The sequence below is a fragment of the Cavia porcellus genome, unplaced genomic scaffold, assembly GCF_034190915.1.
Source record: "Cavia porcellus strain 051 isolate PalLab524CR breed Dunkin Hartley unplaced genomic scaffold, mCavPor4.1 scaffold_32, whole genome shotgun sequence".
NCBI lineage: Eukaryota > Metazoa > Chordata > Mammalia > Rodentia > Caviidae > Cavia > Cavia porcellus.
The window spans coordinates 26,342,989-26,625,126 of NW_026947515.1; the positions used below are offsets into that span (position 1 = coordinate 26,342,989).

A 282,138-nucleotide genomic window follows, 5' to 3' on the forward strand; every position below is an offset into this window, starting at 1 on the left:
GCCACCTCAGCTAGGGTGGGGCTGGAGGACAGGTTGGGTATGTGGGACTGGGCTTGCACAAAGCTGGTCACCAGACCCCACCATCCACTGTCACCAGAGGAACACAGGGAACCTGGAACACATGTATATGTGCACACGTGTGCCTGTGCGTGTGTGCACTCCGTGCACAAACCCGTGTGTATCTGCATGCATGCACATGTATCTGTGCATATACGTGTGTGAGCTGTAGTATATATATGTGTGCACTTGTTTGTGTCTATGTGCATCTATGTGTTCTCACAAGTGTACTGGAATAAGCAAATGTGCATGTGTGTGTGCTTATACATCTGCACCTGTATTTTCACATATGTATCTGAATATGTGTCTGTGTCTACGTGTGAGTGCACATGTATAGATGTGCACGCTTGTGTGTAGTACACATTTGCATGCGTGTGTAGATGCGAGCGCACTTCTATGTGCATGTATGTGAACACACGTGCACGCGTCTCTGTGCTCGTGTCTAGATGTGTGCGCGCATGTCTATTGCGTCTGAATGTGTGTGCGAGTGTGCAATCTCTGTACCACTGTGTGCATGGTGTGTATGTGTGAGTAGCCACCGGTGGCTCCGGGGCGCAGACCGCTGCTGGCTGCAGTTACTCTCTGTATGTTGGTCCCTGGCCCGAGTCTCGTCCTTGGCGCCTCTTCTCTGGGGCAGGGATGACACAGGCCCACTCCGCTGACCCCGCGGCCCCGGGCCTCAGCGTCGCTCCTCTGCACAGCCTCCGCTGTGCCTGGGGCGCAGAGGCTGCGGAAGGGGCTGGGGTGCGCTCGGCGGGACTTGAACCAGAACTGCCCCGAGGACCCGGTCCTGCCTGGTGCTGCGGTGACCCAGCGTTCGGAGCCAGGAGGACCCGGCGGGCCGCACGCCCTGGCGCAGCCCGAGCGCCCGCGTCGCCGCCCCTAGCGCCGGCTTGGGGGACCCGCGCGTTCCCGGGCGACAGCGCCACCTGCTGGCGTCCTCCCGGCTGTTCCCTGGGCGGCCCCGCGGTTTGGGGCTGCAGGAGAGCCCGCCTGCGCCCCCAGCCTGGAAGGACCAGGTGGGAAGCACCAGACGCCCACACTTGTGACAGCGACCTCGAGGGCGCGGCGGCGATGCGCTGGACCCGTCCTGGCCATCCAAGCTGCCAAGCATTGCGCCTGTCCCTGGAACGCGACCCAGGTTGGCTGGCTTGAGGCAGCTCTGGCTCTCAGCCTGCAAGACCCTTGGGTGCAGCTTAGATGTCACCTCCTTCCAGAAGCCCTCCCTGTCCCCTCTTCTGAGAGTAGCGACTCCTGCCTTGCCCTTGCCCGGCTCTGCCGGGTCTGCCTTCCCTGTGTCCGGCTCACCTCTGTGGAAGAAGCCTCCCTAGGGAGCCCTGGCCGTCGCCTCCCTCTGTCAGCCTGGCCACGCGGGACACGGGTGAGCTCCAGGCTCGCTGATCCCCACAGGCCCTCGCTCCGGGGGGCTCTGGCCTCCTCGCCCACTCTCCTGCCGCAGTGGCTGCAGCCCGCCCTTCAGGCCGCACCCCATGCCTCAAACCCCTCCTGGCCTTGCTGGGGTGGCCCCTCCTGGCCTGCTCCTGCCTCTGACTTCTCAGCCTCTTCTGTTCACCTCCCCCAGGCCCAGGCCGTCCGTCCTTCCTTTCTCTATTCCTTCGCGTGCCTCCCAGTGTGTAGTTGCTGGGGTAAATACCACCTCGGTGTCCTGGCTCCCAGGGACGCTCAGGCCCACACGTACAGCCTCCCCCAGAAGCCTACAGAGCGCCAGGCCCCAGCTGCACCCTCATCCTTGGATTTGTGCTCGCCTCCTACGGACCATGTAGCACCCCTCTGGTTCAGTGACCCTCCTGCCCTGGCTCGGTTTAGCTCCCCTCCTCTTCCCCTTACCCCTCTCTGTCTCCACGTCTGAACTGCAGACCCCTGCCTGGCCGTTGAGCCCCCTCTTCTCTGTCCTGCTGTGGCTGCTGCAGCCTCCACCTCTCCCAAGGGATGGCCAGGTCCCTGCCCCTGCCGCCCACCCCGGTCTTCAGTCTGGCCCCACCCTCTGGCCTGCTCCTGCCTCTGACCTCTCAGCCTTTTCTGTGCCCTCTGTCCTTGGCTGCCATGTCCAGCCAGATGGACTGTGTCCTAATGGGCCACATTCCTGTCCCCCAGTGCTCTCCAGTGCCCACTTCTAGCACCTAGACTTCTCTCTCCTCATTTGGGGGCTGCCTTCCCCAAGGGAGCTTGGGCCGGCACCATCTCTGAGAAGCTTCTGTAGCCCCTGCACGGATTTGGTGCTGTCTGCCTGCATTCTCCTGGTACAGTGGACGCCTCCGACCACCTCGTGTGTAACTTTCTTCTTTTTCCACTGAGATGTAAGTCCCTTGGATAAGAACTGGGCCCTCACAACTGTCCTCTCAGAACCAATCACAGAATCTCCTTACTTCTCAGTTAATTTGAAGCTCCCTACCCCTTTATTTGAGATGCAGTTGTACTCAATTGCCCAGGCTGTCGTCTAACCTGAGATCCTCTTGTCTCAGCCTCTGGAGTAGCTGAGGTTATGGTTATATATACAATGCCCTAGATTTCCCTCTTTTTAATCCAAATACTTAGCACTGTAAATTTTCCTCTCGGGACCCTTTAGCTGCATCCTACCTATATTGATATGTTGTATTTTAATTTTCATTTTGTTTTCTATGTTTCTTAAGTTACTCTCAGACTTACCTCTTGACACATGTATTGTTTAAGCCATTTACTTTGGCATAAGGTTGTAGTCCTATTTTCCTATTTTGGAAATTGAGGCAGAAGGATTATAAATTCCGGCGCAGCCTGGGCAACTTAGCAGGACCCCATCTCAAAATAAAATAAAAAGGGCTGGGGATGGGCTCAGCACTGGAACACTCGCCTAGCATGTGTGAGGCCCTGGGTTCAATCTCTAGAAATTAAAAAAAAAAGTATTATTTAATTCCCAAGTGTTTGTAGTTTTTTTTTTTTAAATACTCTTCCTCTTGTTGATCTTTAATTTGATCCTGTTAGGGTCAGAGAGCATATTCTGTATGGTTTTGATTCTTTGGAATTAGTTAAGTTTATTTGATGATGCAGGATATGGAAGGCCTGGACGAATGTTCCGCAGACACTTGGGGAACAGGTGTGCTCCGCCATCCTTGGGTGAAATCTTTGCTGGGAGCTGATTGGGTCCTGGGGGTTGTTTGCTTAGCTCTTTCATGACCTTGCAGATTTCCTGGGTCACTGCTGGCCCAGCGCTTCTGCTGCCTGAGCTGGGTGGGCTGTTGAGATTCCCAGCTATCACTGTGAAGCCTGGTTTTCCTTCCCCTCTTGGTTTTACTTCCTGTAATTCAAGGCCCTGCGGTTTGGGCACAATTTGGCGCTCTTCTTGGTCTCCTTGTCATTGGACAATGTCCCTTGGTCTTTACTAATTTTCTTTGCTCTAAAATCTACTTACCTGATGTAAATATACCCACTTTTACTTTTTAAAAATAGATCTTTGCATGGTGTATCTTTTTCTTTTCAACCTACTTATGCTACTGAATTCAAAGTGAGTTCCTTGTAAAGAGAATACATTGGCTCTTTTTTAAATTAAAATTTCCCCTTCAGTGCCTTTTAATTGGCATCTTTCCATCATTTGGGTTTAAAGCTTAAACCTACCATGTTGTTCCTTTTTTCCGGTTGTTTCTTCTTTTTCCCTTGCAGCAAGTTTTTAAAGAGGATCTCATCCTGATGTTCTTACAGTGTTTCGTAGCTGCTATAGGATTCTTAGGCGTTAAGTACACACACAGTATGACCTATCAAAAGCTCTGGGCTCAGTGTTTTAACACTTCGCACGGTGGTCCTGCACGCTTCTCTTCTCTTTTTTTTTAATATCATCAGTGTGACTATCAGATAGCATTATGGTTTTGTTTCAATCATGGCAGCACACCAAGCTGCCAGATGTTCAAATGAGATGCCTCAAATTTGGGGCTGGGGATTTAGCTCAGTGGCATAAGCACCTACCTTGCAAGCAGGCAGTCGTGAGTTCAATCCCCGGTACCGATAAAAAAGAAAAAGACACACACACAAAAAAAATTTGGTATCCTTCTGTCTCGACTTCTTAGAATTCTGGGACTACAGTATTACATCATTGTGCCTGGCCAAGGATTTTTATCTTTAGTGCTCAGACATTTAATTATGATGTGTGTTAGCATCAGTTTTATTTTGTTTTGTTCTGTTTTTAAGAGACAAATCCTCATTGTGTTGCCCAGGCAGGCCTCCAACACCTAGACTCAAGCAATCCTCCTGCCTCAGCCTCCGAAGTAGCTAGGACTACAGGTGCATAGGCCTGCAATTGAACATGTATAGATCTTTTTGGCTTATCCCACTGGAGTTCGATCTACTTCTTGAATCTGTGGGCTTCTGTCTTTCATTAAGTTTGAGAAGTTTTTAGCCATTATTTCTTCAAATACTCTCAGCCCCTGAAGCTATGTTAACTTTTCATCAGTCTATTTCCTCCTTGTTCAGTGTGGGTAAATTTGATTGATCAATGCTCCCGCTGCCCGATTCCCTCCTCTGTCACCTCTGCTCTACATTGGAGCCCATTCAGGAAGTTTAAAAAATTTCTGCTTTTGCAACCAGTCCCTAAAGTCACAGATTCTGAATCACAATAGTTAACTAAACTGCAGGTCAAAACATTTGGGAGCCAGGTGTGGTAGCTCATGCCCAGCACTCAGGAAGCAGAGGCAGGAGGACTGCTGGGAGTTCAGGTCAGCCTGAACACTACATAGCAAAACCCTGTCTCAACAACAACAACAGGATGGATATTTAGCGCAGTGGCATAAGTGTCTGCTTGGTAAGCATGAGATCATGAGTTTGATCCCTGGTACCAAAGGGAAAACAGAAGTAGGGGAGGGAACAAACAAACACAGTCTGTACTAAACATGCACGGACCTTTTCTTGTAGTTATAAATTCTTGTAATTTCTTGCTCCCTAAACCAAGCAGTTTAACAACTGTCTGCATAGCATTCCCATTGCATTAGGTACCGTAAGTGGCCCAGGGATGCTCTAACAGCTACAGGTGCCTGTCTATAGCTTCTGGGCAACCACTGTGCCCTTTATATAGGGACTCGGGCACCCGCCGATCTTGGTGTGGAGGCTCTCCGCAGACACTGAGGGCCAACTATGCAGCTTTCGGTTCTATTATTTCCGTTTGGTGCTTTGTTTTGCTTTTGTTTCTTTGCAAAGAATTTCAACATTTTTGTTAGTTTTAAGAGACTCGCGGCAGTTGCTTGTCAGACAGTTTTCTTGGTTTTTTTTTTTTTTTTTTTTTTTTTTTTGTCTTTTTCCTTTTTATCGGTACCAGGGATCGAACTCACGACTGCCTGCTTGCAAGGCAGGTGCTTATGCCGCTGAGCTAAATCCTCAGCCCTTTAGACAGTTTTCTTGATGGTTGCTTTAAATCCTGTTCACTTCATTGCAGTATCTTGCTGTTGGTTAGCATCAGTCCCTTGTCATTTCCTTCACATGGAGACTTTCCTCTTTCGAGGGATCCCAGATCCGTCAATCACATCCTGAATACTTCAGCCCTTAAATTAGGAGGCCCCTGGCCTGAGTATGCATGTGGGTGCATGTCTGTGTGTGTGTGTGTGTCTGTGTGTGTGTGTCTATGCGTCTGTGTGTGTCTGTGTGGTCCTGGGGACGGAACCCAGAACCTTTGCTCTGAGCTACTTCCCCTTGTTTGTTTGTTTTTGTTTTAAAGAGAATGAAGCCACGCAAAACAAAACAGACTAAAGCCAGTCAAAACAAAGCAGTGCAAGTGATACGGGAATTCAAGCCCACACATTCCTTTGTCTTGTTTTGTTTTGTTGTACCAGGGATCAAACTCACTACTGTGTGCTTGCCAGGCAGGCGCTTGTGCTGCTGAGCTAAATCCCCGGCCTGTACAGGACTTCAAAACCATGGTAGTAGGAAATCAGCAGTGGTTACCATAATGCCTCTTCTTGTCTTCAAAGTAGCAGTCCATGCCATCAGACATAGGGAAATCAAACAAAACAGGACAAAATAGAACTAATAAAAAACAAAACAACGAAAGCAATACAGGACTTCAAAACAAGACAGTAGTAAATCCAAAAAAGGTACCATAATATATCTTATCTTTGAAATAGCTGCCTATGCCATCAAATACAATAAAATCAAACAAGACAAAACAATAAAACCAAACAAAACAATGAAAAGGATACAGGACCTTAAAACAAATTAATAGGGAATTAACAATGGCTACCACCTTCAGCAGGAGCTCCCCCATAGATGCTACATTGTGTATTGTTATCCTCTGAATAGATGATCAGACTACAGCTTTAGACCTGCAAAGTCAGTGAAACACTAAACACTACAAGCATTAATTTGTATTTTACCTCAGTAGCTGTCATCACAGCCTGTGCTTCTCTGGATGAGTGGCTCACAATGAGGGGTGTAGGTGGGGTTGAGCCTTCTCATTTCTCAGCCCACGTGACAGCAGGGGCTGGCATCTGGCTCTCCCCAAAGCGGCCCACACATCGTGCCTACTCCCGGGAGGGCTTGCTTCTTGTTGACTTCTTGTTCTCTCCCCTCCAGACTTACACTTATATTATCTTGCTACACTGCTCAGGCTGGACTCAAACTTGTGCTCCGCCTGTCCTGGCCTCCTAGAGTGCTGGGATTATGGGTGTGTGCCACCATGCTTGGCTTCCAGCTCATCTTTGGTTGCTCATTTTAGCAACAGTCTCCATGCCCACTGGTTAGATGTGCATCCTGGCTTGCTTCGTGTGCTGTATCTCTGGTGACAATCTGATTTTCAGAGCCTTTGCAGTGCTCTTGAGGTCAGTGGGCTGCTGGTCATGGGCAGAAGGCGTTTCCCAAGGCTTCTGTGTCTGCAGAGAAGGGGCAGAGGGCATGACCTGGGCTGGGGCTTGTCATGGAGGACTTCTCTCTTGCCATCACTGTCTCCCCTCTCTGTTGCACCTGTCTTTGGTGGGCAAGCGGAGATTCAGGCATAGCCCTGAGGGACATTTGCCCAGGCCACATAGTCTTGGGGGTCTCCTGGGCTGAACCCCTCCTCCCTCTGCATAGCCTGTCTCCTTCCCGCTGCCCTCCCTGTCTGAGTGGGGACCGGGAATGATGTCTGGGTGGGTGACCTTCTCCTTCCATTGGGTGGGATATGGACACCACCAAGGTGCTGCTGCTCACCGCTCCTGACCCAGAGCCAGGCCTCCACCCTCTCCTTTTCCTTTGGTGGCCTCTTATATCATTTCCGGGGTGTGTGGGTATGCTTGGCAGTGAGCACCGGGAGCAGGAGTCCGTGCCAGCTTATTCAGACTTCATTTGACTGAGTGGTTCAGTGTTTGCTTCTTTGAAGGAAAGTGACGACTGCAGGGCCGCGGGCCAGGCGGGCTTCTCTGCACACAGACCTCATGTGCAGGGCTGAGGGCTCCTGACTCTCAGCTCTGACAAGGTAATCAGAAGTCTGCACCCGTGGAGGCCACCTGGTGCCTGGAACAGGCCTGGAGAGCCCCTGTCGCTCCAGCTGGGGCTGTTCTTGGGTCTCCACCCGCTGGGACCCTCCTTGCCTGTGGCCCAGAAGGTATGACTTGGCACTGTCCCTGTGCCCAGGCGCACAGCATGTACTGAGGCTCCTCGTGGGCAGCCTCCTCCAGCAGAGGCGTCTGTCGCCATGGAAGCCTGTAATTTCCGAGGGCTGAGTCACTTCTGGCTGGCTAAGGTTGGTCAGTGCACTGCCTGGCACCGTCCCTGACGTGAGTTATGGGGCCTGTCCCTTGAGGTCAGGCGCCTCTTTCCAGGAGGCCTGGTCTGTGAATGAGTCTCTAAATGCAAACAGTCAAGGCAGAGAATAATCCTTCCTTCATTCCCTTGGCCGCCACGCCAGGAGCCCTGGCTGTGGAGGCAGGGACTTTCCTGGCCCAGGGATGGCAAGGAACCTGGAAGCTGGGCGCCGTGTGGTTTGGGCAGCAGGCGGCTGCATCTGTGCAGCAGAAGCCTCAGGAGGGCGGCAGGGTTCCCAGCCTGGACTCTGGGCGCTCAGCGAGGGCTGGATTTACATGGCACTGCTCACCTCGTCGTGTGTCCGGGACCTCTGTGCTGTGCTCTCCTCTGAACAGGGTGACTCAGGCTCTGTGCAGAGCGAAGCCATCAGTGCCTCTGAGCCCAGAGCCACAGTCACGTGTGCAGAAGCCACAGTGACATCCGACAGTGGGTCTAGGACCAGAGGTGCAGTGGGAAGGGGTGTTTTCCTCCACCTCACCAGGAGAGAGCCCCGGAGAACCCCCAGAAAGCTGGCATCCTCCATTTCTTTGGAGCCTGGGCCCCAGGCATGGGCAGTGGGGACAGCTTGTGGAGAGCTTGGCTTGAGTCTTGTACCATCTGCTCATTACAGGACCACACCAGCCCCGTCCCTAGAGCCAGATGTCCCTGGAGCTGCTGCCTGGGGAAGGATGTTGATGTTTCCTCGGGGCAGCAGGAGGGGAACCGGGGAGGCCCTTGGAGGTTTGCTGCCTACCAGGGCCATCCCTGGGGGGTCTTTGCAGTGGGGTGGGCAGAGCCTCACGATAGGACCTGCAGGTCACCTGCAGCTCAGAGTGAGGGTGGGGAGGAGCAGGGGTGAAAGAGGCATGTCCACGCCTGCCTGCTGCAGCTGGGCATCCGCTCCAGGGATGGTCCTTGATGCTGAAGCCCAATGGCCTTGGATCTCCTGCCTTCTGCCTCCTTTTTCTCCAGAGCCTCTGGGAGGGGACTGCTGAGGGACCATTCCTAGAAACAAATGCCCAGCTCTACCAAGAACAGCTGCCGTGGTCCCCTCTTTCCCTTTGGAAGAGGCATCCACCCCAGTGAGTTCTGGGTCACCAAGGCAGGGGGTTTTGATGTTTGATTTGTTTTTGAACTTGCATAATGTCCCTCAAAGGCCACTGACCCTGCCTCAGGATTTGTCTGCCAGTCCTTAGTACACAGACATCTGCATCCCCTGTTCCCTGCCCTACACCAGAAGCCCTTTCAGGAAAGGGTGACGGGACAGACATTTGGCCCTTGAACCACAGAGTAGAGCCAGACAGGGTCACACAACCACCCAGGACTCAGGACTCAGAAGGAGGAGGAGGTGTTTCAGGGCCGTGTGTGTTTGCCTGAAAAAAAGTGAAATAATTCAAGCATCAGAAAAAAATGGAGATCTAGGTGTCTGGAGGTGGCTGGTAACTATGTCACCTGCCAGGACAGCAAGGCGGCCCTTACCCCAGATTGGCTTCAGACCTCTCCCTCCCTCTTCTGGTGATGTTAACAAGACGTTGCATGTGCAAAACTAAAAGCAAGTGAATCAATCAATCAAGAAAGAAAATAAATGGGTGAGTGAAGGCTATGTTTGCTAGGAGAAAGGAAAAAAGTTAAACATAATGCTGATGGTCCCTCTGAGCCTGTTCTAAACTAACCATGTTCCTTTATGTTTATAAGTTTATACTTTGTTTCCTGTGTAAAAAGCCATATACATTATCTGGAATTGTCTTTCTGCATGACTTACGTGTCTGAAGGTTTTTGTTTTTGTGATACACCCTCTCCCCACCTGCCACTGGCTGGACCAGTGTCTTTCTGTTAGTTTGGAAGCCAGAGGATGCATCTTTTAGGTAGGTATATTTGTAGAATACATATTTAACTATAAACATCTCTAGCAAAGTTAGAGGTTATTCAGTACGGAAGCAAGCTGGGACTCCCCACGGACCATAATCCACCCTAATCTTTGCTACTACTGAAATATTTTGGTTCCACGTTTTTAACATATGGAACTCACTATTGTTATTTTCATTCTCAAAAAGAAATTTTTTTTTGGTGGTACTGGGGATTGACCCCAGGCCCTTTCTACTGAGCTACATCCCTAGCCCTTTATTTTTTGTTTTGAGACAGGGTATTGCTTAATTGCTAAGTTGCCCAGTCTGGACTTGAACTTGTAATCCTTCTGGTTCAGCCTTCAAGAGTTCTGGGTTTACAGATGTGTACCACCACACCTGGCTCATTATGTAATATTAATTAAATTAACCAACATAGTTCTCTGTTTACCATTGTTTCTTCTTATATTCTCTTCCCTCAAGAGTCTACTTTGCCTCCTGCTAAAGCTTGCCCTTTGGTAATTTTTGCAGGCCTGGTTGGCGGGAAACTCTTTTCAAGGCTCTGCACATCTGAAAATATCTACTAAGTCTCACTGGAGTGATAGCCTAGCTGTGTGTAGAATGCAGACCGTGGGCGGTGGTGTGTCATTTACCTTGATAGATTTGCTCCAGACTGCTGAGTGGCTTCTCTGTGGAAAATCCTTTTGTGTTTTGTAGATTTTCAGGTTTCTCTTTATTCTCAGATGTGCTGAGGTCCCCTCCACGACATGAATGAGTTGGTGCTCAATTCCCTCGTGCAACATTTTGTGCCTGAAAATTCATGCTCCTTGTTAGTTTTTGAGACAGTCCAACTGTTCTCTTTTAGAGCGTTAGTTTTGCATCATTCCCATCCTTTTGGAGTCTAAATCTGCCCTCTGTGCTTCTTCATGGCAACTCCTGACTCTGATCTGTTTCATCTGCTTGAGTACATCACGTGCCCGGCTGTATCTGCCAACAAACTCACTCTTTTCACTGTGTCCAGCCAAATACATTCTGTCTGTGGAGCTTTGTTGTTTGAGCAGGGTCTTGCTGTGTCCTACAGGCTGGCCTTGAACTCACAATCCTCTTCCTTAGTCTCCCAAGTGTGTCTGTTGACGTTTAACCCTCACCCTTCGGTCTTGCAGTGTTTCTGATTAATTCTTTGTGGTCACCTGCTTTTACCTCCCTTAAGCCAGTTTTGGTTTCACAAAGTCATGTCTTCTTCGATGGCCCTAAACACTCCTATCTGAAAATGATTTTCCATCGTATCTGGAGTGATTTAACAGACCCACGGTCGAGTTCCTTCATTATTATTTTCTCTGTTTGTCTGTCTCTCTTTGTCTCTGTCACTCTGTTTCTGTCTCTATCTCCGTCTCTCTCTGTCTCTCTGTCTCTGTCTCTCTCTGTCTCTCTGTCTCTGTCTCTCTCTGTCTCTCTTTTCCCATCTCTCTGTTTCTGTCTCTCTGTCTCTCTCTGTTCCTCCAGGTAGTCCCACTGTAAACTGATCAGGTCATTTGTCGTTGGGTCCTGGGGCTTTTTGGGGTGCTGAATGCCCCGGGTGCCAGCTCTGAAGTCAGGACTACTTTCTTCCCATGTGGCCAGGGGAGCAGCTGGATGGCCATGTCCCCAGCCACACCTTGTCCTGAGCACAGGGAGATGGTTATCTTTCTATTAAATCTTTTGATTTTTCTCTTTTTAAAGTTTATCTGCCTTTGCTATATGGAATGATGACATATGAACTTAAAAATGCCATTTTTTCATGCTTTAAATCTTTTATTGTAAGTCCATTAAAAATAAAAACCAGGGTAATTTTTCAGCATCCTGGAATGCAGTGGGTTTGAAGGTTAATTTTCAAAAATAAAACTTCATCAAACAGACCCAAATTGGAGCTCAGCTAAGTGTTTTTCCCTCACAGAAGTGGGCTCTGCAGGCTGCTCACACGCCACAAGTAATAAATTACCGCTCCATTTAAAAGTTGGAGGTAATAAAATTCCCTTGCAAGACAACTTCGTGTCAACCTCTCTCTATTGGGAGCCTCTTTGCACATTGAGGTTAATTGTTAATTTTTGGTAAACCACTTTATTGAATTAAAACATTCTCATGGAAGAATGCACAGATTGTAGGCACGCTGTGTGACCAGCGTTCACACGTGGACACCCTCGTGCCTTCCTCAAGACGGTGGGCGGCCTTGGGGGAGGGGCTTGCTGACTCCAGCTGGTCAGTGGGGAAAGAAAGGTCAGAGGTTAAGGGAACTTTCCGAGGTGCCCAGCTAGAAAGAGGCCTAGGGGAGTAGCTCAGAGCCTCGGGTGCCCAGGGGCGAAAGCTAGCAACAGAAATGAACTACTGACACCTAAGCCAGATGGGCTCAGAAGCCACCAAGGAACTGGCAGGGGCAGGGGACAGAGCTGGCCTGGGGCATCAGGGGCCCTGTCACTGTGACTGCATTATTAGAAAGTCATTTTACCTGCCTGGGCTTTGGGATTCATAATCCAGTATCTTACAAACAAACAAACAAAACTAGAGGCCGCCAGATGGGTGCGCTAAATGTTTCTTGTTTTGGAAACAAGGTGTCATTGTGTTGCCCAGACTGGCCTTGAACTCTTGGGCTCAAGAGATATTTCTGCCTCAGCCTCCCGAGTAGCTGGGATTACACGTGTACACCATCACCCCCAGTCAGTGTTGCTAAATTTGTATTTCGTCAAAAGCATTTTAAAAGATGTACTCTTCTCTATAACCATTTTATTTTTTAAGGCTATCTTCATGTACACACAAACATGCAGGAAGAAAAAAACCTCAAAAATAAAGATCAGTGCCTTGGACAGCTCCAGCTTTATCAGAGAACAAAACAAAATGAAACGTGAAGCAAAAAGCAAAACTCTTTGCGTTGTTCTTGTTTATATCGTCTTGCCTTGGGCAGGTGAGAACTTGTCCCAGGCTGGTCCTGGTCCTCAGCCTGGTGCCTGGGAAGCCTGGAGAGCGGGAGGGTGATCAAAGTCCCTTCCAGCTGACAGGGTGTGCGGTGTGGGGTGGTGCCTATGGTTGCCCCACTTTGCAAGTAAAAATACAGACTATTGGTCAGATTTAAAGTTTCTATCTCTCTCTTTTTTGTTTTGGTACCAGGGATCAAACCTCTACCTGACACTTGCCAGGCAGGCACTTAGGCCACTGAGCTAAATCCCTGACTCTTTTCTTTTCATCTTTCTTTCTTTCACTCTTTTTTCTTCCTTTCCTCCTCTCTCCGTTTGCCTCCCCCCCATCCCGTACTAGGGACTGAACCCAGGTCCTTTGCACTGAGCTACATCCCCAGTCCTTTTAAAAACATTTCTATTCTGAGATAGGTTCTCCCTAAACTGGTAAGTTATGCAGGCTGGGCTCAGATTCACAACCCTCCTTCCTTGGTTTCCCAGAGTGCTAGGATCACAGGCACGTGCCACCGCATCTGGCCAAAGTTGAAGGTAATAAACTCAATGAGATGTGATGGAAAATACAGTGTTTACATTTTTAAAAATTTATCACCGTGAAAGACACATTACCATTCATCTCCTTTAAAACACCACCCCCTCTTGCTTTGCAAATACTCATCCCATGTTCCCCCACTTTCTGAAGCGACTCTGGAGTCCTCTTTCATGAGTGTCATTACGATATGATAATAATAATAAGACGCAGTGACCCTGCTGCCAGGTCCCGCCGGGGCTTTTGAGAACTCCGACGCTGTGTCTTGGCCACTGTACTCCCTGCTCTGGTGCTGCAGACTTTGGATTCTTCCCCGGAGCCGACATGGGCATGAAAGGTGGACGTTTTGAATCAAATCACAACATGCAGGCAGCCACCACAATGCAACTAAAATACAAAGCAGGACTTCTATTCGCAGTGTATTTTGATCACATCTGTGTGTTTGTGTGTGTGTGTGTGTGTGTGTGTGTGTGCACGCGTGTGTTTTAGTACAAGTGCAGCTTTCTTGCAGTACTCTGGTGTACTTAAGCTGAAGAAATGGCCTGCTTATCTGAAACTCAAATTTACTTAAACATCCTGTGTTTATCAGACAACACTGGCCTGGGGATGTGTGCCAGCTCCGGAGGTGGGGCAGGGGGTGCCAGGAGAACCAGAGCTGACCCCAGCGGACACAGCGGCCGACAGAGGCCTGACAGCCGGCTCCCTGCCTCTGGCCCCCATGACCCTCAGCCACCTGCAGCTGCAGCGCCCAGGGGCGAGAGCCATTTCCCAAACCTCCCCCGGGTCCTGCTTGGCAGGTCCTGTATTTATTTATATTATTAATGAAAGCAAATGAAGATTCGCTGACTCTTGAGAGCTGCAAACTGATTGCTCGCGTGATAAGCGGAGGCACCTGGCTTTCCTCTCCGCCAGGCCGGCCAGGTCTCGAGCTAGGTTTCCAGGAGGCTGGTTCCCGCAGGCGCTTTTCAATCCATCAACAAATCTTTATCAGACGCTTCAGCACCAAGGGCAGCTGGAGGGCCCATGGCTGAGCCAGGCTCCCTGCTTGAGTCACCACAGAGTGACCCTGGGGTGCACCACTCACCAGGGAGGCATACTGTCCCCACGGAGCAGAGAAGAAACTGAGGCTTAGGATGCTGGGAAGAAGAGCACAGGGCTGATTTATTTAACTTTGATTCCAACACAGATCTCTCAGAATGATACAAGCTCTACTCCAAGCTGGGTGTGGTATGTACACCTGTCATCCCAGCACCCTGGGAGGCTGAGGCAGGAGGATTGCTACTTTAAGCACAGCCTGGGTAATTTAGTGAGATGGTGTCTCAAAAATTAAAATAAAAAGGGCCGGGGATGTAGCTCAGGGCAAAGGCCCTGGGATCATTCCCCTAGTGCTGAAGATTAAAAAAGAAAAAAGAAAAAGGAAGAAAGAAAAGTTATTCTACAGACACTTTTAGTGGTCTGGGTGGGCTTTTGTTGTTGTTATCCTGTTTATTTTACAGTGCTGGGGACCGAAGCATCCTAGGAAAGTGCCCTGCCACTGAGCTGCACCCCAGCCCCGAGCTAGGCATCTTTAAAAGCTCCTCAAGAGACTGTAACACAGAGGTCACACTGGCTGCTCCTGGGGGTGAGCCAGGCCCACAGCGGGAGGATGGATGTGCCACCCTCAAGGGCACAGCAGGGCAAAGGAAGGCAAGAGAGGAGGCTGGGTGATGTCGTACGGGAGGACTCAGCGATTGTCCAGCTCTGCCAGTCCAGGGCTGCTCGAGTACCCAGGAGAGACAATGCAGGGCTCACATGCAGAATGGGGTTCCCATGGCGTTCTCTACTGCTGTTTCTCTGGAGCCCCCAACATCCCTCCTGGTGAATCTCTGGTGCAGTGTCATCGAGGAAGCCAGACTTTCTCCTTCCTCGTGTCCTGGATGGGCAGTTTTCACTCTTGAAAGTTCACCCTGGCTCTTCCTCGAAGGGAGGACCCACGGGGGACAGAGGAGGCGAGGTCCACGGGAAGTGACAGGGCACAGAGGCCAGGCCAAGGGTGGGAGGAGGCTCTGCGTGCAGGCCTGGCTGTGTGTCTTGTGCCCTGCTGTGGCTGGCAGATGCCCCTCTGCCCATGTGGCTCAGGGACCATGTGCAGGCCTGGTTTCCCAAAGGATGTCGCAAGAAACCCTCATGGTGCCCTGTGATGAAAGGTTCTGCAGTCAAAGAAGTCTGAGAAGCGCTGGGGAGCATGGCTCTGCTGGTCTCTCGGCACCTGTGATTACACTCAGGGCTCTGAGAAGTCCTCTGACAGAGAGAAGCCTATACAGGCTTTCCCCGTTCTTTTGGAGTCTGGAGATGGAACCCAGGGCCTTCCAAACACTCTCCTGCTGGGCCACCTTTCTACCCTTACGGTTTGCTTAGTGTTTAAGTACTGCTCTACTTTGTGACCTTGGAGCCCACTTTTCTGTATAATGCCATCTGTAAAAACCTCTGAACCCATCTTTTTTTTTAAAAATCGGTACCGGGGATCAAATTCATGACCATGCGCTTGCAAGGCAGGCACTTATACCGCTGAGCTAAGTCCCCAGCCCATGAACCCATCTTTGAAGTGGACAAGAGTTCAGTAAGAACCATGGCTGCCCAGGGAGCCCCACTTAACGATCCCCTAAAGAAGGTGGGTGTGAAGGTGTCATTAGGGTTTTCTATGTCTAGGTTAGTCTTCCAGAGAGCCACCCCCCCCCCCGCCACAGGGTGCCAGGAGGGACAGAAGCCCTTCTCTGTGGACCCCTATGGTGTAATTCCATGGTCTGACCCTGAATGAGGCTCAGTCACTGCTGAGGCCTGGCCCAGATCTCCCAGGGTGTTCCGATCTTCAGGAGCCCATGTCGGCTCGCATGGGCTGGGGAGCAGCTCAGGGTTCCACGGGTCTCAGTTGGGAACACAGTAGGAACTGCTAACCTGGGTCTCTCCTCACTCGTCCCTTGCCCTGTGGTCAGGCAGGGAAACTGCTGTCTGAGGGTCTAGAAACCAGCAGACCAAACTGCCCAAGTCCAGAAGAAAAGCTTGGTTTAGGTCCTGGTGACAGTGAGGGTTTCTTGTCCTCCTGTCCCCACCTCCTGGTGCTGGGGACATGAGCCAGGGTTTCCTGCCTGTCAAGCAGGTGTTCTAAGCCACACCCCCAACCCCAGGAGGGGAACTGTAAAAGATTTCATTAGTTCAAGATAAAACAAAGGAATCGGTTAAGATATACCAACCATCGACATCCCCTAAAAAAGTATCCACAGCCGGGGCTCAGGATTCAGCTCAGTGGCACAGCATCAGCCTGGCAAGCATGAGGTTGTGAATTTGATTCCCGGTACCAAAAAAGAAAAGTGCCCATGAATAAAAATAACATTATCTACTTAGATGTTCCCGGCCATACGAGCGTGTACATCTAATGTTCTTCAGATTATGAAAGCCAAAGAGACGTACTATAGAAAACCAAAAACCCTCCAAAAATCTGCTGAGGCCTGAAAATCACAAATGAAGAATGTAAGTCACCAATTAGCCCATAACTCACAGCCACACCACTTAGTATATTATTTTTATATATTTCTATGCTGTAATCTTATTGTTTTAGTTTATGTTTTTGTTTTCTGTATGAATAAAATCTTCTGTACATACAACCCTTATCTAAAATATAATAATTGATTTATGAGAAATCCATGTGACATGAAATTCAGTATTTATTTATTTATTTTGCCGTACTGGGAGTTGGCACTGAGCTACATCCCCAGCCCTTTTTCTTTATCTTGAGACAGGGTCTCATTAAGTTGCTACCAAGGTTGGGCTTCAACTCACAGTCTTCCTGCCTCAGCCTCCTAGAGCGCTGGTATTCTAGGCATGTGGCACCTTACCCAGCTAACACTTACCATTTGGTACCGGGGAGCGAACTCATGACCTCAAGCTTGCCAGGCAGGTGCTTGTGCCGCTAGGTGCTCCCTGTGGCCCCTCGGAATCAGAGAGCTGATCGTTACCTCTTACCCGCATATGTCACATGTCCTGGAGCCAGCAAGGCTTGGACACTCTTGGGTTTACCTTTGACCAAGTGGCCTGAATGCAGTGCCAGGCGGACTGTCCCTTCCACTGCCCAGCCCGGATGACTCACGGGAGATGCCTCCAGCCCAGCCCCTGAGGAGGCTGCACCCCATTCCCTGCTCCCCAGGGGCACTAAGCCGTTGCCTCCAGCACTGGTCTGTCCTCTGCCGCTTTCCTTTCTCTGAATCCTCCCCGATACCTCCCCGGTACCCCCCGTCCACTCTGAGCACCCATGGGTGGCCCTCCCCCAGGTGTGGGGGATTCAGTCTCTGCACTTTCTCCTGAATAACTCCCACCTCTCCATTGCCCACCTCTGGGGGAGGGCGGCAACTCCATCTCCGCAGGCCTGAAGCCCTCGCAGCAACTTTGGCCTCTGATTGCACTGTGGCCCCTCCAGCCACATGGCAACCTGCAGATCTGGTCATCTAACCCTGCCTCTTCCCTCCCAGACCTTCTCCTGACTACCTGTTCCCCGAGGTAAAAATCCTCAGCTTTTACAGTGTTTGCCAGTTTCCTCCACCTCTCGTCTTTTGGGGGCTCTGCCTTCTGAATATCCTTCCAGTTTCTTCATAAGAAGAAATCTTGTCCCCTCACTCCTTGTTCCTCCCACCACAGGGCTTTTGCACAGGCTGTTTCTGGCCAGCAATGGCTGACTTCTGTTTTTCCTGGTGAATCCCTGCTCATCCTCCTGAACTTGGCCCAGTCTGCCTGCTCCCTGCCCAAGTAAGAGCCCTTTGATGCACTCTCCCCAAATTTTTATTGCCACTCTCACCTGACCTGGATTGTATGAATACATAATTGATGTCTGTCTTCCTTCCCAAAGGGCCATTCCCAGAGCCCACAGTTGGTCATATATGCAAATATTCAAGAAATATATGTGGTAGCTCACGCCTGTAATCCCAGCACTCAGGAGGCTGAGGTGGGAGGATCACTGGGAGTTCGAGACCAGCCTGGGCTACAAAGTGAGCTCAAGGCCGGCCTGAACTGCATAGCAAGACCCCGTCTCAAAAAAGACAAAAAAGAAAAGAAAAAAAAAGAAATATATGTAGAATCTGCAAACGAAAAAAAGAAAAGCATCTGCTGAGATATCTGGGCTCTGTAGAGCTCTCTGCCAACATTTTCCAATGCATCTTCACAAAGGAGCAGTGGGTCCAGCCTGCGGGGCACCCAAGAAGTCTGCGTGGCCACACTTTCAGTGTGACTGTCACACTGCAGCAAGGCCTCAGACATCCGATGGGTGCAGGCCCCAGGGACAGCCACAGAGCAGAGCAGAGCAGAGTCAGCATCACAGATGCTAAGCTAAGCAGACCCGAGATGGGTCAAGCCCAACATTCGAAGGACCCAGCCCTCAGCTCGGAGATGGGCGCAACCTGCAGGGGCCGTAGAGGCCAAGTCTGCTCTCCAGGGAATCATCAGGGAAGAACTGAGAGCAGAGAGGACAGAAAAGGCAGGTGAACTGTGACCCTGGGAGAGGCACCGGGCGGGGACAGCTAGAGGCTTGGTGCTCACACTTCTCACACCCGGGCGGGGGAACCACAAGGGACCAGGAAGCAGGCCAGAGCTCCCAGGTTAAGTGGCTCTAACACAGCCCAGGAATTCCCTCCCAGTTTTCAGGGTCTTGGTTGGCCCCTAAGACTTCAGTGTGGCCAGGTATGGTGGCGCGCACCCTGGGAGGCTGAGGCAGGAGGATCCAAACTTCAAATCCAGCGCAGGCAACTTAGGGACTTAATGAGGACCTGTCTCTAAATAAAAATTAAAAAACAGTTGATGATCTAGTCCAGGGTGGGGACCCGGGGTATGGTCCCTAGTACTGTCTCCCACCAAAATCCAAAACAGAACAAAGCAAAAAAAACCCCATGAGGCCCTTGGTGGCTAAGAGCCTTCAAGAAACTGAATTCTGCTGAGAACCACTGAGCTGGGCAGTGGCTCTGTCCCCAGTGGAGGCCTCAGGTGATGCAAAGCCTTGGCCACCACCCAAACTACTGCTGGGAAAAACCTTGGGCCAGGATCGAACTGGGTTTCTGGCCTCAGAGACCAGAAGGTGATGTACGTGCACTACAGGATGCTGCTGAGCCTGGGTGACTTGGGACAGAAGGGTCAACGGGGAATACACTTCCCAGGGACTCCCTCAGGGTGTGGGGTCTTGGGGTCCAACTTATGTTCAGAGCCCAAGGTTCCCAGGGTCAGGGGCCCAGAGACAAGGCAGTGGCCACATGACCCTTCTCACACAGACGTGGAAATGGCTTTTACCTGTTCCATTGGTCACAGCGGAGCCCAAGCACTCCCAGACTCAGAGGGAGGGAACACAGGTCCTTGTGGTAAGAAGTCCCAAGGCCAGGTATCAGAAAAGTACAGGAGGTAAGACCCTTCCTTCTGTGCAGGGTGTAAAGCCTCTTTCACACACACACACACACACACACACACACACACACACACACACACCCCATCTTCCTCTCATTTGCTGCAAGAATCCCATTCCTTTAGCACAGGTCCCTCAACAGGTGGGCGATTCCTAGGTGTCAGTTTGAAACCCACTTCCCACTAGGCATGGTGGCTCATGCCTGTAATCCTAGCACTCGGGAGGCTGAGGCAGGAAGATTGTTGCGAGTTCGAGACTAGGCTGGGCTACAAAGTGAGCTCAAAATCCAGCCTGAACTGCATAGCGAGACCTTATCTCAAAAAGACAAAAAAAAAAGAAACCCACTCCCCAGAGACTTCACCTACAAAACTTAACTCACACCCCCACACCAGTTTCCCCTATTATAACTTTTTTCTTCTGAGGTTTTTGCTTCTTATCTTTCTTTTTTTTTTTTTTTTTTTTTTTTGTACTAGGAATTGAACTCAGGACCTTGTGAGGGGAGCTGGGTGCGGGTGTGACCCCTCAGAATCCGGGACAATCCACAAATCCCCCCGCAGCGGTGCGCCTGTGGCTTCCCCTCCGCACCTTCTCCCTGCTCAGCCTCAGGGGTTCCCAGTCCCCCGCGCCTCTCTTGGTCCCATTAGCTCCGCGTGGCCTGGGGCCTGGATAGGCTGTGGCTGGGCGACGTGTCCGCAGCGGCACCTCAGGGCAACCGCGCCTCTTTCTCTTGCAAACAGGTTTCCCACTGTCGGCTAGAAGTGACGAGGCTTCTGGGATCCCGGACCCCGAGGAAGTACCGGTAAGAAGAGGGGAAAGGGAAGGGGATTTCTGGCGGTGTGATCCACGTCCCCTGCGGGCTGCGGGGAATTCGCCAGCACTCTCTGCGCGTCGCCACCGCCCCAGCTCCTTCTCCCCTGGGCGCAAAGGCAGGCAGGCACCACAGCAGCCGGGACTCAGCCTTGCCCTGCCCTGCCCTGCCCGCTGCCGGGAACGGGCCGCCTGCCCGTCACCTTGGCTACCTGGCAAATTCTGACCGATTCTGGAGAACCATGTTTTGGCGCCACCTCGGCAAAACTGTCACCACCTTCCAGTCACAATTAATCACTGCTCCTATGTCCCCTAAAAAAAGAAAACCGTTTTATTATGGAAAACACAAACACCATTTGTAAGAATTGAAAAGTAAAGCAAATTCTTTCGTGCATCGCCGTGTAAACCACCCGAACTGTAAAGACGCTGGTCTCGGTGTCTGCCCCTCTGCAACGGCCCGCGCAGACGCAGCTCAGCTGGGATGCCAACGTGTTTTGGTACAGAAACTGTCATCAGGCCCAGCACGCCCATTTTACAGAGGCGCAAAGTGAGGCCCCGGGTGGCCAGTAGAGTCCGCCCTTTGGATTATCAGGCAAGTAGGAAGTGGTGTACGGTACTTAAGTATGCGTCCTGCCCTGCCGGGTTCAATAAACCAGCGTGCCCGCCCCGTAGCCCGCCGGTCCCATGGGGCTGCTGTGCGCACCTTCCGCTCGCGCACCCATCGGGCCGGGACTCCGGACGCCGAGGGGTCGCGGCCCGGTGCACGGACCACACGCGCCTCGGCGGGACCCCGGGCCGAGTTCCCGGTGCTCCCCCGCCGCGTGGCCGAGCGCCCGGCCAGGTGCTGCGCGCGCGGGGCGGGGCGGGGCGGGGCGGTGCGGTGCGCGCACCTCCGCGGGGGGGCGGGGCGGCCGGCCCCTCCCCCCTCCCCCCCTCCTCTCCCCTCCCCCTCCGCCCGCCTCCCGCGCCGGGGATCGGCGACCCAGGAGCCCGCGCCCCGCGGCCTCGCCGCCACACTGCCCTGGGAGCGGCCGCGGCGGCACCATGAAGAAGTCGTACTCAGGTGGGCGCCGCGCCCGGCGTGGGGAGGGTCGCCGTCCTGCGCGAGCGCTTGTCACCTGCGCCCCGGCGGCCGGGGGCGGTGGCGGCCACCTAGGGGGCCTCGCAGGTCCGCCTGGTCCCCGGACGGGCTCCGGGGCCCGGCGGGGACGCAGCCTCCTCCCCACGGGCAGGCCCGAGGGGTCCCGGGGCGCCGAACCCGGCGGCGACGCGCCGCTGTCCCTCTCCTGGGCTCCACGGCGTCGCTCCCGCGCCGACTCGGGCCACCGGGCCGGTGCCGCTGCTGACGCTGGCCGGGGGTCCGTGTCTTCGTCAGCCCTGCTGGCTCCGGGTCGGAGGGGCCGTGGCGGGGGGCGGGGGGCGCCCTCCTCCGTGCGCACCCCTCGGCCGGAATCGCTGACTCCCGGGCGCCGCCCCCGTGGGTGCTGTGGGCGCCTGTCGGGTCCGCGTGCTGGGCGCAGCCTCCGGGGCTGGTGCCCCAGGCCGCAGCATCCTTCCTCACAGTGTTCTCCAGAGCTCTCTTCCTGGTGGGCTGGGGAACCACGCTTCACACAGGACAGTCCCGCAGTGCCCAGCGTGGCAACTCGGGTTCAACCTTTGGGTCTCAGGGTGCCATCAGCCCGCTGGTATCCTGACACCACTGCAGCCGGTGCCACCTTCCTCAGGGGCAGCGGCCGGACTTGACTCCGGGAATCAGGGGGCCCTGGGAATCGTCCTTCTCTTACTCAGCAGTTCAGGTTCACAAACAGGACAAGTTAGACCCCCTTAAGGGCCAGCCTGCAGTCCCCTCTTTTTCTTCTCTTCTCCTCCTTTCCTTGCGATCCAGGGATCCAGGCGGGATCCTTTGTCTGCTTCAGTCCTTGAATAATGAAAAGGGGTTCTCCCTCTACCCACCCCCAGGCCTTCTGTGTATATCCCTCCTTAACCCATTTGGACCCAAGCTTTCAAGCTTCGCCAAGGACCTTGTGAATCCTTCTTTACTGATAAGAGGAGGGAATCGTTGAACTGGAGCCGGCCAAGTCATTCAGACCTGCCTTCTGCCTTGGGGCTATTTTCTGTTTCCTCCTGCTTTCCATATTCAGGAACAAAAATGAATAATAAAGAATACCTTGTCTCAGAAAGGACCATTCAGAACTTCCCCTAAATTCCCTTCTGGGTCAGCAGCTTCGGATTTCAGCATTCACACTGGTGTTGCAAACATGCCCTTCGGACACTGAGCATAGCTCTGTCTCCAGAGCTCTATTTCGAATCACCCACTGGTACGCTGGTGGGGGAGAGGGGCTTCCAGGTGGCACAGGGCTGGGACTGGCGCTGAGCCTCCTTCCCACCCCAACATGCTCCAAATGCTTGGGATGGTTGTGGGCATCGCGGGCCACCCGGGATTCTCCTGGGCCCTCTGGCCTGGAGGGGACGGTGTTTGCTCTTGGCCTAGGTTCCTGACCCTTTATCTCCTGCTGGGGGTCTGGAAGTCGAGTGCCCAGATCCTCCCAGAACATAGGTGCTTGGCATTTCCCCCAAGGGACCCCAGAAGGGCTGCTGTGATAGCAGACTTGGAAGTCCCGAGTCTGGGGCCTCCTAGGAAGGGGGTCCAGCCACTGCCCCCTACTCTTCTCTGCCACACTGACCCCACCTCCAACTCAGGTACATTTTTTTTTTTTTTAAAGCTGAAACTTGTTGAAGGAGGTGGAAGGAGTGGAGTTTATAGGGTGGGTGGGAGCCAGCTCACTTAAAAGCAGGCTGTGTGGCTCCTGCTGTTTACCTACAGGGGCGGGCCTCCCTACTGTGGGCAGAGGGAGGTCCTGCTCCCCACCTGGCAGTGATCCCAGGGGTGCTGGGTCACTGGCCTGCAGTTGTATGGGATGGTGTGCTGGGAAGAGGGGCTCTTGGCCCTGTGTCCTGTGTCCCTGGCCTGCTGCAGACAGCTTGTCCTAAGTAGAATCACTTGCTGAAGCCAGACTGGCCCCTCTGCAGCCACCAACGCTATGAAATTAAGGAAAGTAGCAAAGAATGTTAGAAATCTCCCTAGTGTCTGAGAATCCAAGGGCAACCAGGGAGGGTTTTAGTCTTTCCCTAGACTGAGTGGGCCCAGAGAAGTACACTGGGGTGATGGAACACACGTGGCCAGAGCTGGACAAGGCACCCAGCTGGCGATAAGGGGTGGTCCTTGCTGTCCTGCTCCCCAGGAGACAGGGTGCAGGTGCACCCCTGTCTTCCAGCACTACAGCCTGCAAATATGCGCCCCCACCCCAGAAGGGCGAAAGCTTTTAGGGAAGGCGAGATGGAGCTGGAGCTCAGGGAATGAATCGAGTTGTGGAGAATGAAGAGTCTTTCCAACCAAGGCCAGGTGCGGCTGCTGCAGGGAGCAGGGTGCAGGGTGCAGGGTGCAAGGTCAGGGGCGTGGGGGCTGTACCCATGTGGCTCCAGGCTTTTTCTTGGTGTGCCTCACTCATCCCCTGCAACGCGGCAGGGTCATAGCCGGCCTTGGGCAGTGTGGCCTTGTGGCTAAGTGTGTGTGCTTAGGGTTGCCAGGGTTTTGGAGCGAAACCTCAGGCTGCCGCCTCCCACCGTGGGGACCAGGTACTTAATCTCATGTGTCACATTTGCTTATTTGTTATCGGGGGTGATACTAGATTAAGAGACTCTGTTCATGGACAGGCTTGGAGGTGCCTGCTCTGTGACTTGTAGCCATATTCATGGTTACCGACTGGGTGAGGGGCTGTGCCACCCAGCAAGGACATTCTGTGAGCTTCTTGGCCTCTCCTTGCCTGGCCTGGCCCCTTTCTGCTTCTCTCAGCGCCAGTCTTCCCCCTTCCTGTCCCTGGGATTTGGAACTTGGACCTCTGGCATATGCAGGTCCCCTAGAACATCTGTCAGTGTCCCTGGCTTCCCTGCCAGTCCCTTGTGACAGGCTGCAGAGGACTGAGCCGAGGCCCACCAGCCCCTGAAGTGGGGTGAGTGTCTGTCTGTGTACCTGGGAGTTGCTCTGGGGTCCTTTGTGGGGGTCGGGAGGCGCCTGAAGTTCTGATCTGGTGACTTCTGTAGAGTCCTGGCTGGGAGGAGGCTGTGCCCAGAGGAGGCAGCTTGGACAGGAGTGTGTGCAAGGCTGTCAGTGGGAACGCAGGCTCCCCCACCCCAGCCAGTGCTCCTGGAAGAGGAGGATTGTGCCCTCCAGGAACCCTTACTTCCGAGTCGGCTCCCTGGGTGACAGGGAGGGAAGGGTGTGAACCAGGGCTGCTGGCTCTTTTCCATTTGCAGCTCTGCTCTGGTTCCTGTTGCCTCTTGTCCAAGCTTGTTTGCTCTGGTGTGTTTGGGGGACCTGGCAGCAGAAAGCCTCCTGGTGCAGCTATCTTGTGGTTCCACGGGGCTCATGGCACCCCGAGAATTCCCAGTTGTGAGAGCTGGCTAAGCCTGAGTCCTGGGCCAGTCTCCTACAGGGGCAGCAGGCAGATAGGAATGCTCACCCCTAGCCCACAGCATCTGTGCAGTGGGCAGCCTGCCTGCCAGCTTCTCTCCGGCCTCAAAGCGGGTCTGAGAGCTGAGTATAGTGAACCAGGGCTTCAGACAGCTTCTGGAGCCCCTGTGTGACTAGTGCAAGCCAGGGCAGAGGCAGAGGGGACACGAGATTGTCACTTAGGGGCAGCACTCTGGGGTCCATGTCTAGGTGGACCCGGGACCATGAGTTTGTTTGGAGTTCCCAGGTGGGAACTGCAAGATGTCCCACCTGTAGCTCCACAGAAGGAGGCATTGTGTGTCCTTCTCCTGGTCCCCTGCCAGAGCCTGCCCACCTTAGAGATTGTCCTGCCCATCCCAGACTGCCCTGAGGGCCCCACATGGCTGGACCAGAAGCTGTGCCTTGTTCTGCGTGTTTGTCCCTGGGCAGTGTTGCGTGGGCTGTGCAATTTGCTTAAGATGTCCCCGATAAGGAAAGTTCAGGACACACTAGGGCAAGCCGGGCCTTGAGCAGACCCTGAGCAGCAGATCCTGGGCCAATCCAGCAGGCCCTGGGGCTGCGGGAGGGCAGAAGGCTCCAAAGAGAGGTCCCAGCCCCAGGGGTGTGAGTCTTTGGGGTGGGGAAGGAGGGACTGGCTGGCTTTCTCTACCTGTTTGTTAGGGCTGTTACCTTAGAAACTGTCCAGGCTAGGCTGTTGTCAGGAGATTAATAGGGGATCAAAGGATCCAGTGACGCTTCCAGTAAAGAACACAAATGTATGTGGCCCCACTGTGCTGGGGGGCTCCTGGAGAGACCTCCAGCAGAATCCCCTGGAAGCTTGGACCAAAGGGAGTCTCTCTGCATGAGTGCAGAGGCCTGGTGGGGAGCCACCACGGGGCAAGGTCCTGGGTCCTGTGATAATCAGAGCTGTGGGCTGCTGAGTGTCCCTGGACGCAGTGAAGTGTCCTGTAGCAGGTAGGCTGGTCAGCCCTGTGCCTTCCCTGATGGGACAGCTGTGCCCAGTCTCCTGAGGTCCTGGCCCATCTTGACTGTTTGTGTGGATTCAGTCATTCATTCTAGAACCATCTGTAGGGCACTGCTGAGCACCAGGCTCTGTTCTGGCTGCTCCCTGATGGCTCTTGGCACCAGCTCTGCAAGGTGGCCTGAACTTGGTCCCTCGAGGAGGGGCCACTCTGCTCCCAGCCCAGTTTCTCTTTGCCTGATCTCCTTCTCCCCACTCTGGGCCCAGGCCCACTCACAGCTGCACTGAAGAGGACACCGAGCTGCTATCGCAGAGGCAGCTTGTCAGTGACCTCTTGGCAGCCCTGGAATAACTGAGCTTTGTCCCAGGCCTCCGCTGACCTGGTTCTCCAAAGCATGACAGTCGGCAGCCTGAAAACCTCCAGGACAGGAAACGGGAGCAGCACGGGGAGCGAAAGACAATCCCAGCTTTGGGTTGCAGAGTGGCCCTTGCCCTCTCTGGCAGGCACCCAAGTCATCCTCCAAGCCCCAGTGTCCCCTGCATGCCCTGGAGTGCTGGGGTAGAGAAGAGGAGAACCTGAAAGATCTTTCCGGAGCTGCAGACTCACCAGCTCCTCCAACACCTCTTGGCTTGGGGTTTGAAAGGAGGGCCCAGGCAGGGGTGCCTTTCCTCCTGGTGGTGGACATGGCTTTGGTCCCTGCCAAGGTGGGTTGTGTTGGCCTCTTCCTGGCTCCTAGGGAGGCCTTGTTCCCCCAGGACCTCTGGTGAAGTCTCAGTCACGGCTGGGAGTCTCTAGTCCCCCTGTCACCGAATTTGGAGCCAGGAGCCGATAGCAGCTGAGGAAGCCCCTGAGCCCTGTGTCCCGGCACCTGGTCCTCCTCGGGCCAGGCGTGTTGGGGCAGCGGCTGTCTTCCTGATTGGAGCTGGGCTCCAGGTAAGTGTGGTTACTTGGGAGGGCTGGGCCGTGAGCTGGCAGGCCGCCTGAGGCCTTGTGCTTCAGATCAATGGATCCGCATCCTGGGGCCTCTTTTCATAGGCTTTCCGTAAATCACAGCTCCTGTTTCCATCAGGATCAGATCCCAGCAGGGGGATAACACTCCCGTAACCCAATCCACTTGGAAGTGGGTTAGAGCCAACCTCTGGTCTTCCAGCCTGCTAAGGACTGCGCACAGAGGGTTTGAGGAAGTTGGTTGCAAAGTTCCCTAGCGATCTGTGACTTGGGCTCTGTAGCCATTAGGTAGAATGTGTGTGTGTAGGGGGCTGTGACTCAGGTGGCCCGGCGTGCAGACAGAAAGAGGGGGGCAGCAGGGGTGGAGCAAGAGCCAGGTGGCAGCACCATGGGTGTGGCGTGGGGGGAGAAAGCTGGGGTGACTTCTCGAAAATGTTGCCATCCTGCTGCCTCCCCCACCAAGGTGTGGCCCTCCTCAGCTGGGGGGGGGGTGGCATTCCAGACAGCGGAGCTTTCGGGTAGCTGGGGTTAACCCTTCCCTGCCAGGCCTTGGCATCTTTGCTTCTTGTCTTTTAAGGAACATTTTCTGTACCGAGAACACGCTGTGTTTCTTCTTTCCTTCTTTTTGTTTATTATTGTTGGCTGCTGTCGGTTGTATATTATTACTTATTGCCAAATAATGAGACCAGGAAGCTGGAAGGGAAAATGCAGCCTTTCCAGGGGTTGTAACGTTTCCTTCTGAGTCCCCTTCAGGGCTTGTCCCCACATGTGCACGGCAAGTTACTGAATTGTCAAAGGTACAGAACATGTTTTCAGAGCTATGTGTTCCCCTTAGATTTTGCTATTTAATATTTGATTCTGCTCTTTTCACGGGAAACTAGATCTCAGGAATGGCCCGTCATGACCACTTTAATGGCTTTGGAGGTGAATGGCTCATAACTTACTGACCTGTGGGGCTGGGGATTTAGCTCAGTGGCATAAGCACCTGCCTTGCAAGCAGGAGGTCGTGAGTTCGATCCCGGGTACCGATAAAAAAAAAAAAAAAAAAAAAAAAGCTGTTTTCCCACCCCCCCAAAGAAAGTAATAAGCACTAAGGAGTAATAAAATCCAAGATGTGTAAATTTTGTTGTAAAAAAGAGAGGGAAAAAAAAAAGAAAAAGAGCTCTAACGGATATAACAGCAAGTGTGTTTGGGGGTGTTAAATAGCTGACTTTATCAATGTTTTTGGAACATTGAACACAGCTGTTTGCAGTCTCCCTGTTTGAATGTCCACCTTGTGTTCTTTGATACTGTGATTTGAGGAACTATTTTCAAGAAAATAGTGTGTAATCTACTAGCAGGTAATTTCTTACTGTTATGGTTTTTTGTTTTGTTTTGTTTTGTTTTGTTTTGTAGTTCTGTATTGCGTGTACCCTTACGCCGCTTTGGTTTGTTTTGTGTTTTTCTCTTTTTCCTCTTAAATTAAAAAAAAAAAAAAAAAACTTACTGACCTGTGCTTGCAGCCGCTTCTGGAAGAGGTCTGCTGCTGTGGACTGTGGTCTGACTGTGCCGTCTTGATGCTGCAGTGTGAGGTAGATGCAAGCTGCTCCTCATAGCTGTGGGATGCGGGCTGGCCGGGTGCTAGCTTCAACCCCCTGCTTGCCATCTTCAAATAAACTCTTGGGTCCACTTGCTTTGTGGCTGTTTTTGTCTTCAGTAACGGTCACAGGGAGGCCACTTGTGTGTGTTTCAGTAGTTAATTATAGGAGACATTAGCCAAGATGAATCTCTTCTCTAGCACTCCTGGAGTTGCTGGCAAAACCATAACAGACCACAGCTTTTTATTAATGTATCTAGTGGACAGCAGACGCCACCTGCCACTTAGCACCTGCGGCTCCTTCCCCACCCTCAAGGTGCACCTGTACCCCAGGAGCGGGCTCCAGTTCCCTGGGGCAGCCCAAATGCCCCATTGGGGAGATGGACCAGGTACCTTAGTTGGTGACCACTCATCCTGCTAATCACGTATTTGTGCACCCTTTTCTTCTGGAACCTTCCAGTTCCTCAGGACAGTAGACAGGGCTGTCACCATCTCTCTGCCCGTGCCTCAGCCATCCTCCTTCGGGTCTGGCCAGTCTTGTCCCTTCCCTCTCTGTGGCATAGCCCCGGGTTGCAGCCCAGGGACCTGATAAAGTTGGGTGGGCTGGGTGCCTTGGGTGTCTGTCCAGAAGCCTCCTGTGCTATGGAGCACCCAAGGCTCTGGGGGGTGCTCAGCTAGCTCTCATTGCTAGTATAGTGCTCCCCTGTGGTGGGCTGATAGCTCCTTGTGTGACTGGGTCTCGGCCTGTACCGGGATCTGACAGGGTCGCCAGAAGTCCTTGAAGTCCTCATTATGCAGTTCAGGCTGGCCTGGACTCACTATGTAACCCAGGCTGGCCACCATGCCTGGCTCCTTGGACAATTTTGGAAGGGCCTGTCTCAAAACAATTAGCTGGGTACACTCCTGTGACCCCCAGCACTCTGGAGGCTGAGGTAGGAGGCTCACAATATTGAGGCTAGCCTGGGCTATGTAGTGAGTTCAAGGTTAGCTTGCACTACATAGTGAAACTCTCTGTCTAAAAATGAAAGAAGTTTAAAAGCTTGGGGAGTTAGTTCAGAGGCTCTGGGTTTGATGTCCAGTGCCCCGCCCCCACTATGGAGGTTAACACAGCCTGTGGCAGGTCGCTGCTGCGGTGTAAGTGAACGTGTTGGCTCCAGGGTCTTACACACGACAAGCAAGCACTCTACCTCCGAGTGACATCCCCACCCTCTGCTGCAGTTTCTTTTCCTACACATCCAAGCTTCTCCTAAGTTCTGCTCAGTGTGGGATCCCCAAGAAGAGGGAAACGGTGAGGGGCGAGGCCTCTGTGATTGATCTGGTACATCACTGCTTTTACTTCTGATCAGGGAGACGTTTTGTTTTGACTTGGCATGGAGGAGAGTAGAATCCTTTGCTTACAGCTTACCTCTGGTGGTGGGAATAATTTTCCGTAGGTTAACTCCGGGCTCTGCACAGTCCAAACCCCACCACTTCCCCCTGCCCACATTTTTCCGGCGCCAGGCACTGCGGGACATGTTCTTGTCTGATGGTTTTGGATTCTGCATGGTAGCTGGAACCGGATCTGGGCGAGGAGGGAGTGTTCCTGGAATCCGTTTCTACCTTGAGATGGCAGGCCGTCACTGAGCTGCACAGGGAAATAGCTGGGAACTACATAAATATACCCCCACTCAAGCCAAACGAAACAGCTCTCCAGTCCAGCTTCTCCTTGGCAGGCGTCTCCAGATGCTAACGATCCTTCACTGCCATCTCACCCAGGAGAAGGTGGACTGGGCAGGAACTTAGAGTGGAAATAAACTGTGACTTTAACCAACTGTAGTTAAAATAGTTTCTGTCTTTGAATCTCACAGAAAACTTTTGGCCATGTGAACGTGTGGTTAGAGTGCCTCCCGAGTGCCTTGAGAGGGATCCTTGGGGGTGAAGTGCCCTTGGTGTGTTTGGGGAATTAGCACTGGCCATGGGCAGGGGCCTCCCTACCCCAGATCAGAGGCTTGGGTGAAGGGAGTCCTGCTCCCACAGAACAAGGGCCAGGGGCCCTTTTGTGGGAACTGGGGCCAGGGCAGGCTCCCAAGCAGAAGCTGAGGCCACAGCAGAGCCAAAACCTGCTGCTGTGGACACTTTCCAGGCAAATTAGAGGTGAGGGGAGACGCCTTGGCTTCTCCCTGCTCCTGTCTTCTCATTCCCATCCCCCCAGTCCCAGGCAGCCCCCAAACCAGCAGACCAGGGAGCCTGAACCCGCAGCCTGCAGCCGTCAGCCCTTCTGCTGCACCAAGAAGGGCAGGGAAGGTGAGGGACCAAGGGTGACCAGGGCAGGATGTGCAGACAGAGCTGCCATTTCCCCACCCCGAACACCTGCAGCCGGCCCCATGTCACTGCTGGTGACAAGGGAGTGGACAGTAGCTCTGTGGCAGCCACCCCAGCTGGCCCTGCAGTCAGGACAGCGGCTGTGGACATGGCTTCCCATCTGGGGCATCTAGAGTTTGTCTCTGTCCAAGTCGCTGCTTGAAGTTTGACCCCCAGTGTGACTATACTAGGGATGGGGCTGTTGGGAGGCAGGGAGGTGAAATGTGTGGTCCTGAGGGTGGAGCCTGATCTGGGAGCACCAGGGTCCCCATAAGAAGGGAAGAGAGAACAAGACCTCTCTCTCTCTCTCTCTCTCTCTCTCTCTGTCTCTGTCTCTCTGTCTCTCTGTCTCTCTGTCTCTCTCTCTCCACGGACTCAAGCATAGAGAAAAAGGCCCCGTAAGGATGCAGTGACGGGCAGGGTGCCACATGGGCCTTGGACTTTGGCCCCTGGAACTGTGAGGAGATGGATTTCTGCTGAGGGCACAGCCTGAGAAGATGAGACACCGGCTGAGGGGGTGGTGGTCATGCTGTGAAAGTCTCATCTCATCTGAAGAAGCCAAGGATGCAAAACTATAGTTCTTGAAGTCTTCTTCCAGCTTTGAATTCTTTAAAAAATATTTATTGAGCACCTGCTGTACAATTTGGATCCTAAATGACCCCTGAAGCTTCCTATGCTAAAGACTTGGTCTGCAAGAGCAGGGTGTGGTGGCGCATTCCTGGTAATCCCAGCACTCCAGGAGGCTGAAGCAGGAAGATTGTTGCAAGTTCCAGACCAGCCTGGGCTACAAACTGAGCTCAAGGCCAGCCTGATCAGCAGCCTGTTAAGAGGTGGTGGCCTGTTAGGAGGTGGGGGCAATGAGAGGCCTTTAAGTCATGTGGGGCGTGCCCTTGAAGGGAATATGGGGACCCCAAGCCCTTGTCTGTCTGTCTGACTGTCTTTTTGCTTCCTAGTGGCAGCTTTGCCCCACAATGCACTCCCTGTCCTGATGCTGTATGTTCCCATGAGGCTCCAGAACAGTGGAGCCAAGGGACCATGGATGGGACCCTTGGAAGCCACAAGTCCAATAAATTTTTCTTCCCTTTAAATCAGTTTCCTCGTGGCGAACAAGCAATGCCCTTCTCTCTTGGTGCTTCCATTCTGGGTGAAACAGACAGAAAACCCATCCATCTGTCCATCTGTCCATCCGTCCATCCATCTGCCAAGAGGAATATCAAATTGCATGGAGTGCTGTGCAAACAATTAGGGCACAGTGGTTTGATAGGAAGTGGCTGATTGGCCATTTAGATGGAGCGGTAAGGGGTCACAGAGAAGGTGACAGAGACAAGGAGGAATCAGCTATGCGAAGACCATGGATGGGGCCAGCGTGCAGGTTCCAGCAACAGCAGGGAGGCCAGTGGGGCTGGCGGGGTGGCGGGGTGGAGAAGAACGAGGGAGGGCAGGTCCAAACAGAGGCGGGGACACTCATTTCACATGTAGAAGGAGGAAATGCGTCACCTCCCAGATCACAAGGCCCAGCCCAGAGTATGCAATATCGAGGCCTTCAGAAGGTGATGGGACGGTTATTTTCTTAGCGCATTTTGAGTACGGAGAATGACGGGACTGGCCTTACTGTACTTGGCAAATTTGCATTCATGTGGGTTTTGCTTATTGCATGAAGGCGCTGTTGCATATAAAGCAGTTTGAGGGTGTCAGACTGAGTTGCCTTCAAGTAGCTGGCGGGAGAGCCTGACAACTACAAGGTCAATGTCATGAAAATTACGGCTGTCCTTTGGGCTGGGACATTTGTTGTGGTTCAGGGTCCATTTGTCCCTAAAGAAACATCTACTCGGGGAAGTGAGTCAACAGCAGAGTGGCCAGGGATGGGTGTGTGGCCCTGAATGCTGACATTCAAGGTTCCCTGCAGCTGTCTCTCTGCAGTCGCTGGTGGGGGTCACTGTGATGGAGCTGGGCAGTTTTCCCCTCGCTCTCCAAGCCCTGCCTCCCCTCCCTCCCCTCACCAGAGCAGAGCTTCTCCCCTGGGGGTGTGACCGCTGCAAGGGACCCGGTGGCCTGGAGGACGCTAATCCTAGGAACTGGAAGCTGGCTGGTGTGACCCCTGGGTTTTCTTTCCCCTGGCCTCTTGTTCCCTCTGGCTGTCTGTTTCTGCATCTGACTTCCTGGCCTCTTCACATCAGCTTCTCTGCAGCCCAGCCACCCTTTGGGAGTTCCTCATTCCCCCAGTGTCCTGGTGATTCCTGCCACAGGGGTTGCTGGGTGTCCTCCTGGGCAAAGGTCAGCCTGAAGCAGGTCCGATGAGGGAGGCTTCTGACTCTGTGCCTGTGGTTGGAGAGTCATTGTGTGTGTCTCAGGCCTGAGAGCAGGGCTGAGCTGTGCAACTCAGTGTAAACACGGGGACCAAGTCCTTCAGCTTTCCCCTTGGCCCCTTCCACTGTGGGACATTTCTGGGGGCTGAGGGGTGGGTTAGATGGGAGTTGGAGCAGCCCTCTCTCTTCTCTACTCTCCATCCAGCTCCCCCTGGCCTCTTCAGATGATGAGTTAAATGTGAATTCCAGATAAGCAAGGATTCATTTTTAGTGTGACTATGTCCCACAAAACATTTGGTGTACACTTAAGCCTTAAATTTATTCACTGATGATCTGACATGCAAATTAGACCAAGTAGCCTGTGTTTTAGATGGCATCTTTATGGGGGTGGTGCCCAGCACCTAGCTGCCCACTGGTGAGCCTTGGAGGGAGGGGCTCTGTGGACTCTTGGTGGGCACTGATGTCTCATGCTGGACATGGCCACCAGGTGGTTCGAATGCCGGCTGCCAGTGCAAGCAGAACGAACCCTGTCGAGTACATGTGCCTATCTTCCTGTCCCCATCAGTGAGACGGATGACCACTGTGGGCTTAGCACTGAGAGAGGGGCTGGCCACAGTGGTCACCTCTGAATCTATGGCCCCTTCAATAATGTCTGGTGCAAAGTAGGTGTTTGATGAATATTTCCAAGCAACCCCTTTGCAACAGGGATGGGGAAGGGTCCAGAAGCCTGCCTTCCAGGCCATCCCTTCTGCTGAGATAGCATTTGACCTGCAGGACAAAGATCAGAGTGCAAAGGGTTCCTGTGTGTGGATGAGTACTCTGAAGATTGCTGGTGGCTCACTGGTTTGTAGCTCCAGGTGTTGGCCTTAGGGTGGGAAGGGCATTGTGCTGGGGGGATGGGGCTCACCTGGAAGGTCTAAGTTCAGCTCCCCTTCCCAAGGGCACACTTTTGCAGCAGCAAAGGGGAAGGTGGGGTGAGTGTTATCGCTTCATCTCAGGGTCCTTCACAGGTGGCAGGTGGCGGTGAGATAAGCCTGGAATCAAATCGCTCTTCATGCCCACCTGCAGCCCTTGACTCTGACCAGGCTGCTTCTGTGAGCAAACACAGAGAAGGGGATGGTGACCCTGTGTCCTGGAGCCCCCATCCCAGGCCCAAAGGGGACTGCCCAGCCAGGGCAGAGGCAGGCCTGCCTAGCCGAGGGTCCCTAGACCTACCTTCTTTTCCTGAGGGGCTGTTGGGAATTCTAAGAAGAAATTGGGTGTGATCATGGTCTGTAGCTGGTTTTGTGTCAATATTGAAAGCGGATGTTTGTGCACAGCGAGGTCGCCCCATGCCTTTCGGTAGAGGGAAGCTGTCCAGGTCTGGGGCACTCAGAGCAGTAACAGAGTGTGTGTGTGTGTGTGTGGGGGGTGGCAGTGCTGTCACCTCCCACCCTGGATTAAGAGGTCTGAGCTGTGTGAGACCCAGGCTGGTTTGGGGCTGAGGTTCCTGGATCACAGGAGCATCTGTGAGAATCAGAAGCAAGAGCAGAGGAGAGAAAGATGGCGCCTGCCATCCTGGTCATTCAGACGATGACAGTAATACATCCAATCTGGAGTCCTTTTAGATACTCTGTGCCTGTTCAACTTTTTAATTTTCTAGGTTTCATCATAAAAACTGGGTGAAAGAAAAAAAAATAAAAAGGGCTCCTTTCCAACTCCATTCTACTCTCTTCTATTCGGGATCCCCATGTTACGAGCCGGTGGGGGGGACCCCTTGGATAGGCACCTGGGCTCCCAGACACAGAGCCAGTGCCCACCTGGAACTGCACATGTAAAATCAGGGAGGGGGTCAGCACAGCCCCAAGCCAAGTGCACCACGGCGGTGTGGTGTCTTGGGGGAGATGCGCCCAGGGCCTCCTGGGGCGCCCCGCTTCTCTCTAAGACAGACCAAGGTCTCGAGAGCCTTGGCTATTTTGTTGGGTGTCCTCCCTCCAGCTTTCTGGGCTGCCTTTTCTTGGGTTTGTGATGCTGGCCGCCGACAGGGCCCCAGCTACACTTCCTGCCTCTTCCAGCCTGCCTCACCAGAAGTGTGTTTTAGTAGTGTGGCCTTAGCTTAGTAGGTTTGACTGATACCTAGGGTTCCTGAACATTTATGAATCTGCCTTTGTCCTGAGCCAGGTGAGTGAATGTGAGGTGAGGAAGTTTGGGGCATCCCTTGGCGGGGCTCCCCAAATCCTGACTATTTTCCTGGGATCAGGAAAACTGTCACCTCATTAATATGCCCTCTTCCTGAGAGCTGGGAGGGATCTGTCTCCCCTAAATTAGGAGGGAGTCCAGTAAAATTCCTGGGGTGTTGTTTTAAGCGGGGGGACAGCAGTGCTGGGCCCCTGCTTGAAGGGCCTTGGTTAGAACTCAGATTTTATTAGAGCACCTTGGCCCAGGGCAGCGTAGTTATAGGTCTGGGGTGGTGTGCATGTCTAATACTATAATAATAGTATTGCAGAGTATAATTGCTCTAATAGCATCATTTTTGAGTGTTTATTTTGTGCCAGATGCTATGTCAGAGGCTTCTAATATGTAGCCTCACTTATGCTATATTTAAAAATAATTTTTTTGTTGTTCGTCTTTTTCATTTTTATTGGTACCGGGGATCGAACTCACGACCGCCTGCTTGCAAGGCAGGTGCTTATGCCGCTGAGCTAAATCCCTAGCCCCAAAAATAATTTTTTAAACTGATGTATCAAAGTTGTACTTTTTTTTTAAAGCAGTACTGGAACTTGAATTCAGGGCCTCAAGTTACTCATGCTACTACCGTGCTGGCCCCACATTGAGGGGCCGATGTGACATTTTTGATACAGGTCTACCTATATCTGTTATGTAATGTTCAAACGGGCAGCCATTTCCACCCTCAAACACTGATCTGTTCCTTGTGGCAAGGAGGCCCTAAACCCTTGGTCCTAACTCGTTTCACTTAATCTCAACAACCCTAAGGAAACAGCAGCAGCTCTGTCCCCACCGGCCCACAGGGAGTCTGGGATCAGAGAGTGAGCATCACAGCCTAGTGCTGGAGCCCTGCGTTTGAACACAGAGCTCTGATTGCCAACTTTCCCGCCTCCCAGCCTCTGAGGACACCCGTCCTTTGGACCTAACTGACTCTAGGCAGCAGGGTTTCATAGGGTCTCCTTCCCAATTTTTTTCTTTTTCCCTCCTATTTATTTATTTTGAAACAAGGTCTCATTGTAGATCAGACCAGCCCTTGAACTTACTATGCATCCCAGGCTGACATCAAATTCAGTGATCCTCCTGCCTCAGCCTTCTAAATTCTGGGATTACAGGCGCGTGTTACCACGCCTTACCAGAGGGTTTTTTTTTTTTTTCTTTTTTTCCAAATCGTATAAAAATAACTCAGTTCCTCACTGGAATGCAGAGTTGCTAAGTGTCTTGGATGCCGGCCTGGGGCTGAGGCCCCTGGTCTCTTCCAGGGGTGGCAAGCGTGTCTATAGAGTGCCAGGGAATCTCAACTCCTCTCCCTTTCTTGTTAATGGAGCACACTTTGCATTTTCTCTGTGCCAGGAGCTGCCTGGCACCAGATGCCCATTTTGGGAAATCAGAACAAATAAACAGTGTAAATAAAATACAAACTCCACCCCAGAAATCAGAAACACATGTTCTTTTTCTCCTATTTCTACTCCCCTGGAGGAGGGGGATCCAAAGGGGTCAGATGCCCTGGGGATTTGACCTAGTAGATCCTTTTTGGTTGTCCTCTTGCCTGAAAGCTAGAGGACAGGAGGGTGGGAGCGGGTGGGGGTGGGGCCTAGCTGGTCCCTGAGGAGCACAGGGCAGCCACTGTCCCTGGCACCCCTTGCAGTGCAAAGACGTAGCGGGAAGTGACTCAGCCCACAGGAATGCTGGGCTCTGTTTTCCCTCACAGGCTGGCCATTCCTTACCCTGCGGTTTCCATACTGGGGCACTCTGGACTTAGGGCCACGGCTGCTGGTCGCTGACACCACTCAGCCCTGGACAGCTGCACTGCCCAGCAGTTCAGTGATGGCACACGTGTGGAATGCAGGACAGATGATGGTGACGGTCGTGTGTCACTGCGTACAGCACGTCTCCTGCTTGGCCATGAAGGGTTCACTGCTGTCGATGGTGGTGAGGTGACCTGGTATTGGAGATGGGGACACCCAGACTTGCTCTTCTGCCTTCACTCAGCCACCCCGGACCTGGGCAGGTCACCTGAGCCACACCCTAGGTTGCCTTCTTTTGATATATATACATATATATATATATATATATATATATTTTTTTTTTTTTTTTTTTTTTGGTCTTTTTGAGATAGAATTTTGCTATGCAGTTCAGGCTGGCCTTGAACTCACTTTGTAGCCCAGGCTGTCCTTGAACTCCCAGATCCTCTTGCCTCAGCCTTCCAAATCCTGGGATTAAGCCTGTGCACCACTGGGCCAGGCTCCTCTTTTGGTTTTAAGGAAGCTGTCAGTTCTGGAAGCCAGATGCTGGCCTTTCCTGACACACCCAGCTCTATAGCCATGGGCAGTCTCTGTCTGGCAGGGTTGGCCCGGACTCCCAGAGTTTCCTGGCCTGGTCTTCATGGCTCAGCAGTGAGCAGAGGTTAAATCAGTCAGTGGGCACCAGGGGGAGGATGCTGGTGGCTCTCTGTGCATGGTCACAGGTGTCGCTGGGGTGGGACCCTGCCGGAAGACCCAGCCATTGCTGACTCTAATGGGGTGGGGGCACCTGCCTCCTGGGCGTGGAGGGTGAATGTAGAAGCTCTTCAACTCGTCCTTCTTGAAGCCACTCCCCCAGTCTGGATGCTCCCAGCTGCTGCCCACATTGCTGCTTTCTATCATGGGCAAGCTCAGTGGAAGCAGGGTGCTTCATGGAGTTCCCTCAACTTCAAAAGAGGTGAAAGCTTAGAAGTGCCTGACATAGTGCCTGTACCACTTTTCGGGGCAGATGGTGCCTATTCTACGCTTGGATGCTGAGTCTTCTGCTAACTCCAGCATCCTCCACATGTAGACTTTGTGTTAGGCCCTGGGGCTCATGGGAGGAAGGCAGATATGCGGGACCCACCTTAGCTTTGAAACTTTCAGAAGCCAGGTTGGCGCCACCCACTGCCTGCTGGTCACAGTTTAGCAGTGTGCTTGTGGGAGGGATGAGAAGATGGGTGGGTAGGTGGATGGATGGGTGGGTACCTGGGTGGGTGGATGGATGGGTGCATGGGTGGGTGGGTGGGTAGGTGAATGGCTGGGTGGATGGTCAGGGTTGGATAGTGGGTGGATAAATGCGTGAATGGATAATGATGGGTGGGTGGATGGATAGGTGGGTAGGTGAGTGGATGGACAGTGAGGGTAACTGGGTAAGTGGGTAGATGGGTGGCTGAGTGGGTGGGTGGATAGGGCCTGCATGGCAGGGTGGTGGCTGGTGGGTAGATGCAGCAAACCTCTGCAGCACTCTGGGGAGGAGTCCGCCCTCTGACCTGCATGGGTTTCAGATGGTGGAGGCTGCAGAGAGGTGATGGTTCAAGCTAGACCCTTGGTTTGTTAACAGGGCAGGCATGTTCTTGCTGGACTGGCTGCGGTGTCCTTGAGCTCCCTGAAGGATGGCTGCATGGTATGGCCAGTTTGGGACACCCCCGGAGCACCATGGCCTGGCAGCAGCAAGGCGGCTGCAAGTGCTCTTGGTGTGCCCCTCCTGGCAGCCTTTAGGATTTGCTCAGTTTAGCACCTTGCAAATCTTGCCTCGTTGGGACTTGTCTGCCATAAGCCTCTCCAGCTGGCAAGTGCCAGCCAAGGGGCGTGTGCTGGGAGGCTGTGTGCAGCGTGGCACGGGACCGTGCTAATGTGAGGCTCTGGTCTTGTTCTCTCCTGGGGCAGGGAGAAAACAGCTCAGTGCCCCCCCCAAATTCAGCCAGGCTCTCCCAGCCCTTGGAGGCATGGGGGTGGGGATGGGTTGCCCCATTTCACAGAGTCTGGTGTACAAAAACAGTCCTAGGAGGGACTGGCCTGGGCCTGGCTGAGCACCAGGCCCTCTCAATCAGCAGAGGGCCACACTGGTAGGTACACCTGAGCATGGCCCAGATCTTGGAGTCTCACTGTGACCTCAGGCACTGGCTCCCTTATCTTTGAAGCCAGATAGTGACGGTTTTGGGGAGCACTGTGTGAAGGGTCTGGCCCAGTGCCAGCACCCAGCTGCGTGATTGTCATCACTCCAAGGTACAGGTCTGCAGGACTGGAGTGACCTGGTTCTGGAGCCCTAGCAGGTACAGAAGTGACACATATCTGTGTCCCACTGAGTGGTGGGGCCTCCGTTGGCCTTGTGTGACTTCTGCCTTTTGTCTGCTTTAGGAGTCACGCGGACCTCTAGTGGCCGTCTCCGGAGGCTCGGCGATGCGACAGGCCCAGGTGAGTGGCTTCCTGGGGCCTTGGGGCCTTCAGAGTTGAATCTCCACTTGGCATTTCTGGGTGCAAGGCCCCTGTGCAGAGAGAAACCAACTTTGATCGTTCCCCATATAAGTGGCTTCCAGGCCTCGTGACACCTCTGCCAAAGCCAGCTTCCCTGGAATGGGGGTGTCCACCCCTATGCATCACCGCCCCTAGGCAGAGGTGAGAGACAGCAGGAGGTGGAGATGGCAGGAACCGTGGTTTGAGTTGCTGAGGGACAGTGGTGCCATGGAAGGGTGGGTTTGGCCGTGGCTGCTATGTGCTGATTCTGTGTCCAGAGTCTCCACAGCTGGCTTTCTGTAGCCTGGCAGGATAGAGGAGGCCCTGCAGATAGGGCGTGATCTGGGCCTACGTGAGTGGCCTCTGGGGGTGTCATGCTTTTTTTGCATGTGTGTAAGTTTTCCTCAGTAGCCAGTGTGTTCACAGGGAGTGGCCAAGACCTTGCCCACTTGAGCATTAGATGACTGGGAACAAGGGCTACCACTCCTGGCGTGGAGGTGCTCTGCCAACCCCAGGGTCCAGCCCAGGCAGGGCAGCATGACAACAGGGCACAGGGTCCTTTGGGGGCGCTCCCTTCTTTGACCCCAGGGCTGTGCCTGTGTGTCCTCTCCCCATGAGCACCCTCAGCCTTGCAGATGTGACCCAGCATGGACACCACAGGCTGCCCTCTCCTTGGAGCCCACCTTGTCATTTCTTGGCTCTCCAGTGGTCAACCTGGGGGACATATGTCCATTTTGGTGGCCCTTCTTCAGCAAGGACATTGAGTCACAGCAGTGAAGGGATTCACCCCCTCTCCCTCCATGAGAGATGATGCACTCCTGTGCATGTTTGTGTTGGGGACCAGCTGGGTGCCAGACTCCAGGCTGGCTGTTGGAGGCGTGGGCTCAGAACAGGCAAGACTGTGCCCTCATGTGCAGCTGCTCTAGAGGAAAAGACAGAAGTTACGGAAGGAGATGGGGGAAGTCCACACAAATGGTGAATCAGAGCTGCAGGTTTTGATCTTGCCCTCCCCGTTACAGATTGGGGAGCCCTTGGCGACAAGGGGTAGGACCTAGCACACACACATCAGCCCTGCTCTGTGGAACAGCTGGCAGAAGCACCCCATCTCCCTGTCTGGGAAGGGGCACAGGCAGCAGCCACACTGGTACATTTATTCTGTTCACTCATTCATTTGCATAGAGCTAATGTGTTTATTTTCAGTTCATTTCTACTCAAAATCCACTGGGACTAGAGGCTATGAAAATGGCCAGCCCTGAACCATGCTGGGCCCCAGGATTCTGTGCCGGAAGTGTCCCTGAGCCCACACCCAGGCCAGCCAAACCTTTTTGCCAGTCCTGCAGAGCTGCAGGCTGCCTGGCTCAGGCCTGATGAGGGTGGCAGGGCATGGGGTGGGGTGAGGGTGATGTGACCCTGTGGGCTGCCGTGCAATGCTCGCGCTGTGACGTCCACAGGGGTATGTGAGGCCCTTGCGGTGCAGGATGAGACTGGGTGTGGGAAGAGGAGGGGGATGCCCTGGCTGGAGGCCCCTGGGGCTGCTGAGTGATTCAGCACCGTGGTTAAGAGGTGCTCCACCCACTGCAGCCAGGATGGGCTGATAACCACTGGACAGCCCAAGCCACAATGTGCGTCTGGGGTGCTTTTCACCAGCACGCTTTGGCTTTGAGCTGACTGCCTCTCCATCTCACTTCTTGCTGGTCAGCCTCAGTGGAGAGAGCTTGTGGGGCCCAGCCCTTTGCAAGGGGTCAGATCTCAAAGGACCAGCACTCTGGCTGCATGGACAAAGCCTCCTTCTGCTGCTGCTTCCCTGGGCTCAGCCTGGCCAGTTCTGTGCCGTCAGCACTTGGCAGTAAAGCCTTGGCTGTCTTGGACGCCTAAGGCATAATTTGCTGAAGACCAAAGCTGCAAGCCTGCGATCTGGGTTTTGCCCGGGGCTGCCTGCTGACACACGCAGTCCTCTCCCCAGGGCCACGGGGGCTCTGGTCGAGACACCCTTTCCTCTCTTCTTGGCTCCCAAACTGCTTCTCTCTGTGGTGATCCAGACGGGGGTCTTTCCTGGGCCACAGCCTCCCAGTCCCCTCTGAGGCCCGCATTTACCCCTCTCCTCCTGCCTTTCTCTGCCACACACCCCGGCTGATCTGCCGGGGATCCCACCTTCTCCTCCCCAGGAGGCAGTGGGAGCGAACCACACAGCGCTTCTTCCTGGGTTTCACAGCCTTGGAGCTGACTTTGGGTCTAGGCCAGGAGTGGCCACTAGGGGCGCAAGTCACAGGCACACAACACCCACTGGCAACCGTAGGTGAGGTCACTCACTCTCTGCCCTAACTTTGAAAAATATGGCATTGTTAGACAGATAAGAAAAACGAAGAGAATAAAATAACAAGCCAGGCATGGTGACGTACACCTGTTCTCCCAGTACTTGGTGATGCTGAGGTAGGAGGGTCATAAGTTTGAACCCAGCATGGACAACTTAGTGACTCATTTCAAAATAAAAAATAACACAAGGGCTGGGGAGGTAGCTCAGTGTCAAAGGCCCTGGATTCAGTGCCCCGCATGGGAGGTTGAGGTGGGAGGATTGCTGTGGGTTTGAGGCCAGCTTGAACTGCAGAGTAAGACCCTGTCTCAAAACAAAACAAAACATCGGCCGGGGATTTAGCTCAGCTGCACAAGCGCCTGTCTGGCAAGCATGAGGTCGAGTTTGATCTCTGATTAAAAACAAAAAGAAAAACTAGTAAGACACCTGAGCGCCCACTACCTTGCCTAAACTCGGGCCTTCCAGGCGCAGCCAAAGCCCTGTGACCCCTCCACGCCTCTCTGCTGCTTGGTGTTGGTCCTTCAGGTGTGGCTGTGCGGCCCGGTCACAGTCAGCACGGTCCGCGTCTCTGGTGAGAACACTCAGACCGTGAGCGTCACATACTTGCCGTCCTTTTGGGTCAGCGCCCCTCTTTGCTTGTCCACACACCTGATGGCCCTGAGATTCAGCCACAGAGGTTTGCACAGCTCTGGTTCATGTGACTCACGCCAGTGGTTCCCAGGGGAACTGGCCTGTCCTCTTGGCCTGCCGGAGGGCTTCAGAGGCATAATCTCTGTCACAAACACTCTGTCCCCTAGCGTGTGTGTGAGTGTGTCTGCCTGTGTGTGTGCCCAGGTGGGCTGGGCAGGCTACACTGATGCCACCTTTGTGCTTCCGAGCGGCCTTCAGGTTGTTCTCCCACACCTGCTCCCTTTCATTCTCTGAACTGCTCTGGGCAGCCGCTTCCCAGCTGCAGTCTTAGCAGACCTTTGCCCTGGTTTCCACACACACAGCGTTTCCTGGTTATGTCTGAGTTTCCCTACCTTAGTCTGTGTCCCGGGAGTCTTTTCCCTCTACGCTGACAGCTGGCGTGTCCTGGGTCCTGCTTTTCCTCTTTCTCATACCTCTGGGGTCTATGGCTTCACCCCCAGCCCCACCATCATCCCCTTTGTAATGGATTGAATAGTGTCATCCCCAAAATTCACGTCCATCCAGAACCCCAGAAACTAATCTGATCTGGTTAAAGACTTTGAAATGAGGTCATGCTGGGCTTGGGAGGGTCCTAAATCTGGTGACCAGTGTCCTCATAAACAGAGGAGAGGCCCTAGAGAGGAGAAGCACTGTGGAGACTGAGGGAGAGATTAGAGAGAAGCATCCACAAGCTCAGGGTCTCTTGGCAAGGGTTCTTTCCTGTAGCTCTTCAGGAAACCAGTTTTGTCTACACTTTGGACTTTGGGCTTCTGAGACTATGAGAATTCCGTCCCATAGACTGAAGTCTCTGGGTTGTGGCATTTGATGACAGCAGCCATAGGACCCTCATGCATCTGCTGCAGCTATTGGGATAGATGACCCCTCCTGTGGGAGAATCTCAGCCCTCATTGAGGCACATGGGTACCTGAGGTGACAAAGGCCTGTCCCCTCCTGGCCAAGCTCCGGGGGCTGGTATCCCCCCAGCACTCTCCTGCCTCTTTTCCTTTGATGGGATCTCTTTAAAACCACTTTGTTCCAGACCTAGCATGGGCCCCACCGCAGCCTAAGACTGGTGACACTTGGCTGTAACTATTTGGAAGCCACCATGCCCAGTAGACTGTAGGTGCTGGGAGAGCAGGGCCCATCACGCAGCTCCTGCTGTTCCCCAAGGCACAAACGTGCCTCATGGGGGGAGCTGCTGGAGGAATGGGTCACCAGAGCCTTCCTTTGGGGAACCCTTGGCTTGCCCTTTCATCTCCCACCCATGGGTGCCTTGGTGAGAACCAAGGTTCTCAAGCTGGAAGTCCAGCGTTGACCTTAACCTCTGTCTGCCCAGTATCCCCAGGTTAACAGGCGGCCAAGATCTTGTCCCCTCTGGCTTCCTCTACCGCAGACATCAGCCTGTGCATGGCCCTGGCATGTCCTGGGCAGGTTTCTGCTGTCTCTCCTTGGACACACGGGTACCCTCACCCCCATCCTATCTCCTACTGCAAGTCCCTCATCCACAGAGCTGATACTTATGGGGCCTCTGGCCTGGCTCGTGGCCAACGGGTCCTTCCATCTGACAGAACTGGTACAGTCCCCTCCTGAGGGCACCTGTGTCCTACCATACCTCACCATGAATAAACTCTGTGCCCAGCCACAGGCTCCTGGCCCTTCCCTGCCCGGTCCTGACCCCGTTCCATGTTTTGTGCTTCTGCCTGCTCCCTTCCCCATCTAAGAGCTCTGCTTCAGGGTGGTTGCTCTGTTATCAGCCTGGGAGGTGTTTTCTCTGCAAAGCGGTGCTCTCAGTCTTCCGGTCCCAGCTGGGCTCCAGGACAACTTGGGTCCCTCTTGTCACATCCCATTAGCAGGCTGGTCTTGGTGATTTCTGTCTCCCCTGCACAGAGGCCTGCAGCTGGCTGGCTGGCAGGCGTGCTGTCCCGGCACTCCGCGGGCAGTCAGTAAGCACTGCCGAATTGAATTTGATAGAAGTTTGGGAGAATTGCCCAAAAGTCAGTTTAAATGTCAGCTCTCTTCTGCTTGGGCTAAGAAGTAACTTTTCTCATTGTTTGCCTTCCGGGGCAGAAAGTTATGGAGAATGTGTCTACAGAGAGGGAGAGAGGAACAAAAAGGGTCTGGAAAATCGGATAGACCCTGGGTACTCACAGTTATTTAAATTTAAATTATTAAAAAATAAATAAATAAATAAATTTAAATTATTGACATAAATGAAAAGCTGTGTTCACGGGTGGCCCCATCCCACTGGACCTGCTCCCTAGCCACACATGGCTGTCATACTGAAACAGTTCCTCCAGGAGCTGTTGTTCTGGGTCATTGACACGTTGGAGTCTCAGATTAGTTGTTCACCCAAGAAACATATATGGAGCACCCACTGAGCAGGCACAAAGGTGGGCTTGTGGTGAGAAGTGGAGCCCACCTCCAGTTTGGGTTCACTGTGCAGAGGAAGGGACCGTGACCTTTGTTCCACATGGATGCTCCTTGGGCTCCCTGTAGGACTAGCTCTGGCTGGGCTGCAGCCTGGGATGCACGGCTGAATTGAGGGCTGCTATCCGTGCAATCTGGCCGGTCTGGCTTGCTTCGCTGTGTCTTGGTCGCTTCGCACGCTGGCCTGGACGTGCTCCCAGAGCAGCGGGGTGGTGGCCCAGGGCGTTTGTACCCATAAACCTTGCAGCAGGCCCAGGGATAAAGAGGAGCTGGGTTGTATTTAGTTAGGAAAACAGAATCTTGAGGTACAATAAAAAGTGGAGGAAAGATTTAGGAGAGGAATGTGGTGGCCCCAGGCCGGGAGGCTTCGGCGGCAGCCAGGCTCCACGGAGGCTTGGAGGGTCTCGGCCAGCTGCCCATCCTGCTGGCAGGTACAGAAGCAGGGGGCTGGGACTAGAGCCCTTTATTTGAAATTCAGGAAAGTAAGACTTCATTGGTTGAGTTGGGATGAGCAGGAAATAAACCGAAAAATCTCTTTTTCTGGCCTTCTAGCTGGGGCCTTACATATGCTAAGTAAGCACCCTTACAATAAACCACATCCTCAGAAGAAAAGTCACAATCCTGAAGGCTCGCACATCCCTGTTTCAGGGAGGATGACACAGCAGGTGACAAAGTAAAAACCAGCTCAGTGTTGGGAAGTGTCCCTTTAACCAGAGCGTATCCTCCAGCTCCTCCAGGGTCCTGCCTCTTCCCCTGGGTGTGCACTAGGAGCAAGGGGTGCCAAGGCTATCAGCCCCCTTTCTGGGGTCCCTGTTGCCCAGTGTGGCATCAGGATCATGCAGAGCGTTGCTTGCCCAGATGGCCTCCTGGCAGGCGTTGGCCGCTCAGGCCATCCTCAGAGTGGCTGGCACTGTTTTGTCCCCTCCCAACAGGGTCCGGTGCATATGGATGTGCTTCCTGGTAGGGCCCAAGGTGAGAGTGCTCGCAATGATGCCCTGGGCAGGGGTGGAGGGCACTGCAGGGTGAGTGCCGGCTCTCCCCGCCCCACTAGGCCTTGGTCACGGCACCTGGATGCTGTGAGGAGGGTAGGGAAGTAAGTCCTCAGCTGTTTCCTTTTGTCCCCTGGGCTGGGAGAAGGCCCAGCTGTGGAAGTCTTCCTATAGAGAAAGGACCTGATGAGGCCTCAGAAAAGAGATAGTTCCCCAGGTCTAGCTGGAGAGGAAGGAAGGCACTTACCATTGACACTGTAGTTGCGGGCCAGGCAGGTTCTAGGGGATCCCATGATCCCTCCACATACTGCTCAGGTCCCTGGCTGCTCCTCCCCATGTGGTCTGGGCCAGTGAGCTCTACTCTGAGGTTTGAGGGTTGCCATCCATAGGGGTGCTCAAATGATGGGCATGGGTCATTGTGGGCCCAGGGACAAAAGTGCAGCTGGAGATCTTTCTGGAAGGGCTGCTGGGGAGCAGCACCCAGACTGCGGGCAGACACAGCAAGCCTCAGTACATCCTGAGCGGCTGGGTGACACTGTGCGTATCATGAGAACATACCTCTGAGCCTCAGACAGGGATTGGTTTCCCAGCCCCACTCTCCCCTCCTCTCTGCAGGGAACTGCATGAGGATCCACTCGTGGGCCTCCAGCTGGCCTGGCGGGTTGCTCCCGAGGGCCTGCACCAAGCCTGGGACACTGGGCCATGGGGTGGGGAGGGCTATCCCTGCTTCCTGGTCTTTCCCCACCTTGGCTCTTGATTAATGATCCCCTGGTGGGTCCAGAACACTTTCAGGCACGGTCAGGACCTTGAGCTAAACTGCACTGTGGAAAGCAGGGTCAGTGCTGTGCTCGGCAAGGCACTGACCACAGCAGTGAACCCTGAGCTCCCACATTTCCGCAGGCAGGTGAGGTCCCAAGGCCTCCGGGGCCTTGCTGGCCTGCCCGCCCAGTGGGCGTTGGTACTGGAGAGTCATAGCAGGATTTCTTCTTTATACTCTTCCGTTTCTAACAATGCAAAGGACTGCCATTACATTTGTTACCAGAAAGACCAATAAGGACAATTTCTTAAAGTCAGAAAAGACGGTTAACATATAAACTGAAAAACCTCTGTGAGTCTCGTGGTTCTGAGCCAATGATGGTTCCCAGTGGTCTCACATCTATCTTAGAAGGCAGCAGCCGGAACAGTGGCTCTTCAGTGTGTCCTGGGCTGTACACCAAGTGAGTTTAAATACCACCAAAGTGAGTTTAAAGACCACAGGCCTGAACCCAGCACTGCTGATCTGAAATCCTGGTGCCTGGTGCTGGTAGGACTGAGTTCCCTCCAGAGGCTCTAGGGGAGAATCTGTTCCTGCTTCTTCCGGCCGCTGTGGCTCCGGGTGTCTGTCGGCTTGGGGCTGAATCACTGCAATGGCGAGGCAGTGTCTTCCATGCTTCTGTCTGCTCCCCTCTTGTGTGTCCTCTGTGTGTGTGTGATCTCTCCCTCTTCTAGCTGGGCATGGTGCTGTAATCCCAGCTCTCTGGGAGGCTGAGGTGGGAGGATCACAAGTTTAAGCACAATCTGGGCAATTTAGTGACTTAATAAGACATTGTTTAAAAAAAAAAGAGCCTAGGGATATTGCCCAGTGCAGAGGCCCTGGGTTCAACTTCCAGTACTGCAAAACAACAAAACTCCTACTTCCATGGGTTTGGTGGTAGCCTTTAGGGTACAAGGTAATTGAAGATGATCATTCTGTCTCAAGATCCTGCTCTTGCTCATGTGTGTAAAAACCCTTTTCCAAGTAAGTCAGACTCACAGGTTCTAGGAATTAGCACTGATCTTGGCCAGGGGCAGGGGGGTTGGTCAGTGCCTGAGAGCCTCTGGTCCTCCTTACCAGTCAGGCACTGGGCAGGCTGCTTTGGGAGGGGTTGGTTGCTACTCGGTGTCTCTCAGAAGGCTCGGAATGGTCCCTCCACCTCCCGAAGAAGATGCCCTGGCTGTGAGAAATGGTCTCAGGATCCTGCTGGACACAGAGAAAGGACGGTTCTGGCCTTTGGCTCAGTCAGCTAGAGCGCTGTTCATAAGCCTTGCCTGGCCACATGTAACTCCTGTGACCCCATGAGGCAGGGACTGTAAACTCAGAGATTGCCCCGGGGTAGGGAAATCACAAAAATGTGTGGCATGGCCATAGGGACCAGAACAGCTGGACAATGCACATTTTGTCCAGCGAGGGCACTGGTCTTCACTCCGGCCCCGAGTGGTCAGGAAGGAAGGCTATCCCAGTCTCGCCACAGGTCTTCCCTTTCCAAGAAAAGCTGGAAAGCTGGAAGTTGGAGACAAATAGCCTGAGTTTTAACGTTGGCATGAATATAAATTCCTTTATAAACAGAATTGGGAAAGCAAACTGTATCTCTGAGGTCTGAATGGACCTCCAGGTGAGGGGGACCCCACACACCCTGGGGATTACCTCAGGGGCCACCCCCTCCCCCACCAGCTCTGCTCGGGCTCAGACTCTGGTGCTAGCGGGGGCATCTGGGTTGCTAGGTGTATTAATAGCCCCTGGGACTCCAGGAAACAGAGCCTAGCAGGAAACAGTGCTGAGCCCCCAGCCTGGCCCCTGTTCCCAAGGCTGCTGAGTCTGGGGAAATGGGCAACAGGAGACTGCTCCCTCCCAAGGGACTGCTGAGACTCACTGACTCATGCTTGTGGGGTAGGAATCTTCCAGGAAGCCTCCATCCGGCTTGCCCTGGAGGCTGGGGTGGGGACAGTGGCTCCCTCGACCCCATAGGCTAATGGGAGAGGGGTGACTTCAAAGGGCAGGGTGCATCCTGGGCAGGTGCTCTGGAACCTTCCCTCAGCCCGCCTGCTTGTGGGGAAGTGGCCATCCTCCCACCCAGCTCAGCCCAGTGGTAGGGTGAAGGGCTGGGCCAGCCAGGGTGAGGAAAGCAGGGCAGGAACTATGCTTTTAAAACACTTAAACCCAAGGAAATCACAGCATCGCTGGACTGGGAAAATGAAAGCCTCTGGAAGTCGCCAGGAATTTGACTCTGCGAGTTGGTTTCCAAGAGCCTAAGTTAAGCATCTCCAAGTGGATATTAAAAAGAGCAGCGAGACTCTGGGCGGCGGGGGCCGAAGGGGGTGGAGACGGGAGCCTGCGCCTCCCGCCGGAAGCTGCATGCTGGACCACTGAAGCCACCGCACGGAAGGCTGACTGTCCTCGCGAGTGGGGAGCCCTCAGGCGCCACCGGACCCCTGCGCAGCACACCTCTAGCTCTCTCTCCTGGCGCCCCCACGCCCCCCACCTTTTTCGCTTCCTTTTCCCTCCGGTTTTGAAGAGACAATGCTACTTCAGTTTGGAGCACAAACATATGATCCACACATGGAAATGTGGTAATTTGGATGTATTCGTGATTGCAACAGATTGAAGAAATTAGACCAGACAAAGAGTGTTTTTGGAGGAGGAGGAGGAGAAGGAGGCAGAAAGAGGGAGGGCGACAGGGGTGAGAAGGGAGACGCCTCTGAACTGGGGAAGCCCGGACTCCCGGACTCCCGCCCGCCTGCTGCTAAATATATCCGTAGGAATGGAGAGAGACCGGATCACAGGTAGGCAGACTCCTCCGTCCACGCCCCAGGCCCCAGGCCCGGCACCCTGAATCCCAGCGCTTTATTGATGCTTTGGGGAGCTAAGCACCCAAGGGCCACTTGTACTTATTTTGGAGAAATACTTCTTTTGCTTTTGATGGTTATAAATTTGTGGGATGGAATGTTGCTCCCCAAACTGAGCTTTTACCAAGTCTGGCTTTTATTTAAACTCGGCTCTCCTCTCCCCTTGCTATTTCTCTTTCATTTTTCAACATGCCACTTTCGCCATCTGTGACCACTGTAAAAATGCAAATGGTGGGCACCGAGATCCCAGGAAAGGGTCCGGGGGCCCACCGTGCTGCTCGGGTGCCCGGGTTGGTTTGTCCGACGTGTGGTTTGTTTCTTTGCTGCTGACCAAGTCTGTCTTCAAAGCCTCCTTGGTCTCCTCCCTGAAACATTTCTGGATCTGGCTAACAGAAGATTATAGAGATGGAGCTCCCGGTGCTCCGAGGAGGTGCGCGTTGTGTGCGCGTGCTTGTTGTTCCTGCGAGTGCGCGTTCACAGGCACGCGCGCAGAGTCCGCGCAGATAGGCTGCAGGCATGAGTGGGTAAACTAGGGGAAAGGAGTCCTCCCTTCCTTAGGAACTGAGGTTCCCAGCTGAGTACTTTGCAGTACTGGACATTGAACCAAAGCCTTCACGCTCTTTACCTCTCAGAATTTCCTAGGCTGGACTCCAACTCGCCGCCCTTCTTCCTCAGCCTCCTGCAGTGCAGGAAACCCTGTTTACCTGCTCAGACCCCTTGGCTCTTACCTGGCATGTGCTCTTTGAGGCTGTGGTCATCACCAGGCCTGTCACTTCTGGTGTAGCCCAGGACCTGGTGCTGGGGCCTGCCATGTGGTTTGAGGACTGCTGAGAGCCTGAGCTGGGTTCTGGGCTTGAGTTCTGAGGTGCTGTAGGGTCCTGGTGAAGCCAAGGATGCTGCCCTATAGGGGGTCATTGGTGCTGGCTCACTGGTTACCACTGTGTGTGTTGGAGGGTCCCTGAGAGCCAGAGGGAAGGAAGACCCTTCCCAGAGCCTCTCTGAAGGTCACTCTCTCCCCTTACACTTCAGGGACCACTCAGGCTTGTGATGTTGTATTGAACTGTGGAGGGGGCCTTCCAATGGGGTACGCACTAATGGACACAGCAGACAGACACCCGGGAAGGTGGGGCAGCCACAGAGACCAGTGTTGGGGGTGAAAGTGTGGCCCTTCTGTGCTTGGGCTCAGTGACCTGGGCCAGCTGGGAGTGATGGGCACCTGTGCCTGGTTGGCAGGGAGCACGCAGGGAGACCTTCCTGGGGCTGAGTGAGTGGAGTGGTCCTCAGAGCTGATTACCTCTCACTGGGAGAGGGTCCTGCCACCTCCTCAGCCACCAGCTTTGGGACATTTGTCACTTAGTGGTCTGGCTGGCAGGGAGCCTTGGGTACAGCTTTCATTCATTCATTTAATTTTCAGTGCTGGGGATGAAAGCCAGGGTCCTGTGTGTGCTAGGCAAGCACCTCACCACCGAGGCACACTCCTGTCCCAGCCCTCATTCTATAGATGACAAGGCAAGGCCAGGTGGGCCACCTGAGGTCACAAAGGCAAGATGGGCCCCCTGGAGGACTGGAACCTCCCGTGCTGACCAGACTCCAGGGCTGCTCCCTGCACAGAACAAAGCCGCCTTTGAGGAGGGCCCGAGAGGCACCTTCCCGGCTGCCTGACCACCTCGGCCCTCCACCGAGGGTAGAGCTGCCAGCCTGGGGTGGGGACCTTCTCCCAGGAGGTGCCCAGTGAGAGATCGCTGTTTTCTGTGAAATCCCTGCTTGGCTCTGGTTTTATTTTTAAAACTATTTTCCAAAACTCAGGTCCGCAGAGGCTACAGTAGGAGAGTGGAGGAAAATCCCCAGCTGTTTCCCCAGAGCCTTTTCACCTGGGCTGACCCTCGCTTCAACAGTGTGTGTGGTGCTGGGAGCTAAACCAAGGCTTTTACACTAAGCTCCATACCGAGCCCTTTTTATTTTGCTTTGTTTGTTTGTTTTTAACACAGGGTCTTGCTAAGTTACTAAATTGCGTCAGTTGGGCTTAAACTTGTGACTGTCTCACTGCGGTTTCCCAGAGTGTGGGATTATAGGTGTGTACACCATGCCCGGCTTTACTTTGCCCCTTGACTATGCATAGCTAAATTCTTCACTCCTGGGGAAGCAAGCATTTGTCCTATCCCTCTGGAAGACCATGGACAACAGATCACTGTACCGTCTGGGTCTCAGCTTTTTCACCTGCAGAGCCAGGGCGCTGCCCTGGTTGGGTACCCCACGTCCTGTCCAGTGGGCTTCTGACCCTGCCTTGCATCCTGCTTGCCAGTGTCCAGCATGGGTATCAGGTCACTTCTGCCCTGCTGGCTGATGGGCGAGGTGTGTGCAGCCCACTGCTCGGGAGTGGCTGGTGGGAGAGTGTGCTCCTGTGCTGGTAGGCCCATGGCCAGGCGCCTTGGGCTGGGGCAGCCCTGAGATCTGCTCCTCTCTCCGGGCCCTCGAGCCAGCCCAGGAGCCTCCCGGCTCCCCTCCTCCCAGGCTGCGGCCTTGCTAGGGAAGATGCAGCAAGCTTGTCAGCAGGGCTGACTGAGTCATGGAGCAGGCACAGGCTGCTGAGGCATGAAAGGCCACCCCTCCAGCCAAGGGTCGGTTTTTTTTTTTTTTTTTTTTTGTTCTAGACTGGCTTTGTGGCTTTGACAAATTAAGCAGTTTTATCTTGTTCCAAGAGCTTGTATTTCAGCAGGGAGAGAATCTCCAACAAGGGAACTTTCCACTAGGGGCGGTTACTCAGCTGTCCGGAGATGGGAGCAGCTCCTGGGTGCGTCCTAAGCAGTGGAGTTGATGCACAATCAGGACTGCTGGCATGGGGTCCCCTAGACAGGGCCACCCTGGCCCTGGACAGCTTCTCCGGCCCAGATCTGGCCAGGGAAGGGGTGGGCCCTGTGTCTGGTGCAGGCGGGGAGCTGGAGGCCAGGCCTCAATCCTCACTGTCCTCTCCATCCTCATTTTGACGTCTCTTTTTGTCTCTGTCTCCCTGGGGAACTGTCACCCCAGCCTGGGAGGCACTGCGGGCCGTGAGCAGAATGGGCCATGACAGAACAGCCCGCCCTCATCCTCTTTGGCTTTACCATCCCAGTCCCTGGGAGAGATCTGGCCTGTACCCCTTCTGGGGACTTTGATCCCTGTAGGGATTTCCTCATGGCCCAAAACAGCTGAAATGTGCTGTCTCACAGTTGAGGAAGCCAAAAGTCTAAGATCAAGGTGTTGGCAGGACTGGCTCCTTCTGAGTTTCTGAGGGAGGATCTATTCCAGGCCTCTCCCAGCTTCTGGTGTCCACTACAATCCTTAGCATTCCTTGGCTTGTGGCCACATCACTTCAGTCCATCTCCACTGTCACATGGCCTTCTCTCTGGCCCTGATTTCCCTTCGTGCTCTCATGTAAGGGTACTCATCATAGATTTAGGGTCCACTGGGTAACCCAGGATGATCACATCACAGGATCCTTAATTCACTTACTCTGCAAAGACTCCTCTTCTAATTAAGGCCAAGTTCACAAGCTCTGGGTGGGCATGATGGGGGTGGCACCATTCACCTCTCTATAGTCCCATGTATCCTGGATGCATGAGATCGTGTTCTGTGTCGCACAATCCTCCCTGGCTCACTGTGGACCTTTGGGATGGCCTCTACCCTTTCCACTCTGTCCCTTACCCCTGGAGATGTAAGAGGTGGCCCAGCCCCAGCTGGCATTTAAGGGTCAGCTGGGAAGGACATCAGGGACCTGCCCCACTGCCCTTCCTGCAACTTCCTTCCTGCCCAGGCCCTCCTGGGTCCTTGCCCCAGCTGGCAGCGCAGCTACCACGAGGGTAGTGGGGTGGGAAGCAGAGTGGACCTGGTAAGGATGGTGAGTGGATGAGAGGTTGGTATGAATCTTTCCAAGCCTTAAATGGAATCTTTCCAGAAACTGTGCTAAGTTGAAAATTTATTTCTGTGTTAAGGGGCCTTTAAGAATGACGTGAGCACCACATTGCTGTGCTTTAAACAGCCACACAGCATGACCTGGGGACCACTCCCAGCTGGTCAGCAGTCCCTGCAACCACTCTGCACTGTGAGGACTTGGGGTACCCGAGGTGCTGCCCCAACTCTGGACTCTTTTTTTCTTTTTTCTTTTAATATTGATATTGTTGTAAAATAGACACACAATATGAATGGTAATATTTTCACAATTTTTAGGGGTACAGTGAGTGGCATTAAGTGCCTGCATGTTGTGTGGCTGTGACTGCTGTCCTTTTCTGTGTTCTCATCTTAGCTGGGCACGGTGGCACATACCTGGAATTCCCATTCTCAGAGGGGCTGAGGCAGATTCAAGCCCAGCCTCCTCGGGCAAGTTAATGACTTAGTGAGACCTCATTTCAAAATCAGGAGAGTTGGGGATGCAGCTCAGTGTGAAGGCCCTGGGTTCAGACCTCAGTACTACCCAACAGACAAACAGACAAACAAACAAACAAACCGGTTTTCGCTCCCCAGATGGAGACTCTGTCCTTTAAACACTGGCTTCCCATTTCCTACTCCTCCCATTCTACTCTCCGTTGCTGCGAATTAGACTTCTCGGGACTCCGTGAGTGGAATCGTGCAGTGTCTTCTTCCTGTGATTGGGCTTGTTTTACTCCGCCTCAGGTGCTTGAGGTTCATCCTGTGCTGTAGCACAGGGAGGTTTGAATCCCCCTCTTTTACAGGATATTCCACTTTAGGTCCATTCCTGGACACTCAGGCTGCCTCTGCCTTTAGGCGATTGCATGTCATTCTGCTTTGGTCCTGGGGCGCAAGCCTCTTCTGGTCCTGTTCTCAGTTCCTGTTGGCACATACTGGAAGTGGAGCTACTGGATTCTATTTGACTTTTTAAGGAACTTCCGTGCTGTGTTCCACACGCCACTCCCACCAGCCCTGCAGAGCACTCAGCTTCTCCACGTCCTCATCTCTGCTCATCTTTTTTCTTGGTAACAGCCGGCCTAGTCAATGTCCAGTGATACTGTGCTGTGTGTGGAGGGGTTGTTTTTCTTTTTATGGTCTCAGGGATTGAACCCAGGACTTCGTGCATGCTAGGCAAGTGTCGTTCCTGTGGGCTACATCCCCATCCCTGTTAATTTAGGCTAAGTTGTTCAGTCTGATCTGAAAATTGTGGTCTTCTCCAGTAGCTTGGATTACAGGTATAAGCCAGCGTGACTGGCTTTCACTGGGACTCTGATTTGCATTTTCTCAGTGATTAATCTCGTTAAACATCTTTTTGTGTGCTTACTGTCCTTGAGAAATGTCTCTTCAAGTCCTTTGTCTATCCTTGAATTGGGTTGTTTCTGTTTAGCTGGGGGAATCCTTTATATATTCTGGAAATCTGATGAATGATTTTTCATAGTTTTCTTTTATGCTAAAGTTTGCCTTTTTACTCTATTGATAAAACATCCAGTGTGGCATAAGATTTTTAAATTTTTGATAAGTCCAGTTCATCTTTTGTGGCATGTCATTTTGGCCTCATAGTCAGGACATCACGGTCAAGGCCACCATCAAGCAGCTCAGTTCTTCCGCTGTGTTTTCTTCTAAAAGTTTTGTAATGTTTAGCTCTTTTGTGTATGTCTTGTTCCATATAGTGGAGAGAAGGGTCCAACTTAATGCCCTGGGCTCTTGATTCACTCCTTGTCTTTCCTCACACCTAGGCTGGCTCTCCTTGGAGACTAGGAGAAGTGAAGATGTAGGCCCAGGCTGGGTCTGGCCTCAGTGCTGGCCCAGGACATGTGCCCTGTTCTGGATCCTCTGGGCTATTGGCAGAGGCTCACTGTACAAATGTGACTCCTGCCATGGTAGTCTGGCAGCCTGGCCTGCAGGTGGACTGGTGTCCGCATGGACTGGGTCAGTGCTCCCTGCCTGTCCCCATATTCTAGTGTCCTTCCCAGGAGCCTCCTGCCCTCTGCTCCATCTCCCTCTTGGTTTTAGCCATCTGGGGCTCTGTTCCAACTCAGAGTGGTCAGCCTTGGCGTCCTCCCTTCTGATCTGGACACAGGCCTGAAGGCACTGCCTCCGTCCTCCCACCCACACACAGATCCTCTGTGGGACCGTGGAGCTGATCAATCCCCCCGTGCCCCTGAGCTTGGCTCTCCTCTCCCCTCTCCAGGGATGGAGGTTCCTGGGCCTCACCTGGCTCCCTGAGCAGGAGCAGGCACTGGGTTCTCAGCCTTTCTACTTCCTGGCACTCTGTCAGCCCAGAAGTGCTTGCCATGCACACACTGTGCCCCACACCCTCTGCCACCCACCTTTGTCACATTCTGACTTCCTCCCGACTCCTCACCCTCTGCTCCCTCAGGGCCAGCCTGACTTCAGCATTACACACATGCACTTCCCTTGCCATTCCTTCCTTCCTTCCTTCATTCATTCTGCAAATGCGGGTCTCCATGTCCTCAGCTCTGGGTACAGTGCAGAACAAAACTCGACAGTCCCTGCTCTGAGGAGGCTACACAAATGCAGAACTATATCAATAAATATAAAATCCTGGCAACAAGAGTGGCAAAGGAGAGGCCAGGGGTAGGGGTGTGTGTGCACAGGTCAGCAAAGGCTGCTCTTGGGAGCAGAGCTTGGGGCTGAGCTGTGAAAGCAAGGAGTAAATCAGGCTCCGACTAGGCCTGTGTGAGAAAGCACTGCACGTACAAAGGCCCTGTGACAGAGAGGCCGAGGGTCACATGGCTGCAGGGAGGCTGGGGCTGAGAGGAACAGCTTAAGTACACAGTTTCCTGGGCAGTATATGGGCTTCCTTCCTGCAAGCTGGGAGGCCCCCACCCTTTCCCTCTCTCTCTCCTGTATCCCTAGGACCTTGTTCTGTGCTTGCCCATGTGGGCCCCTGTGAGCAGCCATGTGTTGGAAGGCTGTGGGGGGCAAGTGGCACATGGACATGTTCCTTCAGAGCCTTGGCTCTCAGGAGCCCCTTATGTAGCTCAGTACTCCCATCAGTCTCCTGAATTCGGGGTTCAGGCCTTTTACTTGCCCTGCCCCAGCCCCTGGACACAGACCCCTTTCAGACTTTCATGGGCCATGGCCACTCTCACCTCAAAGCACACCATCCCAAATGGTTCTGTTTGTGGCCTTTTTTCTCTCCCCTGTCTTTGAAACAAAAACTATAACCTGTATATCATCACTGCCTCTGGCTACATTACCTCATTTAAGGAAGCTGAGAGATACCTTTGGCTGGAAGATACCTTCTCCCTCCCTATCCCACATAGGAGAGGGAACCCCTCCACCCATCCTGGACATCAAAGCTTTCTTGAATTCTGTTCTGTGCCGCTGGCCCTACCTGACCACACCTGTCCTGCACTCGGGCTCCCTCAGGGTCTTGCATTAGCAGGGGCATTGGAGTAGGGGCAGGGGCTCCCTTGGCCTAAGTACCCTTACAGGGAGCCTGAGGTAGCCCAAAGCCTGAAGCCCCCAACTGGCAGGCTCAGGGTATTCTAAGGAGTAGGGTCTGGGTGAGAGATGAGTAGGGCTGGGAGTCCTCCTCCTAATGGGTGGCTCAGGCTTGGAGCACTGATGCGGGGCTCTGGGTTACACCTTGAACCCAGAACACAGCAATGCAGTTTTCAGCTCCTGGAGGCTCTTTTCTGCCGTGGGCTCTGGAGCAGCCCTCCCATCTCCATCTCCAACCCCTGGTCCACCACCTGCTTTTTCTTTTGTTTTTTTTTCTTTTATCAATAAAGGAAACTGAGTTGAGCAAAGCTGAACAAACAAAACACAGCAATAATACTCCTTGAAATCAGAGGGGCCCCAGCTCAAAAGCTTTGCTAGGAAAGCTTGGGAATGCTCTCAGACTGGGCAGACTGGTCACACTGGTGGGTTGCAGGAGCCCTGGCCTGTCTTTCCTCCCACAGCCAACTGAGCACTATTTGTGGTCTCTGCTTTGATCAGATCATCTCAGATTATTTTGTACCTGTTAGACATAGGCTGATCCCGTTTACTTGATGAATGTTAATTGAGTTCCTACTATGTGCTGCACAGATGTAGGTTCACTGGCACTCAGAATTTGTCATGTGCACTGAATATCAGGCATCAAATAGATAAACAAATGAATAGATCATTTTTGATAAGGGCTGGTAGCATGGAAGCCTCTTCCCCGAGGGGTGGCTTTGAGCTAAAGTTTGACCAGAAATATCTGACCAGCCCCAAATCCAGGGGAAGACTGTCTAGGCAGGAAGGGCGGAGAGACAGAGAGGCTAGGAGGTGGTGTGGCTGCTGCAGTTGGAAGTGGTGCTGTTTGATTGCTAGGTGGACCCTGCTGGTTGAAGTGGCCACTGGTCACTGATGTGGTGGCTGGCCCTGCCCAGCCCTGCCCTTCCCTGCAGGGGCGGTACCAGCAGCATCTGTGCCTGGAGGTGGCTGGCTGTGGTTTGGTCCCACTGCTGAGAGCAGGGTCGTGGTGGCTGATCCTGGGAAGGCAGCCCCAGGAGCCAGGTGGCCCCAAAGCGGGGAGCACCATTCTGAGTCATTCCCTCCTGTCTCGTGGGGTACTGAGTCTTGGGAGAGTTACGGTGAGCTCGTATGTGACATCCAGTCGGCAGCCCTGTACTAGTGCTTCCCTGCGTCTCCCAGGGTTAGGGCTCCTGATTCTGGGGAAAGTAGGAAGAACCAGGTGGTTTTCATCTAGCCCTAGGAGCCAAGGCTGAGTCAGCTCCCCTTCCCATGCTTAGCACTGGCCCTGTCCCTGAGGGAAGAAGAATCAAGGTCCCTGGGCTTGGGTGACCGTAGGTGGCCAGACAGGAGCAGGAGGCTGTGGAGTCTGGGCCTCTCCATGTGCTTATTGGGCTGTGGCCCTGAAGTCGCGCTGCTGCTTCCCAGCTCCTGCCTCTTCTCCTCTGAGCCTGGCCCAGCCCTGCTGCTTCCCTGGGGCGTATGGTGTTTGGTGATGCTTCCTGCACAACTCCAGCACTCCAGGAGACCTGGCACCTTCCCTCTCCTTGTAGCCCACTTATCCTTTGCTGAGTCTGCCGAGGCTCCAGGGGCAGCGCAGAGGGCCACAGAGTGAGTTACTGTCATCACTGGCCTGACAGCTGTGGGCTATGACAGGAGCTCACTGATCACCCGGCACACCTCCTGGTGGTGTGGTTCTGAACTGCCATTTGCTCAGCTTCTGAGTTTTGGGGCTGCTCTTGGGATTGGCTCTGGAGTCTCTTCCGCCTTAGGCGGGGCACTTGGAAAGAAAGGGGATTGAAGAACCTTCCTAGGGTCTCCGTACCCCAACCCGCAGAGCAGCCTTAGCATCCTGGTTGGCTGTATGGGGACACCAGGGAGTTGGAGACACCAGGAGGTGCAAAGGTCCTCATACGGGAGAGACGGGACCCCGCCTCCCGGGCCCCAATTCGCTCCACCACCTAGACCTCTCAGTGGCTCCGCCCCGGCCCTCCCCCACGCCGCTTCAGTGCAGCCCCGCTTTCCGGGCTCCACCTCTCTGCGGCTCCGCCTGCGCCTGCCGCCTCCCCACGACCTCTCTGCAGCCTGGGCGCCCTCCCTGTCCTGACTGCCCCGGAGCCTCACGCTGGCGACCCTCAGTCTGGATTCGTCCCTGCAGCCATGCAGCGGGACCTGCCGAGGTCCCTGCGCTTTTCTCAGGCAGTGCCTGGGGTGTCCCTGTCACTGTGCCTGTCGCAGGCATTGTGATAGGCCGTGATGGAAGAGCCTCAGCTTCAGAATTCACGGCGTTGGGACTTTAGGGTCTTGGCCGTGAAGTCGCGGTGGCCAGGGAGAGAGGAAAAGATCACAACCTGATCCTCTGTAGTGTGTCTGTAGACATGCACCGGGACAGAACGGGAGCTGGATTTTGCAGGCAGGCTCCTTCCAAGCCCAAGCACCCACTTGCTTGCTGCTGCCGGAAGGAGGAGGAGGAGGTGGAGGCCGGGCCCAAGCGCTGGGTGCGGCGGGTGCGAAAAGGCGTGCGCCCAGCAGGTGGCGGTGCGCGCTCGGGAGCCCGCGTCTGCATGTCCCGCCTGGGTGCATTTTAGCTGACCGTGCTAGCTGGGGGCGAGGGAAGTGGCCGCTAGAATGGGAAGTGCTCTGGGCACCGAAGGAAGAGGTGGGGTGGGGGGCTTGCCCTCCGGATCCCTGTCCCGCCCGGGTGGGGCCTGCGGGGGTTGAGAACTGGAAAAGGGTGGGAAGGGAGGGAGACGCTCCCTGACACCTCTGGTGTTTCATTTTCCTACTTTTAGTGTATGTGTCTCAGCCTCTTTTAAGTTTTTCCATCTTTCTGTGAAAATTTTCAAACGTGCAGAATGCGACAGAATTATCCGCTGAACCCCCGCATCTCCATGCCTCCATCCTCCCGGCAATCAGGCCCTGCAGAGCTGCATTTCTAGAGAAGCCTCAGTGATTGCGAAGACCCTCCATTGGGCATTTTACCAACTACCCACAGTGTTTGCTCATGAGTTTTTTCCCCTCGAGGGGACATTTACAGACCAAGCACAGATGCACAGAAGTTCAGGGTACCGTTCTCTCAATTTTTTTTTCTCTTGTGGTGATAGTGGGGATCAGTGTCTTTCGTGTGCAACCTCGATCAGAGCACAAAACATGGCCAGCACCCCAGAAAGTCTCTGCTCCCCCCATCCCACCAGGAAGGCAGCTGCTGTCCTGACTTTTTTCCATCACAGATTAATTTTGCCAGTTTGAATGTCTTGAGACCTCTCTGTGTTGCTGCTGCCTGCAATCCCAGCACTCAGGAGGCTGATGCAGGAAGATCATTGCAAGCTCCAGACCATCCTGGGCTACAAAGTGAGCTCAAGGCCAGCCTGAACTGTATAGTGAGACCCTGTCTCAAAAAGACAAAATATAAAATAAAAATATCTTTGTGACTCTGCATAGGCAAAAGTTTCTTACAAAGGACACAGATGCTAGGGGCTGGGGATTTAGCTCAGCGGCATAAGCGCCTGCCTTGCAAGCAGGGAGTCATGAGTTCGATCCCTGGTACTCATAAAAATGAAAAAGACCAAAGGAAAAAAAAAAAAAAAAAGACACAGATACTGATAACATCAGAGAAAAAAGAAATTTGTAAAATTCAGACTTCCTCCAAAGTAAAAGGACCTTCCTTTGCTTATTACAAGACACCAGAAGGAAAATGAATGGGCAAGTCAGTCTGAAATAATGTGCACAATATCCATCCGACAAAAATCCCAGTATCCAGAACAAATAAGGAAAAGTTAAGCGATCTTATTTTAAAATGGGCAACGGTTTTGAAAGGATTTCACAAAGGGAAAGATATGGATGGCTAATAAGTACATGATAACGTGCTGGACAGCATTAGCCAGTTGACGAATTCAGATTAAAGCCGTAATGAGATTTCGATGCACATTTACCAGAATAACCAAGATCTAAGCATGCAGTCAGTGCCAAATGTGTGCAAGCATGGGGAGCACCAGGGACCCTTCTCCTCGGCTGGTGGACTACAAAATGCTGCGGCCACTGTGGATAGCAACCTGGCAGCTTCTCCCCCCCCCCCCCCGCAGCTTCTTATAAAATTAAACCTTTAATCAGCCTAGGCTCTGCAATTACACTTCTACGGATTTGCACCGCAGACATGAAAACACTTCTCCCCAGAAAGACTTGTAAGGAAAACTGAGCACAGTAGCTTTAGTCCTAAGGACCCCAAGTGGGGGCAGCCCACGATGGAATAAATGCCTGGTTTCTGTTTTGTTTTTTTGGTACAGGGGTTGAACTCGAGTCCTTGCACTTGCCAGGCAGGTGCTTATGCCATTGAGCTTACCCAGCAAATGCCTGTGTTCCTCCGAATCAACTGATTGCTTACTGGAGGGGGCAAGCTGTTCTTGTCTCCTAACCCATGCGCCTGCTGGCTCACAGGAGGGCACAGCTTGGCTTTTGGGTTCTCCTCCCCACTTACAAGGCTACCGCTGGCGGTAGCCAGGAGGGTGCAGGTCGGCTTCTCGGTCTTCCCCCTGGCTGTGACTGCCTCTGGCTCATACTTTCCTTTTTAAAGAGTCTGGGGATTTAGCTCAGCGGCTTAAGCGCCTGCCTTACAAGCAGGCAGTCATGAGTTCGATCCCTGGTACTGATAAAAACGAAAAAGACCCCCCCCCAAAAAAAAAAAAAAAAGAGTCTGCCCTGATCTTTCTCCTTCTGAAAATCAGGTTGAGTCATCTATTCTTTATATATTCTAGATACACATCCATTTCCAGGTATGTATGTTGGGATGTTTTTTTCTCATTTTGTTCTTTGCCTTTTCATTTGCCTAGCGATGGCTTTCAATGAGCAAAAGTGTTTTATTTTGAGAAAGTCCAATTTATCTTTTTTTAAGTTGTGATTTGTGCTTATGGGGACGTACGTAAGAAATCTTTCCCCCTGACACTCAGGTTAAAGAACATGTTTCTGTGCTTTTTACATTATAGAAATTTTATGCAAATTTCTTTGCTTTGTTCTATTTAAAGTCAACTTTATGTATAGTTTTGTTGGTTTACTTTTTTACTTTACCTTACTAAAAGCCAGTTGTCCCAGCACTGTTAGATGAAAGAATTTTCCTTATGCTACTGAATTAACCTTGGTTCTTTTCTTGAAAATCAACTGACTTTATATGTAGATCTAAATTGGAACTTTATCATGTTTTATTAATATTTTGTCTATTTATTGTCCCAATATCACACATCTTGATTAATTATTAGCTCTATGAGTAACTCTTGAAATGGCTCTGTTGGTAAATCTTGAAATAAGGTGTGGGGTATGTGTGTGTGTGTGTGTGCGCATGGGTGTGCACATAGTTCTGGGAGTGGAACCCTGGCCTGAGCATGCCAGGCACGTGCTCTACCGCTGAGCTGCACACTTAGCCGAGGTCTCCCAATACATCTAAAACACTGATTTGGATATTCTAGGTCCTTTGAATGAGCATGTAAAGTTTAGAACTAGCTTGTCAACTCTTACAAATATGCAGTGTGAATTTTGATTAAGACTGTGTCGACTCTGTAGAGTTGGGGGAAGTGACGTTTTAACAATGGGGAGTCTTTCGACTGTATAAGTGTATCTGGTCTCCATGTGTAAAGGTCTTTTCATGTTTCTCTGATCATTACAGAATTACAATGTTTTGCCATTTTCAGAGAGCCGGCATGGCATTTGTCAACTATATTGCTTGTATTTCTGGTTAGTTTTGTGAACTGCAATACAATATGTTTTTCTGGAAGAAAGAAACTGTTAAATAGGGCACGGTCTGGAAGGGTCCTGAGCACAGGCACTTCAGTCCCCTAGGGGTTGAGATTGCCTGGCTGTGTCCCTTCCACCTTTCTCGCCTTCCTCAGGCCTGGCATCCCTTCCTCATCACAGAACTCAGACTTGTGGGACATTATGTGTGCTTGGCAACTACTTCACCACCTTAAAACCCTTCCCTCTGCTCTCCTGGAGACTGGGGGCCGGGCTGAAAGATCAGACTTTTAAGCTCAAGATTGGCTCTACTGACAACCAGGCCAGGTTGTCCTGAGATGCCAGGAGCTCCAGCCATAGGTCATCTCAGTGCAAAAGCCCGCCTCACTCTTTGGAGTGGTTTTGTTTTGTTTTGTTTTGTTTTGCAGTGCTGAGGATTGAACCAAGGGCCTTCACATGCTCCGTAAGTGATCTATCACTGAACTACATCCCCAGCCCACTCTTTGGAGATTTTCAGGGTTTCAGGAGCTCTACCCAGAGAAGTCAGAAGGGAGGAAGGCTAGAGACCAAATACAAATTCCTTATCATATCACACCTTTGTTACTCCTTTTGGTTACCAGTTAGTAACACTTTATATCACAAATCACTATTCACATTTCTGCCACCTCTCTCACCCAGACACCAGGGTAAGTCAAAGAAAGGAAGTAATGAAGATAAAGGCAGAAATGAAGGAAATGGAAACCAGAAAAAATTTAAAGTAAGAAAGAAGTTGGTTCTTTAATGATTGACAGCTAGGCAGTGGTGCATACCTATAATCTCAGCACTTGGGGCAGCTGAGGCAGGAGAATTGCCCTGAATTCGAGGCCAGCCTAGGCAACATAGTGAGTTCAAGACCACCCTAAACTAGAAAACTAGATCCCGTCTCAAAAAATAAGCCAAAAATGAGTAAAATGATGTATAAATTGACAAGCTATAGATTGATGAAAGAGAGAAATGGAGAAGATATATTATAGACATTAGGAATGAAGGGTTATCCTACCAGATTCTATAGACATTGAAACAATAATAATGAAACATTATGAGCAATTTTATGTAAGTAAACTAAAAACCTTTCACAAAATGGCTAAGTCCCTCAAACTACCACTTACTTTCTGGGCATAGTGGTACACACCTATAATCCCAGCTCTCCTGAGGCCGAAGCAGTTGACTGCAAGTACAAGGCCAGCCTGGGCAGCTTAACAAGGCTCTGTCTCAAAATCAGATGAAAAGTGGTGGGCTGTAGCTCGGAGGTAGAGCGCTGCTGGGGACCATTCCCAGTACGACAAAAACAAAAGGAAACAAACTTAAGAACAACTAACACAAGAGGCGGGGAAAGCGGACAGAGCTATTTCTACATAATAAATTAAATTTTTAAAAAAGTAAAGCAAAAGAACGGCTTTCGGAAAAGAAAACTCCAGATTCCCATGCTTTCCTCGGTGCACCCTATCCCACTTGAAGGACGAAATGACACCAGTCTTGGGCAAACTTTTATAGGAAATAAGGAATGAGGAACACTTCAGATCCATTCCAGGGGGCCAAAATAAGGACATTACCAAAACACACGAACCAAGAAAACACTACAGCAATCAATATCCCTCATAGATGCATACCCCAGATTTTTTATTAAAAAGCTGAGTGTCTTAGTTACTTTCTCATTGCTGGGACAAGATACCTGACACTCACAGTTTAAAGGAGAAAATGTTTATTTTAGCTCACAGTTTGAGAGGTTTCAGTCCTAGTCAGCTGGCTGTAAGCTAGGGTGGCATGCCAGAGGGCATGGCAGAGGAGACCAGTCCATCGCCACCAGCCAGTCTTCCATCTTTCCCTGATATTCCATCCAGGCTACAAGCCTATTGGTTCGTGCCACCCTCACCCAGGGTGGGGCTTCCCTGTGCCCAGAACAGCACTAAACCAATCAGTGCACTAGTGCAGTTATCCCACCCCTAATTCACATCTGCATACCCTAGATCCAGCCACCTCTGAAAAGCCCACGTATGAGCGCATGAGGTTTTGGGGGACATCTAGATACAAGCCATAACAGTAGGCAAAGGAAATCTAACAGTATATAAAAGATTGCATGTTGTAACCAAATCTGACTTATTCTAATCTTAAGATAGGTTTCATAGTCAAAGATTAATCTTTGTAGTTCATCCTATTAGCAGAACGAAGAAGAAAGTAATGGTCCTTTTAATGTAGAGAAAGCATTTACCAAAGTCAGCAGCCATTCATGTTAAAAATTCTTTGTTTCTGTTTTTTTTTTTTTTTTAATCGGTACCGGGGATCGAACTCACGACCACCTGCTTGCAAGGCAGGTGCTTATGCCGCTGAGCTAAATCCCCAGCCCTTCATGTTAAAAATTCTTACAAAATTAAGGGTGGAGGAAGACTACCCAATCTGACAAAGAATGTACTGTACAGGGAAAATGTAGAGTTAGCACCGACCCTTCTGGCATGAGGTGGAGGTGTCCTTACCACTTCTGTTCAGTAGTAGGATATAACAGTTCTAACTGGTGCAATCAGGCAAGAAAAAGAAACTAGAGGCATCAAGATTAGAAAGAAATAAGCAAAATTCCCTAAAATCAGCTGACATGATTTGTTGGCTTAGTAGATACCAAAATGGCTTCAAAACAAATAATGGAATAAATGACTTTGGACCAGCTCATAGGATTTAAGATTTATATATAAAAATTGTCTTTTTATACACTAGCAGCAACAGTTGAAAATGAAATTTGAAAGTTACAATATTATGAGATATGTACTATGTCCTCCTCAGTTTCCTGGCACATAGCTGCTAAAGTCTGAGAACTCCCAGAGGGACCAGAGTGTCTTTTGCATACTTCTGAGTTGTAGCTTCAAGGTGGCAGCTTGGTTATGAGAAAGACCAAGGCCCGTGATTGGTCGGCTATTCAGCCCCACCCCCACCCTCACCCCTGCAGTAAGGGGCTGAATATTGAGATGTGCACCAGTGGCATGGTGTAATTGGTCGTGTTGTGTGTGAGGGCCCTGTGAAGCCCGAGAAGGGGGTTTGGGGAGCTTTGGAGATGCGCCGGGGAGGCCCTATGCCCAGAGTGAGGGCACCCTGTGTTTCTTCCCCACACTTCGCCCTCTGATGCTCCCATTGGCTGCTCATTTGTATCACTTAAAGTACCCTTTATGGTCAGTGTACACCATGTAAGCAAACCGTTTCCTGGCTTCTGTGGACTTCTGTGGATTCCTCCAGCAAATCATTTTTAAAAGGGGGCTTGTGAGAACTTTCTTTGAGTGGTGGCCACGTTGGACAGCAGTCCTAGGTAACCTGCAGACCTGATACTTACTGTTAGGGTCAGAAGTTGGGGCAGTGCTGTGAGACTGACCCTGTAACCTCTAGGGTCTGGACTAACTGCAGGAAGTATCAGGAGGGAACCTAACTGTGGGACGCCTGTGTGGTGATTGCCAACGATAAAGACTTGTTGGCGTGGGAAGCGCCCCACACCTCTGGTGTCTTGAGTGCCGTGCATCAAAGTAGTGAGGAAAGATGACTTTTTCTTATGTGAGAGGGCTCCGAGGAATGTAGAATTAGCAAATGCAAGCAGCAGCTTCTTCAGCAGAACACAGGGGAAAGGTTCATGACACTGGATTTGGCAATGATTTCTTGAATATCATGCCAAAAGCACAGACAGCAAAAGGGAAAATAGGTAAATTGGCCTTTAAAAAATTAAAAAAATTTATACATCGAAATATATGAGTACATGGCTGTGGTGGTAGATGCCTATAATCCCAGTCCTCAAAAGGCTGAGGCAGAGGGGGCTGAGGATTTAGCTCAGCGGCATAAGCACCTGCCTTGCAAGCAGGCAGTTGTGAGTTCGATCCCCGGTACTGATAAAAGGGAAAAAGAAAAAAAAATGTACAAACACCTGGAACACACATTTCTCCCATCTACCTCTTAACATGAAGACATGCAAGTAGCCCTAAGTGCATGAAACGATATACCTTTAATGTCCTTAATCATTGAGGAAAAGCAAATTGAAACTGCCATGAAATATCACTCCACCCTGACTTAGGATAAATGACAAAGAAAGCCCCAGGCACCGGTGAGGACCTGGAGCCATGGGTACCCTGTGCCTTGCTGGTGGGAGTGTAGGATGGTGTGGCCACTGCGGGAAGCAGTGTGGAGGCCCCTCAGAAGTCAACATGGGCCGCAGTTCCACATCCTGTATACATCCAGGGATTAAGAGCACGGGCTGGGAAAGATAGTCACATACTTGTGTCCGTAGCAGAAGTTATTCCAGGAGCTGAAAGGCAGAGGCAGCCCAGGCGCCCATGGATGGGTCAGTGGATAAGGAAAATGTGATGTACACATGCACTGAAATATCACTCAACTTCATGCTTTGGGTTTTTTTTGGATACAGGGTCTCGCTATGCAGTTCAGGCTGGACTTCAGCTCACTCTCTAGCCCAGGCTGGTCTCGGACTTGCAGTGATCCTCCTGCCTCAGCCTCCTCAGTGCTGGGATTGTAGACTTGTGTCACCCATGTCGCACCACTTGACAATCTTAATGTGACCCTTGTCACATTACATATGTTACATCGTGATGTGAGGTGTGATATCAACAAATTCCGTCCATGTTTAGACTTAAAAAATTATTACAGAGCAAGAGGCATTTCCATTAATCCCCTCAAAATATTCCTCACTTCAAACACCATCATTCCTGTACTTTCTGAAGCGGTTCGGGAAGTCTGTTTTTGTGTCTTCAGTTGTATCTGCCTTGATGTCTTGAATTAGTTCAAAAAGTTACCCTGCACAGTTATTCTGACTCTGGGGAAAGGCCGCGGGAGGGTCCCCGGTGCCAGGTCTGGTGCGGAAAGTGGGGGCCCCTCTTCGTGTCTTTCTGAGCCTGCTCTCACTGCATGGCCCTCGGCAGCAATTCACGCAGCTTTGATCATGTCTTGTACAAACGTGCAAGAGGACTTCCAGAACAGCTTCCGAAAATGACAAGAAGTACCAGATAAGGGGGAGCGGGGCCGGGGATTCAGCTCGGAAGTGGTTCAAGTGCTTGCCAGGTAAGCTTGAGGTTGTGAGTTCCCTCCCTGATACAAAAAAAACAGAGAGAGAAATGATGTCTTGAGGGGGCTTGGTGGCTATATAAGACTTTTACTGCAATAAACTTTTACAATTTAAATTCATTATATATTTTGATCATTTGATTTTGTATGTCTGATTTTTGTTTCCCAACTGTCTTCACTGATTTTTTTCTACCTACATTGTTTGTTTGTGTGTTTTGGAGGTACTGGAGGTAGAACCCAGGGCCTCTGTTCTGAGCTACATCCCCAGCCCTTTGCTAGTTTCTTTGGAACAGGACCTGCCATCCTCTTGCCCCAGCCTCCCAGGAGGCTATATCCGTTTGACACTGTGAAATACAGTAGTTGAGGTTTTGCTGTAGGCCTGTGCTTTTAAAAAGACGTTAAGGTTCAAAGACAGCCTTTCACATCTGTCCATGTATTCACCGCATGTGACACCCGTGTTCCTTCCTGAAGAGCCCACGCTTGTCACCGTGGGGCCACACCTCCCCCGGGCTGAGCATCTGGCTTTCCGGTTCTCTTAGGCCGGTGGATGGTACCGTCCTTTCATTGTCATGCTTCTGGAAAAGCACAGATCTCTTCTCCTCAACTCCCATTTTCTTTCTCTTCCTTTTTGTTTGGTTTTATTTTATTTTACTTTGTAGAAAAGCATTCATTATAGCATTGAGTCTAAATGGTGGTTCCTCCTCTTCCTTTTCTTCACACTGAGGACTGAACCCAGGGCCTTGAGCAGGCCAAGCACTGGCTCTGCACAGTGCTACCCTGCAGCTCTCTCTTTCATTCTTCTGGAACCATTGATTGAAGTTTTGGGGGGTTTTTTGGTACCGGGGATAAACCTCACCACCTTGCACTTGCTAGCACGTGCCTACACCACTGAGCTGAATCCTCAGCCCTGTCACTTTCAGTCTTGAGTGGTAATTTCAGTGGATGTAGCACCCTGAATGACAGGTTTCTCTTTCAGGACTTTCTGGTTGTTTCTGATGAGAAACCCATGTTGGTACAGTCCTTTCTAGTGAGATGCTATCTTCCCCCAGCTGCTTTCAAGAACTGTTACAGTTTGAGCCTTAAACCTAGGACCTCATCCAGTTTAGTTCTCTCCAAGGGAAACTGCTGGGTGTCCATCTGCTGGAGGTCACTCTGCACTGCCTGTGGCGGCTGTTGAGTAATCTGCCCCAAGATACAGTGTTTCCCGTTGGAGACTCACTCAGGTGGCCACTTCTCAGCCCAGGGCCCTGACTCTTCCAACTGGCCTAGGACCACAGTACTGCCCAGGTCTCCCCACTGTGAACTGGCCAGGGCCAGCTTCAATCCCCGAGAGGCTGAACCTGGACTCATTAGAGCTCAGGGCAGCTCGGTGCCTGGTCCGGGTGGCCATGGTACCAATGGTCACTGACTAGAGCCGGGCAGTGACCCCTGTTCTGGTTGGGATTGGGGGAAGCTGTGTCCCAGGAGGCCCCAGGAGTTCAGGCTTCTTGTGGTTGTTTTGGGGCCCAGGGCCCAGCCTCAGGGTCCCTCTTTTTCCTCCTATCCTCTAGTGATGTACCATCAAGGTCTCACCCGACATCTGCTGACAGGGATGGTCAGCTCTCCATTAGAGGGGCAAGGCTGGGGCACGGGGGCTTCTACTGCTTCCTGTGCAGCCCAGCACCCAGGTCAGCTCCGAGGGCCACAGAAAGGGGCCTTTCTCTCTCTCTCTCTCTCTCTCTCTCTCTCTCTCTCTCTCTCTCTCTCTGTCCTGGTACTGCCCAGGGGCGATGGCTCAGGCTGGGCGGTCTACCTAGGCTGATGGAGGTAATCGTCTTTGCTGGGGCTTTGCCTGCACTGCGGGTTGGAGTCCTGTCTTGTTCCCGCAACACTGGCCTCTGTGCATGTTCTCTGGGACCAAGCCCACGGCTGGCTGGAGCTCTGGGTCCGGAAGAGGGCCTTCCCCTCTCCTCTCCCCAAGTGCGCATGTGTGGATGTGCGTGCTCACGCGCATCCTTCTGCAGAGGAAATGATTCACACCGGAGTTCAAAGGTTGGGGTCAGAGCAGGCAGCACAAGGGTTAAAGGAGCAAAAAAGGAGGAAATGGGGGTGGAGTGAGGGTGGGAGAAACCCTTCCACACCAGGCATAGCTATGAAGATTCCTGAGGCAGGCCTATAATCAAGCATCCGAGGTCCAGTCTTATTTCATGAAGCCTAAGGATCCTGCAGGGTGAGCACGTGTATATAGCTCTCATTTCCATGTCTCTGTCCTTCTGATCACCAGAAGGAATTTCTGTGAGCCACCCCACCCTTCCCAGGTCTCATGTGGAGGGACACACACATGGGAGTGTACACACACACACACACACACACACACACCAGGCAGGGGCCAGTGTACCTAGGCCTGGCAGGAAACCGGCCCTGGGAAACTGCCCCACCTTTGGCATGAAACTCTGTTTTTGTTGCTGTTCGTTCAAGGCGACAGAAAGTGGGGTGGGGGTGGGGACAGCGTCTGTTTGGAGGCACACATTTGCCTAAAGCAGGGGGCAGTCAAGGCCCTGCAGCTCACCCTGTGGTCTCTCAAGTTTGGGGGCCGCTGCCCTCAGGGTTGGGCCCTCTTCTGCATGAGCAGCAGTCCCTGCCCGGCTGCCCTCAGGGGTGGCTCTCAAGGAGGCCTGGCCCCTGGCGCTCATGCCCAGATCAGAGTGGAGAGGGTTCCCGGCTGGAGCCCCAGCCAGCAGCCAGCAGCTGCCCTTACACTGCTCTTGCTTGACCAGCGTGGGGCTTCTTCAGCAGCCTGGGGAACCTGTTAACTAACACACAGCTTCCCGGCTAGTCCCCAGGCTCCCAGAATCTTGCGAGGTTCTGGGAAGAGAACTGAGAGGCAGGTGTTTGGTCAGGGTAGAGTGGTGGGAAGACTGACCGAGCTGGAGTGAATGGCTGACCGCCCGTGTGACACAGGAAGGCCAGCTCGCCTGTCCTGGAGGAGGGGCCGCTGTGTTGTGAGGCCACCCTTGCTGAGCCTCTAAAGTGGTGTCCTGGGGGTTAGGGGATTAGCTCAGTGGTGCAACATCTGCTTGGCAAGCCTGAGGTTCTGAGTTCAATTCTCCATACCCCCTCCAAATAAATAAAAATAAACACCAGGGATTTAGCTCAGCAGCACAAGTACTGCCTGGCAAGTTGCAGGTGGTGAGTTCGATCCCTGGTACCAAATATCGATATAAATACAGTGATGTGCTGAGCTGTATTCCCCCTGGATTCTGGGGCCAGCAATGCCATCTGAGATGAAGGTACCCACAGGGCTGGCCCTTCTGCAGCTCCTGAGGGGAGTCTGTCCAGCTGTAGGCGTGGCCTGGAGGCCTCCTGCACCTGGCTTGTGGCTGCACTGCCTCCTCTGCTCCATCTTCAGACATCTTTTCTCCTCTTGTCTTTGCTCTGTCCAAATCCCCACCTTCTTTCTCTGATAAAGATACCCATTGTTGGTGGGGCCCATCCTGCCCACCCTGCCCCTTCCCATGTATCTTCATTTAGCTTCATTCTTGATTGCATCTTTTTTTTTTTCTTCTTGAGACAGGGTCTTGCTGTGTAGCCCAGGCTGGCCTCAAACTCGTGGTGATTGTCCTGTGTCAGCAGAGATTAAAAGTGTGCTAACCTGATTCCATCCGCAAAGACCCAGCCAGGCATGGTGGTGCACACCTGTAGTCCCAGCATTTTGGGAGACTGAGGCAGGAGGAGCACAAACTTGAGCCCATCCTGAGCAAATTAATGAGATTAAATTATATATTATATTATGGGGCTGGGGATTTAGCTCAGCGGCATAAGCACCTGCCTTGCAAGCAGGCAGTCGTGAGTTCGGTCCCCGGTACCGATAAAAATGAAAAAGACAAAAAAAAAAAAAATATATATATATATATATTATATTATATATATACTATATAAAGGGCTAAAGATATAGTTCAATACAAAGGTCCCAGTACTGAAAAAGGAAAAAGAAAAAAACAGACCTATTCTCAAATAAGTTCCATTTGTATGTACTGGTATAAGTACCTGTATTTTGGGGGGGGGGAAATCCAGTCCTGCGGAGGGGGTGCTCCAGGACCTAGTCTAATGGGGGAGGTGGAAGGCCAGTGGGACCCCACGAGTGGGATCTGTATGGCCAGAGGGTTTGGGATCTGTCAGGGCAGGAACTGTGGATTCAGGTCACAATGCAGTGGCTTCTGAATGAAGTGGGGGAGATAGAGGATTGTCACATGGGACAGCCTTTATTTTATTTATTTATTTATTGTCTTTTTCCTTTTTATCGGTACCGGGGATCGATCTCACGACTGCCTGCTTGCAAGGCAGGCGCTTATGCCACTGAGCTAAATCCCAGCCCCCCAGCCCCCTAGCCTTTATTTTGAGCTCCTCGAAAATCCCAAATCAGTACCAGATTTTTGAAAGATGCTAGAAAGAAGAGTTTGACTTGTTACAGAAAGAGAAGTTTTTCTTCCAATTTTTATTTTATGGCAGTGGAATAGGATACTTCACAAAATAATAAGTCCCCCAGGTCTAGAAGTTCTGAGCAAGGACTGGGAATAGCTCAGGGACCACTGTAGAAGGGACTTTGGAGGACCCTGCCAATACCTTGTCCGTTATTTTAAGCAAACTTGCAAGTTCAAAGTGTCTTGTTGTTTAAAGACCTGCCTGTACCCTGGCCCCCTTGGCCAGGCAGGCGCCTCACATTAGCCTCATCCGTAGGGCAGGGTGGAGAGCCACCATCCTGCCACCCCTCCTTCTGCTCCTTTTGGTTGCCATGGTGACCAGAAGCTTGCTGTACCTGGTTCCTCTGGAAACTGAGCATTCAGCCTGGGCCAGACCTGAAAGTTAAGCACTTGGACAGACTGCTGTGAGAAGCGTGTGCACAGTTAAATGTACACAAGCACATGTGTGTGCATGCCTGCACACAAGCACGGGGCTGTGATGGTGCTGTGAGCTGTAGGACAAATCCTTCCAAGCTGAGAGACCTCTGCCCAGGCCCCTAGAATGAGGCTGCATGCTTGGCTGTTCCCCCTTCTATCGGGAGGATGGCACCGAAAGGCTGCCCAGTCTGAACGCCTGCTGTTGAAGGCAGCCTTACAGAGCGGCCAGCTCTATTTCACATGCGTGTCATAAGTTTTACTTATGTAGTGACCCCGCAGTTTTGTTTTCTTAATACTTTATGCGTAAAAATATGTTTTCATTTCATGGCGATCCTATGAAGTGGACAATGTTATCCCCACGTTACACACGAGGAAATACAGGCCTAGAGCAATAAAGGGACCTATCCAAGGCCTGTCTGACCATCCCTTACTGATGCACATGTGTGCACATCCACATACACACACACACTCTCTCTCTCTCTCTCTCTCTCTCTCTCTCTCTCTCTGTCTTATCGCATGTTTTCCCTCTGCTGTGGAAACATAGGTTCCTGTGAAAGTTCCAGCAACTTCTTCCCTCCAGGATAACTCCAGGAACCACTTTCCCAAGTGCTCCTGCACAGCCTGGAGCCCCTTGTCCAGCTGGAAGAGGGCTGGACGGCTCCTCACTCCCTGGAGGTCTCTGGTCAGGTTCTTGGGTACTTTCTTGGCCCCTGCTGGCTCCACTCCCTGGCTGCCAGGGGCCCATAGCGTGCTTGGGAGTGTCAGCTGCCAACAGCTGTTGGGAGGAGATGACTCGTGAACAGACAATGTCCCCCTCCCCATCCCCCAGTGCAGGGATCATGGAGAGAAGCAGCTGAGGGGCCTGCTGGCCCTGCTGTCCCTTGCCTGCCCCTTGCTGTGGGCATGGACAAATCTTTGCTTGGGCATTTCCACTGACAGTAAATGTCTGATGCCTCCCTAATGCATCCCAGTCCTGTGAGGTGCCCACCTCCTTGACCCAGGTTCAGGATGTGGCAGGACCAGTGTAGCAGGCACAGGAAAATGGGTGCAGGGATGTTGGGTCACACACTGAGGCTCCAACAGCTGCGAAATGTTACGGCTCTGTACCTCCAAAAGCCCAGGCTCTTCTGATGCATCAGGCCAGGAAGGTCTGGGATGGTTTTCTGTGGGCTGCTTAATTCACTGTTGTTCAGTAAGAAGGCCCAGCAAAGGACCTGTGAGACTGAGAGGCGGTGGCTTCTGCCCATCCACCTGTCCCCATCCTGCGACTTGGCAGCTCCTTTGTGCACATGTGACCTCGAACTTGACAGTTCTCCATCCCGCCTCTGACAGTGTCTCTCTGCAGTGTTGGGAAGCAGCTGGGGATTACCAGCGCCCTGTTGTGTGGCACCCAGGCGGGGGTGGAGGGATGGGTCAGCTGCGTGTGTGTGAAGGGCTGTGCGCATAGGATTTGTGCTAAGGTTCCCTTCTCTCTCCTGCCAGCCCATTGGGCCCTTCAAGCTTCTGCTGCAGCTCTGGCTAGCACGTGCCTGCCCAGCTGTGTCTTCTGGCTGTGGGCAGAGACCCTGAGGGGGATGTGGGTCCCGCATATGCTGGGGGCTCCTTTCCGGTGCAGACACTCGGTCCTTGCACAGCAGCTGCACAGCGGGAAGGCCCGACACAGAGTGCTGAGGAGTCAGAGCGGTCGGTTTTTCCTCCCATGGTGGGTTCCGGGTTTGCAGCCCCAGAGGAAAACCACATGTGAAATGTCTGGTCACGCGGTGTGCCTCCTCCAGGTTGGCCAGGGACCTCATGTATGTGTTGGGGCCTGGCACCTTCGTCTTGGGCGACCAACTCTCACCAGGTCCTACTGGGGGAGGCTGTGGGGCACCTTGGCCTTGTCCGTGCCTCCAACCCACACAAGCCATGCAGGATTCCTCAGCACCTCCGGAGCAGGTCTCCCCAGCTCCTCAGGGCACCTGTCCTCTCCCAGCTACCTGCCCTGAGAGCCCCAGCAGGGTTCTGGGCATGGCTCCCACAGTGCAGACCCTATGGGTTCACTGCGATGGGTGGGACTGAGTCCCAGCAATCCCACTCACTTGCAGGGACCTCGGGCAGCTATGATCCTCTTTGCACTTCTGCTTCCTGCCAGGGAAAAGGGAACCAAGCAGTTTTTTCAGAGGAGGGTGAGCCAGAAAATGGAAGGGGACAGAGAGAAGGTCCCCAGGAGAGCACTGTGTGCATAGCAGGCCCAGAAATGGGCTGCCCCACACCCCGCTTTTTCTCTTGCTCCTGTCTCCCCTCCTCCATCTTCACTTCCTCCTTATCTCCTCAATCCTCATGTCCCTTTCTGTCACCCTCTTCCCTGTGGGCTCCCTTAGTAGGGACCCAACCCGGCAAGGGGGACCCTGCTTAGGGGCACAGGCAGACCAGGCCCACTGGGACTGACCACGAGCCACAGCCTCCAGACGCACTGCCCAGGGAGGGGTGTGCAGGGCGCCCGGGCCGTCAGGATGGTGTTAGTGGGATGAGGGGAGGCACCAAGTAGAGGAAGCACTGAGACAGGGGCTGGTGGCCTAAATTATGACTCAGGATGCTTTTGAGGTTGCTAAAGGGTCAGTAAAGGGGGCTGCTGGCCATCAAGAAGTGTGGGCTGGGTGGCCAGGTGGGCTGCCGAGAAGGGGCTGACAGCCCGTCACCTGCCAAACTCAAGGAGCAGAGGGCAGGATGGAGACCAGGATCCTGCTGCTGTGGAGTCTTCCTGGCCAGGGGCTTGGGGGATGTCAGGAGGGGGTAGCTCTGTCCTTGAGACACAGAAAAGGGGCACCCACACCGGCTCCTGTCATTCCAGAGTGTGTCTGTTTTGCAGTTCCCTGCCGCTCCAGCAGCTCTGGTGACTCCCTATCACCCCACTCCTCTCTACCTTCTGTTATGGACATTGGCAAACATACAGCAAAGTTAAAAGCGTTGTAACACCTGCCACTTGGATCTGTCCGTTAACACCAAACCACTGTTGCCGCATGTCCGCTCTGTCCCTTCCTCCATCTTTCTGTCCATCTGCGAATCCATCTGACTTTTACATTTTTGTACATTTCAGAATAACTTGTGTCATCCTGATGAGATTTTTCAGTCTCACTTTCAGAACTTCTCACTGGCTGCCCAATTCTTTTTTTTTTTTTTTTTGTCTTTTTCGTTTTTATCAGTACCGGGGATGGAACTCACGACTGCCTGCTTGCAAGGCAGGCTCTTATGCCGCTGAGCTAAATCCCCAGCCCCCGGCTGCCCAATTCTTATGTTCACCTGGACTATGTCTACACAGCCAGAGAGGTTTCCATAGTGTAGTGGTCAGCACGTTCACCTTACACAGCCAGAGTGCTGAGAGAGGGCTTGGACCCTGAGTTCTGATCCTGCTTCTGCCCATAAGAGCTGTGCAAACCTTGGCAATGCATTTTGCCTGTAGGCCGTGTTTTCACGTATAAAACGAGATAGTTGAACCAAGTGCTTTAGATATGAAAGCTGCCACTCACTGAGCTCCTGTGTATGCTGCATGCTTTGCATGTGTGACGAGTCCCCAGCACACAGGCTGGTCAGTGGGATGTCACACGGTGGAGTGGCATGCTGGAGGTCCTACTGCCCAGCAAGGGCCTCACAGGGTCTGCCCCCGAGGCCTGAGATTCTAGCGCTCAGGATTGCTAGGGGCCTGCTGTGTTCCTGAAAAGGGCCCTTTGTGCCTCACACACTCTGCTGGTCCCCTCTCTCTATCTGAGACAGCCCTGGGCAGTCCCGGCCTATTCTGGGCGTTATTAACTTGCTGTTCTTTGCTCTAATGTTAGTGTCCTCTACTGAACGTAGGCCATTACTTTCCTCTTTCTTTTTTACATCCTTAGCTCTTTGTACATTTTTATTTGGAGAGAGGGTCTTGCTAAGTTGCCTAGACTGGGCTTGAACTTGCGATCCTAAGCCTCTGAACATGCTGAGATTACAGGCAGGCATCACCATGCCTGGCTGATTTTCCTTTTTCAGATACCTTGATGGTCGATGCTATGCTATACCCAAGTAGCTCCCGGATTGGCAGGGCAGCAGGCATATACTATATTAGTTGCTGTGTGACAAAGACTACAGATATGGAGCAAGAGGGGATTTCATTTCTCTCCCATGTCCTAGGCCAAGTGTAAGCAGCCACAGGGACTCAAAATAGCCAGGGCTCAGTTTGTTCTTGTGGTGAATACCTAACACACATCTTCTATCTCATGAATTAAGATGATTACTCCAGCTCCTGCCTTCGTGACTGCATTCATGAAGGGAGAAAGGAAGAAGTGAAAGAGGAAGGAGTGAATATATCCCTTGCTTTAAAAGGCCTGGCCAAAAGGTTAAAGTCTTCACTTCCCCTCCCACTGGCCAGAACTTAGTTGCATGGCCATTCCTAGCAGCAGGGGAGACTAAGAATTGTATTCTTTAGCTGGACAGGTGTGTGTACAATCAACGTTTCGATAACTGTAAAAAAACAGAGATCAATGGCGGCTGGGGATTTAGCTCAGAGGCATAAGCACCTGCCTTGTAAGCAGGTAGTCGTGAGTTCGATCCCCAGTACCGATAAAAAGGGAAAAAGACAAAAAAATAAATAAAAATAAAAACAGAGATCAAATACAGAGGAAACAAGGGCCCATGCCACTCACAAACCAATAGCTCTCTTTATACGTGTAGAACCGGGGCAGTCCTGTGGCATCAAGAGCTCATCATTTGCACTGATCTCTAGGAACAACAAAATTGTCTTCAGGTCAAGAATGGCAAATGCTTGGCATACACACTGTTAACATCCCATCCTGAGGCTGGCTCAGGCATCACCAATCAATCATGATGGCCTCAGAAATGTGCCCCCGTCATGCCAGTGGGCAGTTGATTGACTTAGCCTGCCTCTGAGCCCTCTGTGCCACTGGCTGTGGGTATATTCTACAGCACACTAGACAGTCACCATCCTCAGGTTCCTCCTGTGCACAACTAAAAAGAGGGTGATGAACAGGCAGGTTCAGAAGACCCGCAGGATTCACAGAGCCTGCTGTTGCCCAGTGTGCTGGGGAGTGCAGCTTGGCGGGCAGGAAGGAGAAGAGGGTGGCATTTGGAAGGCAGCAGGGTGACAGGGTCTGCGGAATGGGACATCTGAGGTGTGATAAAAAATACAGCGAATGTTTAAAGTATAAGCATTTTATCACCATGAAACACACAAGGCTGTTAGGCCCCCTTAACGTACTCCCCCTCCCTTGAGCACACCTACCCCATTGTTCCTGCCTCCTTCTGCCGCAGTCCTGGAGTCCTCTGTCCCATCGCCGAGCTGTGACGTCATGGCTGCCTTGACATCCCAATTCAAAACTCCAGTTCACAGTGTTTACCTCTTAGCATCGTTTTGGTTTTGGAGACAAGCGGAGTCCCACCGTGTGAGACCCCTCAGCGAGAGGTCAGTGTGGATCAGGCGGATGAGGACGTGCTGCCTTCCCACTGGATGGCACTGGGCCGCAGCAGCCGCCGTAGCTCTGATCATGGCTTGCACAGATCTGAAAGGGGCAAGCTTTTTCAGGGAGGGGTATATTCCTAGGGACGTTAATTGTAGTGTGTCTTTTACTGCAAGGGTTTTTTATGTAAACATTCTCTTGTGTTTTTTGATTACCTCTTGTATGCTCTAAGGTTTTAGGACTGGACAAGGCTGGATTTTTCCTAGATAAGTATTATAGATTTTCCCTAATCAAGTGATCAGGCCCCTCATTGCCGGGTCTTAAAAACCTCCATCGTGGGCTCCGTTGGTGTCCTTCTCCTGAGTCCCTGGTATGGGCCAAGGGCCTGGGGAGATGGGCTTCTGTCTGGACACTGCCTAGCCTAGGATGTCACTGATACCCTCCTGGGAAAGTGTCCATAGATTAAAGGCTCTGCCTGGATTTGCAGGCAGGGCTTTGTTTAGATCAGAGAGCAGCTTTCGTGGATTGGGCAGATTCTGTGCCCTTTGGCTGCAGCATGTTAGGCTGTGTGCTCGCAGGGTAGAGGTGACAGGCCCATGGCCAGGTCTGTGGCCGAAAGGGTGGGACAAGACACCAAGACCCAGTTTCTTGTGGTCCCTGCCACCAGTGGAGACAAGGCCCTGTCTGGGAATGTCCCCACCCTGTGCCTGAAGGTGAGGAATTTCTTCCTGCTGGAGAACAGCTGTGCAGTGAGCCCATCTGGCATGCAGGATGCCTAAGGCCAGGAGGTGTCACTCATGCCACCCACCCTTGCTGGGTATTCTGTGCATCCGAGGATACTCCCATTCACTGTGGGTCCTTACTGTTTCTGAAGCCCACCCAGTCCCACTGCTGGTGCCTGCTGCCCGTGCCTGGCCACCGCAGAAGTGGCTCTGGGCTGGACAAGATGAGGAGGCTCTGCTGGACTCCCAGTTGTCCTCCTTCGGAGTCGATGCCACTACTGTGTGTTTGCAGTGCTTCGGCTTTGTGAAGGTTTCCTGTTTGGCTTGGTTCATCCCACACGTACTGAGTTTCCCAGATGCCAGGTGGGCAGTCAGGTCTGAGACAGAGGCTGCTGGGGGTGGGAGAAGGGAAGGGGAAACTGAGGAAGGGCTGGAGGATAATTGCTCCCTAGAGGGTTCCAGGAAAGGCATCTATGCTGAGACCTACATGAAAATGAGCCGGGAAGGAAGGGAGGGAAAGTCCGCCGGCAGAGGCAACGGAATGGGCAGGTCAGGAGGCAGCTGGCTTCCTGGGCGCTAGGGGCAGCTGTCCAGAGTGGAGGTGAGGCAGGGAAAGCCAGGAAGGCTGGAGATGGGAGTGAGACTCCTTGTGTCTAGCAGGGGTGGCAAGCCACCAGGCAGGGAAGTGACCAGGCCTTGTGTAAAGGCCATCCTGGCATTGGCCTTGGGAGGACCCTGGGGAAGGGTCAGCTGGAGGCTACCCTGTTTGTTATTAACAGAAAGCAAGCAGAGCCCCCAAATCTGTGTCCAGGGACTGGGCCCTCCAAGGTGGAGGATGGTACCCACAATCTCAGCCTGCTCCCCGACTATGTTGCCCCTCCTGCTCCCTGCTTGCAGGACTCATCTGGGAGACAGTCTGTCCCCAAACTGAGAAGCAGCTGTAGGAGGTCTCTTTAGCCAGGTGTAATGACAGAAGCCTGCCATCTCAGTACTCTGGGAGGCTGAGGCAGATGTCAAGTTCAAGCCCAGTCCGGGCGAGGACATGGTGAGGCCTTGTCATAAATAAAAATTAAAAAACGTCTGGAAGGGTAGCACAGTGTTAAGGCCCTCGGTTCAATCTTTGGTACTAAAAAACTAGCCTCAGTGTCCCTAGATGTACAAGTCACAGCATCCATGCAGGCCCTGGGCCTCTGTCTGTCCTTTGTGCGTGTTCCCGCCCCCTCCAATGGCCTGGTATGAGCTGGCAAGCTCTGGGGAAGGGCTATGCTCCCTCCCTGCCGAGTCACCCAGCCAGTGACTCACACTGGGGGGATTGGCAGAGCACGAGGCTTGGTGTCAAGAACAAATTCCCTTGGTCCCAGAGGCCACTTCACAACGGGGACAAATGGTTCATTTAGGTTGATGACACTGGGGCTGTCTGGAGGGCCAGCCGGCCAGCAGCTCCCCCTGGCTCCTCCCGCATGGAGCATTCCGTTCCGGAGGGCACGGCCAGGATCTGGCTGCATCTAGGGTAGAAACAGACAGCTGGCACCCTCTCCTATGAAGCCACTGAGGGGCACAGGGCACATCTGGGTAGCACACAGCCTCTGTTTGGTTTACCAGGGACTGGGAAAGGGGCAGAGAAATCCAGCCCCGTGCAAACCCATGGGTGCCTTGTGACGGAGCTGGGCAGAGCTGAGCTGTGTGCTTTCTTCTTTTCCTCCCTCCTTCCTTCCTTCCTTCCTTCCTTCCTTCCTTCTTTCCTTCCTTCCTTCCTTCCATCCTTCCTTCCTTCCAGTACTGGGGATTGGACTCAGAACCTTGGCACTGAGCTACATCACCAGCCCTTTTATTTTTTAATTTTGAGACAGGATCTCACCAAGTCCGTCAGTTCCCCAGACTGGGCTGGAGTGTTTGCCCCTCCTGCCTCAGTGTTCCAGAGCGCTGGGCTCACGGATATGCACCCTCCTGCCTCTTGCCCCTTTCTTCTTTATGTCCCCATAGAGGTGTGGACACAGCCAGAGGTGGTGGAAGTGAGAAGAGGAGGCGAGGAAGAAGCCAGGGCTGGGACTCTTTCAGCTCACAGTGCAGCCTCTAACTACCTGTGGCTTCCACTAGGTCACTGGAACCTGGCAGAGGTGGACAGAGGTAGCCAGGCATCTCCTCCTCCCTCAGACCACGAATCTGCCCCGTGAGGAAAGTTCTGGAGCTCCCAGAGTCCTGGGGTTGCTGGCTGAGGAGGGAGGGCCGTCCAGTTGGGCTTGCAGCCCCTCTGCACACCCAGGGCACGGTGCTCATGGGACCATGTGATAGAAAGCAAGCTGTCCCCCTTCTCCCAAGCCAGCCCTTGGCAGGCTGTCCTTGGCAGGTCTCCATGGTCCAATTTACATCTTTGCCAGGGACACAGAGACGGTGATGTCCTGTTCCCTACCAAGGCCAGTTTGCACTATGGACATTGATGTCTTCGTCCCCTCCAAACTGATGGTCAGATGCCCCAAATTCTAGGTCCCCAGAAGGAGCTGCCCCACATCTTCCTCCCCCATTCTTCGGGAAAGAGTAAAGGGGAAACCCATCCCACGTCGAGAGCGCCCACCAGGCTGACCCCTCTGTTTCTCTGCTCCCATCTCTCTCCCTTTCCCTTCCTCTCTTTTTAATTAATTAACTAATTTGTGCTACTGGGCATGTGCTACTTAGCATGCACAAGCAGCGCTCTGCCACGGAGCCACATCTCCCGTCTCCATCTCTTCAAACTGACCAAAGACAGAATGAGGGATACCGGTCAGAACTGCGCTCCGGTCACTGAAAGTGTGCCGAGTAGGGTGGGTGGGCATTGAGGAAGCAGGTAGTGAAGGTGGACCCCAGCAGGGTTCTGGGGGGCAGACAAGTCCTGCAGACCCTTCTGAGAGGTGCAGCAGCGGGGACAGGGAAGGAGGGAGGACAGGAGGCCCTCAGCTCCCCCCACCCCATGGCCTGACCCCTGTTTCTAGCCTCCACCTGCAGGGTCTCTGCAGCGGGGTGGGCAACGGCACTGGCAGGGTCTGAGGCCACAGCACACAGATGGCAGGCCGGGAGGGGCGCTCCTTGGGGATGACGTCGCTGGGTCACAGTGGTGGCTTTAAAAATAAGTGCTTTCTTCTCTGCTCAGATCCCTGTTGTTCCCGCTGACGTGGAACTGGGGCAGGCTGGTGACTCAGCCTCCATCCCCACACTGCCGCAGTGGCAAGCTGCCCCTGCCCTCAGACCCCGCTGAGCAGGGCTCTGCTTGAGAAAGATGGCAGGGCAGCCGGGTCACCAAGGATCCCTAGGAACAGCCCATCCCTCCTGGGCAGACCTTGGTCCAGCCAAGTGTTCCTGCAGGCCAGGGTGAAGCGTCTGCAGGCTGGCACCACAGAAGGGCAAGCAGGAGCCTTAGTCACAGGCTGCCTAGATCCTGGTTTAGTACCAAGCTGGCTGCTCCTCTGGGTCCTTGGGTGGCCTTGTGAAGTGGGAGCTGGGGGTCTCCATTGCCTGGTGTGTGCTGACTGCCAAATGCCCCCCTCCCCAATCCCTGTATCTTTAGCCCCAGGTGGTTGCTAGGATGCTGGAGACTTTGGCTCAATCCAAACCTGCACCTTGGAGGCCCAGAATAGGTAAGGATCCAGGAAAAATATGAGCCGTGGAGAGGAGTGTCCCTCCTCCCTCTTACACGTGGGTCCTCCCTTACCGGAGCCAGCGCTGTCGGCGGCTCAGACACTGGAAACCATCAGTCACAGCACAGCCTGCAGATGAACAGGTGACACTAGGAGCCAGGGGCCAGGGTTCAGCAGGTGAGGTCCTCTCAGAGGTGACAGCTGCCATCCAGTCCTTCTGCCTTCTGTATGTGCTGTCCTTCTCCCATCAGGCTTTTTTAGATCACTGTAACCTGGGAAGTTTCCCAGTGAGACTGAGTGAGAGCAGGAAATCTCTGGCAGTCCCAACCCATCCTATCCTCAGGGTCACCGGGGACTCCAGAGCTGCTCTGCCTTGAGCAACACTGTCCCGGAGTGGGGACTCAGAGTGGAAGCCGGAGCGTGGAGCTGGGAGCAGAGTTTGGTGGCTCCATGGTCAGGAGTCTCTTGGATGACTCAAAAGCCTGCCTTTAGAAGATGAATGCTTTGTTTGAAAAGTCCCCTGCTGGGGAGATAAGCGCCCAGACGCTGTGGTCAGGGCTTGCACAAGGCAGGCCGGGTGGTAATGGGAAGCTGGGGGAACAGATTACTCATGTGTTCCTCCGAAGAGAAGCCTTCCGGTTGCGTTGAAGCAGAGCCATACGGTGCGATGGGTTTCGGAGCCTGCATACTGAATCAGCGTCCACTGTCCCTGCACCAGCTGCCCAGCAGAGAGATCTCGAAGCTAGCAGGTGTGGTGGTGCACACCTGTAATCCCAGCTCTCCAGGAGGTCTGAGGCGGGAGGACCAGACGTTAGAGCTCAGCGGAGGCCATTTAGTCACTCAGTGAGGTCTTGTCTCAAAGTAGAAAGAAAGACCTGCAGCTCAGGGCCAAGCCCTGGGTTTGATCTCCAGTACCGCAAAAGTCCGGCAGCCAACGGGGTTCTCCGTGGTCCAGAGCTCGGTGGCTGCTCCTCGCCCACATGCAGACAGCACCCTGCCGGGGGTCCTGGGCCTGGCGACAAGGTGGCTGGCAGGTGTACAGAGTCTCAATGTCCTCTGTGCCCCTTTGAGTGGATTCCCCACCAGGAGTCCCTGTGACCCTGCCATCCAGAAAAGGAAACTTATACTCTCCTCAGGACTCAACAACATACAGTACACAGTGTACCCTGCTGTGTGTGTGCCTTGGGGTAAAGCAGTGAGTGTTTTGGGGTCACCTGGAATAGTCCTTCTGATACTTAACCCTGAGATGCTGACAGACCAAGAGCTGGCAGGAGGAAGACTGTGGGGAAGCTGCTGAGGCAGCGGGAATGGTAGGTGCAAGCGTCCTGGGGCAGGAGGGAGTGTGCAGAAGAAAGAGGCTGTTGGGCAAGGGGCCCTGGGTGGAGGCTGCCCAAGGACTTTGCACTTCAGGTATTGGTGAGGCCAAGGGAGGTGCCATCATGTGTACTAACAATGAAAGCCTGGCTGCGAGTGCTGGTGCGGGAAATCAGAGGTGGGATGAGGGTCAGTCAGGACTCGAGAGGACCTTGGTGGAGCTAGGGCTGGTGGGTGAATGTGAAGAAGCTGGCGTGAGCCTGTTGCTAGCCACAGGCAGTGTGCAAATTAAATGACATAAAATGCATATAGAGGAAATTATTTTAACATGCATACACATAATTATATAAATATATTAAAATAAATTGTATATAAGTTGCTATTTAAAATTAAATTATATAAAATTCCCTTATGAGCCAGCAGTGACACCTTTGGGTACTTACTCAAAAGAATGAAACGCAAGGCCCCAAGCAAGCATGTGCCCATCCATGTGCACCACAGCGTGATTCCCAGCAGCCCAAAGACAGGAGCAAGCCAGACTGCGTTGAAGGAGGGATGGAGAAACAAGCCGTGGTGCATCCACATGGCAGACTATTACCCAGTCATTGTAGGTGTTTGTGGTCGTGACATACTGGGGCCTGCACCCGGGTCTTCACAACGAGCTACATCTTCAGCCCATTTTTATTATTTGTTTTGAGACAAGGTCTTGTTAACTTGCTAAGTTGCCCAGGCTGGACTTGAACATGTGACCCTCCTGCCTCAGCCCCCATGTGTGGCATCATGACAGGTGTGTACCACCAAGCCTAGCTACCTAGCTTTTAAGAAAAAGGAAACTTGCTCCAGCATAGGTGGACCTTAAGGACACTAGGTGCAGGGTAATGAGCCAGTCATAAAGAAACAACAGGTAGTGAAGCTTGTAGAGTAGGCAGATTTAGAACGGAGAGTAGAATGGGGGTGCCAGGGGTTGAGGAGAAGGGAGACCAGGAAGTTATTAGCTTACAGCTAAATAATATAAATTACTTAGTTATGTGTAAAATAGAGTTACAAAATACACATAGCATCTAGTTTTCTGATGAGTCCTAACGACGCTGTGTGCTGGGAATCAAACCCCGGCCTCAGGCCACCCTGGCAACCGCTTCTGTGCTCGGACCTGTACCTATCGTGTGTGCTTCTGTGGTCGCACCTGTGTGTGGAAGCTGTATTGGTGGCTTCTGCCCAGGATCTCCCCGCTCCAGTGTCACGGGGGTCACTTGGTATCGTGAACCTGGGCAGTGTTTACACGGAGGGACCAGGCCTTGCCGTGTGCCAGGAGCTGTCATTTAGGCCCCTGTATTCAAACACTGGCTGGCAGACTGCTGGGGGCTGCAATGCAGACCATCAGAGGTGCTGGAGGTGAGGGAAAGAGGACGCAGGAGCGGCTTGCAGATATTTGGCTGGGTTCTAGGTGGACAAGGGCGCTGTACTAAGCGGGGGAGCTGGGGAGCCTGGGCGCTGTGGCAGGCTGAGCTGCAGATGGGTCCCAGCCTCTGCCACTCAGTGAGGCTCCTCAGAGAGGCCTGGATGGGCCCTGTCAGGGAGCAGCCCTGCTCTGTGAGGAGATGGATCCTGCTCCTGTGAGGTGCTGTGGGCTCGGAGCCATCAGTTTCCCTGTTCCCAAGCATTGCTCGGTGGCTTCCCAGCCAGCTCAGCATCTCTGCAGAGGGCTGTACCTGTGTGCCTGCCCCAGGGTCATGTGCAGGCCACAGAGCTGTTTCCGCCCTGCTCTTCCTCCACCCCTTTTCCCATGCTTTGAATGCTTCATTCTACCGGGCTGGACCTGGGGGCTCTGTCCTCGGGCTGCTTCACCTCCTTTCCAGAAGGGCCGAGGTGGGGCTTCTTATCACACCCATCTTGCCTATTTCTGCCCCAGCTTTTCTATTAAACTTGCAGTCTTAGGTTCCCCTCCCTAAGCGACCAGGACAGAGATCAGCCAGGCAGAGTCAGCCACCAAAGACAGGTGACTTCTTTGAGATGTGAAGTCTTGACTTAAAGGAGTGGCCCAAAACATACGGTGAATGTTTAGATTAAAAACACTTATTACAGGGAAAGACACGGTGCCATTAACCTCCCTTAAATACTCAGCCTTACTTCAAACACACTTTTCCCATCATCCTTGCCACTTTCTGGGGCTGTTCTGCAAGTCCTCTTTTGTGAGAGTCTTTAGGAACCATGATCATAAATATGGTGATTCCTGCTACTGGTGCCATAGCATAGAAAGACAGGCTCCTAAAACATGACACCTTATTCACTGATGGGCACTGCATGACTTCTGGCTCTTCCCCCAAGTCAAAATGACCATGAAAGTTAAATGTTTTAAATTAGCCATCAAGGCAGCCACAACAGTGCAATTTAAGATGCTCGAGAAGCCAGGCGTGGTAGTGCACACCTGTAACCAGCACTCCAGAGTCCGAGGTGAGCGGACTGTTGTGAGTTTGAGGCCAGCCTAGGCTACGCAGTAAGCTCAAGGCCAGCCTGAATTATGTAGTGAGACTCTGTCTCAACACCTGTCCCCCCAAACAACAGCAACAAAAAAAGCCACAGATGTATTTTAAAAAAAAACACTCACAAAAGAAGACTCTAAACTGTTTCAGAAAGTACAAAGCATGATGGGCTGGGTGTCTGTGAAGCAGAGGGAGGATTTTGATAGACTTTAATGGCAGTGTGACTTTTACTGTAATAATTGTTTTTGCTTGATCACATACTCTACTTTGTGATCAGTCCTTACAAGTTCTGTGTTAGTGTGAAAAACGCCTTACCCTAGCCATGTGTGCTGACGGTTCTGGAAGCTGGAACTCCGAAACCATGGAGTCAGCAGGGCCAGCCATGCTCTGCTGGGAGACTGTAGGTAAGGGCCCTTCATTTTTTCCAGCTCCTGGTGTCTCTGGGGGATCCTTGGCCTCTGTCCACATCACTCCAGGCTCTGCTTTCTATCTCATGTGAGCTTTTTTCCCTGTGTCTCTGTACCTTCTTTTCTAAGGATACTTGTCATTGGGTTTAGGGCCCACCCTAATCCAGGATGACTTCATCTTGAAATTATTTTCATCATACCCGTGGAGACTCTTTTTCCCAATCAGACCTCATTCTGAGGGTCCTGTGGCTTAATCTTTTGGGGAGCACTGTTCAGCTCACTCTGGGTCTTGCGCTGCACTTGTGGTTTGCAATCTCTTGGTGTCTGGCTGTCCCACCTGCTCGGGAGACCTTGTTCAGATGCAGTTACAGTTATGTTCTCTGGCCAATTTTAAGCCCATTTCCTTCACCTGTCGGCTGCTCATCCTATCTGCTCAGTGTCCCTGCCAGGGCTATTGATCCAGCCTGAGGCTCTGGGGGGCAGGGTAAGGGAGGTCCTCAGCACCTCTTGACTGTCTGGCCGTATGAAAATGTTGGAATCTCAGATGGGGTGCAGCCAAGAGATCACTATCCAAGTGTATGTGCGCACGGGCGTGTGTGTGTGTGTGTGTGTGTGTGTGTGTGTGTGTGTGTGTGTAGAAACTAAGGAGTTAGAGGAGGATGGTTCAAACTGAGAGGAGGCCAAAGGGCAGCTGGGTGTCCTTAAGTTTGCAGAGTTATAATGGGAAGAGAGGTACCCTACTCTTTCCCATCTCCCCTGAGGACAGACAAAGAGGAGGAAATAAATGATGCACAATTAGGACAGTGGGCTAGACCCAGGGGTGAGCCTCCTGCTAGGAGTGTGGTCATGCCCAGGCTGACCCTCCTGAGGGAGCCTAGGGAGTGTGGGCAGTTTCTAGGCATGGCATTATGGGCCAAGGGGTTAAAGCAGAGAGGCACAGAGGCATAGGGATGAGGACTTGGGTTCTGGAGCCTTGCAAGTCACTTTCTGGCCTTGAAAATCAGCTCCCTGCCGCCTTGTCTTTGCATTCCCAACCAAGTGCATTCTGGTGGGTCCCGCACCCTGGCTGGCGTCCCCCAGGAAATAAGCATAAGTATGCTGGCCTCCGCTTGCACAGGAACAAATACTGCACAATAAGCTGACCCCATGATAATCTGCTAGAACTTCATGCCAGCTCTGGGGGAGAACAATTGGATGGGTGTGTCTGCACTCACAGGTGCTTTTTATAAAAACACTGGAGAATAATGCCGTGGGCCTGGTTAGAGGCTTTCCCAGAAACTGGCATCTTCCCAGGGTGCTGTGTTGTGGGGCTGAGTTTCTTAGGGGCCCCAATTCTCAATGGGGGTAGTGGACTTCCCTTGAGCCAATCTGGAAGCCATTGGGGTCCTTCCTATTAATGGCAGTGCTGGCCCCATCTCTGAAACTCAGGCTCCCAGGCAGATGAGGGTGTGTGCACATCTGAAATGGCTGTGGTTTTTTAGTTCCCATGTCCACAAACTCGCTCGGTTGAAAATAGTTCAAAATATCCAAAGCATGAAGGAGGGAGTGACCACTTTTCTTAAAAAGGAAGGATTCTATTCCAGCCATTTACATAGCACCCCCAAAAGCCAGGCATTCTCCTCAGGAGACCTAGACTCTGGCTCTGGTCTCAAGCATCCTCTGAACTTCTGGGATCCTTCTTAGGGTGCTGCTGGGAAGGGGAGTGGCCACTGATCAGCCCTGCCTCAGGATGGATTCACACACTCACAGGTCACCCCTGGGGGACCACACAGCAGAGCTGCCCACATCCCTCTCCCTTGCCTGCCTTTCGTGGGGACCAAGGCCTTTTGCTTCTTTGACTCACTCTGTGTCCCCGGTGGGCAGTGAAGTATAAGCATGTCTGTCCAGTGGCCAGAGAAGCGAATGACCTGCTGGCTGGACACAGGGCTGTGTGGGTGAGCCGGATCTGGAGGGAGCCCCTGGGCAGCCCTCCTTTTCCCCACTTCTGATTTCTTTCTCCAGATACCATGAACTATTTTTCTCTACATGAGAAACACTGAGGTCTGCTCTCCACACTCAGAGAATCTTTGTTGGGTTGGGGGTGAGGGTTAGACCACGACCTTGGCTTTTCTGACCTTGGTTCACCATTGGGGCCCTATGCCCCTTCTTGGGGAAAACTCCTTCTCCAGCGCCCACCAACGGGGTGCAGCTGCCACCCCAGGGGCGCTCAGAGTAGATGTCCTTGTGGTGAAGGATGCCGTCGACTGCGATGATCCCCTGTGACCTGGGTCCATAGTCCTCGGGCGGGGCCTGCCACCCGCCCTTAACCCTTGCAGGCGCTGAGCTCGCGAGGCGGGCACAGGCGCTGCGGAACTTTGGCTGCGTAAATAAAACGTCCCGCCGAAGGAGCCCAGCGTCCCGGGAAGGGGAGGAATCTTGTCCCCCCTAGGCGCCCGCCCTCAAGCCTCCACATCCGCCCACATCTGGCCTCAGCTAAGCGGGGCGTCCGGGAGGCGGAGCCGAATCTCCACGGTCGCTGTCTCCGGGGCGCACTGGCCAGGCGGAGAGAAGAAGGGGCGCTTGGGTCGCGTGTCGGGACTCGGAACTCCGCGGGCCCCGAGGCAGCCGCTTGGGCCCCAGCCCCCCAAGCCTGCTTGACAGGCGGGCGGAGCAGCCAGTGCGAGTCGGGAGGCCGGGCGGCTGGTGCGGGAACCTGATCCGCCCGGGAGGCGGGGGCCCGGGCGGTCGGCGGGTGGGTGGGGGCAGCGCGCACGGGGAGGGGCTGGCGCCCGCCTTCCTCCCCCATTCATTCAACCGATCCTGGGGGCCGAGGGGCTCCGGCGGCGAGCTCTGCACTGCAGGAGCGCGGGCGCGGCGCCCCAGCCAGCGCGCAGGGCCAGGGCCCGGCCGGGGGCGCTTCCTCCCCGCCGCCCTCCGAGCGACTCCCTGCCCGCCCGCCACCATGTCAGACCCCGCGGTCAACGCGCAGCTGGACGGGATCATTTCGGACTTCGAAGGTGGGTCCCGGGCCGCCCTGACAAGCTGGGCAGGACCCTCCGGCTGGTCTGGAGTAGGTAGAGAGGAGGCGGGAGCCTCGGCGGGTCACCCTCCCGCCCAGCGCGTTCCCGGCCCCGCACCGCCTACGTGGAGCACCCGGTTCTGGGCACGCACGGGGGCTGCGCACCCCCATGGGGCTCCGTGCTGCGTCGTGCCGCCGGAGTTTCCTTCTTTTTATTGTTGTTAGTGTTTGAGGAGCGACAGCCACCTCGAGGGCTCCCGGAGCTTCCTCGGAGTTATGCGGGGGCGTGCTGTTCCATGCTCGGAAACCGACCGATCCCCATCCTCCAGCGCTCGTCCCAGGCCCGGCTGCTGCCTGGGGCATGAGTTCCCTGCCTCGGACCGATCGAATGGGCGGCCCGGTCCTGCCGGGTGGACAGCCCTCCCCTCCCCCAGCCAGCTTCGGGGCCAGGGTCGACGAAATCCTGCCCGGCGCCAGAGCGGACCTGGCCCAGGCCACGACGGGGTCTGGCGCGGGGCGTCCCGAGGCCCTAGTCCAGACATGGGGACATCCTTGTCCGACTCTACCGTCGGGTCGTGCGGGTAGAGGTGGCCTGCAAGCGGGCAAGGAGAGCATTTTGGCTCCCTCCTCCCCTGCCCTTCGGAGTTAGAAAGTTTGGAGGGGCTCGGGGGGGTTTCTCCCTCCGAGGGTGGCTCTGGCAGCCCCGCCCCCGCTCTGTGTGTGCGTGCGTTTTCTTGCGGCCTCGTGACTGCCGGTGCAGTGGCCCTGCATCCTGCATCCTCCGGAGTAAATACGCGGTGGGAAGGGAGGCTCACACAATGGTCTCCGCGCTTCGGGGCAGGGTTCCGGAGGGGCGGGCCCGCCTCTGTGGGCCCGGAGCCCCCGCCCCTCGAGGGGCTTGCAGGAGGCAGTGGGCTGAGCCCTCTGGTTGGCCTCCAGGCTGAAGAGGCTAGACTTGAGGGAGTTAGTTACAGGAGGCCAGGTGCCAGGCCAAATACGAAGGTGACCAGCCTTAGGTCCCCCGCCTCCCATGGCCAGGACTGGGTGGCCCCTGAGCCCAGCTACCCATATAGGCCTGCGGTAAGCCTTATCCTTGGTAGGGTGATTCTTGAGGACCAGAGCTTTGGCTGTACAAACACAGGGGACTCCTGAGCCAGTGGTTGGCACAGGCTGTACAAAGCTGGGAATGTCTCCTCTACTTGGTCACCTCAGTGGTGGGAGAACGTTTTCAGACCCTAGCGTTTTCCTTCCATGTGACAAGAACAAGAGCAACTCTAGGTCCAAGAGCTGTGATGACTTGTGCCCCTGACATCCTGTACTTTTGGGTTACATACACACCTTGAGGTCACCCCAGAACTACTGCCTGCAATGAATGTTGCCATGGTGTACCTCTGTATCAAGCCACCAGTGTCAGCCAATCAGGTCCCGGACCTTCAGGTCTGAAAGGAGACACTGCCCCCTTCAGGTCTCACCCTCCAAGCGCCTCATCTCCTCTGGGCCTACCTGGAGTTTAGGTTTTGGAATTTTCTTCCCTGACTGGGTGGGATTTCTGGGTAAGAATGCCCGGGGAACGGGGAGTGTCTTGATAGGAGCCTTTGGGGGTCATGCTTTCTTACCAGCTGACCCAGCTTGCACAGTGGAGCCAGGCAGTGCCCCTGTCTTGGGGTCCTTTGTGTGACTTCATCCCCGTGCCACTGTGCCCCATCTTCTAGACCTTCAAATTTGGCTTGACAGTGGGCTTATTGAGAGCATCCTGGTGCAGTGATTGGGCCTTCTGCTCTGGGGGAAGACTTCCCAGTCTTGGAGAATGGGGCCTTGGGTCTTCTGGGCCTCTGTGGGCCTCAGTCTCCCCATGGTGAGCCCTGAGGAGTGGAGCGGGATCATTGAACGGACTTGAGCCCCCATATTGCAGAGTGTTTGTGAGTGTGCTCTAGTGTGCACAGATGCTTTGCATGGGGAGCCCACATTGCTGCTCTGAGGAGTGGAAAGGTGGCCCTCCTTGTGCCCTAGAACTCAGGGTAGAATTGGGATGGTAGTTCTGTGCAAGATGGTGACCTTAAACAGACAGACAGATGGACTGCCTGGGGAAGGGATGGCTTCTGGGAAGGTGTGCAGGCCAGTCCAGCCATAGGCAGAGAGCTGAAAGCTTCTGAATCAGGGCAGGGAAAGGTCATCCGTGGAAGGAGGAGAGCTATGCAGCGGGGGAGGTTGAAATGAGCTGCCCTGATAAGGGGCTGAAGCGTAAGGAGGGACCAACTTGTAGCGATCAGAGGGACCAGGTCACGGAGGGCCAGAGTGCCCTGAGATCAGTGTGGTCTGTGCTGGGGAAGCAGTCAGAGTGGTTAGAGCTGCGCTGGAGGAAAGCTGGTCTCCTTCCGAGGGTCAGGCCAGGAACCTTCCGCTGGGCTGCCCACCTGCTTCGGTTTCTACCAGGTAGGACAAAAGGGGTGGGAGGACAGCTGTAGTCCTGCCACAGTGGCCCTCAGTCCCTTCCTGAGGCTGGAGGATGTGGGGCCATCGTGAGGTACATGCTGCTGGGCAGGGGAGGCTCCTGGGCCACCCCCAAAGCAGGACAAGCTCTGAGCCCTAGTGTCTGTGGAGATGATTTCTACACTGAGCAGACCGCCTGCCCTGGATTCCAGCAGGTAGTGGTGAAGAGGGAGGTCGCCCAAAGGGGCCTGTTGGGGTGTTTCCAGGAGGTTTGGAGCCATGGCCAGAGTAACATGCTCTTCAGGGGGCTCTGGAGTAGGACGGGGCAGGGGTGCCCAGGCCAGAGCCGCAGCCTGCGGGCACCTGTATACCTGGAGGGTGTGGAAATTCTATTGATGCCACAGGTCACATCCTGGGCATCCAGGGTCCAGGCCACACCCTGATTTTTTTCGTCTTTGTAACTTTTAAATGTCTTGTGTGTCCTCTTTCCTGATTGCCTTCCTCATTCTTTGAAGATGGGGGGAGTGAGATACCTTCTTCATCACCAGGGGGTGGGCAGGGACCCAGCCTGTTCCTCCCGCAGGGGATCTGAGTGGGTGACCCTGTCTTCCTCCAGTGTGAGCTTCCTGCATCCTGCCTTGCTTGACCTTCAAGGCCTCTCCACTGGCCCCCCCCCCCAACCATGTAGGGGCCAGGAAAATGTTTTGTGTTTTGCTAATGTGGCTTTTAGTCTCCTTTTCTACTTCTCAGTGAATTCCCCTTTCCCACTCCCAGCACAAAGGCCCTTGAGGTAATGTCCATGACACCTACCACTCCCCTGTGACTGGGTGGCAATAAGGGTGACCGCTAACTGTCCCACGCCTGATCAGCGGAGGCATGGGGCAGCTGGAGGTCTTTTTTCTTGTGTGTACGCCAAATCTGTTATCGCAAACACAATTACAACTTAGGTCTTTGTGTAACAAAAGCCAGTCCAGGCGCCAGCTGTTGGCCTACTTTCCTCTGCGGTGTTTGCTGGAACCAGATTTGCATGCCCAGAAAGAATCCCGAAAGGCCTTGATGTTTGTTGAAACAGATCCGGCCTGGGACCCAGATACTCCGATCCCAGAGCTGGCTGATGTCAGCCCTTCCTTTGTGCTCTCTGCTGTCCTTCTAGCAGGACCCCTCAAGCTGTGTCTGAGAGCCTCAGGGGTGAGCTGACCAAGAGGGTAACTTGGAGACCTTGAATGAGAAGGGATCCTGCAGACACTCCTGGGACGTGAGACTTGGTGATGATTGGATCCAGGAAAGGCCTATTGCTTGGAGACGGCTGCAGACCTGTCTCTTATTCAGGCCAGTGGGACTCCTGTGTGATGAATCCTGCTTTCTGTCCAATGCTCATGGCTCTTGGGAATAGCACTCTCCTCTCGTGGCCGACAGTGGAGCCAGGGAGTATGTGGTTAGATGTGCCCTGCAGCTAGGAGGGGCTGGCTCACTTTCATTGATCCCACAGCTGTTGGCATCATTAACTTTGGGTTCTTTGTTGTAGCTGGAGTCCAGTGCCAGGTCACCCCACCATCCCCACTGTGGGCGAGTTCAGTTAGACAGGGAGGGTGGACTTCGAGCACCTGTGTGATCGATCATTGGTGGGATGGAGGTTTCCCTGGGCTGTACATCCGGGGGAGGCAGAGACACCTCTTTGGGTGGCATCCATCTGGAAATACTTTCCTAGAGCATTTGGTTTTCCAGGAAGGTTTGAAAAGGCTGGGGGAGGGGAGATAGTTTGCATCTGGAGGGAGAGACCTTGCAAGGTGTGATTGGCAGTGTTGGTGGCGTGCCCGCTTTGCCATCTGAGAGACAGTGGTTGACTTGCTTAAGGTTCTGTTTCCTCCTCTGCTGAGTGAGGTTACGAGTGGCTCTCTCTGAGTGAGGTGCAGCGATATGAGCAAAGGTCTGCCTTGCTGGGTACAGGACAAGTAGGTCCTGGGTGATGGAAGTCACAGGTAGATGCCTGTGTGATTTCTGTGTGGGGAACGACTGAATAATGGGGTCACCACCAATGTTGGCAAATCTCACAGACTTAGAGAGGCCATGGAGCCCAGGAGATGTCCAGATACTTCAAGGGAAGCCCACCTTCCTGCTGGCTGACATTGCTTCTAGAGGTGTCAGCATTCCTTGCCTGAAGCTGGGACCATGTGGGGTGCTGGTTCCTCTTCCTGGATGGTTCTCCCTGTGTCCTTTGCCACCCCCACCCAGAGCATCACAGATGGGTGGACCTACTTGTGCCTGTTGCAGAGTCTAGGACTGGCAGTCACAGAGCACACACTGGGTGACTGGACTGTGAAGACTGCAGAGAACCTGGTGGCGTAACTGTGGCTGGTGCGTGGTGCCCCAGAGTGGTGCGTGGTGCCCCAGGCATCCTTGTCCAGCAGCACTCTGTGAGGCTGAGCCTTGTGTGTGGTGCAGAGCTGCGCTGCACTGCCCCATCCCAGACCAACGGGAAAGTGAAGTTTCAGAGGCCCATTAGCTGTGCGCCCCCACACTACTGAGGTCCTGGGAAGCTTGGGGAGGGTGTGGTCTGTGAGGGGTTCGGTGCCTGTAATAAAGTTAATTGCCTAGAGCAGCAGCCACAGCCAGCACAGTGCCCAGCACATGTGGCTCGTGGGTGAGATGGTCCTGCTGGTGGAGATGGGGCACCTGCTGCCTCTCACGGTGGCCTCACCCAGGGAAATACAATTGTGCTGACCGTGCACGTGCTCCGCTGGACTCAGGGATTTCCCAGCCTGATGATCTGTGGCCTCAGCCTGCCGTTGCCTGGTGCTGGGCGCTGACATCCTGGTGCAGAGCTGGGGTTCTTGCCTATCTCCACCTCCCATTTCTTACATGCGTAGGGGTTGAGGGAGGTTATGTTAGAGATGAAGCGTGGTTGCTAGGGTTCAGTCTAACAGTGCTGTTCCAGCCCTTTCCCTGTGTGCCAAATCAGTGCCCCATCTTCACTGTGCTGGGCTCGGAGCCCCTAGGGCTGTGCTGTGGATCTGTGCTGGGGCCGGGATGGTGGGCCATGTGCAGGAGCCTTTGGGGTGGTGGGGTGGACCAGGGGGAAGCAGCGCTAGCCGGCCAGGTGGTTCTAGTGGAAGGCTTGTTCAGAGCCAGATGTCCCAGACAACTTCATCTCTTTTTGACCCATTCCAGAGACGCCAGCCAGGAGATACAGTCTTGGACTTTGTCCTCCTCCACCACCAAGTCACGAGGAAAAATGGCTAAACAGTGGCTTTATTTTCAAAGTCCGCTTGGTTTTTTACCCAAATTTGGAGACTCTCTGAGTTGCTTATGAGACCAATTGGTCCGGAATTCTGTGGAACACAGTCCTAAAAGCTCAAAGATTTGTCATCCCTCCAGCCAGACAGACCCATCATTTGGCCTGAGGACATCCCTTGGCGCCTGGAGGGCATTTCTGGGCTTGGGCTCTTTCGTTTGGTCTGGGCAGAGCCTGAAGGCTCCATTCAGGCTAGGCCAGCAGACATTCTAGAAACTTCGTTTGTTGTCATTTTTAAAAAGTGCTGCCAATGCCCAGAAATTTGGACAGAGGAACAAGGGGATGACCTCAATTTTGGCAAGGAATATAAACATGGAGTCCCCGTGCCCACCCCCACACTGCCTGGACTTAAACACATTCTGCCAAGGGCTCCCCCTGCAGTCCGTGCCCTGGGGATTGCCCAGGAGGACTTGGAGAGTAGGATGAGACTCCACTTTCTTTTTTTGGGCTTTTCTCTGTCCACCCTCGATCCCTCAAATTCCTGAGTTACTCTCCTCCACCTCCCCTCATGGCTGTGGCCTAAAAACCATAAACTCAAGCGATCTGGCTTTACATGAAGTGCACTGCCCTGCTCATAGCTGAGAGCTTCCTGTGTCCTCAGGGCCATCAGTCTGTGCTTTAGAAACCCCACAGTGAAGATGCCCTTTTCCCCTGCCCTAAGTGGGCAGCCTGCTGTTCACTCCCTTCTGTGAGGGACTGTGGAAGTGCTACTCCTTGGCTGCAGATGGGAGCAGTTACCTCATGTTTGCTCCTGTAACCCCAGCTTGTGTGTAGTGAAGAGTGTGTGTGTGGGAGGGGGGATGGTTCCTGTGGCCTATGAATTGTTTCCACTCAGAAGGGATCCCTGGGCGCTGGCTTCTGCCCACTCACAAGTGTGTCTTGACCTCTCAGGGGCTAGGCTTTATGGAGCCCTTTGCAGCCTGTGTCCGATATTTCCGGGTTCCAGTCTCTCACTGACACCCTAAGGCACAGCCCGTAGCAGAAAGGGCTTTCCTGGCTTGCAGGCGCGCTGGCTAGGTGCCATCTTTGCCAGTATGCTGGTTGGGTCTGGGGAACCATGCATCTCCCTGTGGAGGCAGCCACCTGGGCCACAGACAGCTGGCTCCCCACCTCCTGGAGGTCAGTAAATGGAGCAGTCTCAGCTTTCTTTTTGGCGGGAAGAGAGCCACAGCCTGGGGCGGGTTTGGGGAGTCTGGCTGAGACAGGGCCTCTTGCAGGCTCCCCTCCCCCAGCCCACCCGGAGGATGGTGAGGCTTCTGCTGAGCGTCAGTGGCCTGCAGTCGGGTAGATTCCAGGCTCTCCAGGCAGAGTCTTCCCACCCCCGGGTGCAGGAAGTGGCCCTGAGCAGGGACACTGGCCCTGCTTTCCACGTGGGTGGGCGGCTTCCCTGTGAGGGTAAGGCAGGCCTCTGCCCTGCATCCTTTGGAGACCGATGCTATCTAGAGTGAGAGCCAGAGGAGATTTCCTGGCTCTGCACCAGGCCTGGAAGGGCTGTATTCTTTGCTGTCCCCTGCCTGCTGTCCACCACGGAAGGTCAGGGAGTGCTTCGGTTACTGAGCTGGGATTTACTTTCTCCTTTAGTTCAGAGCGAAGTGCCAATTTCTTGCCACCTTGTCCACTGTGCAGAACACCCCTGTGGCCACACCTGAAGCCTTGGCGCTGAAGCAGGAGATGAGGGAAGGGCTGCTGGTACAGGCAGAGATGGTGGCACTAAAGCCTTCTGGGGGGATCGGACCTCCACCACCCACTACCCTGGCAAGCTGGGTACACTCCAGTGCTGGGGGGCTCCTCTGTGTGAAGGATCCAGGCTCCACTTTCCCTTGGCTGGTGAGATGGTCTAGTGGGAGGGTATTAACTCAGCCAGGGTACAGCAGGATGGGTGCAGGTGTGCGCTCATAAACTCTTGGCCTGGCCCAGCCCTCTGGAAACCTCAGGTCTGTGGTGCTTTTTTTCTACACACACACACAATTCCTTGGCTGCATTAGGCCTCAGGCTTCCTTTAGGGTACAGTGGTAAGAGACCATGCATTTGTACCTTGGCGGCAGATGGCTCCCCCCATCCCCCAACTCCTGGTCCAGGGCACAGCCTGGGGGCAGCTGGGAGGGGACAGATGGGATCCCTGAGAGAGCGGAGCAGCTCTTCCCTGGCTCTAGCAGCAGCCACAGTGAAGTCAGGCTCAGCAGCACCCCCCTGCCCCGCCCTGTCCCTCTTACCTCTTCTAATGTTTGAATGATGAAGCCAGGCTCTACAGACAGCTGCCCTGCAGACAGCTGTTGGGGATCTGGCCTCCTTCTCTGCCCCTTGCCAGTTCTTTGTCTCTGACCCTCCCATCTGTTCCCCAAGCCTGCAGGCATCTCCTGTGACTGAGCTTACCCTGACTATTTTCATCACCATTGTCTTTTATTGAGCATCTACTTCAAGTCTCCTGAGAACCCAGCTTTAAAGTCCAAGCTGCTGATGAGCAGGTGTTGGCAGGCAGGCTTGTGTTGCCCCAGTTCGCTGATCCAGCTGTCACTCTGCTGCTTCTGAGACCTGCTCCCTGGGCCTGTCTCGTGTCACCTTCAAGCATCATCTTTGCCTCCCTGAAGCAGGCTGGGCTGGCCAGGTTCGTGAGCCTGAGGTCTCACCGGATGGCTTCTGGCGTGGTCTCCAGCTTGGGGACTGCGTCTGTGAAATAGGAGGAACAGTGCCCTGTCAGCTCCGAGAGAGGTGGTGTGAGGGAGGACTCCTGGCTTTCCAAGTGTGGCCCTTGGGGCTAGGCAGGTATGGGGTGGTGGCTCTTGTCTGACTTCACTTTTGCCCATGCTGTGATCCTGTGTGAGTCATAGGCTCTGTGAGCTTCAGTTTCCTCTGTAAAGTGAGAACAGAAGGTTGGGTGTGGCGGCACATGCCAGTAGTCCCAGAACTCTGAGAAGTTGAGACAGAAGGATCAAAAATTTAAACCCATCCTGGGCAAGTTAGGAAGAGCCTGGCTGAAAAGCAAATAGGAAAAATCCATAAGCCCAGGGTTTAATGTCTGGTTTCACACACACACACACACAGACACAAAAGGGTGGAGGCGAAACAAACACTGGACCCTTATGAGTGAACCGCTGTTTTCAGGTGGTGTAAAGATCTGGAGCGTGTGGCGGGCACTCAGCAAGTGCTGCAGGGAGAGCTTAGGAACAGCACCCCTCTTCAGGCAGGACCTGCGGCCCTCCTTCGGGGAGCAGTGATGGGCAGGCCTGACTCCTGCCCGGGAGGTGAGGGCTGTCAGCAGAAGGGAGGTGAGGGCTGCCTCGGGGCTAGGACCCAGGGCTGGGGCAGTTGAGGGAGGGTTTTGGTCCCGGGCAGCATGTGAGGCCAGGTTTTATTGGGTTTTCCCAGGCACTGGCTGTGGTACTTTCTAAAGTGACACAGTACAGGCGCTGGGCAGGTTTTGGGATCTTGTGACTCACATGCTCCTTTGTCCTCAGCAGTGGCCAGTGTGAAGCTTACTTCAGTGCATCCTTGGATTTGTGACTGTCTCGGGAGCACAGCAGTGGTGGTCCAGGCTGGACGCTGGCCTTGGAAGACTGCTGGGAAGGTGGCAGGGGTGGCCACCGAGTTGGCAGTTGCAGGGTTCGAGCCATGCTGCCTCCCTCCAGGAGAGCTTATGGCTGGGGCTTCCTCCTTGCAGAGCAGCTAAGGATGGGGTGTAGCTGAGGCTTGAGAGCTCATGGGCGGGCAGGGGCCATGCCTGGCTGCCCCTCAGCATCCCAGGGTGCTGGCCCACCTGCACCACCAAACCAGAAAGTCGGACCCGCAATCTTTTTTCCCAGGCTCTGGGAATGACTGAGGAATGGAATGAGCTGTGCCTCAGGACCTATAAAGAAATCTAGCGATCTGGGCCAGAAATGTATGGGGCATTAGCCCACAGTCTGCATAGAGAGAAGCACATAGTGTCCTCGGATGGACCCGCTTGTGCACAGACACACACTGGCTGAAGGATGTGAAGGGCATTTGCAGGGTATTGGCGGAGTTGTCTGGGTTGTGGATTAACAGATTTTTTTCTCTTTGTTTTTCTGTTTTACATCTCTTCTACCTTGTGCCTACATTGCTTTTATAGCCAGGAAAGAAGCAATTAGTGTTATTTTTCAAAGTTCATTGTCAAAAGGAAAAATAACTCACCTAAGCAAACCGCCCAGCCCTGCTGGAGACCGGGGAAGTAGCACCTAGGTAGGGAGCCCTCTGGTCTGGAGAGAAGCCAGAGTGCCCACGGCCCAGCCAGGGCTTTGCAGCTCTGGGCTTTGCCCAGAAGTGTGAGCTCCTGGAACTGCAGGTGCTGATGGTTGCTACTGTTTGGGCCATGAAGGACGAGGGCCTGAGCCGAGGCCATCACCTTGGTGCAGCAGGGTGAGGGGGCTGGCCTGCCACCTCCATGGCCCACCAGGACCAGTCACCTGTGCTTTGTGTTTGGGTTTGCAGGATCTACTTGGTTTAGGATACAGCGCACTGGGACTGCTCATAGAGTGTCTGTGTCCAGCCTGGAAGGGACCTTTCAGCACAACTCTTCCTGTCCTTTACCAGGAAACAGACCAGAGGGACCATCTGTCCGGCCTAGGGTGGGGCAACATATGGCCCTTGTGATCACCTCTTACAGCACCTACTGGTCCCCTCCAGCTCCAGGCTGTCACAGAGCTCTGGATCCTCTCATGTCCCGTGGCTTTGTGGAGACCGCTTGGTTTGAATGTCCTATTTTTACTGAAGAGAGAGATCCAGCCTGCAGTCCTATTCCCTGGGGGCTGTTTCCTCCCAGTGAGGGGTTTCAGGCTGGCGGGATGGGCTTGTGGAGGCAGCTGCTCCACTCCTGGAAGCTTCTGAGCAGCAGAAAGTTGGTTCTCTTCCTATCTCCCGTCCCCTGCTGTCTGTGGCTCACTGGAGATGGGAATCCAGGAGGAGCTGATTGTCAGGCCTGGCAGCTCGGAGGTTAGGGGGCTGAATACCTACTCTGCATGGTAGGAGTCCGGTGCTGGGGCCACCAAAGCATGTTGGTATTAAGGGCCTGCAGTTTATTGTAAATGACTTTTCCCCTTTTTCTGCTCTCAGAAGCCATGAGCAGAACCAAGGGGTTGTCTGTTTATGGCATATGGATTGGGAAGCATAGTTCCCTTCCTCCTGAACAGAGCAGACAGGGACTGGAAGGCCCCATTACCTTCCCAGGAGACTGTCTCTGGGTCTGGCCTCTCCAAAGGAAAACGCAGGCAGAGGTGCACCACTATAAAGGGAAGAAGGCCGTGTAGAAGGCCGGTCACCCTCTTTGGGTGCTGGGGACACAGTGCCTGTGCAGCCCAGGAGAGAAGTCTGTTCCCCATCATGTAGGTTTTCCTAAAACCTTGAGTACAGGACAGCTGGGTGCCTGGAAGCTGGGAGTGAGTGGGTGGTGAGGGTGAACAGATGAGCAGAACAAATGTGTGAGACCTGGAAAGATCTCGGGACAGTGCGTTCAGTCCCGGGGTTGGGAGCTTTTGGCAAAAGAAGCCTTAGCAACAAGGGACACAAGGGCTTGCTAGGGCTGCTGCAACACCATTCTGGAGGCCGGAAGTCCAAGATCAAGGTGTCTCCAGGGCAGATTCTTCTGTAACCCCGATGGCTCCTGGCAGTCCTGCTGTTCTTTGGGCTTACAGGGGTGCGCCTCCAGCCTCAGCTGTGCCTTTCCTGGCCTTCCTCTCTGTATCTGTCTTCTGTCTTTCTGATCCTTTGCATGGATATTTGTCACTGGATTTAGAGCTCACCCGAAGCCCAGGGTGATCTCATTTTGAGATCCCTAATGACATCAGCAAAGACCCTATTTCCACACCTTAGGACTTGGGCCTAACTTTTTGGGCCACTATTCAATTTGTGACAGTGGATGTTCTTAAGGGAGCAGAGTGTTCATGGTCGGGCGAGTGCTGGATGGGGATCTGTGACTCTGAGTGACCATTGGTTTCCTTGACTGTCCAGTGAGAGTAAAGCTGTGTTTCGGCCTCTGATCCTTGCCTGGCTGCAGCCCAGGAGGAAGCTGGCACATGTGAAGGACCAAGATCCTTCTCCTATGTCCTTGTCCCCTGCCGCAGTCCTCTTGTTCCAGGTGCCCAGGTAGTTGGGATGAGACACTGTCTGGCCTTGCAACTGGCCCTGGAGCTGAGGAGAACTAAACACTCATCATCTCTGGGGACAGATTCCAGCTGCCTCTTGCATCTGCTGCCTTGGGGGACCCAGTCCGGCTGACCTCCTGCCCTGCTCCCACCCCAGAGCTCTGCCTGCCTTGGAGGCAGACACCTGCCCCTGGACCTCTCAGTGACTCCAGTCCTCCTTCCAGCACCACTCTCCTGCAGGCCTTTCTGGTGTCAGCCCCTCCTCCTGCCTGGCTCCCATGGCAGCGAGGCGTGTGGAACCCCAGCCAGAGAGCAGCCCTGGATGCAGGCTGGTCCAGGATCAGCTGTGGTCCCTCTGGTTCCAGAGGACTTTGTGGAGTCCCAGGATCTGTGCTGACCTAGAGAGAATCTTTCCTCAAGGCCTGGCTACACCCCCATCCCTGGGCTGCTTGGAATTGATGGACACACGCTCTCTAGTAGACGCCACCACCCTCTGGCCACTCCTACCAGAATCTTCAGTGTCTAGCTATGGCCTCTCCTTGTCTTTTAGTTTTCTGTGACTCTCTGTGTTTTCCAAACCCCTCATGTCTTTAAAAGTGGACAAGTCCAACCATCCCTCAGGCTCAGCAGAACCTAAATGGGGCCCAGTGGACTGGCCACGTGTAGAGCTGTATGGTCACTCCAATTCTGTCCCCACTGCCAACACTGCTTGGTGAACTTTGGGTGTGGCCCCGTGACCCTCTCTACTGGGTGGCAGTGGCTTCAAGATGCGGCTTTGATCTGAGCCTGAACTCTGCTCCCTGGGGTCACTGTCCCCTATAATTAGGCGGCAGCACATATTGGCTTAGGGCGCCAGGCCACAGCAGATAAAGAGAGCCCCAAGTGGCCCTCTGGCTTCCCTTGGTTGAGCCTGCCTGATTAATGGCCCAAGTGATAGATTTGTTTTCTTTTTTTGCATTTTAAAAGTGCTTTTAACATTTTCCCCAGTAGTGGTGGGGTGAGGAGCTCGAGGAGGTTTGTCTGCTTGGGCAGATGGCTGGCAGCTGCCACCTGATTGTGGTGACCTGGGCTGGGAACAGAGGAGTTGTTTGACTCTACTGGGCCCCGAATGGAAACAAAACTTCCCTGGTCCTACTCCCCATCACCGGAAGGGACTGAATCAGGCTGGGACACAGCCCTTTCACAGAGGGACCTTGGAGTGGCCATTGCCACATGGCCTTGGGAGCCTTGCAAGTCCTGCTCACACAGAGCCTCGGGATGTACAGAGCAGCTGCCACACCGGTGCAGGAGGCGAGGTGGGGCGGGGCGGGCAGGAGGAGGAAAGAGGTGAATAGAGAAGGCATGGGGTGCCCTGCTGGGGGGAAGGGCTCTGCTCAGACTTGAGCCAGAGACTCAGCTCTCTATCCCCAGAAAGGACAGAGAAGTTCCAGAGAAGACTCTGCTGGGTGCCTGGGCTACCCACAGGATGTGGGCAGATTAAAGCTCAGGAAAGCCTGCCTCCTGCTCTGGTCTGGGGCTGTCACCTTTGAGGCCTGCCCCGGAGCTGCTGGCTGGGGCTTTGTTTTTTTTGAAGTCAGCTGCCTTCCAGGGGCTCCTGGCTGCCTTCATCACTGACATTTATCAAGGAACCTTTGACCTGAGGAGACCCCAGAGGTCACCTGACCCCCTCCCCTACCCCTAGGCTGGTCACACCCACACCCTCTTGGGGATCCATCCACCTCTTGGGCAGCTGCTTTCAGGGAGAGTGGAGCAGTCTTCTTGCCCAGCTGCCCTGGTGGCCCCATCCTGAGCCAGGAAATTCTTCCTCTTATCTGCCTCACATCTCCTGGCTACAGTTTAAACCCATTTCCCCTTCTGATCCTTGTGGAGATAGGCGAGGTAGGGCCAGCTTAATAGGCCAGCTTAATACAGGCTGATCATTCTGTCAACAACTGATTGACCCAAATGTGCTCATGTCCCATGAGTGATTTAGTAAAGATCAACCCAAATGTGCTCATGTCCCATGTGTGACTTAGTAAAGAACAGGGGTGTCCCACTTTATACATTTTAGTAGGGGTGTCCCACCTACACATTTTTGTTTGTTTGTTTGATACTGGGAATTGAGGTACATCCCTAATCTTGTTTTTGATTTTTTAAAAAAATTTGAGACAGGGCTCACTGAGTTGCCCCAGCTGGGCTCAGACTAGCAGTCCTGCCCCAGCTGCCCAAGTGTGCTGGGGTCACATGCATGGGCCACAGTTACTTCTGAAGTCTGCCTGGAATGACCCCGCTGCTGTGCCTAATTTCGGGGAGGACTTTGCTCTGATGGGGTGGGCTGGCTTCCCGAGAAGAGGCATGAGGGTGCTGGGCCCCTCTGGCATATCTGCTGGGTCCTGACTCTGGTCTGGGTGAAGAGACATGCCGCAGAAGCTTTGGGGTGGCCTTCACACAGAATCTATCGAGGCCCTGAGGTGGCTTGCAAACCTGAATGTGGTCACTCAAGATTCTTCTCTGGTGGGGGTTGATAGCAGCTTCAGGTAGAACCACCGTGGAGCTTGCTGCCTTGCTGGGTTGCCTGGCAATGCAGAATGATTACCCAGGGCAACAGGTGTGAGCTGGGGACCCCTGTCCCACCATCGTCTAGAGGTTCAGACACCTGGTTGTGCAGCAAACTCCCAAGTTAGCATTGCCTGGGCAGCAGCAGGGAGGGCTGTCAGGATGCTGGCTACACCATGGCTGTAGAGGTCAGGAGACCGCAGTCAAGCTGTCAGCAGGGTTCGTACCTTCCAGATACCCCCGGGACAGTGCGTTCCATGCCGCTTGCAGGTTGTGGTAGCTGCGGGCAGGCCTTGGTTTGCAGACCCGTGTCTCGAAACTCTGTCTCTGTCTGCATGTGGCATTCTGAGTGTAGCTCTGTGCCTTTTTCCTCTTCTACAGTGACCCTTGTCACTGGATTCAGGAGCCCCCCTAAATCAAGATGATCTTATCTCAGAGCCCCCCTTAATTACATCAACAGTGATCCTTTTCCACATCAGGTGCATGCATGGGATCCAGGAGATAGGACTTAGATTATTTTGAAGGACACTATTCAGCTACCAATTTGGCAAGCCTGGAGTGGGCCTCTACAGACATCGTAGTGGATTCTGGAAGGGAATCTGATAAGGCTTCTTGTCCCTTCTGGATGGCTGAGACTGTAGCTGGGCTGGGTGAAGGCGCTGGTTCAGCCCACACCCTTGTTTACCAGGTTGTTAGCTTTCTCCAGGGACGAATGAGCATAATGTAGCCGGGGAATCAAAGAAGGTCTAGCAGCTAGGATGGGGCTCAGTGGCCGAGTGCTTATCTAGCAGGCCCAGGCCCTGGCTGGGTTCGAGGCCCTAGGACTACAAAATGAAGCAGAAGTAAGAAAAGCTCAAGGATCCCAGGGCCAGCTGTTGACCGCAACTGCCTCTGGTCTGCCCACCGCTTTGTGTCTGCCTTGAGGGGCACCAGTTTCTGAGCTGTGTTCCTGGAAGGAATGTGGGGGGGGGGGACGGTTGTGCCCCTGGACTGGGTGGAGGACCCTGCACGTGGAGCTCCTCCTGCAGTGTGTGAAAGGGGGGCGCTTGTTTATTTCTCTTGGCCTCATCTGGGAAATCCAGCTGCGGGCGCATGACACTTGAAGCCTGTTTGTTCTCACATCATCTTTCCAGAGTTGGCCAGACCTCCTGGTGGTGACAGTGATGGGCAAGGAGGGCCTCAAGGGTCCCTGTCTTCCAGGGGGAACTGCAGCAGAGAGGAAGAGGCTTTCTTTCTAAGGTGCTCAAATCATATGGACAGGACAGGCGTACTTCACGGTCTTGGCCTCGGGTTGTATGGCCTCAGACTTCCCAGGGACATAGCTTGTGCCTTTACCCAGGGCCAGGTGGAAACCTGAGGCCTTTCCCTCCTTGTCCTGGGTCAGATTGTGCTGGGCCTTGAGAGGCAGCCTTGCATCTGGTTGGAGATTGCAGGGGCAGGGGCTGTGTAGGAGATGCCCCCGACCCTGGGCACAGCATGGGCCATCTTGTGGCTGCCTCTGGCCGAAGTGGTTTCTGGAGGGTAAAAGGAGGTGGAGGGCGGCCGAGGAGGCCCCCAGGAGGGATACAGTGCCCGGTACCCTTGTTCTCTCCACAGGTTCCACTGTGGCCCTCTAATGAGAGAGCACTTGCTCTCTTTTATGTGGACTTTCCTGTGCCTACCGGCCTGATGCTTGGTAAACAGACGTGTCCTGTGCGGGAAGCCTGGGCCCGGCTGACAGGCTGTTTACCGGCTGCCCCAGGAGAGCAAGCTCCATTCACTCCACACCGGCTATTTTAAGCCCTTCTCTTTGGGCTGTTTTGCTTCCTGAGAACACCCTCTCCCTGTCCCTGCTGTGTGTTCTCTTCCCTGTCCTGGCCGGCCCCTCCCTCCCTTTGCCCAGGCAGCCACCCTGCTTGTCCCCAGAGGCCCAGGCCTCTCTATCCTATCCTAGACAGAAGCTGAGTGGGAGAGGACCCCTGGTCCCTGAAACAGTGCTCAAGGATGTGACAGGGAGGAAAGCAGCTCATACAGGGAGCAAAGACCTACGGGGAGTCCTGGGGACTACAGACTGAGTTCCTGGAGTTGTCCATGGGGGTGGGTGGGAAGCTGGGATGTGGAGGCTCCAGGTGAGGGAAGGGTTGCCATGTTAACTCCTTCCTGCTTCTGCTGGAGTGGGTACCACGAAAGGCCCTGAGGAGAGGTGGAATCAGGTGGTGAAGGCAGGTGGCACCGCTCTGTAGCAGTAAGGCTGATGGGGGCCTCAGGCCCTGTTGGCTGCTCCTCTGGCAGTGGTGATAGGGATTAGATGAAGCAGCCGTAATTTCTGAGCACCATGTCTGTGTCTGGTGCTTCCTAGCCTGTTCATGTCGGCTGCATGGGGTGCTGGTTTAGGCGAGGCCCCTGAGGCTCAGAGGAGTTTGCTGTGGCTGTCTCTCTGTTAGCTCTTTCCTGCTGGGTGTCTTGCTGCTGACCTGGAGCAGAGGCTCACTGTCTGTATCAAGCCACAGGCCAGGTCCTCCCTTGAGCTCTGGAGGGCGGCAGGCTTTGCTTGTACTTCCACCTGCCAGGAAATGCTTCCTGCCCTTGCTTTACGCTTCCGTCCTCAGCCCCCAACCCCCTACCACGAGTCAGCTTTGGGCCACCATTCCTGTTCTTGGAAGGACTGGCATGTTATTTCTTATGGATTCTTCCTCTGCCTTCCCTGCTGGCAGGTGGGGTGGGAAAGGGGGATCCTCACAGCTAAGTCCAGCTCTGCCAAGTCCAGGGCCCTGCCCACTACCCCACCTCACTGCCTTGAGCAGGGATCGGTGCCTGTGCCCGGCACTCAAAGGAATCTCAGAACAGGGTGGCTGTGGTCAGTGGAGTTTGCGGCTGCACTCTGAACATCAATAGGTTGTGTTGTTAACCTGTGCATGGGGCATTCTGGTAAGATCAGGGCTGCAAACAGGGCAGTGTCTCCATTGGTGCCATCTCCCTGATTCCCGGGCATCAGACCCTGCTTTGCTGCCTCAGCAGGGAGGCTGAGTTTGACCAGAGTAGAGGAAGCTTATGCTCAGAGCTCAGTGCGTTCCCTCCTGGGGGGACTGCACTTGGATCTGTTTGACTCTGACTGTAACATTCTTCTGCAAGACATTTGTCCCAGGCTGGGGAAGGGCTTTGTGGTTCTCCTCCTCTCCCCTTCCCAGACCAGGCCCAATTTGTACACCAGGAAGTACTTCATCTGGTTTCAGGAGCCGATGAGGTTTGCAGCAGCCTGCGGTCAGAGCAGAGGCCTGAACAATGGTCCCTTGTGCGTGGCACATTCCTCTCTATAAACAGGCCCAGATCCAGGCTGCTCCTGCTTCGGCCCCCCACAGGCCCAGCCAGGAAGGCCTGTATCTGGAGGAAGACCACTATGGCCTCTTCGTGTAGTGGTTGAGCCTATAGGTTCCTGATGGATGGGAAAAGGCCAAGCACCCAGCTTGGACTTTGGAAAACCAGTGGGCTGGGAGATGTAATCCAGGGAGCAGGCAGGGATGCCGGTGAGCAGAGTTATCCACATCCTCCAGCTTGTGTGCAGCAACGTGTGTCTGCAGAGAGTGTCAGCTGTTCAAGCCCTGAAATCGAAGGGACCCACGTTTAGGGTTGGCCACGAGGCTGGGAGGTCTCTTGAGGAACACCCACCATCATTCCATCCGGAGAAGTCATCTCCTGCCAGGGTGGGAACGCATGTGTGCGTGTGAACTGCACATGTGTGTGAGACGTGGAACTGGGATCTCATATACATGTCGTGTCCTGCTATTTTTATTTAATACCCTTGGCATTTCTCATCTTCTTGAACATGATTTGATGAGTGCACAACTTTGACACATGGTTTAGTGGATCTATGCAAACCCAGATTGTTTCCAACGTTGGCAGTGTTTAAGCTGATGTGAATGGCATGGTCCATAAATCTTTCTGTGCCTCTCTGCTCGTTCCTTGGGATCCATTCCCAGAAGTGGGCCGGAGCATGGGATCCGGCTTCAGGTTTTTGGTGCAAGTTGAGGACAGTGAGGGGCAAGAAGGCCTGAGAAAGGCTCTCGGAGCAGGCTAGGCTAAGCCTGGCTCTGGAGGGACGCATGTCCACAGAGGCGGGTAAATTGGGCCAAGGTATCCCTCTTGACCTGGGGTGGGACTGTCTTACATCCCAGTATGACCTGGTCCCGCTGCTGTGGGTCTCTTTAGTTGTGCTAACTCTATATGACAGGAATTCTGTGCTCAGGAAGACATGTTGGTCCCACAAGAGGCTGATGTTCTGCCTTGCTGGTCCTGGAATCTGATGTGTGGCCCCACCAGAGTCTCAGATCTGCACATGAGGAGCTCATGAATGAGCACTCTTGCTGGCCTCTGACCACACACAGATGTCCCTTGGCTGCCTTTCCTTCCTCAGGGAAGGGGGAGGCAATTCATGAGAACTCTGGCCCTGTGGCAGGTCATGTCCCGGCTTGACGCTGGAGGGGTGTCTCCATTGAAGTTTCATATAGGGAAAAGGAGGTGTCTGTACATGTGGGCGCAGGATGCAGGGGCTGTTTTAGGGGCCATTGAGGGAGGACATCCCAGGGAGCTCTGTGATGCCAGCCTCGTGACAAGGTGTCTCCTAATTTTCCTGGCTGGGTGCTCTTCATGAAGCCCTCTGTGGGAGACCATTGCACACAGGGGTCCCCTTAGACCGTGATCTTGTACTCTTGCCAAGTGTGCAGTGGAACCCAGAGCGATACTGTCCTCTGACAACTTCTACCATCTGGAGTCTTTGGGGGCGGCTGTCCTTCCTCGGGGTTCCTGGAGGCAGCTGCAGGGGAGCCCTGGGCCGAGGTTAGAGGTCTGCTGAGTGGTTGGGGCGGGAGTGGGGCCGAGTGGAGAGTGGGTGAGGACACAGAGCAAGGTCCCCGATGGCTGCGTCACCCAGAGCTTCATCTTCCCCGAGGCCTCCGTGTCAGTGTCCTGTCATTGTCCTCTGTGACAGCTTATGGGAATGTGGTGGTTCAACAGCACACACTGATTGCTGCTGAGTTCCGGGACCAGAGGGCTGAGGGTGAGCTATCGGCAGGACCGCTCTCTCTCTGGGCAATCTGCAGGAGGGCCGTCCATTGTGCTGGGGCTGCACCTTGGTGTGCCTGCACCTTCACATGGCCTTTCTTCTGGGCCTTCCAACTACCCCTGCCTTTCTCTTAGAAGGACGCCTTTTTCTTTTTTTCTTTTTTGCTGGTGATGTTGGGATTGAACCCAGGGGCTTATGTGTGCCAGATACGTGCTCTGCAGCTGAGTTACAATGCTGCTTCTTAGAACCACAAAGGGACAAAGCTCCAAGCATGGTGTTTGCACTTGCTGGCCAGCGAGAGCCCGCAAATGACCTTTCCCAGAACTCGCAGGCTTCTTAGAGTCAGTGTGGGCAGTTTGTATGCAGGGCACATCAAGGTCACCAGTGCAACGGGGAGGAAACTTTGCCAGGTTGTGATCTGGAGTGCCAGTGCCAGGCTTTCTGACTCCAGACCCTGTCATCAAGTTGCTGGCTGGCTCTTGGGCAAGTGGAGTCCACGGGTGTGATTCAGGTGGGCTGCACTGTGCAGTGTTTTAAAACCGGGCTCGTTGCAGGGCGTAGTGGAACACTCGGGAGACTGAGGCAGGAGGATGGCTATACGTTCAAGGCCAGGCTGGCCTGCCTACATAGTGAGTTCAAGGCCAGCCCAAACTACCATGCAAGACCTTGACTCAAAAAGGGAAAGGGGCTGTTTTGATTAGTGCCAAAATTTAAAAGTTGAGAAATACAGTATGATATGAAAATCCACATTCCTTGACTTCAGTGAGAGGCCGGAGGGCTGAGTTCCCTCAGGTCTTGCTGGCTGAGCAGCATCTGCCCACTGAGAGCAAGTGCTTGGGACTTACCTTTTCCCTGGAATCTGCTGGTCCCCACCCAGCCACACTTTGCTGCTCAGCTGATAGTGTCTCTGCCTGGCCTCTGGGAGAGTGGAAGCTGAGCCACCCATTGTGTGTCCCACAAGAAGGAGGGGTACCCAGGACCATGTCTGGAAAACAGGAGTGTCCTGGGGGGGACGTCAGGGACGCAGACCTCCTCTGCCTTTCCCCTCCTCTTGCCCGTCAGCCAGTCTCCCGCCTCTGGTCCTCTAAAGGAAGTGCTGGACATAGCCGTGCACAGTAGAGGTGAGAGCCCTGTGTGCATTTGGAGGAAACAAGACAGGAGGGAGGAGCTGCCGCTAAGGGTCCCGCAGAGCAATTGCAGGGGCCTTTTCCCTGTGGGTGGGGGAGGACATAGCAGAGGTAACCCTGGCTCTGGGGTGGGGCAGCAAGCCTTGGGCTGCTCTGGGGAGGAGCTGGAGAATGTTTCTACATGTGGCTCTGGTTTGTGTGTTCTCATTTGGGTCTGTGGGACATGAGGATGGTGGCTTCCTCCGCCCAGTCCCGCTGTTCGAGGGGTGCACAACCTGGGTGGAGGTGGCAGGATTACCCGGCCAGAACACTGGGCCATGGCGGGGAGAGCTAGGTGGTCAGCGTCCTGCATGACCATACTGAGGTTGTGCGGTAGAGCAGGAGGGCTGAACTCAGCTAGTGTGGACGAGCTGGGGAGCTGGGCAAAGCCAGGGCCTGGGGCCTTGACTTCAGAGACAGACCAGCCCTCTGCCAGGCACATTGCTATGGTACTCCCTACCTCAGTTTCCCCATTGATATCAAGGGAATAATATCCTTTGTGTCACAGGTTGTGAGTAAATGTGACCCACCTCAGTAACACCAACACTTAGCCAGTCGAAGTCCAGGGCCAGCTGTTGGGGTACCCTTGATGCGATGTCCTTCAGGGATTCTCAGTGGTTATGGCTGTGGTCATGGTTGTCTTGTCATGCTCTGCCTTGCAACTGGCAGTGAGGGTGCTAATTGCCTATGGTCTCTGTGAGCTGTGGGGAAGGTGAGGGTTGGAAAGCCGGAAGAGGAAATCCAAGACTGCCTGTGAGCCAGAACATCCCTCTGTGTCCTGATGTGTCCTGAGGGAAGCTGCACAGGCTGTGTCATAGCTATGGCAGAGGGGAGAGGCCAGCGTCCTCTCCCATCCAGTGTCTCTCAGCCATTGGTCCCTGCACATCCTTCAGAGTGGTCCTGCTGGTTCTCTTGCATCCTGACCCTCCCTGATTCTCTTCAGCACAAACCACCCACATGCCATGTCCCCTGCTGACCACTCATCTGTTCTCCTCTCTCTTTCAGCCTTGAAGAGATCTTTCGAGGTTGAGGAGGTCGAGCCACCCAACTCCACCCCAACTCGGAGGGTCCAGACTCCATTGCTCCGTACCACCGTGGCCAGCTCCACCCAGAAATTCCAGGAGCTGGGTGTGAAGAACTCAGAGCCCACAGTCCGCCATGTAGACTCCCTAAGCCAGCGCTCCCCCAAACCCTCTCTGCGGAGGGTCGAGCTTGCGGGGCCCAAGGCGGCCGAACCTGTGTCACGGCGCACAGAGCTCTCCATTGACATCTCCTCTAAGCAGGTGGAGACCTCAGGTGTCACTGGCCCAGCACGGTTTGGGCTCAAGAGGGCTGAAGGGTTGGGCCACAAGACGCCAGAGCCAGCCCCTCGGAGGACGGAGATCACCCTCGTCAAGCCTCAGGAGACAGCCCACCGCAGGATGGAGACCCCCACCTCCAAGGTTCCTGAGGTGCCTGTTGCCCCTACCATTGATGCATCCCCAAAGAGGGTTGAGATCCAGATGCCTAAACCAGCTGAGGCACCTGCTGTTCCCCTCCCATCCCAGACCCTGGAAAATTCTGAGCCTGCCTCAGTGTCCCAGCTGCACAGCAGGCTAGAAGCCAAGCCAACTGTGGCTGAAACCCTGCCCCGGAACCAGGAGGGTGAGTGGCAGAGCACAGGGCCCTCCAGGCTGCAGGGTTGGGGGTGGGGGAGAAATGGCGGAATTCGTATAGCCGTGGCCTAGGACTTGGAGAAGTGTGACTAGCTCCTTGTCCCCAGGGGCCACACCAAAATACAGCCAGTGGGCACATGCGTGAGACTTTGACAAGAATCTCTGGGTTGCCAAGCGTCTCCTTTGTTAGTCAACATGGGCCATGGTGGGGGTATGGTCCTGGGACAGTGAGCACCTAGAAGGTATGAAAATGGTGCTTCAAACAGGAACTATTGGGGGATCCTTTAGGGGGATGGGACGTGATGGGCTTGGGCTCTGCAGGTGGGCTTGAGCACTGCAGGTGGGCCCGTGTTCTTGAGACTCCTGGGCTAGCAGATGGCCTTACGGGAGGCAGGCCCTGCTCAAGAGGAGCTGCAGGCTGCCTGCCAGGAGAGGACTTGTCTCCGGCTCTGCTTTGCACTGGAGGGTCCTCTTGTGTTGACTGTCTAGGTCTTCGTTCTTCTCCCCTGACTCCCCAGTGGCGATGTGCTAGGATTTTATGGCTGAGGTCCCCAGGTGATCCCTGCATACACTTTGGTTTCAGGGAGGCAGGCGAGCCGCTGAGCAGTGTTCTTGCAGAGCTCAGACTTGGAGATGTGAGGTGTGGAGAGCTTGTAAGGAAGATGGCACCATGCCATGGGGACCTGGGTCTTCTTGGGACCACCAGGGCTGAGTATTACTTGACCCTTCTCAAAGGTGTGTTTGCCTCGCCCACGAGCCCCTGAGGGCCATGTCCAGAGTTCTCTGCCCCTTGAAAGTTGAGTTCATTTCTGGACGTGGAGTCAGAATTCCATATATGTTCGGTAAGCGTTCTTTGGCTTAGCCATCCTGAGCAGTCTTGTTTTGGTGTACCTTATTGTGACAGTTTTTAACTGTGGTGAATATGCCTAATGTAGAAGTGACCCTGTGCGCTGTGCTGAAGAGAGTACCTGCTAAGCATGTCCACAGGGTTGTGCCATCCTCCTTGCCTCCCCCACCCCAGGACTTTCCACAGCCCGGACAGAAGCGCTGTCCCCGTTTAACACCTCCTCCCTGTTATTCTGTCCCCCAGGTCCCAACAACCCTGTCCGCCTTTCCATCCTTCTGGGTTGGATGACTCTGGGGCATCATGGAAGTGGCATCACACAGTCTCTGTCCTGTTGTGTCTGGGTTTCCCCTTGGCACGATGCCCTCCATTCTCATCCATGCCATAGCATGGATGAGATGGCACTGGGCTCCCAGGGCTGGGGGTGCCAGGCTGGTTGTGTGGTGCACACTTTCTGTCTTCATCTTCTGATGGACACCCGGGTTGCTTCCAGCGTCTGGCTGTTGCGAACACTGCTGCTCTAGCTTGGGTGCACACACAGATCTTTAAGTCCTGGCTTCTTTTGGTTTCCTTTGGGAATGAGGCTTTTGCGGGGTTGTGTGGGTATGGAGGGAAGCCTGGGGCGTGGGTGCAGAGGGTGTGGAGGTCTGAGCTCTGATGCTTTACCGAGGTATCACTGCACTGGAGCAGCTATGGGCTCGTGGGCCTTTGCAGGCTCTTCCCAGCCCTGGATGCGTCTCTGCTTCTCCCATCTCTCTAAACCTGAGCCTTCAGAGGTCTCTGCCCATCAACCCAGACTCAGGGGTCCTGAGTGCAGGTGTCTTGGTGTCGGGACAAAGGTGTGTGCAGAGGCCAGGGGCATTTCCTCTCCCTCACCAGTTTCTGTGTCCAGGACCTTTATCTGATCCACCACCGGATACACCCCTCCCAGGCTGAGGTGTTCACACTCTGCTGAGTCAAACAGGATGTGGTTGGGACGACACTGGCCCCAGATCTGTATGACAGCTGGCGCTGGATGCAGCAGGAGGTGGTGCAAGCTCTGAGGGACAGGTCGGTGGAGGAGGGGCATCTGCTCAGGGCCGCAGTCAGGGGACACAGGAGAGGATGCCCATCTTCCTCCTATGGACACAGCTCAGCCGCTGCTTTTGCACAGGGACAGAGCTTAGCTATGGGCAAGATGTGGAGGGGCAGTGACAGAATGCTGTGGGAGCCTGGCCCAAATGTAGGACGCAGCGGGCCAGGAGCTCTGTAAGCCCGTGAGTGCTGGAACTTGTCTGTGTGCAGAAGGTACATGTGCTGAGAGTGGACTGTGCACACCATTGCGACCCAGAGCCCTGTGGGGAGAGCACTGGGGCCAACGGCCCAGAGTACCTGCACAAGGGTGGGGTGAAACAGGGCCCTCTCCTCAGGGTCCTGCTCTGAGTCTCCCCCAGTTCCTCCCCTCCTCCAAGGCCCCCCTCCTGCTCCCTCTTCCTCCCCTCTGACCACAGCTGTCCCATCTCGGGGCCGTCCTGCTTCGCCCCTGCTGGCTTCCTGCCTTTTTTCCTATAGACCCAGTTCTTGCCTTGGCCCTCCGTGGGGGCTGGGTTGGAAGTGCCCAGTTCCCCGAAGGCTCCTCTCTGCATGCTGTCCTTAGCCGTCCTGGCCCTGCCCCCAGGTACAGCTGGTCTCGCCTGGGGAAGGATGGGAGGGAGGGTTCGGGAGTCAGCTTTGCGTTGCCTGAGAAGAATTTAAGGAGGAAAGTTTTGTTTTGGCTCCTGCTTTCAATCCAGGATCACCTGGCTCTGGGCTGTGGTCTGGAGCAAAGCGGCTCACCTAAGGCAGCCAGGAGGAAGAGAGAGGAAGAGATACAGACAGGCAGCTAGGAAGGGGCTGGGCGCAGCCCTGCGACCCCTCCCTTCAACTAGCCCCACCTCCTAAGTGTCCATCACCTAAGAACCTGTCCATGGCTGAACCCATGGCTTTGTGATCCGGTCTCCTCCCCAAATCCGCACTCTGAGCCCTTCCTGGGAGATTTCAGATCCAGACCTAAAGGGAATCTCTGTGTCCTTGAATCAGGCCCTCACCCCTGTTTGTGCCCTTGGTTGGGGTCTCCTGGGGTCCCAGCTGAGCGCCTCCTAGCCTGAGCGGTTCTAGGCTGACTTAGAACAGCACGGGTGAAATCCACTCCAGCCCGAGCCTGTGTATATCTGCTCACTCACCAGAGCCCTGCTGGGCTCTCCCAGCCCCGCCCCCAGTGTCGCCTGCCCCATGGTCCTCACAGCTCCTCTGTCCTGACTCCCATCCTTCTTTTCCATGATTACTTTGTTGAACTCCTATGCATCCCTCTAGCTCCTATACATTTTTCCTGAGGCCAAAACTAGCCTCACTTCCTCTGACTGCTGACCACTTTGGCCTCATTCTCCTGCGAGGACCTGGTGTCCACCTTGAGATGTAAATTATTTGTGTATGAGCCTTTTTTCCTCTGCTAGACTATTTTTCAATGTAAATACAGTTTTTCAAATTATAAAAAGTAATATACTACTCTTCCTTTGAAATGCAGAAAATAGAGAAAGTGAAAATTCTAAATTCTATAATTTCCTGTAAGCCAGAGTTATATATCCTTGACATTTGGGGTCCATGTTCTTCACAGTTGTCACACCCCAACCCCAGCCTAGGGTCCTCGAGGAGCTGTGGTCTTTATTTTTCATAGAGAATCTCACAATATGTGCTCAGTAAAAGGGTGTTGCAATGACGTATGTGGGTGCTGAGAGGCAAACAGCTTGGGTGGCCCTCTAAGGAGGCACCTTAGGCTCCCAGGGACTCGCTGGGCTCCTGGGATGGCGAAGATGCTTTCTCTCACTGGGTGCCTTCTACCTACGGGCTGGCTGTTCCCCCGGGGCTGGGTAGGGGTGGGGTGGAAGTACAGAAACTCCAGGAGTTCTCTGGGCAGGATGTTGGCTTGGGGTGGGGTTCCTGGTGGGGTAAACATTTCAGGAAAGAAAGTGGAAATCCTAGATGCTTGCAATAGAAATGGGGGAGATGGGGGGGGCCAAGGGCAGGTCTGAGCTCCCACCTCTGTGCTTGCCAGGGCTGAGCCTTGTGCTGTCGATGGGACTTTTGGTGTCCAAGGTCAGCCTGTCCCTCCACTTGGCAGCTTCCTGTGGCCCTTCAGGGTCATCGCGGTCCTCTCTGTCTCTGGGTGGGGCTGGGCTGCAGAACCAGAACCCAGCCTTGTGGGTGGCTGCCTGCTCCACCTCCCCCACCCCCAGGGCCACTCCCCTCTGGCTCCACTGCGACAGCAGCCAAGTCTCCCCAAGGCTGCCTTATAAGGCAGGTGCGGCACTCTCCTGGGTCTGGTGCCTGCCTTCTCAAGCCCCCAAGGAGGCTGGGCTCCTGGGCGCATCCGGCCCCACCCGGGAGCTGGCGTCTCTCCTCCAGCCTCAGTTTGTGCTGCTGAAGAATGGGGGAAGGTCAGGGCTGCCGCCTGAGGCCCTGCTCCTTGATGCACCAAGAAGGGTGTCCTCTGTGGTTTCCTGGAGTTGCTTGTTACCGTGGGCCCAAGGTGGGACAGCTGCAGCCACATTTCCTTTGACTCAAAATACTAGAAATGTTCCTGCCTGTGGGTAAAAGGTGGAGGGAGGTGGCGTCCAGCCCAGGCTGAGCCAGTCATGGTGGACATGGTTCCTGGCATGGGAGGGGTGGCCTGTCTGCCTCTCAAAGATCCCTGGGCCAGACCCTGGATTTAGGGCGGGGACAGACAGGGACCAAGGGGGAAGGTGCTTAGGGTGGACAGCTGAGACCCCCAAGTCTCACTGTCAGCCAGTGAGGTGGGGAAATGTGTCAGGCCAGGCTGGAGAGGATTCAGTATGTCCCCTAGGGCTCCTGGGCAAGGATCAGAGTGTGACATGGGTAGGGAGCATATACAGTCCCCTGTATTTAGAGGATGCCTCCCATTCACACACCCCCAGGGTCCCTCTGACCTCAGTGGGCTGCAGAGTCCCCAGGGGTGGGTCTGTTTTATCTCTAGCGGTGGACTTGGGTGAAGAACTGGTTCATGTCAGATAAGACACGTAGACACAGACTTGCCATGTGGCCCAGCCTGGGCCAGGCCTGTGGGTCAACAAGATTCCATTTCTGGAGAGACGCAGGCCCTGTCCCAGAATGCCCGTTCCTCCTGTGCTGAGACTGGGAAGGTCCTTCTCCCAGCGTTTGGTGAGCTTGACTGGCACTCAGAACTCTCTTCTGAAAGTGAGCCCTGGTACCCCTCCCCTCCCCCCCTCCAATCTCAGAACAGGGCCACTCCTCTGAGCTGTCACCGAAGCTGTGCAGACACTGGGGTCTGCAGCAGGAGGTCCCCTGTGTCAGGAGCAAGGGGCCTCATGGCGGAGGAGTGGCCAGGCCAGTGGGTCCCCTTCAAGGTGGGGCAGGGTGAGGGGCAGTGAGGACAGATCCTGCCTCAGAGGGGCCCAGGACAAAGCACCCCTCCCCTGGCCAGCTCACCCAGCTGTCTGCCAAGCCCAGGGCACAGTGGTAAGGGGCGGGAATGCGGCCCAGCAGCTGTGGAATACCTTAAATAGAGCCAGCACAGCTGCGGTGGTGAAGGCAGGGAGGCTGGTCCTGCTCCCAGTCTGGGCGCCACTTTCTCTTCCAGTTGGATTATTTCTTTGCTTACTGATTTTTTCCTTCCTCCCTTCCTTTCTCTTATCTCCCTTCCTTTCTTCTTTCTTCCCTCCCTCCTTCCTTCCCTGCCACTCTCCTTCCCTTCCTCCCCTTTTTCCCTTTATCCTTTCTTTCTTATTTTCTTTTTGCAGTGCTGGGGATTGAAGCCAAGGTCTGAAGTATGCTAATGAGCAAGCATTGTATCACTGAGCTACATTGCTAGCTCATTTTATTTTATTTTGTTTATTTTTTATATTGGGAATCAAACTCGTGGCCTCGTACTTGCTGGGCAGGTGCTGTGCCGCTCCGCTATATTCCTCCCTGCCCTGGTTTATTTGATTTTAAGGGAAGGTCTCCCTCAGTAGCCCAGGCTGGCCTTGAGCTTGTCATTCTCCCACTTCAGCCGTCCTAGTCACTGGGATTACAGGTGTGTACCACTGTGTCTTTTTTAAGATTTCTTGATGGATCTTTATTGTAACTGGCACAAGTATTTTTCCCCACTTGTTGACTTTTGCATTTATGTTGTTCTTTTCCAAACAAAACATTTTGGGCTTATGTTGTTAAGTTTCTTGTTTTTATTTTTAGCTTTTGGAATTCCTGTGCTGCTGCATTCCAGAATTATAGAAAAGAATTTTACCCATGTTTTCTTCTAGTACTTTTGTGGTTTTATTTTTATGTACTGAGGTTGTGAATCCATTGGAATTTATTTCAATGTAAGCCTTAAGGTAGGGATCTATCAAGAGGTCTTCCTGGTCCTTGTCTTGGTTCAGGAAGCTTATATTTGTAATTCCTTGGAAATGTTATTGGAATTCCAATAAGTTAATTCCAGTCTACCACTTCCAGTGCATCCCATGGGAAGAATAAAGACATTAAGACATATTTATAGTTTTGGGGAACCAAGGGAGTCCTAAGTCCAGCCAAGATAGTGGTTCACTGGAACAAAGGTCATGACCCAGAGCCGGACCTAGATTTCATTGATTCGTGAAGAAGGAAGTGGCTTGAAGCTGAGTGACGGTGAGAGTGGTGGTAAATATGTGAGTGCTCTGGGCTGGGCTAGGTAGGAGGCCTGAAAGGCCCTCTGCAGTGTGCAGAGAGACCCATCTGCATAACACAGTTGAGGTAACATCAAATATTCTTGGATCTTCATCTCTGATGTATAAACATTTCTGCCCTGGAAAGTTGTAGTCTCTTATCTCAAGGCCTGCTCCCAGTGGACAGCCCTGGAGCTCTGGGCCTTCACCCCTCCCAGTTCACCCTTGTTTTGGGAGTCAAGGGCAGGGAAACAGTGACTGTCACCTGGCTTTAAAGGTTCCATATCAGCACCTCAGCCAGCCCTGTTTACATTGCTTAGAGCCAGTTGAAGGGAGAAGGAAATACCCAGCCAGCTCTGTACCTATCAGTACATGGAGACAGGGTCCGGGCGAGCCAAAATGGAGATAATGGCTCTTTTTCAAGGCGAGTCTCCCAGGTGGTCCTCCACAGGGATCCGTGGGTTTTGCACTGATATTTGCAGGGAGCTCATGCTGCACATGGGCTGTGTACATGCGCTATTTTGATCACTTTTGGTGTCAGTATTGTGCTGGCTTTGCAAAAACAGTTTGGATGTGTTTCTTTTCCCAGTCTGTCCTGGAACACTTTCACAGCAGCACAGTCGTCACTTTGTTAAAACTTTTAAAGAATTTATGAGTGAAAGCCTCTGAGACTGATCCTTTTGTGGGCATCAATTACTTTGAAAAATTACCAAATTTTTTCCCCATGGTCTGTAAGTTTTGGGATTTTTTCCTCTTAAATTTTGTTTTTTCCTCCAGGGAAAACCATCTTGTGGCCTCTTTAAAAATCCCTGCAGTTGTTCAGAGATGGTTCTGCAGAGGGATGATTCACACAGAGGGGGAAATCTTTTAAAACTCTTCTAAAAACAATTTTATTGAGATATAATTCGTCTCCCGTACTTTTTACACATCTGAAGGGCATCATTCTGTGGTTTTCAGTCAATACGACTCATTTTAGGAAACTTTTACATTTCAGAACTTTTACATCTCAAAGCTACTTTAGCTGTCCACCCCTGCCCCACCCCGAGGCAAGGACCCGATCATCACAGACGTTCTCTGTCTATGGATTTCCTCTTGGATATGTGGCATTCATGGGGTCCTGCACTGTGGATTGCATCTGATTTCTTTCATTGGCAACCTGTCTCCAAGATCCGTCCACGTAGTCACATGTATCAGTGCTCCATTCTTTTTTATGGTCAAATCATCCTCCAATGTGGATAGATTGTTTTTGTTTACATACTCACAGTTTGACTCTAACACTGGAAAGAGTCAGAAGCAGTTACCAGTGACCAACTTTGAATTTATTACAGATTTCTAGTTCTTTACCTTCTGCCCAGACTTTGAAATGATTGCCTTCTAATTATTGTAGCATTCTCTTACTGAACATTCAGATAGGGGCTAGACCACAGTGTTCCCCACATTCGTGAATCAAATGCCAAAGAGTTAAAAATCGATCACTTTCATCAAATGTGTTGCAGCGAGATTGACCGCTCCAGGCTTGACCTTTCGGAGGCTTTAAAGCAGGGTCTGGGAAAGTGCATGCATCTCTTTGATCTGAAAATCATGCAATTGGAATGAATGAGATTAAAATACTAAAAAGATAAGTGAGATTTAAAACAGAAAAGGTGTGTGAACAGCTGCTGCTTTGTTTGATCTGGGATCTGAGTGGCATAGTCTACAAGGGACAGAATCTGCGTCCCTGTGAAGCTTCACACCCCTCATGGGTGGCGCCAGACACTGCCTGGAGAGGTCCCCAGAGAGGAGGTGGGGACCTCACCTCACCCTACTGAAGGATAGGTTATAGGTTTCCTGACTCCCATCATAGAAAAGAGTTGCAGGGTGAGGTATTCAGACACCAAGAGATTCACCTGTTGCCTGATACTGTGGGTTTTCGCCTGATACTGTGGTCTTGGGGGTGTCATCCAGGTGGGGGATCTGGATGCGTGTTCCTGGTGCCTGTCGGGACCATCTGGTGGGCTAGGCTTAACATTTGGAGACGCGATGCCCACATCCTAGTGCTGCTTCCTTGAGGTTGGCGGTTTGGAAGGCTATGTGCAGGTGGAAGACATAGGCCCAACTTTTAGGCTTATTGTCTCTTTAGACCCTCAGGGAGTCATCGATGGGCTAATGTTTTCGAGTGCATTTCCTAGAAGCTGCAATTCTCTGAAAAATATATTTTTAAAATTATAATTTTTCTTGTCTTATTTTTATTATACTGGTTTTTTCTGTGCTACCTCGGGGAGACATGTAGTGAACAAGTTAAACACACAGAGTGAGGGAAGTGGCCAGGAGGGTTAGGGAGGAAACAGGAACAGCCGCTGGCTGGCTGGGGAATTCCTAGTGGCATCGGAGTGGAGGTCTTGACCGGAGGTGGGGTAGTGAGGATTTGGCACCTGGAAGTAGGGGATCAAGGAGAGGCGCCAGTGGGGAAGCCCAGTGAGCCACACATTGTAGTGCAAAGGTTAAGGGATTCCTGCAAGCTTGCAAACCAGGATGAATAGTGTTGTAAAGCAATATTTTTACTGTTTTTTGCAGTGCTGGAGATCGAACTCGAGGCATTATAGGCAAGCCGTATGCCACTGAGCTACACCCCAGCACTAAAGTAAAATTTAAAGATAATCAAAAGTATGCCTCAGAATTCCATGATGAGCAAATATCAGATGTTTAAAGAAAGTCAGAGCCCAGCCTGCACACACATGGCCCTGCCGTGTCTCTTGATCTTAAGCCCACCCTGAGAGGGCTGGGGTTTGCAGAGCTAATAAGCTTGAACCTGATGAGGTGGCCTGCCTGAGAAGTGGGGGCAGATTCCGGGGTTTATGCCGGGGGACTGGAAGCAGCTCCTGTGCCCTTTACAACCAGTACTTTGGCAGTGGACATCTGGTACCGGCACCAGACACTGACCTTCTAGGCAGAGTGTGAATGGGGGGAGAGAGGGTGCTCTCTATGCCCCAGGAGCCAAAGGAGGCAGAGGGTAGGATAATAAAGGGGTCAGGGAGCTCTGAGGCCCCTCTGAGAAGCAGTGGGGGTAGCCATGGGTATGCAGTGGTTGGCAGGGTAAGAGCATCTTTGCGTGATGGGTGCTCATGGGCACCAGCTGCCCTGCATAGGGAGCTGAGGAAGCCTTCACATGCAGGGGACAGAAGGACGCCCTCTAGTCCTGGCCCCTTAAAGCATAACTGAGTGCATATGTGGCTTGTGAGGTTCCTTGATTCAGGGGCCATCTGACCCCACCCTGTGTTTCTGAATTCACCCTCAGGATGCCCATGCTCTGGGATGCAGTGTGCCCAGACTTGTCATGGAACATCTCTGATGCCCTCAGGCACCTTATCTGTGTGGCCAGGATGAGAGGGGGATCCTGACCTTGTGGAGATGCTGACCTTGTGTGTTTGCTACATTTCCATGCACCCTGAGAAACCACTGGGTCTACCTTCTGCATCTGGGGCAGGCTGGCCATTGGGTATTCCTGTTACCTTATCTGCAAACAGAAATAACAACAGGGTGTTATGAGATAATTTTTGAGTTAGAGTTGAGATTTGGAGCCAGGCAGTCTTTGGCTGAACTTGGGTCTTAACTTCTTGGCCTGTGGCCTTTGGCTGCTGCCTCAGTTTCCCCATTTATAGTGCTATCTCATTGAGTTATTGGAGGGTAAATGTAAAGAAGGGCAGTGAGGTGCCTGGAGCATTGTGATTTTATTATTGCTGAGTTGGGCAAGGAGGGCTCCTTACTAGCTAGAGATGTTTTTATTACTGACTTTTTGCAGGTGTTGGCCCCAGCAGCCATTCACAATTCGCAGGAGATAATAAAGAAGTGCAGGAAGCAGAGGGCTTTGGAGCGTGGAGCATTGGTATGGACCTTGGGGCTTGCGACATCTAGGGCATACAAGTTAGTGCTGCCTCAGAGAGTTGGGCCAGGACCTGCGGGCAGCTGGGGAAGCAGCGCTTTCTGCCACTGTGTGGCCAACAGCTGTCTTTCCTCCGGCCTCCAGCTCTGCTGCACTGATGCCTTCCAAGGCCTCTATGCTTCCTCATGATCCTGCAGAAGCCTCCAAATGCTTCACCAAAGCCGCCCTCCCACTGGGAGCTCCCTGAGCTGGCAAAAGGGGCCCCTTTGAATCACTGTTTCTGTGGTCATTGTTGTGTCCCGACAGGTTGGACCGAGACCCCGTATGTGGTGAATCTGGTCTGAGCTAAAGGATAAAAGCCGAAGGTGAAAAATTAACTGTGGAATCCACAGCAGGGAAGCAGGCACAGCTGGCCACCATGTTTCTCTCCTGGTCTCCCAGCGTGCCAGGAACTCCCTGTGGTCTATTTCTTTGCCTGCCCCAGCCCAGGATGAGGTGCATTTTCACCTCATGTTGCTGAGACAGGAGACCCCAAAAGGCCCAAGGGGCAGGAGGATGCTGCTCTTTGCATAAGAGAGCTGTGGGGGCTGGGGTGATTTCCTGCTTGGAAACCTGGCCTCTTGCTGTGGCAGAACCAGGGGTCCCTCTTGTACCCAAGGATGAAGAGCACTGGCTGAACATGCTTGTGTCTCACACCCTGCCAAGGGGGCGCTTTGTGTACTGGGGTCCACTCGAGGGGGTTGTATTCATCAGCTTTCCCGTTTCTGAGACACAACACCCAGCATCCACACTTTAAATGAGAGGTGTAATTTGGCGCATGGTTTAAGGAGATTCAGTCCGTAGTCACCTGGCTCCACGGCAGAGGCATCATGGCAGAAGGGTGTGGTGGAGCAGTTTGCTTGGCTCCTGATGGTCAGGAAACAGAGCAGAGAACGGAGCCAGGACTAAACACAGACCTCAAAGCCATGCTTCCAAGACACAGGCGGGAGTGTGCTGTAATCTCCTAGCCGTTTCTTAATCTAATAAAGTTACAGATGAAGACTGATGATCTCAAGGGGCTGTTGTCTGTAGCAGTCTCCAGCATTCCCAGCCGTGCTTAGCAGAGTTGTCCTCTACCTGCCTCTGACAGAGGAAGGTGGTCTGCTGCCTGCCCCCAGGAGGAAAAGGGGTTCTCTTTCTAGATCTAGTGGCTCCTCTTAGAAGTATGCCTTCCTCCACTGGGTCTGGTCTAATTTCAGGCCTGCCCTCAGCAGTGGCTCCCTGCCCACCCCGCTGACTAATCCTTCTCTGCTGCCTGATGGGGAAAGCAGGTCTCTGTCACATTGGGCTCAGGTTACAGGAGCGGAGGCCTATCTAGAAGGCAGGTTCCACATAGCACCAACTCCATCACTGAACCCCCAGATTTCAGGCAGCCTGGCCCCCCAAAGCCCTTAGGTAACTTCAGCAGGCTGGTGATATAGGGATGGGGCTGCTGTGGTTTTCTGGCATAGGGTACCACTTGGGGATACCACTGGGGACAGTGTGATGGAGGAGCAGGTTTTTGGTTGGAGAGGAGGGGGACCCCTCCATCCCGTCTGTCTCCAGGGTTCAGTGGACCTTCCCTAGGCCTGAGCATGGGCGTGGCAGGACCCTTGTCATCTGCTGTGGGAGATGCCCTCTTTCCTAGAGACCCCCCTGACCCTGGAGATGTGACAGGCTCCTGCTTTGCTCCTGCAGCATCCAGGGAGCCTTGGTCTGCCCTGTGTCTCCAGGAAGTTGGCCAAGTGGAGGGCACACTTGGAACACGCACCTCCACTCTGCTAAGGCCGTCTGCTTGGCCACCATCAAGAGACCCACAGTTGTAGAAAGGCGGAGAGGTCCTCCCGGGCCGAGCGTCGAGCTGAGCTCTCAGACTCATTGTCACGGGAAGCAGCAGCAGGCTCAGAAGCACAAGTGTTCTTGGCGGGTACCTGGCTTGGCTCTCCCACGGTGGCATGGGATCTTTGGTCCCTGCCGTCCTGCATACTGAGCTGCCCTGTGTGAAACCACACCACCTGGGCAGTGTCCAGACTGTGCCTTCTGCCCTGTGGGACACTTGATGGGCCGTGTGGTTCCACGCAGAGGGTCTGAGTACTCAGCCCTGGTTCAGACAAGGATTTGTCCCTGTGGGGTGATGGCCCCTGGGATCTTGCTGAGCTCGGCCAGTTTTTCCTTCTCCCTGTTTCTCCATCCCTCCCTGGAACTCCACCCTGGCTGTCTCCTTCCTTCTCTTCTCCCCCTGCCACTGTCTGCTGCCACAAGAGTTCCTTCCATCGAGGCTTCCAAGGCTTCCTGGGCCCTTCTGGGTCTGGGTCGTCGGGCAGTAAGTAGGTCCTCAACCTTTGTTCCCAATGACTGCAGGAGGTCAGGGTCCTTTGCTGCCCCTTTCCAGCTAGGTTGGTTTCCCAGCTTAGGCGTCAGGGCCCAGAGAGCCGCAGCCACTGGTCCGAGGCCCAGCAGCAGTTGATGTCTGGATTTGACCCTGGCAGAGTCAGGCTGCTGCCTTGGCCTGGCCAGTCCGTGGTGGGGTGGAGCTCCCACTGTGGGATGCACCCCGGAGGCCCAGAGTGACCACACGGCCCTGCTTGGGCTCCTGCCCTGTGGCTCTGCTTCTTTCCATTGCAAGGCGCCACAAGATGACACATTACAAGAAAATCCCTGGTAGGAAGGAGGGGCCCCGTGTTACCTCTGCTCACTGGGGGCTGAGCAGGACAAACGGAAGGCTGCTGGACCGGCCTCACGGGGATCATCGTTTCCTGGCCTTCCCTCCCACCTGCCTGCAGCACCGGGGCTGTGTGTGCTCTGTGCCTCCTTGACTGGGGAGGGGAATGGATTAGAGCCTTCTTGGTCTTGTGGCCTCTGGCTCACGCGGCACAGAGCAGGAGACCCTGGCTGCCACTGCTGCTGCTCTGTCTGCTGATTTAGCTCCCGGTCCTCTGGCAGGGTGTGTGTCCCAGAACGCTTCCCCATGCGTGCACAGGGATGGCTTCTGGCAGGCTCACGGAGGCCTATTGATGGTCCTCGCTGGAGCTGGGAGTGGCTTTTCCACTCAGCTGAGTAGGTGCTGAGGGAAGTAGAGAGCGAGTATCTAGGAGACCCTGTGCCTGGCGGCCTCTCCCACGGGGATCCTTGGCCCGTGGCAGGGCGCTGGTCCCAAGTAACTGTTACCCTGAGGAGTCGGCAGCTTCCACATGCCGAGGCCCAGGGCCTCCAAGCCCTGCAGATTTGCCTTTTAGCTGGTCCTGTGTGCTTCCTGCGCTGGCCTGGGCTCCTCTGAAGTACACTGCCTGGGCCTCCGCCCAGCCCCTCAGAGCATCAGCGGGAGCCGCAGGGAGAGAGGCTGGGGGACCTTGTCATCACCCTGCCCTGGAGGTAGGCAGAGTGGCCAGGACAGTAGCAAGGCCTGTGTGGCTTCCTGGGAGGTCAGCCAGTGGGTGTGGCCCAGGAGATGGGGACAGGGACTGGGTTCCTTGTTTTGTCTCCAAGGCTCCAGAGCTCTGTTTGAGGGACCGAGTTGTGGAGGAAGGGGAACTTAGAAACCATCTTTCCTCACTACCCTTTGTCTCCAGGGAGCCAGGCCAGCAGTCGAGCTGGGGGATGGGGAAATTGAGGCCCATAAGGCCGGCCCGCAGGAGGTGTGCTGCTGTGAGGTCTCCCGGTACCAGCCACCCTGGCCTTCGTCCCCTCCGTCTTTGTCCTGGTTCCACCCCTTTGCTGAGTCCTGGGTGTTGAGTCCTCCTCTGAAGTGTGTCTTGGGTGGCTGTGGCCTGTGTCTCTGGGGAGGGCCACCTCTGCTTTCTCCAGGCTTCCCAGCTCTTTCCCTTTCCCACTGGACCCTGATTGAGTCCAGGGCCAGGGAACCAGGAGGGTGACCTGTGAATGCCAAGGTCATGGCGGCATCACAGGAAGCTGCCCTGGAAGCCATCAGATGACCCCTCATCCCATAGAAGGTGACCTTGATGGCACATTTTGGACCATGGGATGATACATGTCGGCCCCTAAATACACGGATCCCTGTGGGGAGCAGGAGACCCACCAGCACCCCCAGCTCAGAGCCTCCCCCCTCAGCCCCACTCCCCAGCCCAAGACCCCAGCTGCTCTGACGAATCCTCCCTGAATCAGCTCGCTGCTGCTCATCCAGGCTGCGGAGACATCCAGGGAGCCAGCTGACACATTTGGCCTCCATTATTTGTTTTTTTGAGCAGGAATGAAAGGAGAGAGTGAGTAAGAAAGTGGAGGGGGCAGCTGCAAAGTAGAAGGTCAGAGAGAGGGGAGGAAAGATCTGGAAAATCCAAACATGTGCTTTCCAAGCAGGTGCCAGCGATGAGCTCATCCGGAGGGTGGCCGCGGGCCGAGCCCTGCCGGGGCCAGGAAGGCTCGAGCCTGGGAGCCTGCCCTTGGCTCTTCGCTGCTGTGCTGAGTGTCGAGCACATTTGTTTCCATTTTAGGGACAGTGTGGGGAGGCTGTCATTCCAGTCCTGGCTGTATTAATTTTTCATTAACCATAAATGACCTTTTATTGCATATGTACTGCATACTCCAAGAGCCGGGCCTGGAACCTTGGCCAACATTGCCATGGGAAGAAGTACTGAAGCACAGAGAGGCTGGGTCACACCGGCCCAGGCCACACAGCCAGAAGCAGTGGACTTCAGACATGGGGCTGTATGGCTGCTGCCCCTGGCTGGTAATGTGGCCCTGCGTTTTGTGCCCCCAGGACAGCCTGTGGGCCAGGCTTCTTGGCCCAATGGAAGGGTGTGTGGCCTAACTCCTCTAGGGTCTTTTGGGGACTCTTGGGGACCTCAGAGCCTGGGATGAGGCAGTGATAAAAGGAGTGATTTGGCCTGCTCAGGTCCAGTGTGACCTTCTAGAAGCTTCTGAGGGTGATACGTGCTGGTCCTGTGTGGCGACCTCTCTGTGTCTTGGCCCCTTGCTTTGTTTGGGACCTTTCCCTGTCACTGGCCACAGGAGGTGGACGTGGGCCCTGCAGGTCAGGACAGGATCACAGAGCAGCTCTGTCCACCTGGGACGCTGTGTTGACTATGTGATGTTTGCTGAGTCACCTTGTGACTCAGCTGTGTTGTCTGTAAAAGGGATTGAAGGAGTCCTCCTAGCTCTACAGGTTTTAGGAGGAGCAGAAAGAGGTGTCACACAACAGCTGTGTGTGGAGTGGCACTGACTGATGCTTGGCTGGGTCCCTGGTACTAAGGATGCTGGGGGTTGTGCAGACGTCACATGGAGGCGCTCAGGCCCCTGACCTCTGGGTTCCCAGCCAGCTCGGCTCTCTGTTAGTGGAGAGGGGATGAGCAGGACTCTCTCGGGACTGGGTAAGACTGAGTGGCCACACATGAAGTCCAGCTCCCTTTCAAGCACTGTGGGTGCCAGGCCAGAGTCCTCCTTTCCTCTCATCTCTCCCCTGGCTGTTCCTGGTGCCCTGTCTTCCCCTGGAGCCCCACTGACCTGCACCACATGACGGGTCGTGGGAACACAGGCCCAGCTGCGGGAGGTCACACGAGCAGGGACTGAGTATGTTCCACACGGCCCCCAGGAAAGACCAGCTGCACAGGAAGTGTAGCCAGAGGCTCCGGAAGCCTCACATCTGGCAGGCTGGATACCCAGGACTGTTGCCGGGGTCTCTCCTGCATGCAGTCCAGAGCGCCGACCCACACCTATGGGTCAGAAGGACACACTGGCCGCAGCCCTTCCCCCTCCCTTCCCCAGCATAAGGGACGCTGTCTGTGGACTGCTGTGCATGGAAAGAGCCTGACCAGTCCTGTGCACCCCTCAGGCTGGCCTGGTCCCTCTGCCTCAGGACCTGGAGCTGCAACCTGAGGGTCCTGCCATGCTTCGCTGTCTCTGAGGAAAGGTGTGGTCCTCATGCCCCGGGCACCAGGCATGCGATGTTGGGGGATTAAGATGGAAGCCCTTACCCTCCCACCCCCATCCAGCCATCCAGAACATGGCAAACAACCCAAAGTTACAGGGTGGCCTTGTGACACGGTAGAGACCTAGGCCTCCTGGAGCAGTGACTCCTGCCCTGAAGGAGAAGCCACTGCTGGATGTGCCGAGGATGTGACAGGGCTGGGATGAGCAACAGGAAGCCCTGGGAGCATCATCCTGCCTGCGCCTTCTGAGACTGCCTGTGGGCCCAGCCCACCCTTGAGTCACATGGGGCCTCCCACTCCTCCCAGCCTGGCCCAGCCACCCAGCTGCCTGGGCCAGGGACCTTTAGGACTCGTCCTTGAGGCACACTTCGCACACTTGGCAGACGTGCAGCTGCTTCCAAAGCAGACCCTGAACCGGAGCCCTCCCCATGTTGCCGCACAGGCTGCTGGGTCTACTGCTCCATGCTGCCCCCTGCAGCCCGCCCTGCACTGCAGCTGGCCAGGCTCAGGCATCACAGCAGCACAGTAGTCCTGCACATGGCTGTGCTTGCAGGGCACCCCCTGGAGGTGTTTGGGACCTGGGGAGCTTCTAGGTGGAGAATCCATCCAGTCCCTCCCCACCGGACCCTTCCTGGGCACTGCTCCGCTTGGGACACCAACTCATCATCCCTTCCCGCCACCGGCATCCAGCCTGGTTCCTCCAGGGACACAAAACCCGTCACCCACTGCGCTCAGGAGGTCTGATGGCTGCCACATTCTGTCCCTGCCTCGGTGACACAGCCACCCAGAGGTCTCCCCGCCACCCCAGCCAAAGTAGCCCTACCATAACCAAGGGGGTTTCTTTGAGGCGTGGGCGGGGACCTGAGAGTCTTGTCATTGGCAAGGACAGGGACACTGACTTGTGTTGCAAGGCCTAGCAGGTCTTGAGTGCTCAGTGAATGCCTTTGCTTTGCCCTGGGAAGATTGCTACATGTTAGGGTAAAAGAGGGTCAGAAAGATACTTGTGCTCCTAAGAGGGATGAGTTCCTGGCCAGGCCAAGGCCAGCAGTAGGAGTGGCACCTGCATGGCCTGGCCCTGGGGCATTGGAGACCACAGTCAGAGCTGCTTCTGGGGAGACTGTTCCCTTGTAAGAGGTCAGGATGGAGTGCAGGGGAAGGGGCCTGCCTCACAGGTGCCTGGCTGTGCCTGAGCTGGGGGATCTCTGGAGCAGGGAGGGCAGGGTGTCCAGAAGGAAGACCTGATGAGTGGGTTCGTGCTGGCTGTGGGGACTCACCTCTCCTCCCAGCCTGGGCAGCGAAGCTGGTGAGTCGAAGAGTTTCCACTGCAGGGCTGGCTTCCATCCCCACATCGCAGCTGCTGGGTGCACTGTGTCATGGATTCTGAGGCTAGGAAAAGCTGTCGCTGGGGATGTCAGCCCAGGTGGAGAGGCCACAGGTGCCACCGATCCCCAGCCTCCTTTCCCCTTCTGCCTGCCCTTGGAGTGTGAACCTGAAGGAGAAGAGGCACGGCAGCACCCAGGCCTGCTGATTCCTGGCCTGCCTAGGTTGCTGAGTGGAGTGTTTGTTTAATTGGCACCCTTCTGAGGCCCAGGTCACCTGTTGGTTTGGTTATTCATTGTCATCTGTCATGTACATCTACCCCATAACCATTCTCTAGCATGCCAGCCACCGAGCTTAGTAGATTCTGAGCCACCGTCACCATCACAGCAACGCAGCTGGCACAGAGGGCTGGAGTTGCTGGCCCATCATCACCAAGCATCTGTCAGGCAGTGCCCGGCTTGAAGCCCCTGTCCCAGATGGAGCTCAGTAGAGTGGGCTGCCAGCTGCCAACAGAGCCTGGTCCAGAGGCCAAGCTGTCAGTGAAATGCCAGCTGTTACTTGCACGCAAAACCTTGTGAGAGGCGGCCCTGAGCTGTGCGTGTCACTGTGCCCATTCAAAGGCCAGGTGGCCTTGGTGTCTCTGGAGATGCCCAGCTTCCTGCTCTGGGAAAGGGTCCCTGTCCTCAGCAGAGTTTGAGCTTGTGATCCTCCTGCCTCAACCTCTGGAGTGGCCAAAATTACAGACGTATGCTTTCACACCTGGCTGTGTCTGTCTTCCTGATTGAAAAAATAACCATCTTTCGTGATTTCTAAAAATTACACCTACTTGTGACCAAAAATATGTAATGAGGAATGCCTAGGAAAATGATCACTGTTCCATGTTGGTGTTTTTTACATACAGACTTAAAGTGGTATGTATTTATTTATTTATGGTCTTTTTCTTTTTTATCGGTACCGGGGATTGAACTCACTCCTGCCTGCTTGCAAGGCAGAGACGCTTATGCCACTGAGCTAAATCCCCAGCCCCGGTATTTATTTATTGATCGATTGGTACCAAGTATCAAACTCAGGGCCTCACGTTGCCAGGCAGGTGCTGTGCTGCTGAGCTATGTCCTCAGCTGATTTTTTTATTTTTAAACAAAACCTGAGCTCAGCTGAGGCTCCCTGGCAGCACAGGATGCTCGCAGCCACTCGGGGATTTTTTCTGCCTTTCACTGTCAGAAGGAGACTTGCTTCATCTATGGGAGAATCGAGCTACTTGCTGTGGGAGGGGACCCCCAGGAAAAAGCTGTCTTGGACTGAGGGGATGTGGAAGCAGGTTGGGGAGCTCCAGCCAGGGCCACATCCCAGCTCGGGGCAGTGGGCAGGAAATGGTCTCTCCAGTGTGTGCTTCTGTGTCTTGCTTCAGGTCTCAAAGTAGTGTGAGTGAGATGCTGGCCAGGGCTGCTGGGTGAGCTGGGCTTGCTGCATAAGCTGAGGCAAGGTGCCTGACTCATTTGGCCATCTGTAAAATGGTCGATGGGAAAGTGAGCTCCGGAGACTCCACCGAGTGACAGAGGCATTCAGTGACCAGAGACAAGCGAGGGCAGGGCCCTGCTTCTGACTTACGCTTGGAATGTGAGGTCTTTGGGGTTGGGTCCACTGCTAGGTGCTATCTCTCCCTGGGGCTGAGCTGGAAGGTGCCCTCGCTCTGTGACTGGAGGCAGGCTGCTCACCCTTTCTGTGGGGTTTCCTGGTGTGTTGACATCAGTGATAGGGAGGACCCAGTGGGCTGGGGTGGCCTGGGGATGTGGTAGGTCCCAGTGCAGCACTGGCCCTGTGTGAGCTTGGATCACAACTGCTGCTCAGAGAACATTCTTGGCTCTCAGGATGCTGAAACCTACCAAAGATGGAATGCTTCTGCTGGCAGCCATCAGAAGCAGAGGCAGAGTTGCCAGCTCACGAGGAGTAGCCCCCTGAGGTTCCCTCCCCTGGGAAACCTCTGTCCCTTGAGAAGGAACAGCCCCATTCAGGCGCTGGGTCTCCAAGTCTGTAAAGGCTGGCTTTTCTTTGGAGCACCCCAACCACATTGCCCAGGCAGGGCACTTTGGGCTCCAAGCATCAGAAAAACCAGCTCTGAATGGTGCCAGTGCTGAGGGAATTTGCTGTTACCCCAAAGGAGACGCCCTGAGCCCTGGCAGCTCAGGGGTGCTGTAGAGGACCTCTCTGAGGGAGCTGTGGCAGCAATGACCTGGTGACCCTTCTTTGGTGGGGGGACAGAGAAAAGCTCCCTTCACTCAGGCTGGGTCCACGTAGAGCAGGGGCCACCACATGGCACTGATGTCACTGAGCTGTCCTGCGCCCTTGGCACCAGAAGGTCTGGTGCCTTGGTTGCCTTCCCACCAGGCCTTGGGCCTGGCATGGCTTTCCTTGCCGGAAACAGCAGCTGCACGGGCAGCAGGGACCTGGCTGGCTTTCTAGGGCTGGGAGGGGCCAGGAGGGGCCGGGCTGGGGCTGGAGTGTGACCAGCTGCATGGACAGCTCTGGGTAATAGACACCCACGGGGACAGATCTGCAGAGGAAGAGGAGAGGCTGGCTGGGCGGCATGCACGCCTGCCTTGTCTCCCTCCTGAGGTCCCCAGCCTGACCTTCCCAGCCCTTCCCACAGCCCATTGGTGTTCCTTTCCTGTCCTCTCCCTCCTGCAAGCCGTATGGTACTAATTAAGTCCTTCCGCCTTGCTGGGGATGGCTGAAGGGAACTGGCTTGGGGGCCCCTGATGGGGGCTTCAGCACAGCCCGGCACTGCGTGTGTGTGTGTGTGTGTGTGTGTGTGTGTGTGTGTGTGTGTGTGCGCGCGTGCGTGTCTGTATGGTGTATTAGCAGTGCTGAGAGGCAGCTGTTCTGCGTGGGTTTTCACATTTTCACTTGTCTGTTGTCCAGGAGCCCCAATTTGGTGTCTGTGGCCTGGCACCCTGCGGTATCTCCAGGAGGCTGAGTGGGGAGAGTCAGGGCTGTTCCTCTGTATCTGGATGGCCCCACAGTGGCCTGTTTCCTAGGACATGGTTCGGTGGGTTGGTAGCAAGACTGGCTGGATAAAGCTCCAGGACCCAGGTGCTGTGAGGCCTGGGGTGCATCACTTAACCTCTCAGAGCCTCCAGGAGCATTGCATGGGTAGGCGGGGCACCCCATATTTGCTGACTTCATATAAGATCTCCAGTGCTTCCGATAGGCATGGTGGGCACACCTGGAATTCCAACACTGTGGGAGACTGAGGCATGATGACCGAAAAGTTGAAACCCAGGCTAGAAAACTTAGCGACTTAGACTCCTTGTCTCAAAATAAAAAGGGCTGGGTTGCAGTCACGCCGTGCTAGTCCTTCCCTAGGGCTCCCCAACAGTGGTGGGAGGGTTCACATTGGATGGATTGTTGCCTGTGAACCTGCAGCTTTCGTTCCTTACTGGTCTGCCAAGTAATGTGACAGCAGGGGGTGGCAATGTTCCACTGCTCTCCTAGGGACTTTTGGAGGGCTGCAGACAGCCCCGTACTACCGTGGGCTGCCCCGCCACATGGAACCCTCTCGTTCCACCAAACCACAAGTCCTAGGAGGAGGTCTTGCAAAGCCTTATTTGGAGGTGGGGTCTGAGGAACGCAAGAAGCCTTCTTGCCTCTGGGCCTCTGTGGTCCTGATTCAGGAGGGAAGTTGTCAGTGGATCTCAGACCAGGCTCGAGCAGTGGCCACCAGCATCGGAGGAAAAGGGGGGGGGGCAGAGGAAGTAGGGTGTTTGCAGGGAGAAGCCGAGTGACTGACTGTGAGGCCCCTGCCCTGCGCTTGATTGGGGTGGAGCTGCACAAGCTGGGGGTGGGGGTTTCCTCACAGCTCCCCCTTCTCTCTCGCCTTTCCCCAAAGGTGCTAACACAAGGTGGCGCCACGGGGCCGTAGTGTCTTTGCTTTGGTCTACCAAGTCTTCTAGGATCCGTGGTGGGGGGTGGGGGTCAGTGTCTGCCAGCCTTCTGGCCATGCTAGATGTATCAGGGCAGTTGTGGCGCATTGTGGCAGTGGAGCATTTGCAGTGAGTCCAACACTGGCCTCTCAGAAGCCTCCTGCCTCTACCTGTGAAATCCTGGTCGTTTACCGCAGCAGGGAGCAGGCTAGCAATCCTGCAGAGCTAAGCAAGAGTGCCTGAGATTCAAAACCTCGGGCCTGGCCACCCCAACCAGTGAGGCACAGGAAGAGTTAACGGTGGATCCCACTTCCTGCCGGCCCCCAGCTTTCCCAAGGAAAGGGAGGAACAGAGAGGCCTTATCTGCAGAGGAAGGGGCGGGTGGGGGACCAGAGGGCTCTTCGCAGGCACCTCTATGTGTTGAATTCCAACAACTTCTGCAGGCCAGCTGTTCAGAGCTCAGCCAGAAGGTGGAGGGAGGGTTTCCAGGGAGCAGGGAGAGGACGGGATGAATGTGGGATTCATTACTGGGACTTGGCAAGGCGAAGAGCCTTGCTTTCTCCCCTGAGATGGGCCTGGGCGGCCTGGGTTGGAGCCAGCAGAGGCCTGGGGTGGGGGTGGGGGTGGAGATGTCAGGCCAGGGCCTCCCTTCCCCCCAGCTCGAGTGAGGGATGGGAGGGTTTCACTCCCTCTTTCCCTTTGCTTCCTTCCCTCCTTCCCCAATGGTAGGCTGAAATCTGCAGTGTTTCTCCACCTCTTTGGTCCCTGCTGCCTGACTGGCCTGGCCTTGGTGGCCCCTGCCACCCACAACCTCCTGTTTGGCTACCCTGGGCTGTTGATGGAGGCAGGGCAGAGGTGGGCAGAAAACTGCTTCCGACTTCCCAGCCCTGGTCTTGGCTGTCAGTGAAAACCACTGCTACTCCTCTGGGAAGGAGTGCAGGGGGCCACTATTGGATATCAAAAATGTTCCCAAGCAGCCAGGTGCTGTGATGCATGCCCGAAACACTCTGGGGAGCTAAGGCAGGAAGATTGCAAGTTTGAGCCCAGCCTAGGTAACTTAGCTGTTCTGTGAGGCCCTGTTTTAAAATAAAATTAAAAAAGAAACAGGCTGAGGATTTAGTTCAGTGTGAAGGCCTTGGTTAATTCATAGTGGGGGGGGGGTTTCCCCAAGCATTTCTTAGGCAGAGATGTGAGCAGGATCTGGAAGCCTTGTTTGGGACCTCGGAGTAAGCAGAGGGCGTCCCTGTAAGTCTTAGACTCCTGAAGGTCATGCAGATCACTTGGGAGAAACAGACCCAGGGAGGCAGAGTGACTTCCCCAAGGCCACACAGCCCAGCTCTTACAGCTGCCGTGGTACTGATTCAGGGCACATGGGCCACTGCCAGGAAATGAACCCAATGCCAAAGTGGTTGGAAGAGAGGAATCTGGGAGAGAAGTGGGGCTTCTGTGGTTTAGCACCAATCCAGGCTAAGGGCCCCCGATCTGGGGTACAGAGAGCTGACCTTCCTCCTAGCCATACCTACACCCTGGATTCTCCCTCGGGGAGCCCAGGGGGCCACACTTAGCCAGGTTCGATGCCCCAGGAGGCTGCCCCAGGCCTCCCTGCCTGTCCGCTCCAGGCTGGGTGCTGAGGGCCTTGGCCTCAGGCTGGTCAGCCACCACCCTGTGGCCCTGCCTGCCCTGTCATCCTTTGGTATGGCAGCCAGGCTCCTCTGGAATCTTTCCCAAGGCCCTGCCTGAGGTCATCGGTGACACATCCATCTGTGCTGTACGTGCACTGAAAGAGGACCTTGAAATACCTGTTTGCAGTGTGGCGTGGAGGGCATGCTCCAGCCCCAGCCTCTTTTAAAGTTTTATTGGAGTCACAGTCTCACCAAGTCAGTAAATTCCTTTGGTAGGGATCAGACTTGGGATCCTTCTGCCTCAGCCTCCCAGATTGCTGGGATTACAGGTGCATGCTCTCATACCTGGTTTTATCTTAGCTTTTTAAAATCTCCTCTGAGATGTTTGTTTGTTTTGTCTTTTTCCTTTTTATGGGTACCGGGGATGGAACTCACGACTGCCTGCTGGCAGGCGCTTATGCCACTGAGCTAAATCCCCAGTCTCTCCTCTGTGATGTTAAGACCAGGGCAGGCAGGGCCTGAGTCTATGAGGCCCCAAATCCCTGTACCTGGGGACCCTCAGAACTGTAGTAGAAAAGTTCCGGAAGGAGGAGGACAGAGACAGAAGGTGCTTGAAGTCACCTGGCTCACATTTCTACTTGCACATTGTGACAGAATATTCAGGGCATTTCACACTATTAGTGTACTTTTAAAGAGAACTTGCCCAGAAGTTCTTCTGGCTGCAGTTCTTGTTTCTAAGCACAGATACGTGCAGCTCGTGGGCTGGGAGCAGTTTCTACCTCCAGCCTGGACCCTCCGTGGAGGCTGACAGCCAGCCGCTCCCTTCCTCCCGGCTGCTGCCTGCGCCCACGCCTCTGCCTCATCTCGCCAGCCCGACAGCAGGAGGCAGCTGCTGTGTGGATCCTCTAGTCTTCCCGAATACCCCTCTCCCTCTTTCTCAGATGAGAAAGCTCTAAGAGCTTAAGATACTTGCCCAAGGTTTCATCTGCGGCTAAGACAGACAGACAGACACAGAAGTAACAGAGACAGATAGATTGAGATGGAGTCCCACTGCTCCCTGTGGGATCTTACCTGAGCTCCAACCGCTGGCTAGATGGAGGGAAGGTTGTGTGGTGGAGCCCATGAGACCCTGAGTGCCCCACAAATGAGCCCGGAGCTCTGCCTGGGAGGGTCTGGCATGGAGCGGCCCAGCTATGTGATGTGGACCAGGGGCAAGGTAATGACTGTCCTTGCAGCTAATGTCCTAGCTGCCACGCAGTCCTGTGATCCAGTTCCGAGGGCAGGGAGAAGGGGAAGAGGAGAGAGCCGGACTGGGCTTGTTTGGGCCCAGATCCGACACACTTGTTTATTTGTCATGGTGACAAATTGACCTGCTGTGTGTTTGTGCAGAGGGCAGGGGGCTGCAGGCGTCCCCATGGTGGGGGACGGGTCTGAGGCTGGCGGAAGTCTCCTGTGGAACTGTCCAAGCTCAGAGCCAGCAGACCTGAGGGCTGAGGTGCCCAGGCCCCTACCCTGGAGGGAACCCCAGGCCCTACCCTGGTGAGGCAGGGCGTCCACCAGGCCACGGACACAGGATAGGGGTCAGGCAGTACCCGCTGGCTCGGGGGCTTCGTGTGGCTTCCCAAGCACGGTTATTTACCTCCTGCTCCTTCCCAGCATCCTTCAGGGAGAGCAGGAGTGGTGAGCAACTGACTTCCTTGTTCTGGATGCCAGGCAGGTAAACCGGGTGAGGGCAGCGTGGCTACAGCCTCTGCCCCAGACCAGGCAGGCGGTCTGCACAGAAAATCTCATGGCCTTTTGGCCCAGGGCAGGCCAAGACTGCTTTTCTTCTTTTTCTTTTTCTTCTTCTTTATTTTTTAGATTTTGAGACAGGGTCTCACTAAGTTGCCTGGGCTGGGTTTGAACTTGTGATGCTCCTGCCTTCGCCTCCCACAGTGCTGGGATTACAGGCATGCACCACTATCCCTGGCTTACTCTCTTAGGTTTTAAAAGTAGGCATGATCTCAGACAGAGAACACCAGGTGTGTCTAACAGAAGACACCTGCCAGTGCCATTGCCACCACCCCCGCCCCCTGCTGGCGCCAACATTTGCGCTAACTCCCAGCATGCCTTGCAGCTGGCTCTGGAGCTGCTCCTTCACTGCGTGCTGTGTTTTACAGACCTCAAAGCTGCATCACTGGCATCCTGTTGGGAATGAGCATCCTTTTCAGCCTCACGTTTTATGTCTGTGGGTTTGAGATTCGTCAAAGGCGCAATTTCTGGAGTTCTGGGCTGCTCATGTCCCTGCTGGGTGATATTCAGTCTTTATAATCAGTGCTCCACTGACCATTCTTTAGCTTCCTTTTAGGAATTTAGGTTTAAAATAATATTAGAAAATGTATGGCTGTCTAGGTGAGCCCTCCTACCTCTGGGTGTCCCCCAGGTCTCTCCAGAGCTGGTGTTTTTTTTTTTTTTTTGTACCAGAGATCCGAAGGCATGACTTCACACTTACCAGTCAGGCTAAATCTCCAGCCCCAGAGCTGTTTTATCAGGTGTTTGGCCTGGAGGAAGGGCAGAGAGATGAGGAACCTGCAAGACTGGATCCCGGTTCCCCAAACTGTTCTCTGAAGGACCTTTGGTGGGCATTATTGAGGCAAAAGGGTTCCATAAGCAGACATATTTGGGGAACAGTGGAAGATCAGTATCTAAGCAATTACACCAGGTTCTTTGGAAACTCACTTTGCAAAATGTAACGTATCTAGACTGCTGACCTATTTTTAATCATTCAAAGAGGGTGGCAGTTGTGAAGTTTACTAGACTCTGGAAACTTAGGGTGGGGACATTTTGCAGGGTAGACCCTCCAGCTTGATCAAGACTGAGAAAGGGAAGTTGAAATTGTGGCCGTTTGTGGGGATCTTTAGTGTAGAAGGGAGTGTTTTTGTAGATGTTGGAGAAGGAAACCTTTTCCCATAACCTCTTAGGTTCAGTACTTGGGGGCCTGTGAACTAACGGCAAATGAGAAAGGCAGAGACACATGTGATCACACGCGTGTGGAAGTTCACAGAAAATGACTCACGGAGCAGTTGTAATTTGGAGCTTGTGTATCATCTTCGTAGCGGAGGAGGAGGAGGAAAAGGACAGTTACAGGAAAACAGATGATTCTTTAGAAAGTTCTGTGAGTTCCTAGGGGAAGAGGTGGGAGATGAGACAGTTGTGGGTCGGTGCCTGGTAAGGGGGGAAGGTACACCTCTCGTTTCCTGGTGTCCCGGGGTGGGGTCCATGACAGTTGAGGTCCTCTGGGTATAGTGGGCTCTGCAGATAAGAGTCGCTGGGCACTCGTGCTTCTGCTCATGATATCTGCTGTGCCTCGGTGGGGTATTCTGGACCTTGTTATCTCCCGAGGTGGAGAGAAGTCCCAGCCAGGCTGTGGGCAGTGTGGGAACGAAATAAAAGCCCAAGCACTGGGCTAGGCTGGGGCTCAGTGAAAGAGCCCTTACCTTGCATGTGCAAGGCCTCAGTTTCCATCCCCAGCACTGCCCAAACCCCAAGTATCTGCCATTGAGTTGGCCTGGGCCTGTCTCCTACGTTCCCACCCCACTCTCTGTGCTAAGCGTTTAGTAGTGCCGGGTGCATGTTGGTGTCCTGAGATCACAAGGGTGGAAGAATTTAAATCTCAGGGACGTGAGCTCCTTTGGATGGCAAAGAGGGTGTCAGTCTCACCTGCACCCTGACCTGTGTGCTACTGGAGTATATTTAGCACTCAGATTTCATCATGATCCCAACACAGTTCAAGAGTGTGTATGTGTGTGTGTGTGTGTGTGTGTGTGTGTGTGTGTGTGTGTGTGTGTTTCTGTGTTGCCAACTGTCATCTTCACCAAACCTATTTCTAGAAGCCAAACAAGTATCCCACCCCTTCTGCTGTCCTGGCTCTGGGAGCCCCAGCACCTCTGAACACCAACTGTGGAGTGACTGAAAATCCCACATCTCTTGCCTGGGGACTGTTTGGTTCTGGGCTTCCTGGGAGAAGGCAGGCGCTGTTCTTCCCTCTCCACTGTCAGGAGGCCACCAGGACTTGCTTATCTTTGTTGTTGAAGTCATGGGGGTTTTGAGCATTTTGTGGTGGGTGTTTGTAGCCTCATGGCTGAGGAGTCGATGATGGGAGATGGTGTAGGCTGGGGCTGGGGTGGGAGGCGTTGGGGCTGGACAGGATGTGTGCCTGTGTCCTGTCCCTGATCTCCAAAGTGCTAGTAACAGGCTTGGCTGCAGACACTACAATCACACTTGAGTGAATATAGCATCACATAATTTAGAAGATACACTGTTGATGTAGTGGCGGCTTTTCAAGAGGAAATGAAAGAGGCACCAGGAGCGGAAGCTGCTAGCTGATGATGGGGTGAGATGGGGTGGGGTAAGCACTTCTTAGGAAGGGGGAAATGGGGCTATGTCCTGCCTGAGGTAGTGACAAGTTTTGCTGGCACCAGTGACTCTGTGGGCAGTGGTCACCTGTGATGGAGATGTAGGGAGGGCTTCCTGGAGGGGGTCACGTCTACTGGAGTAGGTATAGGTTTGGGGGATTATGGGGCCTCCTCTCCTGGCTGCAGGGTTCGGGATCTTTCAGACAGTGGGGTAGTTGAGGTTGAACATGGATGGGTTAGCTCGGTGGGAAGGGTCACTCAGGAAAAAGGAGACAGGAAGTGGGCATAGAGAGAGGGTGGACGCCGCACTCCCGAGAGTGGCACACAGAGGGGCTGACTTGAAGTTGTCAGGATCAGGCCAGGTGGGCTGCTGGGGGGACCTGGCAGTGCAGGGAGAAGCCAACTGGCTCCGAGGAAAGAGCTCACTCATTTGTGTTTCTGAGATCTTGGCAGCCTGACTGTTCTCTGGGACTGAGAAAAGGAACTGGGAGAAAGTAAGCTGCCAACCTAATGTGACAAACAGCCAGCCCAGGGCAAGCCACTGACCAGTCACCAAGAGAAGCCTCTGTTCCCCTCCAACCAGCACTTCTACCCAGGAGACTGGGGACTCCAGCCACCCACCCCAGGAATGCACAGCCTTGCAGCTGCACCCAGGATCTTTTGGAGGTGCAGGAGGCACACAAGGAGTTCCTGGGCATTCGTGGCTGCAGAGGCCACTCATCCATGCGTGCGACCCCTCCTGTTCCACAGCACAGGAGCCATGAGGGCAGTGAAAGGGAGTTGGCAGGAAGATGGACTTTGGGCCCATGGCCACTGAGGTCAGGTGTCACAGGAGTGTGAGTCTGTGTGTGTTTCTGTTTGTGTGTGTGACAGACAGAGAGAGCTATAAAACCACATCCTCCTTTCTGCTGATGGTGCTGTGTGCAGAGGAGCACATGGGTGACTCCCACTTCCTGCAGGTGCCAGCTTTCCAGACTGTGCCGTGCTTCCATCCTTGATGGCTCAGTGGGAGCTAGGAACCGTGACTGTTCCCTGGGGACTCCCAAAGTAGGGCTCTGCTGGACAGCGCTGCTGTTCATGACCCTTGTGTTAGGAGGGTACCCAGGAAGGACAGAGTGCTACTCCCAGATGGAGGACATGGGGCACAGACCCTGTTTCCTGCTGCAGGTTGACCAGATGCCCAGCAGAATGCAGGGGTGAGGGATTCCTTAGTCTTGGTGGATGAGGGCCAGAGATCCGAGAGCGACGGGATTGGGAGATCTGACTCAGACTCTGATGGGGCTGAAGGGGTCCCTGGTCCCAGCTCCCAGCGTTGGCTGCCAGGCTTTCAGCAGTGAACTTACCAGCTCGGCCCTCACGTTAGCGCTCTGTTCCTGCTGTGGTGAATTGGCTCAAACAGTGGCTGAAAGCAGCAGAAGTTCGCTAACAGCTCTGAGGGTTGGTTCTCCTCCACCTGCTGGACTAACATCACAGCGTGGGCAGGACCAGCTTCTGGCTCTTCCAGAATCCGGTGGCTGCTACATTCCTTGGCTTGTGGCCACAGCACTCCTATCTCTGCCTCTGTTAGCACGTGACTGCCTTCTCCATAGTCCGGTCTCCCTCTGCCTCCCTTTCATAAGGATACTGTGGTTGCTTTTAGGGCCTGCTCGTGTGGTCTCTGTATCTCACACATACATCTGTGGGCTCTCTCTCACTCCATAAACTCATGGTCACAAACTGGGGAGGGGACATTGGTCAGTCTGTCCCAGGGGCTCAGGATGTGACTTTGGAGCCTTTTGGTTTTAAGGTGTAAAGCAATAGATCAAACTGGATCAAGGGAGCGGGGCTGCGGGGACACATTAACTCTGTGTGTGTGTTTGGTTTGTGTCTCGCCATGGGGTTCAGGCTAGCCCTGACCTCACTGTGGAACCCAGGCTGGCCTTGTACTCTTGCCTCAGCCTCTTGAGTGGCGGGATTACTGGTATGCGCCACTGTGCCTGGCAAAACTCCTTTCCTTTTGAACGCATGTTTTGGCGTGGCCAGACACACAGCCCATGTGCCGTGCCGTCCGTCCAGCGTATGCAGTGCTGTGTGCCATCGTGACGGTGCACTCTCAGAATCTAAGACAGAAACCTGGCCCCATTAAGCAGCTGTCCATCCGGCCCAGCCTTGGCAGCCAGCAGGCTGCTTTCTGTCTCTATAAATTCTTTTTTTTTTTTTTTTAAGTGCAACTTTAAGTGACTTTAAGATAAATAAACACAGGCACGATGAGTAAGCTGTTGGAAGCATACACACACAGCAGAAGCCAGTGTGTGGACGCCTTGGCCTCTGGAAGGGCCAGGGATTGAGGTAGCCTGGGTGTTGTCACCCTCTTCTATCCTCCTTTCTTGGAGTAAGCTGGTTCGTAAGACAGGGACAGCCAGAAAATGGGACAGTCAACAACCTCAGGAACTGGAATCACAGGATTTCTTGCAGGCCAGAGGTCTAGCAAATTACCATTATCATTGTCATTAATTTTTTATTTATTTAGAGACAGGGTCTTGCTTTGCAGTTCAAGCTGGCCTTGAACTCACTATGGAGTCCAGGCTGGCTTTGAACTCAAGGTGATCCTCCTTTGAACTTGGGATCCTCAGCCTCCCAAGTCTTAAGAGACATTGTAAGACATGCGACAGCACATGCATGTACTCCCAGGGTTCTAGGAGGTTGGGGCAGGAGCATTGCAAGTTTAAGGCCAGCCTGGGCTAGCTAGCCTCTGCCTCAAAATAAAAAGTGAAAAGAGCTAGGGAGGTGGTTCATTGTGGAGGCCCTAAGTTCAGTCCCCAGAATGAGGGGAGATAAGGCAGAGAGGCTCTGCTCGTTTTGAAACTGAAATCTGGGGGAGGTGTCCCCAGGCAGACAACATCGATGTGGGCATCAGTGACCTTGATGATCTCGTACAATGGACGCCTCTGTGTATCTCACTGAGCTGTGTCCTGACTATCCTGAGGGTGCTCAAGGACATGGAGCTAGATGTGACCTGGGGAAGCCAAATCTGGCTCTTTGGGGTCTGGGCGATTCTGGGACTAAACCATCTGAGACTGTTGCGCATGGCAATGTGACCGCTGCACACTGAGGGGTGCTGACAGGCGAGAGGCACCCGGGGTTTGCGAGTCTTTGTGTGGAAAGGAAAAGAAACGCTAGCCATGTCGATTGCGTGTTAAACTGATAACGGTTTTGCTCATTGGGTTAAGTAAAATACAAAATTTTACAAATAATCAAAATTAATATCACTTGATTCTTACTTTTTAAAAACGTGACAGCTAGAAAATTTAAGGTGACATCTGTAGTTTGCATTCAGTTTCTGCTGGAGGGCTGGAGGGGTACCTGGAGGTGTCAGGCTACTTCCTGGAGTGCATTAATGGGTCTCCTGTGAGACGCTCATGTAAGGGAGGAGCTGGGGGACCCAGGCTGCCCCTCCCAGGCCAAGTATCCCAACGAGGAGGGCTGGAGGTCTCAAAGCAGCCTCACCCCCAGCCAGCACAGCTAGTGTGGGAGCTGGCCCAGGGCCACTGTGCCTGGGACTGACTCACTCTGGCCAGAAGTTGGGTCAGAGGCCAGGGCACCAGGATAGGTCTGACGGATCCCAGCACCCCGGGGTTGGCCACAGCAGGGTCTGCTCCCTCCTCCAGGGACGCCCTCACCTGCCCAATACCAGGGTGCAGAGAGTGGGGAGAGGAGGAGACTCCCTGTCGCCCGAGAGGTGAGGGGAGAAGCAGGAGTGAGATGAACAGGAGCCCAGAGGCTCTTTCTTAGAACAGAGCCCGCGGTGAGCTGACCACCACCTCTCCTGTCCCTTTGTCCCTCTCTGCTGAAAGCCAGCAGCTCACATCTCTCACGTGGGCAGCTGTGAGAAGCCATGAATGGAGCATCTGGGCTCCACCCGCAGCTGCCTACAGGCCTGGGGCAACGACTTGGGCTGTGAGTCTGGAGGACGCTGGAGCTTGTGGCTCGCTGGCCCTTGAGGGAAGCATGTGGGTGGAGAGTGCAGTGTGGCTGGGAGGAGGGGCGGTACTCCGCATGGTACACTCTGGACCAAAGTGCTGGCCACAGGCAGCGTGGCCTGAGGGCCCCACAGTGGCTCCCCGTAGCTCTTCTTCCCTAGGGGCCCAGTGAGTCGCTTTTCATTTTGGGGGTGACTGACTGAGGGAGGCTCCCTGGCGTCTGGAGGCTTCCATGCGCCTGCAGCCGGCGTCCCTCTCCCCGCCTCCTGCACCCCTTGCCCTGCCCCCTGCAGCAGCAGCAGCTCCCCGACAAGCCTGCGAAAGCCTCCCTCAGCAGGCCTTCACTGCGGGCCCTCCTACCTCTGCCCCGCGCTCTGGGAGGCTCCTTGTTCCGTGGCCACAAAGCCCCTTTGATCCTCTGCTGGGCTCTGAGCCATGTGACCCGGTGGGCGGGCCGCGGTTCTCCGGAGTCCGGCGCAGCCCGACTTTCAGCTGCTGGGTGAGTCCTCGCTCTTTGTTCTCCCAGCCTCGCACCGCTTTCTCCGGGGGCCTTCAGGTGGCGTGGCCACCGGGTGGCCCCTGATGGACACGTTGGTGGGGCCCAGAGCCGCGCCACCCCCTGGTCTGGCCCTTGAGCCGGCAAGACAGCCCTAAGTCCTGGGAGAGGGGCGGCAGGGAGCTTGATCTCCACGCGGGGACCAGATTTTCGGTCGCGAGATAGAAGAAAGGGGCTTTGTGTGGTCACAGCTCTTGCTTTATAAATATTTGGCCAGCTCTGCCGAGTGGTTATGCTCTCCTCCTGTTGGGAGAGTCTGGGATCCTGCTCCCCTTGGCAAGGGGCTTCCCTGCCTTCCAGGGGGGCCTGGAGGAAAGGTGACTTGGCCAGCGCTTCTCTCAAGTCTCTCCACACAGCTTCCCGGTCTTTAGGAGAGGAGGCTTGGGAGGTGGGGGCTTAGTCTGCACTGACTGCAATCACCAGAGACCCCAGCGCCCACACTGCCACGGGAGCTGGAGCCGATGGTCAACTCTTGGGTTTCTGGGATGGTTGGGATGTGTAGGACCCTACCGGCATGGGCAAGGCAGAGGGTGTTGCTGGGTGGGGTTGGGGGCTGGAATGCATTTGCTCTGCTGGAGAATGCACTGGGGGTGTCTGCTTTCTGGAGCTCCTGCCAATAGGCTAGGGACCAGGAAGGAGCTGGGGTTATCTCAGGAGGGCCTTTGTGGGCACCCCGCACTCAGATCCCCCAGCCCTGTGAAGTGTGGTCCCTTGCACCCAAGTAGGAAGTAACGGGGCACTGCTTTCTGCTCTTAGACTTTGTCTCAAGTGTCCCCTAAGGACTGACTCAGCGACAATCTGCTGCACCCAGTCCCTTCTCTTTTCTGATGGGAAAACTGCCTGTGTTTGTCAGAGGTCTCCAGAGCATCCCCCTTGCTCCCCATGTTCTCCAAGAGAAGTGTGAGATTCCTTTCTTTTAAGAAAAATGCCACCCGGAAGCAGCTGGTAGAGAAGCAACTTAGCGACTTGCAGGGTTTTTTGCAGATCAGATCTGGGCTGTGGGGACAGTGCTTGCAAACACTGAGTTGGAATTCTGTTTGGATCCCATGTGGAAAAGCCCATTAGAGCAGGAGATGGGGAAAGTTCCCTAATACTGCTGTACATTTTTCTTTTGTTCAAGTGGCTTTACCTGGACACTTAGTGGGACGTTGATGACATTTATACAAATGTCACACTCTGGCTGGCTCTCCTTGGCGGCCAGAGGGCAAGCTTGCAGGAACCAGGAGAAAGGAATTTACACTGTAAGCGACCAGGGATAGCAGCCAGCTCCATCCCAGTCCTCTCTGGAAAGGTGTGGTCTGTGTTTCTGTCTGCTGTGTCTGCCCTGGGCAGGCTGCTATGGAAGTGGCCTTCTGTGGGATTATCTTTCTAGATAGCTATCCCTAGGGACCTGAGTCGTGGCTGGCCTCTGGCCCACCCCTGGACCTTGTCATTTCTGTGTTGGGGCACTTGCAGCACCGTTGCATCTTCTGGGTTGTGTGCCTGTGTCCACAGACCCTGTTCCTGTGAGCTGACAGCATGACAAGCTCAGCTGACCCACCGTACTGACCACAGGGCATTCCAAGATGGAGGGGCCAGGCTTCTGCCCTCCAGGAACTGTGCTCTCACGGGAAGATGGCCACAGGGTCACGAGGCCAAGCACAGCAAGTCCGAGGCTGGCCCCAGTACCCTGGGCCAAAAGTGGTCCTCCTGGGGGCCTCTGAGGTCATCGTGTGGGTGCCAGGTCCCTGTCCTGTCTGTGATGATGGGCTCCCGGGACCCTTGCGGCAGGGCCCCAGCGTTGGCTGTTGACCTCCCTCCCTGCCCCCTCCACTCTGCCACCATGTGCTCCTCAGCTTCCTGTTTCATCAGGGCTGATCCGAGCTGCTCGGATGAGATAGCATATTTCCCCAAGGGTGACATGGCTTCACCAGAATGCCGTCCCAAGAGGGATCCTGCCCACCCGGGCAGCGCCAAAAACCCCTGTGGTGTGTCAGAGGGTCTTAGGACTCCTGTGAGAAGCCTGTCACCAGGGCTCAGCTCCTGTTCCCCATTGACCTGTGTGGTTGGTTCAGTCTTGTGCTGTCTTTCCCACACCACCCCGGAAGTCTCTGGGCTTCCTCTCTCCGTCCTGACTGTGGGGGAGGGAAGAGTGCCTTTATCTTAATGCAAGAAGGCCAAGGATGAGCCTGGTGGCCCCTCCTGGGTGACTGTGGTGGCCCTCCTCCCCTCTTGGCATCCTTCATCTCCTCAGGGACTGGTGATGCCCGCTGGGCTTCCAGAAACAGCACAGGCTGATGCCCCAAGGAGCCCCGTTTCCCGAAGCCGCGTGTTTGGGAAGACTCAGAGCCTGGTGGGTGTGAGTCCCGGTGTGGCTTAGGAGAGACAGGACAAGGCAGGAGAGACCACCCCTGGGTGAGGGGCAGCACTCAGCGGGCTCTCCTTTCCAGTCTTCCTCCTCCCCGCCGCATGGAGCTGGGCTTTGTGTAGTGAGTGCCTGCCTGGTTCCGGGACAGGTAGGGACCTGCTCTTAGGAGCCCTGTGGAGCCTTCGGAAGCGTTCCCAGGGAAGCTTCTGAGGGTGGCTGTGCACCACAGTGCCAAGGCCCTGCATGTCTGTCTTATGAAGACTCAGCAGGAAGACTCGGCAGGTCTAATTACAGGCTGGCAAGGGGCTCCTGCCAGAACCTGGGGACCGTGGGTGGCTCTGGAATCCTCCATGCCAAGATCCCTGCCTTGCCTCACCCCCTCACCCAGGGGTGGTCTCTCCTGCCTTGTCCTGTGTCTCCCATGCCAGGACTCACACCCACCAGGCTGTCCTGAGAGGTGGGGACCTTGAGCTTCATTCCAGCTTTCTGCAGGGGCCTGAGCTGCTTCTGTCTGCCTCCAGGCACCCGCAGGGCAGGAGTCACCGTGGGCTGTGGGAGTTGGTGCCTGGGGGAAGGCCAGGCTTTGGGTTGTCTTGGAGGATTGGGTGCTGCTCTGCACAGGGGGCCTGGAAGGTGACACTTGATAACATCTGTCCTCTCCCTGCCCAGCCTGACTGCAATTTGTGAATGTTTTAATTTGGCCATCAAATGGCCATATTGGTCACTGTAGTGATGGAACAGTTGTGTCCTTGCCTTGGCGTCCGTGTCCTTGCCTTGCCTGTGTCCTCAGTTGAATGTCTTCCTCCTCCCAGATCGCTATCTCTTATCTCCCAGGCTCTGTTCCAGGTGCCTTTCACCACTGGAAGAGGAGATAAGATTTGGGGCCCGCAAGGCCAAGCCAGGCAGGGAAGTGGTTTTCTTGGCTGTGGCTGTGGTCTTCACTTCCACTGCAAGCCCTGCACAGCGGAATGTTGGGGTCTGTCTGTCCCTCTCCTTCAAACTCCTGTGGAGCCTGCAGTTCGTCGATCTCTGTGTTCAGTTCCTGGCCTTCCTGGTGCCGCTCAGTTAATGGTGGGACGAATGAATGGTCAGCATTTTGTAGCTCAGATTTTTACCTTTTTTTTTTTTAAAATGACAGCATCGGAAATCGAAGCCCCGCAGCCTTGGCACTGAGACAGAGCCCCAGCCCTTTTTATTTTCGAGACAAGGTCTCAGTAAATTGCTAAGTTGCCCCAGCTGGGCTTGAACTTGTACTTCTCCCTTTGGCCTTCTGCAGTGCTAGGATGGCAGGTGTGTGCTCCTCTGCCCAGCTAGGATTTCTTTTATCCTTATACTTTTTGCTTTTCTTTTGCATGAGATCTCCTCTGAAGGCCTGTAGGAAAAAGATTCAGCAATAACACTTAGGGGCTGGGACACAGCTCCATGGTGGTAGACATCTCTCTTAGCATGCCCAAGGCCCTGGAAGGAAGGGAAGCAGGGAGGCAGGGAGGACAGAGAAAAGCAACATTTCTTCACCCTGTTTTGAGGGGGGCTCCAGCACAGGCATGGTGTCTTTTGTGGGTTGTTTGCTGAGGTCTGGGGAAATGCTACTCGCTGATGGTGTCACTAATGATGGGCCAGAGAGTGGCCCACTGACACCGTGGGGCAGGGTGGGGGTGGTCAGGACTGCAGAACAGCACAGATGTAGCACGGTGGCTGGTGGGAAGCTGTGTAGGGAACAGGTAAAGGTGCTCGCCTGCACCTGGCTGCGAGGTGAGAAGGTTAGGATGAGAGGGCACGGGATCCCGGGATCCCCGAAATCAGCACGCCGATATCGGTGCCCTTGGTCCTGCAGCACGCGCACTGTCAGAGCCTTCCAGGCTGGGCCCCCGTGCCTTAGTGAGAACACAGCCAAGCGGAGCCACCGAGCAGGAGCCTGGCGGCTGGTGGTTCTAAGCTCGGTGCTTGAGGTCTCTGGGTTCCCGGCTTCTCTGCATGTCCTTGAGAACCTGAGAATCCCATACACCCTCCAGGCTCTTCAAGCCCTCCAGGCCCTTATGTGGGCAGGTACTTCATGGGAACAAGTCAGTAATGAGGAAGAGGAAATTCTGTGGTGGCTTCCAGCGGGTACAGAAGAAAACTGCATGGCACAGACTACCTGCCCATATCTGTAGAATTATGTTGCTTGCCCTGTGGTACCCTGAGAACCCTGTGTCCCAGCCAGCTGGGCTTCTGTGGTGTTGCAGAGTCCCTGGACCCCTGGGTAGGGCCCGATGCCCCATTGCTCTCCCTCTTTGAGGGGTTGGTTAGATGCCCTCCTGGAGACATGAATTCCGTGTTTGTCACCAGGAATGGCAGGGTCTTCTCTAGGAGCAGTGGGGTTCCTATCCAGGGTTCCCCTTGCACCTCAAGGGAGTGGGTGGAGTGATGGGACTGGAGGTCTCAGTGACCCCATAGCCTGTCCCTTCCCCCTGATCGGGGCTCACTCTGGGTCTTGGTCAGTTCCCCAGACTTTCTTTAGGCCCCTTCCTTCCCTCCCCATCTGACAGTGGAGACTTCGGCGGGGAAATGAACAGTTCTGTGGTGGAATGTCATTCTCCCTGACTTTTGCCTCATGGGATAAAGAACAGGTTTCTCAAAGGCCTTTGTTTTCCTGTTGATTCATGTGTAGTCTTTTTAAAAAGCTGTAGCTTAGTGGCAGAGCACATGCGGGCACGGACTTAGCACACATGCGAGACCTGGGGTTCCATCAGTGCCACACGATCGCTGCCCCCACTCACACTGGCCCTTCTCGGGGCTCCCTAGGGAATCTTGGCCTCCATTGGCAGATGAGAAAGCTGAGGCAAACAGCGGCATCCCTGTCCAGCATTCTGCTGGCGAGAGAGCACCTTCTGAGCCTTCTGCTCTTAGCGAGCATGGAAGGCTGCTGCTGATGCATAATGGATTAGACTCCAGGTTTCAGCTGACTCACTGATCCACTTTGGCTCCAGGCCACCTATGAGTCAGGTCCAGGGCCCCTCGAAGCTCTTGATTGGGCCAGTGTTGCCCGAAGCCCCCCGGCCAGCATGAAGGGACCAATTCTATGTCCCCGCATCTTCGTGAGAGGCCTGAGAAGGTACCCTGGGCCCACCGAGCCCGTTCTAGGGGCTAGAACTTTATCCCTGCTGGTGTCTTCAGCTAACTGGGAGGGTCTGGGGTCCCCCACAATGTGGAACTGTGCACACGCCAGTTGCCTCATGTGGCCCTATTTCGTTTCACCTTGGCTTGCTCAAAGGGCCTGGACTGTGCCCCCGACAGGCCACATGACAGGGGCCCCAGTGGGGACAGAGGACGCTGTGTCCGGGGACCCAGATGCTCAGCCCTCACTCTTCCCTTGTTTGCCAAGCCCCCAACTCTGGTTTAGTAGGATCCCTTCTGTCCCCCGCTTAGCACCCCAAGAGGCTGCAAATCTTTTCAGGTGAAAGCGAGGGAGCTTAGGTAGTAGAACTCAGCATGGCTGGCTGAGGTCTGACATCCCCGGAAGAGTAGGGGAGCCAGAAGTCGGGGAGAAGGGGGGGTCAGGTTAGTACTGATGGTTTCTGCAGAGGACTGGACAGGGAGACAGGAAAAAGAGGGAGCCTCAGCAGGTTACTGGGGAGATCAGACCCAAGTACCCCCCACCTCTGCTAATGGGGCACCGATGGAACTCTCCTGGTGACCTTGGGAGGTGGTTGTGTGCGGCCAGCTGCCTGGGTCTGTGCTCCTCTTGCTGACCACGCACCCTAGGCACGCTCTTCCCCTCCAAGCTGCCTTCTCTGCCTGCACGTTGGACACCAGTGCCCATCAGGAGCCAGTTCCTGCAGAGTGGACACGGAGATCCTGAGTCTGTCGCAGGCTGCATCTGCTGCCAAGGCCCAGCTGTGGGTTGGGTAGAGTCCGAGGAAGGGGCATGTAAGACAAGCCTTCCAGAAGCTTCTGGCCAGCAGGGCCAGAGGTACACAGGCAGCTGTCAGGTGGGCGCCCCAGGATCTGTGGGCTTACCCAGGAAGATAGAGATGCAGAAAGGCTTCCTGGCCTAGGGGCAAGGGGATCACTCTTTGGACTCTTGAGAGTTAGGAGGGGGACAACTGGGGGGGGGGGGACAGCACAGGTTCAGGGCAGCAGGAGCCCCAGGGACTGGGCAGAGGGCATGGGTCAGGGCTCCTGGACTGAGCCTGGTGTGGTGGCGAGGATTTCGGAACTCAGGTGGCGTGGGCCCTGAGGGAAAGGTCAGGAGTGGCCTCTGCTTGCTGTGTCACTGGCCCCTGAGTGTCACCCTCGCCCTGCACTTCCACCAATGCCTGCTTCCTGCAGTCCTGGGACCGGCAAGGCCACAGCGCATGGAGACCCTCCGTGCTCTTTTCCTGTCCTGCCAGAGGTCATGGCTGCTTCTCTCTCCTCTCCTCCCAGGCCCAGGCCCTGTGCCCTGGGCCCTGGGCCCCTGTGCCCCGGCCCCTGCTCCTCTATTAGCGTTGTTATTTGCTCACTCACTCAGATTCATTCAGCAAGGTTCTGTGGGCATCTCTGAGATGGTACTGAGGCTCCGAGTTGCTCTGTGATTATGACCCAGGCAGGGCTGCAGGGACCTCCGTCTCTCCAGAGAGCAGCTTCCCTGCCAGGCCTGAGGAGAGATACAGAAGGAGACACTAGGAAAATGACCTTGCTGTGTGTGCCTCAGCTTCCCCATCTGGCCACGCAGCAGAAACTCCTCTGCCTGTTCACAGAGGTGGGAGGACTTGACTTTTCCCCAGAAGGACCTGGGGTTTCCAGGTAGGTGGAGGTGAGGGAGGCCCCAAGCGTCTGTGGGAGACACTTGGAATTCACACCCCAGGGCACTTGGAGACTTCACTGGTCACTAAACCCTGAGCAGCTCCAGGTGGCCCTGACAGGTGGGGGCTGTAGCATCCTCTGCTTGGCTTCCTTCAGCTGTGGGGTGTGAGGACGAGGGAGGGATCCTCTTCCAGGTATGGTCTGTGCCTCTTGGGAAGGGCCCAGGAGGTCCCACTCCAGCGCAGGGACTCTGCCATCCTCGCCTGGCCCGGGCAGAGGCTCGTCCCTGCAGGGACTGCAAACCTAGTCTCTCAGTGCTGCTGCTGGCCCTGAAGTCAGAGCCAGGAGCTGAGTGGGTGTCTCGGGGAGCAGGTTGTCTGCTGCAGAGCGTAAGGGAGAGGCACATGAGACAGCTACCGTGTGACTCAGTCACCGTCACTGTTAGGGTCAGGCAGCAGTGCTTCTGGGAGTGCAGCGACTGAGGCAGAGATGAGTGGCCATGGGCAGGGAGGACACCATCCTTGTGCTTGGATAGTGCACACTGCTCTCAGTTCTTTGTTGTTACTGTTTTTAATAATAGCCTTACCACGATCTGATTCATTATCATCACGTTGTTTTCAAGGATGCGATTCAAGCCAGGTGTAGTGGCAGGCGCCTATAATCTCAGCACATGGAAGGCTGAGGCAGGAGGTTGGCAAGTTCAAAGCCAGTTTGGGCTGCATACTGAGTTGGTGTCCGGTCTGGACCAATAGTTAGACCTTATCTCAAAACAAGGTCAGAACAAAATGAAATGAAGTACCCAGCCCCACAGTACGTTTATGAAGTTACCATACAGACGGTACTGCAGCAAAAGTGATATTAAGACTTGGGAGTGGTCCGTTGGTTGAATTTGCCACTTCACCTTTTCAGATTGGTCAGTTGTGAATAACTAAAGTCCTGGAAATCGAGACCACCAGCCCAGCAGAGGGCTGCCACCCAGGGGAAGAGAGGGGTCTTGAGAATTTGGCTCCTCATCCCTCTCAGGATCACAGGTCCCTCTGGCCAGCTTGCAGCCCAAAAGTGGGGTGTACCAGTTTGCGGGTGAAGGCAGATGAGTGGGAGAGAACACCTGTTTTTTAAATTTAGATTTGATCTGCATGAGGAAGTAAAGAAACGGAAAGCCCCAGGGGTTGTGCTAGGCTGGGTGGAGAGTGGACCTTCATCGGCCAGTGTGTGGACACGGGGTCATCAGCTGGGAAGCTTGGCATACTGTCCTGCTCCCTGGGCTCCTCCAGCTGCCCAGATAAGGGTGCTCCTGTTGGGGTACGGAGGGGACCTCACACTTAGCAGTCTTGTCCTAAGTCTCAGCGGAAGAGGAGGTCAGGGCGCTTCTCGAAGTCCTCCAGCCCAACCTGTGAGCCTAGGCCTTATGTTTTGGGGTAGCAGCTTGTGAGCCTTCTTCCCTCGACCCCCTGAATAAGGCCCACCCTTACTAGGGAGGCTGTCTGTGACTGCTTTATTTAACCTGTCCCCTTAAGTATTAAATACACTCACAGAAAAACCCAGAACAATGCCTGACCAAATACCCGGGCACCCCGTAGCCCAGTCAAGGTGACTCATTCACAGCAGCCAGTGGCAGTCTAATCCCAGAACATTTTACCGCTGCCAGATAAGAGACCTGCACCTGGGCACTCACAGGACACACTCCCTCCCTTCTGTCCCCATCCCGCCCCAGCCGTCATTAACCTGCTTTCTGTCCTGGTCAATTGACTTTTTCAGGGTACTTTAGAAAATGGGTTCATACAGGATGTGGGCTTCTGTGTCCGGCTGTTGTCACTTGCCATAATATTTTCAAGGTCTGTCCATGTTGCGGCATTTGTCAACACTTCATTTCATTTCGTTTCATTTTGCTTAGTGATGTTCGAGACCTAACCTCAGGCCTCCTGTGTGCTAGGCAAGTGCTGAGTTTGGGCCACGCCCCAGCCAGCACTTCCTTCCTGTTTATGGTGGAGTGATATTCTATCCTAAAAATATCCCCCCTTTTGCTTACCTGCGCATCAGACAGTGGCATTTGGGTTTCCCCCTCTGGCTGCTGTAAGTAATGCTGCACATTTGTGTACCAGTTTCTGCGTGGCTGTGCATTTCTGGGGGTAATCGTGGGGTCTTCGGCCCGGCTGACACACCAGACTCTGTACCATGAGTTTGGGGATGGACGTGGCTTGGTGGGGTGCTTTGTGCTTGTTAGGCAGAACAGAGAGCACCCACCCTTCTAATCTTTTCTCCTTGCCCTTCTCCAAGGGTTGCCCTCTAGGTTCCCTGAGACCCCAGGAGGCCCGGGGGCCCTCTGGCTCTTCTTGAGCTGGTGGATTAGGGTGAACCCGTGGGGATCTGTGTGGGGTGTGGTGAGATATGCAGAGGACCTCTTTGGGTCTGCAGCTGCTTCCTGGTCGCGGACTTCTAGTGCCCTCTACCTGCTCAGGCCCAGCACACGGCAGAAAGGGACATGGGAGGTGTGGGCATCTCTGCAGAGGACAGGCAGGCAGGCATGGGGTGCCAAGGGAGCCATCTTCAGGAAAAGAGGAAGTGGGTAGGTGATGGGGCTCTAGGCTGCCTGGTTCCCAGGAAGAGCTGGGGAGGGTGGCTTTGTTTTTGTTTGTTTTGGTAATGGAGGTTGAACCTAGGGCCTTCTTGCTGAAGTGTAACCCCAGTCCTTTTCTCCAGTTTGAGAAGTGGTCACTAAATTCTCACTTTGTCCAGGCTGAGCTCAAAGGTGGGATCCTGCTGCCTCGGCATCCCAGAGTGCTGGGATTACACGCTTGCAACTCTACACCACTGGAGGGTGATTTTCTGAGGGTGCTCCCCCTAGGCTGGCTAACTCCCAGGGAGAAGCAGCCTTCTTGAGGAAGGGTGGGGATGTGGGGTGGGGCGGTCTGCAGGGGCCTGGGCCGAGGTCTGGGGAGCAGCCTGCTGTAGTATTTCCAACTGTTCTGCGCATCCCCTCTGTACACAAAGGGTAGACTGGGGAACAGATGGGAGTTCGTCATAGCTTTACACTGGGGCCCGGGGGTGTGGCTAGGTGGGGCAAATGTGAGGTTGTGAGTTCGGTCCCAGTACCAAAAGGTCAGTTGATCAATCAATCACCAGACAGCGCTTAGTGGAGCCCCTCTCCCCTTTGCCACAACTGGCACCACCAGCTATCCGTGTCACGATCTATCTGCCCTTGCAAAATGCCTTCCTGTGCCCGCTTTTTGAGAACTCGGCTCACGTGCGCCTGTTTGGAGAGCCCACTGGGCAGGGTCTCAAGGAGGCTGCCAGACATCCCTCCCCCTCCTGGGTCCTCCTAGTCCCCGAGAAATTACCATATGAATGTGGCTCCTTCCTGGCGCTGCCGCTGGAGAGGCCTGGGAAGAGCAGCTCCCACCCTCTGGGCCTCTAGGTTCTGTAGCCACCACCACTTAGGGGGGAGGAAGCCCGGCAGTTCCTTGGAGGACAGCACCGGGACCCCAGGGTAGGTCAAACCGGGCCCAGGCTGGGTGGAGGTTGAGCTGGGAGGGGACATGCGGAGTCCCAGTGGCGGTTTCTTGGACTCAGCCTTCAGCCATGTCCTTTGTTGCTGCGGTTGTTTAGAGATACATGTCATTATCGTCATTCCCGTTCCTCAGTCTGCATTCATTCGAAGGCACCGCTAGTTACCCCTGATGGAGATTAAGGACGGCCTCGGGCACCCCCGGAAGCACTAGCCGTTTGTACACCGCGTGGATGCACCCTGCCCAGCGCGGTGGAGCCCAGAGTCGTGTAGAGTTGGGGTTTTCCCAAGCCTGAGTTGGGCTCTGCTGGCCAGCTTACTGTGACTGTGGGGTGACTTGCTCTGAAGTCTCTCTTGCCGTTCTTCTGGAGAGCACAGTCACAGGCTCTAGAAGTGAGTTTCTCTGGGGCTGTGACACAGCCTACTCAGTGTGTGCCTCGGGAGGTGCTGGTGTCAGGTGATGTCTTGGGGACCGGCTGGAACCTCAGGCAGTAAGAGAATTCACCCACAGTCCAGGCGTGTAGATAAGTTACGGGTTTATCCATAGCCTGCAAGACAGCAGCAGGCGAGTCCAAGAGAGGACACTGGTGTCCGGATGCAGGGCGGGGGACTGACATGGGCTTGGGGCTGGGAGGTGGATGTGGGGTGATACAGGACGCACCCCAGGTGGGCCTCGTCAGTCAGCTCATGCTGTGTCTCGCAGAAGTCGCTGCATTGTGTTGCATCTTTCAGGCTAAAAAGCAGATTGGACACGGTTCACTTCTCGTCCTCGAAGCCCGTGAGGCTCCAGATAGGGACATCTGTGGGCAGAGCTTCAGAGAACGGGGCTGCTGGGAAGGGACATGTGTGTTCTGCATCAAAGGCGAGCTCGCTGTTTACTTCTTGTGTCTAGCCCCAGCGGAATGTCACAGTTGCTTAGTATGTGCTGGTCCAGAATAGCCCGTGCAGAGGCTGGGTTTACTGTAACCACTCTCGGATGACCTCATGCTCTGCCTGCTCACCATCTGCACCAAGAGCAGGGCCTCTGCCTGAGTTTCAGAGGCCCCCGCCATGCGTCCTCCAGGGAGACCCTGCAGGCCGCCATTCAGGAAAGGGTGGAAGGGGTAGGGCTAGTGCCAGCTCAGGCCCAGTCTCCCAGCTCCCTTCTCCATTTCCTGAGCATGGCTCGGCAGGGTCCCAACCCGGCCTCCCAGGAAGGAGGAGAAGCCCTTCCATCCTTCCGCCTTGCCTTGACTGCCCTGGCAGAATGCTGGGAGCCGGAAATCCTTAACAGCCCATGGGAAAGGACACAGACCAGCACTCCAGCCCCTAGAGCCAGCAGTGGAGCAGGCAGCATCTGGGCAGGCTGGACAGGATGTCACACCCTGCACGCCAAGACCTTGCTACAGGAAGAGCCCACTGCAGAAGAGAGGGCAGCAAGCTGCCTATCCATCCACTCATCCATCCATCATCCATTCACCCATTCACTCACAGCAGCCCAATGGGTGATTCATACACGGCTGACTGTACATCGGACAGTTAGCTGAAGCTTGCTGCTCCTGGCAGAGGCGGAGGGTAACCCGCAGTCACACACTGAGCAGGAAGACCAGGGGGAGCTCCCAGGAGGGCAGCGGGGAGAATGTTCCCAGCAGCAAGACTCTGGGAGCCTTATGAATATTTTATTTTTATTATTACTTTGGTGTTGGAGATTGAACCCAGCCCTTGTGCATGCTGGGCAAGTACTACACCACGGAGCCACCCCCCAGCCTGTGATGCTCGTCATACTACTATGAGACAGATGCTGTTCACTCATTTGGTGCAATTGTCCCATAGGAGCATCCCATGTGGGCACTAACCCGGCCCCAGAGGTTTGGGTATTTGCTCTGAGTCCTCAGCATGTCAGGGTGACAGCATTCTGTGCTGGCCCAGGAGCAGTGGCACTGGTCCTGGTTCCAGGCAGAGCAAAGATCAGGTTAGTTTAAGTGTCAGTCTTCTGGTTCTGACTCGGGCTGAGAACAGTTAATCCTGGTGGTACCCAAGGTAGGTGGCCGTGGAGAGCCACGGGGCTGGAGGAATGGATTCGAGGGGATGGAAAGCAAGAACAGGGTGGCGCCTGGCTCCAGCTATAATTGCTGGAGGCTGGAGGTGCTGGGTGCTCTAGGGGAGGTGGGGTGGGAGGGCCCCTGGAGCTGGGTTCAGAGGTCAGCAGAGCACGTCCAGTCCATACTGTCTGGACCAGGACAGCAGCAGGTGGAGGAACTGTTCCGGTGGGGCCTTGGGATGTTCCTGCTGAGCTGTGATGGACTCCCAGACCTGCAGGCTGGCCCTGGTGTGAGAACCAAGGCAGAGGAGGAGGCACGGAATGCCCAGGGGAAGGTGCCATCAGTCAGGAAGGTGTCCCACAAGGGGCCAGGCCTGGTTGCAGTGGGACAGGAGGAACTGGCAGGGAGCTGGGAGGGAATAGAGGGAGCAGGAGTCAAATGGAGACTGGGGAGGGGAAGGAAAAGCTAGATGGACACGGGCACCTTTCCTGTGGCTTGGGGGGCACGATGAGCCCTGTGCTCTTTGCTCTTCGGAGGACCGGCTGCTTTGTCCAGTAAGATTGCCAGTTCATGGGTGTGTGTGCTTTATGCCACAGTGCAGGAGGCAAGGGCCATGCCATGCCTCTGTGTCCCCCAGGGAAAGCAGCTGTCCTTAGGGGTGTCCAGGGAGCTGTCCACATACATTCCTTCTTACCTCAGAGCGCCCAAGGTGAAGGCGAATGTGTGAGTGCTTCTAGGCTGTTTTGAATGGGCCACCCAGCCATTTATTTACCCATCAATCCCTGCTTTTCTCTACCCATTCCCTTATCTACCCATCTGTCTATCCCCCCTCCAACCCGTCTATCCATCTGTTTACCTATCTATCATTCACTCATCCATCTGTCCATGTTACCTCAACTTACGAGGGATTTGAAGTTGCTGGGTTCTGCGCTTGGAAATGCATCAGAAGCTTTCCAGTGGCCATCCTTTGACTTATCCCAGTTGGTTGCTAGGCTCCCCTTGGAGAGGATGGGATGGGGTGCCTGGGATGCGGATCTTTTGGGCACTCCTGATTCTGAGCTGCCACAGAGTTGAGACAGAGAAGCCATGCTGGTCCCCAGGCTGCTGGGACCAAGGTTCATTGCCTCCAGACCTCTCCAACCCTGCCCTCCTGAGACTGAGGAAAAGCTACTCCTGCTCTCAGCTCTCAGGCCCGAGCCGGTGGACGCTCTGGTTTAGTCAGATGTTTGGGGGAGGTGCCCTTCGCTTTGCTTAGGGCTTCCCTGCCAGGCTCCTGCTCAGGGCCCAGCCTGGCTGCCCCCTGCCTCTTTCAGAAGTCTCTGGGGCTTCTGGCAGCCCTGCAGCCTGAGCGGAGGAGTGCAGAAGGGCACTGTTGCAGATCTTGTGGGGGGGAGGGTGCTTTCCACTTGGATTCAGCCCCAGCCCGGGGACACCCGCTGCGCCCTACAGATCCTTGTCTACTTCTTGTTATTTCAGATGACTTCATAGGTTGGGGGACCCTTCCTCTGGGTTCTGGTGAGCATCTGCTGACAGCCTGTTGATAGGAGAGGACTAGGGAGAGGGGGGCCGAGCCCTGTTCTGCTCCCCTCAGGGGACATCCCTGATAAGAGGAAATTCCACCCTATGACAGATGGCCAGTTTAAAACCCATTGGGGTGGGAGGGAGGGTGACTTTTTTTCTCTTTTGTGACTCCACAGACATTTGCCAAAAACTAACAGAATCTGTGATCCTGTGGCCACTTCAGCTGATGGTGGGGGCTGGGTCTTTGGTGTGCTTTAGTGGGGTAGCAGCTGCTACTACTGCTGGAGGTTTGTTGGAGTGGATGGATGCTGGAACGCATTCCCAGTCCTGCCTCTGCAGGATCCCAGGCAGGCCAGGGGGCGGATGAAACAGAGTCAGTCCCCCTCACACAGGAAGCCAGAGGGCTCCTCTGTGACCTTACCGCGAGGAGCAATGCGATTCTGTGCAGCTTTTGAGGAAGTGAAGCAGGAGGGCTTGCAGGTTGGAGCCTGCTCCCACCAAAGATTGATGTCTCAATAGGCCTTGGCTGGAGGGGTGGGCTGCCGAACAGAAACAGAAGAGGAGGGCGGGCATGCCTTGGACCCGGACCAGATCAGCCTTTGCCAGCTGGGGCCAATTGAAACTGCTGGCAGAGACGCAGGGCTCCTTGAGATTCCTCGGGACAATAGAAGAAGGGCTTGGCAGGGAGAGGAATGGGGGGGTGCTGGCTGGTAGTGAAAGTGGGAACCTCACGCCCCTGTTTGGGGCACCCTGGGCCCCTGAATGAATGAGGCTGAGCCCCCTAGTGCTTCCCCTTCCAGGTCCTGCAGAAGGAAAGCGGTCAGGCGACATCTTAGCCCTTCTATGGCTTCACTTGGGGCACTGGAGACAGCTCACACCGAAACCTGAGCCAAGCAGTTTGGTTTAAACCCCTTCCTAGAAACGGAGAACGAGCTCCAACTGGGAGAGAAATGCAGCTCTCCGAGATTGCAAATCCCTTCTCTGGAGAAGCAGAGGTGGAGGCATTGTGTTGGATTTCTAAAAAGCTCAGATTTCTGGCATCTTCCATTCTTAACCAGACTCTGAGGAGGAGACACTTCCTGCCCGAACAAAGTGCTAAGTGTAATTCGATTTGGAATTACTTATCAAATTAGATGAAGCGGGTGCGCTTTGAAAATGTGATTCCCCGTCCCCGCCCACACAGTTACAAAATTCGCACATTCATATTCAGTGTTTCCATCTTTAGAAGAGAACAGGAAGTCCCCTGTGACATTTGGAGGGCAGCGGCTTGGGTAGCTTAGCGGGACACTGAAAAGCAGTGGAGAGGAGTAAAGATCCTGCTTTCAACCCGCCCCCACCGCGGCCTTCCCCTGCCCTGGAGCCCACCACTGACCGCAGCCCCAACCCTTTGCCTCCCTCCCTTGGCCTGTTGGACCTCCTCCCCTGGCTCTTTAACCAGCTCCAGCCGTGGAACCTGGAACATCTTTCCTGTGTGTTGATAACAATCTCCTGAAGGTAATTCAGAGAGGACCCGCTTAAATCTCAAATTCTCATGGTACCAAGTCATTTTTTAACATTGAAATCCATATATCTAGGGTTCCTTTGGCCCCTCGATTAGCCAAATATATCTCTGCATGTCTTTACCTATCTTACCTTCCTGGGAAAATCTGAGCCTTTGTCTGCTGCTGAGAGAGGTTGATGCCACACAGAAGCCCAGCGCCACTGAGCCAAACTGAGCTCCTGCCCGGGATGGGCCGTGGCAGAGCTGTCCAGAGGTCTCAGTGGATGTGCCTGGGAATAAGTGAGCTTCACAGCCCTGGGTGCCACCCTCTCCCTCTTGTTTAGTACTCAGTAAAGATGGGTCTGATGAGTCGGTGTTGTGGTCTACCAGGTGTTGGGGTCTACAAGGACCTCAGGATCATTTTTGCCTTTCCTGTTCGTGGCTGCTCCATCAGCCTCTATTCCCAGCATTCCCTGACCCCAGGCCTACCTGCCTCTGCACGTGAGTGGCTCTCCTGGTCACTTTCCTCCTCCTCTGTTTCCTTCTCTCTGCCCACTCGTTGTGTCACAAGCAGGGGGACATCTTTGCTGTCTTTGTGGGTTTTGTCAGCTCCACCTGACATCCTCCCAGAGGTGCAGTTTGCAGAGTGTGGGTCCATCTGGGGATCCCTCCTGGCAGGCGTCTGCATCACTCGGAGAACTGCAAGGGATTATGAAGGACCCTGGATTCAGTGACCCCACACTGGGCTTGCGCTGGGGACGAAGAGATCGGCCAGCCTTTCTCAAAGATTATGGACATCAAAATGCCATTTGCCCTGAGAAGCCTAGGAAGAACCTCAGTAACTCACTAGCTCTGAGTGCCTGTCTGTCCCACCACGTAGGGTCAGCAGTTCAGGGAGGGCCTGGGACCCAGGTCTCAGGGTGAGCTCTTTGCACCTGCTGGAGGCAACTTTTGGGCTTTGGCTTCAGGACGGATGTGGTGCTCCACGATTGGTCCTGTGGGGCCACATTCCTGGGTTCAGTTCCTGGCGCTGCCACTTACTAGTTCAGTGATACTGATAAGTACGAAAAGTACAGTGAGACTCTGTTCCCTGTCTGTGAAATGGGAAGATAACACCCAGGAGCCTCTCAAGGCCATGCTTCTGGCACAGAGGGAGCCCAGGGGGTGCTGGCTGAAGCCATCCGCACCAGCATTCCTTGCTTTGTTCATTCGGCAGACTTTTGCTGGGACTTGGCATGTGCATGCAGCCCAGCAGAATGGAGCTGAGCTCCGGGAATGGGCATGTGGGAGACCTGATAGGAGGAACCCCACACACCCTTAATCAGTTACGGGGCGGGCACAGGGACCACGAGGACGGATGCATCTGAGCAGACAGGACTCTTCCGAGGTTTATCCCGGGCACTGGGGACTTTGCAGGACCCAGAGAGGTAGGAGGGAGGCAGAGGCAGCTCTAGTCGCTCTTCTCAGCCCCATCCCTGTCCTGGGGACTCACTCAGTTTGAAGAAGCCCCTTTGCGGCGGAGCATCTGATGTTTATAAGACCTTATGTCGCAACACAGGCTCGAGCGCTTTTAGGGTACCTGTTGGTGGCTGTAGAGCTGCAGGTGGAGGTAGCGTCCCCTGGGCCTGCTGCTGTGGGCCTCTCTGCATCCATAGTGGCTGCAGGCCTGTGGGCTGGTCTTGCTTTTCGCTTGGTCACGTGGGCTGTGGTTAAGCATGACATGTATGGGCAACGATGTTGCCATCTTGGGTTTTAAGAAATAGGCGTGGATTGTGTTGGGATGAGATAAGGGGAATGCCTCTGACTTGCCCAGAGAGCTTTGTCCTGGTGATGCGGGCCCCACAGACACCATGGTACCACATGGCTGCCCCTGGAGCCAGGAGCAAAGCTCCCTTTGCACTTGGCCAGTAAGGCCATCGCTTTGTGAAAAAGATTGTGTGGGTGTGGGGAGATGGTTCGGGTGCTTGAGGATACTCCTGGGACACAGAGTAGTGTGACCAGAAGGGAGGGGCGGAGGGCTGGTTTCCAGGCCACTGTGCTAAGCCCTCTCACTCGGCCTTGTGAGGAGGTGAAGGCGTCCCCGTAGCTGCCTGCTGTCCGGGAGGCTGTCTCTGAGGCATGTGGCTACTGCCCTATGCTAGCAAGCCATGCACGGTAATCTTGATCTGATTCTGTCACACTTGGTAGGCTCTGAAGTTGGGGGCGCGGGGAATTTGTCACTGTTCAATAGCCTGCAGATGGTGCTGGCCTGGGACTTTTGGTCACAGACCCTCTTCTTCCAGGTTGGACCCAGAGTTGGGCGGAGGAGGGAGAAAAGGCAGCACAACAGGTCCCGAGGTGGACCTCGGTTCGGATGAGAACCCCAGGGGCCTCCAGCTGGTTGCCATCCAGCTTGCTGGGAGACACGCCCGGCAGCACCTGCGAAACCTCAGGCCTGGGGGTAGGCATCTGGCTCTAGCTGTCCTCTGTCCAAGATATACATCGGCTGTTGGGATCTAGGGCTCAGCTGGGTTCTCCTCTGTCCAGTTCTGCTGGACATGTGTGCTGGTCTGTCTTCCCTCCTGACTTCATTCATGTAGAGTGGGGCCAGATGGCGTTCGTTCAGTGTTGTGGGACAGTCTCCTGGATTCAACTCTAGAGCACTTTTGTCCCCCTAAAAGGAGACTCCACACTCATCAGATAATCTCCCCTCTCCCCCAGCCGCTGACAAGCACTGATTTGCTTTGTGTCTCTGGGTTTGTCAGTTCTGAGCTCTTAGTATCCTCGGATTCACATGTTCCATGCATGGCCTTCCGTGCCTGGCTTCTTTCATTTGGCATAAGGATTTTGTTTTCAGAGTTTGCCTGTGTTACAGCATGAGTCAGTGCTCCTTGCCTTTTTATAGCTGAGATTCCACTGCACCAGTTGACCACATTCTGTTGTTACATGTGTCTGTTACAGGACTTTTCAAAAGATACTTTGTATTCCTCATTGGGCTAGAACATGGGGTACCCTTGAGCAGGCCACCACCTTGGGCTCCAAAGAGTTAGGTGTGAGGTTGGAAACATGTAGCTGTTCCCTGGCACAGAGCTGCACTTGGTGAGGAACACAGTCAGGAACCAAGTGTCACAGAAGCAATTGGCATTTCAGGGCTGACAAAATAGGGAAGGGAGAAAAGTCACTCTTTGGACTGTTTTTTCTCCTGTAAAAAGCAAACTGGACTAGAATTTGGCACATGTAATATTTAAACTTGATAAAATTGAATTAAAAATCCAGCTCCTCATTTGACACTGTAACCATAGCTCTGGCAGCTCCTCCAAAATAAAGTGACAGCTGCTGTGTGCGCCAGCAGCTCACTTCTGAGTGTGTCCTAAAGACCCCAGGGCAGGTCCTGGAGAGGTTAGTGCCCCACACGGGCAGTAGTTCTGCGTGTCTGTGACAGATGAACGGATCAGTGTGACAGAGCGTGTGCATGCCAGGCCTGGGGCTCAGCCTTACAAAAGGAATTTCAAAACACTTGCCACAGCAAGGGTGAACCTGGAGGACGTGATGTTCTGGTTCCACACGGCAGATGCCCTGGGATTCACTTGATTCTCCATCCCTGGAGTCATCCAGTTCAGAGGGGTAGCTAGTAGGGTGGGGTTCCCCAGGCTGGGAAGGAACTGGGGTGTTAGCAAATGGGGATGGTGTTGCGTTATTTCAGACGAAGCATTCTCAAGGCGGGTTGCACAATGCTGAGTGTTCTCCACACAACTGAACCACAGGGAAAGATGGTCAGGGTGGTCCCTTATCTCGATTCTAAAGGGCACAGGTGGGCCAGGTCCTGTGCACCAGCCCCGGTGAGGGAGGAGGTAAGTCCTACTACCATCTCTGCCCACCGGCTCCAGCACCCGGGGACCTGGGAAAAGACCACTGGTGGCTTCCCATAGAGACCAAGGATTCAGGTCACAGGTCCGTGGGTGGGGGTCCCTGTTTCCTTGATGAGCTCCTGAAGGTGGGCCCCTGCACTCACCACCAGGCCAGGGAAGAGGAAGAAACAGGGCTCTGGAGGCGATACCTCCTCCAGGAGCAGCGAGTGGCAGCAGAAACTTTCCCATGTGACCAAGAAGGAAAGGACTCCCCTGTTTTTTTATTATTATTTCTCAAGCAGAGGCCTCGGTGGGCAGGAAGTTTGCTTTGGTTTGAGTTTCTGCATGGAGCGTTGGAGCCTGAGGTCCCTTCCTGCCCTGGGCCGTGGTGGTGAGACAGAGCCTTCTCCACCCGGGAAAGGGGAAGATGCAGAGGGAGGGGTGCTGGGGCTGGAGGTGCTGGCCCGGCCCGTGAAAAATGGCTCCTAGACACAGACAGATGGAAGCGATTTTCAGTCACGTGGAGGAGAGCTAAACTACTGCCCCGAGAAGCAGGCCCCATGTTTTCTCTGCAGGAAGCGCCCCAAGCCGCAGGTTCTGGGGCAGATGCAGCAATGTCTTTGTTTATTTGAAGCACAGGGAGCCCAGAGGGTATGGCTGAGCCGCTCTGAAGTCTTGCGGGACCTGCCTAGACCGGGGATAGGAAGGCTGCCTTTTGTCACCATGCTGTGTAGGAATGGAGATTTGTGTACACCCTTGGCAACTCTTGGCACTGTTAGATACCTGCTGTCGGCTTGCCGTTCCCCCAAGTCCCTGAAGTAAGAAATTATGGTGCCCTGGAGAGGCTGTGAGGGAGGGGAACAGTTGATGGAGAGCCCGTTGGATGAGGAATACCTACCCATGTCCTGCGTTTCCCCCTGTGCGGCTTGGGGAGGGCTCGGAGGGGAGCTGCTGGCCTGCCAGCCTCAGCTCCTGCTGGGGACTCCAGTAAATAGAACAAAGAGCCACAGAAATGCCCGAGGTACTCGGAGATGTGGGGGCTGAGCCCGAGACAGGCATTTCCCCAGGAAGAGGGGAGTGCTAGGCCTGCCAGCCTGGAAGCCCAACCTCTTGCTGCTTTGCAGGTGGGGTCAGGGTGTTTGGAGCCCAGAGCTAGGTGCTGGCTCCCTTCGAAGGCAGCTACTGGCCCTGGTGGTGGGGTTGTGCTCATCATCTGGGGGTCTGCCCACCTCTGCTCACTGTCCCAGGGAAAGCAGATGTATCCTAGTGCCCCTGCTGTCCTGGGGAAGCAGCCACCACCTCCCTCCCCAGGACTGGCCCAACGGGTAAGGAGGCTGCGTCAGACTGAGGTAGTGTCTTCCTTTAAGCCCAGAGTGTACCTGGAAGCAGGGGGGTGAGAAGAGGTCACATGGGCTGGAGGAGGGGGGAGCCAGCAGCTAGGGCAGCTCAGGCAGGACGTGGAAGGTGTCTCCTCCATACCCGGGATGTTTCAGGCGATGCACAGCGCTGTGCAGTGTGCACAGCGCCCAGCCCCTGGTGGGCACCCTGTGGCTGTCCAGACCCTGCCCGGCCTCACAGCTGGGTGCGTGGAGCCTCCTGCAGCTGCATGGAAGCTCATGTTATTTCAAGTTCAGCCTTGTTCCCTGGCTGAAGACCCTTGTGGGCATTGCCTGTAGGAGGGACATGTGGGCTGGATGTTGCCTGGATGGTCGCAAGGCCCTAGCCTGCCCTGTGCCAGGGCCGTGCCTAGAAGTGGACACCTCCATGAGTGCAGGACAGATGGAGCAGCCTGGCCTCTCCTCCAGAAGGCAGAGCCTGTCCCTCCTGCTGGACCAGGAGGGACCCTGAGGCTCTCAGGCATAGCAGTGGCTGCGGCTTCTCTGAGTCTGGGGGTTGAGAGGGGATACAGAGGCCCAGGGGAGATGAGACAGAGTGCTTACCCTGGGGAGAGGGACAGGCACTGAAAGCCAGCTTGGTTCTTGGAGCTAGAGCAGAGTAGCTTCAGGACAGTGGACTCTTGGAAGTTGTCATGGTGAGTGGCTTCCATCAGGGGCCTTCTGCAGGGGTCTTGTGGCAAATTGCTAACCTGTGCCTCAGTTTCCCTGAGAATGGACCTGATGGTTGGACCCTATCTAAACTTGACACCTTCTCTTCCTCCCCAGCCACCGAGGCAGCTCCTGGCTGTGTTGGTGACATGGCTGACACTCCCAGAGACGCCATGCTCAAGCCGGCGCCGGCTTCTCGGAATGAGAAGCCCCCTGCAGACTTCGGCTATGTGGGGATCGACTCCATCCTGGAGCAGATGCGCAGGAAGGCCATGAAGCAGGGCTTTGAGTTCAACATCATGGTGGTTGGTGAGTCCCCCGCACCCACTCCAAGCCAGACCCATGTCAGTCCAGCTATTGTAGGGACAGTCCAGTGATTGTAGGGACCAATCACAAAAGCTCCTGGCCTGAGTTTTCCCTTCTGTCCTGTGGGTGATGGCCTGTGCCTGAAAGACAATTGCAAGCGATGAGTTAAGGGGTCGGAGGACCTACAGCTCCCGTCGAGTCCCCCGAGAGCAGCTCCTTGCTTTAAGATTCTCACAGTACCTGTGACGGGACCCCCATTCCTCAGGAGGGAACCCACTGCTGGTGTCAGACTCCCAGAACAGGCTGGAGGCTGGAGAGAGTTGGGGGAGGCACCAGGCAGCCACCAAGGTGGCCGTGCCTCCTGCCCTCAAGATGTGTGGGAGGGCATGGGCTCCTCTGGTCCTGTCTGTGATGTAGGTCTCCTTCAGAACTGTGGCTGAGAGCAGAGGGAAGGAGGCTGCACCACTGTGGCCCAGCCTTGATCCCCAGGAGGGTGCCCGGGGCCCACCTTTCCTGCTGGGCCTTGTTCGCCCTCAGCCCTAAGAACACCAGTGCCCAGCTGTCACCCACGGGCTCACTCCTGGGATGTTTCGGGAAGAATAAAGTGATCGAGTCAATAAAACCGAAACCCTTGTCAGGGTGGGTGCTGCCTATGAGGCTGAGGTGTCTGCTCCAGCTCCCACCCAGCTGCTGCAGTGCCCCATTCACAAGATGAGCAGAAGGGAGGCGGCCTGTGGGGCCCACAGACCTGGGGAGATACCCTGCTTTCTCCCAGTGAGGCTCATCTGCCTTTCTGCCTCTGGCCTCAGTTTCCTCACCTGGGAAAAGGTGTAATCCCAAACCCAGGGGTCCAGGAGAGTCCGAATCACGGGGGCAGTGTAGCCCCTGACGCGCAGTGGACATTCGGGACATGGGGATGGCAGTGGCCTTGGTGACGGCCGTGCTGGGAGTAATAACTCGATGCAGTTAAAATTTCCAGGTGGCATCTCCAGAATCTAAGGCACCTGGGGGCCAGGGCAGCAATAGCTCAGGCCAGGACACAGCCAGGTGGGCAGAGGGGAGGTGACGAGGACTGTGTGTTCTGGGGCCACCCGGGCTTCCACCCTCCTGGGAGCCCCCGGCTGTCCTTGAAAGGTGCCATCAAGGTCAGAAGTCAGGTGATATGTGGCTGTTAACACAGCTGGAGGGGTTCTGAGCAGTGACAGCTGAGTCTGGAGTCTGTGTGTGTGTGTCTGTCTGTGTGTGTGTGTGTGCGCACAAGCATGGGTGTTGTGTTGCGAGTGTGCACACTGAGTCTAATCTTTATTCTGTCTTGGTAAAGGGGCTTGTGACTGTGTGAGCCACTGGATGCTTACAGCAGCCCTAGCACAGGAAACACAGGCACAGTCATCCCATTGTACAGATAGATGGAGAAACCAAGGTGCCCCAAGTCACAGCTGCCAGGAGGCCTCCTTTCCAGGGGTCTGGACGGTCACCACTCAGGAAGGACCCCTGGCTGAGTGGGCTGGGCACCAGAGCCTGGTGCTGTTGGACACCTGCTACCTATTGTGTGGCTGTGACCAGTCCCCTCCCAAGAGCTGACTGACCTCCCTCCTGTGTCCCCCAGGGCAGAGTGGCTTGGGGAAGTCCACTTTAATCAACACCCTCTTCAAGTCCAAAATCAGCCGGAAGTCAGTGCAGCCCACCTCAGAAGAGCGAATCCCCAAGACCATCGAGATCAAGTCCATCACCCATGGTCAGTGCCCTGTGGTCAGGGGAGGGGATGGATAGGGGCAACCCCCTTTCTTTCAGAGAGGGGGGTTAAGGTGACCCAGGTCCCCTGAGGGGGACTTGCTAAGACTCCCTGGGAATGTGGAGTCTGAGTAGGACTGGCCTGTAAGTCGTCGGGCCCTGGGAGACACGAGGACCTGACAGCTGCGCTACCACCAAAATTCATGAGCCAGGGATGAGGGCCTGCTGGGCTTTATTGGCAGAGGCTGCTGTCTTCCTGGTGCCAGCTCTGGGGTCCTGCGCACCCTCTGACTCGGGACTCTGTGGTTCCTGCAGATATCGAGGAAAAAGGTGTCCGGATGAAGCTGACAGTGATTGACACACCAGGGTTTGGGGACCACATCAACAACGAGAACTGGTGAGGGGGCCAAGGAGGGCTCTGCAACGGGAGCACCCATAGGGCACCCAGGCCCCACACCCCAGCATTGAGGAGCTTGTCCTGAGAATTGTGGACGGAGCTGGGGCTGCCCTGGGACTCTCACTCTTCCCCACCCCCTGAGTCACAGGTCAGCAGGGGGCCGGGCCAGGCACTCTCAGATGAGGCTGTGCTGTCTGCCCAGAGCCAAACCTCCCACCTTGTGATCGCAAGGTTGACTGGAGAGCAGGTGTCTGGCCGGGGAAGCTGTAGGCCCCTCCCCACCAGGGACATGCCCCACTCGACTCTGACCTGGCTTCCCACGCAGCTGGCAGCCCATCATGAAGTTCATCAATGACCAGTATGAGAAGTACCTGCAGGAGGAGGTGAACATCAACCGCAAGAAGCGCATCCCTGACACACGCGTCCACTGCTGCCTCTACTTCATCCCCGCCACCGGCCACTCGTAAGTGCCAGGCACGCCTAGCCTGCTGCCCCGGGGCAGCCTGACTTTGCTGCGGCCGTCCGCCGTGCTGCGGGGCGCAGGGTGGGGGAGAGTCAGGGATGAAATGAAATGGGTTGCACGTCACTGGGAGCCCAGTGCTCGGGAGGACGTCCCAGGCCTGCGGGCACAAGACCCAGAGCAGGAAAGCAGGCCTCAAACTGGGCCTGCAGGAAACCCACGCCCGCCTCTCGTGTCACCTGTGGGCCAGCAAGAGGTCCAAGGCTGGACCCTGCTTGCCACGCAGGCATGAGAGAAGGCTGTGCTCCCGGGCATCGTGCGGGAGGCCGAGCTAAGCTCCTCCTCTCCCTGCCCCCAGCAGAGCAGCCCTCTCTGGACTCGTGCTCTGGGCCAGTTGGGAACTTCCTGGGTATGGGGGCTTAGAGTTGGCCCTGTTCCTCCCTGCCACCCTCCACTTACCACCTGGCTGGCTTGATTTGCCCTTGCCCCAAGCTGGCACCCAGAGCCCCATTGCCACCCCTGGAGGCACCCCTCTTCCCCCCAATCCCATTAACCCAAAACCCAATCTCATTCACCTCTGTCCATTCCAGCCTTAGGCCCCTGGACATCGAGTTCATGAAGCGCCTGAGCAAAGTGGTCAACATTGTCCCTGTCATTGCCAAGGCTGACACACTGACACTGGAGGAGAGGGTCTACTTCAAACAGCGGGTACGTTGCCTTTGCTCCTGGCTCTCAGGGCTGCTTGGAGAAGCTGCAGGCCTGGGAGAGGCCACGCAGTGCAGGGGCGCGTGACCAGGGCCATGATGCACTTGCAGTCTGCAAGCACGTGGCTGCCTTTGGGGGAGTCCTGGCCTGGGTGATTGTGAGGGCCTTCCCGGGATGCCCCATCCAGCTCCCCAGCTCTCAAAAGCAGCTCCACATGCGCACCAGGAAAGCATGAGTGGGGCTTGAAAAAGACCCAGATTCAGGAACAACCATGCCCCTTCCTGGGAGCAGGGTTGATGTGCACCCATCAAACAGTATATGCCTGGTTTTTATTTGATAGAAAAGAAAGGCCCAGCAGATACAGTCTGTGCTGGGGATGGACAAGTGGCTATTAGTTCTCTGCCACAGTCTGGGGCCACTGCCAGCCAGGTAGACAGGCGCCCTGCAGGTGCTGAGCCTGAGATCACCTCTTCTCAACAGAGCTGCACCGCGGTCTCATCCCACAAGTCCTGAGGGCTTACATCCTAGGTGGTGTGGGAGATTTTCCCAGTATGCTTCGGGAACAGTGGCCTACTGCTCAGGGATGCATGCTGAAGGGAAGGGGACAGGTAGCCCTGTGGGCTTGGGTCTTCCTGGGGCAGCCCTGATGATTGTTCCTTGAGATATCCTCTGTTGAGTGTCACCTGGCTTGTGCTGCTGTCGGAGAGGGGCTGGCTTAATGCAGACAGGTACACCCTGGACTGAGGAGGGGCCCACATTGGGCTTAGGGGGGCTCTCACAGGAGGGTTTCAGGAGGTAAGGACTTCACAACCCTGGGTTATTTTCGTGCCATGTGAGAGAAGCCGGCCAGGAAAGGTGGAGAGACAGTAGACTCCGCCTTGGGGAGCCTCATCCGGTGAAGGCAGGCAGATCTGCAGCTGGTCTTCTCCATTCGGGAACATGAGAATTGCAGATCTTGGGGTGACAGTCCCCCAGGGCCCAGGGCAGCTCCCTCAGGAGATCACGGCACAGGCACAGGTGGTACCTGCATCTCCCCAGATCACTGCGGATCTGCTGTCCAACGGCATCGACGTGTACCCCCAGAAGGAGTTTGATGAGGACGCAGAGGACCGGCAGGTGAACGAGAAGTTCCGGGTGAGTACGTCAGCCTGAGGCTGTGGCAGGGCGCCCTGTGCCTGCGGTGGGCGTATAGGGCGGGTTGCGCCTGCCCCATCCTGGGCAAAATCTTGGGGTGGCACTGGCCTTTCCAAGCACACCTCACCAGCCCTGCCTGCTCCCTTCCCAGGAGATGATCCCCTTTGCTGTGGTGGGCAGCGACCACGAGTACCAGGTCAACGGCAAACGAATCCTTGGCAGAAAGACCAAGTGGGGCACCATCGAAGGTACTTGCCATGCTGGCTGCTGGGGTCAGGGACAGGGAAGTACATGGGCCGCTGGCCCTGGAGTGTGTCTGTGTCTTGGAAGGGCACCTGTCCTTGGCTGTGGGGCCTCACAAAACATATCTTCGGATACTTTCCACATAAGGTCGCTGTCACAGGCCTGGGGGCTGGGATGCGGGCATGTCTCTCCTTGGCATGGGTCAGCATTTTGGGTGGACGGGTCACGTGTTTCTTTGCTTGCTACTTCTTCCCTACTTGAGAGCAAATGTGAAAGCAAAGCACAGAGTGGATTGGAAAAGCCGCTGTGTTCCTTGAGAGCAGCGTGGCTGCAAGTTCCCATAGAGAAGAATCAGCTATGCCGGTGTGGGCAGATCCCCAGTCCTCTGGGGCCTCAGTTTCCACCTCCGTAAAATGGTACTGTGGCCAACATTTCAGCAAACTGACAGAGTGTCCCAGAGACCACAAGGAGAGCAGTCGCCCATGAAACTGATCTCCAGGGCAGGGGATGTTCACGGTGCGGTGCTCTGCACCTCTACAGGATGCTGTTTAACCCTCCTGGAGGGCAGGAGGTGTGGTGAGGGCCCCAGGAAGGGAGCCAGCTCTGAGTCTGCAGGCTTAGCCCTGCTGTGCACCCCAGGGTTCTCATACCTGCCTTTCTTACTGTTGGCTCTGTCAGGGCATTTTTCTACAATAGCCCATCTGGGAGTTCTCTGGGGTCTGCAGTGCTCCCTCTGCAGGAGAGCTGTCTGATGTAGGCAGCCCCAGTCCCCTAGGCTTTGAGACCAGAAAGGCCTGTTAGGGAGCAGGGCCCTAGGGCACATCTCTACTGCCTCTTGGTGGCCAAGTCCCAACATTGCAGGTGGTTTGGAGAGAAACCGTCAGGAAATTGAATGAGGCCAGACTGGGGCTCCCAGGTAGGGAGGCCTGTGACAGGGCAGAAGCCGGTGAGGGCCTTGTGAGCCGATAACTGCCGCTTCCTCACCCTGGCTCTCACGGCCCTAGACAGTTTTGCCTTGTCCTCTGTCCCCTGCTCTGGGAGCTGCCTGGAGGGCTGCAGGAGGAAAGGCAGGGTCCCATGATTCACCCCATTTGACCCCTATGTGTGTCCCTGGGAGGTGGGTGGCATCGTTACCTGTTTTATAGATAGAGAAATAGAGGGTCAGAGAGACCAGAGTCACATAGCAGCCCAGCCCCTGGCTCGAGGGTCCCTCCCTTTGCCAGCTCTCACTGCCTCTTGGGGAAGCTGCCATGTGGACCAGCCCTGCCAGGGTGCACGCAGCCCTGCCTCGCCCCTGCTTGGCTGAAGCCCTTTGCTTGGGACAGGCGCAGATGGGCTGCGGTGCTGGGTCTGGGTTTCAGAGGCCGCAGTAACCTCCCCAGGGTGAGCCACTGAGCTCTAAGTTTGTGACTTCAGGAGTGGAGTTTTTGTCGCTGCCTGCAGGTGTGGGGAGCTGGCTGAGGGGACTTTGCCGGGGTCTGCCCTGCCTGCTCTGCCTGGCCGTCTGTGATGCCACTGCCCCCCCCCAAGTGCTCTGTCGTCTGTTGTGTCCTAGTTACACACCCTGGCAGTGTGCTCACGTGTGGGTCAGAATACCCACCCCCAATGACATTCTGAGAGTGCGGCCCACTGAGGCTCTGCCACATCCTTTGTGGTCCCCAGAGGTGCCCACTGTCCCCTGCTGGCTTCCACCTGTGTGGTCTCACATCCAGGTGACCCCAAGCCTGGTCTTTAGTTTTGCTGATTCTTGGATGTGATTTCAGTGGGGTGTGTGCGCGCGCGTGTGTGCATCCTGCCTGTGCGCTGGGCATGTGTGTATGAGCACGGATGAAACCCAGAGGGCCCAGGTCTTAAAATCTGCCCCAACTCTGTCATCCCTAACCTCCAGCCTGTCTTCACGTCTGTCCTGGGACATCCGGGAAGCCTTCTTGGTCCGGTCACCCCAGGAGAGCAGGCCCACCCCTCCTTACTGTGACTCTTTTGCCTTGCCAAAGTTTTGGCCTGATTACTGGGCCATATCCCCACTGGTCCAGAACCTTCCAGAGAGCAGGAGCTTAGTTCTTCCATCCCAGAGTCCCCAGTACTGAGAGCCTCCAAGGTACCCAGGACTCACTTATGGAGCAGGGGACTCCCCATACCCTGTCTGCCTCTCCAGATATTACTGGGTGGGTGGGCACTTTCCTTGTGTGACACTAAAGCCCTCTGTCCCTTTCCTCAGTCGAGAACACCACACACTGTGAGTTTGCCTACCTGCGGGACCTCCTGATCAGGTGAGCCTAGCGCTGCTGTGGTGTGGGGGGTGAGGGTGGGTGCAGATGGGGCAGGGGCAGAGGTCTTGGGGACAGCTGCCACCTGCCCACCCAGCTGCCCTGCCTGCAGAACCCTGTTTGCTAAGAAATGCTCTGGGAAATGAATGCAGCAAGGAGAGAACATCTTTTGAATCCCTGTGAAGTCCCAGGGACGGGAAAGGCTGTGTCCTGATTCCCTGTGACCTGAGCCCAGATTGCACTGTGACTGCGGAGGCCCATGAGATGTCATGGCTGGCCTCCGAGTGGAGGCCTGGCAGGTCCTTGGCTCTGTACCAGCAGCCTCTGATCCCTGCCCTTTGTCTTGGCTGAGGCTGAGGCTTCTCTATGATCTCCATGAGCCCAGCAGCCAGCTCCATGTAAGAGCAGCCCTAGGTGAGGCAGGTGAAGAGGTGGGGGCCTCTTGCTGGGGTCCTGGGCTCCTGTCTTCCTCCTCCAGAAGTGGCTGGTTATGGGGACTAATCAGGTGGGCAAGGCCATGTGAGGACCAGGGTGAGGGGCAGAAGTAACATCACCATCTCTGGGAGCCCCACCCTTCCAGCCCCCTTTCCAGACTGGACCCCTGAGCAGCAGAAAGGCTGGGGCTGGGGTGTGGCCCAGAGGTGGAGCATTTTCCCAGCATGCCTGAGACCCTGGCTCCATGGCCAACACTGCTGCACAGAACCAAAATAATGAGCCCAGGATGGGTAGAGTGGACCCAGCCCTCTGCTTCAGGCCACAGCTCCAGGGTCAGTGATCACCCACTGCCTCTGCTGGCTGGCTCCCTGGCCACCAGCCTGGTGGTGCTCCTGTTTTGCGGCAAGGATGTTCTGGTCCTGCTCACTGCAGGGGCCTCTGGACCTCTCCCGTCCAGCCGCTGTCCCCCAGCACCCAGCCCTCTGTTGCTGGGCAGGCACCAGACTAGCCATCCTTTAGACAGGGCAAGGGACACACCAGGACATGTGTCCACAGAGGGTTACGGAGAGATGGACCTCCAGACCTGTGCCAGGCGTGGTGGCCATCGTGGTGATGGGGGGGCGGGGGAGGGGATGTGGCGGTTAGGACTAGGGCCCACAGGGCCAGCTGAGCTGCTGTCCCCACAGGACTCACATGCAGAACATCAAGGACATCACCAGCAGCATCCACTTTGAGGCATACCGCGTGAAGCGACTCAACGAGGGCAACAGCGCCATGGCCAACGGGGTGGAGGAGAAAGAGCCTGATGCCCAGGAGATGTAGACCCTGCCCCGCCCTGGACCCAAGCCTGTCTTCCCGTCCCCCAGGCCCGCCCGCCCCATCTTATTTTATATCGTTTTCTCCATCGTCGTCGTCGTCTCCATCCCTTTTCTGTGCTGCCAGGTGACAAGAGAAGGCGGAGCCTCCTGCGTGTTAATCAGTAGCTCCTGGCTGCCCCTGAGGACTGGAAAGGCTGGGTGCACCCAGCAAGAGGACCTGGGACCCTGGAGTCTGACCCGCCCCCAGCCAGGCTCCCCCCACAGGGCCCTGCAGAGCTGCCCTGTCTACCACGCTCGGTGGAGTTCCTAGCTCTGGGGCCTCATCAGGGACCAGGTCCCCTGGGTTCACCTCACCCCTCTGTCCCCTTGGCCACAGCTCCTGGAGTGGGAGGATGGAGCCCCTCCTGCTCCCCACCCCCTGGTGTGGAGCCCCCCACTCCCACCCCGCTCCCCTGGGACAGAGAGAATTCCACAGCCCACGTTGCCAATCGCTTAGACACGGCGAGGCCCACTCTGGAGCAGAAAGTGCCTTCATTCAGCCGTCCACATGAGCCAGAGGACTCTCCTAGTTGTCCCCTTGGGCCAGAAATGGGGACAAAATGGAGAGGGGGAGGTGTGACCTACCCCTCTAACCCTCCTCTTACCCTCACACCCATGTTGGAGGGGCTTTGGGTGCTTCTGGTGCCACAAAATCTGATGAGGACAGAAGAGCACCCCACCCCAACCCACCCCACTCCACCCCACCCAACCCCGAGTCTGGGAAAGGTCCGAGCAGGTGAAGCCAGGGAGGAAGTTTTGGAAGGTGCTGGAGGAAATCGCCCCGCTCCGCCTGCCCTGATGTCTTGGAGATCTGTCTGTCTGTCTGTCTGGACTTTGGTTGGCCGCAGTGCTCTGGTTCTCTCATGGCCCAGCCACCCCAGCTCCCAGACTCCGTGCTCCTGGCTTGGGGCTGGCAGGAGGCCAGGGGAATCCATTGTCCTCTTGAGTGCTAGGGCCCCTGCACCCCAGAACCTCTTGTGCAGACCCCTAGTGAGGAAGAGATGAGCGAGTTGGAGGTGCACAGAACACCTGCCTTCTGGCAGAAGAGCAAAGCCTCACCCTGTGTCCCCAGGAGGAGACTGAGGGACTGACCCCCACACCGTGCATACCTGCCTCCCAGTCCTGGGCGGTGGGAGCGGGTAGTGGGGTTGCACACAGGGGTTACCACCTTGAGGTATTATCTGGCTGCAGACCCCAAGGAGCATCATGCAGCTGAGGCAGGCAGCGGGCGGGACAGGCTGTGGACAGGCGTGGGTGTGCAGCAGTGGTGAATGTGTGTGTGAGCGGGTGACTGCATTGCCGTCTTCCTCCCCGAGGGGTGTAGACCCTTACCGAAGCCCTCCGCCTGACCGAAGTTTACTTGCCAACTGCCCACTTGCCGAGTTTTTGCCAAAACCAAGACTCTGAAGGAAGGAGGTGTCTGGTGGCAGGGCCCGGGACGCGGGGGTGCCCTCCTCTGGCCCTGGTGGCCCTGGTGGCACTGGGCAGTATGTGTGTGTGGTTACAGCAGCGTCCCCAGGGATGGCTTCGCTTTCCTTCTCTGTAACCAGATTTTGAAAACGTTTCACTGGGCTCTGTTCCACAATGGCCTTTTGCTCTGTGCCTCCTGAGAAATTCGTCTCTTTTTGTATAAATAACAAAGTGTTGAAATGTATTTCCTGAAATAAATGTTTCAAATGCAAACCAGAGGTTCCTGCCCCTGGAATGTGGGTTTCCTCGCAGCCTCCGGACTGGCCCCATAATCGCAGAGAGAGAGGGGCAGGGTAGGGGAGGTCAGGCCAGGCTGGAACCTGAACTTGGCCTCCCGGGATTAAGACAAATCGAAAGCCGGCCATAGTGAGAGGCTGAGGCAGGAGGATCCTGAGTTCCAGCCCTGCCTGGGCAGTCCTTGTTTCAAAATAAAAAACGGTTGAAGATGTAGCTATCTGTATCTGCAGTACTAGGGATTGAACCAGGGCCTTTGCACTGAGCTGTGTCAGGCCCCCTCCCCCCTTTTAAAATGACAAAAGAGTCTCATTAAATCACCAAATTGCCCAGATGGGCTTAAACTTGGGATCCTCCCGCCTCAGCCTACAAAGTGCTGGTGTTCCAGGTGTGCATCATCACACCTGTCACTTAGGCCTCATACTTGTCCGGCCCCAGGGCTTCCTTACTAGGCCATCTGGTCCAGCCCAGGCTGTCCCCGAGGCAGACCTGCAGGACACAGAAGAGCAGGAAGACCCAGACAGGGCAGCCCTGCTTCACGCCGTGCTGGCCTGGAGACCTGCCTGGAAAGCAGAGTGTCCTGCTGGGACTGCTGGGCCAGGTCGCTGGCTCTTCCCCTGTGCTGGGCCATGGAGCTGGAATCCAGGAAACTGACAGGCAGCCACTGGGCTGTTCCCTCCACTGCTTTGATTTTTTTTTTTTTTTTTTTTTGTACCAGGGATGGAACTCACAGACTTGTGCTTGCCAAGTAGGCACTTACGCTGCTGAGCTAAATCCCCAGCCCTTCCGCTCTGCTTGAGGCCTAGAACCCTGCAGCTTGTCAGAGGGACCCACAGAGGTGGGGTGTTGCACCCTGCTACTCCTGGCCCCCTGGAAGGAGCCGGGTGGGCTCTGGCAGTGTACAAGGAGGGTCTTGTCTGGGGTCTCCCTCTGGATTTTGGAGATCTCTTTTCCTGTCCTGTCCTTTCTGCCTGCATGCCGAATGTGCAGTGCTGCGTGGGCAGTGCTGGGAAAATGACTTCTCAGAAAAGAGGAGACCTTGCCTCATGCCGGCATGGGCCTTTGAATCCTGCTAGATCTGGTGTTGGGGGCACACGGGGTCAGAAGCCAGCTCAGAGCCACTGCTGGGAGGTGGCAGCAGCATGCCGGGAAGGTAAAATCCAGGGCTGTAGGCGGAAGTGTGCCACTGAGGGGCTGGCTCCAAGGGGTCCTTTGCCTGGAGGACGCCCCAGCTGGCCTTGCCCCAGCAGGTACAGGTGGACGTCTCCTGCTGCAGCTCGAACCCCTGTGAGGCCACACAAATAGGTGTCTGTGGAAACCTGCTTCACTGGAGAGCTGAGCCCCCTCAGAGCACCCCCTGTGGAGTGAAGGAGGGAAGAGGCCCCTGCGGTGAGGAGGGGGGTCCTGTGCAGAGCTGAGGCGCATTTCCTGTGCTGGAGCAGAAATACTTTCCAGATGTTCACTGCTGCCCATAGCTAGCCAGGAGGGGCCCCAAGGAGCAGACCCAGGCCTGTAGGGGACGATGGCTCCACGCCAGCACACCAGGCAGTCCCGGATTACAGGGCTGGAGAGTCCCAGAAAGGCTGCGGCCAACCCTGTTGGTTCTTTTGTTTTGATTTTTGTTTGTTTGTTTCCTTTTCTTCTGGGAATCGAACTTGGGACCTTAACACTAAGCTGTATCCCTGGTCCCATGCCCTTTTTATGTTTTATTTTGGAAATAGGGTCTCACTAAATTGTTGAGACTGGACACTAGTTTATGGGATCTTTCTGCCTCAGCCTCCCAGAGTGCTGGGATTACAGTGCGTGCCAGCAGTCAGATCCCTCGATGCTGGACATGCCAGGCTGGGCTGCAGAGCCTCTAAATGCTCCCTGCCACCTCCCTGCTCTGCTCCCCCTTGGGGCTGAGGCCTTTGTGAACTGTGAGGAGGAAAATGCCCTGGTGTCTCCCTGATCATACAAACAGCGCCTGCCCACTGCACGGTGACTGGAAAATAGAAACAGGCACAGCAAATAGAGGTCCGCTGGTCAGCCTGTGTATGTGTGGGACTTAAATTTTTCTCATATTTTCTTTTCCCACGTTAAGCTCAGATTATGCACATCATTTGGTAACCCACACTAATACCCACAATAATACTACTGGGGGAAATTTTCCCATGCAATTTTTTTTTGAAAACAATTTTAACAGCTGAACAAAACATAATCTCCTTTACTACAATGGCGATTCCTAAGTTTTGCTTATGTCAGCCAGCTGCAATAGGATCCATTCGGTAACCCGCTGCACCCTCCCTGTCCGCCTTCCGGGCTGAGCGAGGGGGTGCCGGGTGTCCCGAATCTCCCAGGGGGCCGGCAGGGGGCGCGCTAGAGCAGGAGCCTGGCAGTGGTTCCCGCTTGCTCCTTCCGTTTTTGCCTCCCTTCCCTCCTTCGAGGCTCCGATCCCTCTCTCTGCCTGCAAGTGGTCAGGCCTCCTCGGGCTCTGCTCTACACACCCACCTGGAGTCTCACACACGCGAAGGGCCTGGAGTGCCGCGTGCCCAGACATGTTCGTTTCCGAGGCTCTGCTTTTTAAAAGGCTCATTGTGGTCACTCATCCCACACAGCAGCTGTTGTGCAGCTGGGCATCTCGACCTTGGGTCCACATCAAGGTCACTGTGGGATCACACACAGAGGAACCCCCTAGAGGTCAGGGTTGGGGTGCGCTGGGGAGGGAAGGGCTGAGGGCAGATGCCAAGGGCCTAGGTTATAGCTGAGTCCCTCCTGGGCCCAGGAGACACAGCAAAGCAGTTAGGATGTGGAGCGGGGTGCGGTTCCCCATGTCTGTTGCATGGTCTGGGCCTTGAGTTAACTGGGTCTCAGCAGACAGAGGGATGGCGGTCACTTAGGCATCACTGGACTTGGGGAACGAAGCAGGGAGGGACCCACAGCAGGGCTTCTCGGGGCAGCACGGGCTTCAGCTCTGCCCCAGGCTCTGGTCCTTGCAGACCTGCGGCTAAGCCCTGGGCTGTTTCAGCCTCTCTCTGCTGTGCTCCCCAGCACTTTCTGAGTCAGCCAGGCCAGGTGGACCCGGGGAAATGGGGTGCAGAAGCTCCCCAGCAGCCTGGCTGGCCAGCCCAAAGTGGTCTCATCCAGAGTCCAGCATCCTGTGGATCCCGCTGGACCTCGTGGAAGTTGCAGCTAAATGAACATTGGGAGCCCGATGGAGAAAGCCTCTTCCTCCCCACTTGGAGAAGACAGTTATAAATAATCCACAGGCACAGGAGCATAAATAATTAAAGCTGCCTGGAGTGAGTGGCTCTTGAACCGTCTGCCTGATTTAAAAACTAATTACTTGGAGAGTCCTTGCTGCTAGGGAGCCTCTGCCTCCTCCACCTCCTCCTCCCTCTCTCCTGCACTCCTCTGCCTGCTTCCTGGGTACCAGGGGCATTGGCACCAGGCTCATTGGCCAGCCCTGGCACGTAGAGAACTGCCGGGGCCTCTTCCATCTCCCTGATTAAGAGCCCTGAAGTCCCTAAGGGGCGCCACGATGGGCACTTCCAATTCGCCTTGCTCCTCGGGCTGCCTGCCTGGCTGGGAGCCCCTAGGACTTCCTGTCCTCAGGATGGAGCGGGCTGGCAGGATTTGGGGGCAGCAGAGACACAGGAAGTAGTTTGTTTCTTTTGCAGGGTTGGGGGTTGGCTGCCGGGCTGTGTGCATGCTGGGGAAGCCTGTTACCGAGCTACCCTAGCTCCTCCATTTGGTTATTTTTATAGTTTCTATTCATCTTGAAATTCCTCACTTCACACCTTTTCCTACTGTTCGCTTCACTGGATCTTTTTTCTTTTTTTTGAGCAAGGTCTTACACTAGTTCAGGCTGGCCTTGAACTCATGGCAATCCTCCTGCCTCAGCCTCCGGAGTGCTGGGATTATAGGTGTGAGCCACCATACCCAACTAGATCTCTTAACATTTTAATTTTATTCCATGTTGTCTGATATTCCATCTGTGAGTCTATTCAATAGAAGTAGCAATTGTTCTGATTACAGGTCACATTTTCTGGCTACTTTGAATGACCTGCAATTTCCCCTCCCACCCGAGGACTGGGCTTCTCCAGGGTACTCCATCCCTGAGCTACATCTTCGGCCCTTTTTATTTAGTCTCAACGAAGTTGCCCAGACTGGTTTTGAAATTGTATACTTCCTGCCTCAGCCTCCCAGATAACTGAGATTATGGGTGAGTGCTACCATGCCTGGCTTGTAGTTTTTAAAAATTTACCATAGTGTGTAAAATAAATGTATTTCCTGGAAAATGAACCCACTTTTTTCTTCACCAAGCCTTACACGAGGGGCTGAATTCTTGGGTCTTGGCTCCTGGGTGAGGTTTCTCGGATTCACTTTACTTGCTTGGTGTATTGTGGAGACAGGACTAGCTCTTTCCCTGAAGGAGGTGCCCAGGGATAGAAGAGAATGGTGTGAACATTTTGGGGGATGGTGGGTGGAACACAGCTGTGGAGCTGGCATCTCAGGGGCACAACCCAGGGAAGCACAGAAGCAAATACTTCTGAACAGTATGGCACCAGGGTAAAGACGGGAACTTGCTGTAGGGCAGCACTTGTGCTCCTGGCTTTAGATGTTCCCATGGGAGAGAGTCCCATTCCCTGCTGGAACCTGACGATCTCAGAAAAAATAATCAGAACCAGAGGGTGGTGCATACCAGTAATGCCAACCTTAAAGGAGGCCGAGGCAGGAGGATTGCAAGTTCTAGACCAGCCTAAGCAATGTGGTAAACCCCTACCGTAAAATAAATGAAAAAGGACAGGAGATGTAGCTCATTGTGAAGGCCCTGGGTTCAGTCTCCAGGGCTGAGGGTGAGGGGGTGAGGAGGGGGGTGCAGAAATCTCAGGACTCCAGTTACCCACAGGCTGCAGCTGCTCCCATAAATCCCCCACATGCCAACATCCCACCCTACTTCCGAGCCCTGGGGGGATTCATGCCCAGAAACAGCCACCTTGGTCCCTGCTGCCTCGGGAAGTGGGCGATGGATCCCCGGTTACCACTCAGTCCCTGCCAGGCTTCCTGGCGCTGTCAGTTCAAGGCAGCCCAGGAAGACTCTGGAAGCTGAGGGGGTGTGGGTCTAATAATGTCGAAGCTCTGTAATTTAGCAATTACTGTAACCCACACTTGTAATTTAGAGATATTTTTGTAATTCTTCTTTGTACTCTTTGTCGCTCTTTGAACAAATATGCAGTTTAATAGCTTCCTCTTTCCTGCTCTGAAGGCTGGTATTTGCCACCCCTCCCCCATCAGCCGCCGAGCTCACACGAGTGTGCAGATTGGGTTGGCGCCGCCTCCCAGGGACTCGGCTGCTGGTTTCCAATCCCCGCAGCTCCGCGCTGCACAATTGCGCATGCGTGGTGTCTGCAAAGGCCGGGCTCTGGGGTTCATGCGGCCATCAGGTTGGCTGCGGGCTGCGGGCTGCCCAGCGCCTCCAGGTACCGCGGGGAGGCCGGCCTCCAGTGGCCTCCGCGCCACAGCCCGGAGGCCTGCCGTGTGCTCCGAACCCCTCATCCGCTACTGTGTGTTCATTCAGGGGTTTGATGATGCTCCCCCGCCCCCGTGCTGAGCCCCGAAGGACGAGCCGGTCCCTCATGGGGTCTGAGGTCTGGCGGGAGAGATGCGGACAGCCCTGCTGGGGTTGTGGCCAGGGGATCGCAGGACAACACAGCCGGCCCCGAGCGCGGCGACCCCCAAGGCAGACTGGGCTGCGGGAGGCTGGGAGGAGCCCAGGTGTGGGCAGGGCCCCCCCCGGGGGGGGGGATTCTGCTGGAACTTGGCCCAGGTTGCACCTAAATTCTGGTCCAGCGGGAAACAGCTTGATTGCTCCTCGGTGGGGGAATTTGGATCCGCTCCTATGCTGTCGTAATTTTACTCAGCGATTGAAAATTGAATATGCGTGCTTGTAACCACACACAAGATGTGAGGGTGAACTTGAAAAAGTCTATAGCACATAGCACTTAATTCCATTTAAAATGAGATTTAACCCCGGTACTCTGGAGGCTGAGCCAGGAGGGTCACTGCGGAGGCCAGCATGGCTACATACAGAGCAGCACTCTGTCTAAAAAGAAGAGGCAAAGCGACGCTGGATGTGGTGGCTCACACCTGTACTCCTAGCATTCAGGAGGCAGAAGCAGGAGATTTGCAGTAAGTTTGAGCCCAACCTGGGCTTCACAGTGCATTCAAGGCCAGTCTGAACTACATAGTGAGACCCTGTCTCAAAAAGTAAGTAACAACTCTAACAAAAATTATTAAGAAGAAGAGGTAAAAGGAATCTACACTGATAAAGACCGGAGCTCTGTTTGTCCAGAGAATGGGGTGGGGTCCAATGAAAGGGATACAGGAGAACTTTCTGGAAAGATGGGAATTGTCTCCTGGAGGTCATCTCTGGGTTTCTACTTGCGTGGAGCTTACATATCCATCAAACACATTAGATTTGCACTTAAGAGCTGTGTATTTCCCTGCAGGTAAAATTTTTGCCTTGATAAAATTCAACCAATAAAGGTAATAAAATATGTTAATCAGTCCCCTACCCCCACCCCATATTGTTCTCATGTCTCTCTATTTCTCTTTCTCTCTGGTACAGACTAAAACCTGGGGACCCTCCATCAAGTTACAGCCCAGCCACTTTTATTTTTTATTTTGAGGCAGGGTCTCACTAAGTCGCTCAGCCTGAGACCAGCCTGCCTCAGCCTTCCAAGTAGCTAGGGTTACAGATGACTGAGTATCTCTTTTTATAGGATATTTTAATATATTGACATTATTTAGGAATATTGATATATTTGGAAATGAGTTCTGGTCTTGTTCTATTTTTAAAATATAGTTAAGATACTTTTTATCATTTCTTCTTTTCCTTAATAAGAATCCATAAAGCTTTACATTTACTTCTAAATTCAATTCTGGTTGTGATCCATTATTTTCCTAAGTAGTCTGTCATAGGTTTTAATTTTTTGACCCAATCATTATTTTTGAGATGGTTTTAAATTTTCCAAACTTTTGGGTGTTTCTTTTAGGCATAAAACATGTCTATTTTGTTGAACCAATGTCTGTTTTTCATTTTAAAACAGGCCGTGGTCAGGAAGTATAGCCTGCACCCTCTCTGCTTTATAAAACTTAGGCAGGAAGCCTGAAAGCAATGGGTTCTGATTAGCAGGGGTATAGTTTGGTTTAGTCAGATGGCTTTGGAATATCCTCCACTGGTGAGAAGAGTTCTAAAAATTGTACTGATTTACTGACTGATTGTGGGGCTGAGATTCAGTCTGGGCCTTTGCACTGAGCTACAACCCACTGTTTATTTTATTTGGAGATAGAGCGTCACTGAATCCCCAAATCTCCCAGACTGGACTTGAACTTGCAATCCTTCTGCCCCTAGAATTATTGAAGTGTGCCACCACCATGCCCAGCTTTGGCCCTTCTAAATACTGATACCTGAAACCTAATATTAATTAGATATTTAATTGTCAAAAATCTATACAATCATCCGGACACAGTGGTGCACCCTGTAATACAGTAATCTGGGAGGCTGAGGCAGGAGATTAGGGCACGGCAAATTGGCTGGACCACAGGATATAACCTGTCAGTCATGGAGAACTGGAAAGGAGCTTGATGTGACTGGTCATCATGGGAACCATGGCTGGGATACACACTGGACACAGCTTCTGCTGGCCTGGGTGACTTCTGGGTCCCGCTGTCCTCTGGTCCTGTGTTCAGAACATACCTCCACTTTGTACCTCTGTACTTCACTTCTTTTCTTCTTTCTTTCTTCTCCTCTTTTAAATAAAAATGACTTTTTCATGTTTCATTTTCCTGGCCAGTCCTTTGGGCAGGATGGCAGGAGCCTGGAATCACTGGACTCCGCACCTTCTGGCAACAGGAAGATCAAAAGTTCGAGTCCCATTCCAGCAACTAAATGATTTTGTGAGGTTCTGTCTCAAAATAAAAGTTAAAGAAAGGTTTGGGGATGTAGCTGAGTGCGCAGCATTGTCAGGACCTGGTTTCAATCCCAGGACTGGAAAAAATAATTATGGAATTCATAGGCTAGGTGTTGCTCAGGGGTAAAAGCACCCACCTACATTTGTGAGATACGGGGTTTAATTCCCAGTACCTTTTTTAGTAACAAAGAAAGCACAGAGCCGAACAACATTAGCTGAATTTCGCTGCTAGCTCAACAGTTTTGTGTTTTTTGTGTTCCTGGGTCGAACGCCTCCTCCCGCCTCACGGACTGGGGACCCCTCCTCTCTGCTGGGACAGAGCCTGGGCGCGTGGCCCACACGTGTCCTTAAATATCTACTGTTGGCTTTGTCTGCAAGCTAGCACACTGGCTGTGCCGGGCTGGGGCGAGAACAGTAGCCTCTTGGTTGTGCCCTCGTGTGAGAAATGCTGAAGGCAGCCAGACTGGAAAGAGGTAAAGTTGTGAATGTGTCCAAAATACTGAGGCGGCGTCAGCAGTCACGTGAGGTCAGGCCACATAGCTTTTCAAAATAAATATATTTAACCAAAAAAAACCCATCCAATCCCTACCAGATTCTGGAGTCAGATGGTACGGCTCTGGCTTTCAGACCAAAAGGCCAGAGTCCAGGTTCTGCCCAGTTCTCTTCAGTGGCTGCTCCGGGCAGAGATTTCTCTTGTCCGATTTTACTTGTGTAGGGACAGAACAGGAAGTGGGTGGGACGGATTACATTGTGACATAATTGCTTTTAAATTGTTCCACCGATGTTTAGAAAGAGGGCCTACTGAGGCTTGGGAGAGAAACTTCAGCATTTAAAACTCCTTTTACCCATCTATTCAGCCACAAGTGGATTAATGACAGGGACACGAGGGCACGTGCCCGTGACTGCACGTTGACAGTCTCTGTGAGCCAGGAAGTTGGTGGCTGCCTAGCTGCACGGGTCTGGCTCAGGATTTAGAAGGGGTCAGGGAGCCATGGGACCGGGGCTGGGACACACTTCCAAGATGGTGCGCTTGTGTGGTTGCTGGCAGGAGGTCTTGGTCCCTTGCCACGTGGGTCTCTCTTCCCTGGGTAGCAACCGGCTTCTTCCAAAGAGAACGAGGAAGCTGGACATGGCAGCTATGATCCCAGAACTGGGGAGGCTGAGGCAGCAGGGTCACTGCAAGTCTGAGGCCAGCCTGGGCTACACGCGAGACCTGTCTCGATGAAACAAACAAAAACAGTGAGTGATAGAGGGGAGAGGCAGCGTGGAGCTGTAGCACCCTCCCAGGCTAACCTCCGTGTGGTCTGTGGGTCACATTGACCAGCCGTTGTCCAGTGTGGGAAGGGAGTTTGCAGAGTGTGGGTATTCGGGGTGGAGTTCATGGAGGGCACCCTGGAGGCTGACACAATGATCTAATTCCTCTGCCAACAGGCTTAGCCCTATACCAAGCTTTCTGAACTCTATTCTTAGGCCCCTTGGCCTAGCTTTGGGCCACTTGATTATCAAAGAGTAACCCCCGCTATCTGGTGCCCCAAGTACAATATTGTCAGCTTTGTTTGCATGGTGACCATTTTGCAGATAGATATGCTGATTTTGTATGAAGTTGTAGCCTGACATAGTAGCGTATGTTTTCACTGTGGATTCTGTCCTTCATCACGCTGAAATAACTCCGCCTGCTCTCATGTCTTCTGCTTGTGAGTCGATGGTGCCTAATAATACCTCCACCTCTGCTTTCTATTTCCTGACATTTACCTAATTCTCTTTGCCTATTTTAATTATTAAGCTCTTTAAGATTTAATTTCTTTTGTGTCCTGGATGTGCCTTGTGTAAACAACACACCCCTGTGACTTTTAATAAGAGCATTTCTTTTTTTTTTAAATTTTATTTAAGGAGAAAAAGAAAAAAAAAAACAGAAAAAAGAGTACAAGTTATACAGAATTTCAGAAAAAATAAACAATAGGAAATCACAAGTTAATAGATTACATATTGTCATCTTAGAAATAGTTGTTCAAGTTACAAAATTAAAGCATATAAAGTGGACATTCAAACAGTGGGACTGCAAATAGTTCTGTTCAGTGATCCAACAAAACTCAGTAATATGGTTATCTATCTTAAACACTTAAATATACATGCAGTTACATCCTTTAGAGCACTTTCTTTTCCTCTATTTTTTACAATGACAATTACACATTTTGGGTTTTATTACTCCCACAGTTCTTATTACTTTTTTTTTTAAGAGAATAAAACCAAATGTGACATAACAAAACAGAGTCAGTCAAATCAAAAGGATGGACATAATACATAATGAAAAACAGAATACAAAGTGATCAACAATGGTTACCATAATGCCTCTTGCTATCTTCAAAAAGAATTGCCTATATCATCAGTTATAATAAAATTGAACAAAACAGTAAAGAACAAAACCAGTAAAACCAAAACATTGGAGACATTACAAGACTTCAAAAGAAGATAATAGTCAAACCAGAATGGGCGTCATAGTGAATCTTATGTCTTCACAGCTGACCATCAAGCAAAACAGAATAGAGGAACATCAGTCAAAACAAGATGGTGAGAGCAATACAGGGTTTCAAATCAAGTTAATAGGAAATCAAAGTAGGTTACTATAATGTATCCTTCTATTTTTAATTTATTTTTTTCCTTAATTAAAAAGATAAAAATAAAAAGTAAATAATAAAAAAAGGAGATTGAGATAAAAGAGGACATAACAACAAAACAGCACAGGTCAGAACATAGCCATTTAAGCAAAACAGTGTTTCACCACAAGATATCCTGACATAAAAGTAGTTACCATAGTGTCTCTTTCCTTGAAATCTTTGAGTATAACTTCGTATACTGTAGCATCAAACATATCAGGACAATGTAAAACCATTCAAGAGAATGACAGTATTACAGGGTATTTAGAACCAACTAACAGAAAATGAACAATGGTTTCTGTATAATCTCCTTGTCTATAAAAGTTGTTTATATTATCACATATAATAAAATCCAATAAGATACAACATGTTAAAACCGATGGAGACAGAAGAACAAAAGCTTGATGGGACTTCAAAACAAGATGATATTAAATCAGCACTAGCTATTATGATGTCTTGTTTTCTCCAAAATAGCTATTCCTACATCCAACCTTCTCTGCCTCATTTCTTTTGAGCTCTTTTTCTGTCATTAGTTGGCAGTTTGTCTTCATTTTGCTTTCTGCTCCATTCATTCATTGTGGCCTCTCTGCCACTGTTTCTGGAATCTTGGTATTTTTCTTTTTTGAAATGTCCTGCAGTATTCTCTGTAGAGTTGAACTGGTGGTTGCAAATTCCCCTAGTTCCTCTTTATCCTGGAAGCACCTTGTTTGTCCATCAATTTCTAGGGACAGTTGTGCAGGACATATCAATCTTGGCTGCAGGTTATTATCTTTCAAAGCTTGAATTATTTCCCCCCATGCTCTTCATGATTTGATGGTTTGTGCCGAGAAGTCTGCTGTAATTCTGATGGGTGTTCCCTTGAAAGTGATCTGTTTCTTGTCTCTGATGGCTTTTAATATTCTGTTCTTATATTGGATTTCTGAAATTTTGATTATTATATGCCTGGGTATAGTTCTGTTTGGGTTGTAGGTGGCTGGGGTCCTGTATGCCTCACACATCTGAGTATCTTTACCTTTTGCTAAATTAGGGAAATTCTCCTGGATTATTTCTGTGAATAGCCTTTGTAGTTCATTTGTTTGTGTCCCTACTTCTTCCTTAACATTCTTAATTCTTTTTTTTTTTTTGGTCTTTTTTCATTTTTATCAGTACTGGGGATCAAACTCATGACCGCCTGCTTGCAAGGCAGGTGCTTATGGTGCTGAGCTAAATCCCCAGCCCCCAACATTCTTAATTCTTAAGTTATAGATCCTCTTATCATCTTCTAGCCTTTGTATTATTGCTGTTTGTTTCCTTGTTATTTTTAATAACACTTCATGCTCCCACCTTACAAATCTGTCCTCCGGTTCTGATAATCTATCCTTAGTTTCTTTCAAGCTGTTATGCCAGCTTTCAATACAGTTTTTAGTTTCCTGGTAATCTCTGTGAACCTGCTTCACGTGTTCTATGCTTTCTCTATTTTCTCCATCAAACAATTCTCTCCTTTTTTTTCTGTTGTTCCATTCCACCATCTGTTTTTTCTTGGGCAGTACTTAGCATTTCTCTAACTATTCTACTTATATCTTGCTTTACTTTGTTAAATACTTCACTTTTGAACTTGTCTATGAGGTTCCGGAGATATCGCTTTATGTCTGTTGGTGCCGTGTCTGATATTGCATGTTTTCTGTCCTCATTCTCCTTTGCATTTACCTTTCCTGGATCAGTGTCCTCAGGATTGGGGGCCGAGGACCCTTTCTTGTTGCCTCCTAGTCTCATATTTTTTGTTCCTTCCATACAAGTGTATATAGGAGGCCCAGTTTCTTTCTTTGTGGGTTACAGTTTGTTTGAATCTGCTGGCTAGGTGTTCCTGCCCACTGCAGTGTACTAGGGAGACACAGACTGGGGCAGCCTATGCTGGGCCCACCCCTCCAGGTCAGTCAACCTACTGAAGGCTTCACTGCTAGGGTGCACTGCCAGGTGCAAGGACCTGTTTTGGGCTAGCCTACTGGGTCTTAGTCCGCGGCATCACCCAGGTCAGGTGCTCCCACCAATGCCGCTTGAGAGGGGAATATGCAACTAAAGTCACTGCAGCGTCCTGTTCTGGCTAGTCTGCCTGGTCCCAGAAGGTCCTCTGTTGGAGCCTCCTAGTCTATGGAAGGGTCCCCGTTCCTCTCACTCACCGCAGGTCGATGCAGGGCTCCCTGCCAGTTTCCGCTCTCAATTCGGTTTGCTGATTCCCACTCTCAGAGCTTTTGCACGTCTCTCTCCCTGCCGTGCTGATTTAGACGCAGCAGCGGCAGCAGGAAATTCAAGCTGCAGTTTCCAGAGGCACAGGTTCCAGCTTCAGCGCTGAGATTTTATCTGTTCCTGTTATAGCACCGGGATCCCATTTCCAGTTGGTTTCTCTCAGCTTAGTTCCTTCCTGGGTCAGCAGGGTATATCTTCCTTTCTTAGGTTTCCTCACACCACACCATTCCTGGATTCTAAACTGGCTATCTCAGAGAGCCTCCGTAGCTGCTGTTATCTCAAATAAGGGCATTTCAAGAGTTCACTTTTATTTTATTCTTATTTATTTATTTTTATTTTCTTTATACATTTGGTTTTAATATTGCTATCTTCTTTTTGCCTCTTTGAGTTTTACAAATTTTCTAGATTTTGCTTGACAGATTTTATTTTACTCTCTTATCTTTTCTGGATATTTGTGAAATATGCACCTGCCATAAGCTTATTCTGTATCACCTTTAAATCTGAGAACATTAAAATAGATATTTAAATGTTTTCAGTTACACTAATACATGTATTATTGTCAGTCAAATAACATTAAAAAGAAAGTAACAAAAAAAAAAAAAAAGAAAGAAAGAAAGTAACAACAACAACAATATCAACACAGGAACTCTGGGAGGAGGAGGCAGGAGGACTGCAAGTTCTAGCCCAGCCCGATCCAGGCAGCCACTGACTTAGTGAGACCTGTGCCAACATGATTCAAAAAGACAAAAAACAAAACCAGGCAACCAAAACACTAGGGCTAAGGAAGCTGCTCAACAGTTCGACCCTCCATCCTACAAAAAACAAAATGAAAACACACAAGAGGCTGGCGTGGTGGGATACACAGAGGCGGGAAGATAGTGAGGCCAGCCTGGGCTACTTGGCCAGCTCAAGGCCAGCTTGGCCTCCATAGTGAGACCCTGTCCCGGGACAGTAACACAAAATGAAACCACCACCCCCAGCATTAATGAACTTCAAAGTCCTTTTCTCTCCCACTCTGTTTCTGAGTCCCCGTCCTCCCCCTCCTCTCCCTCTTCCTTGGTCCTCGTTTCCCTGGTGCTAAGGAAATTACTTACATTCCACTTCCTGGCAAATCATGGATTCCTATTTTGGAAAATGGAGATTCGTCCCTTTTCTCCCCCCCCCCTTCCCTCTTCTCCACCCTCACATTTTGGGTTAAGTCATCACCCGTGCCTAGGTGACAGTGATTGTGTGATGGGGACCCGAGATAGTTCTGTCACCACTGAGGTGAGTGTTGGCATTAGGGTCCGTCTCTTTCACTGCATAGCAGTCAGCTCTTCTGAGAGTTCACACACATCTCAGAGCTAATCACAGCTTCTCAGTGTTACTGTTATTTGGTTACGTGGTTTACTGGGTCACTGTCATGATTTCCTCCCAGATCATTGAGCAGAGTTGTAAAATCACGCGCACTTCTGTTTCCCGGGGGGTTAGTCATGTCTGACACTACCCCCCAGCTGCTGTGACACCACCCCTGGTCCCCGCATCACCTGTGCCACTCTCCCCCCAAGATTTCTGCAGCCCCTTTTGTGGGGAACATTCTCTTTCTCTCCAGGGTTGGGGCTCCTGACCCCTTGCAGCTGTTTCCTGAGAATCAGTGTCTTGAGATTTTGCCTGGCGATGCTGGGGTGGTCTTTAGTCTGCCTCGGCACATTGCCTGTACATGCGGTTCTAGCTGAAAATAATTTCTCTTGAGAAGGGCAGGCCGGCTTTGTCTAGCTTACAGCTTCCCATTTCTGCTGTAGAGTCTGGTCCAGACCCTACCTTTACAGGTACCTTTTATCTCTGAAGCTTTAGGACCTTTTCTCAAGCCCTGGAATTCAAAATATCACTAGGATGCACCCAGGTGGGGCATTTCCTGAGTTAACTTTATTTATTTTTGTTAGCACACGTTTGCAGTGCACAGCATTTACATTCCTTGTGCAGAGTTGGTACATGCACATAATCCATCTGAATTCCTTTTTTGTCTTTTTCCTCCTCTCCCTCCCCTATCCCTCCATCTCTTGATCCTCTTCCCATTTGAGAAAGATCTATCTCCTACACCTTAGTAATTTTCTTGTTGCTGGGACAAAATATTCAACACCCACCAGGTAAAGTAAGAGAGCCAAACTGTGTCCGTAGACATTTCAGGCCATAGCTAGTTCCAAAGCAGGGCGGCATGGCAGAGGGGGAGCAGTCCATGGCATGCAGACAGGAAGCAGTGAGGGACCAATGGCGGAAGAAGGAAACATGTTCTCCCAGGCCACGCCCCCAGTGATCTTCCCGTTCCACCGGACCGTACCTCCTAACATCTATAAAACTATAGGACACTAATCCAGTGTCACACACCCAAGGTCCAGTCCCCTACCAAATGAGCACATGGAGCTCTGTGGGACCTCCAGACCATAATACTCTTATTTCTTTTTGTCTATTCTTTAGTTAGTTCTTTATCTGTAACCTGGAGTTTCTTGTATAAGAGAGACCAGGTAATGTTTGAGCTTGTGTGCCTGATTTATTTCACTTAACATTATGATCTCAAGGTGCATCCACCCTCCTATAAATTCTCCTATAAATGACTCCTACAAAAAACAAGTTCATCTTTCTTTATGGCAGGGTAGTACTCCATTGTTTAAATATCACATCTTCTTCACCTGTTCATCAGATGATGGAAACCGTGCTGCTTCTAAGATTCAGCTATAATGAATTGTGCTGCTGTAAACATAAATGTGCTTGCCTCGCTGCAATACTGTGTCTTTAGCTCTTTCACGAAGAGACCTAGGAGAGAAATATCCGGGTCACATGGAAGTTCTAGCTATGGCTTTTGAGGAATCTTCATACTCATTTTCAACCAGTTGTTCAAGCTTATGTTTCCACCAGTGTAAGGTTTCCCTTCTCCTCGTCAGGTTTTATTATTTGACTTTTGATGGTGGCCATCTTACTGAGTAAGATGTTAGTTCAGTGATGTTTTAATTTGGCCAGAGATGTGGAACGTTTTTTTCCACGCACTTATCAGCCATTTGTACTTATTCTGAGAAGTGAATGAAGGAAAACCTCTCCTCCTCTAAGTCGGGAGCAGGATACTTGCCTTTCTGCCAATGCGTGGCCCAGACCCAAGGCCCCCGCTGCCTGCTCTGGTCACACCCCTCCCTGGCTCCCTGGCCAACCCACGTAGGCCAGGTCCTCAGTCCCAGTGCCTACCTGGATCCTGCCAGACAGAGGGGCCTCCCCAGGTACCCTCATGACCTGTGACTCCCAGGACTCAGATGCCCTGCAGTCAGGGGTTAACACCCAGCACCCCGGGAGCTGCTGTGGCTTCCCTGGTCCTGACTGGAGGAAGAGCAGAACATAGTACTGTCCTTGCAGGATGCCCTTGCCACCCAGCACTAGTCCCTCTGCTCCCCAGGGCACAGCCACTCCTGGTGTCAGGTGGAGCTTTTTCTACCTGTTGCGTCACATCCTGGGGGCTCCAAGGTGACAGCCACGGCCATCGCCATAGCCACACACTGTGCTCGGCGTAAGTCTGGGTGGCCCTAGCGGGCAGAGGTGTGAGACAGCTGCAGGTGGAAGGGCTGCTGCTGTGCCAGGCCCCGGGAAGCCGGTGGGAGAGGGCAGCTGGCCTCTTGGGTCAGCAGCGACTCGGAGCGGGGAAGAACAGGCATGCTGCTCCTGGGCTCAGACCCCACTGCTCAGCTTGGCTAGCCATCAGGACTCCAGGGCAGCTGAGAACTCCACTCCTCCCCAGGATGGAAGGTGAAGGCCAGAGTGTGGTGGGAAGGACTACAAAGGTAAAACCCACAGAGGTGACGTGAAACGCTGTGGGTGGATTCGGAAAATGGATAAAGAAACCTAATAATGTCAGCCCCAAAGTGGAGAAGTGAGAGAGCTTTTAGAGCAAATTAGTGTTTTTGACAGTGTGCCCCAGAACATGGCAAGATTTCAGAACTAGAGGAAGAACAGCTTACAAGCTTACAGTGAATGCCTTCTGGAGCGGTGTGCAGCTGGGTGGAAGCTGCCAGCAGTGAGCCAGGCGCAAGGGCGGGACTGACAGTCCCCGAGCCAGTACACGGAGGTCGCCTGCACGCTCCCCCCTGGACATGTGTGGTCCCACAGAAGAGCAGGTGCAAGTGAAGGAGGATTAAAGAGAAAGGAGGGAAGAACAGGGAAAAAGAAAAGAACCAAAAGTTAAAAAATCTCCAAGATTCCGAGTCAGCCGAAGCAGCACGAAAAGGGCTTGAAGGAGACGGAACCAGAGCTGACAGCGAGGACACTGGTGGCTCGGCAGGGAAAGCGGTGGCAGAAGGGACAGGACAGGGGCGGGACCCCGGAAGGCCAGCACAGGCCAGGCCAGGCCGGGAGGAGACCAAGTCAGCTGTGGGAAAGGGAAGGACAAATATTCCGAAGTTGAAGCAGAAGCGGGTCATAAGCAGAGAAAGGTGGCCATCCCCAGACACTCTGAGGAGAACCGGAAGATGGATCAGGAGGCTCCTGCGGAAGGTAAGTCCCACTGGAAGGGAACCGGTAAGACAGCTCAAAAGGTCGGTCAAGAAGCCGAGGGAAAGGTCTCGGCTCAGTGTCACATGGTGACAGGTGGCCGCCATAGGTCATAGGAGGTTGTCCGCTCACCTTTAACAAGAAAGCCAGCAAGACCCCGACTTCTGGTGGTTACAGGACAAAGCCAAGCTTCCGAAATGATCACGTGGTATTTAGAAGTTAAATCCATTGCGTCGACTTCTTCCCTACACTGCTGTTGGTAAGATGTGTAATGAGTAATCACAACCTCAATTTTGCTTTCTAAAGCCATATTTTTAAATTAAGGAAAAGTATATTTCTGTTGGAACTTTTTATAAAAAGACAAAATATATTCTTGCACCAAATTCCCAATCTGTGGTAGCAGAAATTATTGTACTTAAAAAAATTGCATGGAAAAATTTTCTAAAAGTAACACAGTAGCAAATCAAAAAGCCCTTCCCCTCCTCTGAGCTGAATAATAAGTATTCGTTTTACCAGCATCGCTTCCATACATTGCTTTCAGATTTTTAAAAAGATGATCCAAGTTAGACACCAGCTGATTAAGAAAGGCGTTTCAGCTGTGTCTGCCCACAGGTGGGAAATGGTGAGGCCGCCACACTGGAAGCCAGCCACTCTCCAGGAGCCATGCAGAGTGCTCAGTGATGGACTTGACTATAATCAAGAGTCGGATGTGACAGAGCAATGGGGCAGAATAGAGACGCTGTAAAGCCACACACAGGGACAGCTGAGCTGGAAGCAAGGGGCAAAAGCAATTCAGGGGAGAAAGAATTCTGTTTCTGATGAATGCGTTTGGACACATGTAAGACATTGTACCTAGAGAGCCATACAAAAAACCATGGGCTTGGGCTGGGGATTTAGCTCAGCGGCATAAGCGCCTGCCTTGCAAGCAGGCAGTTGTGAGTTCGATCCCCGGTACCGATAAAAAGAAAAAAGACAAAAAATAAAATAAAATAAAATAAAAATTAAAAAACAAACAAACCATGGGCTTTTGTCCCTACCTCATAGCACATAAAGCTAGATGAAAGACCAAAATTAAAATCTAAATGAGTGAACTTTATATGGAATGAAACCTTTGTGCTTCTTATGGGTTAGGTAGAGATTTCCAATAGACAGAATTATTATCAAGATCCTTGAAGGAACAAAAAAGGAGAAGTTAGGTCCTTGTTTCACGTGGTGAGGATTCACCAGCTCTTCCTGCAGCCAGGAGCACCTGCAGCACTTTAAGGGTTAAAAACCACACCGTCAGACAATCTTGGCAGGTGAGGAAAAGGTACTTGATAAAATTCAATATCCACTGATGAGGACTAATTATGAAGAACTTAATCCCATAATGAGTTGTTTGCTAAAAACTGCACTCAGAATTTATACTTGCCGAGGAAATGTGGAAAATGGTCTCTTTAAAGTCAGCCGTGTGACCAGGAAATCACCCTGGGTGTCTCAGGATAACGGGGTTTGATGTAGGTTGTCACTGCTCAGGTGGGAGCTGAGATAGCAGATGTTAAAACATCGCCAGCTTCAAGGTCGCAGCTCCGAAGTGACAACACGGGGTCCCTGAACCCTGCTACCTTCTCACTGTGTCACGGCTGGAGCAAGACCGCCTGGGAAGCGTAGTTTTTGCCTTCTGATTCCTCCGATCCAAGCTGATGGAGAAGTGGGAGACAAACGTGGAAAAATGATCTCCTCGCCTTGAGATGATAACAAGATCCCCTTCAGCCCCAAGCTGGCTGTGAATTTCTTTAGGTTCTCGGAGAAGGAGAGGAAATAATTTGTAAACATTGTGAGCACAGAGACAGAGCCCCAGGAGAGGTATAGGCAGGCGCATGTGTATTTACATATTCATCTCTTTCTGGCCCCGTTTCTATAGCTATAAAGAGATATACATTGTAGGATTGGCTCACAGGACTGATGGGGCTGAGAAATCGCAAGATCTTGGATTCGGCAGGCCGGAGACCCATGAGACCAAAAGATTCCAGCCTGAAAGCTAAGGTCAGTTCAGGTCCAGCGACAGGAAAAAGCTGTGTTCCTGCGTGAGGGCTGACAGGCTGGAGGAATTCATTCCTACTTGGGAGAGGTCAGCTTTCTGTTCCATCCAGCCTTCAGCTGATTTGATAAGGCCCACCACACCTGGGAGGCCACTTCCTGTGCTCATTCAGAATGGCCTCACAGAAATGCTCTGAATAATGTCTGATTGAATATCTGGGCATCCTGCGGTCTGATCAAGGTGATACAGGAAATTCACAGTGTCTGATGCGTTATGATGGTGCTTTGCCATTGCCCAGATGCAGTTGAAAGAGCCCCTGATAAACACATGAAAGAATTTATTGCTAAGTGTGATGTGAGACTCTGGGATTCTGACTCAGGATTCGTATCAAGCACAGGAAAGGACACAGGTCCTTTGCAATGGACCAGGAGCAGGTATGACAGGAAACTCTGAGTTTGGGTCTGCCCTAATTTCCTTTCCATACTGGTGACTATGGCTTCCTGAAGGCCAGACCTGTCCCTTGGGGTGATGGCTACGACATTAGGAAACAGTCACTGAGCTCCTGAGCTTACCTGCTGTGTCAAAATCTGTCTCGCTGCTGGCTCTCCTTCGGTTGCTCAGATCCTTCCGGAACCGTGGACGTCTCTGATCCCTTTGTTCCCAGGGTTCTGGCTTTGTTTGGGTCTCTTCTCTACTGTGCGGACTGACATGCATGCCTCTGGGGGAGTCTCAGGATGACCCCCAGCTTACCTCCCTGTACCCACCAGCAAGCTGCCCGTATGATCCAGACCCTGCTTGGCATTCGAACCCCCCAGGATCTGCTCAGCAGGCTGGGCATGCATCTCGTGTCCAGAATGTCCAGCTTTGTCCCACTTCTACCTGAGGACAGCACCTGACGGTAGTTAGGTGCTTAGATAGATTCCCTTCTGGATTTTCAATTTCAGGTTCATCTTCCTCCTCTAAAGTGTCTTTGTTGCTGTTTTTGGAGGTTTCTTTGGTGGTAGGGCTTGGAGCTGGAGCGTAAAGTGGCTTCTGCAAAAAAAAAAAAAAAAAAAAAATCTGATTTTGGAGAATCATCTGCATTTGGCGCTCCAGTGCTGGGCCCTCTGCAGCCTTCGGGGCTCCAGGCTCACAATGGGTGAATAAATGCACTGGACTTCACATCCACTTCCCACAGACTGTGCCTGGGCCAGGGTCCTCTTCCTCTCCTCCTTCCCTGGTGCAATCCCTGGCTCCCCTTGACTTTCCTCCTCTGCAGCAGTGTAGAGGCTTTAAATCTGCAGGGAATTTCAGGGAACTCACCTGGCAGAGCCCTCTGACTCCACAGACCCACAGGAGAGACATGGAACGCATCTCCAGTGGCATCTGTCCCCTGCCCCCTCCACCTGTCCTGCATGGCACAACCACTGTCCGCCTGCCATGGGATCCTCATGTAACTCATTAACACTGTGTTTGTCAGTGCTTACCTCGAGTTCTTGTCCTGCATATGACAGTGCTAGGCTCCAGTCCTCTGGTCTAGAGGGAGCAGGACAGTAAGCAACAGCTTCCTGCAGGCCCCCAGATTGGGGCCGGGCAGGTTAACTGCTTCGAGCTGCTCCATCATGGGGGAAATGCTTGCTTCTTGGGATGCTGTCTTTAGTGGCGAGGGCTCCTTGGGTGCTTGGCTTCTGGGTGACCTGAGCTGAAGATGCGTCCTGCAGACTGCCAGGGATTGCAAGGTGTCCACTACCCCATGCATGTGTCCCCTGAAGTGAAGCCTAGTCCTGGTCAGTCACGCTGCAGGTCCAGGCCACAGCAGATTGGGCTCTGAATGGTGATCCCGCCATTCCCTAGACAGCACTTCTCACCTGCATGCCCACACGGGGAAGTTGCACTTGCCCTGGGCTTTGCAGGGGCCTGTGCAGGGCAGGAGCCCCAGGGCCCAGCCATGCCAAGCCCCTCTCTCTCCCCATATCCAGAGAGGGGCATGCAGATGGGCACTGGTTGTGCAATGCATCCCGTGGTCATCAGCCGGCAGGTGGGGGTGGGGGTTGCAAAGGGCCCTGAGTGGGTGGGGGAGAGGAAGGAGAACAAAGGGTGGAAGCGGGCAGTGAATGGCTCCTGACTTTGTTTACCCCTCTGCCCCTCTCTGGCCGGAGCGGAGTCTCCCTCCCCCTCCCTTGTCCCCCGTGACCTGTCTTGGCGTGGGGAGAGGGTGGGGATAGTGTGGTTCCTTTGTGTCCTCTGTCAGGTGGTCGCTCAAATGGACAGGATCTGGCAGCCACTAGCTGTGCAGTGCAGAAAGGTCCATCTGGTATCCATCCAGGCCACTGAGGGGCCCCGGGGGGCACACAGTGTGTGGCCAGCCTCAGGCTTCTGGAGCTGCAGCTGGAGCCATAGATGAGAGCATCCCGGCAGTAGGCAGAGGCCAGGTCTGCCTGCTCACCTTCTGCCTCAATGCAGAGCCCAAAATGCCCCCGGGAAGCCCTGAGCATCCTGCTGGGCTGCACCTAGGAGCCCGCGGAGGCCTCTGCAGACAGCTGGTTTGCAGGCGTTTCTGGGCAACCCCCGGGCCATGAGTCCCTCCATCCTTTTTCCTCTGCTGCTGGGGTCAGGGTGGGCAAGAGATCCAGAGTCGCCACCCACTCTGGGCACAGAGAAATTCATGGGCACTGTTCTGTAGCCCTGGGGGGACACATGGGGCATGGTTAGGGGTTGCCTGGCATTGCTGTGGGCACTGTCTGCCTCTGTCCAAGCTGGCATGGCCCAGCTGGAAGCCAGAAAGACAGCCGAGGATGATGCCCCAGGGGAGCTGGTGATTTGGTCTGACACATGTCAGGTATCTGGCCTTCTGCCTGAGTCTCCACAGGGAAGAGCTGCTGCTGTTCTGAGAGGGTGACAGTGCGCTCCCTGTGTGGAGGACAGCCGCTAATGAGGCCCCCGAGGGGCTCCCCACTGGGTGGCCCAGGTAGGAGCAGAGGGTACATGGCACTGCCCGTGGGGCCCGCAGAGGGGCTGCCTCTGTCCCCACCCCAGCCACCTCATGGTCTCTCTGAGGTCGGTCCTGCAAGTCGCCTTCTGCTCCTCTTATCACGTTAACCCATCGCATCACATGTTCTGGGACATCCTGTCTGTCTTTGAAACATTTACCTTACTTACCATTATTTTGAAATCATCCTCTGGTGTATTCATCCTTTCCGTCCTTTTTTCTTCTTTTGTGGTACTGGAGACTGAACCTAGGGCTTTTGCACTGGGCTATGTTCTCAGCCCTTCTTTATGTTTTGAGACAGAATTTTGAACTTGCCATCCTCCTGCCTCAGCCTCCCAGGTGTACCCCACTGTGCCTGGTTCATATTCACCCTCACTTGGAACCAGGTGTCCTCCCAGGAGGGCTCTGACCTGTGCCTGGCACAGGTCTCAGGGAAAACTTCTCCCCCAAGCATCACAGACTTTTTTTTTGGTCTTTTTCGTTTTTATCGGTACCAGGGATCGAACTCACGACTGCCTGCTTGCAAGGCAGGTGCTTATGCCGCTGAGCTAAATCCCCAGCCCCGCATCACAGACTTTTGCTTTTGAAGCAGGCTTCTGTGACGAACCAAACTGTGTCCCCTCTTAAATTCACATGTGAAGACCTTGATCCCAGTATCTCGCCTTCTTTTGAGATAGAGCCTTACTCAAGGTAATTAGGCTAAAATGAGACCTGCAGGGAGGGCTCTAACTGCACGGGAATGCGGTCTTTACAAGAGATTAGAGCACAGACACGCAGAGCAATGATCTGAAGTCACAGGAAGGAGAGGCTTTAGAAGCAACCAGCCCTGCGGCCACCTTGACCTTGGACTTCCAGCCTCTGGAGGCAGGAGAAGCCACACAGGTGGCAGGGCCCAGGACTCTAACTGTGGGCATCCTGAGAGTTAGAGAAAAGATGAGGGGGTCCGGAAGAGCCACTGTCTGGCATCCAGCCTCATGGGAGGCCCAGTGGGTCACGCAAGCTCTGGGAGTGGCCGCCCCTCCCCAGCCCTGTTGAGTCCGCCACCCCTCAGGACCTCTCTGCCCAGTGTTCTCAAGGTCCAACTAATCACAGTGCAGGCCGCCCACAGGATCGGTCATGGGGGGAATGTGGACCAAAACAACAAACCTGGCTGCTGAGGCCCACACTGGAATCACAGCTTCTCAGGAGTCTGAGGCAGAAGGACCAGGAGTTCAAGTCCTGCTTGGGCGTCTTAGTGAGACCCTGTCTCAAAGCTCAAGCATGAAAAGAGCTGGGAGGTGGTTCAGTGGTGGAGCACTTGGCTAGCATGGGTGACTCCTGGGTTTGATTTCCCAGGACTGCAGAAAACCCAAAAAGAAAACCAAGTAACCAGAGTGAGATGCCACTCCATACCTACCCGGACAGCTAGAATTCTTTAGAGGTAGGAAATAGCAAGCTTTGGCAAGGAGGTGGAGAAATTGGACCCTCATGTGTCGCTGGCAGCTGCCTTAAATGGTGCAGTAGCTGTGGATGACAGTGGGATGGTTTCTGAACCAGCAGCTCCACTCCTGTGGATGCTTCCAAATGGGTGGGGAGTGGGGCTTAAACACGTGTTCTTACCCCAGTGTTCATAGCAGCACAGCATGGAAGCAGAAAGGTGGGCATAACCCAGGATTCCATCCCTGGCTGAGTGGATAAATCTCATGTGGTGTAAACACGCAATGGAATATCATTTAGCCCCGAAAAGGGTGGAGTGCTGACACCTCAAGCACTGTGGGCAGGATTGGGCTCCTTACAGCTGTGGCCTGAGGGTCTCGGCTCTCTCTTTGCTGGCTGGTCGCTGCCCTCAGTCTTCTGGGAAGGCGGAAACACAGCAACCGGCTTTGGCAGAGTGAGACAGTGAGAAAGAGTGTGGACAAGAAGCCAGAGTCTTCCTGTGACCCGCTTTTGGGGGTGACGTCCTGTCCTTCTGACACATTCTGTTTGCTAGGAGCAGGGCACGAGTCACAGCCCAGTAGGCAGGGCTCACTGGGGGCCACGTCAGGATGAGGCTTCCAGGAGACATCACCAGAGCTGGGAGGGAAGCAGCTCGGTTCTCTCCGCTCTGCCAAGGGTCACAGCACCCCCGGGCTCAGGGCTGGGAAGCCCCTTCCCATCGGCTCCACTTCCGGAGGTGGCCGGTGTTTCTCAGGCGGCTTGGGAGTCATTGTCCAGGCCGACCATCCTGGCTCTCGGGAAGAGAGGGTGGCAAGAGCCCCACCTGGGGGCCCGAGAAGAGGTCGCTCCGTGTCTCCCTCCTCCTTGCCCCTCCTCTCCTGCAGCCTCTCGGGGCAGCCGAGCAGGGTCTTCCTCCACCAGGGCCGGTGGTGCACACGTGTGGGTCCTGCACTCCGGGAGGCTGAGGGAGAAGGAAGAAGCTCGAGCCCGGCCTGAGCAACTTGGCAACTCAGTCAGGAAGAAAGCTGAAAATAATTTAAAACGGTTTTTTTTAATTCAAGAAGGCTGGGAGGCTGGGGATTTAGCTCAGTGGCGTAAGCGCCTGCCTTGCAAGCAGGCAGTTGTGAGTTCGATCTCCAGGACCAATTAAAAAAAAAATTCAAGAAGGCTGGGACATGGCTTGGTGTGAGGGTTCAGTCTCTGCCCTTGCTGGGCCACCCCGATTCATACTTCCTGCTCCTCCTCCCCTTGACCACACATGCTGGGATCTGAGGTGATAACTCCTAACTTTCCGTCTCTTCTCCCAGAGCTCCAGATCCATGTGCCTGATGGTCAAACTGAGATTTCAGACCAACACTGCTCACACGGCTCCAGGTTTCTGCCCCAGGATCTTTGCACTGGCTGCTCCTGCTCCTCTTGCGTTTCCATCCAGGTGAGTGAGACCTTCTCTGCCCACTTCTCTGTCCTCAGTGCTGCTCCCCCCACTTCCTGTCGCTTCTGTTTTTGCAGCCATGAGACAGCCTCTAGTTACGGTGCTTGTTTATCTTTTCTCTTCCACACTGAAATATAAGCTTCCTGATCGTCACCTTGCTTGGAGTCTTGGTGCATTCTGGGCCCTAGGACAAGTCCTGGACCACAGCAGGACCTCTGTGTCACCCAGAGGCAACTGTGACCCTGCTCATCACTCAAGGGAGTTAAAAACCATAAAAAGAGGCAAGAATCTTAGTCGTGGAGTTGACTGTCCTCGCTCCGCTACCCCCTGGATGCTGAGTGCTTTCTCCACTGATGTTCTATTGATTGATTAATTTAGTATTAGGAATTAAACTGAGCTACTATCTCAGTCCTATTTTATTTTATTTTATTATGAGACATTCTCACTAAATTGCTAAGTTCCCAGACTAGGTTCAAACGTGCAATCCTCCTGCCTCAGCCTCCCTGAGTGCTGGGATTACACGTGTTAACCACCACAGTGGGCCTCCACTAATATTCCCTGAAGACATGAAGACAGGTCAGTGGGTTCAGAATGCCAGGCAGGGGATCTGAGGTCCTCAGCAAGGGTCAAGGAGATACTAATCCGAAGACTCTGAGCTAGTCCAAGAGACACACTCCCCAGAGCGCATGTGCTGCCACCTGGAAGTCGGGCGTCGCCCTAGCTGTGTCCCGTCTGGTGCAGGCAGTCCATCTCTAGGAACCTGCAGTCTCAGCAGACTTGGGGTCTGGGAGTGCGATGTCTCTGTGACTCCAGGCCCCCCTCCTCCCATCTGGTCCCCCACTCCTTAGGCTAAAAGGCAGCGGGCCCAGGAGGGGTCAGGTCGCTTTTGCCTTAGGGGTGAGCACTTCCAGGGTTGTTCCTGAATGCACCGGATGCCCGGGATCCTAGTTTCCCAGCTTTTCAAACAGGCCTGGAAGCCGATGTTAAATTTGCTCCGGTGGTTCAGGCGGAGCTTGGTGCAGTGACACACGGGCGGGCGGCAGGGGGTGCTGACACCAGCCCTCCCTGAGACCCTGCTTAGAAATCGGGGCGGGAGCCCGGGGCAGACTTTTGGCTTTGCAGAGTGGCGGGGCACTGTCAACCGAGGCCTGAGGGAAGAACCCAGGGCCCTTTGGTTGATGCGGGAGAGGTTGGGGCTGGGGTCCCTCTTGCCTTCCTGCTCCTCTCCTGGGGTCCAGGCTGGCAAAGCACCTTTAGAGCCCAGGCCTTCGAGTGCCCTTGATCTGGCAGAGACCAAGGAGGTGGTGTCCTTGCCTGAGGTGCGGTTCACCACCTGGTAGGCACAGGAAGGGACCAGACTGCGTGGCAGCCCCTGTCACCTGGGGAGATGTGTGTGGCCAGGGGAGGCGGCAGCCCCTCAAATACCCACCCCGGTTTCCAGCCTAGCCCAAGGGGGAGGGGAATGCCAGGCCCCTTCCTCTGTGCACGGATTTTTACGTTCACCACTTGAGGGGAAAATGCAATTTGTAATAAATCTGTGTTACTGTCGAAGTTTAACTGCTCTAGTGGCTATAAAAATTAATTCCTATCCTATACAGTGTTATCCAGCTTTTAAAATGAATTGGCTTGTGGTTGGTCTGGGGTTTGGGCCATTATTAGTAATTAGTGTAATCAAATAGTGGGATCCACAAGGCTCCCCTTTCCAGCACAGCCTCCCCACCACCACGCTGTCCCTTGTGTCTTGTGGGCTCCTGGATTCTATCAAGTGCTTGGCACCTTTACGTAGAGGCCAGGAACTGCCTGGCCTTCCACAGCTGGACGGATGTCTTCTTTCTGATCCCAAATGCATTGAGGACATTATTGTGTTTGCTGTGATTTCTTTCTCCTTTGATGTCCTGTGTGTTGAAACTAACACGGTAACTTCCCCTTCACGAGTGGGTGAGAGCTCTGACATCCATTTGGGAGCTCCAGCAGGGTTCTGGGGGGCAGGCCAGGGCCTTGGGCATCATCTACATGTAAGCAGCACAGTACCCTCCGGGGCAGCAGGTCAGCGGGGACCCAGTGGTTGTTCCATAGTGGGAACTCGGGTGGTCTGGAAGCTCCGGGAGGCAAATTCACATCTTTGCTCTCGGGAACTGTTTCCTGACGTTTAGCGTTTGCTTTCATTAGAAACAGAATCACCCCCTACACACACACACACACACACACACACACACACACACACACACACACGGGTAACATGCACAGATCTTTACTACACTAACCCACTGCAGACAGCCCAAAGCATTCTTCACATTCACTGAGACTTAGAAATTCTGGGGGTTCTGAAACCAGAAACTATTCTTTCTATATTGCATTAATAAAGAAGCATTATTATATCTATTTTTGAAAACTATTTGTTTGTTTGTTTTTGGTAACTGAGATTGAACTCACAACTTCACGCTTGCCAGGCAGGCGCTGTGTCCTGAGCTAAACTCCTGGCTGAAACTATTTTAAGATGGGCTTTGCACTCAACTGGTTTCCTTTGTCATCTGCATATTTCATTTCATGCCTTGAAAAATAATGGGCTTCATGAGGTGCCTTTATCTGCCCGAGAGGAGGAGAGAACCAGGGCTAGGATGCTTTAGTGGAGACGAGAAGGAGTGTGCGCGTGTGTGTCTGTGGAATCCCACTCTCCTACTGCGAGGCGGTGTGGCCCGAGCCCTGATTCCTCATTTGGAGCAGGGAATCACAGCCGCCATGTATTGTAGCAATATTGGGGTATCAGGGTATTGGGGCAGTATGGGGTACTGGGGCGGTATTTGGGTATTGGGGCTGATTAAAATAACAGGGGAAGCCGGCAGCCAGAACCAGGTGCCACATCTGTTCTTCACGTGGGTTCCCTTATTAGCCTCCTGCAGCTACAGGTTTGAATCTTAAAATCACTCCCATCCGACAGATTGAGGAAACTGAGGTTTAAGGAAATGCTGAAGGTCACACAGAGATTGAAGACAGAGAGAGAGACTGAGGTTCTAGTGATTGGGCCACCATGCAAGAAATGCTAAGCTGTCTCCCCGAAGGCCAACCCCCAGCCCTCACTGCCCCACCAGTGGGAGCTGTAGTCTGGGTCAGATGGTCTGCACGCCTGTGTGATTTCTGGGTTCTGGAGCCCTCACCATGTTCCCTGTTGCCGGGGACAGTGACAGGAAGGTGATGGATGGCTTCCCTGAAGCATAGATTTGATCTCCTGCCCTGTGTCTGCCTCTGTGCCAGGCTTGGTGCCGTCCTGGGGGAGTTGTAGCCAGCGGGAAAGGGTTGGGAAGATACCGTCTTGCTCAATCCCTGAGCAGGGGACAGAGTGGTCGGTGCCACCTGAGAGCTGTGACCCATGAGTGCTGGGAGATCGTGACAAGGACAATGAAGATGGACGGGTGGAACTGGCAGATCCAGCCACAGAATCCAGACCCACTGGCAGAGGCAATGCAAATGAATCTGAATCCAGATTAATGTATTAATAGCACTATGTCTCTTTATGTGGTCTTTATGGGTTCCCCAAATTTGGGTGGGCATGTTTGAGATGGCTTAGCTTACAGTAGATACCTTGTGTGTGAGAATACAGTATGTCACATTCTGATCGTTTGGATTTGCCCAGATTTATTTGGGGGCTCTGCATAGGACCTATCTTACTGAGGGTTCCATGAGCATTTGTGAACACATATTCTGCAATGGAGTTGGTGTTGCATAAATATCAGTTGGGGCAGGCTGTTCAATGTTCAGAGTTTTTACTGGTTTTGTTTACTTACTATATCAGTTACTAAAAAGGCAGCTGCTATATAAAAATTTTCATTTATGATTTTTAGATTTGTCTACCTTGCCCTTAAATTTTGTCAAGTTTTGCTTTACGTATTTTGAAACTTTGTCATTCAGCACATATACATTTAAGATGCTTATGTCCTTCAGGTGAATTGATCTTACATCATTAGATGATGGCTTTATCTGTGGCAATATGGTTTGTCTGGTGTCTATTTGGCGAATACTAATGTAACTGCAGGGTTGTTTTTGTGCTGTTTACCTGGTGTGACTTTTCCTGTACTTGGATATGGAGCCTATTGTGTCCTTAGATTTAAGTCTACCTCTTGAATCAGGACACAGGTGAGTATTGCTAGTTTATCCAGCTGGACTGTTGCTTTTCTTTCTTTCTTTCTTTTAATTTATTTTTGTCTTTTTGAGACAGGCCCTCACTATGCAGCTCTGTCCAGTCTTAAGCTCACTTTGTACCCCAGGCTGGTCTCAAAATTGCAACAATTCTCCTGCCTCAGTCTTCCGAGTGCCAGAATTACAGGCAGGCAGCACCACACCTCGAGACAGGGTCTCATTATTGAGCTTAGGCTGCTCTTAAATTCGAAATCCTTCTTTCTCAGCCTTCTGAGTGTTGGGATCACAAGTGTACATCAGCATGCCTGGTATTCGGCTGCTTTATAATGGAATATTTAGTCTTCCCTGTTAAGTGTGATTATTTCTATAGTTGGCTTTAAATCTTTCTTTTGCTAATTTGTTCTTTTTTCCTTCTGCTTTTGCTTCCTGGTTTCTCTTTCTGTGATTTCTTTCAAGCCTATGATACATATTTTTTTTAATTAAAATTTTTTCAATACTGGGGATTGAACTCAGTACCTTTGCACTGAGTTACATCCTAACCCTTTTTAATTTTTTATTTTGAGGCAGAGTTTCACTAAGTCACTAACTAGTCCAGGCTGGGCTTGAATTTTCAATTCTCCAGCCTCAGTTTCCCAGAGCGCTGGCATTACAGGTATGTGCTACCACGTCCACTTCCATCATATATATGGGGTGCCTGTGTGTGTGTGTGTGTGTGTGTGTGCGCGCGCGCACGTGTGTGTCCCATTTTAACTCCTCTGTTGGTGTTTTAGCTGGTCCTGTTTGCATTTTCTAATGGAGGATAATTTAGGGATAATAAGATGTGATATTATAATATATTTGGGTTTATCCCTGGCTCCTGGCCTGAGTTTCTGAAAGTCTCAAAGCTTCCTTAGTGATGAGGTGAAGCCCTGTTTTCAGAATGAGCCCTTTTCAGCCTTACTGGAGGTGAGATGAAGCTTGGCCAACAGACAGCCATGGATGAGGAGGCTACCAGAGGACCCCACCGTCTGGTTGGAGGCTGAATCTTCCGGTCCTGCATTCTGTCCCTCAGGATTGATTATTAATAGCTAACAATGTCATCAGTCATGCCTCTGTAATTAAACCGCCATAAGAGCTTCCAAACAAATGGTTTGAAGAACTTCAGAGTGGACACGAGGAGGGCAGCGCCCCCAGAAAGAGCAGTGTGACTCCCCCATAACTTTGCCCCATGCATCCCTTGCGCTTAGCAGTTTCTGAGCTGTGTGCCTGAACGGGAAGAGTCTTGTGAAAGTGAACCGTTTCCCCGAGTTCCAGAGAACTGCTTCACCTGGGGAAGGGGCTGTGGTTAGGGTCTGGTTAAGATGTTGAGGGCGGAGAACACAGGTATCGGGGGATAAATCCTAATGGGAAGTTCCAGACCTGTGACTCACACGGGTAGAATTGTGACAGAGCTGCTTGTTACTGGACAATTCTACAGAAAGCCTCAAGAATTTACACATCTAAGATGCGATTCTCTGGGCAGCACTGAGAAATTGTTGGTGGACATTTTTAAAGGAGCACTGTTGAATTTTTTTCAAGCACGGTGACTACTAACTACATTGTACTCTGTTGTCACCAAGTTGACACATTATTTAAGCAAACAGACGCGTTTATTTGGGGATTAGAAAATTACTTCTATGTACGCAAATAGCTGTGACAGGAGATATAAAGACAGATTCAATTAAAAGTCGATTTCTTTGGTCATCTTGAACAACTTGGTGAGATAACCTCTTCCTTCAGACAAAACAAAGATAAACAGCTTAGCCCAGATGCGAATGTGGAATAAGAAGCTTTGGATTAATGAATTTTGAGGTGGTAAAGTGATACAGGGCAAGGCTGGAATTCATCAGGGAAGTCTTGTTCTGGTCATTTGAGTGCTAGGTAACATCCCCAAATTTGGTAGCTGTGAGCCATTGCATTGATCTTGCCTCTTGGCTCAGAGTGGACAGCTTTTCTCTGCTTCCTTTGGTATCAGTGGTGACTCAAGACTGGGCTGGGAGCATCTGGAGGTCTGTTCATTCACACTTCTGATAGGACCTTAATTCCTGGCCAAAAATAGCTACCTGCTGCCTCCCCAGGTGGCTTAGGCTCCCTTACAATATGGCAGCTTCGTTCCAAGGATGAGAAAGGGGGAGGGAAAATGAGCCAGACTGAAATGGAATCACCTGCTAGACACATGTTGCATCCTCCACATTTGAATCATTTTACCAGTCCAACCACTCACAAGGGCCTGCTCAGATTCCAGGGAGGCCACTGACCGCATCCTCCCGAGAGCAGCCTTCTGACCCACCAGGCTGACTTAGCTCGTACTCAGGGCTGCCCTTTCTGGCTGTCCTTAGGCCCTGGTTGGCTCTTCTGCCCATTCCCGTCCTGCTTCTCCACCAGTCTCAGCCAGACCATGGGACCTGCAGCTTTGGTGCTTTCTCCAAGGACTTGCCTGCCAAGAGGAGTAAGCTTGGGAGGGGTGGGGGTGAGAAGTGCATGTGAAAATTGCAGGGATCTGAGGGTAGCAGGCCTGGTGGCCAGCAGAGCAGGAACCTGAAGGAGTTGGCTGTGGGTGTGAACTGCCTGCTGACCTTTGTGGTCCTGCTGGGACCAATCAGAACCCTTCTTCCTGAGCTGGACTCATTTGTATAAACTCTGGGCCCCCAGAAAAAGCTTTTCAAAGGGCCCCTTGTTCTCTGTTAATTGAAAAAGGCTCTGTCCTCCTTCAGCGGCAGCTCCCGGGGCTTCCCCAGGTGGCTCCTCAGGCTAAGTCCCCTCTGGCTGCGTTCTGCCTGGCCTCTGTTCCCTCCTCCACACACCCAGAATGATTCATGACCCTAGTTGTGTCCCTTCCCAGACTCAAGCTCCCCAAGGACAGAGTTGTTCTTTGACTGCCCTTGTCGGTCAGTACCTAATGTATAGTGTATAGTGTTTTTTTTTGTGTGTGATCAATGGGTTTCTCTATGGGACACCCCAGCTCCTGGAGACCCGACTTTACCCAAAGACACTCCAGGGCCACCGGCAGCTTGGCCAGTGGCTGTACTGGCCAGTTCTTCTTGCTCTGTAGAATACCAGCCCTCCCCTGGAGGAGTTCACAGCTGAGCTGAAGAGATAAGATTTAAGGGTATGGAAAGATTATTTTGCTTTGGAAAGGTGAACACATTTGAGGCTGTGGTTCTGGCCGGCGTGAGGACACGCCTACCCAGCTCAGCGTTGTTAACGATTTCCAGAAAGGGTTTAATCTCCGTCCTTCTGTAATTATAAAATTCTGCAGCTATGTACGATGCGGAGGTTAGGCTCAGGACAAAGGCAGATGCTGAAACGTCAGGCGACCTGGTGGAGCGAAGAGTGCGCTGCTCTGAGCATCCGCTGCTGCACCGAGTCTGAACAGGTTCTCCACGGACTGTGCGTCCCAGCCTGCACCTGCCTTGGCTTTTGTATGCAGCTGTGCACTTAGTAATATAAATGGCACACGTTTAACGTGTCCTCAGGTGTTTCTTTTGTCCTAGGGAGCTTGGCAGAAGGTCCTGAGGCCTCTGAGAAAGACCTGGAAGTCCCCGAAACTGAAGGGGCCAGACAGTGGTGGGAACCCTCAGAGACTTCTCGGCATGTGTTCCGCGGGTTCCTGTCCCGATTTCATGGTCCCAGGAATCCTAAACGGTCAGAGAAACCAGGCAATTGCACCGAGTGGCCATGAGGTGGCAGTATAGAACTAGAAGCCCTGCAGGTGTAGTAATTGGTAGATTAACTGTTCTGTCTTGAGTCAGAGACTCCTGCGAGCAGAGCCAACTGCCCAAAGCCTACTGGGAGCAGGAGGGCTCTCTCTTAATTTAATCGTCTGTCCACTGAGCTGAGAACGTGTCTACGAACCTCTCAGCTCGGGAAGTTCCATTGTACCGAAGCTTTGGAGTGCTTATTAGCTGGGCTGGAAACACGCTGATAAAAAGTTAATTTCTATTTGCTGTTGCTCGGTAATTGGATGAACATGAAAGCAATTAAATATTAAAACATACAAACAAATAAGTAAGTCACTGTAATTAGCCAAAGTTTGATCACTGTCATATTTATTTAGGAAGAGATGATATGTCTCAGCAGGTGACATTTTAAATACCCTGGGCCACTCTGGTGTTGTCTTTGGAGAATGCTGAATAATGTACGGAGAATTTAATTAAACCCTGTTGTAAATCAGCTATGATGACAGGGAAATGACAGCCACATGTTGAAAAGCGAATTAGTCCACAGCAAGGGATATTAATTAACTCTTTTTCTGAGGCCTCTGGCACAGAATGGCATTACAAAAAGGAAAGAGGAAAAAAAAAGCCAGCACTTTGATGTGGGGAAGACACCATGCCTGTTATTTTTATAGTAATTATCATTATTTATGGCTTGAATTTCTTCAATGGCCAAAGTGCAGCTAATAATCGTTATGCTGTAGGGAGAGGTTAAACGGCTCCCCCCAGAGCCACAAGATGCAGGTAGCAAAGAGGAGCAGAGAAGGGGGCTGGGGAAGGAGCACCTCTCTGGAAACAGCAGTGTCCTCGCCCAGACGGGGGCTCCAGGGAAGAGTCAGGGTGCATCCGGGAGAGAAAGCTGGGTGAGAGCCCTGCAATAGTCAGGCCGGACCCTGCTCACCTCACAAGAGAGGAAAACGCACAGATTTGCCCATGCTCACAGGTCCTGGAGGCAGATCACGGTGCAGCGTGAGCCTGGTCACTCTGTGGTTTCTGCAAAACACTTGTCTGGAGTTCTGCAATGCAGGAGGCTGGGGATGGAGATACCAGAGTGGTGAGATGCTGCTGTGAATGTGGGTGACAGGAAGGCCGCTCTTGCTCCAGCTCTCTGTGCTGGACACTGCAGTGTCTCTACCCCCCTGATGATAGGCAAAGATTAACCCCACAAAGGTTGTGTGTGGGCAGCTGTCCCCCAGAGGGGTCACTTCAGTCATCACTTCCCAGCTGTGAATCCAAACTCCTGGCCAGCAGAATGGGTCTTGCCTGATGCCTCTGCCTTGAACATCGGTGAACTGACTCTCGGCTGACAGTGGGGGTCACTGAGAACCCCCCAATGCCTGCATCCAAAGGTAGCATCCAAGTCACGCACATCCTCCTTGGTGACAGGGAGCAAGGTCAGGGAATGTACACCTGCTTCTATCAGGTGTGTGATTGCTATGCTGTTGTTATGGTGTGCATCCAGGTGTGTGGGTACCACATCTGCACACATCCTGGCATTTGTTCAAGTGGTCCTCAGCCAAAGCAGCCACGCACAGACTGTGGAGTGTCTCTCTGTTGGCTCCGAGGTGGAAGATGTACCATAGTATCAGTCAAGCAAGAGCTCAAGAGTGTGGGATGTCAGTTTCAGGAGAGCCAGTCCCAGTGGGTCCTGACACCACACGTAGGTGGGTGTATGTCTTCTAGAACATTCTTGAGCATCTCCCCTAGTGTCCCACAGGTGGGAGGAGACTGGCCACGAGGGAGTTATAGGACACAGTCATTCCCTTGTAGTTCTCCAGGGGCTACTGTTTCTGGGAGGTGGCTGTCCTGCTTCAGTGTTTCAGGTGTGTGTGCCCAAGAGTCCCCATAATCTGTTCCCTGGCCCTTAGAGGAAGGGGATTAGATGATTCCCCAGGCCAGCAGTGCTAGGGACACAGAGGCCCAGGAAGATTGGTGTGTCCTGGGGCCACTTTCCTGGGGTCAGCCAGAGCCTTAACCCCAGCGACTGCCATGTTTACCACCTGTAGGTTTGCTGGCCCACAGCTGGAGCCGTCTTCACCCTAAGCTGCAGTTCATCCACAGTGCCCTGAGGCTCAGGCATGATGTGGCCCAGGTGAAATCTTACTTGGACTGGGAAGGCAAGGAAGAGCGTGTGGGGAAGAGGAAGGGCATGGTGGCTCCAGCTCAGGTGTCCTAACTGGGTGACCTGCAGGACACAAGCTCTGAGAGCGGTAAGCACAGGAAGGGGCCCTGGGGTCACACGCATCCCTTTCTGTAACACACTGCTCACTGTGAGGCCTCTTGGCCTAGTGAAGGCCCTCACCCGCCCTGCACCACGGAACCCTGTTTAACTTTGCTCAGTAGAGAGAATCTTACGTCGATGTGGTTAGCATGCTCCTTCCTTTGTTGAACTCAGAACAGGCTCACATCCTAACCCTTGAACCTGTGTGTTGCTTAACATGGTGAAAGGAACAGGTGTTTTTGTTTGTTTGATTATTTTTTTCCAGGTGTGAGTGAATTAAAGCTCTTATTTATCCCAGGTTATCCTGCTACCTCAGCTAATCATGAGTCCTGTCCACATAAATACGGTCCGAGAGAGACGTAAGGGAAGAGCGGGTAGAGAGATGCCACCTCGCTGGCTCTGAAGATGGCTCGGGGACCAAGGCAGGTGGTAGTCTTTAGAGGTTGGATGAAGCAAGGAAATGAAATTCTTCCTAGAGTCTCTCTGGATGGGACCACGGCGCTGGTGGCAGCTTGATTTGAGTACAGTGAGACCCTGCTGGACTCCCAGCTTAAAGCATTTGTAAGAGAATCCATTTGTGCCACTTTAAAACACTCGATTTGCAGCACCAGCAAAGGCGGGCACAGCCACCGAACGTTGGCATCATTTTGCAGAGCACAGCTCAGATCCTCTCTATGCAGGGCTCTGCAGGGCCAGCCGGGAGGCACCAGGAGCCCTCCTGCCCAAGAGCGAGTCTGTGTTTGGGAGTCACAGCCTGCACGTGTAGAGGGCAGGTACTACAGCCCCGTTCAGGAATGTCCACTGAGTTACTACAACACAGCCTAGCAGAGGGGAGACTGTGATGCCTGGGCTGGCCAAGGAGGCCCCCTGAGAGGAGGGAGCTGGGGTCCCCCTTGAGGCATGGAAAGAAACTTAGGGTTTGACCTGAGGGTAAAGGGCAGGGAAGGGTACAGTAGGTGGGGCTGGGAATAGAACTGGGGCGGATGGGGTGCTGAGGCCACAGGGGAAGGGCAGCACAAAGGCACCAGAGGATTTGGGCAGGTGGTATCGAAGGCTCCACCCACCCCAAAGGGTATACCATGGCCTGGAGGGAGGCGCTGGCTGCTCAGGGAGAGGGGATCGCTCGCCCAGCTCCTCCCTGCGAGCCACTCTGGGCTCTGGCTCCGAGTGTCAAGGTGCCTGTAAGATTTCCCCAGCCTTCTAGAAAATGCTTCTTCCTGTTTTTTTCCCCTACAAATTTTGGGGTGTAGGAGTAACGTGTGGGCAGCCCCTGATGCTTGGGCAGTGCAGGGACTGGCTGCTCTATGCTTGGCCCGGACACAGGGATTCGGTGACCTCCTGTTGGCTCAGAGAAGCAGTGGCCCAGGGGAGAGGCTGGCGCTCATTCCCCATCCCTGGTCTGGAATGGGATTGCTGGCTCCGTGCTGGCTGCCAGGTTAAACATGCCAGGCATTGGGTACCAGTTAGATGGCAGCAACCCGGATTGGTTGGAGCCTTTCTTTCTCGGCCCAGGTGGGCAGCCCAAGGTGGCCGTAGTCCCTTGCTCTCATGGCACTGCCCATGGACCATGGTGGCCTCTGGCCTTGGACAGCACCTCTTCTTGGAGCACACTGCCCTGCTGTCCGGCAGACCTGTCCCTTTCCTGCCCCTTGGCCCAGCCTGATGTTGAGTCCTGGGGCCCTTAATGACCGGGAGTCCTGCAGACAGATTTGGAGGAATGGGAAGTGCTGAGTAGGGCATCTAGGGGGGCTTCCACATTTTTCACAGCTCTGCAGCTGGTTCTGAGCAGCAGCCTGGCCTGAGCAGCCGCGGTAGGGTTTGGGGAGAGCTGGTTTGCTTGCACGCAGGGCACTTCTCAGTCCTGCTACACTGTCCAGGCTTGAGTGGTGGCTCCCTTCTCACTGACCGTGTGACCCAGGGCCTGCCTGAGCCTCAGGACTCTTACCAGAGATGCAGAAATAACCTCTGCCTAGTAAAAGAGTCACGCAGTGAAGCAGAGAAGCATCAGTGGCATAGATGGGAAGGAGGTGGCCCTAGACGCACAGGACACTGAGTGGCAGCAGGACGCTGGTCCCTTTCCTCTGCCTGCACGTGGACCTGGAGAGAGACCCCTTTCTTGGGGAGGACCTGTCAGGTTTTACATTCTTGCCTGGTAAGGGCTACGGGAACCTTGCATTTCCTGCTCCAGGATTCCTGGGTGAATCCAGCCCTCCACAGAGGGAAAACGCACTCTTGGGGTGCCCTGGGTTTCCCAGCTGGCTCCTTAAACAAGCAGGAGAATTTGTCTCCAGTCAAACTACATGGTCAAAGGGCTCTTGACCCCTTTTAGTCAGTGGCAAAGGGTCACCAGGTCATTTGCTAGCGAGCTTGGGTGCTCCACAGGGAGGAGTAACGTTATGGCAGTTAGACCTCTGCCCTTTGCCTGTCTGCTCCCCTGGGGGCCTGGGCACCACGTGGCAGCCTCGGCTTTTCCTCCCAGGGCTGTGCTTGGTTCAGCTTTCTCTACAACCCACTTCCCCCTGTTTGGTCCCCTTTGTCCCCCACTTCACCTAAGCTGTTGCTATCCTGTGCCCTCACTGAGTATTTCTCAGCCCCGATGGATGACCCAAAGAGACACTGGCCCCAGGGGACATGCTCTTGTCCCCTTCTCAGTGACTTCATCTCAGTGGGGGCCCTGAAAAGCTGCAGGCAAACCCAGCAAGGGACACGGGCAGCGTGGGGGAGAAGGCAGCCCAAGCCTGCCACAATGGACGTCTGGCGGTGGTCGGTGCTCCTTCAAGGAGACAGGAGGGCAGCAGGGTCCTACAGGGTCCCAGCGCTGTAACTGCTGAATAAGTCACGGCAGCGACAACCTGAGTGGGGCTCACACTGACGATCAGCAGAGTGTGGTGCCCAGCTTCTCTCTGAGCCCCATTTGCAGGTGCTGCACATGCCACCTTGCTGTGACGAATGTCCTTCCTCATGACCCCAATCTATCTCAGGGACTCTACCCTTGTCACCTGCAGCTGGCCTACCGAGGTGTAAGTCCCACTGTGGGATGTACCTCCCCAAGGTCCGGCCATTAGGGCGGGGACAGCCCACTGGCCTTTGCTGAGACGGTCCCTCTCGTTCCTCTGCGGTCAGGTGGAAGCCTGTGTTCTCGCTTTGGTTTTACCTTCACAGGATGTCGCAGAAATGGAACAACACAGAACTCGGGCCTTGAGTCTGGTTCCGTCCTCTTGGGACAGGTTTGCCACCTCTGCCTCGGGAGAATGTGTTGGGCACCTGTCCGTGCTGTGGCACCATAGCCATGGTGTGGGTGGACTCAGTTTGCTTATTTACTTATCCGTTGGAGCCTTCTGGCTTTCTCCTAGTGAGTAACAGTGCTGGAAACATTCAAGACAGAGAGCCCTGCCCAGTCCTTGTCGCGGTCTGGGAAGTTTATATTTGTGATTCCATGGAAATGGTATTGGAATCCCAATCACTTAATTCCAATCATGCACTTCCAGTGCAACCCACAGCGAGGATAAAGACACTAAGACATATTTATAGTTATGGGGAGCCCGGGGACTCTTAAATCCAGCCACGATGGTGGTTCCCCGCGACAAAGGCCTCGACCCAGGCCCTGACCTGGGTTTAATTAATTCTGTGTGAGGGAGTGGCCCGGGAGTGGGTGACAGTGAGAGTGTCAGAAGTGTGCCAGCTGGGCTGAGCAGCTGGGCTGCAGTCACCTCTGCAGTAATTCCAGAAGGCTTTGCAGAGGAGTCATCTGCATAACACAGACTGAGGCTTTAGCTCTGATGTGTAAACTTTTCTGCCCTGGGAAGTCACAGCCTCTTGAGGCTCCAACACAGTTGACAGCCCTGGGGTGGTGGCTCTTCATCTGGCCCAGCTCAGCCATGTGTTTTGGGGGAGTCACAGGGCTGAGAAACAGGGACTGCCGCCTAACTTCAAAGATTATGCATCAGCACCTGAGCCGGGCCCTGTTTACATTGCTTGGAGCCAGTTGAAGGGAGAAGGAAATGACCTGGCCAGCCCTGTACACATCAGTGCATGGAGAGAGGCCAGGTTTAGCCACAGTGCAGAAACTGCTCTTATTCAGGGCGATTCCTCCTCACGCATGCTGGTTTTTGTGGGAACATACGTTCCCAGTATGCATTCCCCACTACATGATGAGTGCATGCCCAACTGTCTGAGGAACTTCTAGCTGAGTGTGCAGCCTGACTGAGATTCCAGCACTGTGGGAGGCTGAGGCAGGAGGATCACAGACTGAAGCCAGACCGGGTAACTTAGCGACTTAGGGAGACCCTGTCTCAAAATAAAAAATAAAAAGAGGACTGGAAATGTAGCGCAATGAAGGCCCTGAGTTCAAACTCCAGTACCACAAAAAATAAAGCTTTCAGTTTCCAAAGTTGGCTGGGCCGCTTTGCCTTCCCACCCACCTGCCGTGGAGGAGAATCCCGCACCCTTTCGGCTCTTGCTGTGTCAGATTTCAGTAAGAGATTCCAGCCATTCTAGTAGGTGTGCTGTGGCGTGTCACTGTGGTTTTAATTTACATTTCCCTAATAAGACATGTAAATCTTTTCATGTGCTTCTTTGCCATCCATAAATCTTCTTTAGCAAAACATCTTTTCAAATCTTTTGCACTTTCAAAATGGAGTTATTTTCGTGTTATTGTTTTAAGAGTTCCTGAAATATTTTGAAAGGTCCAAGTCCTTTCACAGGTGCGTGTTTTGCACATATTAGCTCCCAGCCTCAGGCTAATCTTTTCATTATCTGAGTAATGTCTCTCAAAGGGCAAAGTTTTTAGTTTTGAAGAAGTCTGATTCATGACTCTGCCCCTTTTGTGATTGTGCTGCTTGTTCAGGGTCTAAGAAACTCCCCAAGCCCCCAGGCTTTTCCTCTATATGTTCTGTTGGAAGTTTTAGAGGTTAGGCGTTCACAGTGGGGCCTGTGTTTCGCTGTGAGCTCGATTTTGTACATGGAGATTTGCCCCTTTTGGCGGGTGGCTGCCCTGCTGTCCAGTGCCAAGTCCTGGAAAGACTGTCCTTTCCCAGTGGAAAACAAACCAACCACGCGTCACCATGCAGGTGAGCTTCGGATTTGCGCTTAAGGACCGGGTGACTGGGAAGTCTACTTCTACATGTCCAGGATTTCATGCTGCTCACGGGTGAGACCCACGACTCACAGGAACACGGGAGCAAGGCATGGCTGTGTGCACTTGGCCACCGTCCTTGGGTTTCAATCCCTCCTTGAAACCATGTTAATTTTTTTTAATGGAGATTTGGTGGTTTCACTTGGAACTTTCTCATGCCAATCAGGGGCACTCTTGACGAGGGCTACGTGTTTGGTACCCTGAACAAGTGACGTCAAGACTCAAGAAGGTCTTTTTACAGAGTATTTTTATTTATTTTTTTGTAAAGAGACTAGAACTCAGGACTTGTGCTCACCAGGCACATGCTGTGCTGCTGAGCTGTATCCCCAGCCTCTGAGTATTTTAAAAATGAACCAGGAAACTGCTTCTGGGTGGCATCTGCATGTTCGAGGTGTTTTTAAACACTGGACTTGGCAATGAAGGTGTCCGCTTGACTGAACTTTGGACTTGCTTTTTCCGCCTGCTACTTGACACCACCTGGGAATGGGACTCAGGGACGTGCTGAAGTCAAGTCACCGACAAACATCGGTGGCACCTAAGTCCTTTGTAAGATGCGATTTGCTCCACTCCTCTTGTACCACCTGCTTTTTCTATACATAGCTTTTTAACTTTGCTAGCCTGTGAAATAATAATTGCCGAATTTCCCAGGCTGGGCTTCAACCTCTGATCCCCCTGCCTCAGCCTCCCAGGGTGCCAGATTACAGATGTGTGCACCACCTCACCCACTGGAGCCAGGCTGTCTTTGTGCAGGCAGCACCAAGGACAGTGTGCCCCGCTCTTATCCCAGTGAGCCCTGGAGGAAGAGCTCCAGCGTCTGAGTGTTGGTCTGGGATGAGGGCGGATGGTGCCCGTGGGCGGCCTCCCTGGACACGGTGCCTCATCCCTGGGTGTCTGGGAAAGGTTCCCTGGAGAGTCTACCTTTCAGCACTGAGCCGCTGGTCAGCACACCCTCGTGGGTCTCCTGGGGCTTCACCTTGAATTCGGGCCTTGCATACTTCAGGTGTCTCCAAATAGTCCTTTATGAGCTTGGACGAGAGCCACTCGAATTCACAATGCCAACAAGGACAGTCTTGTTTTCCTCACTATCCCAGGGTCCTTTCTCTCTCATATAGAAGCTCACTTCTTGGAAAGGTCCCTGTGGTGTCTCTGTTCTTTGGCATTGATGGATTCCTATAAACTTGCAGCTCCTCAATGCCCAGCAAGCTCCTGACCACAACTATTATGAGCTCAGCAGGAGCTCATAGCTCCTTGGAAAGCCCATGCCCCTTCATGCTCCTGCTGGGAACCAGGCTGGAGCACACAGGTGCCGAGCTGGGAGCAAAGAGCTTAGTTCTCCACCCTGGAGCCATCTAAAAGCTAGGATTCACTTTGGAGATGGACACTGTGGCTGCTCCTTGCTGCAGGTGACCTGTCTGGCTGCTGAGGAGCTGGGTGCAACAGGAGGTTTCTCTCCTTTGTCTGTTGAGGGTCCCTCTGTTTGCAAGTGGAAAAGGCTGGTCCTGAAGCTGCCCAGCTTTTGAAGAATGGGCTGGCGTGAGGTGTACGTGGTTTTTTTCCCTGTCTGTACTGGGACTGAGCTTTCTGCTGCAGAAAGACCAAGCCAGATTTTTGTTTGTTTGTTGTTGAGACAAGGGCTCACTCTGTAGTCCAGGTTGCCCTTGAACTCATAATTCTCCTGCCTCAGCTTCCCAAGTGTTAGGATTACAGCATGTATCACCAAGCCTTGCTCCAAGACAGCCTGTGTAGGAGTGGGAGAGTGTCTCTATGCTGTGCCTGCAGGGGCTGCTGGAAGCTCTTCAGGGTTTCATTGGTAAGAAAGAGGGGGCCTATTTGTTCCCACATTCCAAACAAAGGTGCTGCCCTGCACCTGAGTTAGTATGGGAGATGGCTCGGTGTGCCACCTCGGAAGCAGTCACTGTGCAAAGGGGTCAGGAACCTCACTGATTCCTATAGGCAGGACCAATGCTTTGTCCCTGGACCCAGGAATGGACTCAGACATCGAGGACCGTGCAGAATCCCACCCTGAGGAGCTGAGACTGTCAGGACGAGATTGTGGCGTCAGGAAGAGACAGTGACAGTGGCCAACCTCGCTACAGTTAGGGTGACCTAGAGCTGGGGGCTGAGCGCTGTGGGGAGGGCTCTGCAGGAGTGTGGCCCCCTTAGAGAGGGGACTTTGTGGTTTGCAGGGTTGGTGTGCCTGCCCTGGGTTTGGGTGACCGGGTCCCAAGACCATGGGTTGAGGGTTGAGGGGGAGCTAAGAGCTGACACGGCCTTGTTTTGGGGAGCCCGCCTGGGGCAGCCTCCCTTCCTCTGCTTTCCTGCACCCCACTCTGTGAGGGACCCTTGCCCGCAGATCTGTCCCTTGCCAGTGTCCCTTCCACCTCGGTCCCACCACATTCCACACTGGAATGTCCCCTCCGTGGCACATGGATATGTCACAGTGCTGGGACCTCAAGATGGGGATGTGTGTCTGTCCCCCCATCTAGGTCAGCTCCCTGATGCAGGTGCTGGGCTCCTGCCTGCTGCCTGCCTATGGATGTTGGCCCTTAGCCCAGTTCTGTCCACCCTGCTTACGATGCCTGCAGGCACCAGTGACTCTTTCTAAGGTCTGTCTTAGGAGCTAATCCCGGGCCAGGGGCAGCAGCCAGGACACAGAAGGTAACAGTGCCTGGGGAGGTGGCTTGTCCTACACTCCTGCCTGAGGGTTCAGCCTTCCTGATGCTTGAGATTCTGGGCAGGGGGAGGAGAAGGGAGACAGAAAGGGAGAGAGAGAAAAGGAAAAGGAGGAGGAGGGAGAAAAAGGGAGGAGGGGAGAGGAGGGCATGAGGACAGCCCGGGAGCCAGGGCCGGCCGGGCACAGCTTACCATGTCCTCCGTACCCTGCGCAGCCCCTGTTAAAAATAGAACTGCGCTTTGCAGAGTGATGCTCAGATGATACCCGCCAAGTGCCCATTAGCTCCTCAAAGCGGTGATTCCAAATTGATTATTTCGAGTGTGAGACATAATAACATGCTCTTCGCGGGCCATAATTAGTGGTGGAGTGGCTGGTGGCTGCTGCAGTGAGGGGAGGGTACTTGTCGCTGCCGCAGCCACTTTCCCAGCAGCTCTGGCTTGGCCTTGTCCCCTCTGCTGGCCCCTCATGAGCTCCTCCAGGGCGGGTGGGCCATCGCTGAGCTGCTGCAGCCCTGAGCACCGCACCAGCACCACAGCTCCTTTGTCTCCTTGGAAACTGAGCCATTCCATGACTTTCAAAGGGGAGGGGAAGCCTGCTGACCCTGCTGGCCCCCAGTCCAGTCCTCCCAGAGTCAGGTCCTTGCCCACCCTCAAGAGGGGCAGAGGCAAGGTGTCAGTTGATGTGGTGGATTTTGTGGGTGCTTGGATGTTAGAATGGCTCCTGGGAGTGCTCCTCACCCCACAGCTGATGAGGGGGTACAGGGCTGGGGCCTTCAGGCGTCCTAGCATGGTGGGGAGCTTTGGTGGAGACCCGGGTCCACTTCCAGGAGAGGGAAGCGGTGGGCCTGCCTGGCAGGCTGCCCCTTTCCTACACCTGCCTTGCCGCATTCCAGGACCTTAAACAGCACTTTGGGGGGCCTCACAGGAGGACCCCAAGTTCCAGTCCCTGCTATGCAATTCAGTGAGCCCTGTCTAACAATAAAAACAGAAAGGTGCTGGAGTGTAGTGCGGTGAGGGGACTCCACATTCAACCCCAGCGTGTGTGTGCGCGTGTGTGTGTCTGTGTGTGTGTGTGTGTGTGTGTGTGCACGCGTGCGTGTGTGTGGGTGGGGGTGGGGGGTGGGGACCCTTGTTCACAGCAGGAAGTGTCTGGGAGGACCCTACAGTACCTCCTTCTCGTGCTCCCTCCGGAAGGGAGCGTGCCCTCCCCAGTTCCCTATCTCCCCCTGGTGCCGGACACCCTCCAAGCCTCATGGCCAACTCCAAGGGCTCCAGGCTGCAGAGCTCCTGAGGTCACCGTGAGGGTCGGGGAGGGGAACATAGTGCTGTGAGACTCTCCCACACCTGCCCCTCCATCTCTGAGTTGCTTCCCCTGGTTGTGACCCTGAGGTTCAGGTTCGTGACTGCTCAGCAGCTCCCCCCAGCCCCACCCCCTATTCCCCCAGCCCTGTATGCCCCACTGTGAACCCAGCTCTGTAATGGGACTGAGCCCCTATTCTTAGGGAAAATCCATTCTAGTTGGCACAGATAGAAAGGAAGCTGAGGGGTACTGGGAGAGAAAGGAGAGTGAGAGCTGTGCATCCCAGCCCTCTGAGTGCAGTCAAAAGCTTCACCCAGCCTCACCTTCCCTGTCTGTCCAATGGGACAATGACAGCAGTGGCCTTCAAGAGCTATGGGAGGAGCTATGAACCAGCCAGAGGAGTGCTCCAGCACTCGCTCTGGGAGGAAAGCAGGGGCTCCCTAGCACAGATCAGCACCCTCAGCGCAGGAACTTGCTGCTTCCTGAAGTCTGTGTGTCTCAGTGCCAGCCCAGCCAACCCTCTGGTGGCTGCTGGAGAGCAGCAGCCTTGGCCTGCCATGGCCCTCTGTTCTCCCCAAGGAGAACACAGTTGTGCTGGAAATTCTTTCTTTTGCAGGAGATGTGTGGCCTTCCTTGTGTTTCTGACCAGTAGGGAATCCAGGCAGAGAGCCCCTGGGTTTCAGGCCCTGCAGTCTCCCTGGGGAAGTAGTTGAAGGAGAGTGTGGCCTTGGATTTAGGGGCTTATGTAAGGGCCTGATGAGCCTTATATGCATACACACACACAAATGCGCAGTCTTTGTGTCATTCTGAAGACCCTGGGCTCCTCCTGGCACCTGGGGGAGGCCTCTGAAGTGGCACTGGGGCTGCAGAAGGGGACGCTGGGGAGGGTGGAGTCACCCAAGGAGAAGGCAGGGGCTCTGCCTTTTTCCTGGTAGCCCCTTTGCCCACCCTGCCAGAGGCGCCTAAAGAGTGCCCTCTACTGAACCCCAAACAAGCTTCCTCTTCGAAATGGAGGCCCCAGCTCATCCAAGAAGTGTGGAAATCACCTTCCATGTCAGCTTGTGAGCTGTTTACTTCTCGCCCAGCCCTGCAGGGGGCGCTGCTGTTCCTCCATTTTACAGAAGAGGAAGGAGGTCAGATAAGGCTGCGATGCAGGCTGTGGGCTCCAGGGGGCTTAGCTCTCATGCCTTGCTGCTGATGGGGCTCTTCTCTGGGAGGCCCCAATTTAGGACGTTTGGCTGTGTTGGTGAGGAACAGCCTCAGGGAGGCCTAAGCACCTCTGCCTGCCTTGGAGCTGGTGATCCCCTTGTCTCTCAGGACGTTGCCATCCTTGGCAGGGCCAGAGGGCGGCCTTGTGGACATCAGTGACCTGGAGACCAACCTCAATCTCAGAAGCTGAAAGCAATAAGGGTGATAGTGACAGATGGAAGAAGAGCAAGAGGAAGAGAAGGGAGGGGAGCGGAGAATGGGAAAGAGAAAAGAGGTGGGAGGAGAGGGAGTCTGTCAGCTTGCTGTCTCAGCTGTGACAAAACACCTAGCATACAGTTGACAGGAAGAGAGGTCTCTCTTGGCTTATGGTTTCAGAGGGTTCAGTCCGTGCTCTGTTTTAGGCCTATGGTGAGACAGAAGTGTCACGGCAGAGAGAAGCTGCTCATCTAGTGGCCAGGAAGGAGGGGAAAGCAGGAATGAGGAAGGGAGATAGAGACCAGAGAGGAAGGGGCCTGGGGCCAGATCAGCTCCCAAGCTTATGACTTCACTCCTTTCAACAATGTCCATCCTCCCAATCGTGCCGTCAGATTGTGATCTCAGCAGTGGATCCTCTGCCGATGGGGTTAGGGTTCTCATGATCCCCATCACTCCCTGTAAAAGCCTTACCTCTAAACACATGACACTCGGGGAACATTTTAGATATAAGCCACAGCGAGGAGGAGGAGGAGGAAGAGAGAGAGAAAGAGGAGGGAGCGAGGAGGGGTGTTATGGTTTATATCTGGATGTTCCCCAAGCTGCATGCACTCATGGGTTGGCTTTTGAAAGGTGACTAAATTACCGGGGCTTATAGATGACTTGCTATTCGAAGGTAAAACCCGGTCTGAAAAGATGGGTCACAGGAGGTGTGACCCCGAAGCTATCTCTCCCTTTCAGGCTCCTCCCTTCTTTCTCTGCTCCCTGGCTTCCACAAGGTGATGGGCTTCTCCTCTACCACATCCTTTTGCTGTCCCACCCTGCCTTGGAGCCAGCTGACTCTAATGCACTGAATCCTCTACAGCTGTGAACCCAACTATACCTCGCCTCCTTTAAGTTGCAGGTGTTGGGTATCGTGTCTCAGAGACAAGAAAGCAACTGAGACAAGGGAGAAAGAGGGAAAAGAGGAGGAGGAAGAGGAGAGGAGGAGCTGAGGTTGTCATAACCATCACAGTCCAGCCCCAGGTGCTACCCCTTCACCACGAACTGAATGTGTGCTACCCTTGAACTCTCTCCTACCTCCTGTTGGAGCAGCCAGCCTCCAGTCTCCCATTACAGATGGTGAAACGGAAGCTTCGTGGGTCTACATGACTTGCTCAAAGCTCAGGGCATGGGACAAGAACCCATGCCCTGCTAGTCATGGGACTGGAACCCAGCCTGCTGTGCCCTGGATGCCGATATCTCAACAACCGCATCTCTTGCCATGGACCTGCTGACCCTGCACACAGCTGGTGCTGCATGACTGACCACTGCAGGAGCGAGCTGGGCCCAGGGCATGGCAGATGGCATCCCTGCAGTTCGGGTAGGAAATGGATTCTCGAATGCTTGCTTTGCAATTGGAGTGTGAACGTCTGTCAGGCCGGAGGCTGAGACACGGGTGGAGACACGGGTCTCCACCATAGACTCCTCTTACCATCTCCCAGCCCCCTGGTATTGCCCTCTGCAGTGATGCTGTCACATCCTTCTTACTCTGGGAAGGGGTGCCCTCCTTTGTCATCTGGATTTGCCCATGGGTCAGCTCAACACTGCAACTGGTCCCTGACGAAACTGCTTTGCTCTTGGATGCTTTTTTTGTGGCATGGTTTGTGATGGTTTAATCTGGAATGCCCACCCCCCAAGTCCTCCTGTGCTCTCAGGTGGGGCTCTGGGAAGGTGATTGGCTTATGAAGTTGCTATGCTTGTCAGTGGATTCATCCCCGATGAGTTCACAGCTGAATGAGCAGTTGGGAGTCATCCCTCTGGAAGAGGCATGTCCCTGGAGTGTGGTCTAGAAGAGCGTTTGCTTTTTTTTTTTTTTTTTATTCTCGGTACTGGGGATTGAACTCATGACCACCTGCTTGCAAGGCAGGTGCTTATGCCGCTGAGCTAAATCCCCAGCCCCTAGAAGGGTGTTTTCTGTCCCTTTCCTCTTCCCGTCTCTGCTCCCTACCTGCATCAGGTGATCAGCATTCCTTTGCTGGGCCCTTGTGCCATGCCATTTCTACTTTGGAGCAGACAGCCATAGACTGAATTCTGTCTCCCTAACCTGGAGCCAAATTAAGCCTCTCTTCTTTTAAATGGTAGGTGTTGCATATTTTGTCCTGGTGATAGGAAAGCCTGTGATTCCCCTGAATGTGGGCCGGCCAATTGATTCACCATGAATCACCTCCCTACATGATGCTCTCTCAGGCACAAGCAAGTAGCAGTCAGGGCAGAGGGAGAACCAGGATCCCAGCTGAATGGTCGCCTCCTCTCTCCTCCTGTTTGTCCACTGCTTGGGCCTTGCTCTCAGAAATCTCTGTGGCCCATCTTGGCTTTCTCTCTGGCTCCCTCCCCTCGTGCAGAACTTGGAGGCCCAGAGAAGGGACGACTTCTCCCGATGGCTCAGTCAGGTAAGACCAAGTGCAGATGACAGCAAACAGGACAGCTTCCTGCCACAACTGACCCCTGCTGGAAGCCTTGGCAGTCTGGAGCCACCTAGTTGTGGAGCTGGCCTGTCCCTCTCCTCCCTGGGGAAGTGTCTGGCTATTGTTCCACTTTTCCATCGCTGGGAGGAAATGCCTGACCCGCACAGCTTAAAGAGGAGGTTTAATTTGGCTTCCAAGCTAGAGGAATTCTGCCCAGGTTTTCCTGCTCTGGGGTCCTGTGAATCATCCAGGTCCTGTGAATCACCCATTCTGTGCTCCCTGAAGACCTGGACAGGAGCGCTCCAGGATTAAAGCTCATAGGTACATCAGAGGTGCTCAGTACTGTGGGTCAGATCGATGAGTGCGTTTCTCGGTTCTCCTGGCACCAGGATTAATCCCAAGATTTCTTTGTGCTAATTATGCCTGCACAGGAACAGTCCCTTTTCCACAAGGCCAGGCAGAGGAGGAAAGGCTGACTGGTCCTCCTCTGGCCTCTTAGGTCTTTTCTTTGGCTACAATATCAGACTATATTCTGAGTCCAGGGTACATAAGTGCTGCAGAGGTGAGGATCTGTGTTTATTCCACCCACTGCAACATCTCCAGCAGTGGGTCAGCACCTGGCACATAGTAGGTCCTCAGTAAGCCAGCAGGGACTACAGGGGGCCGAGGCAGTGTCCCCGCAAACCCATGTCCCTCTCTGTCTTCATCCACTGAAAGTGGGAAGGGGAACAAGGGTGAATGAGGGACACCGGGCCAGCTTTGAGTGTCACATGGACAGCAGGGCGCTCCTGGAGCTGCTCTGGAGTGAGAGACAGTGCTGGACAGGCCCACGGGAGCCCCGGCCTGGTGCTGGGCTGGGCCGTGCAGATGGCATTTGATAAACAGGGTGCGTGCGCCTCACCCCCTCCATCCCTCTTTTAGATACCGGGGTTCTTTATGGCTTTGCTCAGGTAGATCATCCACTGCCATAAATTTCCTTATCTCCAGTGCTTTTCCAATTATGGATAACAACAGAAAAGCCGTCATTGGTTTCTAAAAGGTCACCAAGATATAGTGCCCGTTTGGGAAGTGAGAGACTTATGCAGTTGGCTTGTATAAATCTGGGGAAGTTTTATGCACGAGTCGAACAAGAAATGTAAGTGAGATTCATAAAATATATAAAGATTTATGGGGTCTTGGCTGATGAAAATTGCCTTCTCTTTTGCTGTTTGTGTGGGAATCATTTGTTCTTCCTGAGTGTTTTACATATGGCCCATGGTGAGCCAGCAGGTCCTCACAAAGGCCCAGTGAATGGCCGGTGGCATCCCGAGGGCATGGTGGCATCCTGGGCCCTGGCTCATGGAGCAGAGGCTGAGGAGAACTTAGGAGCCCGGCTGCTTTCAAACACCAGAGACACTTAGGTCCCTCCACGCAGCTGCTGCCTTTCTAACCTTTGCTGAGAGAAAAACAAATGCTCCCACAAGCAGCCAACTGGTTCCCGTGGCACTGTCCCAAGATCAGGGGCTTGGGGTGCACGTCCTGTGTGGCTCTGAGACTCCCTGCACTGGGACCAATATTGATTCCCAACCTCACCCTGGAGAGTTGGATTTCGTTAGTGTGAGGCTGGGTCTGGGCATCAGCATTTTTAAGGTGCTCCCCAGGGCTTTGTGGGTGCAGTATAGTTTGAGACACTCCTGTTCGGCAGAGTCCTGCTCCACCTGGGGTTTAGGGGGCTCCCCCAAGTTCCTAAAGGCCCTTTGCAAATGTCTGTCACTTATAAAGATCCCTCTAAACCCTATAACTAGGACAGCACCCCTTCCTCCCCAAGACACCTCATATCTCTTTCGTACAGCATCCACGACGTCTGTCCTGGGTGACTGAGTGGCCCTGTGATAACATCGGTGATGTTTTCCCTCTGCAGTAGCTCCTCAGTGACTTCACAACTCCTTCATCTCCATGGCTACCTCGGCATCTGACTTTTAGCCATGGCCTGAGGAGTGTTGTTTCCTCCTAAAGACCAAAAATTGTACGCCACCAGCAGCATCAACAGCTAGTGCTGCTGGCCAAGTGGCCGAAGCAGTAGTGGTCCTCCTCACCACCGCAGCCGTGGCTGCTCTGGACAGCCCCAGGCTGCTGACTCACGGCCGGGCAGAACCCACATCCCCAGGCCCGGCCTGCTCTGCCTTTCTCCCGGGTTCCAGTCTCTCTCTTTTCCCTTCTTTTGAGACTTCACAGAGTGGATCCAAAATCCCCAGCTCGTGTCAAGCTGAGGTGAGCTGGGTTCTTGCTTCAGAGATCGATGCTTTGGAGAGGGTGCCTGACCCGTGACACAAGTCACTGCGGCTTCTCCATGGGCGAGGCATAACTCCACCCAGCCCCTGACTCTGGGACTGGGACCCGGGCTGACAGCGACTTCGGATGGGTCCCTGTGCTGTGGGACTGGCCTTTCCTTGGCATGCTCTTTTGCTCTGGAAAGAGAAGCGTATGAAGCTCAGGCCTGGAGTCCGAGAACCCCGAGTTCAAACCCTGGCCCAGCCGCTTGTGATGGGTGTGAGTCCGGGCAGGTGGTGGACACTGCCTGTATCAGGGTTTTCACCCATGCTGCGGGATGGTGGTGGTGTCACCTTGTAGCTGTTGTGCCTTAAGTAGAGGAGGTGACGTGCTCAGGGCTGGGCCCAGCGGTGCCAGCGAGTGATGTGCGCTCTCTGATTATTATTTTTATACTGTGGTATGTACCATTGCAGCCCGCCTCCGGGTCTCTGTAGCTCCTCTTTCTCCAGCGCCTTGAGTGTTAGATTTTTCATGTTTGCTGGAGTTCAGTCAGAGCCCACAGGGGAAGCACCTCACCATCCCCAGCACATAGTAGGCATCTTATAAATAACTCATTCAAGCGTCTGAGAGCGGTATTGCTAGTTGTCTTCTTCCTGTCTGGGGTGCCTCGCACCACAGTGCCGACACACAGTAGCCTCTCTGTTCTGTCTGAGGGGTCAACGTGGGCCCCTTCTCATCCTCCTTCTCCACCCCGTCCTTTCGCGTTGCCTGGGCAGCAGCATCAGGAGAAGATGGTTGCACGGGGCAGCAAGAGGGGCAGTGCAGACTCGAGGCCCCAGAGTGAGGGGATTTGGTTTTGGCAGGGACAAGAGCTGTTTTGATAATCTACTGGGTAGGGAGGCAGCCAGGTGAGCCACATACCAACTTCCTCTCACCTGCATCCAGCATGTGGTTCCTCCTCAGGGGTCACGGCCCCTCACCCCCAAGCCCCGCATGCGGCAGGAGTGGGATCTTGTGGTCGCTGTACTGAGAGATGGGGAGCTTGTCCCCATTCCATGCCATGTTCCTCTCCATGACCGTTCACGGGCCATGCTGGCTCCCATGCCAAGGAGATGCTGGTAGCTGTTATGCAGTGGTGTTTATCACTGCGGAGCATGACAGAGAGGAAGTAGGTGTCTGGCCTGCAATGACAAAAACACAGAGCAGCAGCGGGACATGCAGGCAGAGAAGGGCAGAGTCCCAGTGTCATTTTTCAGTGCAATTTTCCTCCATTTATTGTCCCCCTAGATTAGGGGGCCCAATCATCTGGTGTGACCCGTGATGCTTTATGGAGTCATGATGCAAGGTTTGAGAGAGGGAAACAAATAATTGTGAACCTTCTGTCCTACGAAGACCCTCGCTGTCTGTAGAACATAAAGTTCATTTTGTTTTTCTTTTAGAAATGTGCTCAAGACGAGAAAGATAGGTGGGATTTACTAGCCTCCTCCTAGGCAGAGGAAACGGGAAGAAACTTCCTCCTGACCTCTCCTTTGCAGGGGGTGGGAGCCGATGTGTCCTCGCGCTCTCCTTCAGGAAGATTTAAGGCGTCCTTCCTCCAGCACGGAGTTTAACGCTAATACACTCAAGAACTCTATGCAGTTTCTACTGTGGTTTTCTCTTTGGCCCAGCCCTGAGCACGCCACCTCCTCTACTTAAGCCACAACAACAGCCACAAAGTGACACCACCGCCATCCCCGCAGCATGGTTTTCTCAGCAATCACGAAAGCCTGTGAAAAGAGGCAGAAATTGTCTCTCAGAGGGAATGTCCCAAGCCTCATGGGTCCCAGTGCCCAGTGAATGATAAGTCTTTATTGTAGATTTGCACCTCTTAGCAAGGAGGAACAGGAGAATAAACAATATCACAGCCAAGCAGGAGCCAGCAAGCACCGAGATCATGTCCTTGGGAAATACAAATCAACACCACAGTGAGATCCCAGTCCCCCCTCTAGGACTGGGGCAGGGCAGAATCAAGACCAGCAAGTGTTGGTGCTGATGTGATGTGGGTGGAGGGCACCTGGGAGCCTCGTGTGCTGCCGGTGGGAAGGTCCCATGGCGCAGCCAGTTTGCAAAGTTTCCAAACTGATGGTGATTTCTCAAAAAGTGGTGTATGGTGTCACTTTGTGACCCAGCAACCCTGTTCCTAGGTACCTACTCCAAAGAATTGAAAACACATATTCATAGCAATGTTGTTCATAATAAAGAAAAGCTAGAAACAACCCAATGTCTGTCTGCTAATGGGTACAAGGCTGAACAGATGGTGGAGTGTAAATGCAGTGGAATAGTATTTAGCCGTAGAAAGAAGAAAGTGCCAACACACTGTAAAGTGCGGAAGACTCCCCATGACATCCTGCTAAGTGAGAGGAAGCAATCACATATTGAATAATTTCATTTATATGAAATATCCAGAGCAGAGAAAGCCATAGAGGGAGGAGGCGGGTTGCTAACCCCCCGGAGGAGGGGAGACTGAATGGAGAGGGACTGGTTAATGGCTACGGGCACTGGGACCCATGGGGCACTGGGCACTGGGCGTGGAGGAGGAAAACCGCTCACCTCATGGTGGCTGGGAACCAGAGGCTCCTGGGAACCATGAGCCCTTAATGCAGTGATTAGGTTAGTGCCCCATAATCCAATCACCTAAAGGCCTTGCCGCTGAACACAGGAGTCTCTGGGAACATTTTGATGCAAACAATAATGTTGAGTAGAGGGGGGCTGGGTCTTTCTTCTTGATTTGTTCAGCTCAGTGATGGAGATTTGAGGAGAGAAAAGGGTAACGGATAAACTGTCCTTGGGAGCTGCCACCTGGAATCCAGACTGACAGGCGGCAGCAACACCACCCGCCCCACCAGCTCCTCCCTTGCCTGCCCTCTACAGCCGGGCATCCCCATATCCAGGCACTGCATCCAGATAACCCGATCACTAGAGGCAGCCAAGGTGAGTTTGTGTGCCAGATGAGGGCGTCTCTAGGGAGTCAAGACTGAGGAAGGGACATGGAACCTGGCACCTGTGGACCCCATGAGGTCTGGTCTGGCTTTATCTGGCTTTCTGTCATGGAGGTGGCCCAGGCTATTCCCTCAGGCCAGCTCCATGAGTGGTGTCTGCAGAAGGAGGAAGCAAGTCCTGCAGCCTCAGGGCCTTCCTAGACTGGACAGAGTGATCCCTGACTGTTCCCCCTGGACCACCCAGAGTCCCATCGAGCCCAATCCTACTTTGACCTGGGTTCTGAGCATCTGTCTTCATAGGGGCCTTTCCTTCCCAAAAGGCTGGGCCTTCTTCTCATGGTGCTGGCCAGGATCCAAGGACAATGGCTGACCAAACTGCCAGGTGTGTCCCCATGCAGCCCTCAGTGCTAACCCCCCAACCAGTTTTCTCAGGCTCTCTGCCTTGGGAACTCCTCCCTCTGTAAGCCCAGCCTGGCTCTGCCTTCTCTGAGTCGGAGGGCAGCTATTGATGCACTGAGCTGGCTGGGCAGTGGGCTGGGAGGGGCATGTGGAGCACTGGGTGGGCGGCAGGGCAGAGACTGCTGGCTCGGGATGTCTACCCACACCATGCACCGGTGGGCCTGGCCTGTGTAGTTGCTCCTCTGACCAGTGGTATATCAACTAGGTCCCTGGGCTCCCAGGGCAGCAGCTGGGCTTGGGCTTAACCCTTGGCCTTCTTGCCCTTGCCCAGGTGACCGTGGGACTCCCACAGCCAACGATTTCTCCTCCTCCTTCTGGATGTGTCCACCCTCCATGGTGAGCAGCCATGCATTTATTTTTAGGCATAAGCAACACTCCAGCCCCGTCTGTGACAAGGACTGAGGACCAAGTTCCCGAAGGTCTTCTGGGAGCCCCAGGACAGAAGAGGCAGCAGCTCCTAAATGCCTCTTCTCAGAGAATCCTCCCTGGATGGAAGCGGATCTCCAGGGGCTCAGGAGCTCTGGAGATGGGTGGGGAGATCTCAGGATCTGAACCCCCAAAGAGCGAGACCCCAAATTATCACCACCCCTAAATTTGGAGGGACTGGTACGGATATGACAACATCACAGGCTCTTCACCACCCCCACCATGCCTAGCTTGGAATGGAGGATAATTAATTTGGAAAGGGCCACACACATCCCAGGGCCTGGGCCTGTTGACAAGAGAGAGGAGGAGGTGGGGGTGAGAGCAGAGCTGAGGAGCCCATTGGAATAATCCCTGTCTCGGGGCAAGATTGTTCCGGCCCTAACGAGCCTCCCGGGCATTATCCCTGCACGCATTTCCTATGGCGGCCAGGAAAAGGGCGAGACCAACTTTATTTCTGGATTCGGACTGACTTGAAGAAGTGGCATCACATTTGAAGGGCACCCAATCAATCTGTTGCCCTCGCCGCATGAAATTGTATTTGCTCGCCACTTCCTATCTCGCCGGGCGCAGCTGGGCTGTAAGTCATTGGTGATAACGTTCTTTATTACGCCGTCGTGTTTATGAACTGTGCCTGGAGAGAGATGATAGAAATATGCAGCAATATGCAAAGGGAGAGGGGGAGGGGGAACAAATGCTAGTTGCCAGGGCAACGATGGGGCTATTTTGGGCATCCGATTTTGCCAATGATGGAAATCTTTTGCCTGGGACGGTTGGACATTCCCTTCCCCCCTTCCTGGAGGCAATAAATCTGTACCAAAATTTAGGAAAGGAGGTCACTTAATTTCTTAATTAAAGCTTAAAATTTTCTTCCTGCCACCTTTAAAAATGATGAAAAACAAGCTGAGGGTGTTGATAAGCATCCTCAAGCGGAAGGAGCGCTGTGTTCTGGTGGAAGAGATGTGTGAATAATTTACTAATCTTCGCTGATCCCCGCCACCTCCCCCACTATATACAGCCACCTCCTTTTACCTACACCGACTTAACTGTGATAAACTCCCGAGCAAAATCCCCAAGCTCTCTCTGGACTTCAGCGCAATCTCAAACCTCCAGGTGTTTATAAGCAAGCTGAATTCCAATGAGCCCCGGGCGACGCGCCTGCAGAGGAGCTGGCTGGAAGATGCCTCCCTCTCCGGGCACAGATGTCCCTGAGAAACAAAGACCAGCACTGCCCAGCTCCTTCTCTTCCATCTGAGACCAGTGGGAGGGTTTGCCCCTCTTGGTGCTGAGCTGCTTGCTTTGGTCAGCTCCAGGCCAAATCCACATCAAGCTAGGTGCCCACGTCCTGCCATCCCTGGTGCTACATTCATGTCAGAGGGAGGAGGAGCCTATGTCACTCAGCTTTGCTTTCTCCTTGTTTCTTCAGTGGTTCTTGATGGAGGGTCTGCTTGACCAACAACAGCAGCCTCAGCTGGGACTTACTAGAAATGCAAAATTTGGGGAACTCACTGCAGACTTTCTGAATTGGATGCTAGCGCGGGCTCAGCGGTCTGTTTCCACTAGCATCCCAAGGAGATGCTGATACCCGCACTGAATGAGAATTGCTGAGGTAAAGAAGGCAATGCCCTGCATTTTAATATTATCCTGCCCCAGAGTGTGCCCCGCCCCTGCTCCCTGTGTAGGTGCTCAGTGAATAGTTACCAAGTGAATGGAGCTGGGAAGCCACACTGGAATCCAGTCTTCTGCCCTCTTGGTGGTCAAGCTTGACTGCCATGCCCATCTGCCCAGCCCCGGCTCTGACGTATGATGGAGAAGCCATGGTCACTGGGGTCACAGTGGGAGGGTTTCTCTGTCCTACAGCCCAGAACTGGGGTTGGAGAGACACAGCCCCGGGCAGCCTTTGTTCCACCGTGTGAGGACAGTTTTGCAAGTCCTTTATCCCATTGGTAGGGATGCCCTATGGGACCAGCAGCTGATGTCTTAGTGATGGGCCTTGTTACCACCCACTCCCCCCTGTTGAGCTCTAGTATGAGCTCCAAAACATGGGTCCAGAAAATATGTCGCAGGGCCGGCTCGGTTCTGGATGATTCTGTAGGTCTGTAGGTGTCCCAGTTGGGGGGACAGAATGCATCCACTTGGAAGGGGCATGCACTGGCTCTGTGGTGGGAATGTGTTTGTGCCATTCTAAAGGACTGCTTTTATATCTCTGCCTCGGTGACAAAAGCCATGCCATGGCTCCCAAGTATGCCCTCTTCTCAATACCTCCGACCAGAAAGAAGCGCCCCAATGTGTGTCCAACTGTTAGGGGAGAAGGTGTCTGGTTGCGATCAGAGCATCCTTGCTCTGAGCTGGGGGAGAGAGAGAGAGAGAGAGAGACAGACAGACAGAGACAGAGAGACAGAGAAAGAATGTATGCTTTCTTTTAAAAACAACTTTTAATTGCATATTATTCCAGTAATATGTATGCATGTAGGAAAAATACAAAAGCACAAAGAACCAAACAAATTATGTATGCTTTTTCTGCCTGGAGATAAAAGATAATCTTTTTCTGCTTTTTTGTTCTCTCCCTATTTATTTCAGTTTTACAAATTTGAGATCATATTGTATCCTGCTTTTTTTTCCCCCTCGCTAACATCATAATGTGAGCATTTTTCTTTTTCCTTAAATAGTCCTCGGCATACATCTTTTATTTTTTTAAGTGGCTGCATAAAATTTTGTAATGTGGATGTATTATGGTATGCTTTTTGGTGAATAAATTATCTTCCATGTCTCTTTCAGGCTGTGGGAGTGCCAGCTTGTGATTTTCATACCAAAGTGAGCCCAGAGCTTAGAGAGAGGCTGAGGCCAATGCTTTGTCTTTGATGCTTGGTTCGAGTCGATGCTGAGGGAGGAGAAAGCCAATCAGTCTGGGGATTGAAGTCAGTGTCTGTGGTGACATTCAGAAGTAAGAGACAAAATTACTTCCCCCAGGGCAAGCAGCAGCGTTCAGCATTTTGAAGATTGGCAACAGAAGGAGATGGAGGGAGTAGAAGCCTGCAAAAGACTCCCTCCCAGTGCTTGAGCGGCGCTGTCAGAGGAGGAGGTGGGGAGGGGTCCACCTGGGGGCGCTCAGGGAGCTGCGCTTGGTACTGACTGCCCTCTCGGGTCAAGGGTGGGGCTTCGTGTCTCTGGGTGGACAGAGGTCTGCAGGACCTGCTAGGGAGATCCACCCCACTGCCGGGGAAGAGGAGGTCGGGCTGGCACCCCGTGATATTTCTTCTCTATTTTTCTTCGTTTGTTTTGGGTTTACACATCTGCCTGAGGGCGGCCAAGATGAATTCTCTTTAATGAACAAGACCTGCAGGGAGGTCTCCTGCCTCCACAAAGACCTTGCTAACAACTTTCCGTGTGGCTCTGCAGTGCTTCTTTTGCAGGAGTCTGGACTTGCCACAGGGTTCCAAAGGCCCTAACAAATTTTCTCCTTTTCTGTCACCTCTGCCATCCCTGCTCACAGCAGACTCTAAAGACTGTCCATGTGAATACGTGATGATGGGATCAGTTATTTCAGCAGAATTATGAACAGTTATTTCAGCAGACTGAATTGCAGTAGAAATGCAAAACCCACCATGATCCTCTAGGTGGGGGTCCCAACCCCAGCATGGCTGACTTTTGGGGCTGGACAATTCTGAGCTGTAGGGAATGTCCTCTATGGTGTGGGTGTCAGCAGCACCCATGGCCCCCACCTACTAGATGCCAGTTGCACCCTTTCTGTCATGACAACAAAAATGATTTCAGACCTTGTCAGTCATACTCTGGGAACCCAGTTAGTCTTGGTTGATGTTACACATCTAGGATGGCATTTCTCAAAATATATCCTATGTAACCCAAGTTTAATGGAATGTAATGTGTATTTTATGAAAAATGGGGTTCTGTGATCAGCTGAGTTTGAGAAGCTTCTGTTGAACAAACTAGCAGAGGTAAGGAGATGTCTGTACGTTTTCTTCCTTGGCTCGCTGTAAGGCTTTCAGCAAGTACGCTCTGTGCTTTCCAGATCACCTTCGCTTCTCAAGGGTTTTAATTTTGTTCTTTCTTCTGCTTCTTCTCTGGGCTATTCTAGATCATGAGTCATCTTCTTTCGAGCTCTTGTATTTGAAATTGTCCTTTCATTTCATAGACCTTGGTGTTTGTCAGTCTTCTGTTGCTGTGACTAAAATATCTGACATAACAAAGGAGAAGGTGATCTGGGCTTATGGTTTCAGCTCATGGTCACTGCGTTCTATCGCTTACTAGACCCGTGACCAGGCAGAAATACGGTGGAGTAAAGCTGCCCACCTCACAGCAGTCAGACAGCAGGGAGAGAAGAGGGGGCTGGGGACAAGAGACACACCCCAAAGCACACCCCCTGCCACCCTCCTCCTCCCACTTTCTACCTTTTTGCTACAATCCCTTTAATGATTTGGCCCACGGATGAGGTGAGGCTCTCATGATCCAGACACCTCTCTAAGCCCCACCACTCATAATTCCTGTACTGAAGATCTAGTCTTTAATACATGAGTTTTGGGGGGCACATTACATTTTAACCCTGACAAGCTTATGGTCTTTAATTTTGGGTGAAGCATTCAGCTGTGTTTCCCATCAGTCCCTTGGCAGCATTTCTGGTACCGTGCCGTGCTAGGGACCTGCTACGTGGATCTGCAGTGGACACGGCTTTAGTTCCTGTTGATGCTTCTTGCTCTGTCCCATCTGCCTACCTCCCCGTTGGCCTTGGGCCCCATGAGTTCCAAGAATAACAAGCTCTGTTCGTCCACAATAGCTGGAAATTACGGGAAAAGCAAGCACAAGTGTTACACCTCTGTGTCTCTGAGACCCCAGCTCTGCTTCTGAGGGACAATGTGGCTCTGTGACTGTGGTGTGGCCTTCATAGGGAGAGCAGTGGGGTAGCTCAGCCTGCTTTACTGTGCCTCTGAGCTCAAGAGCCCTGATGTTCATCTGTTGGTGAGAGGGGCTCGGTGCAGAAGGCTCGGTGGGTGCAGAGCGCTGTTGTGCGTCTCTCCTTAGGGCTTGTCACACCTATGCCGGGAAGGATGGAGGAGAAGGAGAGGGGCCACTTGGAGCTGCTCACGTCTTCACACTCAGAAAGCCTGGAATCCGATTACCTAACGGCAGGGAGTAGCTCTGTTGTAGTTTTGTTTTAAAAGAATCCTCAGTGATTTTTAACTCTCCTTCTCTATGTGTGCTGTTCTTTTTGTTTAAGAACAACAGATCACAGGTGTACATCATCACACCTGGTCTGTTGTTCTTAAACACAACAAAACTCACGCTAAGTTTGTCACTCGTTGCCCCACAAACCATGTTTAAAGGAAGAAGCTCCATTGTGAGGTCTCAAGACTTGGAGACATCCCGTATGGTCCTTGCTCCTTCAAACTGAAGAATTTATCTGACACTGTTTATTGGGTTTTTTCTCCCTTTCAAAATAGCTTTTAGCACCATCACCAAGGTCCCTGCTCAGGAAAACCACAGAAGTATGATCACAAAAGGGGTGGGTTGACAGGGTTGCCTGACTTAGCGGGGATGGGTAGGTGAGCACTGGTGCCCAGGGTGGCCTGTGGGCAGCCACACTTTGAGGAGACCAAGGACCCAGTGGTCTGCCTGGCCCTCTGTAATCTTCCATGGAGCTCCCTCACCTCGCCCTCTGCTGTCCACTCCTTACAGTGCTGCACTGCAGACTGGGCAGCGTTAGCGCATGCGTGTCGTGTCTCAGTTCCAGGACCAGCGTCTGAGGGCAAGGTGTGGGCAGGGTCTGAGAAGGGTGGCCCCAGGCCTCTCCCAGTTGTAGGGGGTGCTGGGAGTCCATAGACTCTTAGCTGCATGGCTCCAGTCTCTGCCTCTGACCTCACATGGCATTTCCCTGTGTGTATGCCTCTTCCTATGAGAACACTGTGACCCAGTGTGACCTTGTCTTAGCCCTATTTCCAAAGCAGACCATATTCACTAGTTCTCAATCTGGAGTCATGCAGTTTGGGGGCACACTACCCACTTCCCTTTCCCACTCCTCTGGGTGCTCTGATGTACAAGTGACATTCCACCTGGTCCCGCCTGACCATGACACTGAGCCAGATGTGGGCCGTTTACGGTTCTTGAAGGATTTTATCTTCAGGATGGTCTTATCCAGGACCTGCTAGCACTGAAGCCAAGCCTGTGGCTATAGAGTCCATGGAAGTCTGTCCTTCCTGTGCTGCTGCCTGCTCCAACCTAGGCCCCAGAGAAGGAGCCAGAGGCAAAGGAAACGTCCTCTCTGGCTGTCTCCACTCCAGCTCCCCAAGCTACTCATCCTGTCCGCTGGCCCCAGGAAACCCGAGGAGATAGGGCACTAGGGGGACTCTCTAGAGGGGACAGCTCCGGAGGCTTCTCCAGTGTGTATGTGGGGTGCTCCAGGTACCTGGAAGTCTTAATATCATGCAGATTCTGCTCTCTGGGATGGATGGGGCTTGGGAACCTGCATTTCTGATGTGTCCAGCAGAGGCTGAGGATTTAAGCCCTGAGCCACACTTTAGGAAGCCAGGTAAAGTCTCAGGATGTAGGGGTAGGTGTTGCGGGGGAACGGTGAGCCTCAGAGACCTCGACAGACTGTCTGCAGTAGGCACTGCTGGGACCTCGGGGAGGGACCAGGATGTTACAAGTTGTGGTGGCCTGGAGAGGGAAGAAACGGATCCCCCAGCTGCTGCCTGGGCCACTCTGTCTCTTTCTGCTGTCTGGACCTTCATTCTCCTTCAAGCAGAGCTCTTGACCCAGAAGGTGAGAGCCAAGTGCTGGATGGACAGATAAGCACACACTGGCACACTGCAACTGGGTTCATGGGGACACCTGGGAGCCCCGCAGCTGGGTGACAGAGAGGGGGCTGGGGTGGACAGAAGAGCTCTCGCAGGCTGCAGAGTTCTGGAGTTCACGGCATGGCCCTGGGATTTCTGTGACCAGGAGCTGTGCCCGGTAACACGTGGAGCCATGCACCATCCAAGGGCAAAGTTTGTGCTTTTTTTCTAAGGAAACAATTATCCAACTAGACCTGTTGTCCTTCTGCAAGCAGCCAATTACCCGGGAAATGTAATTACCCATTGGCTTTGTTATTAGCGCACAGCTAAGGCGATTGAAGCAACCGCCCTTTCATGGTATTTCAAAGCTCACTCACTGATGCATCCTGATATTACACACAATGAGACTTTTTTGAATTCAATTAAGCATTTGCCTACTGTGACTCTTTATTCATTGCAAATTGTCTCAGTAAATAATCTTCATCAAAAGTCAGAACCAATCCCCATTAGTTGTTTAGATTAATTAATGGGTCCCCCTGGAGCCACCCAAATGAATTCAATTTGAACGTCAACAACTTGGCGACGGAGTTTCCCAGGTTGGCATTAAGACAATATTAAACCTGCAATAAGTCACATTTAAAATGTTAATTCAGAGAAGCTCTCCATTTAGGGCATTTAATTAAATCCTTAAATAAACTGCCTGGGCTCAGTACCAGATGGTTCTGCGTTTCCATCGCAGTGCAGAGCCTCGAAGTCATTGTGGGAAGTAATATTGGAGGCGCGGTGAAGATAACCAGGATATATAGAGTAATAAAATCTAATCTCGTTTCCAGTGGGGAGAGTCAGTGTATGTACACAAGCCGGGCTCAGATCGTGAGTTAATTACATTAACCCCGGTATACTCCGGGATCTGAGCAGCCAGAGATGAAATTAGTCTTTTTCCTATCATTAGATTCTTCTCAACGCCACTATATTAACTTTTAGCCAAATACTTACTCATAAGGAAAATTGAAGTTAATGTAACCAAAGATAAAGTCACGTAGCCTTAATATTCTGCAGGGATTAGGGAGACCCATGAAAATACACTCTGCAAATGTCACCGGCTTGGAGTGGATTTATGGAGTTGGGGGAGAAGAAATGAAGATACCAGCAGGTCTGCCTGCCCTTCCCCCTTCCCCCTTCCTAGAGAGGGTTAAGAAAGGGCCTAATCAGGAAAAGCCAGTCCTTGGGATCAAACAGTCTCACCAGGATAGCTAAGGTGTCAGCAGAGGAAGGGACTCTGGCCTGGGGAGAAGTCACGGGGTGCAGGAGTGGGCCCACGTGTCTGGGTCGCAGGATTACTGCTCTCTGTCCCCTGGGCAGCTCAGAAAGTTCCAGTGCTCAGTGCTTAATCTTTTGGTCCTGAGACCCTCATCCCCGACCTTCCCCAGCAGGGAGGAGGCATGTGACCTTTCCTGGTCTCTTCCTCAGGACGCACAGGGACCCATCTGTCTCCCATTTGCCAGCCTGAGACCCCTGGGCAGTACCCTGAGTTGGGTGACCAAAGGGCAAAGGCAAGCCCACTTCTCAGAGAACATCCCAAGAAGTGTATCAATCCTCCAGCAACTAGGAAAAACTGCACCCAGTGTCCCCTCAGGCCTGCTGGCCTGGCATTCTCCAGGGTCCGCAGCCCTCGGGGCTCCCAGTCACTCTGCCCTCTGGGGAAATAAGGGAAACTGTCTCTGAACTGTCTCAGAAGGGCAGCTCTCTTCTCCTGCAATTCCAGGCAAGGTGGCAGGAAGTGAACCCAAAGATACCGCACCCACTTTCGCTTGACCGTCTTAGCTTCTCCCCTCCTCCCGTCCACCTGCTGCATTTTATCCTCCCAAGCTGGAATATTCCAGAACCCTGCCTCCCACTCCGTCCCAGCCGATGCCGTGAGAGAAATGACCACAGCCCCGACGGCATGATTTTATCCTGCTCCTGGCTCTCTGACCTACACATTTTCCGATGAGTTTCTGTGTAATTCTGACCTTGACTGAGACGCCGCTTCCTGTAGGACTTGGTGCTGAGTGCTGAGTAGATTTCATCCTAACGCGTGGGGTAATTGATGGATAATGGGTGCTCAGGGTCCACTCCTGAGGAGGATTCTGAGCCTGAATCCAGTCTCTCGGAATACTGTGCTGTTAGTGAATGTATCATCTCCGTGTGTGTTTACACTATAAATAGCTTCTAACACTTTAAAATATCACCCAAGGCACTTAGTTGCTACCCCATAATTTGTTTTATTAACTCTCTTTTGTTTTGTTTTGTTTTGCTTTTCTACTTTTTCCTCTGCTGGTAAAAGTAATGGCATCTCTTTGTACACAAGCTTTTGTTTCAGTGTCTGACCCTTTATTCCGACAGACTCCTGGATCAAAGATCACAAACCAATTTCTGGTCATTTACAGGCTGAGCTCTTTATTATGACCAGCTCTATCACCAAAACAGATCCTCATGAACAGATCGCAGGGGACAGCAAGGTTTAATGAAACAAGCAGATGGTACTGTGTGTCTTCTCTAAATATCCCTATTTTCCATAATTCTTCATTGTAGAATCAAAGACTTCAGAGACGGAAGGAAAACAGGAAGTTGAGTTGAGCTAGCTCCTTGGACAGAGGCAAATGACACCTGGAGAAACCGGCTTAATAAAGACAGCGAGTAGACCTTGGGGGACCAGGTCCTGTCTCAGGGTCTCGCCACCCCGTCACGCTTCCTGCCACACCAGCTTGCATACTTACCTCTTGGGGTTCTGCTCATCTCTGCAGCTTCGTATACACTCAGGGTCAAAGCTCTGGCTGCTTCTGACACTTGCAGCTGTGGGAACTTCACTGTCCGTGTTGAAACCCAGAGGCATGTCCTGCGGCTTACTTCTGCGGTGCAGGGCTAACGCAACTGCCTGAATTCTTCTTCTCCCTGCGCACCCTTGATGGTCCACATGGTAAGAAAGAAACACTGGCTGCACCCCGTCTCTGCACGATACTGCATGTCTGCTCTAGTCTAAAAGGTAAAGGAATAAAACTTGCTTTGTTTGTGTTTGGTTTAGGTTAATTTTCCAGTGTCCACCAAGACGCTCAAGAAAGGAACTTTGCAAGCACTTTGCAACAGCGACCTAATTCTGATGCAAAATGCAGTAACAAAGCCTTCTGCAGCTGGTGTAAGTCAGTTATCCTTTCCTGAGTAAGCAGGTCTTCTTCTGGAGGGGGCAGCAAAGGGGGTGGGCAGGGAAAGGCTGAGGAGCAGGCGGAGTCTGCTCTGTGTGGAGAACAGGACCTGCTGGTGGGTGAGTCGCAGGCCCAAACTGACCTCTAGGCTCTTGCCTGGTGTGGAGGCTCTCTCTGACCCAAGCCCAGAGCTCTGTGGCACCTGCTCACGTCTACAGACCGGGGCAAGAGGCACAGGAGACAGCTGGGCTCTCGGGCAGTAGAAAGCGAGTCTTTGGCTGTGCACCCAGTGAGGGCCCAGCTCTGCACCCTGGCACTGCACAGATCTGCGAGGGGAGGAGTCAGGCATTTAAGAGTAAAAGCTGCAGAATGGGGATAAAGACCACAGGCTGCACTTGGGGCAGTTGGAGATGTTGGGACTGGACAGCTGGATCGTCCGGGTCGCAATGCAGAGAACTTACTATTCCTTTTCAAATCAGCTGGAAACCCAGAAGAAAGTCACTAAATGAGCCTCCCCAAATATATCAGAATGAACCCCAGAAGCAGTTCCTGACCCCACATGCTGGGGCTTCCCCAGAGTCCTGGGGTAGAGGTTCCCTGTTGATTCTTTGTAGCTTGGGTTGCACTAATTTCTTGCTGAAACAAACAGCCAGGTACACCTTGCCTGCCCCCTGGGGTACAGCTGCCCCTGCCCCCAGGGCCCTGGCCTGGCTCTGTCCCTGCTGAATGATGATGGTACTTTCTCCCTCTCGCCCTACCACCTGGTCTTCTCTGGGGAGTCAGTCACTTTCCGTCCACCTATGTCCTTGTCTTCTACAGCCTACATCATCCTGTATAGCTGCTAAAGGTGCTGAGGACCTCACCTTCCTTCAGTCACCTTGATGCCACCACCACGTGCCTCCCTGCCTCTGGTTAGAGCTGAGGAGTCCTCAGAGCCTTTGCCCTAAGCTCCGACCCTCTGTCTGGAACCTTGAGGCACAGCTGAAGCTGTACCCACAGATAGATAGGAATACAGGGGTCCTGAAGGGGCCGAGGAAGCTGCCAGTCCTCACCGTCAGTGTCCTTTCAGGCCATGCTCTCAGGCCAGCCAGGTGATATGGTCCCACAGCTGGAGGCTCTGCAGGTTTGGGGGCCCTTCATGTCAGCCCAGGCTGCAGGAACACTAGGAGACAAGGCGTCAGTGAACGGACACCCTGGGAGGCTCCTCCGCTCTCTCCTCATGCTCCCAGCTCTGTGCTGCCTCCTGTGTGTGTACCAAGTGGCTGGAGAGATGGCAGTGCTCCCCTCTTTGAGTTTCCTGTAGCAAATTTCCAGAAGCCTCACGATCTGAAACAGCACCGTCCGGCAGCCAGAAGGCTGAAATCAAGGCATCGGCTGGGTCAGTCTCCCTCAGAAGGCCCCTGCAGGACCCCTCCTGTCCTTTCCCAGCTTCTGTGGCCTCGGTAACACCGGGGCAATCTCATCTTCTGGTTCCAAACGTCCGGTATGAGTTTGTGTTCTCTAAAATTGAAGAATGAATTGTAGGAACAACAGAAATTAAGAGCAGAATATATTTATTGAGAGAAAGAAAGCTTCTGTCAGAGACAGACAGAAGGAGTCCTGAGTGGCTTGCCAGGGCCCCTGCTTTTTTTAGGGTTTTATAGAGCAAAGCAATGAGATGATGCAGGTCCATGGCGGGGGGGGAAAAAGGGGAAATCACAAGGTGGACACGAGGTGAGACAGAACTATGATCAACCAATAAGATTACGTGGGTAATTGCTCAGGTAAAATCGATTAAATCAGGATCAAATGGGGAAGCTGCGCAGCGAGCGCCCATGAATACAGAACAGGGCTCTCCCTGTAGGGGGTTAGCGGCTCTTCGGGCTCCTCAAGGTGATCAATACCTGTCTCGAATATCAATCCCTGATGTCTAGCCTTAGGAAGTGTGTGGGTGCATCTGTTTGATCTTTGGTCTTGAGGTGGGCCCACAGCTGAGGTGTCTGTCTCCCCCACAGGTTACCTGATCTTTCGCACTGGCTCTTTTGAGGACCCAGCCCTGGCTCACTGCCTAGAATATATTTATCTATCTTGGCTGCCTAATATTCTCTTCTATCTTTTGTTTTCTTTTCAGCGCTGAGGACTGAGCCCAGGGTCTTTGTGCTGAGCTACATCCCTAGCTCTTTTTATTTATTATTATTTATGTGGAGAAAGGGTCTTGCTAGCTAAGCCACTGAGTCCCCGATAGATTCCATCCCCCCTCACTCTCACTGCCTGTGGCCGCTCTGGAAACCCCTGCTTCTGCTCTCAGATCCACGCTGCCCCATACACCCAGCTCAGCCTCCCCGCCGAGGAAAGGGAAGCATTAAATTCTCAGCCCTCTTTAAAGATCAGGGCCCAGAGAGGGCTGCACATTGACATCCCTTTACTGGCTGGCAGTGACCTCAGGTCATGGATGGTAGGGAGGGCGGGGTTCTCCTCTGGTTTTCCTCCTTCCCTTGCCCCCTTTTCCCTTTCTCCCCTAGATTCTTGCAGCATGATCAGCTCCATTGGGCAATTCCAGAACCGGAGCACAGGGCCAGGCTTCTGCTCCGAGGGAAGGCGGAGCGGTAGGGCAGTGAAGTCCCAAGCCAGCTGCTGTTTGTCACTGGGCATCCCAGGTCCAGCATGTGCCTCGTCCGTGTGAAGCACCTCTAACGTGAAAGAATTAATTGCTCCTATTCTTGCAATGCACTTGGTTTGGAAGTCACCATGAAATACTTTCCCTCCAGAATATTTCATGCTAAAAAAATTGCCAAGAGGCCATTTTGCTTGTGTATTTACTTATTTGCAGGATGGGGATCAGATCCAACTCATGCCAGGCTGGTGTGCTATCACTAAGCTGTGACCCCACCTCTATTCCAGCCCCCGTATTTGTGCCAGATGTACTAAGACTTACACTTACCTCTCTAATGTGCAGAACCCAGCTGCCACCTTGAACAATGCCAGCTTTCTGCAGTCTGATTTCTGAACCTGAGTTTGAAATCCCATTCTGCTAACACAGAAGCACCTGCGCTCTGCAAAATGGTCAGCCAAGGAAACCATTCTGTCCAGTCTGTCCCAGGCTCCCACCCCATGAAGTCTGTGGTGGCCCCCTTGGGAGCTGGGCTGTTCTTGGTCACCTCTGTGGTAGCCAGCTCAAGTACTAACTAGGAACTGGGCTGTCTTTGCAGGCTGGGGTTCATGTTTCCGGGAATCCTGCTGAGTGAGAGGTTCTGGGCCAGAACCACAGCCAGGCTCTGGACAACGCCCTGGGAGAAGAGAATTCCCCAGCCATTTAGAAAGAAGTCAGGGCACTGGGCCTGCCAGCCCACTTGGCTCAGGATTCCTGGACTGGCTGTGCTTGGTTCCGTGGCTGTCACGTAACTGGTGATCTGGGTCAAGCTGGTACCAAGTCTCTCCCAGGCCTGCCCCGTGGGGACATGTCTGGCGAGCAATGGCCTGAGGCAGAGAAGCTGTGTAACGGGAACCTGCTCCATGCCACTCCATGCCACTCCATGCCAATCCTGACCACAGAAAGTCTCTCTGTGAAGTTTAAACCCCTCTGCCTGTAAGAAAGTCAAGCGCCTCTCTCCTATGCAGCTGCTCACTAGCCAGGGGTGCAAGAGGCACAGACTCAGTGACCGGCTAAGCTGCATTTTCTCATCAGCGATGGGAGGGGATGTGTCAGAGGTCCCCAGATCAGTTGGATTCAGTTCAACAGTCTCCATCCAGGACTGAGAGATTCGTGGGCCACGGGAGAGCAGGTTCCAGGAGCAGGGTCTGGAGCCCTGGGGGTGGGAGGGGGGAGGCAGAGAGAGGACCCAGAGGTTCAGGCAGGACCACGTAGCTCAGAGGGCCGGGAAAACCGGCTTTTGTCTGTGAGGTGTGATTCAAAAATACATTAAATGTTTAAACTTTGAAAACGTACTGCAGTAAGATACACGCTGCCATTAACCTCCCTCGGAACACCCTCCCCACCCAAACATGCTTTTCCCATCGTCCTTGCCATTTTCTGAAGCTCTTCTGGAAGTCCTCTCTCATGAGTGTCTTTAGTTGCACTCTTGTGACTACCTTGATGTCCTGAATTGATTCAAAACCTTTACTTTTTGTGGTCACTTTGACTTTGGAGAAGATCGGGTGAACACGGTGGTGAGGACACTTGGTGGCATTTTTATGAGCCTGGCATTCTGGTGGGTGGCACTCGGCAGCAGCACGCACCACGTTCTTGTCACAGCTTGCTCTGTGTCATCGCCTCTAACGTCTTTCCCACTCCTTCCTGAACTAGTCCTGACCTCCCGGCTGCTCTCTGTCCCCTGGCTGCATTTATTCAAAAGCGTGCCTGCTGGACTGCCCTGCTCCTGCTGCCCCTCTCTCCCTGCTCAGACCTGGCACAAACCCTGCATCCCTCCCCCAGCAAGACCCCATTCACTCTTCCATGTCGCCACTTTCAGCAGTGCCGAGACACCTCCTCAGCCTCACACAGTCCCCCAACTGTACCCCAAGTGCAGACCCAGCATAGCCAACAAAGACGAGACCACCAAAAGGGGCACGGCCTCCTCCCTGGCTCCTCCACAGATAGAGGAGGAGGATGGTTGGGAGTGATTTGGGTTCGCTCAACACAGCAGCAAATGATATTAAAAGGGAGGAAGAAATAAGCTAAAATAGAGCTAAAGGTAGAGATTAGACCTGTTTTTCCCCAGTTCTGGGGATCAAATTCAGGGCCTGGTGCATGGCGGGCTCACATTCCGTCACTGAACTATACCCCCATCCTCTGCGTCTCTATTCTGAAGGACAGGAGGAGAATAAGAACCTTCCCCTCTGCAGGTGACTTGTCCTGTGTCCCCTCCGATGACGTCACTGCAAAGATGAGGCGGGGCATCAGTGTGTGGCGTGGAGTGAATGGTTAAGGCACCGTCCTTCCTGAACCATCTCTATTCAGCTTTGCCTCGGCATCCCTGAGCCTGTCAGGCTGTGGGAGCGTCCAGGGTGAGGCTAAAGATTCCCGGAGCCAACAGACTTGAGAACTCAGGGCTGCCGTCTGCCAGCCTGGTGACCCCTGCTTTGGAATTTGGGCTTGGGCTTCCTCACCTGTACGGTGACCACAGAGCTATCACCTTTCAGGGTGCTGATGACCCCAATAAGAAAAGAGATGGCAGGAGTTCTACATGGGGCTGTGCATGCAGGGGCATCGGCAGGTCAGGGGTGCCCAAGCCCTGGCCCACAGCCCGGTACCAGTTCTCGCACTGTTAGGTACCACACCAAGCAGCAGGACTCGAGCAGCTTGGGGATGAGGGGTCAAACCTTCACTTGTATTTAGGGTCATGCCTGAGCTTGGCTCCTGGCAGATCAGCAGCGGCTTCAGATTGTCACCGGAGCACGGACCCTACTGTGGGCTGCATGTGTGAGGGATCTGGGTCATGAGGTCTCTGATCTTCCTCACACCGCTAACCCCCACGGTGGAAAAATTATTGCCCATGAAACTGATGCCTGATACCAAAAAGCTTGGTGACAGCTGCCACAGGTGAGGCTGGCTGGGGGTGGTGGGAGTGTCCTCAGGGGAGCTTGGCTCCTGAGGTCCCAAAGAAAGAGGAGGAGGCCCTGGAAGCTGGCGCAGTCCCCGCAGAAGACACCACCAGAGTCACAGGTACCCCATGCAGGGTGGTGGAGAGGAGGTGAGCGCCAACATCCTAGGGGGCACCTGCACCCCTAGCCCCCTCCCCAGGAGCAGGTGTTGCTTCCTTCTAGCGTGACACCCCCCAGGGGCAGTCTCCTTGACCTGTGAGCAGTCCTCAGTCTGGTCACCAATTCCACCATCGACTAATGGCTGACCTAACATCTTTCAGTGAATGACCTTGTTGGCAATTCGAATATCTTTCAGTGTCAGAAATAATAAGCAGCATCACAAGATGAAGTAGAGTTTAAGCTGAGTGCAGATGAATGGGGCTTTAATATTCCGAATTTAATCACCCGCTTCTGTGGCACTGCGGGCAACATGACGTAGCAGCTAATTATTTTTTTAAAGCACGAAGAGGAACATTCCTCACCAATTTCATATTTAAGATGAATGAAGGGAAGGCGGTGATTAATGATAGCATAAATCTCCCAAATAGGCAATGATCAGTTAAAAAGATGGCAAGATGGGTTTTTTCTTTCCTGTAGTGATTTCTTCAAGAGTGGCATGGGTCACAACTGTCAGCGTCTTTCATTCTGCAAAGGGGACATACGCAAGTTTTGGGGGACACATTGGCTGGACAGACCCTCTCTTCATACTGCGAAGCCACGTCCAGCAAGTCTGGTGGCTTGCCTGGCGGCCACATGGATACAAATAAGCACAGTGTCCTTCCCAAGTTGTTCACCAATGAGGACAGAGGTGTTTTACAGCTGCCATTGTTGACTGGGGACACACAGACAGTGGTGAAAGACCCTGGCATTTATGTCTGAAGAAGAGGTCTATTCAAATGCTGGCAGTGTCCTTTACCGAGTGACCTTGAAACTCAATTTTCTCATCTTTTAAATGGGTATAATAATGCCCCTTGGACAGTATGGGCTCCGTATGAATGAACGCACCATAGCTCCTGCCACATCTGTGCCCCCAACTGTTTCTCTTGGCACTGGAATCGGTGTCAGACCTTATGCAAGGACCCACGTCCCAGGGGTGAGAGATGTTCCTGAGGAAGTGGGCAGTGGAACAGGACCAGAGAGGGCCCCAAAGGGCAGAGGCCACCCAAGGAGATGGCACTGGGCCAAGCCCACTGGAACCGGCTCAGACTGGGGCAAACTGGAGGCGATGCTCGCACCTAAGAACTCGGGACAAGGACTCGGGATGGGGATTAAAACTCGCTGTCAGTCTCAGAGTAACGGGAAGCTGGTTCCCAGCAGCTTTCTGGGTAAGCCATCTGGCAGAGTGATCAGGTGTTATCCACGGATGCCAAAAGGCTGGGAGGGTACCTGAGAACTTGGAGCTGGGAGCATTTGTCATAACAAGCAGAGTCAGCTGTCTGTGCTGTGTTTCCGGTCACACTGTTCCCGCGCCCATCCATCCAGTCATCCACGCTTTGCATGATGTGGGCCAAGGCCTGCTCAGGACCGAGGCTCCACACTGAACACAAATCATAAAAGTCCCTCTCTGACAGAGGTTACAGGCTCCAGGAGGAATGGGGCAGCGGCGACAATGAAACGCATCAGAGGGAGGTCTCTTAGGAGGTGACTGTTTTCGTGCAGGGGAATAAAGAAGGGGACCAGAGTGGGCCAGGACCAGGGCAGCAGCTTGTGCTCCTTGGGCTCCAATCTGCAGGTCTAGGAAGCCCGTGGCCAGTAAAGACAGCGACTTCCTCTCTGGTGAACGGGAAGCTCTTGGAGGGGGAGGCAGAGTGAGAGTGTGAGACACAAAGGAACTGAGAGGGAACCCAGGTCTAGCTGGAGAGTGCAGAGCTGGGTTGCTCTTAGCTGAGACAGGCCATTTTCTTCTCCTGGTGGGAAGGAAGGGCAGGCAGCTGGAAAGCAGGGAGGCTGACCTGGACAGTCTCCTGCAAGCGAGTTTGGGTGAAGATATCAAGATGCCTAAAAAGTTTTTAATATCATTCTTCCTGTCACATCCAGCTTCCCAAAGTCGGTGTTGTGTCACCTTCTTCTCCCCCACCTTGCCAGGGGGAACCGAGGTGCTGGTTGCTTTGCTGCTTGACCCTAGGAATTGTACACGGACACTGTCTTGTCTTTCATTCCTGTGCTCAGGGAGGTCATGCAAAGGCCTCTGCGTGATTCTGTTCAGGCCCTGCGCTCCCAAGCGGATACTGGAGGCCAAATTTTCAATCTGTGCCGAGAGAAAAGGGAACATTTGCCTTTGGACTTCTGCTTTTGCCTCAAGCGAAAGTTGGAGGAGAGAAGCATTGTGCAGACGCAAAGGTCCAGCGGATTTCTTTCTCTCCCTCTCTTGCCTGTGTCCTCTCTGCCTAAGACTGGCCGTGGGAAAGCAGGTCCTCCATCCCTGCACCATCTCCTGTCAGCATCGGGCCTTGGAGCCCTCACGGGGAGAGGGCAGCCTCATGCCCTGCTATTTCCTTCCATGTGTCTTAGGTTGACAGCTCATAAGGGCTGGTCCCTGAGCTCTGAGCTCTTTTGGTTTTTTATTTTTTAAACCATTTCAATCGTAGGGAAATTGAATCCATGTGTGTTTGGATTAATTGCTTAACTCCTAAAAATGTTTTGTAAGAGAAACTTGAGTCCAAAAGGCTTTTTAGGTTGCTTCCCACCCGTTTCATAGGGCCCGATCAAGGGAAGTAACAGCCAGCTTGGACCAGCTCTGTGCTTGCAGCTGGACAGGGCTAAGGAGGACTCAGTGACCCCAGCGGATATGCGGTTCAGGTCCAGCGGAGAGGAGCCTGTGAAGCCTGCCCTGGGGTTCAGGAAACCTCCTGGGCTCTGCCGGATTTCTGGGCTTTAGAGAAAGAGGACATCTCCTGTGATCTTGGGTCGAATTTGAGACTTTCTTTTTCCTAAATCTCCTTCCCAGAATTTGACTGCTTCTCTGTTGTTTTAAATAACAGTCACCTCAAAGGGTGACTTTCTTGCATGGCCTGTGGGGGATCATGTCCTTTCATCTAGACACTGTTCTAGTGTCTTGGCCAGTGGGTGACCCTCCACTGTCGAGAGCCAAGGCCATTTGATGGCTGGGGACACAATGCCCAGCTTAAAGGCCCTCATTCTGTCTGACCGTCTGTCCTCCTTCTGTCTGACCTTCTGCACCTTCCCCAGCCCTGCTGGGCATTGGTACAGTCCCTGATGGCCTCCTGTGGGCCAGCCTTAGTGCTTAGCTCTCACTGGTGACTGCAGAGGTGAGTACACTTGTGTGGCCAGCGGGACACTCCTGGGCAGAGCAAGGGGCTCTCTGCTCCCTAAATTCCCTGAGCTGATAAATTACCGGCTTGGGGTGCAGATGAGTACAGGGGTGGTGACAATGTGTACAGTGAAGTTGGTGATGCCCTCGGGGTTCTGCACGCTGACCCAAGGCTTTGATCCCAATGCTTTCGTGACCAATTTCTCCTGATGGCTTGGCACCAATGCCACTTGGCACCAGTGCCACTCCGCTACCTTTCTCCTCTGCACCTTGACCAGGACTTCTGTCTAGCAACAGAGGAAGGATTCTTTAGAGGCTGAAATATGTATGCTCACCAGCAGGCAAGCACGAAGCAAGGAGCTTTCTCTGCCCCTCACATCAGTGGTGTAATGTCTGGGTTTCCGTGCTGGCTTCTGTAACACAACACAGACACTCATCACCAGGAGTCAGCACAGATGCCACAGGGCACCCAGCTGGGGTACAGTCAGGAAGCAGGCGAGGGCCCCGGGAAGACCTGCAGCCACGCTGTGTGCAGTGCTGAGGCTGGGGCATGTTGTAACCTATATAAAAAAAAAAACCCTCATAAGTCTCCCCAGACACAAGAGAAAGATCAAAGGTAACTTTAAGAGCAGAACAGGATGTTTACCTAATCTAAACTTGCTTATTAGCCCACCTGAACCTTGTTCTTCCCAAGAAATGTAACCACCGCATTCCTGTTCTGTAGTGTGCTGCAAACCCCACCCCCCTGCATTGTGAGACCAGCAGCTGTTTGTGATTTACAGGATAAAACCCCCGCCCTTTAGCTGTTAGGCGCACAGTCTTCCATATTGGCTACGGAGGCTGCATCGCCAGGCCTGTGCTTTAATAAATAATTTTTTTCTTTCCAAATTATTTTCTCTGGCTCCTTCATACCTCAGGAAGTGGACCACCACAGGGCATAGGCCCTAAACAGGGCTGGAGTTGGTCTGGGAAGAGGCGTCACGGAAAAACACAGAAATGGAACAGCATTGGTGCGGGGCATTTACGGTGTCACCGGGAGGAGGCACCTGGCCTCAGAGCATCCCCTAGATGAACCTTAGATGGCTTGTCATTTGAGGCCCCGGGGTGTAGGAGGAGCCCAGCTCCTCACTGGCTTTCACTCACCTCTGTTAATCCCCAGCTTCCCCCTAAATTACCCCGCCACAGAGGTGATGCCCAAATCTTTTCTTACCAGGCAGCTTGACTCCAGTGCCAATCACAAGTCCTGACGAGCAAGGGGCCACTGTGTGTCAGTAGGTGGACTGGTCATGGGGAACATGAATCAAGGCAGAAAAGTGTGCACCAGCCACCACAGCCACCTGCAAATATGGGAGCTTCAAGTAGGTGGAGGGGGTACCTCAAGATATGTCATTATCAGCTGATGAGGACGCCCCACAGGCCACACTGAGAAGTGTGAGTTACCTATAAGATGAGATGGATCCACCACTCGGCAAATAGATAAATAAACCATGGTGTACATGGACAACGGAACATTATGCAGCTTTGAAAAAGAGTGAAGTACTGAAACTTGTTACAACATGTTATGAGCAGTGAAAAAAGCCAGACCCTGAAGTCACATATTATGTGGTTCTATTTGTATGAAATGACCAGGACAGGCAAATCCACAGAGATAGCAGATTGGCAGTTACCTGGGAGAAATGGGTCATATGTATACTTTTGAAGGGGGTGGGGTCTTTTGAGATGGTCTTGCTATATAGGTCAGGCTGGCCTGAACTCACTAGGCATCCCAGGCTGGTCTCAAAGTTGTGGTGACCCTCCTGCCTCAGCTGTGCAAGTGCTGGGATTACAGGCTTGCACCACCACGCCCAGCTGGTGTAATTGTCAATGGAAACAAGGTTTCTCTTTGAGATGATAAAGATCTTGGGACTGGCAGAGTGTTGGAGACCTTGATGAAGCTGCTCAGAGCGGAATTTAAAATTCACTAATTGGTTTTCTGTGTTTATCTGTGGGTCTGTCCTAGGCCTGGGCCCCTTGCCTGGTGATCGGAGCTGATTCAAAATAAGTCTTGGATGAGGCCTGTCGTGGCCTGTGAGGCCAGAGATACCTCAAAGGGCACAATAAAGACACAGCTGGAGACACTTTGGCTCCAGCACTAATTAACTACTTAATTAAGTAGAGACTGCAACTGTAGGTATCTCACACCCACCATAAATGTCCTCCTGGAGATAAGACGGTTCTCCTAAACTGGCATAATTTACTACTTGGAGAAGTCTCCGAAGTGACTCCCAAGGTCCTGCTCAGTTCCTGTGCTGTCCTCAGTCTCCCCTCTCTTTGTTTGAAAACTTAATAAATATGGGTGGCCTAGAGAAGCTGTTTGTCTCAGCCCTCAGAGCCTCAAACTCTGCTAGAGGGTTTTGATCCTCCTGGAGCCCTAAAATCATATACTTGTCTCATTTATTTGAGCCTTTGTTGTACGAGACTGGGGCTCTTGGCCAGGTACCCAGCAGTAAAGGTAGGGGTTGCACAAATTGTGAATGTACTTGTTAATGCCACTGAACTGTTCATTCTAAGATATTTAACTTTATTTTCTTTGAAATTCCTCATCTTTTTTCCCAGGACTAGAGATCGAACCTGTGGGTGCTCTATCATTGAGCTACAACACAGGCATTTCCATTTTTTATTTTGAGACAGGTCCCTGCCAGTTGCCCAGGCTGGGGCATCACACTTGCCATCTTCCTGTCTCAGCCTTCCCTGGAGCTGGGATTTTTGGTATGTGCCATGACTCCAGTTATGAACTTCATTTTAATTTTAAAAATGAAAAGATGAGGTGGGAGCTATCAAAAGATTTCAGAGATTGAATTTAGGAGCTTGCTTGCTGGTGACACAGGTGGCTAAGGCCAACGGGCAGGCAGGAGCATTGGAAGGCTGCTTCAGAAGTCTAGAAGGAGAGACCTTCGAGTCTGAGCCTAGGGGAAGATTTTCAGTGCAGTGTAAAGAGCATTTCAGAGCTCCAGCAGGTACCTCTTGGTGGTTGGTTTAGGAATACAAAGGTTTTCTCTGGCAGGTTGACTGTATGAAGGTTATATTTTTGCCAAAAGCATGTTTCTTGCAAACAGTCTCGGGATAGTATTTTGCCTGCTAGATTTTTCTCTCTTCTATAAATCTGGAATTTGCCACGCCCTGGTTCTCACAGGCTCACTGCCCAAGTCACTGTGGCCCACTCCACATACCTGCATCTATAGGGTCACAGATCCCATGAACTGAGCACCCCCATGTCAAATTCATAGGGATGGGAAATCCTGTTCTGCAGTGGATAAGCATGCAACTTCCGAGACCCTCTTGGGTTTGCTTCCATAATCGGGGCTGGAAACTTTGGTATCCAGCCAGGTGGATGTGTCCCCATAAACCCACTATGAACCCCTTCTGTCTGCCTGGCTTCAGACCTTCCCCCAGCTCTCCTCTCCCCGAAACCTTGCAACTTTTCTGAAGAGGCCTCTGTACTTGCTCCATGTGCCTGGAATTTTGAAATAGCATTGAGCCCAAAGCAGTAATGTTCTGGCCTCATCTTTGTAAAATTATTTTTTAAAGCAGGGGGCAGTATTTAATTATGCACTGAGGGATTATCCATGCATATATCTGGTCCCTTATCACTCAGCATATTCCAGAGTAATTGCTCCTTCCTGGTGGTGGAGGTGACCCCAGGGGACCCCAACTAATTTGAATATCAAGTATGATAAGAATGTAATTAGGGCCTGTAGAAAATCTGGTAATGCATTTCTGAAGTTGAATAAGGCATGATTTGCTGTTTCTGCTGTATTTCAGCTTTCCTGTGGTCCTTCCATGGGGTAAAGACAGCTGAGAGGTACAAAATCCTAGACTCTTAGATGAGACTTGCTATGAACCATCCAGTACAAGCACAGGTCCACCAAGGCCACACACACACACACACACACACACACACACACACACACACACAGCTGCAAGAGAGATGCTCACCTGCCCAGCCTCAGCCCGTCAGCGGGTTTCATCCTTCTGTTATTTTTTTTTTTTTTGTCTTTTTCCTTTTTATCAGTACCAGGGATCGAACTCACAACTGCCTGCTTTCAAGGCAGGCGCTTATGTCACTGAGCTAAATCCCCAGCCCCTTCATCCTTCTGTTATGGATGGGGATTTATTCTGGCAGGGGGAGGGTTCTCATGTAAGCCTGTCCTGGGACGTCAGCGGATCTGGGTCCCTGGGTGGGAGCCTAGGGCTGCCATTCCTGGGGTGGCCTGAGTGGAGCCGGCCTGAGATGGCGCGACCATAGGGAAGGACCTGCTTTGCACACGGGGCCTCACCATGTAGTGTGCTCTGGACTTTCCTCCCCAGCTTTTAAATTAACACATATTGTTTATACATTTTAATGGGTCTCATTTGGGCAGATTTGTTCTTCCACGTATTCATCCCTTCCCTTCTTCCCACCCTCCCCAACCTCAGTGTCTCAATGTGTGATCTTGTTCAAATCCACCCCCCATGCCCACCTTAAATTCTCCTTCTTCCTTCTCTCCCTCATATCTCATGATAAGACCTTCTGCCTGCTGTCATCTTGTTTATGTTCCACATTGCTGTGGTTTGGATCTAACTCATCCCCTGAAGGTCTCCCCTGCACAGATGAGGCCTGGTAGGAAGGGGTGGCCCCCCGGGGTGCAATCTGGAAGGTGTGTTTCCCTCCCTGGACCCACTGAGACCATGCCCAGGGTACACCTCTCCACCTCTGGCTGCAGGCATCAGGTCTTCTGTCCCACACAGGAATGTGACCAGGACACACACACACACACACACACACACACACACACGAGGAAGAGTGTGCGATGTTTGTCTTTCTGAGTCTGGCTTATTTCCCTCGACACCATGATCTCCAGATCCTCTGCTTTTCTACATATGACAAAATTTCATTCTTATAATGACTGGATAATCACCCTTTTGTATAAATGTACACATTTTCTTTATCCGTTCTCTTACTGATGGGCACCTAGCAGGTTGCCCTTGGCTCCATCTCAACAAACGTGGGAATGCAGATATCGCTGTGTGTGTTGACACTGACTCCTGGGAACGTTCCAGTTAGATGAGCCAGCTCTTTCCCACTCTGATCCAGCAATTGAAACTAGTCTTCAGGTCTTTGTCATCAAGAGCCCCACCGAGGCAGGCGTGGTGGTACACGCCAGTAATTCCAGCACCCTGGGAGGCTGAGGCAGGATGATTTGAGGTTGGAGCCCAGCATGGGGAACTCGGTGACTTACTCAGACCCTGTCTCAAAATAAAAAATAAAAAAAGGATTGGAAATGTAGCTCCGTGTGAAGTTCTGGGTTTGATCTCAGCGGCCCTCAGCGGCCTCACAAGGTGCTGCCACGCCTCCCCGAGGCTCTGTGCATTGAGACCCTCCCTGTACTGTGGCCTCTTCCCTTCTCTTTCTTGGGTCTTGATTTTCACTGAGGACTGAACACTGAGCCCTGTCGGGTGAGACTGACAGCAAAACCCCGCTTGGCCCTGTCCTCCCGGTGGGACCAGCCCTGCCAGTCCTGCGCCCTCTCTCTCATTACCCTCCACCTGCTTTGCTCATGGTCTTCCACCCTAACACCCCCACAATGTCCCCATAGCCACCCCCACATTGTCCCCATGGCCCAGGAACATGGGTCCACTTCCCTGAAACAGTCACCCAGCACTCTCAGCGTTGGCGTGGAAAACCTGGGGCTCTGTTCAGGAAAGTGCCCACCTACCAGCCCCAGGACTAATGGGAACAGGGCGCACCCCACTCCTGGGCCTGGGAGCAGCAGGAGCCCCGCCACCCTGACACCCACCCATGGCCTCACGGTCATGTTTCCTGACTGCTTCTCCCAAATTCCACCTGTGCTTCCTATGGCCCAGTTCCCCAGCTCCTGGACTCCCCAACTCTGCCAGCCTCGACCCTCCACTCCCACAGTCCAGGAGAGTTGCAGCTCCTGGGGAGGCCCCTTGTTTTCTTTGTGGCCTCTCACAAAGGTTAGGTGACCAGCGGATTAATCTTCCCACTGATGGTGTTTATGCCCCTCCCTGGGAGGCAGGGATCTTATGGGGACTTTGGGATTTTCCGTAACCACTTACTGAGGGGCATGAGAGTCCCCCAACGTCCCTTCCCATCTCAGCTGACACCAGCCCTTCATCACTGCTCCTCTATCCAGACCCAGCACTGGCCCTAAATGCTCTCTTGCATGCTCTCTACTTCACTCCTGTCCCCTTAGCCTGGGGGTACAGGAACTGAAGGGACAGTTCCAGCTCTGGACAGACAGTGGCTGCGACCCCGTCCAGGCAGAGTGGGCCTCTCTTCATGGACATGTCCCATGTGGCCCTCGAGGAGTGTGTGACATCTGTCCATTGCCAGTGACACTGCACACAGCATCCAGAAGGGCAGCCAGGCTCCCCAGCTTGCGGTGACACCCTGGGAAAGGCAGAGCAGCCCTACTAGGTCCAGCCCACGGGGTTTGGTGCCGGGTAGCATCTTTTTTTTGGCTTTTTCCTTTTTATCGGTACCAGGGATCGAGCTCACAACTGCCATAAGGCAGGCGCTTATGCCGCTGAGCTGAATCCCCAGTCCTGCCGGGTAGCATCTTGATTCACTCATCTGGAGTCTCAGCTCCATGTCACTCACCGGGAGCCTCCCCCTGGGCCCCGTGGCAGTGTGGATTTGCTCCTCAGGCCCCTGTTTCTACCCAAGGTGATTTTGTTTTCTGAGCACCGGCCCTACCATTTCCAGGGCGGCTGCCCCATCGCACACGTCTGGCAATCGGGCGCAGAGGTCACACTTCTGTGTATCCATGCCGATACTTGGCATTTTCTTTTTGTTTGTAAAAAAAGGCCCCCTACTGACTGAAGTACACATTGTGATCAAATATATGATGAATGTTGAAATTCTAAAAAAGTTACTACAGTAAAAGACACATTGCCACAAATCCACTTTAAAACTCACTTTGCTGCTTCATGTGCATTTACACTCTCGTTCTCACCACTTTCTAGAGTTCTGAAACCTCCTTTCGTGTCTGTGTGAGGTGCAATCAAACACGGTGAATGCCACCCCCTCGGCGTGCTGTTCACCAGAAAGGCAGGCTTGTAAAGCACCCGACGCCTCCTCCTCCCGCCAGTCACGGGGCTGGTACTGCAGGACTTCTGGTCCTTTGTCAAAGCCAAACTGCCCATGAGAGTAAACGTTTTGGTTTGATTCACCACATCCAAAGCAGCCTCCGTGGCACAATTAAAAACACTCATGAAAGAGGATTCCAGAGCTACCTCAGAAAGCAGCAAGATAGCTTCAGTATGGTCTAGATGAGGAAGAGCACTTCCAGGGGATTAAAAGCAACGTGTCTTTCACTGCGGTAAATGTTGATAATTTAAGCAGTATTTTTCAGTCGCATCTTGTAGTATCTCATTGTGCGTTTCATTTGCATTTCCCTGATGATTGGTGATATTGGTTATCTTTTCAGGAGCTTATGGGCCATGTGCGAAACTCCTTTGGTGAAATATCACTTATTCTTTTGGTGACTGTCGAGAAAATCCTTTCTTCATTCTTGGTATTGGTGCTTTGGGTCTCCTCCCTTTTCTGTCAGTCTTGCTAGAAATTTGTCACCTTTGTTGGCCTTTCAAAGGAAACAGCTCTTTGTCTCAGAAACGCTGTTTGTTTTTCTGTTTTCCATTTCATTGGATTCTGCTCCTGCCTTTGTTATTTCTCTCCTCTTTCTTGCTGTGGGTTTATTTTGCTCTTCCTTTGCTAGGCCACTGAGGCCAGGGCTTGGATTAGTGGCGCAGCGCTCTTTTCTGATGCACGACCAGTGTTGTAAATCCCTCTCCACTAGCACGTCCTCCACATTTCGTATTTGTGCTCTTGTATCCTAACCCAGCCCAGGGGCAGTTCTTTACCTTGAGGTCTCACCTTCGATCCATGGAACAGTGCTGTTTCTCCATGTCTGAAGGTTTTCCTGTGATCCCCTGTAACTTCTTTCTGGCTGGATTCCATGTTGGTTGGAGGACACGTTCTGTATGATTTTTATTCTTTCACATGTGTGGAGGTTTGCTTTATGACTCATGTCTACTTTGGCAAATGTTCTGGACACTTATGAAATTTATCTGTTACTGGTCGGGGCATTCTGTTCATGTCAGTTGGTCGTCTGGGTGCACCGAGGTCCCTAAATGCCATCCGTGATAATGCTGGGGAATATTTTCTCATCGGCACCTTCCTTGAGCTCCTTGGGTTTTTGCAGCAGAAGCTCTGCTCATCTCCCTGCCTTAAAGTTTTCTCTCGTCCACCTCCCACGTGGAGACCAGAGCTCACCTCTAGTAGGTGAAGCTGGTCATTTTGGGGCTCTTTGGAGCCTTTTAGGAGAGTTTAAACTCCTTAGCCCACTTAGGGCTCATATCTAGAATACATAAAGAGCTTGAAAAATCAGATGGCCCAAATAAAAGACAATAGAAAAATGGGTAACTGCAGTGAATAGATACCTCTCAGAAAAAGAAATCCAAAAGGTCCACAAATACATGAAAAAATATTCAACATTGCTGGCAATTAAAAAAATGCAAATTAAAACAAAACAGACTTCATTTACTCCAGAAAGAATGACTACCACCAAGAAGTCAAATAATAACAAGTGCTGGTGAGGCTGTGGTGAGAAAGAAAACGTCTCTGTTGTTAATGGAAGTGTAAACTAGTACCACCTTATGGAAATCAGTATGGATTCTTCAAACAACTAAGAGCAGGGATTTCATTTGACTCAGCTTCTTTCCTACCCTATAGGTATATTCTAGAAAGAGTTAAGGGCTATATTACAGAGATGCATATGTACCCATGTATATAGCGGCACAATTCATAGTAGCTAAAGCTTGGAAGTAGCTTATATGTCTATTAACAGACAAATGAATGAAGCAAATGTGACATTTATACACAGTGGAATACTGATCTGCTATTCAGAGGGATAAACACAAATCATTTGTGGAAAAATGGATGCAAACATAATGTTAAGTGAAACGGGTCAGACACACATGCTTAAATAGCATATAATTCCTCTCATGTGAGAAATCCAAAGTGTAAATAAAGAGCACAATAAACAATAAGAAGAAGTGAGGGGGAAGATCTTTTACAAATGGGAATGTGTCTAACTTTTCTTGTGCTGAGACAAATACCCAACACCTAGTGTTAAAGGAGGAAAGGTTTATTTGGCTGTTTGTAGAGGTTTCAATCCATAGTCGGTTGGCTCCAAGGAAGGAAGGCATGGCAGAGGGGCATTGCAGAGAGAAACTGTCCATGGTGGACAGAAGGTAGCAAAGCAAGCAAGGGATGTCCACACTCTTTCTATCCTTTATATTTTATCCAGGCCACTTAGGACGGGTAGCACTCACACCCTTAACCCTTGTTATGGTTTGTGTCTAGATGTCCCCTAAAACCTCCTGGATTAACAGTGTGAGTGCTCCCAGCCCCGAGTAGCCTGGTCAGATAAAGAGAGCAGACAGATGCTGTTAAGGTTGGGGGGGTTGTGACGCTGGTGTTTATCTCAGCAATGAGAAAAGTAAGTGGGACAATCCTCGTGCCCTATCCTAGCATTCTGCCATGAATCAATCCCAACATCACATGCGTGCGCTCCAGCCACCTCTGAAAAAGCCCCACCTGTGACATCTGGACACAAGCCAGAGTAGAAGGAACCAGGCATTGGAGGTAGGGGAGCAAAGGGGAGAGGAAGGGGAGGTAAAAAAGTAAGGTGTGTCATGTAGCTGTATCAAATGCCCACAATGAAAGCAGTCATTCATGTATTGTAAACATGCAGAGTACTAACAAATTAAAAGATAGGACAATTGAAATACAACAGTGACCCTGAGCCTTAGGTCAAAAAGCATATAACTGGCACAATCAATCATATTTGAGTAAGTTTGTGGGGAAAAAAACAATTCCTTAGCATGCAAAGCCCTGCACAGTAGTGTGGTCCTGTAGCATGACAGCTGCTGGCGTTCTTGCTGGTTCTCCGTGACCAAGTTCTCCGTGCTGGCCCCTGACCCAGGACCATCTTCCCTGCTCTGTGTTCTGCCTCTGCACTCGCTGTTCCTGTGTGTGGAGCGACATTCATGGCTTTTTGTGCATTAGTCCAACCTCAGCCATCCTCTGCCCCCAGCAGCCTGCCCGAACTCCCATCTTGGTGGGTAGCCACTGTGTGCTGGCCTTGACCTGCACTGGTCACCCTGGCCTCTCCCCCCAGCTGGGAGGAAGCTCCTGAGTCAGGACTGCTCAGGACTGCACTTGTTGTAGGGTTCCCTGCTGAGACTCAAGCAAATACTGGCTGCCACCTGCAGCGAGAGAAATGACCCCCAAACTGGAGCCCGGAGAAGGACCGTGCTCGTTTGCTTGCTTTTCTTTCTTGAAGAGCCATGTTCCAAGGATGCCGGTGGGTCACGACATTGGCCTTCTCACTGCCCCTTCCTTGAGGGCAACTCAATCTTAGTCTTCTTATAACCCTCGAGAGAACTAGCTCTTAGGGCTTTGTCTGAGTACTAATCTTTTCATTGCTTAGAAGTTTTGTATTTATCCAAAGAACTCTTTGAGAATGATTTAGATGCACTAATTAAAAAAAAAAACGTACATTATGCTTATGCAAACCTAAAAAGGAAAACAGGAACAAAAGAAATTGTATGGATTTTCCTTCACCGCTCCGGCATCACAGTGACGGCGTGATGGACATTGTGGTCCTCTGGGTCATCAAGAGCCCTTTCATGCAGCATTGCTTAGCAGAATTAATTCTCCAGGACCATGACTGGGCTTTTCTTCCGAGGTCCCGGCGCCTGGCCTGGTGCACGCCTGGTGGTTCTCTGGCTGGCTGGCAGGGGACACCATTCCAGGCTCAGCACCGTGAAAAGTGCAGAAAAAAGTGAATCCTAGAGGCAATGAGCCATGGCGACAGTCATCTCTCCTTTTCACCTTCTCTTCACTTTGCACACGAAGGTGGGCTGTGGTTTGAGCCCTGTCCAGGAATGCTCAGTTTATCCCCGTGTCACACACTTCCCTCACCACAGCGCCGTGACACACTTGCACGGGAGCAAGGCAGAGCCGCATCTCTGTTCTTTGGGTGGGTACTTGCTTTTCTTTTTTTTCTGTATATAAATTTTAGATCGTGTTTCTCCTCAAAAAAGTTCAAATAGAATTTTGAGTAGGATTGCATTGAATTTATAATGTGCTGAGATCACTTTATAATCTGTTGATCTTGCCATGTAATATATTATTAAATATATAACAAATTAAAATTAATATACCCCTACCTTTAAAAGCACTGGCTGGGCCTCTTGCTCACGACCCACCGAGCCGTCGAGAAGCACAGAGCACAAACACCGCTTTTGGGTGAAGCGGCAGCGTGTTGCGTTGTTACGCTTCATTTGGTGGTGTGACAAGATGTGTTCCCCACTGGGGTGTACCTGCTTGGGTGGTGAGTGGAGGAAGAGGCTTGGGAGGTATCCTCTTGGGCAAATTTTCTGAGAGGCCCTCAAAAATACTTGCTTTTAGTTTGCATCTTCTTGTAGAATAAAAATAAATTTAAAAAATTAATCTAAACATACAATCTAGTACACAAGTTTATATCATGTTGCGTGTTAATTAGTATAGATTACTAACGTAGTCTATTGATCTATGTTAATTCTTAGATTATTCGGTAAAAGCGTCTTTCTTGGTGGTGGTACTGGGAATTGAACCTAGGGCTTTTATGCCAAGCTCCATTCTAGTCCTTTCTTATCTTTTATTTTGAGACAGAATCTCTCTACATTGCTCATTTGAAACCTTGATTGTAAATTATTCTACACAAAGAATGGAATCCCTTTAATCCAAATCTTTTTGTGGTACTTTTCTTCTGAAAGTCAAGTTTATCAAGATATAAAATTCACTCTACTAAGGCCCACATTGCTATGAGCTTTGGCAGATACCTGCGACCATTGTAGCCACCGTGATCAGGAGATAGCACAGACCAAGGTCTGTCTTCCCTCGAGAGAGTGGAGGAATCAGGCTTTGAATGCAGGCTGCTCCAGCCCTCAGCGCCCTTAGAAAAGAGCGAACCTTGGGCTACTACATTTCCCATCTCAGAGACTCAGACACAGCCCATCACAAAATGCTGTCTTACTTTATGAGGCACTAAGAAAGAAAAAGGTGCTATCATTAGAAATAATGACATCATTCATCGTAAGATGCATATACTTAAGAGACGCTACAATGTGGAAAAATGGAAATAAGCAGAAACATGCCCGGTAGCATCCATGTGATGTGGTATCTTTGCTCTCACAGTTGAAAGCCTGTGGGAGAGAGTTTGATGTAGAGGTTCCCGCTGGGCTATGAGGGAACGCGATTGAGGTGGGCACAGCATATGCCGAGACCAGGAGCCTGGGAAAGACAGGTCCCCAGAGGGCATGCACCCATTCATGCTGCACACAGACACTTGGAAGGCTATGAGCCGTGTGAGTGAGGTGTGTGCTTCCTGGGGCTGCTGTTCACGTTCCCAAACACTGTGTGGCTTAAAAGAACCCAGACGCACTACCCAGGCGCCAGAACTGGGAACCCCGGTGCCTGCAGAACCGGACTCCCTCCAGAAGCTGTTTGAGGATCTTGTTTGGTTCTTTCAAGGTTCCAGGAGCCTGGGCATTTGTTGGTTTGTGGCCATATCACTCTAGTATTTGCCTCTTGTGGGTTGAGTCTTGAACCTACTTCTGCTTCTTCTTATTAGGACCTTTCTTAAATTTAAGGCCCACCTGGGTAATCCATGATCATCTTTCCCCAGATCCTTAATTTAGTTATACTACAAAGACCCCTTTTCCAAGTAAAATTCTAGGCAGACATACATGGTATGAGCAAATACTTTGGTGGCTGTTTAATTTTTTTTTTATTTTTAAAGAATATATTACAGTAAAAGATACACTGGGGGCTAGGGATTTAGCTCAGCAGTGTAAGCACCTGACTGGCAAGCATAAGGTCACGAGTTCGATCCCAGTACCAAGAAAAAAAAAAAATACATTGGTCTTTCAGTCTCCTGAAAAAACATCCCTTGTTATGGTTTATACCTAGATGTCTCCCCAGAGTCCCATGCAGTCATAGGTGGGGTTTTTCAGAGGTGGCTGGATTTAGAGTGTATGATCACCTCAGCAGGCAGAGCAGGTGAAAGGTCAGAGGTGGGCAGGCAGGAGGCTGGGTTGGCTGCTGCAGGAACATGGGGAGGAGCAGTTCCATCTGAGTGGCAGGGGACAGAGATGGGAGAGCCTTGCTCCCTGGGGACAAAGGTGTCATCTGAGGTCTAGGCAGCTCTGGGAGAGGGTGCAGATCAGGGCTGGTCCAGGAGGCTAGAAGTGGTGTCCAGACTGGTTGGACTCCGGTGGCTGAGCACGCTTCGCTGGAATCAAGAGGTTTTACCTCGGCTGTCAGTCCTGAACTGGACACCCAGGAGTGCTCCATCCCTGCGTGGTGGCTAATTGCTTGTGACTTGGCAAACCTCTCACCTCTCCCGGGACCACACTTATCTCACTCCTGTTAGCTGGCGGGCGGCTGGAATTTTATCTTCTGTCCTCAAATTGTCATTGTCTCAATTTTGCAGTAGGTATGGATAAAATATACTCTTCAGCTCTGAGAGTGCCAGCCACAGCTGACAGAGATAAGCACACTTGGGCAGGGCAGGGAAACTGACCGGCATGCACTGCTGGAGGACTGCTCATTACAGTCTGTTCTCCGCTCTGAGTCAGGAGCAGGCTGAGGCGCTGGTCAGGAAATGTCATAGCTGAGACTATGCACTTTTTGGCTCCTGGGGGTCCTTTCCAAAAGCTGGTATGAGAGCCCCTTTTCCTCTTGATTGGCTCAAGTCTTCTCAGATCTGAGTTTCCTCTTTCTCAGGATCAATTCCACAACCAAGGGGTTTACATCTTTCCTGGGGGTGGAACCACACCCATGTGGTGCCAGCCAGGCAAGGCACCCCCAAGATGCGGCTCCCAAGGAGAAGTGCCCTGGTGACTGTCACCATGCCATGCCCCAGCACCTGCATAGCACTGAGCTGGCTGCTGCCCCACTGCTCAGCTGAGCAGGTTACCATGACAATGAACCAATATAGTCTCCCCCATCACTGTGCCAGCATCTTCCCAAGGCTCTGCCCATGTCTGGCTCCCAACAGCCTCGGGGTGGAAGAGAAGCCACAGGGATACCCTGTGGAAGTGACACAGGAGTACAGAGAGGAGCTGGAGATGAGGAAGAATAATTGAACTGAAATGGCTGGGAGTTTATAAGTCAAATCCTGACAGCTAGTGAAGACCATTAGTCAAGTGGGGAGTGGCAGAGTGGCTGGACTGTAGCCTGTGCTCATGAGACTTTTATTTGGATGGTTGGGGCTGTGAACTCATCTCTGAGCTAGTAAATGTGTGCTCTGGATCAAACACTCCCTCTAAACCCCATGGTGAAATTTAATTGCCACCATGAGTGTATAAGAGGTGGGACTTTGAGGGGATGATTTGATCCTGTGGGGATCCCCTTTATGAATGGAGGATGGGCACCATCACAGGGGTGGTCAGTGATTACAATAGTAAGATTCTGGTCGAAGAGTGTCCTCAGATTTCCCTGCCTCCAGAGTTGTGAGTCAAATACTCTCCCAATGTTTCTTGCTTACCCACCTGGTGTGCGGTGTTCTGTTACAGCAGCAGAACATAAAATAAGACCACGTATGTGTGTGTGTGTGTGTGTGTGTGTGTGTGTGTGTGTGTAGAGTCCTGGCTGCCCCCCTGGTGCTGCCCTGGGCTCCAGCCAGCAGGCGGGAACCCGCTCTCCACGGCACACATCGTACCACGAAGACGGAGTGGAGAACAGAGCAGCAGGCTGGAGTTGTCCTATAGGAACCCGAGCCGTAGGTGGAGAAAGGCACCCCAGCCTGGGTCCCGTTGCTTAGCCCTACAGAGGAATGGAATAGCTTTGCACACCTGAAAGTAGCTGAGAATATTACAAGAAGGAATAAAGGTTTTCTCTTCGGCTCCTCTGCTTTTCGCAGGCATGAGTCAGCCTACAAAAGACCATCTTAGAGATACAGGCTATCTGCCAAAGGCCACCGGAGCCACAGAGCGCTGAGGTGCCAAGAGGTCTTTGTGCCAGGCCTCCTCCACAAGGAGCAAATCTGATCTTTCGCCTGTCAGCGGTCTCTTCACTGTGATCCGAATGAAAGTCAGGCTCCAAGGGGTCCCAGGCTCCAGGTGTGAATCCAGAAGCTGCAAGGACTGAGACCTGAGTCCTAATCCTTAAGATACGCTCCGGAGCCTCTTTCCTTTCCTCCCCAGTTAGGGATCCCACCATCCCTAACTTGCCATTTGTCATGGTCAGTTGTAGGTCCCTTGGTCCAGGCTCAGGGATCATCTCTAGTTTGTACATGTGCTGAACACCTGCAGTCTACCAGCGAAGAGATGAGCTCTGGGATGAACAGTGGAAACAGGTCTCACAGGCCCGGCGCCTTTGCTTTCTTCAGCCCCTCGGGTCCAGTGTGTCTCCCCTCCTCCTGCCAGTGTGCTCTTTGGGCAGCAGGAACCGGGCTGGGGAGACTGAACTTTCCTGGAGGCCAGGGCAGGGAGACCAGCAGGAGCACAGGGCAGAGGCAGGGACATATCTCCTCCTCTCTGAAGCTGGGTGGCACGGAGCTGGTGGGGCAGAAGGAAGGCAGGACACACAGTGGGATGCTGAATCTGTCCCACTTCCTTCCTTTTATTTGAAGACTGGATTCGGCAGCTAAGGAGAGTCAAAAGTCACCATCTAGACCAGCCCCATCTTTGCTGGGGACCAGAACTGAGGCGGAAGAGAGGCTCAAGGGATGCTAGCAGGATGTTACCTGCAGGCAGGGTGTGGGACCCCATCTTCTGAAGCTAAAGGCTGCACTTTCTAACATACTGGACTCTCTGCCACCAACCAGTGGAATGGAGCGGTATGTCAGGGGTAGCGTAAGGCTGAAAGGCTCTGCAAAAGAGAAGAGGTCACAGTAGAGATGAGCCCAGGATGCCCAGCTTCCAGTCACTGGAAGACAAGGTAGCATGGTGTCCCTTGAGAGAGTCCAACAGGAACCAAAGGCCATGCAGGGCAAGGGCCGATAGCTGGGATCATTACTGCGGAGAGAACTGAGGGTTTCCAGAGACGCAGCTGGAAGAGGGGTGTGGAGGCTGCACACGGGAACCTCGCAAGGGGAAGTGGCTGAGTTTGGGCTTCCTCTGTTAGTCAGTGGGGAAGTTGAGGGTTTGGAGCAAAGGGTGTCACCCCTGGGGTGTAGGACACAGCGGGAAGAGTGGAGAGCCAGAGGCCAGCTGGGACCAGGACTCTGGAGGAGAAGGGAAAGAAGAGGACAGGGCTTGGCTGGGGGCAGGAGGAGCCGTTCCACCAGGGGAACCAGGAGTGGAAAGATGGCTTGGAGGGGCTGGCCCTCAGGGCAAGAGACACACAGGCCAAGGAGATGAGCAAGATCACCAGCGCTCTCGAGCAACCAATGTGCTGGAATTGAGCAGGGAGTTCTGTGCCTCCCAGGAAAGTGCCCTGCCGCTAAGCTGCACCTCCACCCTGGGTTTTCCGTGTAGGAGAAATTGTAAAGGAAACACTGGAAAGGGCCGGATCAGGGCTGCATGTTCCTGAAAGTTTGCATTTCTGCAGATGAGTGATTAACAAGTCAGTGTCTGCCGCCTGCCTCCTCGGGCTGTCCCAGCCCCAGCCTCAGCCCTGTGGTGGAAAGAGCCTCACTCTGGGTCTGCTGTGCTCCTTCCCCCAGGCCAGTGGGTGGCGAGTGGCCCCAGGTCAGGGGCTGACTTCTTGGGTAGAGGAGAGGACAGCAGAGTACTACAATTGGGGGGGGGCCCTCTCTGCAGCATCTTGCATGGCATCATTGCCAAGAGAGGGCAGGTGAGGCGCCCTGGCACTGCGCTGAGGTCCTTGGGCTGCTGTGCTGAACTTTAGAGCTGTGTTCTCTCTCCATTCTGGTGGCAGGTATCTGCAGCCATGGTGTTTGCAGGACTGCGCCCTCCCTAAGACTCTCGGCAGACTGTCCTTAGACCCCCCAGCCTCTGGTGGCTGTGAGCCACCAAGCCACCAAAGCCACCAAGCCTTGACCTCACCAACCTTTCTTTCCCCCTGCGTACACTGCGTAGCGCCAGTTTCAGCCTCTAGCTTCTCTCGGCCTCCTCTGTTCAGTCTCTCGTCCTCCGTTTCCTGTTCAGACACTTGTCTCTGGATCTGGTATACTCCACGGTGATTTCGTCTGGGATCTATACTGTCATTTCATCTGCAAAGACCATTTTTCCAAATAAAGTCACACTGACAGGTTCCAGGGGTTAGAATGTGGCCATATATTTTGGGAGGCCAGCTCCCAACTCGCTACAGGAATGGAAAGGAGCAGGCTCCATGGATGCTGGGGGGTGTCCCAGGCTTAGACATGGTGCGGTGGGTCCATGTCTACCTCCACGTGTTCCAGCACTTGGCCTCGCCCTCCGTATCCTCCCTGGGGGGTCTGTGCATGTTATAGTTTGGATCTAAAGTGTCCCCCCAATTTCATGGATTCAGAGGTGGAACTTCTGGAAGGTGCTTGCATTGTTGCTATGCTATGCCTGCCCGTGGGTTGATTCCCCCGTGAGTCAGTCCATAGCTAAATGTCCTGCTGGAGGTAAGGCCTGATGGGAAGGGGTGGGTTACTGGGAGTGCGACCTGGAAGGGTAAATTCTTATCCCTGTCTTTTTCTTCCTCTCGGGTTCCTGGATGTCACTGGGGGAGCACTTGTCCTCTGCTATCTCCCTCCCCAAGCTGATTCCTTCTGGGAGCCAGGTGACCCCGGACTGAACCCCCTGAAACTGGGAGCCAAATTGCACTTCTTCAGATGTCAGATATTGTGTCCCGGTGACTGTAAAGTGACTGACAGAACACACTCTCTTCTTTGCTGGACGCCCAAATGTTCCCTCTCAGGATCCCGTGTATGTGGCTATCTAGGCAGTGCCTCCCTTCCTCCTATCTTTCCTCAATGAAATGGACACTTCTGTGTGTGACCACCAGCTAGCCTGAGAAATCATTCTGTCCTCCTGCAATAAAGAGCAAACATGCTTTGCGTATTCTAAACAGTGAATTTGATCTTAAGCACATGTGGGTTTAAATTCTACCTCAGAACTATGTTTGCTATGTGTTCAGGGTCACGTTTTTTGATCTCACCAAGCTTTTCTTTCCCCACGCGTACAATGCAGATAATAAGGTCTTGTGTTCTTTTGACTAGAAAAAAATAGTTTCTGGAATGCATTTCCTCCCAGGCTCATCTTGGCAGTCTCTTTCCACTAATAATAGACTTAATTATTTAAATTTAATTTGTTAGAGGTTTGATGTTTAACTTGGAAAGCCCTAATGAATGATTAACATTTAATAAGTATACAATTTAATATCTATTAGCTTGGGCTTAAATAATAAACCACTTAATTGCTTAATTCAATGCTATCTTAAAAAAATAAAACAGAAATTACCCGCCAGCATCACCAGACCTTGAGCATGTTCTCGGCAAAGCCCCATGCCCTGTTCTCCACAAAAGACAGCATACCAGTGGATGTCCCGTGTCACCAAAGTGAGCTGCAGGGAGAGGGGAATCTCTCAAGAGAAGGCTGGACTCAGAGAACATGAGTCACTGTCTAGCCGTATAGGATGGCTGATTTGTAATTTCACCAAGGGTGGCCACTGCCAAGGGCGACCTCCCACTGCAGCAGGGGAGAGAGAATGTCTTATTGTCTTAAGAATGAGGCCTTGCAGCCAGGTGTGGTGGTGCACACCTGCAATTCCAGCACTTGGGAGGCTGAGGAAGGATTGTGAGTTCAAAGCCAGCTCAAATTGTAGGGTGTGATCCTGTCTCAAAAAAAAAAAAAAAATAGAAAGAAAGAAAAAAAGAAAGAAAGAAAGAAAGAAAGAAAGAAAGAAAGAAAGAAAGAAAGAAAGAAAAAAGGCTCTTAGAGGGAGCTGGAGCCCCACACAGCACACACCATGCTTTTTATTTGAATATTAATTGGCTATGATATACAGCATGTGTCTTGATATGCTGGAAATTAGTTACCAACAAGGACAGGGCATGCCCTGCCACCTCTGCACTTTCGAGGTAGAGGTTCCTGAGAAGCACGCAGCTCCCAGAAGCAGGTATGCTAACATTCTGGTGCAAAATCTGCCCAATGTGTCTCCCCAAAGGGGATACATTTTCCTTTTCACAGGGACCTGCAAGCCACAGCCCACAGGACTGTTTCTAACCCCATCACATAGGTAGCATGGGGCCAGTTGGGTGGGTAAGTCCTGCAGGTGCCCAACAACTCCCAAGCAGCCCTTGTTTCAGATAGAAATAGGGAAAATGTCCCCCACTTCCTTGCTCTGTCTGGATGACAGACACTCAGGGCTTAGCCTGGTCATTCTGTCTTTGGAGGAAGTGAGAAGCAACCTGAACATGGTTCCTCAAAGCATGATGATTTGAGTGCCTGGACCATGACTCAGCCCTGCCCAGGGAATGTCCACGGTGCCTGGTCAGAGGCAGCCCAGTGGAGGCTGCTGCCTGGATCTCTTATCTCTCCACCTAAGCCATCCAGGCAGGTGCGGTCTGTCATGTGTTCCCTGTGGGCTCAAATTGCTGTGTACCTGGCCCTTCCAGCACGGTGGCCCTTGGAGGACACTTGCCTCACCTTAACCCCTGCTAATGCTCTGCTCCCCGCGTGCCACTGAGCCCAAGGCAGGCAGGTGCTTGGGGCATGGAGGAGGCAGGACAGTGGTGGAGAAGAGGGACGCAGCCTGGGAGCCTCCACACTCTAAGCCATTAAGAATCCTCTGTGTTTTAGAGATGACAGACAGCAAAACTCGGGTGGGGTCAGCGCCCCCACCCAACCAGCACCCTTGCAGCTTCAGCCCCCGTAGGCCCAGCTGCCCTTCCTCCCTCCAGCACCTGGGGCTCCCTGGCCGCAGCCCCTGGCTGTAGGTTTCCTGTGGCAGCATCCGAGCCTGGCTTGGCACTCACCCCCACCTCCCAGCTTTTCTCGGCCGCCTGGCTGCTGCAGTGTGGGCTGAGGGATCCAGGGGAGTTTTAAACGGGAGAAAAGGAGCATTTCTGATCTCATTTTCCAGTATTTCAGCTGTGCCATAATCTATTTACCACACAATTTGTGTCACTTTGATAAGCGGCTGCTTCAAGACTGCATTTATTAAAATCAAGAGCGGGGACAGCTTTCAAGTCTCTCAAGAATTGTAATAAATGTTTGAAATTAGTCATTACGGTGTTTGCCACGGTTCATATCAGACACTCCATCTCGTGACAAATGATCACATCTCACCCATGTTCTTTTTGGATGACGGTAAAGCCTTCATGGTGACACTCCTGGGGGGGGGGGTTGGGGGAGGCGGCCTGAGATCACCAGAATTGAAGCTTTCAGCTCAGCCCCGTGAAATGCCCATTTAGCCTGTGCTTCTGGGCTTGAAAAGGAGTGAAATCATCCCGCCCCCCCCCCTGAACCCACTGACTCTTGCTCCCGTCTGGGCAGGAGCCCTTTCCTCCTGCACAGGGGACCCTTTGAGAAGCTTGGAGCTTTGCAGCTAGGTTGCATTTCCCTGGAGGTTTGGCAGTAAGGTGAATTAGCCTTCCCTCAGATGTGTCACAGGCCCAGGGGTTCCAAGTTCAGCAGGACCCTGGGCTCCAGGAAGCACTGTCACAGCACGGAGCACTGTGACAGCCATCAGAGGCTCGTTCTGAGATTATAGGGAACCGAGTGCAAGAACAGAGTGCAAAGACCACGCTCTGGCTCTGTGGCTTCCAGGGTTCATGATCAAGGTGGCACCCCACGAGATGACGAGCAGAGTGTGAAAATTAAGCATGTAGAAACAAGCCGAGAAGCAGGCCTGGCAGCTGTAACTTGGTAGTGAGCGGGTAGCATGGGAGCGCCAGGGACAGAGTCTCTTGCTGATGAGTGGACTTTCCTTCCCAGGAACGCTCAGAGCTGGTGGCCCTTTCCCGGGTGGCCCTGCTGCCCGAAGGTGCTTGCTGCTGTGGCTGTGGTCCTGCTGGCGGGGTAGGAGAGAGACGCAGGGGGTCAAGGTTGCAGGTGTGTGGGGTGAGCTGCCCTGGTGGCACCTTCTGTTCCACGGAGAGACACCAGTGCATCGCATTTACACCACAAGCCAGTGGAAGGGAATTCTTTCTCCTCTGTGTCCAGCTCTCCGTTACCCTGCGACTACACGCTAGTGTTCTGTGTTGTGCTGACTTCTCTGTGGATGGGGTGAGTGTGTGGTGTCAGACAGACAGACTTCTAACGGAAAGACTGCAGCCATCCATTCCCATCCTGTCTCCTAGGAGTTATTCTTCCCAAAAAATGTAAACAATGCAAAAGATTTTTTGCTTACTGTAGCTTTGTATATAAAAAGCAGCGAACTTTTTCAAAGGGTTTGGTTTTAAAAGAAACATAGTCTCATTGCAGAGATTTTAGAAAATGTAGAAAATGTCCAAACAAATCTTTTCTGAAGAAAGAACAGCAGGTTGGCCGCAGTTAGTTTTGATGTCAGGGTCTCTCTCTGCGCAGGTGCAGCTTTGAAAGCTGGGTTTTGCTTCTGCAGTGGGGGAGGGGTGTTCTCTCCCAACCCCCACCCAGTCCTGCCTCCAGGGTGGCTGCCCTCCCTGGGGTCATCCCATGGACTCAGGCCCCAGAACCCTCTTTGAAAGGCTCTGTGAGGTATTGTTTTACTGGGCCAGAAATGTGTCCTGGGGGGACTGCTGCCACCCCACCAGAGAGTCAGGCCTTGCCCTGGAGGCCCAGATTATACTCAAAAGCAGCCAGCATCCTGTGGGCAACTACTCCTTTGAAAGCCAAAGTGTGTTGACATCCACTCTGACTGTCAGGCCCCAGTGTGAGAAGGGGCGCCTAAGGTCTGTGGTAAGGCCTGACATGAACCAGACTCAAAAGAATACACCCGGAGATCATCAAAAACCACAGTGTGTACTTAAGCTGACAAAACTATTACAGTAAAAGTCATATTGCCATAAATCACCCTCAGAATCCTCTCCCTGGCTCGGAACGTACTTATCCCATCCTGTTGTCATTTCTGAAGCATCTCTCGAAGTTCTGTTTCCTGAGTGTCTTTAGGAAGCATGGTCAAAACACACTGCCTGCTGCTGCCGAGAGCCGATGGGAAAACATGATGGACAGCCCTCACCCACCTCAGTCACCGAGCTGGCACCTCAGGGCGACTGGCTCTTCCCTGAAGACAAAATCGCTGTGAAAGGTAAGGGTTTCCCGTCCATGCAGGATACTGGGGCGGCCAGGGCAGCGCGGTTAGACCCTGATGGAAGAGGCCTTCCAGAACTGCTTCAGAAAGGGGCGAGAAGGACAGCAGAGAACTCTCTTTGAGAAGCCATAGCTTTTAAATCCCACCTCCCACACCCTAAAGGCTATGCTGGGGTGGCGGGAGGGGACACTGTTTAAAGGCAGGATAAACAGGAAGCTGCCAGGCTCTCATTCATAGCTAACATTTTTCACAGTTCACGAACCGGTGCCATTCTTATTAGTTAAGCCCGTAATGATTCTGTTTTCATCTGGCTGCCTCTTTCCATTTCAGGGTCCCCTTCTAGCGTAGTCATCGAGTCTCCAAAGGCTTCCCTTGGGTGTGACACCTTCTCAGCCCTTTCTTGTTTTTGATGACTTTGATGGTTCTGTAGGCTCCTGGGCAGGTGTTTTGCAGAATGTTCCTCTACTGGGATTTGTCCAGGGTTCTTCTTTTGTTTTGACTTAGGTAGTCTTCTGTTGGGACGGAGAGAGCACAGAGGAAGTGATATTTCGTCACATTCTATCAAGGGTACTATCGAGGGTCTATGACTGCTCCCTGCTGGTGTGACCTTGACCCCAGGCGCAGCTGCCCCTGCAGGTTCCACTGTGATGTTACCCTGTGGCTTGGCTCCACATTGCACTCTGCACGAGGAACCGACCTCTAGGGGTTCACTCTGAAGGAGCCACCGACCTCCTTAGGGGGAAATAGCTTCATAAATTACTTACAAGTAAAATAATAACACTGATCGTCAGTGTTGTACTCTAAGAAAGTAGCTTCATCATTTTGTGTATTATAGCAAACCTGTACCGCGGCTTACTAAATGTTTTCTTTTCTTAACTGATATGTTAAGTGACCCAATTGATATGTTGAGCAATACTCTCCCCTGTAAAGAATTGCAAGAATTTCACTTAATTAAAATGTTAATCACGGAGCGGCCCTCTACAAACAAGAAGAGTGGTGCTAAAACAAGCTAACAAGGGCTGTTAATCACGGGTAGGCGCCTCTAGTCTTCGCTAAAGAACTAAAGAAGACAAGAAGGCCCACTAATTTACACATTGTTTGAAGTAGTGTGTTTATATGCAGGGAGATTTGCCCATGAGTTTAACCTTTTTACCTAACCTTAGTTACTCTTCCCACAAGATAGATACTCGCCGTTTTCCTGTTCTGTAGCGCGCCTTATTGCCTCCCCCCACCCACCTATCTGGGCCATAAAGAATTTGGGTTTCTGGTGACCTCTCCCCGACCTGGTGATGATCTGTCATAAAATGAGCCTGCCCCAATTTTAAGAACTGTTTAGCTTCAAAGAAATTACCGGGAAATACTGTGGCCCAAACCCCGATCGGTGCTTTCCTTTTGTTCTGTATGTACCAATGGGTTAGATATCAGATCTTTGTAAAACTTAAGTTCCAGCATCTCATAACTCGTGACCCCTTCGCACTCACTGGCGAAGACAAGCTGTCCTAGGATAATTAACTCTCCACTTTCTTCCCCAAATATTGCTGCAGATGTGCCACTCTGAGATAATGTCAGTCTGCAGGATGGGAGTAATTTGAGCAACACCAGGAACTCCCGGGACTGTCAGAGCTAAGTAGACAGCAATACAGTTTCCAGATGCGGGTCAACAGGTTTAATGGCCTTACAGGTTTCCTCCCCACTTTCCCTTACTTTTAAAAACCCCTTTCCCCAGTCTTGGGCGCGCAGTCTTTGGTTTGATCTAGGAGAGACTGTGCCGCCAGGACTGGCTCAATAAAGCCTTTGCCACTTAAGTTTTGGACTCTTGTTTCCGTGGACTTTATACCGGGGCTCACGTTATAACATTTGGGGGCTCGCCCTGGATGGAAGCAAGACTCCAGACTCATTTCCGAACATCTGAAAGTAAGTGCTCTGGAGGTTTTGTTTGGGCCGCGGTCAATTTGTAATTTTGAGGGGACGCCCTCAATTTGGGAGTGGGAACCACCCGAGGACAGAGTCAGTTGGTTTGTCGGACAAATTCTGTCCATCTGTGAATCTGCCCCGGGTGAGGAACCACTCCGTTCGGAAGGGGACGCCCTTAATTTGGGAAGTGAAGCCCCCGAGGACGAAGTCAATTGGTTTTTGCCATTTGTGACTCCGCCTGGGTGGGGAACCACTTCATTAGTTAAATTTGTTAATTCCTCCAGATCCCAAAATTTGACTAATTTTTGAGCAAAGGCCATTCTGCTGCAGCTTGTCTTGTCCTGTCTCGTCTTGTGTGTCGGTCTGTGTGTTCATTTGTTCTAATTGTTCCCCTTTTTGGTCACCTAACTCTAACAGAGCCTTCTTTCTTAGGAGCTCCTTCCTGGAATTCGGAGTGGGCAAAGGTGATTCCGACCGTTTGCCTAGTCTCTGTAGTTTTTCTGTTTAACCCTAACTTTGCCTTTTAAGTTTTTTTTTCCAGCAAAACCAGCGACACCACCAGCTATGGGTCAGAACGAGTCCATTATGGGTCGGAACGAATCTGTTCCCAGCACTCCCCTTAGCCTTGTCATTGACCACTTTAAAGAATTCCAGAGGCGAGGTGGGAGATATGGGGAAAGGGTTCGCAAAGCCAGACTAACAACCTTTGTCACACAGGAGTGGCCCCTGGGGACCCAAGGAGTCTGGCCCCCTTTTGGGTCCTTTGATATGGAGACAGCTCGAGCGGTCCGCCAGTATGTATTTGGGCCCCCCGCTCACCCCGATCAGATTGTCTATATCCAGGCTTGGATAGATACAATCTATGATGCTCCCCCTTGGATTGAGCCACTTCCGAATGGAGTCCTAGCAGCCCTCAAACCGAAATCCAAGGCTGAAGAGGAGACCTCCAAGCCCAACGCACCTCCAGTCTTACCTCCGAGCGAAGACTTCTCCGACCCGCTAGACATCCTTCCCTTACCCCCTCCCCCGTATCCTGCCCCTGAGCCACAACCTGACTCCACCTCGCCCTCCCCGCCTCGGCCCATTCGAACCCGCCGCCACGCTCGACCAGAGGGACCTCTGGAACAGGGCCACGAGGCAGCGCCACTGTGTCCTCTGCGGGAGGTCCCAGCCCCGAGTGGGGGCTCCATGTTTGTGTACACCCCCTTTTCTTTCTCTGACCTCTATAACTGGAAAAGTCAGAACCCCCCTTTCTCGAAGGACCCAGAATCTCTGATTAGCCTTATAGAGTCTGTTTTCTCCACCCACCTTCCCACTTGGGATGACTGCCAGCAGATCTTACGCATCCTTTTCACGGCTGAGGAAAGGATGCGAATCTGCGCTTTGGGGCAAAAGGGAGTCCGAGAACCGGATGGATCTCCATCCACTGATCGGCAACGAATTGAGCACTTGTTCCCCTCCTCCCGACCCGAGTGGGACCCTAACACGGATGCAGGTAAGAAGGCTCTCGATGAGTATCGCCTGAGGCTCTTAGATGCACTTCGTGCGGCTGCTAAGAAGCCCACCAACCTTTCCCGAGTGAGTGCAGTGCAGCAGTTAGCCGATGAGTCTCCAGCGGTGTTCTTAGAGCGCCTTTTAGAGACCTATAGATTATATACTCCAATCAATCCGATGGCACCCGAGAACGCACGAGCAATTAATATTGCTTTCGTGTCCCAGTCGGCCCCTGATATTAGGAGAAAGTTACAAAAGCTTGAGGGATTCGAGGGAATGCCTCTCAGCCAGTTGGTCGAGGTCGCACAAAAGGTTTTCAACAATAGGGAAACCTTGCAAAAAACAACAACCAAAAGGATGACTAAAGTACTGAAATTACTTTGCGAAAAAGAAGCCAAGAGGTCAGCTAACCCTAGGAAAAAGAAAGCTCGAGGTAAGCGACCTCCTCTAGACAAAGAGCAATGTGCGTACTGTAAGGAGATGGGACATTGGCGTAAGGATTGTCCAAAGTTAAAGCCTAAGACAGAACGAGAGACTAAGGCCCTGTTGTCTCAGAAATGAGGAGGTCAGGGCTCGCCGCCACCCCCCGAGCCCCGGATAACTCTCCAAGTGGGGGGGCAACCGGTGGACTTCCTAGTCGATACAGGAGCTACCTATTCTGTGCTGACTCAACCATTAGGAAAACTGACCAAGCAATCTGTCAATGTGATAGGAGCTACAGGGGGCCGAAAATCGTACCCAAAGGTGACAGCTAGTCTGGCTCGACCTGGACATAGACTGGTCCAACATGATTTTCTCTGGGTCCCTGAGTGCCCGGATCCCCTTTTAGGGCGGGACCTTCTACATAAATTACAGGTGCAAATTGACTTTGTTACGAATGAACCTAGACTGAAGCTAGGGACTGATACCCCCTCAAAATCAGAGGGTATTAGAGTGTTGGCTCTTGTCCCAAAAGGAGAAAGTTACCGCCTGCTGGGAAGTTTGTCTGGTGCACCCGAGTTGTCACGGACTGACTTAGAATTAGAACTGCTGAACAAATGGAAACAGGAGATTCCAGAAGTCTGGGCAGAAAACAACCCTCCAGGGCTAGCAGTCAACCAAGTCCCCCATGTGGTAGAACTCTTGCCTCAGGCACGCCCCATCTGCTTAAGGCAATACCCAATAAGCCTGCAAGCCCGGAAAGAAATTAAAGTCCACATACAGAGACTAAGAGACAATGATATTCTCATTCCTTGTGTCTCTCCCTGGAACTCGCCCTTGCTCCCAGTTCAGAAACCGGGGACGAATGACTATCGCCCTGTACAGGATCTCCGAGAGGTTAATAGACGAGTGCTGACTCTACACCCAACAGTGCCAAATCCTTACACCCTGCTCAGCCTCCTTAATCCGGAGAACACCTGGTACTCTGTCCTGGACTTGAAGGATGCCTTCTTCACCCTGCCTCTTGCTCCGGTGAGTCAACCCCTATTTGCCTTCGAGTGGACTGACCCAGATACAGGGGTAAAGGAACAGCTGACCTGGACACGTTTACCTCAGGGCTACAAGAACTCTCCCACCCTTTTTGACGAGGCGTTAGCAAGAGATCTCTTAGGATTTAGAGAAGAACACCCCGAGATAGTGCTCCTTCAATATGTAGATGATTTGTTGATAGCCTCAACGTCCCTAGAAACATGTCAAGAGGCAACTAAGGAGTTGTTAAAGACTTTGGGACGATTAGGCTATAAAGTCTCGGCTAAAAAGGCTCAACTGTGTCGCCAGGCCGTGACTTACCTGGGCTATAAATTACAAGAAGGAAAGAGGACTTTATCAAAAGAAAGAATCCAGGCCATATTACAAATCCCATCCCCAGAAACTAAGAAACAGGTGCGGGAGTTTCTGGGAGCTGTCGGATACTGCAGACTATGGATTCTAAACTTTACTGAAATCGCTCGCCCATTGTATGACTCTTTAAAGGGAGAGACTCAAAAGTCGCTCGACTGGACAGATGAGTGCGAGCAGGCTTTCCAACAGCTCAAGCGAGCTCTGACTGAGGCTCCAGCCCTGGGGCTCCCTGATGTTACTAAACCCTTCACCTTGTTCGTAGATGAACTCAGAGGCATAGCAAAAGGGGTTCTGACTCAAGATATTGGCCCTTGAAAGAGACCTATAGCCTATCTTTCTAAAAGACTCGACCCAGTGGCAGGAGGGTGGCCTCCGTGCCTGAGAATTTTGGCCGCTGTGGCAATGCTACTCAAAGAGGCTAAGAAGCTCACTTTTAGACAAAAGATTTCTGTGGTAACCTCCCACAGCCTAGAGACTCTTATTAAAACCCCCCCAGAAAAATGGCTTTCAAATGCCAGAATTCTACACTATCAGGCCTTGCTTCTAGACCCAGAATCAGTAGTTTTCAAGACCTCCTCAGCTCTAAACCCAGCCACTCTCATGCCCGACGATAACCCAGAAAACCAACAGATGCCTCTCCATGAGTGTGCTGACATTCTCGAGTTACAGCAAAACTTGCGAGCTGATCTAACCGACCAGCCTTTTAAGGACGCTTACAATTATTTCACCGACGGAAGCAGTTTCATTCAGGACGGGAGGCGAGTGGCCGGCGCAGCAGTGACCACCGAGAAAGAGGTACTCTGGGCTAAGCAGTTAGAGCCTGGCACTTCTGCCCAAAAGGCAGAGCTCATTGCTCTGACAGAGGCATTAAAGCTAGCCTCAGGAAAGAGGGTAAACATCTACACAGACAGCAGATATGCTTTTGCTACTGTACATGTACATGGAGCTATTTACCATGAACGCGGTCTCTTGACCTCGGCCGGGACTAAGATTAAAAATGCCCCACAGATCCTAGACTTGCTAGCAGCTGTCTGGCTACCTCAGCAAGTCGCTATTATTCATTGCAAGGCACACCAAGTGGGAGATGACCCCATCATCATAGGAAACAATTTGGCCGATCAGGCTGCCCAAAAAATAGCAACCACATCAGAGGGGCCTGCAGAGGAAATGACTGCCCTGATGCTAGTCCCTCAAGCCTTGTCAGAGCCTGTTTATTCAAAGACAGATTTACAGCTAGCATCTCAACTTGGAGCCAAACCCCGCACTCCAGGGGGCTGGTATCAGCTGCCCGACAAGCGAGTGCTGTTACCCGAAGCACTAGGACGAGAGCTTTTACAGCAAGCTCATCAGGCTACTCATTTAGGAGGAACTAAACTAGCAGAATTGTTCAGAGATCGATTTTTCATTCCAAAGCTCTCCAAACTAACTGCCTCTCTGAGCTCTAGATGTCCACAGTGTTTGTTGGTTAACCCAACCAGGAAACCTCCACTGGAAACCACCCGGTATCGAGGAACCTCCCCAGGAGAACACTGGGAAGTGGACTTCACGGATATGGTAAAACCTGGCTTGCAGGGACACCGCTATCTCCTGGTGATGGTAGACACATTCACTGGCTGGGTAGAGGCCTTCCCCACTAAGTCTGAGTCAGCCCTGGTTATAGTTAAAAAGCTACTACATGAGATTATACCCCGATTTGGCCTCCCATTATCAATGGGGTCCGACAATGGCCCGGCTTTCATAGCCCAAGTTACTCAAAAGTTAGCCCAAATATTGAAAATCAGTTGGAAACTCCATTGTGCCTATCGGCCACAAAGCTCGGGACAAGTAGAGCGCATGAACCGGACCATTAAGGACGCTTTGACTAAGCTGTCTTTAGAAACTGGTGACAATTGGGTGAGCCTTCTTCCCTTTGCATTGCTGAGGGCCAGATGCACCCCATATATATCTGGGATCTCCCCCTTTGAGGCTATGTTCGGGAGACCCCCACCTATAGTTCCTAAGTTGTCAAAAGACAAATTAGCCGAAGTAACTAACCAAGATCTCATTAAGTCCTTACAGAGTCTCCAGCCTGTACTGACCTCAATTCACCGGCTGTTCAGACAAAAACATCCAAACCCCCCCTTGGGAACGCTGCCCCAAGCGTCAATTGAGCCAGGAACGTCGGTCCTGGTGCGACGACACCACCGGGATTCGCTTGAGCCGCGCTGGGAGGGACCGTTCACCGTGGTGCTCAGCACTCCCACCTCCGTCAAGGTAGCAGAAAAGACTGCGTGGATCCACCACACACAAGTCAAACCACTGGAAGCTACAGACGACGAAAAGGGTCCCCGATGGACAGTACAACGGACTGGTAACCCATTAAAGTTAAAGTTTGTAAAGGACTCTCAGCCATAAAATTATGTCTGTACTATGGTATTTGGCTTGGTGCTCGATTATAATTGTAAACCCCGGGAATGGGGACTGGATTGTTTCAGACGAGAAAACTAAAAGGGAACTAGGGAGAGCTAAAGGCACGATAAATCAAGTCACCATTGACCTATGTATACTTTTCAATGGGATAATAATTAATGATGACAGCCCAACTGGCAGGGTAGGTGGGTCGGTCCACCGTAACCTCTGCTCGGGCCGTGGGCCTAAAGCTCTGCAAGTTATGTTCCAACTCAAGCAGGCATCCCTATATATATGTCCTAAAAACCAGCCTGACCCCAATTATAATGTGTACTGTGCCTCCGATCCAAAACATCAATATTGTTATTCGTGGTCATGTGTCACAGGAGGCCTAGATGGATACTATAACTCTAAAAAGTATCTCGCTGTCAAGTACATAGAAAACAAAAACTGTTATGGTGTTTATACTTGTAACCCAGTCCAGCTGACCTTTCTAAATCCAACGGATTTTAGGTGGCTGGGGCAGGGACTTACTTACGCTGTTAAAATTTATAAATCTGGACATGATCCTGAAATTAATATCAATATCTTATACAAGCCACCTAGAAAGCCTCCTATAGTCATTTACAGGAGAGGACGCCGCCCAGTGACAGCCCCCACTCAGAAGGCACCCATTAATTTCCCACTCAGTCGACCCCGGAGGCACACTCCGACGACTAAAGTGACTGAGGCCACATACAATGGGAGCATTTACCACACAGACCAGCCCCAGATAAAGCTGTGTAAATGGAGGGGGGAAGGGGGCATCCCATACTGGATAGAGATTAGAGTGCCTAGCCTCGATCCAACCTCGATGCAACCTTCAACAAGGGCTACAAAAACTGGTTTGAGAAGGTATAGACGGGCACAGACTGAGCCCAAAGCCTCCGCCCCACCTTCAATGATAGCGGAAATATTCCAACCTTTAGAAGTAGCAGCTGAGCTACTTAACAGTTCCCTTGATAGCGATTTAAAAATCCCATGCTGGCTGTGCATGTCCCCAGAGCCCCCCTTCTATGAGGGCTACATCACGGTCACTGATAAACTAGCCTCCGATCCCTCTAGATGCAAAATGCTCCTTCCCCAATCGCTATGGAAAGGCACCAGTTTAGAGGGGATAACTGGTACCTGCATATATCATTTTAGCCACACAGCCCCTGAGTATTGCGACCTTTCTCACTCTTATCGCATCACAGGAGCTGGTGACGCTACTCCCCTAATAGCCCCGGCCAGCCATTGGTGGGCTTGTACTTCAGGATGGTTCCCTTGTATGATTTCAAAAAAGTTCGTTGTTGACCAGGATAAGGTGTGTGTACTAACCCAGGTTCTGCCTAGAATCTACTGGCACTCCGAGGAAGAAGGGAACCGGGCTCTCATCTCAGCCAGTCACCAGATCAATAAAAAAAGTCCAGCCCTCCCTATTATGGCTGGGATCAGTGTATTCTCAGCCCTCGGGATGAGTGCTGCGTCCATGGGAGTTAGCATACACCAATACAATATGCTATCTCAACAGGTAGATAAAAAAATAAAAAGAGTCCAAAATGCTATTGAGGCCTTAGAGAGTTCAATGGACTCATTAGCTGAAATAGCTCTCCAAAATCGCAGAGGACTAGACCTCTTGCTTGCTGAAAAAGGAAGACTGTGCTTGGCCCTGGGAGAGCAATGCTGCTTGTACGCCAATAAGTCTGGGGTAGTTAGACAAAACTTAGCGAAACTCCAAAGAGGCATACAAGAAAGAGAGAGACTAAGACAAGGAGCTCTAGGGTGGGCGGAGCAAATGTTCTCCTTCCCACCGTGGATAACCAACATAATAGCGACCGTAGCCGGTCCTATCATTGTGATTCTAGTGCTAGCCACTTTGGGCCCCTGCATAGTAAATAGGCTGACTGCATATGTCAAGCGTCAGGTACAAAGTATAAAATTAATGATGGTCAGACAACAAGCGTATGAGCTTGTCCCCAGCAGACCTTAAGTACGGCCAAGGATTTGGCCCAGAAGTCACAACATCAGAGGGGAATGTTGTACTCTAAGAAAGTAGCTTCATCATTTTGTGTATTATAGCAAACCTGTACCGCGGCTTACTAAATGTTTTCTTTTCTTAACTGATATGTTAAGTGACCCAATTGATATGTTGAGCAATACTCTCCCCTGTAAAGAATTGCAAGAATTTCACTTAATTAAAATGTTAATCACGGAGCGGCCCTCTACAAACAAGAAGAGTGGTGCTAAAACAAGCTAACAAGGGCTGTTAATCACGGGTAGGCGCCTCTAGTCTTCGCTAAAGAACTAAAGAAGACAAGAAGGCCCACTAATTTACACATTGTTTGAAGTAGTGTGTTTATATGCAGGGAGATTTGCCCATGAGTTTAACCTTTTTACCTAACCTTAGTTACTCTTCCCACAAGATAGATACTCGCCGTTTTCCTGTTCTGTAGCGCGCCTTATTGCCTCCCCCCACCCACCTATCTGGGCCATAAAGAATTTGGGTTTCTGGTGACCTCTCCCCGACCTGGTGATGATCTGTCATAAAATGAGCCTGCCCCAATTTTAAGAACTGTTTAGCTTCAAAGAAATTACCGGGAAATACTGTGGCCCAAACCCCGATCGGTGCTTTCCTTTTGTTCTGTATGTACCAATGGGTTAGATATCAGATCTTTGTAAAACTTAAGTTCCAGCATCTCATAACTCGTGACCCCTTCGCACTCACTGGCGAAGACAAGCTGTCCTAGGATAATTAACTCTCCACTTTCTTCCCCAAATATTGCTGCAGATGTGCCACTCTGAGATAATGTCAGTCTGCAGGATGGGAGTAATTTGAGCAACACCAGGAACTCCCGGGACTGTCAGAGCTAAGTAGACAGCAATACAGTTTCCAGATGCGGGTCAACAGGTTTAATGGCCTTACAGGTTTCCTCCCCACTTTCCCTTACTTTTAAAAACCCCTTTCCCCAGTCTTGGGCGCGCAGTCTTTGGTTTGATCTAGGAGAGACTGTGCCGCCAGGACTGGCTCAATAAAGCCTTTGCCACTTAAGTTTTGGACTCTTGTTTCCGTGGACTTTATACCGGGGCCCACGTTATAACAGTCAGCCTTGTCTGTGCCTCAGTTTAGACACGAAGGGCCTCCCAGAGACTCACTGAAGGCTGGAGCTCCTGCATGGGACGCTCAGAGGTGACAGGATTCTGAGCACGCCGACCTCACAGATGGCCGGATCCACTGATGATGCATTAGCTGGACGTGTCTGGGAGGTGGACCTTAACTGGAGGAAGCAGATGGCACGGGGCATTTCCTGTCCCCAGCTCCACCCTCACTCCCTGGCTCTTTCCAGCCCCCTGTGCTTCCTGGTCCCCATGATGCGAGCAGTTTTCTTTCACCTTCTACCAGGACTTTTCTTTTGCTTCAGAGGCAGCTGACTCTGTTCTAAAAGTTCTGAAACCAGGAAATAAAATAAACCTCTTCTCCTTTATGGCTGTTTTTGTTCATTTGTTTTGTTGATCAGTGGCAAAAATCTGACGAATACTGTCTACTATTCTATCCCAGTGATTGATTGATTGACTGATTGATTGAATAGTACTGCAGACTGAACCCAGGACCTTTGCCCCTTT

The 282,138-nt window shown here is 53.0% G+C and overlaps 1 protein-coding gene, 3 long non-coding RNA genes and 1 other non-coding gene across 13 annotated transcripts; 4 read left to right on the plus strand and 1 right to left on the minus strand.

The window, feature by feature from the left end:
• Positions 1 to 21,286: 21,286 nt before the first annotated feature.
• Septin9 (septin 9) lies at positions 21,287 to 175,469 on the plus strand. Of its 6 annotated transcripts, XM_063242220.1 has the most exons (12): positions 21,287 to 21,385; positions 39,309 to 39,365; positions 111,043 to 111,681; positions 165,369 to 165,560; positions 167,164 to 167,292; positions 167,604 to 167,685; positions 168,011 to 168,148; positions 168,736 to 168,853; positions 169,889 to 169,984; positions 170,136 to 170,232; positions 172,446 to 172,497; positions 173,616 to 175,469. In XM_063242220.1, exons 1-12 carry the CDS (start codon positions 21,367 to 21,369, stop codon positions 173,749 to 173,751), a joined length of 1,755 nt encoding a protein of 584 aa, XP_063098290.1. In that variant the 5' UTR covers positions 21,287 to 21,366; the 3' UTR covers positions 173,752 to 175,469. The 6 variants fall into 6 exon arrangements, with proteins under 6 accessions (XP_063098290.1, XP_013002536.1, XP_003464921.2 ...); XM_013147082.3 differs by lacking the exons at positions 21,287 to 21,385; positions 39,309 to 39,365 and adding an exon at positions 49,004 to 49,379; XM_003464873.5 differs by lacking the exons at positions 21,287 to 21,385; positions 39,309 to 39,365 and adding an exon at positions 88,966 to 89,479.
• Positions 23,974 to 30,122, plus strand: LOC134474391 (uncharacterized). Its single transcript, XR_010045233.1, has 2 exons — positions 23,974 to 26,727; positions 28,245 to 30,122. It is a non-coding gene; the product is annotated as an uncharacterized LOC134474391 (long non-coding RNA).
• LOC134474392 (uncharacterized) lies at positions 144,818 to 152,913 on the minus strand. The gene is made up of 3 exons (XR_010045234.1): positions 152,578 to 152,913; positions 150,574 to 150,703; positions 144,818 to 147,457 (listed from the first exon to the last, which is right to left on the minus strand). It is a non-coding gene; the product is annotated as an uncharacterized LOC134474392 (long non-coding RNA).
• A 16,322-nt stretch (positions 175,470 to 191,791) lies between the features above and the next one.
• On the plus strand, positions 191,792 to 249,506 carry LOC134474287 (uncharacterized). Of its 4 annotated transcripts, none has more exons than XR_010045031.1 (5): positions 191,792 to 192,831; positions 200,540 to 200,664; positions 239,181 to 239,565; positions 239,671 to 239,781; positions 245,945 to 249,506. It is a non-coding gene; the product is annotated as an uncharacterized LOC134474287 (long non-coding RNA). The 4 variants fall into 4 exon arrangements; XR_010045033.1 differs by lacking the exon at positions 191,792 to 192,831 and adding an exon at positions 200,306 to 200,417 and having other exon boundaries at positions 240,608 to 249,506; XR_010045030.1 differs by lacking the exon at positions 191,792 to 192,831 and adding an exon at positions 200,306 to 200,417.
• Positions 249,507 to 259,894: 10,388 nt separating this feature from the next.
• LOC111755462 (small nucleolar RNA SNORA21) lies at positions 259,895 to 260,029 on the plus strand. Its single transcript, XR_002790021.1, has one exon. It is a non-coding gene; the product is annotated as a small nucleolar RNA SNORA21 (small nucleolar RNA).
• The last annotated feature ends 22,109 nt before the right edge of the window (positions 260,030 to 282,138 follow it).

Excerpts from the sequence above, each read along its gene's own strand:
- Septin9 (XM_063242221.1), top strand. The coding sequence starts at position 91,695 with ATGAGCTGCCCTGATAAGGGGCTGAAGCGTAAGGAGGGACCAACTTGT. Across the intron at positions 165,561-167,163 it reads GTTCAACATCATGGTGGTTG|GGCAGAGTGGCTTGGGGAAG; the intron begins GTGAGTCCCCCG and ends TGTGTCCCCCAG. Across the intron at positions 172,498-173,615 it reads CTGCGGGACCTCCTGATCAG|GACTCACATGCAGAACATCA; the intron begins GTGAGCCTAGCG and ends CTGTCCCCACAG.